This window comes from Chiloscyllium punctatum, chromosome 38 (genome assembly GCF_047496795.1).
Source record: "Chiloscyllium punctatum isolate Juve2018m chromosome 38, sChiPun1.3, whole genome shotgun sequence".
Taxonomy (NCBI): Eukaryota; Metazoa; Chordata; class Chondrichthyes; order Orectolobiformes; family Hemiscylliidae; genus Chiloscyllium; species Chiloscyllium punctatum.
The window spans coordinates 63707923-63921463 of record NC_092776.1 but is presented as its reverse complement, the minus strand read 5'-3'; the positions used below and the strand labels follow the sequence as shown (position 1 = coordinate 63921463).

Sequence of the window (213541 nt, the reverse complement as noted above, 5' to 3'; positions counted from 1 at the left end):
CGGGTGCTCCGGTTTCCTCCCACACTCCAAAGATGTGCAGGTCAGGTGAATTGGCCATGCTAAATTGCCCGTAGTGTTAGGTAAGGTGTAGATGTATGGGTGGGTTGTGCTTCGGCGGTTGCGGTGTGGACTTGTTGGGCCGAAGGGCCTGTTTCCACACTGTAAGTAATCTAATCTAATTTTCAGCTCTGTGGTCATTTAGTTCATTTTAGCTGCAGTGAAAGATAAAAAAAAGTCCAAGGTATTTTGCCACACAATTCGTTCTATGCAGGCTTATTTGAGCCATTGTATATTTCAAAATGAGATTAATCATCATTAGTATTACTCAACTGATTAACTAGAACCTTCTAGTTTCAATCTTCATGCACCATAGGAACTGCTCCTATTGTGCAATTGGGTGTTACAATGATAAACAGCTGGTTCACTCTGATTGGATGCATTAATTTGGGCTAAATTATACCCTTCTCCCACTCTGATCCTGTGATCAGGGTCTGGGTATGTGTATGTGTATGTGCCTGTGCCTTTATCAACTCAGCTGTCAGGGAACAACATACCTATTTCAAAGCAACATCTTATGAAGTCTTTCAACGGGAATGGGAACGGGAACATGTCTGCTTCACCCTACACACAGTGAAAATAAATGTCAGGACTGAAACTTCAGTGTGTCACAGCCAATAGCCCCTTCATAGAGAGTTAACCAGAATCATGACTCACTGTCATGCTATCAATATTGGTGGCTGATCTAGCATTTATAGGCCCTCCCTAGATGCTGTTGTGAAGGTGGTGTGAGCTGCCTTCTTGAATTGCTGCAAGCATTTGTTGTGGATAGACCCACAATGCCACTGGGAGGGGAGTTTTAGGATTTTGACCCAGTGACAAGAAAGGAATGGTGACATATTTCCACATCTTGGTGGCAAATGGCTTAGAGGGGAACTTGCAGGTGGTGATGTTCCAATGTATCTGCTGCCCCTGTCCTTCTGGGTGATTAGAAAACTTTTGTTGAAGCAGCCCCTGCTAGTATGTAGTAAGTACTACTAGTAAGTAGTAACTTACTAACTACTTTGGTAAGTTAGTGCAGAGGATCTTGTATATGCTACATGCTGCTGCCATTTTGTGCCAGTAGCAGTGAACACTGTAGATGCTGGATGTGGTGCCAGTGAAGCGAGCTATTTTGATCTTGATGCTATTCCACATCTTGAGTATTGTTGGAGCTGCATCCATCCAGGCAAGTGGGGAATATTCCATTACACTCATGGCTTGTGCTATGCAGATGGTGTTCAGAAACTGTGGAGTCAGGAGGAGAGGAGAGAAGAATGGAAAGGAGAGAAGTGAAGAGGTAAGGGGAATAGATGGGGGAAAAGAGGGGAAAACAGAAGCGAAGGTGTAAATAGGATGTGGTTACCTGCTTTCAGTTATGCAGAAACTGAACCCAGCTTTTTCAATTGACAAAGTGAAACTCAAAAATGCAGTTATCTCAGTTTTGCAGAAAGCTGAAGGTAAATATTATGAGTTCTGGGCTTTGTAACCATGGAGACCATGGAACTAAATGCAGACTTCAAATTTTGAACTTTTCTCCAAAATATTTGCTAATGTTCCATCCCCACGGTCACCTGAGAGCCAATCTTGAATAAGTGCAAATTGTGGTGTGAAACTGGACTAGAAGGATGACCAAAGTCCAAGATTAATGCCTATTCAATCTAGATTGGTTTGTCTCAATTGGACTCTAGGCCCTTGGTGTGGGAGAGAGAAACAGACTGGACTTCCTAGTCATCATCAATAACTTATAATCCCAACCGAGCATTGATATTTACAACAGGGGATGTTTTCCTCCAGTAGGGAGTTAAATATTTTTTGTGATTATTCACAGGAAGTGATCATTGATATCTCATTTATTATCCATTCCCAATTATCATGGAGAAAGTGATAGTGAAGTTTCCTTCTCAAACTGCTGCTATGTGTTGTAGGGAGACAGACAATGCTGTTAGAGAGGGAGTTCCAGGATTTTAACCCAATGACACTGAATTGGGGGGGAAAGGGGTGATGTGGCTTGGCTTTCACTTCAGACTGCCAAGTGGCCACCTCGTGAGAAAATGAGACCACAACAAACATTTGAGCACTGCAAATGAATGACTGCTTATATGTGTAAGTACCTTGTACATTGATGAAACAACCATGCCACCAAAACGAATTGCTTTTTCTTTTGGTCTGGCAGCATCTGTGGAGAGAGAAAAAAAAACATTTTGAATCTAAAATGACTCTTCTTCAGAATTGAAACAGTTTCTCTCTCCACAGATACTCCCTGCCGTGTTGAGTTTCTCCAGCACTTTTTGTTTTGATTTTTCAGATTTCCATCATCTACAGTTTCTTTGTTCCCTTTTTCTTTGGCCTATCACTACATCTAGGTGCAGCCCACAGACCTTGCCATTGGGGTGAAGACAGCTTGCTGATTGGTATGCCTTTGGTGGGTATACTGTGCAGGCTCAGGGCCTGGAAGATCTCTGTACGGAGACATTCTCCTTGGCCTGAATTGCTGCAAGCGATGAGCTCACTGGCAGAGGAGACTGGACTCTCCTGGCTTTGTGGTGCCTGTCTGCCTCTTCTCTTCTTCCTCCTCCTCCTCCTTCTCTGTGTGGGTACCTGGTAGCCTGACTCTATCTTCTTGAAAGTACAGGGAATCTGGAGTGAGATAGGCCAGCCTTGTCCTCATTTTGCTTTGCCATTAATGCCACGTACCCATGTCAGTGACCCACTGTAGGGTTGAGCACGTTGCCACTCAGCATTCTTCTTGACTTGGGTCTCCAAAACAGCTGCTGCCCTCTCTATAGTTGGAGCAAACTGTTCTGTGCCAGAGGTACCACAATAAATAGAAAATGTACTTCTCCATCTTTTGTTCCTGTCCAGTGAGTGACTGCGTGATATCCCTGTCTCTTTCTGCAAAATAATTGTATCCCTTGTGGCTATGTAGAGACATGTCTTTTGCCTGGGACTGAGCAAGTGCCTGGTCTCCTGCAGATCTTTGCGTGATGTGGGGTGTTTCTACTTCCATTGGTTGTGGACATGCATCAATGATGTGTTCACTGGATTGAGTCCCCAGGTCTACACTAGCTCAGTCATACAGAGGGTGACAGTTGCTAGTGACAGTCTCTGAGCTGCTGGAGACTGAAGGTGAACTCCTCGCCCTCTTTGGTTTCATAGACTTCTTCTCCCTTAGAGGTGCTGGTGCTGTTGCTGTGGTGCCCTCTTTTGATCTGCTGTCTGTTGGCCACCATATCTGGGGTAGACAGAGATTTAGATGGTAATACAGCATTAACTCTTCCGGGGAGTAATGTATGAGAGTGGCTGCACCTCTGGAAAGAGCATTCTCACTACCATTCTGGGCTTGATTCTCTCCTGCCAATCAGAGAATACCTGTCTGCAGGCTATTGTTGTTCCTGGTTTTCAGTAGGTGAAGGGGTGCTTAGGTGGCTCTTAATATACTACCCAAACCTTCAACCAGGGGTGAGAAAGTCCACATATCAGCTGCATGTGATTTGCTGTTTGCCTCATGCTAAAATCTATTTGCATACAAAGTGAACTGAAAAGCAGTTGATCGTGCCAGAACACTCATCATGGACCATGGTGGCAGTGATACCAACCAAGATGTCTGCTTTTCACTCCAAAATGACAAAATCCTAGCCACTGATTTTTCATCTGACCAAAATATGAGATTCTCAGCTATTCTTAGCCTCCTGGAACCTCCAAATAGTTGTGGAAATTCTGTCCTGAATTAATTTGGCTAGACATCCCAATTAATGATGAACATTCGCGCTTTGTAAGCTCTTCTGATTAAAATTGTGCAATGTTGGCTCTACATAATATGCAAGATTCCAGTAACCTGCCTTTCTTTGTACTGAAACATAGCCATCATCTGTTCCTTAACTGGGCTCCTAGACCATGAAATTATATATTTAATGTCTTACTTTAACAATGGCCTGAAACTACTGATGCTCTTGCATCAGTGTCCAAATTGAAATTGATTTTATGTCCGTCTAGGACTTCTGCACTCTAACAGTTTCCATTGGTAATTTCTCCCAAAAATGTCATTTTAAATCTCTAGGATGTGAAAAGCTTTAAAAGGTTTCTCTTTTACTTTCTAAGCTGGGAGTTATTTGTAGTGCCTACAGAGTTACTGGCGTCTCTTGTTTTTACAGGAAATGACCTCTGGGATAATCTTCACATCGATGCAGCCTTTTCCTGCCACAGTGAGAACATAGTGGTATGATGGCTTGTCACTCTTTACACTACCCCTTTCTGTTTTCAGCAGGGTTCCACTCCTATGCCCCACAAACTGTGCACAATCAGTCACTTTCCCCCACAAGGTTTCCCTGTCATCTGAATTAAATGCTTGATTTTAACATTCTAACTTGTGCTTCCTTGGATAAACATACCACCTGTGTTAAAGACAAATCCTCCCTCAACTGCAGAAAGCAAGATAATCATTCTAAGATTCCAGTGGAAGTGTGGACCTGAATTAAATTGTCTTGCTGGGCACCATGTTCATATTCACAGTCTGTATTTCTGAGACCAGATTTGTCAATTTTATGTTATGATCGCTGACAAGTGCACCAAATTATGTTGCAATCTGATTAGGGACAAATAACCTTTAATATTAAGGCTGACAAAAAGGGTCTTACCAAGAGAATAAAGTCACAGGGTTCAACGGTTTTGAGCAACCAATAAGGTATAGCAGTAATGTAATTTAGAATACATGTATAACACCCAGAATTAACATGTGGTAAACATGGACTTAGACTGTGATCAAACACCTCACAGCAAACATCAAATAGCAAATGTGATCAAGGCAAACCTCACAGATTTCTTAGTAACTGTCCCTCGACATATAGAATCATACAGTATAGAAAAGGCTCTTTGGCCTATCAAGTCTGTACCACTAAAAACATAATACCACCAACAGTAGTCCCACTTTCCCACAATAGGCCCATAGCCTTGAATGTTATGACACTTCAAATGCTCGTCAAGTACTTTTTAAAGATTTTGAGTTTTCCTGCCTTAACTACCCTCCTAGGAAATTCATTCCAGACCTCACAAGCCTCTGGGTGAAAAGGGTCTCCTCAAAACCCCTCTAAATCTCCTGCCTTTCACTTTAAAATTATATCCCCTTATTATTGATACTTCAATTAATGGGGACAGCTGCTTTCTATTCAATATGCCCACGCTCCTCATAATCTTATACACGTCTAGCAGGTCCTTCCTCAACCTTTACTGCTCAAAGAAAACAGCCTAAGCTTATCCAGCCTCTCTCCACAGCTAAAATGTTCCATCCTAGGCAACATCCTGGTGAATCTCCTTTGCAGCAGCTGCAGTGCAATTCACTTCCTCCTATACTGTGGTGACTAGAACTACACACCATACTCCAGTTGCAACATAACCAAGATTCTGCACTACAAAATCAGTCTGTTCCTCTAAGCTTCCGAGTGTCCTGCCATTCATTGAGTACTCCCTTGTCTTGTTCCTTCTTGCAAAGGGCATCACCTCACATTTATCAAAGTTAGGTTCCATCTGCCAATTGATCTGGCCATTTGACCAAACTTGTTTATATCTTACTGCACTTAATACCTTCCTCCTCACTGTCAACCATCCATCAATTTTGTCATCAGCAAACTTACATATCATTTGATGATAAGTCATCAAATCTCATTTTTAAAAATTACCTCATGGGATGTGTGCGTCACTGGCTGGCCAGCATTGATTGTCCACTCCCTAGCTGCCTTGATGAACTGCCGCAATTCATTTGCTGTGGGTAAATGGGGAGGAAAATCCATTATTTTGACCTAGTGGTACTGAAGGGATGATAATATACTTGTGAATGTGAGTTTTAGCAGGATTGGGTGGCACGATGGCTCAGTGGTTAGCATTGCAGCCTCACAGCACCAGGGACCCAGATTCAATTCCAGCCTCGGGCGATTGTCTGTGTGAAGTTTGCAGGTTCTCCCCGTGTCTGTGTGGGTTTCCTCCGAGTGCTCCAGTTTCCTCCCACAGTCTAAAGATGTGCAGGTTAGGTGAATTGGCCACACTAAATTTCCCATAGTGTTAGGTGCATTAGTCAGAGGGAAATGGGTCTGGGTGGGTTATTCTTCGGAGGGTCGGTGTGGACTTGCTGGGCTGAAGGGCCTGTTTCCACACTGTAGGGAATCTAATCTAATCAATGATCCAGAGATGCTTCGTTGTGATTTGGGCAAACTGCATTAGAGACAAAATTCATGTGGATAATAGATAATCCACTTTGGAAACAAAAACAGGTAGGTGGATTGTTATTTGAATTGTTTTAAATTGAGAAGGGAAGCAGTGCAATGAGAACTAGGTGTCCTTATACACTGAAAGAAATGTGGATGCTGGAAATCAGAAGCAAAAGAAAGGGTTCAGAAAAGATTGACAAAGATGTTGCCAGGGTTGGAGGATTTGAGCTATTGGGAGAGACTGAACAGGCTGCAGCTGTTTTCCCTGGAGCATCAGAGGCTGAGGGGTAACCTCATAGATGTTTATAAAATTATGAGGGTCATAGATAGGGTAAGTAATCAAGGTATTTTCCCTGGGGTGGGGGAGTCCAGAACTAGAGGGCATAGGTTTAGGGTGAGAGGGGAAAGATAGAAATGAGACCTAAGGATCAACATTTTCATGCAGAGGGTGGTGCTTGTATGGAATGAGCTGCCAGAGGAAGTAGTGGAGGCTGGTGCAATTACAACATTTAAAAGACATCTGGATCGGTATATAAGTATGAAGGGTTTGGAGGAATATGGGCCAAATGCTGGTAAATGGGACAAGGTTAATTTAGGATATCTGGGCAGCATGGACCTATGCTCTACTTTTTGATGATTTTATGACTCTAAAAGCAGAAATTGCTGGAAAAGCTCTGGCAGCATCTAAGGAGAGAAATCAGAGTTATCATTTTTGGTCCACTCATCCTTCTTCAGAACCTCACTTGGTTCAAGGCTGTAATGTGGCATGGTGGCTCAGTAGTTAGCACTGCTGCCTCGAAACACCAGGGACTCCAGTTCAATTCCCACCTTGGGAGACTGTGCAAGCTCCACACAGACATTCTCCCCCTGGGTTTCCTCCAGATGCTCTGGTTTCTTCCCCCAATCCAAAAAGATGTGCAGGTCAGGTGAATTGGCCATGCTAAATTGCCAAGTCAGGGGTAAATGTAGGGTAAGGGAATGGGTCTAGGTGGGTTACTCTTTGGAGGGTCGGTGTCGATCTGTTGGGTGGAAGGGACTGTTTTCATACTGTTAGGGAATCTAATCTAAAGTCGGGAATTAAGTGGTCCTAATTCAACTGAAACTGGGTGTTGCTGAGCAGGAGCGACAGTTGATGGCATTTTACATCACTGTACTGATTATCAAGAGTAGACTGATTGGGTGATAATTCAAGTTGGTCAAATTGGAATTATCCTGCTTTTTATGTACAGGATAATCTTTCACGTTCTCAGGTAGGTGCCTGTGTGGTAGCTGTACTGCAGTAGCTTGACTAGGGGTGTGGCAAGTTATGAAGCATTAGTCTTTAGTACTAATGCTGGAATTTAGTGTCATAAAGTCATACAACACAGAAATAGGCCCTTTGGCACACCATGTCTATACTGTTAACAAACACCAAATTATACTAATCCCATTTACCTGCACTTGGTATATAGCCTACTATGCTCTGGCATCTGAAGTGTGCTTCAGATATGTCTTCAATGTTGTGAGCATTGTTATTTCCAACATGCTTCCAGGCCGTGCATTCCATGTTTCTAACGCCCCCTGGATGAAGCTTTATTTCTCAGTTCCCTCTTATCACCGATTCCTCACCTTAAACTTATGCCGTCTTGGTCTTAAACATCTTGACTGATATATACAGCGACAATGTCTTTCCCCTTTGTATCTACAGATGAGATATTTATTTAAGACCTCATAATTGCATATGTTGGAGCACAGTAAAGGTAAACTTGTCAGAGTCCCAGAGGACTGTATGATCGCTCTCACAATAAAGCGAGACAACGTGATGGTGCTTTAACCTGAGGGTCACATTGTCTCAGGTGGGGATGAAGTTGAGAAGGAGAGTCCTTCATGGACCTCAGCCAGCATGGGAATTAAACCCATTGTGTTTGCATCGCTCTACATCACAAACCAGACCTCCAACTGAACTAACTGACTCCCTGGAGCACAGTACACAGTCCTTCTGTCTGTATAATGTTGTGTAAGCTGTCAGTCTAACTGTAGGATACGGTGTAGCACAGTATATAGGCCCTGTGACTGTACAATATGATGTAGCACAGTACACAATCCCTGTGACTGTACAAGATGGTGTAACTCAGTACATATTCCCTTCCACTATAGAATATGATACACATGGTCTTCTAACTGTAGAATATGATGTAGCACAATACACAGTCCTGGGAACTGCAGGATAGCACAGTACACAAAGCCTGTAACTGTAGGATGTGGTGGAGCACAGTACAGAGTCATATAACTGCAAGACATAGTGTAGTCCTTGTAACTGTAGGATATGCTGTAGCATAGTACAAAGACTTTCCATGTGTAGTATATGGTGCAGCAGAGTATACAGTCCCATAGCTGTGGGCTACAATGTATCACAGCATACAACCCATATAACAGCACAGCACAAAGTCCCTGTAACTGTAGGATATAGTGTCATGCAACACACGGTCCCTATAACTGCTGGATATAGTGTAGTTCAGCATACAATCTCTGTGACTGTATGATATGGTGTAGGACAGTACACAATCCCTGTAATTGTAGGATACAGTATAGCACATTACGCTATCCTTCTAACTGAAGGCAGGAATGTGAATTTCAGTTATGATCTTCTTTTGTGGTGGAGTAGGCTCAAGAGTCCAGATGGCTTAGACCTGCTCCCTGCTTGTATGTTCGTATGTATAACACAGTACACAGATCCTAACTATACATTAATAGTTTAATGGTAGGCTATGATGTAGCATAGTATGTGGTCACTGTTTCTGTGGCATTTAGTGTAACATTGCAATTTCCAAACAACACTTCCTTTCACTGTTACCCACATGACCATATTGAGTGATAGATATCATTTGTTCAATTTCCTGACTCAGATAAGAATAGAAAGAACATTTAGCCACATCCTGATAAAGCCTATTAAGTCTGCAGTCTATTCTTAAATCAAGTATTTTATTTGACTCTTTTGCATGCTTTGCTGTCCCTTTCCCATTGTCCTTACCATATTGTTCAAATGCAGTTCCAGTGGCCTTCTTCCAGGTGCTCCGGTTTCCTCCCACAATCCAAAGATGTGCAGGTTAGGCGAATTAGCCATGCTAAATTGCCCATAGTGTTCAGGGTTGTGTCGGTTAGGTGCACTGGTCAGGGGTAAATGTAGAGTAATAGAGTGGGGGATTAGGTCTGGTTGGGTTACTCATTGGAGAGTCGGTGTGGACTTATTGGGCCAAATGGCCTGTTTCCACACTATGGGGATTCTATGATTCTATAATTCTATGAAATAGCATTTACCTTGTTACACTTTCCCCAAAAATGTAGATATACAGTTCAGTGGTTAGCACTGCTGCTTCACATACCAGGGACATGGCTTTGATTCCACCCTGAGGCAACTGTCTGTATGGAGTTTGCATGTTCTCTCTGTGTCTGTGTGGGTTTCCTCCACGTGTTTCAGTTTCCTCCCACAGTTCAAAGATATGCAGGTTAGATGGATTGCCCATAGTGTCCAGGAATTTGTAGGTTAAATGCAAGGTTACAGTGTTAGGGTAGGATGTTTGGACGGTCAGTGTGAACTTGTTGAGCCAAATAGCCTGCTTCCATATTGTAGGGATTCTATAATATACAGCTCCAGTTTGACTGCAAAAATAATTCATTCTGGAGCATAAGTTTTCAATACTAAATCCAGGGCAAATCTGGGGTGAATCAAATTGACAGAAGACTGGAATCTGTGAAGGTGGGGAACTGCAATTGATCATCATATTGATATGACTGGCTGATGATGGACTTCTTTTATTGTGTCACTTGTTGCCATGTTATGAGTCGAGATTTAAAGCAGACTGATCGTGGAGGAGACAATGTCAAGAACAGTTTTTTGGCCTGAACATGAAAGCAATGCTCCATTAATACTGAATGCTGCTGTACATGATAATCGTAGATGAACAAAATTGATTCTTCATCTATATTAGGTGAGGACTAATCTTTTATTTTCAAGTGTTCATGTACTATCAAGAGTTTCTCTGTGGTTGAGTGTTCTAACTCCACCCTCACTGTCCTATTTATACTCAATGATATGCAACCACCTGACATCATCACAAGGATGCTGAAGCCATTACACAACTGAACTTTGTCTTTTGCACTGATGAACCTCACTCTCTAGTGATTGTTCACTCATCCACCACTGGATGTGGCAGGACTGCAGACCGTAGATCTTATTCACCAGGTTAACAATTCATTTTTAGCATGCCTGATGCTGTTCCTGGCACATTCTCCTGCACTGTCCATTGAACCAGGGTTGATCCCCTGGCTTGATGGTAATGGTTGAGTGGGGGATATGTCGGGCCATGAGGTTGCAGATTTTGTTGGGGTTTAGTTCTGCTACTGCTGATGGCCTGCAGCACTTCATGAATTCACAGTTTGAGTTGCTACATCTGTTTGAAATATAATCCAATTTTTACAGTAATGTTGCCAGAAAAGACAATGGAGGATATCCAAAATGTGAAGATGAAGTTTTGATTCCACAAGCACTGAGAGATATCACTCAGAATGATATTAGAATCATACAGCATAGAAACAGGCCCTTTAGCCCACCATGTCTATACCAACCAACAAACATCAAACTACACTAATCCCATTTACTTGCACTTGCTCCATGGCATACTATGGAGAAAGTGAGGACTGCAGATGCTGAAAATCAGAGTCGAGAGTGTGGTGCTGGAAAAACACAGCCAGTCAGGCAGCATCCAAGGAGCAGGAGAATAGATGTTTTGGGATTCCTGATGAAGGGCTTATGCCTGAAACGTCAATTCTCCTGCTCCTTGGATGTTGCCTGATCTGTGCTTTTCCAGCACCACACTCTCGACTCCGTGGCATACCTTTCATTTTAAATATTCATCCAGATGCTTCTTAAATGTCATCTCCACCTTACTCTCATGCAGCATGTTCAGTATTTTTACTACCCTCTGGGTGAGAAAATTCTTTCTCGGGTCTCCTCTAAACCATTTGCTCCTCATGTTAAACCTATGCCCTCCAGTCTTAGACATGACTGCCTAAGGGAAAAGATTCTCACGACCTGCCCTGTCTTTGCCTCTCATAATTTGGTAAACCTCAATCAGAACCCTCTCAGCCTCCTCTGCTCCAAGGAAAACAAACCGAGCCTTTCTGTCTTTCCCTTTAACTGAGACGTTCCACTGCAGGCAGCATCCTGATGAATCTCCTCTGCATTCTGTCCAGTGCATTTGCATCCTTCTGATAGTGTAGTGACCAGAATTGCACATAATATTTAATCTGTCACATAACCAAAGTTATAACAAGTATTCCTTGTCCTTTTTTCTAGGTTCTGGCTAATGATAAGGAGCATTCTGTAAGCCTTCTTCACCACTATCTGTGCTGACACCTTCAGGGATAATATGACAGATGCATCTGCAGCTGGCTGATGGGTGATCCAACAAAAGGCTTTCCCTTTTGTTGGATCCCTCACCGTCTGCGAGAAACCCAGTCTAACAGCAATGTTCTGACCAGCTCAATCAGTAGTGCTGCTGCTAAGCCACTCTTGGCAGTTGACATTAAAATCTCCCACAATGTAATACATTCTGCACCCTTGCCATCCTCAGTGCTTTCTGCAAGTATTACTCAATGTGGAGGAGCAGTGATTCATCAGCAGGATGTTTCCTTGTTAGTGTTTGACCTGATATCAGTACGCGTCAAAGCTGATTATTTAGGGGATCAAGGGTTGCATGGGTTGAATAGCCTAATTCTGTTTCTATATCTTATAGCAATTCCCTTCTTACTTTATACATTTTAAAGTCACTTCTGGCAACCATATCTTACTGGTGGAATAGGCTACACCCCAGTAAGTTGATGGAGACATTTGGGATATTGTTTGTAAGATTTGATTCAGTAAAAAATGTACTTGTCATTCTCATTGATTTGGTCATTGCCAGATGATTCATCTGGGTTTATTCTTATTTGTCTGGCATTAGTTAATATTACTGAATGGCTTGCTCAGCCATGTCAGCAGGTACTTAAGAGTCAGACACATGGTTTTGTTACATACAGTTAAGAATGGCATGTTCCCTTCCAAAAGGAATGAATAAATCAGATGGGAAGTTTTTTTGGATAATTCAGTAGTTTCATAATCATTAAAGTAGTCTTTTTCAATATTGTTAGTTAATTGAATGTAACTAGACTGAAAACCTGTCTCTGGATTTTTTGGCCAAGTTGCTGAGTTACACAGGAAAAATACCATATGTACCAACAAAGGAAATGCTGCCCAATTTTAAAATGAAAAAGGGTGTGTTTGTGACTTAAAACGGATTCGGCAGCGGTGTACTTGCTGCTGCTCCTGGTAAGCCCTCCTTGGATAAGTTTTCTGCACTGAAAGTGGCCAAGACATCAGGAACAAATGAGATGCATCCAAGGTTATTGAGGGAAATTAGAGTGGAAATTGTGGAGACACTGGGCAGGATTTTTAATTCTTCTGTGGGTACAGAAGTGATGCTAGACAACTGGATAACAGTAACTTTTCCACTCTTATTCAAAACAAGGCTGTAAGGACAAGTCCATCAATTGCAGACCAGTCAGTTTAACTTTAGTGGTAGAGAAGCTGCTACGAATGACAATTTGGGGCAAAATTAACAATCCTGCTTGGCCATTTGCAAATTAATTAAGGAAAGCCAACAGTGATTTGTTAAAGACCAATCATATTTAGCCAATAGACAGAGCTAGTGAGGTTAATGTTACTGATGTGGTGTAGAGAGACTTCCAAAAAGCATTTTCCAAAGAGCCATGCAACAGACTGGTGAGAAAAGTTAGAGATTGTACAACACTCTCACTCTCTGGGCGGAGCAGGTAACGGCTGTCTGGTGGAGTTTTTTTGAAGTCGCAGTGTAGTCCAGTTATTGTTTTTTTTAACGGCTAAAATTTAAAGTTTTTTTTAAGCGCCTAGCGGACCCGGAAGCTGGTGTCACGCTAGTTTACCTGGGAAGGTTTTTTTCTTATAAAAGCGCGCAGGCGAGGAACCCGAGGCACGACAGGGGTAGAGCCTCCCACCCACCCTCCTCCTCTAACCTAATAAAACGACCCGTTGTGATAAGCAGGTAAGTGCTGCATTTTGCTTGTTTGTTTCTTTAGATCTAGTTTTTAAAGTTTCTCTTTTAGAGGGATGGCAGCGAAGGCAGTGCAATGTTCCTCTTGCAACATGTATGAGGTGAGAGAAGCCATTAGCGTCCCTCTTGATTACACTTGCAAGAAGTGCACCCATCTCCAGCTCCTCCAAGACCGTGTTAGGGAACTGGAGCTGGAGTTGGATGAACTGCGGATCATTCGGGAGGCAGAGGGGGTCATAGATCAGAGCTTTAGGGAAGTAGTTACTCCGAAAGTTATAGAGAGATGGGTGACAGTGAGGGGGTGTGGGAGGAAGCAGCCAGTGCAGGGACCCCCTGCGGTCATTCCCCTCAAGAACAAGTATACCGTTTTGGATACTTGTGGGGGGGATGACTTGCCAGGGGTAAGCAACGAGGTTCAGGCCTCTGACACGGAGCCTGTTCCCGTTGCTCAGAAGGGACAGGTGGTGAAAGGTAGAGCGATAGTTATTGGGGACTCAGTAGTGAGGGGCACAGATAGGCGGTTTTGTGGGGGCGACAGAGACTCACGATTGGTATGTTGCCTCCCAGGTGCAAGGGTACGTGATGTCTCTGATCGTATTTTCCGGGTCCTCGAGGGGGAGGGGGAGCAGCTCCAGATCGTGGTCCACGTTGGCACCAACGACATAGGTAGGAAGAGGGGTGAGGATGTTAGACAGGCTTTCAGGGAGCTAGGTTGGAAGCTCAGAGCTAGAACGAACAGAGTTGTTGTCTCTGGTTTGTTACCCGTGCCACGTGATAGAGAGTCGAGGAGTAGGGAGAGAGAGGAGTTAAATGCGTGGCTACAGGGATGGTGCAGGAGGGAGGGATTCCAGTTTCTGGATAACTGGGGTTCTTTCTGGGGAAGGTGGGACCTCTATAAACAGGATGGTCTACACCTGAACCTGAGGGGCACCAGTATCCTTGGGGGGAGGTTTGCTAGTGCTCTTTGGGAGGGTTTAAACTAACTCTGCAGGGGCAGGGGAACCTGGACTGTAGCTTTAGGGTACAGGACCTTGAGTGTAGGGAGGTTAGGAACATGGCATCGATCTCAAAGGAGGGTGCCGGTAAACAGTGTGTATACTTCAATGCCAGAAGTATAAGAAATAAGGTTGGTGAGCTTGCAGCATGGGTTGGTACCTGGGACTTCGATGTTGTGGCCATTACAGAGACGTGGGTAGAACAGGGACAGGAATGGCAGTTGCAGGTTCCAGGGTTTAAATGTTTTAGTAGGGTCAGAGATGGGGGTAAAAGAGGGGGAGGTGTGGCATTGCTTGTCAAGGATAGTATTACAGCAGTAGAAAGGGTGATGGAGGAAGACTTGCCTTCTGAGGTAGTGTGGGCGGAGGTTAGAAACAGGAAACGTGAGGTCACTCTGTTAGGAGTTTTCTACAGGCCTCCTAATAGTCCGAGAGAAGTAGAGGAAAGTATTGCGAGGATGATTCAGGAGAAGAGTGAAAGTAGCAGGGTGGTTGTTATGGGAGACTTTAACTTCCCTGATATTGACTGGGAAAGCTATAGCTCGAGTTCGTTAGTTGGGTTGGTGTTTGTCCAATGTGTGCAGGAGGGTTTCCTGACACAATATGTAGACAGGCCAACAAGAGATGAGGCTATACTGGATTTGGTTCTAGGTAATGAACCAGGCCAGGTGTTAGACTTGGAGGTAGGTTAGCACTTCGGGGGCAGTGACCACAGCTCGGTGACTTTTACTCTAGTGATGGAGAGAGATAAGTGTGCACTGCAGGGCAACAGTTATAGCAGGGGGCAGGGAAATTATGATGCAGTGAGGCATGACTTAGGATGCATGGATTGGAAAAATAGGCTTCAAGGGAAGAACACAAATGATATGTGGAGATTGTTCAAGGAACAGCTAATGGGTGTCCTTGATAAGTATGTACCAGTCAGGCAGGGAGTAAAGGGTCTTGTGAGGGAGCCGTGGTTTAACAAGGAATTGGAATCCCTTGTGAAAGGGAAGAGGGCAGCCTATGTAAAGATGAGGCGTGAAGGTTCAGTTGGGGTGATTGAGAGTTATAAGGTAGCCAGGAAGGATCTAAAGAGAGAGCGAAGAGCAGCGAGAAGGGGACATGAAAAGTCCTTAGTTGGTAGGATTAGGGAAAACCCAAAGGCATTCTATCGGTATGTCAGGAAGAAAAGGATGACTAGGGTAGGTATCGGTCCAGTCAAGGATAGTAGTGGGAAGTTGTGTGTGGAGGCGGAGGAGATTGGTGAGACACTAAATCAATACTTTTCGTCAGTATTCACTCAGGAACTGGACATTGTTGCCGATGTGAATACTGAGTCACAATTAATTAGAATGGACTGCTTTGAGGTATGTAGGGAAGAGGTGTTGGAAATTCTGGAAAGGATGAAAATAGATAAGTCCCCTGGGCCTGATGGCATTTATCCTAGGATCCTCTGGGAAGCTAGGGAGGAGATAGCGGAGCCATTGGCCTTGATTTTTATGTCGTCGTTGTCTATGGGAATAGTGCCAGAAGACTGGAGTATAGCGAATGTGGTTCCCTTGTTCAAGAAGGGGAGCAGGGATAGCCCGAGTAACTATAGGCCAGTGAGTCTCACTTCTGTTGTGTGCAAAGTCTTAGAGAGATTTGTAAGGGATAGGATTTATGAACATCTGGATAGGAATAATGTGATCAAGGATAGTCAGCATGGTTTTGTGAAGGGCAGGTCGTGCTTCACAAACCTTATTGAATTCTTTGGGAAGGTGACCAAGGAAGTGGACGAGGGTAAAGCAGTAGATGTGGTGTATATGGATTTTAGCAAGGCGTTCGATAAGGTATCCCATGGCAGGCTAATGCTAAAACTATGGAGGTATGGCATTGAGAGTGCATTAGAGGTTTGGATTAGGAATTGGCTGGCTGGAAGGAGACAGAGGGTAGTAGTTGATGGTATAGGTTCATTTTGGAGCGCAGTTGCTAGCGGTGTTCCACAAGGATCTGTTTTGGGACCATTGCTGTTTGTCATTTTTATAAATGACCTGGAGGAGGGGCTTGAAGGCTGGGTGAGCAAGTTTGCGGATGATACGAAAGTCGGTGGAGTGGTGGACAGCGAAGAAGGATGTGGCAGGTTACAGCGGGATCTAGATAAGTTGCAGAGCTGGGCAGTAAGGTGGCAAATGGATTCAATGTAGCTAAGTGTGAAGTCATTCACTTTGGTAGGAGTAACAAGAAGATGGATTACTGGGCTAATGGTAGACTACTTGGTAGTGTGGATGAGCAGAGGGATCTTGGTGTCCATGTACACAGATCTTTGAAAGTTGCCACCCAGGTAAATAGTGCTGTGAAGAAGGCATATGGTGTACTGGGCTTTATTGGTAGAGGAATTGAGTTCCGGAGTCCTGAGGTCATGTTGCAGTTGTATAAGACTCTGGTGCGGCCTCATCTGGAGTATTGTGTGCAGTAGTTTTGGTCGCCATACTATAGGAAGGATGTGGAGGCATTGGAACGAGTGCAGAGGAGGTTTACCAGGATGTTGCCTGGCATGGTAGGAAGATTGTATGAGGAAAGGCTGAGGCACTTGGGGCTTTTCTCATTGGAGAAAAGAAGGTTTAGGGAGATTTGATAGAGGTGTACAAGATGATTAGGGGTTTAGATAGGGTTGACAGTGAGAACCTTTTTCCGCTAATGAAGTCAGCTGTTACTAGGGGACACAGCTTTAAATTAAGGGGTGGTTGGTATCGGACAGATGTTCGGGGTAGATTTTTTACTCAGCGGGTTGTGAGTTCATGGAATGCCCTGCCAGTATCAGTGGTGGACTCTCCCTCTTTATGGTCATTTAAGTGGGCATTGGACAAGCACATGGAGGTTATTGGGCTAGTGTAGGTTAGGTAGGCTTCGGTCGGCGCAACATCGAGGGCCAAAGGGCCTGTACTGCGCTGTATTTTTCTATAATTCTATAAAACAAACACGTGGCAGCATGGTTACAAAATAGGCTAAATGACAGGAAATAGATTAGTGGCAGAATTCTTTGCTGAAAAGGTATTGGTGATGTAGATGGGCTTTTATTAAACTTGACATTTTCATAGCCACCTTTTCCTGAGCCTTTTATTCCAAATCAATTAAACCATTGTGCCATGGTCAGATTCTATAATGGGATTCTTTGTAAGTCAATATTAAAGCCAATGTTTTTCTTGACTGTACAAGACACAGATTCGAAATTTGATACATGACACAAAACGTGTAAGCGCTGTGACCCATGAGAACAGTGATGGACTTTAAAGGTTGAAAATCACACAACACCAAGTTATAGTCCTATAGGTTTATTTGGAAGCACTAGCTTTCGAGCACTGCTCTTTCATCAGGTGATTGTGGAGAATAAGATTGTAAGACTCAGAATTTATAGCAAAGGTTTACAGTGTGATGTAATTGAAATTATTTATTGAAAAAGACCCAGATTGTTTGTTAAGTCCCTCATCTTTTAGAATGAACATGATGGTTTCAGTTCTTTCATACGTAAATCACAAAACTTTTTTTAAAAATTACATTCTCAAGTGAACTTTAACAATTGGTGTCATGCCAACCCAGATAAGGTATTGAAGGTGTTAGCTCCCTGTGAGGCTGTCTGTGCCACTTTGGTCAGACTGATTCTAATCTAAAAAACGGATTTACAGAATCTTACATGGATTCATGCAGTTTTTGAGCAAAGTAAAACGTAATTCTGAAAGTACAAATTCACCCCCCAAACTTATATGTGTATGTTGCCAACTCATCGACCGCCAGTCCCAACGTGCCACAGCAAGGAACCGTAATGACCTCCTCAGGAGACAGACACGTGCTGCAACCGACAGGGTACCCTTCGTTGTCCAGTATTTCCCAGGAGCCGAAAACCTACGCCATGTTCTTCATGACCTGCAACACATTATCAATGAGGATGAGCACCTCGCCAAAATCTTCCCCATACCTCCACTACTTGTCTTTAAACAGCCACCAAACTTCAAACAGATCATTGTTCATAGCAAATTGCCCAGTTTTCAGAGACAATACCACGCAACCTTGTCATGGTAGACGCTGCAAGATGTGTCAGAATGTCGACACGGATACCACCCCTACACGTGGGGACACCACCCACAATGTACATGGCAGGTACTCATGCAATGCAGCCAATTTTGTCCAATTACCTGACATGAATGACAAGTCTGGCAAAATTCAATTACATCCTTGTGCAGTCCAGGCCAAAAAAAAATGTTTTTGCATTTTAGCTTGAGTTTTTCTCCCCCTTAGGTGACCGTAAATGGTAGTTCATGCACCATTTGTAACACCTCCTTCCTATAACCCACTGACAATACGACTTGATAAATTTCTGCCCATTTCTCATCTGCCCGAATATGTGATGGTCTCCATTTCCTCATTAAGACATCATTTTCAAGATAGCAGCATTCAGGGAGACATTAAGATTCTTTTTCCGTGTATGCTTTTAGATCCAATCACTTTAAATTTTCATCTTTCTGCTGGAACTCAGTTAATTTATCTGAGCTGAAGATGTCTGCTGTATCATCTATCTGCTCCTGGTTTGTCGAAGGAATTGACTGTAATTGATCATCATGGGCTCTAATATTAGGAAAGACAAGTCACCAAGTAATGGTAACAATACGGGAAGGATCCCTGATAACATTCCTCCAGAAAGTCCATTGGGACGGATGTTGAAAAACTGGAAAGATAGTATTTATACTTGAACTAAGGACAAAAGGATTATGATAAAGTATTGCTTTTTGTATGGACTAAGGAAAGTATAAGACCCCCCTCAGTTTTTTGGCCAAAATATGGTCGGATGAAGATTTGGGCCTGCCAACTCCTCAATATCTATGTCAATGAAAAACAACCCTTTAGTCAGGAGGAGTCAGACTGCGCCTCTTGATAGAAGGGCAGTCAGGACACGCAGGTGTTTCCTGTAGAAACTAAATAAGGTCCCGGAGGTGGGAACCCCTCGGCCCCCCTCTTTCCCCCCCCTTGGGACATTCTTGACCATTTACCCCCCTCCCCTCGAATCAACCCCCACAGGAAGACCCACAAAATGAGGATCAGGAACAAGGGGGACTACTTGGTGCCGTGGGGGGTGTGGAAGAAGACACGGGGGAGAGGGAAGGGGGAAAGAAGGGGTCACAGGGTCCAGTGACATGGGGACTGCCCACTTAGGGAATTTCCGATAGGGGCGGGGGATATTGGGTTTGTAAACGCACTGCTGACAAGTGGCAAAGTGCGGGCATTTCAGAAAGAAATGAAATCGCTTATAGAGGATCCGGTGGGGCTACCGGAACAGGTAGACCAATTTTTAGGACCCAGTCTGTATACTTGGACTGAGTTAATGGCCATCCTGAACATTCTCTTTACTGGTGAGGAAAGAGGATTAATAAGGCGAGCTGCCTTAAGGTCTTGGGAACGCGAGAATTCCCCAGGTGGTGAGGCACCAGCAGCGGAACAAAAATTCCCTAATGTTGATCCACAATGGGACAACAATAATGCAGAAGATCGTAACCGAATGAAAGATCTTAAAATCCTAATTATTAAGGGCATTAGAGAGGCAGTCCCGAAATCACAAAACCTATCTCAAACCAATCACAAAATCCCAAACCCATTTGAGATCCACCAAGAGAAAGATGAGACCCCCTTGGCCTTTTCACAAAGACTTCGAGATTCAATGAGACAATATTCAGGGATGAATCCTGAGGACCCAATAGCGCAGGGCCTCCTAAAGTACACTTTGTGACTAAGGCATGGCCAGACATCCAGAAAAAAATTCAGAAAATAGATGGTTGGAGTGAGAAATCACTTGATGACTTGTTAAGAGAGGCACAGAAAGTGTTTGTGAAGAGAGAGGATGAGAAGCAAAAACAGAAGGCGAAAATGATGGTAGCCATGGTTGACGAAGTAGTCAAGAAAAGAATCGAACCGGTTGACTAGCAACCGGAGTGGAAGGTGGCAGCACGTAGAACATAGAGGAAAGGGTAGAGGATGAGGAGGACCTCTCGTAGGTTCCAGTCGACAGGGACAAGGACAGAGGTGGGGACCCCAAAGAGCAGGGTGTTACCATTGTGGAAGGAAAGGGCACTTTAAACGGGAGTGTCCTGAAATACAAGGGGAAGAAAAAACCATCCTGCTCATGAACTTTGATGAAGACGAGGGGTATCAGGGGTTCCTGCCCCCGCTGACCCACCGGGAGCCCTTGATAAATGTAAAGGTGGGCCCTTATAGAGAAGATGTAGTTTTCCTAATAGACACGAAGGCAGTGAAGTCCTCTTTAAATTTTTTACACCCAGAGGTGTGCAATTTACAGATCAGAAAATAATGGTGTCCGGAGTGAAGGGAGAAGGATTTACTGTCCTTGTATTTGAACCAATAACAGTTGAAAATAATGAAAGAAGAGTTGAAGGACAATTCTTATATATTAGGAGAAAGTGAGGACTTCAGATGCTGGAGATCTTATATGGAATTCTTATATATTCCAGACATAGGGAGCAACTTGTCAGGAAGGGATTTAATCACACTTTTAGGACTAGGAATTGGAGTGTGCGACCGAAAAATAGTAATAAGAATGGCCATTTTGACCGAGGAACAGGAGGAACAAATAAACCCCACGGTATGGGCATGTGAAGGCAATCGAGGGCAATTACATACTCCCCCTCTCGAAATTAGCTTGAAAAAGGTGGGGGAGACGGTATGTGAAAGACAATACCCCATCTCGACCCAAGGACGAAGGGGGTTACAACCTACGATTGAGAGGTTAATTAAGGACGGCCTGTTGGAACCCTGTAGGTCCCCTTATAATACCCCTATTTTGCCAGGAACAAAAATCAGGCAGTACCTATCGGTTGGTAAAAGACTTAACCGGATAGTACAGATTCATCATCCTGTTGTTCCCTTTTGAGTAAGATTCAACATGACCGCAAGTGGTTCAGTGTGGTGGATTTAAAAGACGCTTTTTGGGCATGTCCACTGGCAGAAGGAAGTAGAAGCATGTTCGCCTTTGAACAGGCAGATCCAAAAACTGAGCGAATACAGCAGTATAGATGGACAGTGCTTCCACAGGGGTTCACGGAATCTCCGAACTTGTTTGGCCAGGTTTTAGAGCAAATTTTGGACAAGTTTGTAAGTCCCCAAGGCACGACTTTACTGCAATATGTGGATGACCGATTGGTCATGGGAGAAAATGAGGGGGGAACAACGGAAGCAGCTAACTAATTGCTAAACTTTCTGGGACAACAGGGATTGAGGGTCTCAAGGAAAAAATTACAATACGTAGAGAGAGAAGTGAAATATTTAGGACACTTGGTCAGTCAATAAAAGGATGACTAGGGTAGGTATCGGTCCAGTCAAGGATAGTAGTGGGAAGTTGTGTGTGGAGGTGGAGGAGATTGGTGAGACACTAAATCAATACTTTTCGTCAGTATTCACTTAGGAACAGGACACTGTTGCTGATGTGAATATTGAGTCACAAGTGATTAGAACGGATGGCCTTGAGGTACGTAGGGAAGAGGTCTGGGGAATACTGGAAAGGATGAAAATAGATAAGTCCCCTGGGCCTGATGGCATTTATCCTAGGATCCTCTGGGAAGCTAGGGAGGAGATAGCGGAGCCATTGGCCTTGATTTTTATGTCGTCGTTGTCTACGGGAATAGTGCCAGAAGACTGGAGGAGAGCGAATGTGGTCCCCTTGTTCAAGAAGGGGAGCAGGGATAGCCCGAGTAACTATAGGCCAGTGAGTCTTAATTCTGTTGTGTGCAAAGTCTTAGAGAGATTTGTAAGGGATAGGATTTATGAACATCTGGATAGGAATAATGTGATCAAGGATAGTCAGCATAGTTTTGTGAAGGGCAGGTCGTGCCTCACAAACCTTATTGAATTATTTGAGAAGGTGACCAAGGAAGTGGACGAGGGTAAAGCAGTAGATGTGGTGTATTTGGATTTTAGCAAGGCGTTCGATAAGGTACCCCATAGCAGGCTAATGCAAAAACTACGGAGGTATGGCATTGAGGGTGCATTAGAGGTTTGGATTAGGAATTGGCTGGCTGGAAGGAGACAGAGGGTAGTAGTTGATGGTATAGGTTCAACTTGGAGTGCAGTTACTAGCGGTGTTCCACAAGGATCTGTTTTGGGACCATTGCTGTTTGTCATTTTTATAAATGACCTGGAGGAGGGGCTTGAATGCTGGGTGAACAAGTTTGCGGATGACACGAAAGTCAGTGGAGTTGTGGACAGCAAAGAAGGATGTGGCAGGTTACAGCGCGACATAGATAAGTTGCAGAGCTGGGCAGAAAGGTGGCAAATGGAATTCAATGTAGCTAAGTGTGAAGTCATTCACTTTGGTAGGAGTAACAAGAAGATGGATTACCGGGCTAATGGTAGATTCCTTGGTAGTGTGGATGAGCAGAGGGATCTTGGTGTCCATGTACACAGATCTCTGAAAGTTGCCACCCAGGTAAATAGTGCTGTGAAGAAGGCATATGGCGTACTGGGCTTTATTGGTAGAGGAATTGAGTTCCGGAGTCCTGAGGTCATGTTGCAGTTGTATAAGACTCTGGTGCGGCCTCATCTGGAGTATTGTGTGCAGTTTTGGTCACCATACTATAGAAAGGATGTGGAGGCATTGGAACGAGTGCAGAGGAGGTTTACCAGGATGTTGCCTGGCATGGTAGGAAGATCGTATGAGGAAAGGCTGAGGCACTTGGGGCTTTTCTCATTGGAGAAAAGAAGGTTTAGGGGAGATTTGATAGAGGTGTACAAGATGATTAGGGGTTTAGATAGGGTTGACAGTGAGAACCTTTTTCCGCTAATGAAGTCAGCTGTTACTAGGGGACACAGCTTTAAATTAAGGGGTGGTAGGTATAGGACAGATATTAGGGGTAGATTTTTTTCTCAGCGGGTTGTGAGTTCATGGAATGCCCTGCCAGTATCAGTGGTGGACTCTCCCTCTTTATGGTCATTTAAGTGGGCATTGGACAAGCATATGGAGGTTATTGGGCTAATGTAGGTTAGGTAGGCTTCGGTCGGCGCAACATCGAGGGCTGAAGGGCCTGTACTGCGCTGTATTTTTCTATGTTCTATGTTCTATGTTCTATGAAGGAAAAAGGAAAATAAGCCCTAAAAGGATTGAAGGAATATTGGGAATGCCACTTCCTTGGACTAAGCGAGAATTAAGGAAATTCCTGGGGTTACGGGGTATTGTAGGTTATGGATTGACTCGTATGCCCAAAAGACAAGGAAATTATACTTGAAATTGTTAGAGGAAGAACCGCAGTTGTTAAAATGGACAGATGGAGAAAAGGAGTTAGTAGAGGAGTTGAAAAGATGCTTGATTCATACCCCTGTCCTTGCATTACCTTCCCTGGACAAACCCTTTCACTTGTTTGCCACCGTGGATAAAGGAGCGGCCCTAGGGGTCCTAACCCAGCGATGGGGGGTGATGAAACAGCCGGTAGCATACTTGTTTAAATTGTTCGATCCAGTCTCCAGAGGGTGGCCAGAGTGTGTACAGGCAGTGGCAGCGACTGCGCTACTCGTGGAGGAAAGTCGGAAACTCACATTCGGGGGCGCCTTGTTAGTAAGCACCCCGCATCAAGTACGGACTATAATGAACCAGAAGGCAGGGCGGTGGCTTACGGACTCTCGAATTCTAAAATACGAAGCAGTTCTAATGGAGAGGGATGATCTTACATTGATAACCGACACTTGTCTGAATCCAGCTGCCTTTCTCTGGAGAAAGTTAAAAATCACACAACACCAGTTTATAGTCCAACAGGTTTAATTGGAAGCACTAGCTTTCGGAGCGACGCTCCTTCATCAGGTGATTGTGGAGGGCTCAATTGTAACACAGAATTTATAGCAAAAATTTGCAGTGTGATGTGACTGAAATTATACATTGAAGAATTAATTGTCTGTTAAGCCTTTCATCTGTTAGAATACAGTGATAGTTTCACTTATTTCATGTGTAAATCACAAAACCCTTTTCTTTAAAGTTGCATTCTTGGGCTAGCTGTTAACAATGGTGATAGCTAGACAATATGTTGAATTTTTCAATGTATAATTTCAGTCACATCACACTGCAAATTTTTGCTATAAATTCTGTGTTACGATTGAGCCCTCCACAATCACCTGATGAAGGAGCGTCGCTCCGAAAGCTAGTGTGCTTCCAATTAAACCTGTTGGACTATAACCTGGTGTTGTGTGATTTTTAACTTTGTACACCCCAGTCCAACACCGGCATCTCCAAATCATTTCTCTGGAGAGGGGAGGATGAAGCTCCCTCAGACCCAGAATATAATTGCCTCGAAAACAGAGTGGCCTTAGATATGATCCTAACCGAAAAAGGGGCTGTATGTGTGATGTTAGGAGGGAGCTGCTGTACCTTTATTCCAAATAATACAGCACCTGATGGGTCAATCTCTCTGGCCTTGTGAGGATTGACCACCTTGGCAGAAGAACTGGCTAAGAATTCAGGAGTGGACACATCACTCACGGGATGGCTGGAATCATGGTTTGGGAAGTGGAAAGGCGTGGTAGTCTCCATCCTCACCTCCCTGATAGTGGTAGCAGGGGTACTGACAGCAATTGGCTGTTGTATCATACCTTGTGTACGGGGGTTAACCCAGCGGCTAATTGAGATGGCCTTGGCAAAACAAATGCCTCTAAAAGGTAATCAGGCAGAGGGACTCAACCTCTTGAACAATGAGGGGATGCTGGAAATAGCCTTAAGGAAATAGCTACTATAAATGAAGTCTCAGGGATGATGCTAGCGAACTGGAGGGCAGCGTATGAGACAAATGTGGAAGACAACACTTAGTAGCCAAAAAGAAAAGGGGGGGATTGTAAGGTATAGGGTTAAAATTGTACAGAATAAGGGAACAGGTGTTGCTTCTGCAAAAGCTTACATTATAAAATTAGGCTGCGCATGCAAATACTAAACAGTGAGAAGATAAACAGGTAGAATTACCTATGACTAATAGGGCAGAGCGACCGTGTAGCAGGATGTACCAGGCACAGGAAAACAGCAGAAGCGAAAGCAGGTAGAATTATCTATGACTAATAGGGTAGAGTGACCGTGTAGTGGGATGTACCAGTAACAGGTGAATAGTGTGCCATCGCAGGAGGGATGAGACCAACGGATGGAATTTAGTTTGGCAGGATGATCGCATGAAGACAGCAAACCATGTCAGGATAGTCACATATAAGGAATGAGATAAATAAGAGGAAGGGGTGACAGGCTTAGAGTAATGGGAGAAGGAAACAGAGGCAGAGAGAAGCTAGACAATGGTGGGGTGAAGCTCGAGCTTGTGATAGGCTACGCACTACAGCAAAAGTAATGAATGGGGTGAAAGGGGAGGACCGAGAGACGCAGCTGAACAGCATAAATCAGAATATCACCCTCAAACTGGTGCACTTACTTGTTAGGCATCCGTTCTTGCAAGTACGTATCAATAAAATTCACTGCTTCAGAATTTGACTCGGACTGAAATTTATTAATATGTGAGTTTTGTTTCTCACACGTTACCAGTACCTTTTCTGGCAATAGTCCTTCAGAGGTACATATCTCCTCATCTTTCAACATCAAAGGTTAAGAGGATCCTGTATCTCTTAATATTGTAATCTCTTTACCTACTGTTCCTGGCCTATGTCAGTAAACTTTACCTTTGCATGTATATGGTTTAAGAAGATCAGGCACTTCTTCCTTAACCAACCTCCAACCAGGTTGTACATTCTGGTGCAGCTTTCTAACATCCATGTTACTTTCCATTAAAGCTCCAAAAAGATTCATGATCTTAGCCCATTTTCCTACATCTGGCTTCCCAGTGCTTTTCCTAACCCACAAAATTCATGTGGCCCACTTTATTGCAGTGAAAACACCAGAGATTTTTAACTTTTCTTTCCCCTCAAGGGTTTCCTTTTGACTCTGTGGTAAGTTCTCCTTATGATCTTCACTGAGATCTACCATTCCCTTTCCACAAGAGGATTTCTCTTTTCCCCAATTTCAATCCATCGTGGATTGAGATTGATTTTGGAAGCCAACCTTTGATTTATGGACCAACTCAGGCATTTCAGTTGCTAAAATCATTGTCTTAACTCTCTGTTCTTCCACATAAGATCTCACTACTTCAGTAAGTGAATTTTGAACTCCTATCTAAGTCGCAACTTCTTAAATTTAAACTCTCTCTCTTTCTTCCTTCCTTCCCTCTCCTTTTCTCTCTGTTTTCTCTCTCTCTTTCCTCTGCTTTTAATTGTAATTCAAACCATTTCATTTATTTTGCCATTGCCACTAGTTGAAGCTGCTTCATTTTCAGAAAATTTAAATGCTGAGCTATTGCTGTAATTATCTCTCCCTTCCTTCCGGAAGGAGGCAGCAACTTCCAGCAGCTTGGCCTTATTCACCTTTGCCAAGGCCCCCAAAGTCACTTCTTCCACCACCCAGAAAATGGGCAGCACGGTGGCACAGTGGTTAGCACTGCTGCCTCACAGCGCCAGAGACCCAGGTTCAATTCCCGCCTCAGGCGACTAACTGTTTGCACGTCCTCCCCGTGTCTGCGTGGGTTTCCTCCCACAGTCCAAAGATGTGCAGGTCAGGTGAATTGGCCGTGCTAAATTGCCTGTAGTGTTAGGTAAGGGGTAAATGTAGGGATATGGATGGGTTGTGCTTCGGCGGGTCGGTGTGGACTTGTTGGGCCGAAGGGCCTGTTTCCACACTGTAAGTAATCTAATCTAAACCTCTTGCTGACTGAAACAGTGATTGCTAGCCCAAGCACTGTTTAAATCCAGAACAAAAGACACTAATTCCTACCATTCACTGCCTTCGAGTCGAGCAATCCTAATCCCAAATTGGAACGAGAGAACAAATCCTGCAAAGAGTCCCCAGTCTGTTGTGGCCCAGGCCAGAGCCCCTCAAAAAGTAGCAGATAGTGAAGGGGACTGTCAGAGAATACAGCAGAATATAGGTAGATCAGAGAGCTGAGCAAGCTCCACAAATTTACTAACCCATCCTTCTACGTCCTTATCCAGATGATTATAAAGATGACAAACAGTAGTGGCCCAAAACAGATCCTTGAGGTACACCACTATCCTTGATTGGCCCTACTCTTTCTCTTATCATTCTTTTATTCCTGATATACCTGTAGAAAGCGTTGGGGTTTAGCTTGATCATATCTGCCAACATTTTCTCTTGTTCCCCTCTGGATCTTCTTAACTCTCACTTTAGGGTCTTTCCTGGATAACTTGTAACTCTTAACCGCCCTGACTGAACCTTCATGTCTCATTCTAACATAAGCCACCTTCTTCCTCTTGACAAGAGATTCAATTTCTTCACTAAACCATGGCTCCATTGCTTGACCACTTCCTCCCTGCTTGACAGGTACATACTTATCAAGGACACGCAGTAGCTGTTCCTTGAATAAGCTCCACATTGCAATTGTGCCCATCCCATGCAGTTTCCTTCCTCATTTTATGCATCCTAAAGCTTGCTGAATTGCATCATGATTGCCTTTTCCCCAGCAATAACTGTTGTCCTGCAGTATATATCTATCCTTTTCCATCACTAATGTAAACATAACCAAATTGTGCTCATTCTCACCAAAATGCTCACCTACCTCCAAATCTAACATCTGGCCAGGTTCATTACCCAGTGCCAAATCCAACATGGCTTCACCCCTTGTTAGCCTGTCAACATACTGTCAGGAAACCCTCCTGCACACATTGGATAAAAACTGATTCAACTAAAGTAGTCAAACTATAGTATTTCCAGTCAATATTCGGAAATTTAAAGTCCCACATAACAACTATCCTGTTACACTCGCTCCTATCCAGAATTATTGTTGCTAACCTTTCCTCTACATCTCTGGAACTATTCAGAGGCCTATAGAAAACTCCCAACAGGGTGACCTCTCCTTTCCTGTTTCTAACCTTAGCCCATACTACCTCAGCAGACAAGTCCTCAAATGTAATTAGATTAGATTAGATTAGATTACTTACAGTGTGGAAACAAGCCCTTCGGCCCAACAAGTCCACACCGCCCCGCCGAAGCGAAACCCACCCATACCCCTGCACCTAACACTACGGGCAATTTAGCATGGCCAAATCACCTGACCTGCACATCTTTGGACTATGGGAGGAAACCGGAGCACCCGGAGGAAACCCACGCAGACGCGGGGAGAATGTGCAAACTCCACACAGTCAGTCGCCTGAGGCAGGAATTGAACCCAGGTCTCTGGCGCTGTGAGGCAGCAGTGCTAACCACTGTGCCACCGTGCCATCCATAATGTTTCTGCCACTGTAATACCTTGACCAACAATGACACACCTCCCCCTCTTTTACCATCTTCTGTTTTCTCACTGAAACATCTAAATCCCGGAACCTGCAACAACCATTCCTATCCCTGCTCTATCCACGTCTCCAAAATGAGCACAACATCGAAGCCCCAATTAACAACATATGCTGCGCATTCACCCACTTTGTTCCAGGTGCACCCGGCGTTGAAATAGACACACTTCAAACCACCTTCCTGCTTGCCAGTGAACTCTTGTGACCTTGAAACCTCATTTCTGACCTCACTACTTTCAACCTCTTGGACACTGGAACTACAATTTAAGTTCCCTGCTGATTTAGCTTAAACCCTCCCGAAGAGCATAAGCAAATTTCCCCCCCCCAGGATATTGGTACCCCTCTGGTTCAGGTGTAGACCATCCTGTTCTTAGTGGTCCCACCTACCCCAGAATGATCCCCAGATATCCATAACCCTCCCTCCTGTACAATCCCTATAACCATGTGTTCAACTTCTCTCTCTCCCTTGCTAATGTGTGGCATGAGTAACAAACCAGAGATAACAAGTCTGTTTGTTCCAGTTCTAAGCTTCCATCATAGCTCCCTGAATTTCTGCCTTAAATCCCCTTCCCGTTTCCTACCAATGTCATTAATGCCTACGTGGATTCCCCCTCCCCCTTAAGCATCCTGAAAACACAATCTGAGACATCACGAACCCTGGCACCTGAGAGACAACACACCAACAGTGATTCTCTCTCATTCCCACAGAACCTCCTATCTGCCCCCCTAACTATGTAGTCCCCATTGATTAATGCTCTGCTCCTCTTCCCCCCTTTCCTCCTGATCAACAGGGACAGACTCCATGCCAGAGACCTACAGCCCATTGCTTACCCCGGTAAGCCATTCTCCCAACAGTATTCAAAACAGTCTAATTGTTATTGAGGAGAATGTCCACAGGGGATCCCTGCATTGCTTGCTGGTTCCCTTTCTGTCCCCTGACTGTAACCCATCTGCATAGTCCGGGAACCAGCTATTGTTGATCAATCAGTAAAGGCACCCATGGTGATAAACAAAAATAACCTATGTCGGTTACTTATGTTGGTGTAAGAGAATGATTTCAAATAGTTAACAGCTAGGATATCACAAACTTACAGGAATATAGAAATGTTTCTATTTCTATCATCACTGTAGACCAGAAATCAAAAATCAGCAAAGTTTGCTAAAAGAAGCAAGAACTGAGGACAAGAAAAGGTGATGCAACTCACTGGAACTTATTGATGAACGTTTAACTGGACCTGCTCAGACAACAATATAGACTTATGAACAATCGATTTCGGATGCCAGAGATGAGATGACATGAGTTCAAAAGCAACAATCCATTTACCATCTTTCAGAGTAGACTTATCAATATCAGTGACACCAAAAACACCAAATAAACCTCAATCATCTAGTCCCACAATTGAGGATATGAAAATACAGTTCACCAGGAAAATATCCATTAGCTTGGGGGTGAATGACGATGTCTAATCTACTCAACAAGTTTACATATCCCAACCCAGTTCTCTCAGCAGAAAATACAAATTTTTTTGAACAAAACAAAGATGATCAGCATACAACTCCATGGTAGCTGAATCAATGTCCACGGATTGAGGACATGGTCAAAAAGAAGAAATTGTCTGGTCTGAAAATCCAGGACTATGCTGGACCTATTCCTAACTGTGAGGTGATTCACTTTGGGAAGAATAACAGGAAGGCAGAATACTGGGTCAACGGAAGATTCTTGGTAGTGTGGATGTGCAAAAGGATCTTGGAGTCCATGTACATAGATCCCAGAAAGTTGCCACCCAGGTTGATAGTGCTGTTAAGAAGGCATACGGTGTGTTCGGTTTTATTAGTAGAGGGATTGAGTTCTGAAGCCGTGATGTCATGCTGCAACTGTACAAAATGCTAGTGGAGCCGCACATGGAATATTGTGTACAGTTCTGGTCACCCCATTACAGGAAGGATGTGGAAGCATTGGAAAAGGTGCAGGGAAGATTTACCAGGATGTTGCCTGGTCTGGAGGGAAGGTCTTATGTGGAAAAGCTGAGGGACTTGGGTCTGTTCTCAGTTGGAGAGAAGAAGGCTAAGAGGGGATTTAACAGAGACATACAAGATGATCAGAGGATTAGATAGGGTAGACAGTGAAAGTCTTTTTCCGAGGATGATGATGTTGGCTTGTACGAGGGGACATAACTGCAAATTGAGGGATTTAAGACAGATATCAGAGGCAGGTTCTTTACTCAGAGAGTGGTAAGGGCGTGGAATTCATTGCCTGCCAATGTAGTTAACGCAGCCACATTAGGGGCTCTTTAAACAGTCCTTGGATAAGAACTTGGATGATGATGGGATAGTATAGGGGGCTGGGTTTAGATTAATTCACAGTTCGGCGCAACATCAAAGGCCGAAGGGCAGGTTCTACGCTGTGTTGTTCTATGTTCTATGCCAGGTAGAAAGTATTTGTTTTAACAGAGAATCCATCTTCTGGAATGGATATTCAGGAGATTAAAGATCCTCTAGATCCTGTTAAGAGGTAACCGTGGACAAGGATAGAAATCACAAACCCCTATCCTAATCACAGTGTGTGCCCTGTAGTTCCAACCCTCAGTTATCTGGCTCTAATACTCCCCATTGTCCCAGGCCCAGGGGCAAACTACTTGAGTTAGTAGGGAATAGTGCCTCCATGAAGATAATTCAGCAGATTATGGACAAAATACCAGATTTAGGAGGAACAACATCCTCTATGAAAGGGATCCTTCAGTGGAGAAATGGTTATGGAAGATCAAATTCAAGGTCTACAATCCTCAAATCTGGTGAATTTCCAAGTCAAAAGAGAATGCATTCTGATGAACTATGCAATATCCAGATTACCTGAGTTCAAAGTGAAGCCATCGACTTGGGATTGATTTGATAGTCTACCTAAATGTGTGAATTTTAACCATGTGATGGTTAAAGATTTGAGGGGAGATGTTTCATACATAATGGTTCTGCAAAAGTACATGTTGCAGACTGAACTAGGCTCTACCTAACATCAGCATTGCTCTGATAGTTTTTGTAATTATTCTTGTATAAGTAAGTTGCACATATTGCTGTCATCCAGTAAACGACATCTTGTTGTTAAGTGCTGCCTCTTGTGATGACTCTCAAGTGGCAACCTCAACTGCAGTTAAACAAACTGACCCTTAGACTTAGTCTAAAAACGAGAATCGTATAGGTACCCTGTCCAGGACGTGGGCAGGAAGTCAGAGGGACTCTTCATGGGCCTGTTCCTTGGCTTGGTCAGTGTGGCCATTAACAGGTCCAACCCATGGAGGGGGTCAAAGTACCCCGATTGCCTGCCCCTCATTCATGCTTACTCAGGTGTCCCTGGAGGCCATGCTAACTTGCCCATAATGTTAGGCACATTGGTCAGGGGTGAGTGTGAGGTGGGAGTGTGGGTCTGGATGGGTTGCTCTTTGGAGGGTTGGTGTGGACTTGTTGGGTCGAAGGACCTGTTACTATACTGTAGGGAATCTAAGTTTAACTCTAAGTTATGATAGAGGCATGTAGAGACTGATGAACACCACACAGGCTGGAGATCATGATATTTTGTTTTAATGAGTTTCTGTTCATTTTTTGTAAGTTTCCATTAATAACTTGGTTGTGTTTTTGTTACAGTGCCCCACCAGGGACTGTGTAACCATTTGTTAATTTGATAAGAGTAGAAAGGAGGATTGTTATCAGCACTCTATCCAAGTACGTGTTGCCAGTTTCTGCAAATGTACAACAACTTCAATCTATTGCTGTAACCACAGTCCCTCCTCAATGGAACCACCCCTCCTCCCAAGGACCCTCACACCCTTCCTAAAGTGATCACCAGAACCAGGCTCAAAATCGAAGCTGGGGCCTAACAAGAGCTTTATAAAACTTTAGGCAGAAGTGGCTACTGCAGATTCTGGCGATTAGAGTCAAGATTAGAGTGGTGCTGGAAAAGCACAGCAGATCAGGCAGCATCCGAGGAGCAGGAAATCTTGGTCCTTAGATGCTGCCAGACCTGCTGTGCTTTTCCAGCACCACTCTAATCTTGAGTGTCTAAGTCCTGTCTTGACATGGCTTGGGTGAGAGCAGTTCATGAGAATGTTGTGAAACTAATGATTTGGAAATGATTCACCAAGGATCTCTGACCCTGGGTAAGGGGTGCAGCAATGGAAGGGAGTCTGAGGTACTTGTGCTACATGGAAGATTTAGCCAGGAACAAATCAATTCCTCGGCACAATTGAGGGAAGCACATCTGCCCAGAAGTCTTTGACTATTTTCTTTTTCACCAGCAGCAATAAACACGTAGGTGAATGTCTAAATTAGAGTGTGGTGCTGGAAAAGTACTGCAGGTCAGGCAGCATCCGAGGAGCAGGAAAGTTGATGTTTCAGGCAAAAGCCCTTCATCAGGAGGACTGCCACGTTATTCCTCAGGAAGAGCTTTTGCCCGAAACGTCGATTACGAAGCTACTTGGATGCTGCTTGAACTGCTGTGCTCTTCCAGCACCACTAATCCAAAATCTGGTTTCCAGCATCTGCAGTCATTGTTTTTACCACATACCTGAATGTGTTTTATTCATCTAGCCCAAGTAGAGGAAAGAAACTGAGGGAGTCATAAAATCATAGAATCATACAGTACAGTGAATCTCTAGCCCATTGAGTCTGTAACACCAAAAGTATACAATTACCTGCACTCGTCCCACTTCCCAGCACTAACCTTCAAGTGCGTATCATTGTAATTTTTAAAGGTTGTGAGGTTTCCCACTTTACCTTCCCAGACAAAGCATTCCAGACTCCCATTACAGACTAGGTGAAAATACCTTTCCTTAAATTCCCTCCAGAACATTCTGCCTTTCACTTTAAAATTACTCCCCCTTGTTCTTGACTCTTTGACTAAAGGGAACAATCTACCCTCCTAATCTTAAACACCTCTATCAGGTTCCCCATCAACATTCTCTGTTCCAAAGAAAACAGCCTGAGCTTATCCAGCCTTTCTTCATTCTTGAAATGCTTTATCCCAGATAACATTCTTGTGAATTTCCTCTGCACTCCCTCTAGTGCAATCACATCTTTCCTATAATGTGGTGACCAGAACGACACACATTACTCCGGCTGTGACCTAACTAAAGTTCTGTATGGCTCTATCACAACTTCCTTACTCTTATAATCTATGTCTTGACTGGTAAAGCCAAGCATCCTGTATGCCTTCTTAATGACCCTATTAACCTGTCCAGCCACCTTCAGGGATCTGTAGATCCCAAGACCCCTCTGTTCCTCTGAGTTTCCTAATGTCCTGCCATTCATTGAGTACTTCCTTGTCTAGTTTCTTCTTCCAAAGTCAATTATCTCTCACTCATCAAGAGTAAAATCCATCTGTCACTGATCTGTCCATCTGACCAATCCATCTATACCCTCGAGTAACATAATATTTTCCTCCTCACTATCATCCACTCGGCCAATCTTTGTGTTATCCACAAACTTACTTATTATACACCTCCTCCCCCCCATTCGCATTGACATCATTTATGAACATCACAAAGAATAAGCACTGATCCCTTTGTATGCCACTGTACACTGGGCTCCAGTCAACCAACTGCCTTCTACCACCACCCTTTGTCTCCTGCCACAAAGCCAATCTTGGATCCAACTTGCCAAATTACCCTGGATCCCATGAATTTTTACCTTCTTTATCAGTCTCCCATACTGGACCTTTTCAAAGGCCCTGCGAAATCCATATAAACTACATCAACTGCCCTACTCACACTGAAACATTTGTTTATCTCATCAAAAATTCCACCAGATTTATTAGGTATGACCTACCTCTGGCTTTTGCCCGAAACGTCAATTTCGCTGCTCGTTGGATGCTGCCTGAACTGCTGTGCTCTTCCAGCACCACTAATCCAGTATTTGCTTTCCAGCATCTGCAGTCATTGTTTTTACCTACCTCTGACAAAGCCATGCTGGTTATCCTTGATCAAGCCTTGCCTGCCGAAATGGAGATTGATTTTCTTCAATAGTCTCCCTAATACTGATGTAAGACTCACTGGTCTATCATTCTCTGCTCTATCTCTCCCACCCTTTGAGCAAAATGTAACCATATCAGGCCAGAAATTATTTAAAACTTTGGGTGAGAACCCCTTTAATTTCCTCTCTCATGTCTCACAGCAGCCTGGGATGCAATTCATCCGGACCTGCGTTTTGTCCACTTTCAAATTCGCCAAAAACTCCAATACCTCCTTGCTTCTTCTATCAATCTACTCAGGAACTTCACAGTCCATCTTCTCAAATTCTGTATTGCATCCTCCTTCTTTTGAGTAAAGGCATATTTAACATTAAGACAATATCAATATCCTCCAGCTTCATGTACAGATCGCCCCATTGATCCCAAATGGGCTCTACTCTCAAAGTGATTATTCCATTCCCCTTGATTTACTTGTAGAATATGTTGGAATTGACCGTAAACTTGCCCGTCAGCAATTTCTCATGTCTCTCTTTGCTCTCCTCATTGCTTTCTTTTAAATGTTGTAATTGTACCAGCCTCCACCACTTCTTCTAGAGACAAAAAAACTGCAAGTGCTGGAATCCAAAGTAGACAGGCAGGAGGCTGGAAGAACACAGCAAGCCAGGCAGCATCAGGAAGTCAACATTTTGGGTGTAACCCTTCTTCAGGACTGCCACTTCCTCTGGCATACACGCACTATGCTCTGCTGAAAAAATTGCCCCTAAGATCCCTTTTAAATCTTTCCTCTCTCGCCTTAAGTCTATGCCCTCTGGTTTTGAACTCTGCTACCCAGGGGGAAAGATCTTGACTATTCACCCTATCTATGCTCCACATGATTTTATCCCCTCAGCCTCCAATGTTCCAGAGAAAATAGCCCCAACCTATTCAACTTCGTTCTATAGTTTGAAACATCCAATCCTTGTAAATCTTTTCTGAACCCTTTCACGTTTGACAACATTTTCCTGAAGCAAGGAGACTAGAATTGAATGCACTATTTCAAAAATGGCCGACCCAATGTCCTGTACAGCCACAACCTGACCTCCCAACTCCTATACTGAATGCACTGACCAATAAAGGCAAGCATACTAAATGCCTCCTTTATTGTCCTGTTTACCTGTGTCTCCACTTTCAAGGAGCTATGTACCTGACCCCAAGGTCCCTTTGTTCGGCAACACTCCCCAAACCTTACCATTAAGTGTATAAGTTTTATATGCTCCTCAACTTAACCATGGAGGTCAGAAACCAGTCCACCCAGGTCCTTAACCGATTTACAATTTGCACTTTTTCACACTATTTAAACATTCCACTACAACTTTCTCATCGCCCAAATCTGTATCTTCACAGCGACAGACTTCAGGTGGTTTCACCAATCTTTGTATATTTGTGAAAATACATTTTGCGATTGTGGAGAGTTTGTGAATTCCATGCCCATTCTCTGAGAACCTGCAGGAGGATCAGGATTGGGAGCTGAGTATTCAAGGATATACAGAACAACCTTGTTTATCTGAATGAGACGGGCAGGGAGTGATGATACACCAAGAGATAGAAAAGATGTGTCGAAAAGGCAATGTTACAGTGATCATGGGGAATTCCAATTTGCAGGTGGACTGGGAGAATCAGGTTGGTAGCCGATTGCAAGAAATGGAATGACAAGATGGCGTTTTGGAGCAGATTGTGGTAGACCTCAGTAGGGAACAGGCAATACTGAATTTAGTATTGTTCAATGAGGCAGACTTGATAAGGGAGCTTAAGCTTTAAGGGCGGCATGGTGGCACAGTGGTTAGCACTGCTGCCTCACAGCGCCAGAGACCTGGGTTCAATTCCTGCCTCAGGCAACTGTCTATGTGGAGTTTGCACATTCTCCCCGTGTCTGCGTGGGTTTCCTCCGGGTGCTCCGGTTTCCTCCCACAGTCCAAAAATGTACAGGTTAGGTGAATTGGCTGTGCTAAATTGCCTGCAGTGTTAGGTGAAGGTGTAAATGTAGGGGAATGGGTCTGGGTAGATTGCTCTTTGGAGGGTTTGGTGTAGACTTGTTGGGGCGAAGGGCCTGTTCCCACACTGTAAGTAATCTAACCTTAAGTCAAAGATGAAGGAACCCTAAGAGGCAGTGATCATTGTATGATTGAGTTTACTCTGCAATATGAGACGGAGAAGATAGAATCAGAGATAACAGTATTACAGCTGAATAGAGGCAACTACAGAGGTATGAGGGAGGAGCTGGGTAGAATTGATTGGTAGAGACGCCTAGCAGGAAAAACAGGGGAACAGCAATAGACAATAGGTGCAGGAGTAGGCCATTTGGCCCTTTGAGCCAGCACCACCATTCATTATGATCATGGCTGATCATCCACAATCAGTATCCTGTTCCTGCCTTACCCCCATAACCCTTGATTCCACTATCTTCAAGAGCTCTAGCCATCTCTTTCTTGAAAGTATCCAGAGACCTGGCTTTCACTACCTTCTGGGACAGAGCATTCCATATATCCACAACTCTCTGGGTGAAGAAGTTTCTCCTCAACTCTGTTCTAAATGACCTAACCCTTATTGTTAAACTGTGTCCTCTGGTTCGGGACTCACCCATCAGCGGAAACATGCTTTCTGTCTCCAGAGTGTCCAATCCTTTAATAATCTTACACATCTCAATCAGATCCCCTCTCATCCTTCTAAACTCAAGTGTATAGAAGCCCAGTCATTCCAATCTTTCAACATATGATAGTCCTGCCATTCCGGGAATTGACTATATGAATCTATGCTGCACTCCCTCAATAGTCAGAATGTCCTTCTTCAAATTTGGAGACTAAAACTGCACACAATACTCCAGGTGCGGTCTCACCAGGGCCCTGTACAGCTGCAGAAGGACCTCTTTGCTCCTATACTCAATTCCTCTTGTTATGAAGGCCAGTATGCCATTAGATTTCTTCATTGCCTGCTGTACCTGCGTGCTTACTTTCATTTACTGATGTAAAGAACACCTAGATTTTCTTGTACTTCCCCTTTACCTAACTTGACTTCGTTTAGATAGTAATCTGCCTTCCTATTCTTGACACCAAAGTGGATAACCACACATTTCCCCACATCTGTCAAGTCATCCTGTATTCTCATAACATCCTCCTCACATTTCACCCTGCCACCGAGCTTTGTGTCATCAGCAAGTTTGCTAATATTACTTTTAATACCTTCACCTATATCACTAATGTATATTGTTAACAGTTGCAGTCCCAGCACCAAACCTTGTGGTACCCCACTGGTCACTGCCTGACATTCTGAAAAGGACCCTTTTATCTTTACTCGTTTCCTGACAGCCATGCAATTTTCAATCCAAGTCAGCACCTTGCCCCCAATACCATGTGCCCTAATTTTGCTCACTAATCTCCTCTGTGGGACTTTATCAAAGGCTTTCTGAAAGTCCAGGTACACTACATCCACTGGCTCTCCCTTGTCCATCTTCATAGTTACATCCTCAAAAAATTCCAGAAGATTCATCAAACACGATTTCTCCTTCATAAATCCAAAAGTTTCTGGGAGTAATTCAGGAGACACGAGAAAAAAGAAGCATGGTAGAGCAAGGATGATACAACCACGGCTGACTAAGGTCAGGGATAGCATCAAGGCAACAAACAAAGCGTAGAATGTGGCGAAAGGCAATGAGAAACCAGAGGATTGGGAAGCTTACAAAGACCAGCAGAGGCAACAAAAAAAAGGAGGGAGAAGATTAAATGTGAAGGTAAGCTAGCCAATAAAATAAAGGAAGACTGTAAGAGTTTCTTTCGATATATAAAGGGCAAAAGTGGGTATTGGACTGCTGGAAAATGACACTGATAGTAAATGACACTGAAAATGACACTGGAAAATGATAGTATTGGAGTACAAAGAAATGGCTGAGGAACTGAATAATTACTTTGCAAATGTCTTCACGTTGGAAAACATGAATAATATCCCAAAAATTCAAGACAGTGAGTGGGCAGAGCTGATTATGGTAGCCATCGCCAAGGAGAAGGTGTCAGAAAAACTGAATGGCCTGAAGGTGGATAAATCATCTGGACTTTGAGGCAGCAATGAGCAGGTTAGACCAAGGAGAGCCAATGGATGTTATCTATCTGGACTTCAAGAAGGACTCCAACAAGATGTCGCACAGGAGGCTACTGAGTAAGATAAGGGCCCATGGTGTTAAAGGAATGGATAGAAGCTTGGCTGTCTGGCAGAAAGCAGAGAGTGGGGATAAAAGGATCCTTCTTGGGATGGCAGCCAGTGACAAGTGGTGTTCTGCAAAGCTCGGTGTTGGGACCACAACTTTTCACCTTATACATGAACGATCTGGATGAACTGAGGGTATTCTGACTAAAATTGCAGATGATACAAAGATAGGCAGAGGGACAGGTAGCATTGAGGAGGCAGGGAGGCTACAGAAGCATTTGGACAGTTTAGGAGAGTGGGCAAAGAAGTGGCAGATGGAATACAATGTGGGAAAGTGTGAATTTATGCACTTTGGTAGGAAGAATAGGGGCAGGGACTATTTTCTAAATGGGGAGAAAATTCAGAAATCTGAAATGCAAAGAGACTTGGGACTTCCAGTCCAGGTTTCTCTCAAGGTAAATTTGCAGGTTGAGTCAGTAGACAAATGCAATGATGACATTTGTTTTGAAAGGACTTGAATAGAAATGTACTATAAGACTCTGGTCAGACCACATTTGGAGTACTGTGTGCAGTTTTGGGCCCCGTATCTCAGGGAGGATGTAGAGGCGTTGGAGTGTGTTTGGAGGAGGTTCACGAGAATGGTCATAGAAATGAAAAGCTTAACATATGAGGAATGTTCAAGGACTCTAGGTCTATGGTTGATTGAGTTTAGAAGGATGGGGCGGGGGATCTAACTGAAATTTACAGAATACTAAATTACCTGAACAGTGTAGATATTGAGAAAATCTTTTGATTGATAGGAGAGTCTAGAACCTGAGGACACAGCCTTAGAGTAAAGGGAAGACCTTTTAGAATAAAGAAATACTTCTTCAGCCAGAGAGTGGTGAATCTGTGGAATTCATTGCCCCTGGGAGGCCAGGTCATGAAATGTATTTAAGTCTGAGATAGATAGGTTCTTGATTGTCAAGGGGTTCAATGGTTATGGGGCGGAAGAGGGAGAATGGAATTGAGAAACTTATCAGCCGTGATTGAATGGCCTAATTTCTGCTCCTATGTCTTATGGTCTTACGGTCTTATGGTCATTCTTTGACTCGGTTATTAGCAGTTACATTGTCATAGTTTCCTCCTGGGGATCAGGGTGGCAGCCCATCCAGTTATTGGTTTCTTTCTCAGTGACATCACGGCACCTCTGATTTAATGAAAACAATCCCGAGGACTATCTCTCAGCCCATGTCGTGGAAGTTCAGTTCCACATCTGAGCTTCTGACTCACTGGGGTAGGGTAGGTGTCTGCCACCCCTGCAGAATCTGTCCTTGTTTATCAGGAGAGCAGAAAACAAGTATGAGCTGGTTATTCCCCATGTGGGAATCACCTCCAGATTCCAGACCCTCTTCTACTATCATCTGCACACAGTCCACTTGGAGTAACTGGCTCAGCTCAATCAGCTTAATCAGTAGGAGTGACTTGCTGATGTGTGGCCACTGGTCAAGCAGGGAATGAGTCCTGAAGCTTTAATCTGTCATTTTGAAGTTGAGAAAGCATTGGTGTTATAGTCGAGGCCAGGCTGATGGTCAGCTTGCCTTCCGACCTGCTGTGGTTGATGTGGAAGCTTCACACAGGCAGACTTATCAGCTGCTGACACAGCTTTGAGCAAACACTTCCTGAGTTTTCAAAATATTTCCTGTGCACTTTACAGCTTTGTATACAACATGTATCAATGACTGATGAGGTTTGGCTCAATAATTAATATCTGACATCATCTGTTTAAGACAACTACAAATTCCTACATTGTTTCAGTTCATACACCATTGAAATTCGGTTTCAATTTGTTTTGAGGACCATCTGAGCCAAGGTACTCAGAGGAAAGTCTGAGGTGGCAGGCTGCAGAAGACCAGCCAACACCAACAACAATCTGAGCTGCTGGCTGTATGGATATCCACAATGATGTCTCAACAGACTCTTCAGTGAGAGGAGACACCCCTTGGGCACGCCTCAAATACAGAGGAATCTGCCATAAGACTGGTCAAAACAATAGGCCTCTGGCTGCTGGTGTTTTCAGACATGCTGAAGTAATGCAACAGCACCAAAAACTATTTATATTTATATAGCACCTTCACACAGAAACATCCAAACGCACAATATAAAACAAAATATGACAATGAGTCACATTTGGAGAGTCAGGTCACCAACACTTTGATCAAATCTGTTGTTTGTGGGATCACTTCCCTCTGTCTTTCACTGCTTCTGCCATTTGTCATACAAGTCATCCTGTTTTGTTACTTCTCCAAGTTATTATTTTTATTCTCTCACAAGGCGCGACCATTACTGGCAAGGCCAGCATTTGTTGACCTTGGAAAGAGTGACTGAAGAGGGAATTTCAGAAGGTAGTTAGGAGTCAACCACATTGCTGCAGGTCTACAGTAACATGTTGGTGAGACCAGGGATGGATGATCGATTTCCATTCCAAAAGGACTTCAGTGATCTGGACATGTTTTTCCAACACCTGACGATAGTTGTCATCATTATTGTGACTAGTTTTACATATTCCAGAATTTTAATTTCAATTTCACTAACTGCTATGGTGGAATCCGAACATATCCTAAACATGTAGACCATCATGGTGGCTCAGTGGTTAGCATTGCTGCCTCACAGCCCCAGGGATCCGGGTTCAATTCCTGCCTCGGGTGTGGAATTTGTCTGTGTCTGCATGGGTTTCCTCCCACAATCCAGTCAGGAGTAAATGTAGGGGAGGGGGAAGGGGTTACTCTTCGGAGAGTTGGTGTAGATTTGTTGGGCCAAATGGCCTGTTTCCACACTGTAGCAATTCTATGAATAGTCATGGTTTGGATAAAGGGGTTGTCTGTACTGGAGTCAAATTTATTGGTGGGGGAGAATACGTTGAGTCTGTAAAGAGGTATAGAAAGGAGAATGGAAAAGCAGCATATTATTTAAAAGGAGAAAAAACTGCAGATGAATATGGGTGTCCTTATACATGAAGAATAGAGGATAGAATGCAGGGACAGCATAGAGCTTTTGATTACTCATCCTGTGATGTTACCACTCTGTCACTGCCTCCTCTTCCTTTCTCTCTTCCTGTTTGTTTCTCTCTCTTCTTGCTGCGATCCTTAATGTTTTGGACTCAACAGAGAATTTTATAATCTCACCATACTCCGGGTGAAGAAATTTCTCCTTGGTTTAGCCCCAAATGGTCTACCCTGTATGTTTAAACTGTGACCACTCCCCAATCATTGGGAACATTCTTCCCACATTTAGCCTGTCCAGTCCCATTAGAATTTTATAGGTTCCATTAGAATTTTATATTTGCCCCTCATTCTTCTAAATTCCAGTGAATATAGTCCTACTGATCCAGTGTCTCTTTGTACATCCCAAAATGACATACGAGTACTTGTTTAATCATTGCATTACTATGTTCTTCCTCTTTACAGACAGAGTGAAGGGTGAAATTATAAATCATGAAATTAAAACATTTGGGAGCAGGCATAGCCCTTTCAGCCCCTTCAACCTGTCCTGCTACTCAATAAGTTCACAGCTGATGTGAATGTGACCTGAACTCCACTTCTGCAGGGTCTCCATTACCTACTCTTGTTGATCAGAAATCTGTCTCACTCCATCTTGAACATCTCTAATAATCCAGCCTCCACAGCTTGCTGAGGAAGAGAACTCCAAAAATTCATGACCCTCTGGGAGAGCAAATTCATTCTCAGTCATTCAATGAAGGACCTCCTTATTTTAAACTGTTCCCCTTCATTCTAGATATATCATGAGGATTATTCCCCCTCAGTATGTACCCTGTCATCAACCTCCTTATCATTTTCAATACGATCACCTTTCTCAACATCAATCAGCATTGGCTCAATTTCTTCTAATTCAACTATCTCTTCATCTTGTGAACCTTCTCTGAACTGCATCTGATAAAGGCATATCCCTCCTTACATAGGGAGACCAAAACTGAACACGGTGTCACAGATGTCATCTTTCAGGGTCCCAGGTTCGATTCCAGCCTCAGGTGACTGTCTGTGTGGAGTTTGCACATTCTCCCTGCATCTGCGTGGGTTTCCTCCGGGTGCTCCGGTTTCCTCCCACCGTCCAAAGATGTGCAGGTCAGGTGAATTGGACATGCTAAATTGCCCACAGTATTAGTCAGAGGGAAATGGGTCTAGGCGGGTTACTCTTCGGAGAGTCAGTGTGGATTGGTTGGGCCGAAGGGCCTGTTTCCACACTATAGGGAATCTAATTTTATACTCCAAAACCCTTACAATAAGGGTTCTATTTGCCTTCCTAATTATCTGCTGTACGTGCATTCTATCCTCTGTCCTTCATGTATAAGGACACCCACATTCTTCTGATTTGTAACATTCGGCGGTTTTTCTCCTTTTAAATAATATTCTCCTTTTCTATTCTCCTGTCTGTACCTCTACGGATTGTGTATTCTCCCACCAACTTGCTTTCCTACCTATCTTTTTATTATCAGTAAATTTGACTCCAACACAGTCAGCCCCTTTATCTAAGCCTTCTTTATTATTTATGATTAGCAAATGTTATAAATTCTATGTTTTAGGAATATAAGTTTTAGTTTGGGAATTTTTAAAAAAATGTAAGATAAATTAATTTACCTGGGACCTTTCTAGGCTGTAGGGAATTTTGGAAGATTACAACTGAGGCATTTGTTAATAGCCTAACTTGCAAGTCACCAGATTTGGGGAATTGACAGATTTCAGTCATTAGTTTTCTGAATAACTTGTTGATTGTGATTGTTTTTTATGTTCCTCTCTCCCTTCTGAACTTTGTAATCCTAAGATCCTTGGAGTGTTTCTAGTAACTTTGACAATGAAGACAGCTACAAAATATTCATTCAAAGCCTCTGCCATTTTTTGTTTCCAATGCTTAATTCCCCAATCATATCCTTTAACACACTTCAGCTATATGTTTGCTTTTTATAGAATATAGTACATTTCTTGCTAATATTAATAGTTCTTGATAGTTTTTCTTATACTCCAATACTGGCATTTTAAAAAGTTATTTACTGGTTTCTAAAATTTTCCCAATCTTCTGGGCAACTAATATTTGCAAAACTCTACATCTTTTCACTTAATTTCATTCTGTCCTGAACTTCCTTAGTTAGTGGGAAGAATTAAAAAAAACATATTATCTAAATGGAGAAAGGTTGCAGAGCTCAGAGCTGCAGAGACATCTGAGATCCTCATGTATGAATCACTAAAGGTTAGTGTGCAGGTCCAACAAGTAATTAGGAAAGCAACTTGGAATTAAATACAAAAGAATGCATAGGGTATTGGTTAGACCTCATCTGGATGTCTGTGTACAGTGTCAATCACCTTATTTAAGGAGGGATATAAATGCATTGAAAACAGTTTTTGGAATTCTCTTTCTGAAAAGAGTCCTTGAACATTTTTAAGGCACAGATGAATAGATCCTTGTTAAGCAAGGGGTGGATGGTCCTCTAGGGTAGGTAGGGGTGTGGATTTGAGATTATAATCAGATCAACCATAATCATATTGATAGTAGAGCAGGCTTAAGGTTGAATGGCCTACATCTGCTCCTCATTCATATATTTTTAAGTTACCCAAGGAAGGTATATCCTTCCTATAGAACCTTCCTTCCCCAATGGAATTTTTTAAATTGAAAATTATCAAGATGAACCTTTCCTTTCAGGACAAACTAACCTTGCCTCATTAAACACTGATGTTGGTATGTTACCATTCACTCTGAGTGCAAAGGCTGTGTGTCGAACCTGAGAGAATGGGTGAGATTCTGAATGATTACTTTGCATCAGTGTTCACTGAAGAGAGGGACATGATGAATGTTGAGATTAGAGATAGAAGTTTGATTAGTCTGGATCACGTTGACATAAGTAGGGAAGATGTGTTGGGTAGGCTAGAGGTTATTAAGGTGGACAAATTCCCAGGACCAGATGGGATCTATCTCAGGTTGCTGAGGGAAGCGAGAGAGGAAATAGCTGGGGCCCTGACAGATATCTTTGTGGCATCCTCAAATACAAGTGAGGTGCCAGAGGACTGGAGGATTACTCATGTTGTCCCCCTATACAAGAAGGGTAGTAGGGATATTCCGGGTAACTACAGACCAGTGAGCCTCATGTCGGTGCTGGGAAAGTTGCTGGATAAGGTAGTGAGGGATAGGATCTATTTATGTTTGGAAAAGAATGGGCTTATCAGTGATAGGCAACATGGTTGTGTGCGGGGGAGATCATGCCTTACCAACTTAATAGAGTTCTTTGAGGAAGTGACCAAGTTGTTCGATGAAGGAAGGGTTGTTGATGTCATATACATGGACTTTAGTAAGGTGTTTGATAAGGTTCCCCATGGTAGACGATTGGAGAAAGTGAAGTCATATGGTGTGCAGGGTGTTCTAGCTAGGTGGATAAAGAACTGGTTGAGCAACAGGAGACAGAGTAGTAGTTGAAGGGAGTTTCTCGAAATGGAGAGAGTGACCAGTGGTGTTCCACAGGGGTTAGTGTTGGGAGCCCTGCTGTTTGTAATAAACATAAATGATCTGGAAGAGGGCACAGTTGGTATGATCAGCAAGTTTGCAGATGACACAAAGATTGGTGGAGTAGCAGAAAGCATAAGGGACTGTCAGAGAATACAGGAGGATATAGATAGACTGGAGAGTTGGGCGGAAAAGTGGCAGATGGTTTTCAATCCAGACAAATGTGAGGTCATGCATTTAGGCAAGACTAATTCTGGAGTGAATTATACAATGAACGGAAGAGCCTTGGGAAAAGTTGATGGGCAGAGAGATCTGGGAGTGCAAGTCCATTGTACCCTAAAGGTTGCTGCACAGGTGGATAGAGTGGTCAAGAAGGCATATGGTATGCTTGCCTTCATTGGACGGGGTGTTGAGTATAAGAGCTGACAAGTCATGTTAAAATTGTGCAAGACATTGGTTCGACCACATTTAGAATACTGTGTACAGTTCTGGTCGCCACATTACCAAAAGGATGTGGATGCTTTGGAGAGGGTGCAGAGAGGGTACGAGGATGTTTCCTGGTATAGAAGGTGCTGGCTATGAAGAAAATTAGGTAGGTTAGGTTTATTTTCATTTGAGAAAAGGAGATTGAGGGGGGACCTGATTGAGGTTTACAAAATCATGAAGGATATAGACAGGGTGGATAGAGTCAAGCATTTTCCCAGGATGAAGAATTCAGTAACGAGAGATCACACTTTCAAGGTGAGAGGTGGAAAGTTTAAGGGGGATACACGCAGCAAGTACTTCACACAGAGGATGGTGGGCATTTGGAACACGTTGCCAGCAGAGGTGGTAGAGGCAGGCACGGTAGATTCATTTAAGATGTGTCTGGATAAATGCATGAGTAGATGGGGAGCAGAGGGATACAGATGCTTAGGAATTGACCTACAGGTTTAGACAGTAGACTTGGATTGGTTCGGGCTTAGAGGGCTGAAGGGCCTGTTCTTGGGCTGTAAGTTTTCTTTTGTTCTTTGTTCTTTTGTTCTAAGTAGCTATGGTAGCGTGTGCTGTTTACCTGTATGATGTAGCTGAGGTTCTGGACAATGATGCTAGGGTCTCCAAATTCTTTTCATCACCAGATGACCTGGAATCTCTCCCAGCACTGGTCGCCTATCATCGGCTTGGGTTAGAAAGAAGGCCTGAATATTCTCAATGAACTCAAACTCCTGCAGACCTTTGTCAGTTTGATTTGTCCAATCCACATGATGATGAAATAGAGGAAAGAGTTTTGACCATAAACTTATTCGAACAGAGGGCTGTTTGTTCACAAGCTGTTGCTAAGTCAGAGACTGAAATCTTCTTTAAATAATTAACTCAAATAAAATCCAGAACAAAGCTATGGAAATAGAATTTGTATAGGCATGGACATCTTGGTTAAAAACCCAAGGATTGTCCTGAAGTTTCCATGAATTAGAATTTAATCTGTAAGCAAAATCTGGGCTAGAAGAAAACTCCATGTTTTTTACATTACCTGTCACACTCTCCCCCTCAAATTTGAGTCAATGATTAGTTCAATTTGTTTCTTATATTCTGGATCTTTTCATGAAGCCCACTTATTTGGAGAACTCACCTTAAAGCTGTCTTTCTGTTCTTCAGGAATAATTACTGTCCCTGCCAGCCAGTGGATGAAACCTACTTGGGCATTGGTTTCACCAGTGACTTGGAGGTGCCGGTGTTGGACTGGGGTGTACAAAGTTAAAACTCACACAACATCAGGTTATAGTTCAACAAGTGGGCGGCACGGTGGCTCAATGGTTAGCACTGCTACCTCACAGCACCAGGGACCAGGGTTTGATTCCCACCTCGGGCGACTGACTGTGTGGAGTTTGCACATTCTCCCCATGCCTATGTGGGTTTCCTCCGGGTGCTCTGGTTTCCTCCCACAGTCCAAAGATGTGCAGGCCAGGTGAATTGGCCATGTTAAACTGCCCATAGTGTTGGGTGCATTAGTCAGGGCAAATATAGGGTAGGGGGATGGATCTGGGTGGGTTACTATTCGGAGGGTCAGTGTGGACTTGTTGGGCCGAAGGGCCTGTTTCGACACTGTAGGAATCTAATCTAAAGTTTATTTGGAAGCACTAGCTTTCAGAGTGCTGCTCCTTCATCAGGTGGTTTTGGAGTTTAAGATCATGCTCACAAAATTTACAGGCAAAGGAGTCTAGTGTCATGGAGATGTGATACAGTATGCAGTATTAGATTAAAACTTTCATCTTTTATAATGGGATATACTGGTTTCTGTTCTTTGATATGTAAGTCCTAAAACTTCTTTTAAATTACATGCTCAGTTTTTTGAACAATAGATGTGAAATCTGTCTGTGTCCCAATGCTCTGTCAGACTGACAAACCCTCTGTATAGTTTTACAGAGTTTTACATGGATTCATGCAGTTGTTGAGCAAAATAAAAAGTAATTCTGCAACACTGCAACAAGTGTAACAAGTGGTTTCACAAGCGTTAAGGCAGAGCCAGGCCTTGATATTGAGGTCTGTCACAGGCTATTTGTATGTTAACAAAATAAACCCAGCAGTTTGATGTGACAGTTTGATAAATGTACCAGAATGGGTGATGACTGAGCAACATCCCATTATACACTGTGACCACATCCAGGACCAGTGTATCAGTCCAAACAATGTCTTGCACAATCCATATTGACAGTTACACTCTCACTTCTGTATATGGTTCTCTTTTTAGAATATAAAAATACACATCAGAAATATTCCTAGCATGTCCAATTCCTACAACACAGAAGCTAGGTTGTCAGTTATAGTTTGTCATTTGCTGGATGTTTTCCACATGAATTCCTGTCTGTGTCTGGCTGTGCAGTGAAATGACCTTTGTCTTACAGACAGTGTTCAACTGAACATAAAAAGCACACTATTTTCTTCCAGTCTGAATGCTTTTTCTCTGGGTTTGCTTGTGGAATAATCTTTACATGATTGAGAAAAGTCCACCATTTGACAGAATTACACCCTTCCAATCTTTTACCTGACCTCCTCCCGGGATTAGGAGGCTAGAAATCAGACCCAATGCCAATCTGCCTGGTGTTAAGTAATGTAGAGAAGCAGATGTCTTGTCCACAGTATGCAGTCTGCGGGCCTCCATTGCAATGAACCATCTTCCAATTATCACCTGTGTTGCAGAAGTCAGTGGTACAGAATGGCTGGCTGGGCCAGTGTTTATTGCCTGTCACGAACTGCCCTTGAGAAGGTGGTGGTGAGCTGCATTCTTGAGCTGCTGAAATCCACATCCTGTGGGTTGATCCACAATGCCTGTAAGGAGGGAATTCTAGGATTTTGACCCAGTAACAATGAAGGAACAGTGATTTTTTTTTTTCCAAATAAAGATAGTGAGTGCTTTGAAGGCAAACTTGCAGCTGATGGTGTTCCCAGGTATCTGCTGTGGACATGGGTTTGGAAGGTGCTGTTGAAGGATCTTTGGTGAATTTCTGTAACACTTCTTATCGATGATACTTCTGCTTCTGAGTGTTGGTGATGGAGGGAGTGGATGTTGTGCCAGTCAAGCAATCTGCTTTGTTTTGGGTGGTGTTGAGCTTTGAGTGTTGGAACTGCATTCATCAATGCAAGTGGGGAATATTCCATCATATTCCTGACTTGTGCCTTATAAGTCCATAAGCCCATAAGACATAGGAGCAGAAATTACACTATTTAATTTATTGAGTCTGCTCCACCATTCAATCATGACCGGTAGGTTTTTCAACCCCATTTTCCAGCTTTCTCCCCATAACCTTTGATCCCCTTGGCAATCAAGAACTTAACTATCTCTGTTTGAAATGTACTTAATGATCTGGCCTCCACAGCCTTCTATGACAATGAATTCCACAGATTCACCACTCTCTGGCTAAAGGAATTTCTCATTATCTCCACTCTAAAAAGTCTTATTTTACTCTGCCACGCCATCGTCTATGCCATCGTCTCTCCTGCCAATGGAAACATTTCCCCAATGTCCACTCTGTTCCAGACCGTTCAGTATTCTGAAAGTTTCAATCAGATCCACCCCTCATCTTTCTAATCTCCATCGAGTATAGTCCCAGAGTCCTTAAACATTCCTAATATGCAAAGCCTTTCATTCCTGGGATCATTCTCATGAACCTCCTCTGAACCTGCTCCAGGGTCAATACATCTTTCCTGAAGCATGGAGCCCAAGATTGCTCAAAATTCTCTAAATGTGGTCAGACCAGAGCCTTATAAAACCTCAGAAGTGCATGCTTGCTTTTATATTCTAGTCCTTTTGAGAAGAATGGCAACATTATCTTTGCCTACCAAACTATTGACTAAACCTGGACTGAAGTCACTTTGCACTTCAGACTTTTGAAAATTTCGAAAATAGTCCATGCCTCTATTCTTCCTATCAAAATGCATTACCTCACACTTTCCCACATTGCATTTCATCTGCCACTTCTTTGCCCACTCTCCGAACCTGTCTAAATCTTTCTGCAGCCTCCCTGCCACCTAAATACTACCTGCCCCTCCAGCTACCTTTGTATCATCTGCAAACTTTGCCAGAATGCCCTCAGTTCCTTTATCCAGATCATTAATTACACCCAAGAAGTGAAATGTTGTGGTCCTAACATCGACCCTTGTGGAACACTACTAGTCACTAGATTCCCTCCTCAGAAAGACCCTTTTATCCCCACTCTTTACCTTTGCCAGGCAGCCAATCTTCTATGCATGCCTTGTGGATGATGGATAAGCTTTGTGGAATCAGAAGCTGAGTTACTCATTTCTGATCTGCTGTGGTAGGCACTGTGTTTATATGGCAAATCCTATTGAGTTTCGTGTCACTGGTAACCTAAATCATGTTGATAGAGGGGGATTCAAGAATAGTAACACCCCATCCAATGTCGTGGGGCGTTGGTTATTGGAGATGGTCATTGCCTGGTATTTGTGTGGCTTGGATGTTACTTGCCAGTTTTCAGCCAGTAACTGATTTGTGATCCTTCTGTGCTGTATGTATTCATGCAATCTGGCTTATGCTGCTTGTTTAGCAATGAGTGATCTAATATGATCTAAAATGTATTATGTAAATGTATATGAGTGCATTTATGCATAATCTGATATATGTTGTCCCTTAACGTATGAGTGTATACATGTGTGATCTAGTATGTGCTGTGTATACATGAGTGTGTATATGTGCAATCCAGTGTGTGTTATGTATACATATGTGGCTGTATGTATCTGTGATCTCATATGTGTTGTGTGTATATTTTTGTGAATGAGCATATGTATGACTCAGTATTGTGTATGCGATCTTGTATGTGCTGTGTGTACAACTGCATCTGCATTTGTTATCCAGCTTTTGCTTTTTATACATATGTCAGCATGTATATGTGATCCATTCTGCACTATGTATAAATGTTTAAGCATGTATATGTGATTTGGTATGTAACGTGAATAGATAATTGTGTGCATATATATGAAATCTAGAGTGTGGTATGTATCTGGATGCACATGAATGATTCAGGATGTGTTGTGTTTATATCAAAGAACAAAGAACAAACAACAAAGAACACCCAGGAACAGACCCTTCAGCCCTCAAAGCCTGAGCCAATCCAAATCCATTGTCTAAATGTGTTGCCCACTTGCTCAGCATCTGTATCCCTCTGCTCCCCATTTACTCACACATCTATCCAGACGCATCTTAAATGAATCTACTGTGCCTGCCTCTACCACCTGCAACGTGTTCCAAACGCCCACCATCCTCTGTGTGTAAAACTTTCCACCTCTCACCTTGAAAGAGTGACCTTCACCCTGGGAAAAAGCTTGTCTCTATCCACTCTGTCTATCCCCTTCATGATTTTGTAAACCTCAATCTCCTTTTTTCTAATGAAAACAAACCTAACCCATTCAATCTCTCTTCATAGCTAACACCTCCAATACCAGGCAACATCCTTGTAAACCTTCTCTGCACCCTCTCCAAAGCATTCACATCCTTTTGGTAATTAGATTAGATTACATTACAGTGTGGAAACAGGCCCTTCGGCCCAACAAGTCCACACCGACCCGCCGAAGCGCAACCCACCCATACCCCTACATTTACCCCTTACCTAACACTACGGGCAATTTAGTGTGGCCAATTCACCTGACCTGCACATCTTTGGACTGTGGGAGGAAACCGGAGCACCCGGAGGAAACTCACGCAGACACGGGGAGAACGTGCAAACTCCACACAGTCAGTCGCCTGAGGCAGGAATTGAACCCGGGTCTCTGGCGCTGATGAGGCAGCAGTGCTAACCACCATGCCACCATGCCACCGTGCCGCCCACAAATGTGGCAACCAGAATTGTACACCAGAACCAGAACTGTACACAGTATTCTAAAAGCAGCTGAACCAATGTCTTGTACAATGTTAACATGATTTGCCAGCTCTTATACTCAATACCCCGTCCAATGAAGGAAAGCATACTTCTTGACCGCTCTATCCACCTGCGCAGCAACCTTCAGAGTACAATGGATTTGCACGCCCAGATCTCTCTGCCCATCAACTTCATCCACAAGCATCCACTCCCTCCACCACTGACACTCAGTAGCAGCAGTGTGTACTATCTACAAAATGCACTGCAGAAATTGACCAAAGATCCTCAGACACCCCCTTCCAGACCACATTCATCTAGAAGGACAAGGGCAGCAGATATATGGGAACATCACCACCTTCAAGTAGCCCTCCAAGCCATTCACTATGCTAACTTGGAAATATATTGCTGTTCCTTCACTGTCACTGGGTCAAAATCCTGGAATTCTCTCCCTGCTGACCTTTTGTGGGTCAATCTACAGCATATGGACCACAGCGTATAGACCACAGCATATGGACTACAGGGTATGGACTACAGCAGCTGAAGAAGGCAGCTTACCTTCTCAAGGGCAACCAAGGATGGGCAATAAATGCTGGCCAGCCAACGATGCCCAGATTCAACTAAAAATAATGAATAAATGAAAAGAACTATTACTAATTAAATATTCCAATATACTAACATCCCATAAACACACCCTTTAGCAAAAATCAGCAAATTCAGACACAGATTCTCATGCTGTTCTGCAGATCAGGAGGAGAAAGACATCAAGAGAAAATTCCAAAAGAGTAACAGCCAAGAGACATTCATTGAAGCTTCCAACTCTTTTGAGACCCTCAATAGTTTCTAAGTAAAGCTGAACCTAACAACTGAAAAAAACTAGGAAGCCTGGTGTGTGAAATCTGGCCACACCCACACTGCTTCCATTGCTCCAACTTTAAAGATAACACCAAGGCCTCACCAGCTATTTACTCAAGTGGTCTTCAGGGTGGGCACTTCTGCCCTACAACCTCTCTTTAAAAAAACCAAGACAAAATGACTTCTTGAAAGCCATACTATCGCCACAACTAGTTCTTGCATATAAGAATCTGAAGTGTTCATCTCTTCTCTAGTTTAAGTCCATTGTTGCTATGAGCTTAAGTGAACTCACATGGTATCAGGGGTTAGCTGGCAAGATGGATACAGAACTGGCTTAGCAATAGGATTATTTGAAAGTGCTAGCTTTTGGAGCACTGCTCAGGCAACTAGTGGGGCAAGATCATAAGACACAGAACTTATAGCAAAAGATCATAGTGCCATGCAACTGATAGGATATATTGAACAAACCTAGATTGTTGTTGTCTTTCACCTTTACGAATAGGTTGCAGATATTAATTCAGAACTTAATTTCATTTCAGATGTAAATCCAGAACTTTTTTCAAGTCACATTCCCAAGATAACTTAACGTTTTATAAAAAAAATGACGTCTCAGCTCAGATAATAAAAAAGGTATGGGGTTAGAATCTGTCCTTATTCCAATCTTGAATCAGACTTGTTAAATTTCCAAAGTAGAAATTTATAAAATGTCACATGGATTGACTGCTTACATTGACTGCCTGCAGATTGTGTGCTTTTTGAACAAAATAGAATGCATCTGTAAATACAATTCTGCAAAAACAAATTCACCCCATAAACTTATATGTGGTGTGCATGCATGTAAGAGAGAGAGAGGGAGAGAGTGTATAAGTGTGTGTATGTGGCGGGTGGGGGGGGGGGGGGGGCGGTGTGGAGAAGAGAGAAAGGGAGAAAGAGTGTGTGTGTGAGTGATTTGTGTGAGAGAGAGAGCAAGAGATAGTGGTGGAAAGATACTTTTTGGAATGGAAGGTTGTAAGTAGTGGTGTTCCACAATGATCAGTGCTGGAACCTCTGCTGGTTTCTGGTCGACTTAAATAAGTCAGAGGAAAATGTTGCTGCTCTAATTAATATGTCTGTGGACGATACAAAGATTGGTGGGGTTGTGGATAGTGAGGAGGATTGTCAGAAGATACATCAGTTGGAGGAATGGGAAGAAAATGGCAGATGGAGTTTAATCTGGACAAATGTGAAGTGATGCATTTTGGAAGGTTTGAAAATTCTATAGTGAATGGCAGAACTCTTAGAAGTATTGGTGTACAAAGGGATCTGTGTGTGCAGGTCCACAGATTGCTGAAGGTGGCAGTGCAGGTAAATAATTTAGTGAAAAAAGCCTATGACATGTTTGTCTTCATTCGAAGGGGCATTGATTATAAGGAAAGGCAAGTAATGCTGCAGCTTTATAGAACTTTAGTTAGCCACACTTGGAATATTGCATACAGTTTTGGTCACCACACTACCAGATGGTTGTGGATGCTTTCATAAGGTTACAGAAAAGGTTTACCAGGATGTTACCTAGTATGGGGAACTTTAGTAGTGTAGATAAGTTGGATAGAAGAGAAGGTCTGTTTTCACTGGAATGCAGAAGGTTGCAGGGCTACCTAATATAGATCGTGAATGACATGGATAGAGTGGAAAGTAAGAGCTTTTTACCAGAGTGGAGGGGTCAATTACTAGAGATACAGGTTCGAGGTGCAGGGAAAGAGGTTTAAAGGAGATGTGTGAGACAGGTTTTTCACAAAAAGGGTGATGACTGCCCTGGAACACACTGCCAGAGAAGGCGGTGGAAGCAGACAGAACAGCAGCATTCAAGAAGCACCTGGGCAAGTACATGAATAAGAAAGGAATAGGGAGAAATGGATCCTGTAAGAGAAGACAGTTTTAGTAATGTGTTTGCACAGGCTTGGAGGGCTGAAGGGCCTGTTCCTGTGCTGTACTATTCTTTGTTCTATGTAGTATGGCTACTTGTGCCAGTAAGTCAATGCCTGTCCTGGGCATTTACATCTGAATTTAGTCTGTCTTACATTCACCAACTCCACCAACCTTTTTCTGTAATAGTTTTAATTCTGAATGTTGTTTGTCTGTTTTGCAATGCATTTCCTGACTCATGTTTTATCCTGCTTCGGCCTTGCTAACCCACTTGTAAATCTCCCCAACAGTATTTGTGAACAGCAGTTGTCCCGGTTGTCTTAATGTACATCCTTCCAAATCCCAGTGCGGGTCTGTATGGGGACATGAAAAGTTGCGTGTGCGTTATTATTAAGTTCCAAAGTTTGTTGGAGTCCCTCTCACACCTCAGTATTTATCTGAGCGTTCCTTACAGTAAACACTTCCCTTGTTCTGAAGTGTGTGTGGCAGTTTGTATTGCTCCATAGATAAGCTCCATTACTTAAACGGACCATAATGATTTCGAAATATAATGCGTTTCCAACAAAATTAATTTTCGCTTAAAACCAGATATTAGGGCAAGTCATCATTTACTGTGCAACTTCACTGCCAGGCTGAAGTGAGTCAGTAAACATTTCATTATTTTTAACGAATAGGATTAATTTTTTTAAATTGGGGAGGCTAGGGGGATACCGAGAAGGGTATTTCAGAAGTTGCAGCATTGTCTGATGTTTCCATTGCGTTACTGTTATTTCCTGCCTGCTCTGACGCACGGGGAGGTTGGCTTTGAGCTAAGTTCATACAGTTAGAACCAAAAACCCAGTCTTCACATCCCCGAGCTACAATCGCTGGTGTCGTCAGCTCCATACGCCAATTCCAAGCAGGGAGTATTCGGACCAGTCTGTACAATGCACTGGATATTCACCCTGTCTTTGATCCTGTCGGCAGCCCTTTCACTCCAGGGTAAGGAACCACCTGTTTTTCTTTGAATCTTATTTCAATTTAGCTGTTTAGTGATAACTTTTCCGCGGCTTAAACCCGTTTCCTTAAGGAACTCGTCATTCTAAGTGGCACATTTTTCTTTGGGAGAATTATTGCCACTGGAATTTCAGACTGAAATTTAAATTAACGTGAAGTGCGTGCGTGGAAATGGCCCCATTCGAGGAAGGGGGTTGGTTCAGGGTTTGAGTGAAGATGAGGGACTTTCTCAGAATTCTGAGGACAGTGAGGGCTCCATGGATGGGCAGAGCACCAACTCTGCCACCCCTCATTGCTCAGGGAAAGGCACCCTTTCTCGTGTGACAGTCGTCAAGACAAGTTTCATCCCTGGCCAGACTCTCTGTCCAACTTCCTGTTCTCAGCAAATACACTACTCACCCACACTGTCAGGATTTCTTTCCCATCACTCACTCTATGACAAAAAGTCCTTGCTTTTTGTACAAAATCACCTTCAATTAGTATCATCAGAATCTCCATGCTTCCACCAGTTTTACCCCTTCAACATTTTGATAACCTCTGTCAAATCTCCTCTTTCTTCTGTCCAGGATAAACAGTCCTAATGTCTTCATGTTCTTCATTCCTGGATCCATTATTGAAAATCTCCTCAGTACGCTCCCCACAGTGTTCACATCCTTCCTCTAGTGTGACGCCCAGAACTGTACACAATACTGCAACTAAGGTCTAGCCAGTTCTTATAACATTCAACATAACCTCCCTGCTTCTTCTCCATGTCCATATTAATAAAACCTAAGTTACTGTATAACTTATTAATCACCTTCTAATCTGTCTTGCCACCTTCCGTGACATCTATATATACAGCCTCTGCTTCTGCATCTCTTTTAGAGTGTGCCCTTTATTTTATACTGTCTGTCCTAATTCTTCCTACCAAAGTATGTCATGTAGAATCCCGACAGTGTGGAAACAGATTATTCAGTCCATTGAGTCCACATCAACCCTCTGAAGAGCATCTCACCTAGACTTACACCATCCCCATAATCTACACATCCTTGGACACTATGGGCAATTTAGCATGGCCAATCCACCTAACCTGCAGACCTTTGGATTGTGGGAGAAAACCAAAGCACCCAGAGGAAACACACATATGTGGAAAGAATGTGTAAGCTGTGTTGGAATTGAACCCTGGTTCAATTCCAGTGTTGGAATTGAACCCTGGTCCCAGGTCACTGAGCCACTGTGCCATACTAAGAATTCTCTGCATCAAACTTTACCTTCCACTGGTCTGCCCATCCCACTAATCTGCCTATGACCTGTTGCAGTCCTAGAATCTCATGGTTGACAGTATATCCCATTTTTGTGTCATTTGCAAACTTTGACATTGTGTCTGTGGACCAAGATCTTGCTGATGAATATATATCAAGTTAAGAAAGGTCTTAGCAGAATCTGTAGATGGAAAAATGTCTTGAAAAGGATAGAGAATTCCATATGTTTTATATCTGTAGAGTGATTGTCTTGATGTTGGGGTCTCTGACAGTGTGAGTGTTTCACCATAATTTGCAACCAGCTTTTGGCTTTGCTCTGCTATGTAATTCTTGAAATGTCCACCATCACGGTAATATTTAGGAGCTTGATCAATGAACAGTGATGTTTATTCTGAAGTGAGCGCCTATTGCTTTGTCCAGATCCTGATCATCTCTGTCTGGTGTAATAAACTGACTTTTCTCTTGCTCAATGTGGTTAGGTGCCCCGGTTGAAAGACGGAAGAATCTGAAATCTAAAGGAAATCCATTGAGTGAACACCCAAGCCTGTAAGTCCAGAAAACTGCTGCTGGGGATGTGGTAGTGTGAGGATGGGGGCTGCAGCTAAGATATTTGGGAAGTCATTTGAGAGATGTACTCAGTGATGTGGCAGGTTTCCTTTGGTTGACTGAACCAATGGATGAATGTGGGATCTGCACAGGACACACCTAACTCATATCCCATATTTCATTTACATTACTTCATAGTATGTGGACGTTGCTGGCTGGGACAACATTTACTGTCCATCCCTAACTGCCCTTGAGAAGATGGTGGTGAGCTGTCGTCTTGAACTGCTGCAGCCCATGTGCTATAGGAACACCAACAATGCTATCAGTAAGGGGATGGCTATACTGTGTACATACAGGAATGTGGATTTGAGATCACAATCAGATCAGCCAAGGCCTTACTAAATGGTGTGGCAGGCTTGAGGGGCATACTCGTCCTTCAAAAGCACAGCCTAATTGAATCAGTCAGCATGACTTTTTGTGGGGCAGGCCATGTCTTACTAACTTGAATTTTTCAAGGAGGTGACAAAGGTGATCCATGAAGTTGGAGCTGCACATATTGTCTATGTGGATCTTAGTAAGGCCTTTGACAAACTCCCTCATGGTCGGCCAATTCAGAAGATTAAGATACATGGGATCCATGGTGACCTGGCTGCATGACTTTAGAATTGGCTGATCTATAGAAGGCAGAGGGTAGAGTTGGAAGGGTGTTTTCTGGCTGGGAGGTCCATGATCAGTGGTGTTCTGCAGGGATCCATGCTACTTTTTATTATATATATAAATTACTTGGATGAAAATGTATTGGGGTGGATTAGGAAGTTTGCAGACAACACAAAAATCGATGCAGTTGTGAATGGTATAGAAGGTTGTCAAAGGATACAACGAGATATAGGTCTGTTGCAAATGTGGGCACAGAAATGGCAGATGGAGTTTAATCTGGGTAAGTGTGAGGTGCTGCACTTTGGGAGATCACATGTTAAGGAAACATATACAGATTAATGGAAGGACACTGAACAGCACTGATGTGCAGAGGGGTCTTGGGATCAAGTCCATATCTTCCTGAAAGTGGCCATGCAATTCGATAGGATGGTAAAGAAGGCGTATGGCAGGCTTACCTTTATTGATTGGGGAATCGAGTGCAAGAGTCATGCTGTCATGTTGCAGCTTTATAAGACTTTGGTTAGGCCACACTTAGAGTACTGTGTTCAAGTCTGGTTTCCACATTACAGAAGGATGTGGAGGCTTTGGAGAGGGTGCAGAAGAGGTTTATCAGAGTGCTGCCTGGAATACAGGGTATGAGCTGTAAAGCGGAGCTAGAAAAACTCAAGTTGTTTTTTCTGGAGTGGTGGAGGCTGAGGGGGGGAGACTCGATAGATGCATAGATAGGGTTGACGGTCACAATCCTTTTCCCAGAGTTGAAATGCCTAATATTAGGGAGCACATACTTAAGCTAAGAGGGGGTAAATTCACAGTACATGTGAGGGGCAAGTTTTTTACACAGAGAGTGGTAGGAGTCTGGAACACGCTGCCAGAGATGGTGATGGGGCAGATACCAGAAGGACATTTAAGAGACTTTTAGATAAGCACATGAATACACAAGGAATGGAGGGATGTTGACCATAGACAGGCAGAAGGGATTAGTTTAATTTGGTGTCAAGTTCAGCACAACATCGTAGGCTGAAGGTCCCATTCCTGTGTTGTATAGTTTTGTGTTCCAAATTGGTTTGTTGGTGGTCAGGTCTCGTGAATTTTCTTCCTGTCTCTGAATTGGATGGGTGCACTGTTTTTTTTCATGTTTTTTCACCAAACAGGATGATTTGAATAATTTGAGATGTCTTTGGCCCCATGGTTGTTAGTTCAGTCTCTAGGCAACTCGGTGACAGCTGCTGTCATTTCTCCAGGTTGAGAAGAGCGTCTGAAATCCCTCTGCTGCCTCCGGGAGACGATCTGGCACCAGCTGCACTGCGTGAGGCTGAAGGACCGTTACCGGAGGTTTCCGACCTCGGGGTATCTGGAGATGGTGTCTGGGTTTCCGGAGATGGGCCGGGCTTCTCTCCCCGGGACCGTCTCCCCCTCGCCTTCGGAGCAGATGGAGCGGAAGCCTAGAGTCCACAAGGAAGACTGCCCCTTGTTTGGGCACATTCATCTGAGTTGAAGTTAACCCAAAACATAATATTCAAACATTCCTCGGCAGATTGCCACAACCGTTTATGAATGTGGATTAGAGTAAAATGCAACGCATTCAAAGAATTATTCAATAGTCGCAGCTCCAAACTGTTACTGTATCAAATGCTGGGATTGTAAATGATGTGAGTTTTTCTTCTCGATTTTATCAAATGAACCTGTTTTGAGGCAAACCTGTGAATTGTAATAATCCTTGTTATCACTTTGTAGCAACCTCTCGTTTCCAAAGCTTTATGCTGTTTAATTTCACTATGCCACCTTGTATTACTTGGACATTTGTAATGGTAACCTGAATGGAAGAGTTAAACCATTATTGCCAGTTTGTGTTGTACTTTTGTGTTCTGTGTATTTTCTGATCAGGATTTCAAGTATGTCATGGTGGCTCAGTGGTTAGCACTGCTATCACCAGGGACCTGGGTTCAATTCTTTGGGTGACTTTGTGTAGAGTTTGTACATTCTCCCTGTGTCTGCCTGGGTTTCCTCTGGGTGCTTAGGTTTCCTTCCACAGTCCAACCATGTGCATGTTAGGTGAATAGGGCATGCTAAATTGCCCATAGTGTTCATGGATCTGGGTGGGTTGTCTTTTGGTGGGTTGCCTTTCAGAGGCTTGGTTAAGACCTACTGGGCCAAATGGCCTGTTTCCACACTGTAGGGATTCTATGAACCCAATCTGTTGGCCCAGTGAGCACTGTGCAACCTGAGAGAGGGGCTGAGTGTTTCAGCCTGCGCTCAGCTGTACATTGCACTGACTTCCCCAGCACTGGGTTCTTATTCTAGTATTTGATGGTTCCAGCTTTTCCTGCTGAAACAGGCCTGGTGTTGGTGCCATCATCCCAGCAGGGGGCCACCAGAAAGATGATTTTCACCTCATCCTAAACCTACAAACACAATCTGCCCATAAACACAAATCAAAGCAGAAACTGAGGGGATAGTCGGCAGTTTATGAAGGGCCTGTGGTCACTCTCGGCTGGAGCTTGACTATGCAAGTTTTGGAGGGGTTCCAGCCATGAGGCCAAGTGAGGTTTCACACCATATCTTACCCTACTCCTATGGCATCCCTTTCATCTGATTCTAGCCACACTTTAACTTGCTCTGTTTACAGAACTTGCTAGTCAGTGGACATCTGCCAAAAGACTAGTTCCTATTGCACCCTTGCCATCTTTAAAAAAAGTGCACCCAGATGAGTGGCAGAGTAATGGCATAGCAGGAACACTGCGTTTGGCATATAGTTGACACAACCTTGAGTGGCTGTTTAAGCTCCAGGCAATATCTGTCACCTGGCCTTAGATATATCTCATCTCACTGCCTGCTCATCTTTCCCCATTCATATCTTCTCATTTTATGGAAGGGGAACATTCAGATCAGTCCAAACATAAGTTTTTATTAACAGCTGGCAAAAAAAAGAACAGAAAGGAAAGGAATCCAGGCTGCAGCTCACACCCCCAATGTCAACCAGAATCTGCATCTTGACCTTGAGAGTTCATGATGGTCTTCTGCAGCCAGCTAGCGTCTACTGGAACTGGATGTCAATCTGCCTGCCATGTAGTGCCTCCAGCAGCTAAGCTCAGTCACTTACAAAGAAAGGAAAGCTTCCTCCAGTTCAATGTCTTCATCCTTTTCTTTGGACAAATGTTCCCATTCTCTCAGCTCCTCAGCATCCAGCACATCATCTCGTTGCCAGCTCTAATCATGCAGAACACAGCATGACAGGATGGTGTTGCACACGCTGTCTGGATTATACTGAATGTTCCCATTTCCACCCCCCCACCCCTCCCCAGACACATCCAAGCTGTGGAACTGTACCTTGGAACTCCACCATGGCCCTGGTGCCGTATGAGCACCAAATTGGTGAACGTATGTGCCAGTTGAGTGACCAACACAATCGATCCAAAAGGGAATGCCTGCTGCACTCTGATCTCCTTGCCATCCCAGAGCCACTTTAAACATTGCATTCATTAGACTCCATCATCACACTCCCCTTGTCCCACAGCAACTTTGGAAGTTCCAAAAATGATGAGATGCTTTTCGCCAGCATTCATCCACTTTGAAGTATTTGCTGCTGCCTTCTGCACCACTGAGGTGACAATGTTAGTTTAACCAGCTAAAATAATCTGGTGCAGTCCATCTTTGACCAATATTTGATGCAGATGAACATTCAGTATTTGTGCATTGCACTTGGCAAGGAGTTATCTGTAAATGAAATGCAGCTAGATTTTGCAAATGGTTGCATCTTGTATTTGTCCCTTCAATATCTGAACGTACAGCAGACATGGACCTTGTGCTTTTACCCATCAAAGTGACACCGTCTCCATCAACCCTCTGCCTCCCCCTTCCCCTCCAGCCCCCACTCCCAGCTGCCCCAGGTCATTGTCCCAGCCACTTTCCAATTGCATTGCGCATTTAGAGAAAGGCAAGTGATGGCAGGGAAGCAGGTTTGGTGTAGACTGTCAGCACCAGGCACCACCTGGTCACCCAGAGTCTCCATGTCTCCTTTGAAATTGTTCTAACCCGACAGCCTTTTTCTGCCCATCTGCCCAAAATTGAGATCCACTGTAATGAACTTCTTGCTATCCTCCATTAATGATGTCCACCCTGCTCTTCTGTGCTCCTCCTGCAGAGTCCATGGTGGTGGTTGCTGCAAATAAACCATCCCTTGTGTCACCTACCAGCCTTCTCATGCTGTTCTGCAAACCCCCCATTACACCTTGAGTTTTCCCTGTCACTGTCTTTGATCTCACTTCCACAAATGCATCTGCTTCCCTCACCCAGCCTTGATTCCCCACCCCCTTTTGACAGCAATATCCCCCACTCCTCATCCAGACATCCCTCTTGCTGCACTCTCTGTAACAAACAATGTACACCCCCCAGGTCCATGCTCATTCCCTCCCTCTATTTCAATGAGCAGCCCCTTTCGATGGACCAGACTCTTTGTAACTCTAGACTGATGACACAATTCCCTGGACTGCTACTGCTGACTGACCATTTTTTAAAATTTCAAAAATATATTTTATTCATAAAAAATATATGTTCATACATAATTACTAAGGCAGTTCAGTTCTGTACAGTAACATATGAAGAAAACAAAAAAAAACGCAGTTTGACTCTGTCCAACAAGGATATCTCTTACTTGTGTAAGATTATAATTACATATATTTGAGGTGCTGGGAGGGTCCGATAACTAAACAGATCCCATTTAACTTCAGCAGAAAGACCTCAGACTTTCCCCACTGCATCTTAATGACAGCTGTTCCAAGCTTGAGTGCATCCCTCAGCACGTAGTCTTGGATCTTGGAATCTGCCAGTCTGCAACATTCAGTCAGGGTCAACTCCTTGTTCTGGAAACCAACAAGTTTTGGGCAGAACTACATGACTGACCATTATCCTGATTGCAGATTCCCTGGTTATGACAACTTTACTGTGGCTAAGCCCCTGGACAGTGTATGCACTGCGTTCTTGATCAATGATACTGGGACCCCCTGACTGATAGTGGCCCATTTGAGTGGACTAAGAAAAAGCCCCCAACCCACATTAACACATTTGATTGCATGCATTCTAATGTGTTGGCTGCACGGACATCTGGCATATGCTGAGTGTGTTAGATTGACATCTCATTGTGACACACAGCAAGACATTCCCTTTCCCCACCAGAGTCAGTTCTATTGAGAAGCATAAGAAGAAGTCTCTCTGTGTGATGAAAAACAGAAAAAAACTGTTGTTGCTGGCAATCAAAAATAAAACAGAAATTGCTGAAAAAACTCAGCAAGTCCAGCAGCATCTGTTGAGAGAAAGCAGAGTTACCTTTTTGGGTCCAGTGACCTTTCTTCAGTTCTGAGTCGAAACGTGTGGTGCTGGCAAATCAGGCAGCATCTGAGGAGCAGAAGAATCGAAGGTTCAGGCATAGGCCCTTCATCAGGAATGTAGGGGTGGGAGAAGAGGGCTCAGAGATAAATGGGATGGTGGGGGTGGGAGGAAGGTAGCCAGGAAGGCAATAGTTAGATGTAGGTGTAGGGTGGAGCGGTTGGGTGGGAAGGAAGATGGACATGTAGGACAGTTCAACAGGGCAGTGCCAAGTTGGAGGAGGGGATGAGGTTGGGGAGGGTTGATAAGGAAATTGGTGAAGTTGATGTTGATGCCATGTGGTTGGAAGGTCCCAAGTTGGAAGATGAGGCATTGTTCCTCCAATCATCGGGTGGCTTGGATTTGGCAGTGGAGTCCTGAAGCTCTTCAACCACGTCCTGAAGCAGACCCAGCTACCTTCCCCCACCAGTACTGCGCTCTCCTATTTATCTCTCAGCCCTCTCCCCCCATCCTGCCACATTTCTTATGAAGGGCTTATGCTGAAAATGTTGATTCTCCTGCTCCTTGGATGCTGCCAGACTTGCTGTGCTTTTCTAGTGCCACACTTTTCGACTCTGATCTCCAGCATCTGCAGTTCTCACTTTCTCCCTCTTCATATCTGAACCTATCTGTGTGGCTGTACTAAAGAGCAGGCCAGTACAGCAGTACATAGCTTTTAGCTCTGGCTGAAGTGCTAACAGGGAAGACATAGCAAGGCTATACATAGATGCTGTGAACTTTGTGTTAAGTGTGTGAGTGATCAGACAGCACCCCTGAGATGGAATCCAGTCCGTCAGCTGGATGCCTGTCCCCATTTGCAAAGGATCCCCCTAAACAGCCTTTCAATGTTAGTTACTAGTAGTGCCCTGCAATGCAAGTCTGTCATTCCTGAGCAGTGTACAAGGATATCCGAGAGGTGCCATGATGGCCGTGCGGTATTGGCAAATACCAGAAGCCTATGTCCACAGATGAGGGGTGCGGGGCAACAGCACTTGTATTGTGCCTTGAGTTACTGTTTGGTCCTTAGCAATACAGAGATCCTTTGTGGTGAGCTGAAGTCACCACGTACACAGTCTAATTTCCATGTCAAGATTTCTTGATATCTAACTTGTTCAACAGGAAGCTGAATCCTTTTTCTAATTTTTTAAATGTCTGAATGTGGTGTCACACACAACCAAACAATTTATTTCCCACTATCAAATCTCGACGAATTTATTTTTGTTTCTAACTATTAACTGCTATGAGTAAAACCATATGCAGCCAATCAGATATTTACACGCAAAACCTGTTATGGGCAATGCAAACCATTAAAAGAGAGGGAGGGGCAGGGGCTAAATCAAAATGGAGCTGGAGGGGGAAATAAAGCATTGGGTCTCCTGCAATGCCCACCTCTCTCTAAAGGCACTGAGAGCATTGGTGGACACTGTTTGTTCCATCTCCAAGGCACAACTGGAACTGCGGAAGAAGGAAGTTGAATATTAATGAGGTGAAAGGTAACAAGGTGTTTAACAAGTGATAATCGTCCTTAATTGGCAACTTGCCACTGCCTAGTGAGAAACCTGCCGTGCCACTTATGAAAAAAACAAAAAAAATGGAATGGCATCCTCTTGACATTGAGATAGGCCTCACTAGATTTGCTGTCCATTTCTAACATAAGTCTCACCACAGCTCATGTCAGTCAGATGCCTTCTGTTCCTCACTGATCAGTCTCTCCCTGATACGCTGAGCATTGCAGCTTCTGATTTGAGTCTCATTACATCTAATTACTGGACAGGTAGCCCCAAGTTTGAAAACACCAATGAGGGGCATCCACCCAGCTTCAGGGGAGGTGGGGTTTACTTACAGGTGGATGGGTTAGCTAATCAAGCTGTGAGGGTGTTTAGTTACCCTGCACTAAGCATGTTATGGGAGTTGGAGAAGGTGCATTTGTTACCCAATTCTAGGTGTGAGCAAGGGAACTGAGGGGTTATAATCAAACTGCTGTTTTCATGAGAGTAGAGAAAGTGTACTTTGTCCATTTCAACAGGAGTACTCCATCTCCTTTTCTGTTTGCCACATGTTTACAATAGCAATATAATTACCATGTGAAACATATGTGACCATGCAGTAGCAGATGTTTTTCATTGGTGGAACAACATGTAGAGGGGGCTCTCAGACATTATCAAATGTCACAGTCAGAATGGCATTGGGATCACAGAAGTAGCTGAAATTCTTCAAATTTTGATTTCTTTTGTAAGTTTTTTTTTGTAACAGCTTCACCTTATTCATGGATGGAACATTGTTATTGGTTGAGACTAGCTTAGTCAGAGAATAAAACACCTCTTGGTTGGTATCCATTGATGGTGACAGGGAGTTTAGGGGCATTTCATTGATTGTGAAAGTATGAGGCTGTGTTTTTATGTACACTCCTTACTGAAATGTTCATGTTAGTGTCCAGTGCTGTACTCAATCAGCTGTGAGACAAGGCTTAACTCACAGGCAATGACGCTTTCTATGTATTATAACAAGAACATTCTTTGAGGGGGGTGCTGTCATTGAAATTTTGCAATTTAAAGTCCTGTGAAGACTCTTTCGGGCCCTCATTATCTTACCCTGACTGGCCGCCCCCACATCAAGTCACTTCACTACTTCATGCCCCTGATCTAATTGACTACCCTCCCTTGAATTCTGAATGCCATACCCAATTTTACACTACAGACCCACACTTCTACCCCACCATTCTTGCTGGGCCTGAGGCTCAGTGTGAGCAGACATTCCACATCTCCTGTTTAAAAAGGAAAACCACTGACCACAAATACAGCTCGACAAAGCTGACTGGTGCACACAACCTCTAAATTCGCTGTGCCATTCTCACAAAGCCAGATATAATTTGCAAACTGTGTTATACTCATGAATATTCATAGTATGCAAATATAAGAACAAGCAGGAATGCACCACAGTCAAGATTAGAGTGGTGCTGGAAAAGCACAGCAGGTCAGTCATCATTTGAGGGGAAGGAAAAGCCCTTCATCAGGAAACATTGCAGACACACTGCTGACTTTGTCACAATATGCCATCGGGAAATTGAAATTCCATTTCCCAAATTCAGACCCCATACGCCATGTCACTCACTCTTAAAGATTTCGTAAACTAAGCACCCCTCCTCCCCTCTATCTGTGACTGCCCAGGGAATAGAAGAACTTTCAAAATGTCCAGCTGGTCCGGGAAGGAGGCTGACATTGGTAGAGGGTGGATCCTGTCTGTGGAATCGAGCTGAATTCATCTGAAGAAGTGGCCAGCACTGGGAATTCGTGTGGTGGTGATAAGTGGGTAGAGATTGTGGGGAAGTTCCACACTCACTCCCCTCACCTTCGGTGAAACTCCTCTTTCCTCCAATCTGACCAGAAATCACAGACATACTGGGAGAAATGACAACTTACTTGTTCATTTATTTTTATGTACAATAAAAATTTTACATGTACATATATTCCTTTATGTACGTACATTTCATTCGCAAGGTAAACGTTAAGTTGCAATGGTCCCATGGGGCTGCTCTCTCATTAGAGAAATGACTGGTGGTGGTTTAACCTGAGAGTCACCACACCTGAAGTGCGGGGAGAGGTTGAGAAGGAGAGTTTTTCGTGATAACTTCAGCCAGTGCGGGATTTGAACCCATACTGTTAGCTTCACGCTGCATTGGACTAAGTGATTTCGCACTTTATATATAAATTATACGATTGAACAAAGTAAAACATCTCACTTCACTGGTGATTTATTAAATAAAATTTGACAAGTTAAGTCAGACAATAACACATTACCATAATAAATTAGAGCAGGAGTGGGCTATTCAGCTCTTTGAGCCTGTTCTGTCCTTCAGTATGACTCAGGCCAACGCTTTGCCCCATACCCCTGGATGTTTTAACCCTAAGAACTATATCCGACTCCCTGTTGAAATATTCAATATTTTGGCCTCAATCAGTTTCTGTGGCAGAAACTCCACAGGCTCACCCCTCTCTAGATGAAAATATTTCTCCTAATTTCAGTCCTAAATAACCTATCCCATATCCTTAGACTTCTCCTTAGATAGAGGAAGTGGCGGCCTAGTGGTGTTGTCCTCAGACTGTTAATCCAGAATCCCATGCCTGCAGTTGGTGGAATTTGAATTCAATAAAAATCTGAATGAAGAGCCTAGAGATGACCATAAATCCATTGTCAGGAAACCCATCGACTTCACTAATGTCTTTTAGGAAAGGAAACTGCCATCCTTACCTGGTCTGGATTACATGTAACGCCACAATGTCATCAATTCTTAACTGCACGCCTGGCAATTAGGGATGGACAATAAATACTGGCCTAGCTGGCTGTGCCCTCATCCTGGGAATGAATAAAAACAACAATCCCTGATTCTGGACCCCCCCTAACATTGGGAATATCCTACATTTACCCTGTCTAGTCAAGTAGAATTTTATAGGTTTCTATGAGACATCCCCCAATCCCCTGACCCCATTTTTTCTAAATTCCAGTGAATATAGTTCTAACTGGTCCAGTATCTCTTCATTCATCAGTCCTGCTATCTCAGGAATCAGTCTGATAAACCTTTCTTGCACTCCCTCCACAGCCACACAACAGTCTCTTATAAGGAGACCAAAGCTACACACGATCCTCCAGGTTTGGTCTCATCAAGACCCTGTACAATTGCAGCAAGACATCCCTGCAGCTGAATTGAATTGTCTCATTGTAAAGTTCAACATACCAGCTTTCTTTATCACCTATTGCACCTCTATGCTTGCTTTCATCGACTGGTTTACAAGGCCAAGTCTTGTTGGACCTCCCCATTTACCTATTACCATTCAGATACCAATATGGAGAGCCTCACATTTATCCACAAAAGGAGACCAAAACTACACACAAGACTCTGTCTCTCGAATGCTCTATACAATTGCAGCAAAATATTCCTTCTCTTGTACTGGAATCCTCAAGAAGCCTGATGAAAGAGCTAGATCTTAAGAAGCATCTGAGAGGGGGGGTTTCCGAGTCAAAGCCTCATGAATACGAAAGCCCAACAACTAATGGGAAATGGTGATTAAACTAAGATATGTGTAGCCAACTCTGAGAAAATGAAGCCACTGAGTAATCTTAAAATAAAGATGAAAATTTGAAAATTGAGATTTCACATAAGCCAGAGAGCTTAGTGATGGGGAATGGGACTCAGTGTGAGTAAGCACTCAGACAGCAGAGTTGTGGACAGCTCAGGTTTGTGGAGGGTGAAATGTGGAAGATCAACTATGACTGTGCTTCAGTAGTCAGTTCTAGAGCTAACAAAGATATGAGCAAGGATTTCAGCAGCAGATGAGCTGAAGTAGAGGGTTACGTTGCAGAGGTGGAAGTAGGCTGTTGTACTGATGGAGAAGATATGTGGTCGGAAGCTTATTTTGGGGTCAACAATGATGGCAAGAAATAACCAAAAACATAACTGGTCCTAAAGCTCCCGGATCAGCATTTTCACATCACATCATAGACTCTGCAAAAGGCAGGAAGCGTTCACTGACAGCCCCTGCCCTTCTGACTGTCATTTAAAGGTCAGACCACCACAAGCAATTTGTCTGGAAACATACCATGGCCCCCTCAGCTCATCTCACTTTTAAATTTACAATCAAGGAGTGCACTCTGTCAATATTTCCTGTTCAACTTAGTGCAGACTTTTAACTCTTTGCAACTTGAAAACAATTACTAAATTTCTTACATTTGAGGACAAGTGCTAAGGGGGGCCACTGAGAATGTTTGTCACTCACCCTTGCTGCTTTGGTGACTGAATTGTATCGCCAGGAATAAAGTCTAGATTAGAGTGGTGCTGGAAAAGCACAGCAGGTCAGGCAGCATCCGAGGAGCAGGAAAATCGGCATTTCGGACAAGAGCCCTTCATCAGGAATAGAGGCAGGGTGCCTGCAGAGTGGAGAGATAAATGAGAGGGGGGTGGAGGTGGGAGAAAGTAGCATAGAGGACAATAGGTGAATGGGGGTGGGGATGGAGGTGATAGGTCAGAGTGGAGGGTGGGGGAAGGTAGCAAAGAGTACAATGGTTGAAATGGGGGTGGGGACGAAGGTGATAGGTCAGAGAGGAGGGTGGAGTGGATAGGTGGCAGGTAGGACAGGTCATGGGGATGGTGCTGAGCTGGGAGGCTGGAACTGGGGTGAGGTGAGGGAAGGGGAAATGAGGAAACTGGTGAAATCCACATTGATGCCATGAGGTTGAAGTGTTCCAAGGTGGAAGATGAGGCGTTCTTCCTCCAGGTGTTGGGTGGTTAGGGAGCAGCGGTGGAGGAAGCCCAAGACCTGCATGTCCTTGGCAGAGTGGGAGGGGGAGTTGAAATGTTGGGCCACAGGGTGGTGGGGTTGATTGGTGTGGGTATCCCAGAGATGTTTCCTAAAGCGCTCTGCTAGGAGGTGCCCAGTGTAGAGGAGACCGAATCGGGAGCAATGGAAACAATAAATGACATTAGTGGATGTGCAGGTAAAACTTTGATGGATGTGGAAGGCTCCTTTGGGGCCTTGGATGGAGGTGAAGGGGGAGGAGTGGGCGCAAGTTTTGCAATTTCTGCGGTGGCAGGAGAGGGTACCAGGATGGGAGGGTGGGTTGTTGGGGGGGCGTGGACCTGACCAGGTAGTCACGGAGGGAACGGTCTTTGCGGATGGCGGAAATGGGTGGGGAGGGAAATATATCCCTGGTGGGGTCCGTTTGGAGGTGGCAGGAATGTCGTTGGATAATTTGGTTTATGCGAAGGTTGGTAGGGTGGAAGGTGAGCACCAGGGGGTTTCTGTCCATGTTACAGTTGGAGGGGTGAGGTTTGAGGGTGGAGGTGTGGGATGTGAATGAGATGCATTGGTGAGCATCTTTAACCACGTGAGAAGGGAAATTGCGATCTCTAAAGAAGGAGGCCATCTGGTGTGTTCTGTGGTGGAACTGTTCCTCCTGGGAGCAGATATGGCAGAGGTGGAGGAATTGGGAATACGGGATGGCATTTTTGCAGGAGATAGGGTGGGAAGAGGTGTAATCCAGGTAGCTGTGGGAGTCGGTGGGTTTGTAAAAAAATGTCAGTGTCAGGTCGGTCGTCATTAATGGAGATGGAGAGGTCCAGGAAGGGGAGGAAGGTGTCAGAGATGATCCATGTGAATTTAAGGTCAGGGTTGAATGTGTTGGTGAAGTTGATGAATTGCTCAACCTCCTCGCAGGAGCACGAGGTGGCACCAATACAGTCATCAATGTAGCGGAGGAAGAGGTGGGGAGTGGTGCTGGTGTAATTACGGAAGATCAACTGCTCTACGTAGCCAACAAAGAGACAGGCATAGCTGGGGCCCATACGAGTGCCCATGGCTACCCCTTTGATCTGGAGGAAGTGGGAGGATTCGAAGGAGAAATTGTTAAAGGTAAGGACCAGTTCAGTCAAACGAATGAGAGTGACATTGGAAGGGTACTGTTGGGGATGTCGGGAGAGGAAAAAACGGAGGGCTTGGAGGCTCTGGTCATGGCAGATGAAGGTGTAGAGGGATTTGGTGTCCATGGTGAAGATGAGGTGTTGGAGGAGGTGTCTTCGACAGAATAAATGTTCTGTCATGTCTGCACAACTATATCTGGGTGGTTATATTAGCATAATGTTCAAAAGCAGAATTAAAAATATATTACTAAACTTGAAACAAGATGGATTTGGGAGGTTAGGTGACCTCACCTTCCTTTGTTTTGAGCAACACACCTGAAGCATCCTAAGTCTGGATTTAACCACTTGTCTCATCAGGATGTTAAGATGTTAACCTCTTGGTACATCACATTGAGAAAACATGAAAAACAATGCACATTCTCCTGTGGATTTAACAGCTTCTATTGTCCACACACCTACAGACCTTGATGCATGATGACCTGAAAGTCATAGAGTCACAGAGTCATAGAGATGCACAGCACGGAAACAAACCCTACAGTTCAAATCGTCCATGCCGACCAGATATCCTAACCTAGTCCCGTTTGCCAGCACTTGGCCCATATTCCTCTATATCTTTCATATTAAAATATCCATCCAGATGCCTTTTAAATGCTGCAATTTTACCAGCCTCCACCACTTCCTCTGGCAGCACATTCCATACACGCACCTCGCTCTGTGTGAAAAAGTTGCCCCTTCGGTCTTTTTTATATCTTGCCTCTCTCACCCTAAACGTATGTCCACAAGTTCTGGACTGCCCCACCCCAGGGAAAAGACTTTGCCTATTTACCCTATCCATGCACCTCATGATTTTATAAACTTCTATAAGGTCACCCCTCAGCCTCCAACACTCCAGGGAAAACAGCCCCAGCCTATTCAGCCTCTCCCTATAGCTCAAATCCTCCAACCCTGGCAACATCCTTGTAAATCTTTTCTGAACCCTTTCAAGTTTCATAACATCCTTCTGATAGGAAGGAGACCAGAATTGCACACAATATTCCAGATGTGGCCTAACCATTATACTGTACAGCTGCAACATGACCTCCCAACTCCTATATTCAATGCTCTGACCAGTAAAGGAAAGCATAGAAAACGTCTTCACTTTCCTAGCTACTTGTGACTCTACTTTCAAGGTACTGTGAATCTGCACTCCAAAGTCCCTTTGTTCAGCAACACTCCTCAGGATCTCACCATTAAGTTCTGCTCTGATTTGCCTTTCCAAAATGCAGCACCTCACATTTACCTAAATTAAACACCATCTGTGACTCCTTAGCCCATTAGCCTATTTGATCAAGATCCAGTTGTAATTTGAGGTAATGTTCTTCCCTGTCTATTACAGGTCCAATTTTGGTGTCATCTACAAGGTTACTAACTTTACCTCCTGTGTTCACATCCAAATCATTTACATAAATGAGTGGACCCAGCACAGAGCCATGTGGGACACCACTGGTCACAGGCATCCAGTCTGAAAAGCAACCCTCCACCAGTTCTGTATCCAAATGGCTAGTTCTCCCTGTATTCCATGAGATCTAACCTTGCTAACCAGTCTCCCATGGGGAACCTTGTCAAACACCTTACTGAAGCCCATATAGATCACATCTACCATTCTGCCCTCATCAATTCTCTTTGTTACTTCTTCAAAAAATTCAGTCAAGTTCATGAGACATGATTTCCCATGCACAAAGCTGTGCTGACATCTCTAATCAGTCCTAACCTTTCCAAATACATGTAAATCCTGTCCCTCAGGATTCCCTCTAACAACCTGCCCACCACCGACGTCAGGCTCACTGGTCTATAGTTCCCTGACTTACCCTACCACCTTTCTTAAACAGTGGCACCACATTAGCCAACCTCCAGTCCTCAAGCACCATAGAAATGTCAACATTCAAAACCCCATTCAAAAATTAACACCAGTACATAGACAGACGATTCCCTAAAATGGTCCCAAAATGAACCTGAATAAATACACAAACCATCCCTTTAAAGTAAACCCCAATAAATACGTAAATTATTCACAATATGATCCCAATAAACACTTAAAACTATCCACAATATAATTTCAATAAATACTCAAACATGACCCAAAATACACCTCAATAAGTACAAAAATCACCCGAAAAATTACTCTCAATAAATTATAAACAAACCCTAAATAAAGAATAGATATATAACCAATCCACAAAATACTTCAAAGAACACAGAAGCCATCTGCAAAACATACCTGCAACAACAGCAAATTAGACCCTATTAAATATGCAAAGTATCCACAAAATAAATGTCGATAAATACAGTCCCTACCAAATATAATCCCCAAAATAAACCCCAAATACATAAACTGCCATGAAAATAAACACACAATGAAACCCAAAATAAACACAAAAATAATCTACAAAACTAATTGCTAAATGAAACTCAATAAAGACAATACATATATAAATAACTGCATAAATTAAACCCCAAATTAGCCCCAATAAAAACCCAAAATGCCATTAAAATAAACCCCAAAACATATCCATTGAAATAGATAAACTACCCAAAATAACTTTCAATAAATGTGGCCTTCAATAACCCAGAAAGTAAATCCTCATAAATACATAAATTATTTCCAGAAAGTGCAATAAATGTGCAAACCATGGACTAAATAGTCCCCAGTAAATGCACACGCCATTTCCAAAATAAAGCCCGAACATTATACAACCCACCGGTTTGCTGTATTTTTGTTTGCCATTATGACTTCCCGTTTCTGACAAAGAATATAAGATGCAGGAGCAGACGTTGTCCATTCAGTCCATTGAATCTGTTCTATCATTCAAGGAGATCATGGCTGATCTGATTATCCTCATCTCCACTTTCTCGCCTTTTCCCTGTAACCTTACAGATTAAAAATCTGTCTATCTTAGTCTTAAATTTGTGAATTTGTTGGTGTTTATTTTGGGGTGGTTTTGGTGCGGACCAAAGGGCCTGTTGTGTGCTGTACTTTTCTATATTTATTGGCATTAATTTTGCGTGGTTTGTGTACTTACTGAGAGAGGAGTGGGTGTAGCATTGTTAATTAGAGAGTACATCACATCTGCAGAAAAGGAGGTTGTTGAGGAGTGTTTGTCTACTGAGTCAGTATGGGTGGAAGTCAGTAACAGGAAAGGAGCAGTCACTTTATTGAGTGTTTTCTACAGACACCCCAATAGCAGCAGAGAGATGGAAGAACAGATTGGACAGCAGATCTTGGAAAGGTGCAGATGTAACAGAGCTGTTATTATGGATGACTTCAACTTACCCAATATTGATTGGAACCTCCTTAGTGCAGATGGTCTGGATAGAGCCGTTTCTGTCAGGTGTGTCCAGAAAAGATTCTTGACTCAATATGTAGGTAGGCCAATTAGGGGGGAGGCCATATTGTATTTGGTGTGAGGCAACGAGCCAGGCCAGGTGTCAGATCTCTCAGTGGGAGAGCATTCAGTGACAGTGACCACAACTGTCTCACCTTTACCATAGCCATGAAGAGGGATATGAGCAAACAGTAAGGGAAATATTTAATTGGGCAGAGGAAATTATACAGCTATTAGACAGGAACTGCGGAAAATAAATTGGGATCAATTGTTCTATGGGAAATGCACAACAGAAATGTGGAGGCTGTTTAAGGAGCACTTGTTGTGACTGTTGGATAATGTGGTCCCACGGAGATAAGCAAGGAACGGTAAGGTGAAGGAGCCTTGGATGACAAGAGCAGAAGACCTTCTCATCAAAAGGAAAAAGGAAGCTTACTTAAGGTTGAGAAAGCAAGTACCTGGCACAACATTTAGAGGATTACAGGCTAGCTAGGAAAGAACTCAAAAATGGATTGAGGAGAGTTGGGAGGGGGTACGAGAAAGCCTTGGTGGGAAGGATTAGGGAAAACCCAAAAGTGTCCTACACACATGTAGGACAATAAGAGAATGATCAGAGAGAGTGTAGGGCCGATCAGGGATAGTGGATGGAACTTGTATCTGGAGTCTGAGGAGGTAGGGGAGGCCCCTAAATGAGTTTTTTTGCTTCAGTATTCACTAGAGAGAGGGACTTTGTTGATACGGAGAACAACATGGACCAGGTTAATAAGCTTGAACAGATTGATATTAAGAAAGTGGATGCACTGGAAATTCTGGGAAGTATCAAGATAGATAAGTCACCAGGCCTAGACCAGACATATCCAAGGTTACTACGGGAAGCAAGGAATGAGATTGCTGCACTTCTGGCAATGATCTTTGCTTCCTCACTCTCCATGGGAGTAGTACCGGATGATTGGAGAGAAGTGAATGTTGTTCCTCTGTTCAAGAAAGGGAATAGGGAAATCCCTGGGAATTACAGACCAGTCACCTGTGGGAAGCAAGGATTCTGAGAGATAGAATTTATGATTCTTTGGGAAAACATAGTTTGATTAAAGATAGTTAGCATGGTTTTGTGAGAGGCAGGTCATGTCTCAGAAACCTTACTGAGTTCTGTGAGGATGTGATGGGATAAGTTGACGAAGATTGAGTAGTGGATGTGCTATATATGGATTTCAGTAAGGCATTTGATAAGGCTCCCCACATAGGCTCATTCAGAAAGTTAGGAGGTATGGGATACAGGGAAACTTGGCTGTCTGGATACAGAATTGGCTGGCCAAAAGAAGACAGCTGGTAATAGTGGGTGGAAAGTATTCCACCTGGAGGTCAGTGGCCAATGGTGTCCCACAGGGATCCGTTCTTGAGCCTCTGCTCTTTGTAGTTTTTATAAATTACTTGGATGAAGAAGTGGAAGGGTGGGTTAGTAAGTTTGCTGTTAACAGAAAGGTAGGTGGTGTTGTAGGTAGTGTCGAGGGCTGTTGCAGGCTACAACATGACATTGACAGGATGCAGAGCTGGGCTAAGAAGTGGCAGATGGAGTTCAGCCTGGATAAGTGTGAAGTGATTCATTTTGTAAGGTCAAATGTGAAAGCTGAATTTCAGAGTTTAAGACAGGATTGTTGGCAGTGTGGATCCACAGTGTCGGGTCCACATAGATCCTTCAAAGTTGCCACCCAAATCGATCGGGTTGCTAAGAAGGCATATGCTGTTTTGGCTTTCATTAATGAGGGATTGAGTTTAAGAGCTGTGAGGTTTTGCTGTAGCTCTATAAAATGCTGGTTAGACCACACTTGGAATATTGTGTCCAGGTCTGGTTGCCTCATTATATGAAGGATGTAGGTACTTTAGAGAGGGTGCAGAGGGGATTTACCAGGATGCTCCCTTCTGGGAGGCCAAGTGGCATTGAGTTGTCTTCCGTTGACAGATACACCACCTGTAGTGCCGCTACTGGAAGAGTCCATTCTGGTTTTAAACTTTATGGGCACCTTTCTGGTCACCACTGACAATATCAGACTGCGGACACAAAAGGATCCCATCCTGGCAAAAATAAAACAGTTGGTGATGATGGAGGAAAGAAAAGGGCCAACACAACAAGAAGTGAAATTTTTCTGGACTCAGCGAGACCGGATTACCTATGGGGAACAAGGGCAAGATGTTGGCAAGACGTTATATCTAGTGGTCAAGATTGGATGCTGACTAAGCTGTGTTGGTGGAGCAGTGTCCAGAGTGCCAACAAGGACAAAAAGCCAGCAGCTTTCTTTTTTAATATAAAAAGTATATTTTATTAATAAAAATTATCTTTATACATTTACATAGTCACAAGTGCAGGTCAGTTCTGCACTTCAAGGAAACAAACAAACATTGGAGTTTGACTCTATCCGAGCAAACCAAAAGTACCTCTTACTTGAACCAGACTATATTTACATGCATTTGAGGCACTAGCAGAGTCCAATCAAGGCCTCTCTTTTTTATTTCAAAATTATACTTTATTCATAAAAAATATCTTCATGTATATGCGTGGTCATAAATGCAGTTCAGTTTTGTACAATGCCATATCAAGGAAACAAAAATATTGGTGTTTGATTCTATCCAACAAACCAAAGGCATCCCTACACATACAAGACTATATTTACATGCATTTGAGGCAGTGGGAAGGTCTGATAACTGAATGGATCCCCATTTAACTTCAGCAGGAAGATCTTTCTCCAATGGCCTTTCCCCACTGTGTCTTGATATCAGCTGCCCCAAGCTTTAGTGTGTCCCTCAGCACATAGTCCGGGATCTTGGAATGTGCCAGTCTGCAACATTCAGTCAGAGTCAACTCCTTGTTCTGGAAAACCAACTAGTTTCAGACAGAACAAAGACTATTGTTCACTGAGTTGATGGCCCTCCAGGCATAGTCAATGTTTGTCTCGATGTGCGTCCTGAGGAACAGACCTGTGTCACGGAGCTGCTCAGGTTGAACCTGCATCATTCTCCAGATTTTCTTTGGACAGCCACATTCCAGAAGTGTAAATGTGTGATAGTCTCAACAACCCCTCTTCTCACCACCAACCGAGCAATGTCATGGTGCTTGCTGGGAAGTTTTGGTGATGAGGTATTCTGCCAAATGACTTTTACAGTCTGCTCAGGAAACCCCCAAGACAGGATCCACCCTTGCCTTTTCCTACGGAGTCTCAAGGATGCTATGTGTTCGCTACTTCTTGATGGACTTGGGGTCAAAGATATTTTTCTTTGCAAATTTCTCCATGAAGGACATGAGATACAGGACTGTCCAACTACTTGGAGCATTCCGCTGCAAAAAAACCAGCAAAACACCAGGGACAAGAACCGCAGTACATAGTGAAACCTTGTGTTTGTGTCCTGAGGCACAGCTTGATGCAGCCACACACAAAGGTGGCCCTCAGGATGAGGGCAGCATTAGGTACGTTCTTCCTCCCCTTATCCAAATTTTTGTACATGGAGTCCCTGCAGACACACTTCATCCTAGATCTCCAGATGAAGTAGAAGATGGCTCGGGTGAATGCAGTGGCACAGTTTCAGGGAGTGGACCAGACCTGCACAATGTATAACAACAGAAGGAGAGTGCCTCACATCTGATGACCAGGTTTTTACCCGCGATGGAGAGAGAGCAGTGTTCCCAAAGGATCAGTTTCTACTTCACTTTGGCATTGTGTTCCTCCCAAGATTTTGCACAAGAGCACCTTTGGGCAATCTGACCTGATAGTAAAGGGGATAAAGGATTGGTCAGCCCTGTTTCCAAGAACTAGGCCTCATTCTGGGCTCAATTTATCTTGGCTTCTGAGGCCAGTTTGAACTGGTCGCTGATACTCATGAGTGCGCTGACAGCGAATCCGAGCAGAAAATGGCAATGTCATCTATGTAAGGGGAGGTTTTGACTTGCAGGCCTCCACTGATCGGAAGAGTCATCCGTCTCAGGCTCGCACTCTTCCTGATGGACTCAGCTAAAGGCTTTATATAACAAATAATATGGGAGAGGCTGGGCAGCCCTGCCTGATTCCAAATCTGAACCAGGACGTTTTCTGATTCCTACCCATTAATGGAGACAGCACTATTGATGTTGGTAGAGAGCAGTCAGATACAGTTGCAAGTTCCCTCTCTAAAGCCCACTTTGGAGAGCATGTCCCCCATGTATGTGTGCGATATCATGTCAAAGGCTTTTTCATTGTCCAGGGTGATGAGGCAAGGGTCCCCCCACTGTCCTGCACATAGGCAATCATATCTATGAGGAATGCAAGGCTCTCAGAGATCATCATGCTCAGTACAGCATACGTTTGGTTGGGGTGAATCATTGATCCCAGTGCAGACCTGACCAGGTTGTGATGACGTCAGACAGGATTTTGTAGTCTGCATTCAACAGTGAAATTGGTCACCAATTTCTAATTTCCTCCCTCTCTCCCTTCCACTTGCAGATGATGGTGATGATACCTTTACTCATAGATTTGCACATAGAGCATCTACCAGGAGCATACTGTCATACACCTCCAGGAGGTCCTGGCCAATCAAGTCCCACACAACCTGACCAATGAGCCACAGCTCCCAGGAGTTTTATTATTTTCTAAGGACAGAGGTCTGAACACCTTTGAGGTTAAAGAACCTTTTGATGCTCCTCTTGACTATTTCCCACCAGAGTGATGGAAATTCAAAGAGGAGCTTCATGGTTCTGCAACCTGTGTACAGAGGAACCTCAATTATCCGAAGGACATGAGAGGGCAATATTTCGTTCGGTTAATCAAATTCATTGATAATCGAATGCCAGATAACATAGTTTAGCCGAGTATTGAGCTCTTGCGATCATGCCAGCTAATTGAAGTTCCTCTGTAATCCCTTTTGAGCACCTCAATGTCTTCTGAGGTTAACAGTTTCGTGTTCAACTTCCACGTAGCCTTGCTGGCCTGCTGGTCATCCTGTAGGTGACAGCCGGCCAGCAGGAGACAGTGGTTAGAGAAGATCTGACCAAAGACATGTGGAATGCAAACAGAAAATCAATCCTTGAGCAGATAGACCAGTCTGGCCATGAACAGGTGTATCTGTGCTGCGCTTTGTCTTCAGGAGTGCTGATGATGTCATGCAGCTTGGTGACTTTAACTGTTTCTATCAGGAATCTGCACATGGCTTCCAGCCCTTGTGGATCATCCATCTGCATCAATAATGCAATTGAAGTCTCCAACCAGAATGACCGGCCTGGACGTCACCAGCGGCAGTGGAAGCTGCAGCAGGATAGCCAACTGCCCGCACTTTACAACCGGGGCATACATATTAATTAGTCTCCAGGGAGCATTTCTGTATGTACTATAATGTCTGCAATGAGGAGGTGCCCACCCACCACCTCCTTAACTTCAGACACAGTGAAGTTGCCTTCTCGTAGCAGAATGCCAAGGCTGGATGAACAGCTAACGTTTCCACCCAAATAAATCCATGTCCATAAGCTCGACCATTTCCTGCAGCTGCTGATGTGCTGTATCCCACGCTATTGCAGAAACAGGAGGTCAGCTCTGATATTGACTTGATAAGCCAATGTGGAGTTATATTGTGTGGTAGATTCAATGCTATATAGGTTAATACGGGCAACTTTAAGACCAATTTAAGAGTTTATAGAATTACCCAATGTCCATTCACTTGCGATCATGACAACAAGCACTTCCTGCAATGATCTGTAGTGGAAGAACTATTGGACACTCTCCATGGTGAGATAGTTGTCCTGTTCCTCTCTGGGGGCATGGGCCTGAACCAGGGTTGCAGGGCAGGAATGAAGCCAGCAAAGCCTGGTTCTGAGTCTGGCAGAGCGATTGTCATGCTCCGCTCCTGATTTGGAGCATCACTGCTCCCAGTTGCCTGGTGCTGTGGTGCGATGGGCACCCCTTCATTCCCAATGGCTGGATATTGGGCTTCACTGGGCTGTTAGGGATGTTCAGTAGTTTCAAAGTGGGGGGTGGTCCTCTCCATGGTGTTGTGCCTCTTTCTTTTTCATAGAATCCCTACAGTGTGGAAACAAGTCATTTGGCCCAACAAGTCCTCACTAACCCTTGAAGAATAGCTCACCCCGACTCATTCCTCTACCCTACAACCCTCCATTTCACATGACTAATGCACCTAACTTACACATCCCTGAATACTATGGGCAATTTTAGCATGGCCAATTTACCTAACCTGTACATCTTCAGACTGGAAGAGGAAACCAGAGCACCTGGAGGAAACCCACATCGACATGGGGAGAATTTGCAAACGCCACACAGACATTGCCCAAGGCTGAAATTGAACCTGGGTCCCTGGTGCTGTGAGGCAACAATGATAACCACTGAGCCACTGTTTTTCAGGGCCATCTTTTCATCCTGGTCATAAGAGGAGCTGCTGGTGTGACAATCATTCACCTGCCTCTTACTGTGGCTTTATGGGGCCCCAAGTGTTTTCTTTTTCCAGTTGTTTCTCACTGGCACCCACTCCACCACCTCCTTCATTTCATCTTCCTCCATTGACTCCATCTGTTCAGGTGGAAGTTGGGTTGGTTGTTATGCCTCTGCACTGGCTACCTTTTCATCTGCTCCAGCCTGTACCTCCTTCTGGGTGCCCCTTGTTCCAGTTTTCTTGCTGAGGGGTGGCATCTTACTGTCCTTTTGGGGATCCATGATCACATTGCAACTTCCGGCCATCTGAGCATATGCAGCGCTCCCATCCATGTCCTGGTCAGACCTTATACAGGAGTCTACATTACAGAGGTGCTGGAAAAGCACAGCCGGTCAGGAAGCAGCCAAGAAGCAGGGAAATCGACGTTTCGGGCAAAAGCCCTTCATCAGGAATAAAGGCAGGGAGCCTCCAAGGTAGAGAGATAAATGGGAGGGGGGTGGGGCTGGGGAGAAGGTAGCGAACAGTACAATGGGTGGATGGGGGTGGGGATGAAGGTGATAGGTCAGAAAGGAGGGTGGAGCAGATAGGTGGGAAGGAAGATTGGAAGGTAGGACAGGTCATGAGGATGGTGCTGAGCTGGGAGGTTGGAACTGAGGTAAGGTGGGGGGAGGGGAAATGAGGCAACTGGTGAAGTCCACATTGATGCCCTGGGGTTGAAGTGTTCCGAGACGGACATTCTTCCTCCAGGCATCGTGGTGGTGAGTGAGTGGCGGTGGAGGAGGCCCAGGACCTGCATGTCCTCGGTAGAGTGGGAGGGGGAGTTGAAATGTTGGGCTACGGGGCAGTAGGATTGATTGGTGCGGGTGTCCCGGAGATGTTCCTTAAAGTGCTCTGCGAGAAGGCATCCAGTCTGCCCAATGTAGAGGAGACCGTATCAGGAGCAGATATACAGGAGGCCTGCTTCCCCACACAGGTTGCAGTTCTTGGAGTCTTTGCAATCCTCAGTTAGGTAGCCCTCCTGTTTGCAGTTCCTGTAGAAGGTCACTTTGCAACGTGCTGCCATGCCTAACCTCCCATAAGTTTGATACACTCGAGGCTGCATGGCTTACATCAGGTAGCCTCAGCTCCCTCTGATAGCAAAGCTGGAGGGCAGGTGAAGAGTGTTCCCACTGGCATCCAGCTTTAGGGTCACCTGACCTGCCACCTACTGGTCCAGATTCTGAAGGGGTCCACTACGTCAGTGCTGTTACCTTCAAGCTGCATGTACCTTCCCAGGAAGGTCAGGACATTTGCTGTTGGCATATTGGGGTTGTACATATAGATTGTAATAACCCGATCCTCTCTGTAGAGAGAACGAACAATGATGCCATGGACAAGATGGAGAGGCATCCTCATATTCTTCTCGAATACCTTCAGCAGGAGATGCTCATGTTGCTTCACGCTTCTGAAGATCATGTTAAAGCAAGCCCCTCCCCCCAAGTTGGGGAAATGCTGCGGACAGAAAATGTCTGCTGCTTGGAACCCACAGTAATCCAGGCGGACTCTCTTCACAAAGTGTCCATGTGAGTATTCCTCTGGGTGCTCCAGTTTCCTCCCACAATCCAAAGACGTGAATTGCCCATGCTAAATTGGCCAGAGTGTTAGATGCATTAGTCAGAGGTAAATGTAGGGTAAAAGGGTAGGGGAATGTGTCTGGGTGGGTTGGTGTGGACTAGCTGGGCCAAATGGCCTGTTACCACACTGTAGGGAATCTAAAAAAAAAAGATGGTCCAGTTAACTAGCGATCCTTCCTCCACCTTCTTCACAGTCACTCTGACAGTATTGCAGTCTCCCTGGCCTAGGGCACATGCACTAGTAGAGGCAATAGCTCTATTTGGCTGTTCATTCACTGAATTGACGTTAGGCCGAAGCCAGCATAAAGATCCACCAGTAGCAGCTCAGTTCAACCAATAATTCTCCACACTCTTCTCATAACCTCTTTCAATGATGAAGGTTCTCAGCCCAGACCCAGGATTAAGATGTCTTCCCTGCCAAGTAAGTATTCTCAGCAGCTCCCACATATGTGTGAGAATGGTTGGATAAACCCTGGATTTGGCTACACATCAGTTATGTTGGTTCTTTCATGGGTGCTATGTTTTTAGTCATTGTGGACACCCATTCAAAATAGTTGGGTGTGCGCTGAGTTCATTTGTCAAACACAGGGACGATGGTCGAAAAGTTGCGAGCATCTTTTGCAATACAAGGACTCCTTGAAGTGTTGGCCACAGACAACAAGGAATTTGAATATTTCTTCAAGTTGAACCGGATTGGGCATATAAACAAAGCTCCATACCATCCACCATGTAACAGTCTGACTAAAGAGCTTTCAGGGCAGAGTGTTGGACGTGATCTATCTGGACTTCAGTAAGGCATTCAACAAGGTTCCTCATGGTAGTCTGGTTAGAAAGTTTAGATCCCATGGAATACAGGGAGAACTAGCCATTTTTTTACATGACTGGCTTAAAGGTAGAAGACAGAGGGTGGTGGTGGAGGATTGCTTTTCAGACTGGAGGCCTATGACTGATTGTGTGCCACAATATTGGGTGCAGGTTTACATCATTTATATAAATGATTTGGATGTGAACATAGGAGGTAAAGTTGCTAAGTTTGCAGATGACACCAAAATTGGAGAACAGCGAAGAAGGTTATCTCAGAGTACAATGGGAACTTGATCAGATGGGCAAATGGGCTGAGGAGTGGCAGATGGAGTTTAATTTAGATAAATGTGAGGTGCTACATTTTGGAAAGGCAAATCAGAGCAGGACGTATAGACTTTAATGGTAAGGTCCTGGGGAGTGTTGCTAAACAAAGAAACCTTGTAGTGCAAATTCATTGTTCCTTGAAAGTGGAGTTGCAATAGATGGGATAGTGAAGAAGGCATTTGGTATGCTTTCCTTTATTAGACAGAACAATTGAGTATAGGAGTTAGGACATCATGTTGCAGGTGTACAGGACATAAGCCTTTCAAGACAATCAGACAATCAGTTTTTCAATGTATAATTTCAGTTACATCACACTGCAAATTTTTGCTATAAATTCTGTGTTATGATCGAGCCCTCCACAATCACCTGATGAAGGAGCGTCGCTCCGAACGCTAGTGTGCTTCCAATTAAACCTGACGGACTATAACCTGGTGTTATGTGATTTTTAACAGGATTAACATAGCTTCCTTCCTTGTCAATTCTATGCTACTATTATTAAAGTCCAGGATACTGTTTAGAAGCATAAACAACAAAAGAGGCCCTTTGGCCCACCATGTCTATGCCAAACCAATAAACACCAAACCACAATAATCAAATTTACCCACACTTGGTCCATAGCCCACTATGCCTTGCCACATTAAGTGCTTGTCTAGATGTTTCTTAAATGTTGTAAGAGTACTTGTGTCCCCCACTCAGGCAACATGTTGCATATTTCAACCACCCTCTGAGTGAATTTTGTTTTCCTCAGAATCCCTCTAAATCACTTATTACTCATCTTAAACCTATGTCCCTTGGTCTTAGAAACAACTACATGGGGAAAGAAATTCTCATGATCTATCCTATCAATCCGTCTCATAATTTTGTAAACCTCAATCAGATCACCCCACAGCGTCCTCTGCTCCAGGGAAAACAAACACCAGCCTATCGAGTCCCTCCGTATAACTGAGAATTTCTGCCTCATGCGGTGGATCTCTGCTGCATCCTCTCCAACGCAATCATGCGTTGATAATGTAGTGACCAGGAATACTTAGAGTATTCTATCTGTGGCCTAACAATGTTTTATATATTTGCAACAAGACTTCCCTGTTCCTATATTTTACACCTGGTTAATGAAGGCAAGCATCCCCTTTCCCTTCTTCACCATCGTGTGTCACCTCTGCTGACACCTTCAGGGATCTATGGACTTGTACGCCAAGGTTCCTTTGTCCCTCAGTACTCCTTAGGGACCTACTGTTCATTGTGGATATCCTTCCCTTATTAGACCTCCCAAAATGTATCACCTCACAGTTATCAGGATTAAATTCCATCTGCCATTGTGCTGCCCAATTTACTAGCTGCTTAATATCATACTGTAGCCTGAGACCATCCTCCTTACTATCAACAACATCACCAATTTTCATGTTATTGCAACATACTAACTATATCTTCTGCTTTCATATCAAAGTCGTTAATGTTCATAACAAACAGCAAATTTCCCAGCACCGATCCCTGTGATATACCGTTGGTCACAGGCTTCCCATCAGAAAATCAACCCTCCACCGTTACCCTTTGCCTCTTATTTGCAAGCCAATTTTTAATTCAGTTTTCCAATTTATCCTGTATCCTTTAGGCTCTTACCTTTTGGACTAGCTTTTCACTTGGGATCTTATAAAAGGCTTTCCTGAAGTCCATCTACCCAACAATTGCACAAACCTTATCAGTATGTTTAGTTAAAAAAGCAATCAAATTAGTCAGACAGGATATCTCTCCAACAAATCCATGCTGACAATCTCTGATCAATCCCTCCCTTTCCAAGTGTTGATTAATCCTGTCCCACAAAGTTTTTTTTCCCAGTAAGTTCCCGACCAATGATGTCAGGCTAACTGGCCTGTAGTTACCTGGTCTATCCCTGCTGCACCACTTGAACAAAGAAACCATGTCAGCTATCCTCCAGTTATCTGGCACTTCACCAGTGGCTAACAAAGTATTAAATATTTCTGTCGGCGCTCCAGCAATTTCCCCTCTTAGCTCCATAGCAGCCTAGGATACGTCTCATCAGCTTAATGCCTGCTAAAACATCTAAACCCTCCTCCTCCTTACATGATCCAGAACCTCACCATACCAACTGAAATCTTCAGCTACAATGTGTTTCTCCTTTGTGAGTACAGATGAGAAATACTAATTTAAGATCTCACCCATGTCCTCTTACTCCACAATAGATTTGGTCTTTAAAATACCCTTTGGTGTTTAAAATGTCTCATTCTTTACCTTCTTGTTCTTAATAAACTTATAAAATACCTCGGGATTTTCCTTAATCTTGTCTGTCAAAGATATTTTGTAGTTCCTGTTTGCCCTTCAAGTTTCTTCCTTAAGCACCCCTCTACAGTATCTATACTCCTGAAGGTTCTCCTCCATTTTTAATGTGTTGTACATATGAACATGTGTTTCCTTCTTTTTATTTATCAAACACCTGATATTTCTTACTATCCAGGATTCTCTGGATTCTCTGCCCTTGCCCTTCACTCTTAGAGGAACATGCTGGCCTCGCACACTTACTTTACTAGTTTTAAAAGACTGCTACTTTCCAATTGTAGACTTACCTGCCAGTAGCTGCTACAAGTCTATGTTTGCCAAATCTTTTCTAATGACATTGAAATTGACCTTCCCCAAGTTTAGACAATTAACTTCTGCACTATACTTATCCCTTTCCATAATGACTCTGAAATGGACAGAGTTTTGATCTCTATTGCAAAAATACTTGCCTACTGATGCTTTAACCACTTGACCAGCTTCATTCCCCAGGATTAGATCTAGTACTGCCCCTTCTCGAGTAGGATATCTAGGTACTGGCACAAAAAGCTCACCTTGCCTAACCCTTTTGCACTGCGGTGATCACTTTTCATGCTAGCACAGTTGAAATCTACTACTACAACCTAATTGCTCTCACACCTTTCACAGAATCCCTGCAGTGTGGAAATAGACCATTTGGCACACACTGACCCTCTAAAAACCATCCCACAAAGACCCACTTCCCTACCCTGTAACCTTGCATTTACCAGTACTAGTCCAACTAGCCTGCACATCGTTCAATGCCATGGACAATTTAGCTTGGCAATCCACCCAACCTGCACATCTTTGGACTGTGGAAGGAAACCCATGCAGACACTAGGAGAATATGCAAACTCCACACAGACTGGAATCTGTCTGATTCCGAGGCTGGAATCGAACCCGAACTCCTAGCATTGTAAGATAGCATGCCATTGAGCTACTGTACCACCCTTTCTGTAATTTGCCTACATAATTGCTCCTCAATTTCCTTCTGATTTTTAATCTCTGCCTAGATTATCATTTGAAAACCCTCAGAACATAGAACATAGAATATTACAGTGCAGTACAGGCCCTTCAACCTTCAAAGTTGCGCTGCCCTGTGAAACCAATCTGAAGCCCATCTAACCTGAACTATTCCATTCTTGTCCATATGCCTATCCAATGACCATTTAAATGCCCGTAACATTTGCGAATCCACAACTGTTGCAAGCAGTGCATTCTACACCCCTACTACTCTCTGAATAAAGAAACTACCTCTGATGTCTATCACCTCTCAATTTGAAGCTATGCCCCCTCATGTTAACCATCACCATCCTAAGAAAAAGGCTCTCACAGTCCACCCAATCTAACCCTCTGATTATCCTATATGTCTCAATTAAGTCAACTCTCAACCTCCTTCCCTCTAACGAAAACAGCCTCAAGTCCATCAACCTTCCCTTGTAAGACCTTCCCTCCATACCAGGCAACATCCTACTAAGTCTCCTCTGAACCCTTTCCAAAGCTTCCGCATCCTTCCTATAATGCGGTGACCAGAATTGCAGGCAATACTCTAAGTGCGGCCTCACCAGAGTTTTGTACAGCTGCAGCATGACCTCATGGTTCTGAAACTCAATCCCTCTACCAATAAAAGCCAGCACACCATATGCCTTCTTAACAGTCCTATCAACTTAGATGGCAACTTTGAGGGATCTATTTACATGGACACTGAGATCTCTCTGCTCATCTACACTACCAAGAATCTTACACTTGCTCAGTACTCTGCATTCTTGTTACTCCTTGCAAAGTGAATCACCTCACGCTTTTTGGCATTAAGCTCCATTTGCCATCTCTCAGGCCAGTTCTGCAGCTTATCTATGTCCCTCTGTAACCTACAACGTCCTTCGGCACTATCACAACTGTGCTTACCTTAGTATTGTCTGCAAATTTACTAAACCATCCTTCTCCCTCCTCATCCAGGTCATTTATAAAAATTATGAGCACAGTGAACCCAAAACAGATCCTTGCAGTACACCACTAGTAAGTGAACTCCAGGATGAATATTTCCCATCAACCACCACCCTCTGACTTCTTTCAGCTGGCTAATTTCTGATCCAAACTGGTAAATCAGTCCCATGCCTCCCTATTTTGTGCAGTAGCCTACCATGGGGAACATTATCAAATGCCTTACTGAAATCCATATACACCACATTAATAGCTTGCTCTCATCCACCTGTTTTGTCACCTTCTCAAAGAACTCAATAAGGTTTGTGAGGCATGACCTACCCTTCACAAAACCATGTTGGTAATCCCCAATCAATGTTTTCCTATCGAGTTGATTATAAATCCTATCTCTTATAACTTTTCCAACACTTTACCCACAACTCAAGTAAGGCTCAGTGGTCGACCAGGGTTGTCTCTACTTCCCTTCTTGAACAAGGGAACAGCATTTGCTATCCTCTAGTCTTCTGGTACTATTCCTTCTGTTACGACATGGGGTAAACTTTCCTGCTTAATTTAAAACCAGCAACACAGAAATGATTTATCAGATGCAGTAGTCTATGAAATTTTGTGTGGCCAAGAACAATGTAAAGTAAAAGTTAATAACTTTATTTCTTAAAAAATATTACTAACCTCTATTTTCAATTTCTTTCTCTAACCTATCTATTACCTTCCCTCTATAATACTAGTCTGGTAAAGCTTCCAATTAAGATTTACAAAACAACACTTCTTATCTCAAAACCAGGCAGCTGTAGGTTCTTGTCTTCAGATCTCCCTATGTCTTCTTTTCTCCTTGTTAGGAATTTCTGCATCACAGGTTACTGTTAGAAAAGGTAAGTTTGAGAGATTTTTTTTCAAGCACTCTGGTACGTACTATATTTGGCAGTTCTCCTCGCAATTGTTCAATTTTCCCCTGGTCTTAGACCCCAGAACATCGGATTGTGTCATTGGCTTTTAAGATTGTCAATATACTCAATTCAAACTTGATTGGAAATTGGCATCTTTTTTGGGGTATAATTTGAACTGATTGGCCAAATTTGCATTTGTTTTTACTCCAGGCAACAAGCTAATCGAGTTGTTTGACCGAGTGTTGCATTGTTACCTTCTTGAAAACACTTGGTGCTATGTCTGGTAGTTCTGCAGCTTTTAATTCTTTTAAAGATACACCCACATCTTCATAACACCTCCCCCCTTAAGAAAAAAATGAACCTTCATAATGAAAAGATTGCTTCTTTTTCCCTAATATACTGGTACATTACCTTAATATACTGGTAACTTTCATATAAGTTTACCTTAATTTCTTCCCACATACCTAAACGTACATAAAACCTTAAATAAAGACAAATCTCATCTCAACTCTATCAGTTAAATCTGCGATAATGTGTCTGCATCTACATTCTTCTGACCTGCAACATGTATGATTTTTAAATTAAAAGTCTGTAATATAAGACTCCAATGAAATAGTCTCATATTCTTATCTTTAAAACGTTCTAAGAATGTAAGCGGATTGTGGTCAGTGTACACAATTGTCTCCAACACATTGTTCGTGACAGACACATTAAAATTATGCAAGGCCAGTACCAAACTCAATAGTTCCTTTTCGATTGTGGAGTATTTCCTCTGGTGGTTGTTAACCTTCTTCGACAAGTAACCAACTGACAGTTCAATCCCATCCTCATTTTCCTGGAAGAAGACAGCTCCAACTTCAATGTCATGAGCATTGATGGAGACTTGAAAAGGTTTGAAACGTTTGGTGTAGCTAAATCTGGTTTGGTGGTTGATTTCAAATGGTCAAATGCCTCCTGGCATGTTCTGTCCACCAAAACTTTGTGTTCTTCTTCAGAAAATCAGTTAACGGTGCCACTACATTGCTGAAGTTTGGAACAAACTTCCAATAGAAACCGCAGAGTCCTAAGAATCAAAGGACCTCTTTCTTCGAATTTGGTCATGGAAATTCCTTGATAGCCTTCGTTTTTGTGTTCCGTGGGGTCAACCTTCCATAACTAATGTTATGTACCAAGAACATCACCCCTGCTTTTGGCAGAATTCCGTTTTATTTAAGTTTATCACCAGTTTTGCTTCTTGTAGTCATTCAAAGAGCTCTGCCAAATGTACCATGTGATCTTTACAGGACTTACTAAAGATCACTTCATCCTTCAATTAGACTGCACAGTTTGTTAACCCACCCACATCTTCATAAGACTTTAGATAATGACAACATAAAAATTAAAGCCAAATACTTGGCAATCTCTTCCCTGGCTTCCCAGAGACCCTAGGATAAATCCCATCCAGACCTGGGGATTTATCTATTTTCACAATTTCCAGAGTTTCTAACACCTCCTCCTTGTGAACCTCAATCCCCATCACGTCTAGTAGCCTGTTTCTCAATATTCTTCTTGACCACATTGTCTTTTTCCAGTTTAAAGACTGATGAAAATATTCATTTAGCACTTCCCCTATCTCCTCTGACTCCATGCACAATTTCCCCTTAGTGTCCTTGATTGGTCCTAATCTAACTCTAGTCATTATTTTATCCCTTATATACCTATAGAAAGCTTTAGGGTTTTCCCTGATCCTATCCATCAATAACTTCTCATGTTCCCTCCTCACCCACCTTAGCTCTCTCTTTAGGTCTTTCCTGCTATCTTGTAACTGTCAATCACCCTAGTTGAGCCTTCACATCTCACCCTAACATAAGCCTTCTTCTTCCTCTTGACAAGTGATTCAACTTCTTTAGTAAACTACAGCTCCTGCGCTCAACAACTTCCTCCCTATCTGACAGGTACATCCTCATCAAGGACACACAGTAGCTGTTCCTTGAATAAGCTCCACATTTCTATTGTGCCCATCTCCTGCAGTTTCCTTCCCATCTTATGTATCCTAAATCTTGTCTAATTGCATTGTAAGTGCCTTTCCCACAGAAGTAGCTACTGCCCTCTGGTGCATACTTTCCTTCGTGAAAGTAAACATAACTGAATTGTGGTCACTATCACCATAATGCTCACCTTCCTCCAAATCTAACATCTGGCCGGGTTCATTACCCAGTACCAAATCTAATGTGGCCTCGTCCCTTTTTGGCCATTCTATATATTGTGTCAGAAAACCTTCCTGCACACATTGGACAAAAACTGATCCATCTAAAGTACTTGAACTATAGTATTCTCAGTCAATATTTGGAAAATTAAAGTCCCCTATAACAACTACTCTGTCACTCTCGCTCCAATCAAGAATCATCTTTACTATCCTTTCCTCTAAATCTCTGGAACTATTTGGAGGCCTATAGAAAACTACTAACGGGGTAACCCCTCCTTTCCTGTTTCTACTCTCAGCCCATGCTACTTCAGTTGATGAGTCCTCAACTGTCCTTTCTGCAGCCATAATACTGTCCTTGACTAACAATGCCACACCCCCAACTCTTTTATCATCTTTTTTGTTCTTATTGAAACATCTAAATCCTGGTACCTGTGAACCATTCCTGTCCCTGCTCAATCTACGTTTCTGAAATAGCCAGATACCGAACCATGCTGAAGTTCACCCATCTTATTCTGGATGCTCCTGACGTTGAAATAGACACACTTCAAACTAACTTCTTGCTTGCCAGTGCCTTCTTGTGACCCTAAAAACTTATTTTGGACCTCCTTATTCTCAACCTCCTCTATACTTGAGCTACAATTTAGGTTTCCATTCCCCTGCTGAATTAATTTAAACTTACCCGAAGAGCATAGCAAATACCTCCCCCAGGATATTGGTACCCCTCTGGATCAGGTGAAGACCATCCTTTTTATAGAGGTCCCACCTACCTGAGAAAGAGACCCAATTATTCAGGAATCCAAAACCCTCCCTCCTGCACCATCCCTGTAGCCTCGTGTTCAACACCTCTCTCGCTATTCCTCACCTCGCTAGCACGAGGCACGGGCAACAAACTAGAGATAACAACTCTGTTTGTCCTCGCTCTAAGCTTCCACCCTAGTTCCCTGAATTTCCCCCTCTCTCTTCCTACCTATGTCATTGGTGCCTATGTGGACCATGACTTGGGGCTGTCCCCCTCCCACTCAAGGGATCCTGAAAACACGATCCGAGACGTCACGAACTCTGATGCCTGGAAAGAACATGCCAATCGTGAGTCTCTCTCTTTCCCACAGAACCTCCTATCTGTCCTCCTAACTATGAAGTCTCCAGTGACCACTGCCCTTCTAAGACAGCTTCCTTTATTACTGCAGTGATGGTTTACTGTATCAATAATGCATGCCTCCCCCTCTCTTACATCCTGGAACTGCTAAACCCTGGAATATTGAGCTATAAATCCTGCCCTTCTTTCATGTCTTTGTGATTGCAACAACAGCATATTCCCACTTGCATACTCCTTCGCATTAAAATAGAAGCAACTTTGCCTTCTGATCCTGGGGTGGCATGGTGGTTCAGTGGTTAACACTGCTGCCTCACAGCACCAGGGACCTGGGTTCGATTCTGGCCTCGGGTCTGTGTGGAGTTTGCGCATTCTCCCCGTGTCTGCGTGGGTTTCCTCCGGGTGCTCCGGTTTCTTCTTATAGTCCAAAGATAATCAGGTCAGGTAAATTGGCCATGCTAACTTGCCCATAGCGTTAGGTGCATTAGTCAGGGATAAAAGGAGTGAAATGAGTCTGGGTGGGCTACTCTTTGGAGGGTCAGTGTGGACTTGTTGGGGCAAAGGGCCTGTTTCCACGCTGTAGGAAATCTAATTTACCATGTGACTTATCATGCCTATGTCTCCTTCACCTGCCTGAATGTCCTGTTATGTTCTCCCTGTGTCTGCATGGGTTTCTGCTGGGTGCTCTGGTTTCTTCCCACAGTCAAAAGTTTAGGTAGATTGCCCATGCTAAATTGAGCTGTAGTGTTCAGTGGTGTGCTGGCTGGATGGATTTGCCATGGAAAATGCAGAGTTACAGAAATAGAATCGGGGGCTGGGTCTGGATAGGATGCTTTTGGAGGTCTGTGTAGAATCAATGAGCTGAATAGCCTCTTTGCACACTGTAGGATGTCTATGGCTTTAAAATCTTCCCAGCAACATGAACAAACCTGCTAGCAAGGATGCTGTACCCATGCTAGTTCACATTCAACCTGCCCAGCATGTACATGTCGCACTTACCCCAGATCCATGCTAAAATCTAAAATCCTCCTCTATACATTATCCCATTAGCAACACGTTGATCTGCCCAACCTTCCTATTCTTATACTCAGTAACACATGGCACTTGTAGTAATCCAGACCTTAGCAGTTATCCTCTTTAATCTGGTATATAGCTCTCTAAATTCCTATTACAGCACCTCATTTGTTTTTTTATCCATGTCATTGGTAACAACATGTACCATGACTGCTGGCTGGTCACTCTCTCCCTTCGTAATGCTCTTTAACTACTCTAAGACATCCTTGACCTTGCCGCTACGGAGGCAACATACCATTTGCTGCCACAGAACTGCCTGTCAGTTCCCCTTACAATCAAGTCCTCTTTCACTCTATCAGTCTTCTTCCCCACCAAGGTGCAGCAGAGCTAACCATGGTGTCACAAACTTCACTCTCGCTGCTTTCCCCGAGAAGCCAACACCTCTAACAGTATTCCAAACGGTATATCTGTTTGAGAGGCAATGGCCATAGGGAACTCCTGCAGTGCCTGCCCATGTTTCCTGGCCTTGCTGATTGTTACCCAATGCTTTTCTGTCTGTGTCACCCTTACTTGTGATATGAGTAACTCACAAAACATACTGTCCACAACATTTTCAGCTCATCGATGCTCCGTAGTGAGTACATCTGCAGCTCTAACCACTCCATGTGGTCAATCAGGTGCTATAGCTGAACACACTACCTGCATACATGGTCACCATAGAGACTGGAAGTGTCCCCAGTTTCACACATATTGCAGAAGAAGCATTCCATGGGGCCAAGTTCTCCTGCCATTATGTTCCGTGCCATTTATCTAATCAGATTTCCCATACTCTTTTTTCCTATTGCTAACAAACTACGAACCACAAAAATAAGGACTTCACATTTGATATCCCTCCCAGTATTCTCTCAGTCCCCATAGCTGGTTGCCAAGCAAACAATCACTTCACTGCTTCCCTGTGCCATCACTGCCAATTGTTTCTTCTTGTTCAGAATGAAGCTTTTAAATTTTTATCACACCTCCCCCTATTGGCACCGCTCCAAGACTCTGCTTCCTGGTGAGTAGACCTCACAGACCTTGCAGTTTTTCATCAAACTTTAATCACCCAATCAGCTGCTTCATCCTACCCTGCATCACATTTTGAACCCTGATGTCTCCTTCAAAGCTCTTCCTCTGGATTCAGTGAAGATTCGCTATGCTCCTCTCCATTAGACTCAATTTTGCCAACTTGTTGCCCACTCTCTTCACCTGTTTGTACTTCTTTGTAGCATCCATGTCCTCCTCACAACCTATATTGCGACAACTTTATAGCATTTGCTGACTTTTCTAATCCATTAATACAGACCGTAAATAGCTGGGTCTCATCATTGATCATAGCGGTCAACTTGAGAATGCCCCATTTATCTATCTGTTAACTGATTTTCTATCCCTGCTAATATACCGCCCTCAACTCTATGAATCTTTATGTTGCCTTTTGTGTGGTATCTATTGAATTTCTTTTCAAAGTCCAGGTATCTGCTAATTCTGCTCTATCTATCCCATTGGTTGTATCCTCAAAAAAATTAATAAATTTGTCAAACGTGATTTCTCTTTTATAAAATCACTTTGACTTTGTCTGGTTATACTATGATTTTCTAACAGATGTATTGTTAAGACTTCTTTCATAACAGATTCCAGCACTAGCATGACTGTGGTCTAAAATCTCACCACATCAGATTATAGTCCAACCAGTTTATTTGAAAACGTGATCTTTCGGAGCTCTGCTCCGTCCTCAGGCATGGTACGAGAGCAGGAAGGAAAAATGACATGGACTTTATAAGCAGAAAGGTCCGAATGCTCACGTCGTGTGATTTTTGACCTTGTCCAATCCAGTCCAACACTGGCTCCTCCACAACATAGCATGACTGATGTCAGGCTAACTAGCGTGTAGCTCCCTGCTTTCTTTCTCCCTGCTTTCTGGAATAGTGAAATTACATTTACTAATTTCCAATCTGTGGGACCATCCCAAAATTAAGGGAATTTCAGAAAATCATAGCCAGAACACCCACTATCTCTGTTGCTACCACTTTTAAAATCTGGGACCTTAAGCCACCAAGTCCTGGAGTTTTGTTGTATTGTAGTTCATTAAGTTTTTGCCAGTACTATTTCCCTGCCAATATTATTTTCCTCTTTTTAAAACATATCTAGTGTATTCTCTATTTCTGGTATAGAACATAGAACATTACAGCGTAGTACAGGTCCTTCAGCCCTCGATGACCTGTGAAACCTATCTGAAGCCCATCTAACCTATACTATTCCATTCTTGTCCATATGCCTGCCCAATGGCCACTTAAATGCCCTTAGATTTGGTGAGTCTACTACAGTTGCAGGCTGTGCATTCCACGCCCCTGAGCAAAGAAACTACCTCTGACATCTTTCCTTTATCTATTACCCCTCAATTTAAATCTATGGTCCCTTGTGCTAACCATCGCCATCTGAGGAAAAAGGCTCTCACATCCAACCTATCTAACCCTCTGATTATCTTAGCTGTCTCAATTAAGTCAACTCTTAACCTTCTTCTCTCTAACAAAAACAGCCTCATGTCCATCAATCTTTCCTTGTAAGACCTTCCCTCCATATCAGGCAACATCCTAGTAAATCTCCTCTGAACCCTTTCCAAAGCTTTCACATCCTTCCTATAATGCGGTGACCAGAACTGCAGGCAATACTCCAAGTGCAGCCTCACCAGAGTTTTGTACAGCTGCAGTATGACTTCATGGTTCTGAAACTCAATCCTTCTACCAATAAACTCTAACACACCATATGCCTTCTTAGCAACCCCTATCAACCTGGGTGGCAACTTTGAGGAATCTATTTACATAGACACTCTGCTCACCTACACTACCAAGAATCTTACCATTTGCCCAGTACTCTGCATTCCTGTTACTTCTTCTAAAGTGAATCACCTCACTGTTTTCTGCATTAAACTCCATTTGCCACATCTCAGCCCAGCTCTGCAGCCTAGCCCCCTCTGTCACCTACAACATCCTTTATCACTATCCACAACTCTACTGACCTTACTGTCATCTGCAAATTTACTAACCCATCCTTTTACGCCCGCATCCAGGTAATTTATAAAAATGACAAGCAGCAGTGGACCCAAAACTGATCCTCGTAGTGAACTTCAGGATGAATATTTCCCATCAACCACCACCCTCTGTCTTCTTTCAGCTCGCCAGTTTCTGATCCAAACCGCCAAACCACCCGCAATCCCATGCTTCCGTATTTTCTGCAGTAGCCTACATTGGGGAACCTTATCAAATGCCGAAGTGAAATATACTGTACAGCACATCAACTGCTGTGTCACCCTCTCAAAGAACTCAATAAGATTTGTGAGGCATGACCTACCCTTCACAAAACTATGCTGACTATCCTTAATCAACTTTTTCCTATCAAGATGATGATAGGAACCTTTTCCAACACTTTACCCACAACCGAAGTAAGGCTCACTGGTCTATAATTATCAGAGATGTCTCTACTTCCCTTCTTGAATAAGGGCACAGCATTTACTATCTTCCAGTCTTCTGGCAGTATTCCTCTAGGCAATGACTACATAAAGATCAAAGCCAAAGGCTTGGCAATCTCATCCCTTGCTTCCCAGAATATCCTAGGATAAATCCCATCCCTATTTTTAATCTTAGATAATGGCGTATTCTGCTAAAAGACACAAAATATTTGTAGAGTGGCAAATACAAGGTGCAATTGTTTGCAATTCTTCAGTGCTGTATCCAAGGTGGATTAGAAGACTATGGTAGTGACTTCTACTGTCACTCACCATCCTCGGAACTGATTGTAACAATGTATCTATTTTAAGGGCAACCAGGCCTTAATATCTCATCTTTATTATTTTATTGTTTATCCAATGCCTGAATGTTCCACTTTGTGATGTTAAAATCACACAACACCAGGTTATAGTCCAACAGGTTTAATTGGAAGCACTAGCTTTCGGAGCACCTGATGAAGGAGCGTCGCTCCGAAAGCTAGTGTGCTTCCAATTAAACCTGTTGGACTATAACCTGGTGTTGTGTGATTTTTAACTTTGTACACCCCAGTCCAACACTGGCTCCTCCAAATCATGACCACTTTGTGACGATGGTAAACACAGATTGAATACCGAACCATGCCCTGTCCTTGATGTGTGCTGTGTCCGTCTCCTCCTTTGACTAATTATATCAGTTTTTTTAAATCGTTTTAACATATTAGGACACAGCTCCAGGGTGGGAGGGTCTTGAAGCCAGACCCCCAAGCTCAGAGGCAGGAGTATTGCGACATTTACTGTGTCTGTACCTGAGGGTGGAAGAGCCAGGCCCCCTGCCTGACTGCCCATCCCCCACTCTCTGACGAATTGATTTGGAGGAGCCGGTGTTGGACTGGGGTGTACAAAGTTAAAAATCACACAACACCAGGTTATAGTCCAACAGGTTTAATTGGAAGCACTAGCTTTCGAAGCGACGCTCCTTCATCAGGTGATTCATTGACGAATCGCACGCTATCCCTTTAAGGGAGGATCACGTGACTGAGTAGGTCCCTTTAAGGGAGGATCACGTGACTGAGTAGGTCCCTTTAATTGGATCACGTGAGTGCTCGAGGCTGAGTGAGAGAAGAAGAAGAAGAAGCGGTGGAGGGATGGTGAGTGGCTGAAGGAAGCAGTTACCGCGGCCCGGGGCGTGTTCACGGCAGGACCATGTCTTGTTGCGGCTTCCCTTGAGCCTGGTTCAAACAGGGACTGCGGCCTCCCTCCCGGGCCCAGGGGAAGGGCTGTTGGGTCGGGAGGTCAGGGTCCTGGCGGTCCCTGCCCATTGACCCTGGGTCCCGGGTATTAGGAAAGTGGCTGCCCCTTGTATTGTCCAAGTGTGAGGGCCAGGTTCCTGATCGTCCTCGTGTGCCTTTTAAAGACTGGCCTCAGGATCGTGCCAGAGTGGCGCTGACCCACCGCTCCCTTTGGAACGGTTAGAAGCTCCAGAACCACCGGGGGACATGGCAGCAGGGGCAGTGAGAGGTTTATTTATTGGCTATCCCATATACCTGGACCCTTGGCACTGCAAGTGGACACTTGCTGCACCAACAGAGTAGTGGGTAGTTAATTGTTAATCACATTGTTCCGAACCTGATTTGCCTTTAGCTGGATACAGCTGGCAGCTTTCCTTTATGTAAGGAAGCCTGTTTGATTAATACAAACATCATGGTTTTCAAAGTTGCAATTAAAGTTTGAGACAAAAACAGAAATTACTAGTAAAGCTCAGCAGGTCTGGCAGCATTAATGGCGAGAAATCAGAGTTCATGTTTTGGGGCCAGTGACCCTTCCTCGGAACTATGATTAAAGCATCTGAATTTGAAATCCAAGAACAATCACTGCAGTAACACTATATACAATGTGTGTTAGGAGATTCCCTAGGTTGGATCAGTGTGAAGCTCAGAACATGTGCTTTGACACATAGTAGACGGTAGTGAAAGATGTAAGGATAATGTTAACAAGTGAATTGTTAGAGTAGAATAGAAGTAAATGGGATAGCATTGATAAGATCCTGAAAAGTAGTGGAAGAGCTGGAAAGGTCAGATTTCTGCCTTAGAAAGAAACTTGTGTGCAAAAGGAAGAGGTAGCGTGGGGTTGTCTTTACAAAAATCACATGATAATCTTTTCTGTATTCATTCATGGGACAAGCATGTCATTGGCTAGATTATTGTTTATTGCCCATCTGGAATGGCCCAGAGGCAACTACATTGAAGTGGGTCTGGAGTCATGTGTAGATTATCAATGAACCAGATTATTTTTCTGACAAAGGTTTCATGGTAATCATTAAATTATTACTTTCAGATTTTTATTGAATTGAATTTAGATCTCCAGAACATTACCCATGTTTCTGGATTAATAATCTAGCGATAGTGTCGCTAGAGTCATAGAGATTTACAGCATGGAAACAGACCCTTCGGTCCAACCCGTCCATGCTGACCAGATATCCCAACCTAATCTAGTCCCACCTGCCAGCACACGGCCCATATCCCTCCAAACCCTTCCTATTCATATACCCATCCAAATGCCTCTTAAATGTTGCAATTGAACTAGCCTCCACCACTTCCTCTGGCAGCTGCTTTCATATACTTACTACTGTGTGTGAAAAAGTTGCCCCGTAGGTCTCTTATCTTTCCCCTCTCACCTTAAACTTATGCCCTCTAGTTCTGGACTCCCTGACCCCAGGGAAAAGACTTTGTCTATTTACCCTATCCATGCCCCTCGTAATTTTGTAAACCTCTATAAGGTCATCCCTCAGCCTCTGACGCTCCAGGGCCTCTCCCTATAGCTCAAATCCTCCAACCCTGGCAACATCCTTGTAAATCTTTTCTGAACCCTTTCAAGTTTCACAAAATCTTTCCAATAGGAAGGAAGCTAGAATTGCACGCAATATTCCAATAATGGCCTAACTAATGTCCTGTACAGCTGCAACATGACCTTCCAACTCCTCTACTCAGTACTCTGACCAATAAAGGAAAGTATACCAAATGCCGCCTTCACTATCCTATCTACCTGCAACTCCACTTTAAAGGAGCTATGAACCTGCACTCCAAGGTCTCTTTGTTCAGCAACACTCCCTAGGACCTTACCATTAAGTGTATAAGTCTTGCTAAGATTTGCTTTCACAAAATGCAGCACCTTGCATTTATCTGAATTAAACTCCATCTGCCACTTCTCAGCCCATTGGCCCATCTGGTCAAGGTCCTGTTGTAATCTGTGGTAATGTGCACGCATATGTGTGTGTGTATGTGTAGAAATTTATTAAAAATGTGAATAGTTCCAGAAGACTGGTGAACAGCTTAAATAATTTCACTTGGCTTAAAATTGTGGTAGCAGAGGCAATGGAATTATTTTTCAAAAATGTGATTGAAAACATCTTAACTAAAATTGTAAGAATTAATCCACATAAAATACTGAAAAAAAGGCTGCATTTGACCAGCCTTAGTGAATACTTCACTGAATGCATAGTCAAGACTAATGTAGTACAAGCAATTTATTTAGCTATTTGACATGCCTTTGAGGTATTTCTCATAGACTTGCAACTGAAGTGCAGTTGGGGGACAAATTAAATGGATAGTAACCAGTCTGCAAAGCAGAAGACAGGAATAAAGGTATTACACAAACAGGCAAAAGATGGGAAATGGTGTTTCCACAATGCTCAATGAATGAAACAAAAACTGAAATTGCGAGAAAAGGCTTAGCAGTTCTGGCAGCATGCATGGAGAGAAACCAGAGTTAAGATGATTAGAACTATAAGGATGTGTTTTGAAGAATGGTCACTGGATCTGAATGTTAACTCTGTGTTCTGTCCATTGATGCTACCAGAGCTGCTGGGTTTCTCCAAGAATTTTTGTTTTTGTTTTTTAACGCTCTTTTATTTCTGGAGGTAAATAATATCAAAACTTAAATTTTTTAAAGTTATTTTTAAATTTTTGTAGAAATGGGGATAGTGATGCTGCCCTGCCTAACATTCAATGCTGACGCCAATGCTTTTACATGTGATCTTTTAAGTAAGAAATGTTTCACATACAGACTGGTACACCCCAACAGTCTCCAATAGTAAGGGAACCAAAATCAGCTGCTCAGATGATGAGGGAGGTTGAGATTTTACAGTGGTTAGCAGTGTTGCCTCACAGCGCCGGAGACCCGGGTTCAATTCCTGTCTCAGGCGACTGACTGTGTGGAGTTTGCACGTTCTCCCCGTGTCTGCGTGGGTTTCCTCCGGGTGCTCCGGTTTCCTCCCACAGTCCAAAGATGTGCAGGTCAGGTGAATTGGCCATGCTAAATTGCCCGTAGTGTTAGGTAAGGGGTCGATGTAGATGTAGGGGTATGGGTGGGTACGCTTCGGCGGGGCGGTGTGGACTTGTTGGGCCGAAGGGCCTGTTTCCACACTGTAAGTAATCTAATCTAATCTAAAACAGGGTGTATAATGTACCTTAGGTAGATTCTTCAAATGGAAAGCTTGAAAAGTGAAAATGAAGTGGGAAGTGAAAATAAAATTAAAACTATTGAATAAAATGTGAGAATAGAAAAGCATTCAACATTAAAAAGAATGCAAACATTATATACTGTCTTGTAAATGCAAAATCTGGTTCACTAAATGCACAAAATACGGAGGCATGGGATTGAGTGTGACGTAGTGGTTTGGATCAGAAATTGGCCAGCTAAAAGAAAATGGTTGATAGGAAATGTTCATACTGGAGTTCATTTACTACTTGTGTACTGCAAGGATCTGTTTTGGGGCCACTGCTTTTTGTCATTTTTATAAATGACCTGGATGACAGCATAGAAGGATGGGTTCTTAAGTTTGCGGATGACCCCAAGGTCGGTGGAGTTGTGGATAGTGCGAAGGATGTTGCGGGTTACAGAGGGACATAGATAAGCTGCAGAGCTGGTCTGAGAGGTGGCAGAAGTGTGAGATGAATGACTTTGGTAGGAGCAATATGAATAAAGAGTACTAGGCTAACAGTAAGAGTCTTGGTAGTGTAGATAAGCAGAGAGGTCTTGGTGTCCAAGTGCATAGATCCCTGACAGTTGCTTTTATTGGTAGAGGGATTGAGTTTGGGAGCCACGGGGTCATGTTGCAGCTGTACAAAACTCTGGTGTGGCCACACTTGGAGTATTGTGTACAGTTCTGGTCACTGCATTATAGAAAAGATGTGGAAGGTTTGAAAAGGGCTCAGGAGATTTACTAGGATGTTGCCTGGTATGGAGGGAAGGTCGTACGAGGCAAGGCTGAGAGACTTAAGGCTGTTTTCATTTGAGGGAAGGTTGAAAGTTGACTTAATTGAGACATATAAGATAATCAGAGGGTTAGACAGGGTGGACTGAGAGCCTTTTTTTTTCTTGGTGATTGCTAGCATGAGGGGGCATAGATTTAAATTGAGGAGTGATAGATGTCAGAGGTAGTTTGTTTACTCAGAAGTACGGGCATGGAACAGTAGTAGACTCACCAATTTTAAGGGCATTTAAATGGTCATTGGAGAAACATATGGATGAAAATGGAATAGTATAGGATGGATAGGCTTCAGATCGATTCCACAGGTCGGCACAAAATAGAGGGCAGAAGGGCCTGTACTGTGCTCTAATGGTCTATGTCCCATGTTCTATGTACTAATGTCCTTTAGGTAGGAAATCTGTCGACCTTGTGTGGTCAGGTCTTCGTATGACTCCATACGCTGCAATATGGTTTGCTCTTTAACTGTCTCATGGGCAGTTAGGAATGGACAAAAAAATGAAGATCTAGTCAGCAACATCCATACAAACAGACAAAAATGTAAATGAGTAGCGAGGCAGTGTGAACATATATCTGGAACGTGGTGATGTATGCTGAGGGGAGTAAGGCAAGGCTAGCTACTTGGTGAGTTTTTTTGTGTCAAGGTTTGCTAAAACTGAAATCTGACAGCCTGCGGTGCGGGTGTCCAGAACTAGAGGGCATAGGTTTGGGGTGAGAGCAAAGATCTAAGGGGCAGCTTTTTTACAGAAGTGGTACATATATGGAATGAGCTGCCAGAGTAAGTGATGGAGGCTGATACAATTGCAGCATTTAAAAGGCATCTGGATGGAATATGAATAGGAAGAGTTTGGTGGGATATGGGCCAAGTGCTGGCAATTGGGACTAGATTAGGTGAGGATATCAGGTAGTCATGGACAAGTTGGACCAAAGGGTCTGTTTCCATGCTGTACATGTCTGACTCTCTAACTAGTGATTGTGGAAGCAACAGTGTGAGAGAAAATTTAAGGGGTACTGGAAAGGCTAGTTATATATGGGTAGATAGGTTACCTGGTGCTAATGGGTCTGCATGTGCCTAGATTCTTGAAGATAGCAGGCCATATTGAGAGAGCAGCATGCAAAGTCTAGAGGATATTGGGCTTCATAAATAGACATATTGATTACAAACCTAGATGATTGTGATGCCATCAATGTTGTTTATCTGCTCTCAAAAGCACTTTGATAGGGTTCCCATAATACTCTAAAGAATAAGCCTAGAGGATGTGGAGTCCAGGGCAAGTGGAAGAACGGATGGCTCGCTGACTGCAGTACAGAAGGTGGGGGGGGGGGGAAGAAGGAGTGTTCCACCAGCACTAGTACAAGGACTACAGCTGTTCATTATTTACATCAACTGTTTAGATTTGAAGTCAAAAACACTAATTTCTCAATTTACAGATAATACCAGATTGGAGAGACTATAGATAGTACTGAGGACAATTGCAACAAATTGCAAGAGGACATTAGTAAACGTTTAGAATGGGTAAATACTTGACAAAATCCAGTTAACACTACTTAAGCATGAAGTAGGTGAAAGTGAGGACTGAAAATGCTGGAGATTAGAATTGAGTGTGATGCTGGAAAAGCACAGCAGGTCAGGCAGTATCCGAGGAGCAGGAAAATCAATGTTTCGGGCAAAAGCTGCTGTTGAAGGGCTTTTGTCCGAAACGTCGATTCTCCTGCTCCTCAGATGCTGCCTGACCTGTTGTGCTTTTCCAGCACCACACTCTCAACCCAGATTACTTAAAATGTACCAGCCAAGGTTGGGAAGAGGAACAAAAGGTTAAGATACTCCAGTCATACTCCACATGTACCGTCCATGCCGACCAGATTTCCTGAACTGAACTAGTCCTGTTTTCCTGTGTTTGGCCCATATCCCCTCTAACCTTTCCAATCTGTGTATCTGTCCAAATGTCTTTTACATGTTGGAATTATATTTGCCTCTAGCACATCCTCTGGCAGCTCATTCCACATACGCATGAAATAGTTGCCTCTCAGATTCCTTTTAAATCTTTTCCCTCACACCTTAAACCTATGACCTCTAATTTTAGACACTCCTACCCTGAGGAATAGGCCTCGGCTATTTAACTTATGTCCCTCATGAATTTATAAACCTCCATAAGGTTACCCGCCTCAGCCTGCTGCACTCCAGGATAAAAGTCCTTCAGCCTATCCGTCCACTCTTTATACTCCAATCCTCTGTCTTGGTAACATCCTTGTAAATCTTTTTTGCATCCTTTCCAGCTTAAGAAGATCCTTCCTGTAACAGGGTGATCAGAATTGTATGCAGTACTGCACTCCCCAGGACCCTAAAGTTAACTGTGTAAGCCCTGCCTTGGTTTGTCTTACTAAAATGCGACACTTGCATTTATCTAAATTAACCTCCATCTGCCCACTAGCCCAGTTGAAGAAGATCCCACTGTAATCTTAGATAAACTTCGTAGACAACTATACCACCAATTTTACTGTCATTGAAAACTTACTAACCATGCCTCTTATATTCTCATCATAATTGTTTATATTAGTGGTGAATAACAGTGGACCCAGTGCTGATCCTTGTGGCACATTGCTAGTCACAAGCCTTCAGTTTCAAAAACAACCCTTGCCATCACCCTCTGTTTTCTACCAACAAGCCAATTTGTATCCCATTGGCTAGCTCTCCCTAGTTCCCTATGATCTAACTTTACTCATAATCAAGTTAGTGAGACATGATTTCCTATGCACAGAGCCATGCTGACTATCCCGAATCAATCCTTGACCTTTCAATTGCAAGTAGTTTCTCAGTCTCTCCTCCAACAAATTGCCCACCACTGACATCAGGTTTGCCAGTCTGTAGCGCCCTGGCTTTTCCTTGTAGCCTTTCTTAAATCTCTAAATGTTTCACCAAAGGTTAGCAAAGCTAGTTAAATATAACAGATAAAGCACTGTGAATTCTTTATAGAGGGGTATAATTGAAAAGTAAGGAAGTGATGCTAAATCTGTACTGAACCTTGGTTAGACTGCGCTGAGGCTATTGTATGCAGTTCTGAATATCATGCTTATAGCAAAGGCTGTAGAAAACAGTGTGCAGAGAAGATTTATAAGGATGGTGCCAGAAATCTGAGAGATCTTGAAATTTATGGAAGGTTCCGGTTGATCGGATATATAATGTTTATTCTTGTGGGAAACTTCTAAAAGAATAGTGTTGTGCAACAGGGCAACATAGCTCAGAACAGAAGGGGCAGAAGTGACATAGATATGAAATATGTTTGCTGACAGGAAAGTTTAATGTTTAATTGGATGTCTTTTGGGTAGGGGAAGGTTTGCAGTGGAGTTTCCCAGAAGTTCGTGTTGGACCATTACTTTTCCTGATATATATTAATGATCTAAACCTTGATACACAGGGGTGATTTTCAAAGTTTGCAGATGATAATATCGCATTGTGAACTGAGATGATAGTGTGGAATTTCAGAAAGTTGGTGGAATGAGTGGATGAAGTTCAATGTGGAGAAATGCAGGGGTGGCACGGTGGCATAGTGGTTAGCACTGCTGCCTCACAGCACTAGAGACCTGGGTTCAATTCCCACCTTGGACAATTGTCTGTGTGGAGTTTGCACATTCTCCCAGTGTCTGCATGGGTTACCTCCGGGTGCTCCGGTTTCCTCCCACAGTCACAAAGATGTACACGCTAGATGAATTGCTAAATTGCCTGTAGTGTTAGGTGAAGGGGTAAATGTAGGGGAATGGGTCTGGGTGGGTTACTCTTCGGAGGGTCGGTGTGGACTTGTTGGGCCGATGGGCCTGTTTCCACACTAAGTAAGTAATCTAATTCATTTTGATAGGAAGAACATAAATAGACAATATAAAATAAAGGCGAAAAGAGGACTGCAGATGCTGGAGAGTCAAGGTTGAAAAGTTTAGTCATTCAAGATGCAGGAGAGTCAACGTTTTGAGCATAAGCCCTGCATCAGGAATGTGTCACATTCCTGATGAAGGGCTTATGCCTGAAACGTCAACTCTCTTGCTCTTTGGATGCTACTTGATCTGCTGTGCTTTTCCAGTGCCACACTTTTTTCGAATATAAAATGAAGGAATTACATAAGCAGAGAAGCCTGTGTTGATACGTCATAAGTCACTAAAGGTGGCAGGACAGGTAAAAAGAGCTGTTAATATTTTTTAAAAATCCTAGAAATTATTGATCGCAGGAACAAGGAGATTCTGTTGAATTTTGTTTAAGACACTAGTTCGACTGAGTTGGAGAATTGTCCTGTTCTGGATGCTTTAAGAAAGGCATTGAATTCATTGGAGAGAGGGCAGAAAAGATTCAAAATAATGGTTTGGGGATGAGGCACTTCAGTTAAGATAGATTGGAAAAGTTAGACTGGTATCCGTGAAGAGAAGGCTGAGAGAATTTGATTGAGGTGTTCAAAATCCTGAGGTGCTGGGACAGAATGGGCGACAGTATTCACACTTGTGAAGGGATTGGAAAAGTGGGTGCAGGTATAAAGTAATTGATTTAAAAATAAAGCTAAAGTGATGAGAAAAAAAATTATTTCTTCCAGTGAGTCATTTAACAACTAGAATACAATGTCTGAGAAATGTTTTCAAAAGGAAATTCGGCTAATAATTAGAAAAGGAAGTTTATTTTACTGGGAGAAGGCAAGGAAATGATGTTAAGTGAATTGCTCAATTGGAGAGCTGGTGTGGGCACAATAAGTTGAATAGTCTCCATCTGCGCTCTAACAATTCTGAGACTCTGTGACAGCATGACTGGAGGCAGTCAGTGTCATATATCTGATACCTGATAGCGAATTTAATGATTCCATAAGGGGTAGTTGAAATAAATAGCACTTATGTATTTTTATATGCTGCTTATTTAAGAGGATGCAGGACAAATGTCAGTGCAAAGTGAAAAGAGTATTATGGCAAAGTTAGATGAGAACAGGTGAGAGGAGGCTTTATTGGAACATTAACACCAGCACAGTCAGGTTGCACCCTGTATCTGATGTAAAAGCTGAATAGCGATGATTAATTAGTGCTCTTGTCTTTTGGAAATGCTATAGATACCCACTAACGTTATATGTACAATCTCCCAGAAAGATGGCAGCAACACTTGTGTCAGCTCCATCGGCAAGTAGGATATGGAGGTTATAACATTTATGTTACAGAAACAATCTAAGCTGGGACTTTGTTTGCTATTCTACTATAGCTGCTGGGGTCAATACTCAGGAGTATTTTACCTAACAGTATTGCCTCTGACCCAAGCCCAGTGAACTCTCTGGAACTCCAGGCCCCAGTTACTGAGTCTAATGACCCCCCTGCCCTCGTCCTGGGCATTAGTTGGAGCACCTTCACAATATGGATTGCTCTGTTCCATGGTGGTGGCATATCAGCATTTAGAGTCATAGAGATGTACAGCATGGAAACGGACCCTTCGGTCCAACTTGTCTATGCCGACCAGATATCCCAACTCAATCTAGTCCTGCTTGCCAGCATCTGGCTCATATCCCTCCAAACCTTTTCCTGTTCATATACCCATCCAGATGCCTTTTAAATGTTATGATTGTATTAGCCTCCCCCACTTCCTCTGGCAGCTCATTTCATACACGCACCACCCTTTGCATGAAAAAGTTGCCCCTGAGGTCTTTTTTTTTATCTTTCCCCTCTCATCCTCCACCTCTGCCATCTAGTTCTGCACTCCCCCACCCCAGGGAAAAGACTTTGTCTATTTATCCTATCCATGCCCCTCATGATTTTATAAACCTCTATAAGGTCACCCCTCAGCCTCCAACGTTCCAGAGAAAACAGCTCTAGCCTATTCAACCTCTCCCTATAGCTCAAATCCTCCAACCCTGGCAGCATCCTTGTAAATCTTTTCTGAACCCTTTCAAGTTTCACAACATGCATCTGATAGGAAGGAGACCAGAATTGCATGCAATATTCCAACAGTGGGCCTAACCAGTGTTCTGTACAGCCACAATATGTCATCCCAACTCCTGCACTCAATACTCTGACCAGTAAAGGAAAGCATACCAAATGCCGCCTTCACTATCCTATCTACCTGTGACTCCACTTTCAAGGAGCTATGAACCTGCACTCTAAGGTCTTTTTGTTCAGCAAATCTCCTGGGGACCTTACCATTAAGTGTATAAGTCCTAAAATTTGCTTTCCCAAAGTGCAGCACCTCACATTTATCTAAATTAAACTCCATCTGCCACTTTTCAGCCCATTGGCCCATCTGATCAAGATCCAGGTGTATTCTGAGGTAACCTCCTTTGCTGTCCACTATAGCTCCAATTTTGGTTTCATCTGCAAATTTAATAACTATACCTCTTGTGCTCACATCCAAATCATTTATATAAATGATGGAAAGTAGTGGACCCAGCACCGATCCCCGTGGCACTCCACTGGTCACGGACCTCCAGTCTGAAAAACAACCCTCCACCATCTTCTACCTTTCTACCTTTGAGCCAGTTCTGTATCCAAACAGCAAGTTCTCCCTGTATTCCATGCGATCTAATCTTGCTAACCAGTCTCCCATGGGAAACCTTGTTGAACGCCTTACTGAAGTCCATATAGATCACATCTTCTGCTCTGCCTTCATCAATCCTCTTTGTTACTTCTTCAAAAAACTCAACCAAGTTTGAGAGACATGATTTCCCATGCATAAAGTCATGTTGACTATCCCTAATCAGTCCTTTCCTTTCCAAACATATGTACATCCTGTCCCTCAGGATTCTTTCCAACAACTTGCCCACCATCGACGTCAGGCTCACTGGTCTATAGTTCCCTGGTTTGTCCTTACCACCTTTCTTAAACAGTGGCACCACTTTTAGCCAACCTACAGTCTTCTGGCACCTCACCTGTGACTATCGATGATACAAATATCTCAGTAAGAGGCCCAGCAATCAGTTCCCTAGCTTCCCACAGAGTTCTAGGGTACACCTGATCAGATCCTGGGGATTTATCCGCTTTGATGCGTTTCAAGACATCCAGCACTTCCTCCCCTGTAATGTGGACGTTTTCCCTACATTCTATATCTTCCATGTCCTTTTCCACAGTAAACACTGATGTAAAATACTCATTTAGTATCTTCCCCCATCTCCTGCAGCTCCACACAAAGGCCGCCTTGCTGATCTTTGAGGGGCCCTATTCTCGCCCTCATTACCCTTTTGTCCTTAATTAGATTAGATTAGATTAGATTACTTACAGTGTGGAAACAGGCCCTTCGGCCCAACAAGTCCACACCGCCCCGTCGAAGCGTAACCCACCCATACCCCTACATCTACATTTACCCCTTACCTAACACTATGGGCAATTTAGCATGGCCAATTCACCTGGCCTGCACATCTTTGGACTGTGGGAGGAAACCGGAGCACCCGGAGGAAACCCACGCAGACACGGGGAGAACGTGCAAACTCCACACAGTCAGTCGCCTGAGGCGGGAATTGAACTCGGGTCTCAGGCGCTGTGAGGCAGCAGTGCTAACCACTGTGCCACCGTGCCGCCCATAATGTATTTGTAAAAGCCCTTTGGATTCTCAGCTTTGGCAAATAGAGTTATCTCATGTCCCATTTTTGCCCTCCTGATTTCTTTCTTAAGTATAGTCCTTCTGAGGATTCACTCGATCTATCCTGCTTCCTCCTTTTTCTTAACCAAACCCTCAATTTCTTTAGTCATCCAGCATTCCCTATGCCTATCAGCCTTTCCCTTCACCCTAACAGGAATATACTTTCTCTGGACTCTCATTATCTCAGTTCTGAAGGCTTCCCATTTTCCAGTCATCCCTTTACCTGCGAACATCTGTCCCCAATCAGTTTTTAAAAGTTCTTGCCTGATACCGTCAAGTTTGGCCTTCCTCCAATTTAGAACTTCAACTTTTAAATCTGGTCGATCCTTTTCCATCAGTATTTTATAACTAATAGAATTATTGGTCGCTGATCCCAAAGTGCTTCCTCACTGATACCTCAGTCACCTGCCCTGCCTTATTTCCCAAGAGAAGGTTCAAAATTTGACCTACTGTAATAGGTACATCCACATAGTGAATCAGAAAATTTTCTTGTACACACTTAACAAATTCCTCTCCATCTGAACCCTTAAAACTATGGCAGTCCCAGTCTGTTTGGAAAGTTAAAATCCCCTACCAGAACCACCCTATTATTCTTAAAGATTACAGAGATCTCTTTACAAGTTTGTTTCTCAATTTCCCTCTGACTATTAGGGGGTCTATAATACAATCCCAATAAGGTGATCATCTCTGTTATTTCTCAGTTCCACCCAAATAACTTCCCTGAATGTATTTCCAGAAATATCCTTTCTCAGTACAGCTGTAATACTATCCCTTATCAAAAACGTCACTTCCCCTCCTCTCTTGCCTCCTTTCTGTCCTCCTTGTAGCATTTGTATCCTGGAATATTAAGCTGCCAGTCCTGTTCCTAACCATGCTCTGAGTTCATCTGCCTTCCCTGTTGGGCCTCTTGCATTGAAATAAATGCAGTTTAATTTATCAGTTCTACCTTGTTCTCTGCTTTGTCCCTGCCTGCCCTGACTGTTTGACTCGCTTTTGTTCTCAACTGTAGAGGTCTCAGATTGAAATCTTTCCTCACTATCTCTCTGGGTCCCATCCTGCCATTTTATTAGTTTAATTCCTCCCGAGTAGCTCCACCAAATCCCCCTGCCAGTATATTAGTCCCCTTCTAATTTAGGTGCAATCCGTCCTCCTTGTACAGGTCACTTCTACCCCAAAACAGCTTCCAAAAATGTGAATCCTTCTCCCGTACAACACCCTCAGCTATGCATTCATCTGCCCTCACTAGCTCATAGCACTGGGAGTAATCCAGATATTACTACTCTCAAGGACCTCCTTTTTAAATTCCTGCCTAACTCTCTGTAATCTCCCTTCAGAATCTCAATCTTTTTCCTTCCAATGTCATTGGCTCCAATGTGTACAATGACATCCTGCTGGACCCTCTTTCCCCCTTAAGAACATTCTGCACCCTCTCTGAGACATCCTTGATCCTAGCACCAGGGAAGCAACACACCATTCTGATTTTTCGCTGCCGGCCACGGAAACGGCTGACTGTACCTCTGACTAGAGAGTCCCCTAACACAATTGATCATTTGGAACCCGACGTACCTCTCATTACATTAGAGCCAGTCTCAATACCAGTAACTTGGCTGTTCGTGCTACGTTCACCTGAGAATTTATCCTCCCCTAGATTTTCCAAAACAGCATACTTATTTGAAATGGAGATAGCCACAGAGGACCTCTTACCTCTTACCTTTCCTGGAGTTAACCCATCTATGTGACTGTATCTGACACTTTTCCCCCTACCTATAATTGCCATCCATCACATCCTCTTGCTCTTGTAAATTCCTCATTGCTTCTAACTGCCTCTCCAACCGATCCATTTGATCTGATAGGATTTGCAACCAACAGCATTTATTGCAGATATAATCCTCAGTAACCCATAAACTTTCCCTAAACTCCGACATCAGGAAGAAGAGCATATCACTCTACTAAGGGCCATTTTTGCTGCTTTCAATCTTCAGACGCAGAAAATAGCATTGTCTTATTCCTCTACAAAACATTGCTCTAAGTTAAATGAATACTTATATTTTAAGTTTAATCAAGAGACGTAGCTCAATAAAATATATAATCAAGAAAGAACACACTCTACTCAACATTGCAGACTTATTTTAAGGCCATGCTTAAAATCCACTTATCTGCTTCTGTGCTGTGACCCCTCTCCGGTTCCTCCAAGATTAGTTGTGAATTTCACTGTTTTTTAATTTTCCCAGACGCACTCCGATGTCCAAGCAGTAACTGCTAACTCTGTCAGTTAGCAATGATTTTTTTCTCTCGCTCTTTCTTGCACTGACCCCACCATGTGGGGTCTGTTTGTCTCCCTTTTACAAGTGCTGTTGTTTTGACCTTTTTTCCCCTAAAGTTCCAAAACAATGCTGCTCCTGGAATTCGAGGAAATCATCTCCAATACCTCAGAAAAGGAGCAGCTATTACAGCCAGAATTGTTTTTCCTGTCCTCCATCTTAAATTATCCAGAATCCATTATCTAACTTTGTACATGTGTTGGCCTTGCACCACCCCCACTTCCCCAGGTCATGACAAAGGCAATCAGTAGTTGTCCTTTCACAAACAAATTAAGTATGAGGATAAAACTATACTTAAGATTCAGCCACAAGTATAGAGTCATAGGGCATGGAGACAGGCCCTTTGACCCAAACTGATCCATGTCAACCAATGTGTCATGTTCTGTAAGCAGTTTTAACAGCTAAAGGTAGAATGGACAATTTAAAGCCTTGGAGGACTAGGATGATAATAGCATTAGGACGCTACAGTTACATGGAGGAGATTTGAAATACTGGAACTATTTCCACTGAACCGATTAAGGCCAATAGGGGATTGAGGTTTTTTAAATTGAGCATAACTGTGATAGTTGAATCAGATGTGGCTGGCTGTCGGGGGTGGGGGGGGGGGGAGAGAGAGAGAAAAAAGGACATGGTCAATATAAGTGGGAAGAGGAGAGAAGGCAAAGTATCCTGGTAGCAAATCACTCCATACACTGCATGGCCATCTCAAATACAGAATGGACCTATAAAGTCCAGGGTGGTTGGGTCATCCTGAATGAATAGGGATAGATTTTCTGAGTACCTGAAGTGAAGTTTCAAAATGTTTCCTCACATGGTTTCAGTGTAGTATGGCCTTTGTCAAAGTGGTTGAGGTACAGCCATTGCAGGAATGCTGTGCTAAGAGATTAGTAACAAATCATTGAAACTACGAACATGTCATGTTATTGGATTTTAACCATTCTTCCACTGGATCTAGATGGTTGAAACTAAAGAGTGTGTTTGTTAAATACTAGCTTCACATCTTTTAAACAAGAGACTGAAGACATTAGTGCTACATAAGCCTGACATGATCATCAATAAACATAGCCATTAAACTGAGGGATTGCTGGTACAAAGTGAGGTTATTTGATGGAGATTTTGCCTTTATCATCACCTGTGATAATATCAGAACAGGAAAACCTGCGAACAAATTAGTACTTTTAAACTGCTCTAAGCATAAATGATCATGAGCATCAGAATTTTTGTGTAGGTTGTGGGTGAACTGTTCCTATATGGACTTCAAATAAAACAATGCCTTGGTCTTAAAATTCTAATGTTGTGTTTAAATCCATCCTTGGCCTCAACATTCCCCATCTCTGTAATATCCTCCATCCATACAATACTCCCTAAGAGTGTAACCTCCTCCAGCCCTGACAACCTTCCCTATCTTTCATACTGCAACCCTCCCACGATATCTGTGCACAGCTTATTTCTGGCCTTGTCTTTCTGACTTAAGTTGCTAAGCCATTGCTGAGGCAAAAGCTCCAAAGGTTACTCCTTCACTTTTTTATCCTTTTGCTCCCCACCTCAGTGACCAAATAGTTTATTTTATTGTACTTTTATGAAGTGTGATTTCTAAAATAAATTTATTCTTTCTACAGGATGTGGCCTCTGCTGGCTAACCAGCAGTTACTGTTCAACTCTAATTGACCTGTAGGAGATGTTGCTTAGTTACCTTCTGAGCTGATCCAGTCTGTATGGTGTAGGAACATCCACAATGCTGGTTGGGTGGGAGGGAGTTCCAGAATTTTGACCACTGGCAAAATGTACAGTGGCCCTGTACAATGTTAACCACCTCGAGTGCTGTTGGAACTGCAGTCATCCAGGCAAGTGGAGAGTACTCCACACTACTGGACTAAATGGCCAACTGTCCAAATCTCAACCTTTGGTGCAATGTTGTGTTTTGTTGAATTCACCTTCTTGAGCAGTCCCTTGGGACCAAGGATGACTTTCTTTCACTTCAGAGTTGTGGATCCTGGGATAACAAAACAGTCCACTCTGTCACAGGTTGGGCAGGTGGTATTTAAAGATGCTGTTCTCCTACTTTCTACTGTTTGAACCTAGCTCATCCCGATGTCAGAGATACTCAAGATGGTTCCTACCTTGATTGCTGCTTTTCCAGTTTTGGTGATCTTGGGCAAGAAATTTCCATGGTGGAGATATTGCATTTTTTCAGGGAGGCTTTGAATTTCAAGCTTTTCTCTGCCATCCTTCAAGCTTTTCTTTGACCACTGGTAACCATATTTCCTGATAAAGATTAGACAAGTGAGGTTGTTTTTGAAATACTGTGTCAGAAATTGATGACCTGTCCAGTGTAGGCCTGGAAGAGGATCTTAGTGTTGGAGTGCCTAAACTGTCAGTAGATTTATGGGTTTTGCAGAGGCACCACCGGTGTTTTGTTTTGTAGAGATTTGAGGTGTCTACTGTATATTATCCATAAGTCCAATGTGTACAGAAGGGCAGATCACGTTTCCCTGCCAACCATCAGCTTGAGATTCACGTAGCGTATGAGAGAAAGGTCCTTAAGCTGTACATCCAGAAGATGAAGGTTCTGTACCAATCTACTCCTGATGTGCACTGCTCTTGCCATAACCCCCATCTGTCTGGATCCACAGTGAGCCCCAGGACAATGTGGAACTTAACTTGGGTGCCTCCTTCCAGTGAGGGCAGCCATCAACAGTGAAATTCAACGTTACCTCCAATGTGCCAATGCAGCCTTCAGCCATCCAAGGAGCGGAGTGTTTGACAGCTGAATACCAAGCTTGTGGTATTGTTAGATTTGGCTCCTATGAAATGCCTTGGAATGTCTATCCGTTAAGTGCTTTGTATTGTTGATCGCTAGTTTGTGCGTTATGTTCAACAAGAAACCTGATTTGAACTTTTACTCAATTTAATTCACAGAAGATGCCAGTTTTCTTAGACTAACAATTACTTGGGTGTTTACAGCTAACTAAGATGTAAGATTTTAAGACAAACACTTGATTGCTGACAGGAGCCAAACTGAATCAGTTGGTTTTAAGATCACTTCTCATTGCTGTACCTGAGTGCATGAATTAAAATTCTAGAATGATATGTTAATATAGAACTGATGGAATGCTGCATTGTTGGTTACTATCTAATGGGTGAATTATTATCCAACTTTCTGAATATGAAAGATTGCAAAATGGTATTTGAAAAGTAGGCAGTTCTAATTTCCTAGCCAATGTTCATCTCATTCTAGTGGAATAGATTAGATTAGATTACTTACAGTGTGGAAACAGGCCCTTCGGCCCAACAAGTCCACACCGCCCCGCCGAAGCGTAACCCACCCATACGCCTACATCTACATTTACCCCTTACCTAACACTAGGGGCAATTTAGCATGGCCAATTCACCTGACCCTGCACATCTTTGGAGTGTGGGTGGAAACCGGAGCACCCGGAGGAAACCCACGCAGACACGGGGAGAACGTGCAAACTCCACACAGTCAGTCGCCTGAGGCGGGAAATGAACCCGGGTCTCAGGCGCTGTGAGGCAGCAGTGCTAACCACTGTGCCACCGTGCCGCCCACATACTTACTGTGATAATTAAAAAACTTACTTTGATGTCCATCCAGTTTACAATTCTTTGTATTTTTGTTAAATATGAGAATGTCTGTCCTCCAAAAAAAAACCCACCATTTCAACTGGGATAACATCTATCCTGGGACAGGCTAAGCAAAGACAAGACAGAGAACTCCTAGAGGCCTGGCAATCCAACCACAACGCTATAAACAAACACACAGATCTAGATACCATCTATCAACCTCTCCTAAAATGAACAGGAAATGACATCACCACAAACCCCAGGAACCCCATCCAGAACAAACTTCTAAATAGAAAGCAGGAGACAACAGCTTCGCTTCACTTGGAGGTCGTCACTGATGATGTTACCTAGCCAGGTAATGAAACGTCTGGATATCAAAACTACACCCTAAATCCCTGTCATCCAAGTAATTTAGCTATGGAAAGCTCTGGGAATTCCATTGGAGGATCATGTCCAAGGATATGGGAGAGAAATGAATAGCTCGTTAAAGTTGAAAATGCAAATGCATAAAAATAGGAGGAAGCATGAGTGTGGATTAATAAGGCCGAATGGCCAGTTTGCTTGCTATATATCTGATTATAATTCCTCTTGGTAAGTGTCTCTGTAAAATCTGAATTTGGTGTTTGAAGTGCTAACAAGTTAGTCTTTGAAGTTGTTCACACAAGGATTGTGAATCCATTTGTTAAACTGCCAGCAGTGAGCCTGTTGCACTGATTAATCAAAATATCACAAGGGTTTAGTGACAAAGACCCATTTTCTTGAAATATGAATGCAATATCACTCCTTTTAAAAAAGAGATGAGCAATCTGGAACCCAGCTAAGGTGGCAAGTTCAATCAAGTTCAGCCAGCCTTGAGACCAATCCAGCAGAGTTGAGAGATGGTTTGTGTAAGACTGGTGCAGGGAGATGTGTGTTCATTAATTTTGTTGTACTATAAAACTTGGTTATACTGATTGAATCTAATCCAATCAATCAGTCAGAACTATATGCTGTGTGTTTCTTGCAATAGATCATGCAGCTCCATAATCGGTAAATCTTGAAAAAAAATATTGAAGAGCTGAATGGAGTCATGTAAATGTTTTGATCAGAATGCAAGATGAGCAGATTCCACGCCTGGGTTCTGTCAAATAGATGCTATCGATTGCAGCAATAAAGTAATTTTGGAGTAACAGTTGCCCAATTTGAGATTTGCCATGGCCTTTCAACACCTGAGCTCATTATATATAGGCTTTGTTCAACATGAACAAAAGAGCTGAATTCCAGATGTGAAATGAGTGTGACAGCCCCTGGCATCCATGCTGCATTGGACAGTGTGTGGCATCAAGGAGCCTAGCAAAACTGCAATCCGTGGGAATTGGGGACAAACTCTCTGCTGCTTTTGGGGTCATACCTGGCACATGGGCAAATGGTTGTGGTTCTTGGAAGTCATTGTATGCAGCATGGAAACCGACCATTTGGTCCAGCCAGTCTATGCTGAACATAATCCCAAACTAAACTAGTCCCACCTGCCTGCTGATGGCCCTTATCTCTCCAAACCTTTCCTATTCATGTATTTAGCCAAATGTCTTTTAAACATTATAATTATATTCACATCCGTCACTTCCTCAGGAAGTTCATTCCACAAATCTGCATAAAAGAAATTGCCCCTTATGTCTTTATTAAATCTTTCACCTCTTGCCTTAAAGTCTGCTCCCTAGCCTTGAAATCCCACATCCTAGAGAAAAGACAAGTAGTATTAACTTTATTTATACCCTGATTATTTTATAAACCTTTCTAAGGTTGTCTTTCAACCTCCTACACCCTAGTGAAAAAAATCCCAGCCTTTCTTTGTAACTTATGCCTTCTATACCTGGCAGCATTCTGGTAAATCTCTTAACCTTCTCCAGCTTGTTAATATCCTTCCTAAAACTGGACACAGTATTCCAGAAGAGGCCTCACCAATGACGTGAACAATCTCAACATGACTTCCCAACTCCTATACTCAAAGGATTGAGCAATGAAGGCAAGTACGTCAAATGACTTTTTTAACCATCCTGTACCTCAGGTTCCTCTATTCTACAACACCACCCAAGGCTCTACCTTCAATTGTATAAGCCCTATCCTTGTTTGTTGTACTAAAATGCAATACCTTGCATCTACCATTTTTCAGCCCAATGACCCATTTGATCAAGATTCCTTTGTAATTTTAGAAAATCTTCTTCACTGTCTAGGAGAAAGTGAGGACTGCAGATACTGGAGATCAGAGCTGAAAATGTATTACTGAAAAAGCACAACAGGTCAGGCAACATCCAAGGAGCAGGAGAATCGACATTTCGGGCATGAGCCCTTCTTCAGGAAGAAGGGCTCATGCCCGAAACATCGATTCTCCTGCTCGTTGGATGTTGCCTGACCTGTTGGGCTTTTCCAGCAACAAATTTTCAGCTGCTTCACTGTCTACTATGCCACCAATATTAGTGTCACCTGCAAACCTACTAACCATGCTTTCACATTTTCTCATCCAAATGGTAATCAAAAGAGGACTTCAAACTGACCCATGTGGCACACCATTGGTGATAGGTCTCCAGTCCGAAAAGCAATCCTCCATCACCACGCTATCTCCTACCATTAAGCCAATTCTGTATCCAATTGACCAGCTCCCCTGAATCCCATGTAATCTAACTTTACTAGTCTACCATATGGAACCATGTCAAAGGCTTTACTAAAGTCCAAGTAAACATCTCTGCTGCTGGATATCTCTGCAGGAATTCCTCAGGGTAGAGTCCTGAGCCCAACCATCTTCAGCTGCTTCATCAAGACTTTTTCTTTATCATAAGGTCAGGAGTGGGAATGTTCACCAATGATTGCCCAGTATTCAGCACATTTGCAACTCCTCAGATACTTGAAGCAGCCTGTGTTCAACATGTGGCCAGTATCCAAGCTTGGGCTGACAAGTCACAATTAAGATTTCAGATCACACAACTGCCATGCAATGACCACTTACAATAAGAGATGATCTAGCCACCATCACTTGACATTCAGTGGTGTTATCATCATTGAATTGCCCATTGTCAACATCCTTGGGGTTGCCATTGACTAGAAACTCAACTGGCTACAACGTGGCTACAAGAGCAGGTCAGAAGCTGGGAATAGTGCAATGAGTAACTCGCTGCTGACCAGAAGCTTGACAATCTACAAGGCATAAGTCAGCATGTGTTGGAATACTCCTCACTTGCCTGGATAGGTACAGCTCCAACAACACTCAAAAAGCTTGATACCATCCAAGACAAAGCAGCCTGCTTAATTGACACAATATCAACAGGTATCCATTCCCTTATCACTGATAGTACAGATTGCTGCTATCTACAAGATACATTGCAGAAATTCACTAAAGATCCTTGGACAGCACTTTCCAAAACCACAAACACTTCCATCTAGAAGGCCAAGGACAGCTGATACATGGGAACACCACCACCTGTGAGTTTTCCTCCAAACAATTCTCATTCTGACTTGGAAATATGTTGCTGTTCCTTTATTGTTACTGAGTCAAAATCCTGGAATTCCCTCCCTTGTTGGTATACCTACAGCACATGGACTGCAGTACTTCAAGGAAGTAGCTCGCCATCACCTTCCGAAGGGAAATCAGTGAACTCTATAATAAATAGTGGCTGGGCAGTGATTCCCTTGTCCTACAATTGACCAAAGCCAAAGAATACTAAACTGAAGAATATTCTCCAGCTGACCTGAATTGCCCTATAAACAAGTTCATTCTTTTAATTTTAGGTGGAGTTTGTTGTCAATTGTCATTGACATTCGAGAAACCGAACACGTTCATTGTCAACACAATTACATTGAACATAATGGGTGGCTCGGTGGCACAGTGGTTAGCACTGCTGCCTCACAGCGCCAGAGACCCGGGTTCAATTCCTGCCTCAGGCGACTGTCTGTGTGGAGTTTGCACATTCTCCCCGTGTCTGCATGGGTTTCCTCCGGGTGCTCCGGTTTCCTCCCATAGTCCAAAGATGTGCAGGTCAGGTGAATTGGCCATGCTAAATTGCCTGTAGTGTTCGGTAAGGGGTAGATGTAGGGGTATGAGTGGGTTGCGCTTCGGCGGGGTGATGTGGACTTGTTGGGCCGAAGGGCCTGTTTCCACACTGTGTAACTAATCTAATCTAAATAATGAAAGGAACACAAGTTAGAAATTAAGTCTCGGAGAGTGAACTCTGAGGGAAATTTCTTTCTTCAGGGATAATGTTTGTGGGATATTGCTAGGTTAGAGCACTATCAAAATTAATTTGAAAGGTGACCACCTTGGACTTCAGTATTGGATTGACTTGCAAAAGGGATGGCTGCAATTTCTTGTATAGTGATGCACTGTGAATCCTGTGTTAAATCCTGGTATATTGTGTTTCATACTGTCCAACTTCTGTTTGCATTGCACCTTCTATCCTACAGCATCACTGGACAAATGGAACAGGTTCACATTCTGAGTGATGAGGTGCACCAAAGTATTCCTAAGTATTCCTGAGTTTGTTAGATAAGACTGTAAAACGCAGGAGCAGCCAATCAAATTTGCTCCATTATTCAATGAGACTCTGGCTGATCTGATCATACTCAATTCCACTTTCCTGCCCTTTCCCATAAACCCAAGATTCCCCTACTGATTAAAAATATGTCTAACTCAACCCTGGATACACCGAAAAACCAGACTCAACAGTCCTCTGGTTTAAAAAAAGATTCACTACCCTCAAGAAATTCCTCTTCTTTCATTTTAAGCGAGCAAACATCTTGTTCTGAAATTATATCATCTGGTCGTGGACTCTACCACAAGAAGCAACTCCTTCTCCACATCAACATTGCCAAATCCCCTAAGAATTTTGCACATTTCAGTAAGATGATCTCTTGTTTTTAACTCCAATGTGTACAGGTCCTGGGGAATGTTGTCAAACAAAGAGACCTAGAGGTGCAAGTACATAGTTCCTTGAAAGTGGCGTCACAGGTAGACAGGATAGTGAAGATGATGTTTGACATGTTTGCCCTTATTGGTCAGAGCATTGAGTACAGGAGTTGGTGTGTCATATTACAGTTGTATAAGCCACTGGTAAGGCCACATTTGGAGTACTACATACAACTCTGGTTGCCCTGCTATAGTAATGATGTTATTAAACTGGAAAGGGTTCAGAAAAAATTTACAAGGATCTTGCCAAGACTGGAGGGTTTGAGTTATAAGGCAAGTTTGGATAGGCTGGGACTTTTTCCCCTTTACCTGGAGTATAGGAGGCTGAGGATGACTTCTTATAGAGGCTTATAAAGTCATGAGGGGATTAGATAAAGTGAATAGCTGTGGGTAGGGGAGTCCAAAATTCGGCACCTTCAGTTTAAGGTGAGAGGGGAAAAATTTAAAATGGTCCTGAGGGGCAACGTATTTGCACTTTGTGTATATGGAACAAGCTGCCAGAGGAAGTGGGAGAGGTGGGAGGGATATGTGCTAAACACAGGCAAATGGGATAGTTTTAGGAAACCTGGTCAGCAAGGATGGGTTGAGCCAAAAGCTTGTTTCCCTGCTGTGTGCCTGTATGACTCAATAACTCTCCTCATAAAGCAGTCCCTTCATACTCTGGATCAATCAAGTGAACCTTCTCTGGACTGCCTCAATGCCAATATATCCTTCCTTGGGTAAAAGGCCAGAGCTTCACAGAATTCCAGCTGTGATTTAACTTTTGGTTATCATTTAAAACCTCTTGCTTTGTATACTCCATTCACTAAGACAAATAAAGCTCAATGTCCCATTTACTTTCTCTACTACCCACTTCAATGTTGCTTTTCGTGACTTATGCATGAGGAATCCCAAATTCTTTTGTGCTGTAGCTTTTTGCAGTGTTTCTCTGTTCGAATAATAATTAGTTCCTCCATTCTTCCTGCCAAGGTGTGTAACCTCATTTCCCACATTAGTTCTTGGCAGGTAGAACATAATGTAGTGGGATAAGAAGACAGTTCATTATCTTTTATCCACACTCAGTTCCTCAGCCTGAGGTTATTAACCAACTGGTAGATCAGAAACTTTAGTTCAAATCACAGTTTGGTGCTTATGGTATTCAGTTCAGTTCAATACATGTGTTTAGTTTTCAGTATTGTCAATTTTTGAAATAGTTTTCCACAGTCCCTTTTGATGTTTTTGAGGCCAGAGACATTTCTGATTTTCTAAGTAGCCATGCAGCTTAGCAGGAGCATTGGTGACCTTGTCTGAAAAATGTAGTTTGCTCACTGGTGTTCTTCATGAGAGGAAATGTTCAGTCTTTGCCCCCTCTGGATCTGGAGTGACATGTAAACCAGAGTCGTTGACTTGTAACTGCCTTCTAAAATGGTCTAAAGTGTGGGCGTATCAAATCACTGCAAAAACCTAACTCACGTGGATTGTAGTGGTTCAGGAAGACAGCTCGCTATTACCTTTTTTGGGAGCAATTTGGGTGGGCAATAAACACTGGAATTGCCAGTGAGAAACATCTTGAAAATAGAAACAAAAGTCTGTGTATGCTATGGTGTGAGATGTGGCATGATTCTTTTTGCAACAATTTACTATTGATTTGCAAGTGTGGTTACAGTTTGTCTCATTTTCTCTAGAGTTTCCTAGGTGGTTTGTTTACTCCAGTATGCGACATCAATATTGTTCTCAATGATGCTGACACAAGGAAGACTGCAGAAATTAAAAGTGAAGATGGTAAAATAGAGAAACATTATCTATTTTATGATGGTGAATCAGTAACTGGAAAGGTAAGGATTTGCTAATCAATGCATTTATTCTGGTAATTTCTCCACGAAAACTGTTTTCAAGTTACAAGATTCATGTGACTCCAACACTAAGACCAAAATCTCAGAATTGTCAGAAAGAAGCTATTTACTGCACCATGTTGACATATTCTAAGCTGAGCATTCTAACTTGGTGTCAATTTCCTGCCTTTTCGTAATCTTGCAAATTGTTTCTGTTTAAATAACTATCTAGTGCCCTTTTGAACATCTTAACTGAACCGTCCTCCTCCATACTTCCAGGCAGTGCCTTTCAGACCCAAAGTATTTGCTGTGTGAATTTTTCTTTTAACTTGGTGATTAGCTGGTGAGAAGTAACTGAAAGCACAATCTTGTCTTTGGAATACAGTTGAGGTTTGTTCCTGGACATGGGTGATGCTGTAATCTGTACCCATCCCTAGATAAACTGAGTTGCTGCAGGTTGGGTCTTTTCCCAAACTTAGTCTGAAGAACAATGATGTCCACTCACTCACTAAGGGAGCAGTTTAGGAGCAGTATAAAAAAGGTTACTAGGATGTTGTTACGGGGTTTTTAAACTGTAGAGATAGGTTGGATAGATTGGGTTTGTTTTCACTGGAGTTAGAAGTGTATAGAGTGGAAAGTATAAGACTTTTTTTTCCCCAGGATTGAGGGGTGAATTACTAGGGAACACACGTTCAAGGTAAGAGGAGGAAATTTGCGAGGTACAAGACCTATTTTTCATACAGGGGATGGTGAGTGCCTGGGAGCTGGTGAAAGCAGACACAATAGCAGCATTCAAGAAGCAACTGGGTGAAAACACGAATAGGGAATGAATAGAGGGATACAGATCCTATAAGTGAAGACAGTTTTTATGTGGAAGGGCAAAGTGTTGGCACAGACTTGGAGGGCTGACGGGCTATATTGTTCTTTGTTCTTTATAGACTATGTTGGAAGTACCTTGAAAGCCAAAAAGTATTTAGGATTGTTTATGGAAGTAGACAGGTAAACTTGTCCATTCTCATGCTGTAACCAGTGGGATTCCATAAGGATCCATGCTGGGACAGCAACTCTTAACAATATATGTTAATGACTTGGGGGCAGGAGCGAATATACTTTTGCCAAAATTGCAGATGGCACATTAGGTGGAAGGGCAAGTTGAAAGAGGAATGAAAAATCCTTGCCAGAGAAAGCTGTGGAGGTAGAGACCTTGTAGAGTGAAATAGATTCTTGGTCAAAAGGGTTGTGGGAAAAGGACAGGAAAGTGGACGAGAGGAATGTTGGATCAGCCATGCCCCTATTGAATGGTGCAGAAGGTTGAGGGGCCAAATGGCCTACTTCTGTTCCTGTTTCTTATGGTCTCACTGCTATTATACTGGCCAGTACTCTGATCCAGACAGTAACTCAGCCTAGCCATTGTTTCCCTTCAAGAAATTAAAGTTTATTTTAACTTTTAAAAAGAAGGGTCAATTTCCAGGTGACAGAATAGATATGTCTTAAGGTGGTTTCTATCTAAAAGAAAGATGTGAGGAAATGGAGATACGTTTGTTATTTCTGAGCTTGTTGATGTTAAATTCTATCAGTCGATTGAATTGCACTACATGGGAGAAATAAACTGGTGAGGCGTTAGATATGCAGTCACATGGCAACATTAGAGCTCATGGAATTAAAGAGTAAGAAAGCAATATAATAAGATGATTCTTCACGCTGGAGTTATGAAGATAGGTTGAAGGTTTTCCTTTGGGAAGGAAAGGGTGATGGATATCTGGAAGTATTCAAAATCATGTGAGGTTTAGATAGAATAAATACGGAGAATTTGTTCCCACTTAGAGGACATGTATTTAAATACTGGTTAAAGGAATCAAAAGCAACAGGGAAAAAAAACTTTTTCACTGAGTGGATCAGACCTGGAAAGCACTATTTGCGAATGAGATGGAGACATGTTTATTCAAGGCTTTCTAATAAGAGTTAGACTGTTGTCTGAAGAATCAAAAATGTACAGGCTTATGTGAAGAAGGCAGGAGAACAGCACCGAGGGAGTTAGTCATTTGAAGAGCTGGCATAGACAATGTGGGCATAATGGCCTCCTGCATTGCAAAATGTCTGAGATTGTTAGCCTGAACCTACTATACTGCCAGATACCTTAACCACTGCTGTTTGCTGCTTTGCATCCAGGTCTCCATAAATGGCTGTGGTGTCTTAAACTGTGGGGTTCATATATTTTCCAGCTAAATTCTTCAGCAATGGTGTTCTAGCTCCAAATTTTCACTGCATATGTAGGGTACTGTTCGAGGGAAACTACAGTGGAGTCACCTGAATTTATTTACTTGCACCCAGGAACCAGACCAGTAATTTATCGTTTCCTCAGTACCAGGTGAGAATGCTGGGGATCCCTGTTTAATAGCAATGGAAGTGTCTTCACTGCAAGTGCTACCATGTGGTTTGAGCAGGCATCGCTTGGGTGTGCCTTCTAGGATTTACAAAGTAAACCATGTATATGGTCATCTTAGTGTTGCCCTGATTCAGGGAACCAATCAAAACTGTCTTGTTTTTCATTTTGTTACTTTATGAATTAGATTTGGTTATAATGCCAACATAATGCTGTAAAATACAATGATTTGAACCTTTACCTTAATAAAATAACCAATGCTGTTTAAAATATAATTCATTATCAGAGCTTTTGGTTTTCATCTGTAACCACCTCTCATGGAGGTGTTTCTCTAATTCTAAAAGGAAGAGCTTGCATTCCTATCATACCTACAACCTCAGCACACCCCAAACATTTCATAGTCAGTGAAGCTGTTGTCACTATGGCCATCAGATTTGGTGTTCAGTCAATGGGCCAATTGGTCTACGCCTCCTGTATTACTATATACATACTATATTATAAGATAGGAGTCCACAATATGATCTTTTTTGAGGCATAAATTTTATTTAAAAAGCTAAGATGTAAGGGTTTGCTCACCATTCTTCCTCAAGATATCACTGTAGCCTTTCAACATCCACCTGAATAGAGAGACTGCTTCATCTTAATAACTCATTAGAAAAGCAGCATTTTCCAAGGCTGTCCAATCCACCTCTTCAACCTGCAATGACTGACCTTTTTCCCTCCCTTGTTCCCGGCCACACTCACATTCCTCCCTCCATCCCTCCCTTCTCTCTGCTCCAGTGGTTGCGCGATAGCTCGGTAGTTAGCACTGCTGCCTCTGTGTCAGGGAACTGGATACGATTCCAGCCTTGGGTGACTATCTATGTGGAGTTTGACACGGGCAGAACGTGCAATGTGCATTTCCACTGGGTGCTCTGGTTTCCTCCCACAGTCCAAAGGTGTGCAAGTTAGGTGAATTGGCCATGATAAATTGCCCATAGTGTTTTGAGATATGTAGGCTAGGTGGGTTAACCGTGGGAAATATAGGGATAGGGTAGGGCAGTGGGTCTGGGTGGGATACCCTTCGGAGGGACATTGCAAAATTGATGGGCCAAATGGCCTGCTTCTACTCTGCTTCTATGATTCCATCCCACTGCAGTCCGATCCCTCCCTCCTTTTAACCTTGGGATTGTCTTGTGTGGTTGTTTGTCCTGTTTGTATTTAACATGTATCTGACTTACACTTGGAAATGGAACTTCCAGTCAAGCAACTCATCACCTGATTACATCTTATCTTGGATTGGTTCCAGCCCAGTCTCCCCCTCCCCCCTTCTAACAGCGCAAAATTATCTGGGTCTCTGATTTAATAGTTTATGCATTTTGGCTGAAAAAATGGGAAGGTGACCTATTATCTAAATGGGGAGAGACTTTGGGGTGTTCCTATGCAGAGGGATCTGGGTATCTTTGTTAATGAATCTCAGAAAACTAGCATGCAGGCCCAGATAAGAAAGAAAGCAAATGGAATGTTGGCGTTTTATAGCTAAAGAAACAGAATGTAAAGGCAAGGAAGTATTGTTGCAACTATACAAGGTATTGGTGAGACTGTACCTGGAGTATTTTGCACAGTTTTGGTTCCCTTATTTGAGGAAAGATGTAGTGGCATTGGAAGTGGTTCAGAGAAGGTTCACTAGATTGATCCCCGAGATGAGGGGTTGGTTGTATGAATAGAGATTGAACAGTTTAGGCCTATACTCTCTGGAATTTAGAACGAGGGGAGATCAAATTGATATTCAAAATAGCCAAGGAGTGGATGCTTCCTCTTGTGGGGCATTCTAGGATGAGAGGTCATAGTCTTGCAATAAGGGATAACAAATTTAAAACAGTTGAGGAGAAACTACTACTCCCGTAGAGTTGTGAATCTGTGGAATTAGCTACCCCAAATTGCATTGGATGATGGGACAATGAGTAAATTTAAGGAGGAGTTAGATTTTTAATTGATAATGGGTTGAAGCCTTATAGGGAGAAGGCAGGAAAATGGGGGTGAGGAGCATATCAGCCATGATCGAATGGTGGAACAGATCCGATGGGCTGAATGGCCTATTTAATGAACGAATGAACCTGCCCAGTTTTGATTTCTTAAGAAAAAGTCCAGAACTGCTGTGTTTTTGTTTGGTTTGTTACATAATAGGCGTAGATAAAGACCTCCTGAATGTATTGTAAGAATTCTATGTCCTCTATAACTTCCATTTTACTCCCTTTAATATTGGAGTAGTTGAAATCTCCACTATCAAGACCTGTTGTCTGCATGTTTGTCCCGTCATCTTCTGACTGTTTCAAGTCTATGATACATTCCAAGCATCTCAAAATACTGCAATCAAGAGAGTAGATAGTAATGGCCAATTCTGCCTTCTAAACCATATTTTGGAAGTAGCTATGATATTATAACTTCCAGTTTCCCATCTGTTTTCAGCTCATTTTTATTTGCTAATTTCCTAGTGTTGAAATAAATGGCATCCATTACTGAACAACTATGATTATTTTCCAGCTATTGTTTTCTCTACTTTAGGTATTTACTTATTATTTTTCTACCTTTTTTTTGTTTTTTATTTTCAGCTTTGCTTCTCCTCTTGGAATCACTCACTGGTTTCTATCCCTCCTGCCAAGCTGGTTTAAACCCACTTCAATGACACGAGCAAATCACCTTTCCAGTATACTGGTCATGGCACTATTGAGGTGCAGCCCTTCTGGCTTGTATAGGTCTCAACATCCTAGAACTGGTTTCAAAGCCATGGGATTGCAAATGTGCTTACCTTCAGCAACTATCCAGCCATTCAATTGTCTGCTCACTCCTCCTGTTTTTGTTTGAGTGTCTCACATTCGGAGTATTTCTGAACATTTCTACATTTTTTTTTAAAAGGTCCTGCTTGTCTGGCTCATTCCTAACTTTCTGGAATCTGCCTGTAGAAACTCCACCTTTTTTCTATTGACCTGTGACTGTTTACACAGCTATTACAAGGGGACATAGCTTTAAATTAAGGGGGGGTAGATATAGGACTGATGTTAGGGGTAGGTTCTTCACTCAGCGAGTCGTAAGTTCATGGAATGCCCTGCCAGTAGCAGTAGTGGACTCTCCCTCTTTATGGGTATTTAAGCGGGCATTGGATAGGTATATATGGAGGATAGTGGGTTAGTGTAGGTTAGGTGGGCTTTGATCGGCGCAACATCGAGGGCCGAAGGGCCTGTACTGCGCTGTATTCTTCTATGTTCTATGTTTACCCTCCCCACTAAGCATGTTCTGCAGCCATTCCATTATAGGTGAAATAATGGAGTAGGAGGGCAGAGGAGAGTAAAGCAAAGTGAATTAGAGACTATGAATTTAGATAGAAGATTTATCAAATATTTTTTGACATTTTCTGCCAGGTAAACCTGACGTTTAAACAGCCAGGCAAGCGTTTGGAGCACAAAGGAATTCGAATTGAGTTTGTTGGGCAGATTGGTGAGTTGGTGATATGTCTCCATTCATCTCATAGATATTTTCTGTAGATATCTTGTATTTCTACCTTGCTGAAATACTATTACATACCTCCAGAGCAGGCAAGACTTGAACGCAGGCCTCGTACCACTACCCCACAAGAGCCCCACAACTTGTACTCTCTGCTGTTTGGTTTCACTTGAGAATGGTGATAGTGGTGTGCTGTGATCTGAATGTTTAGCTGTGCCCAGGGCCTCATTCCTTTAGCACCGCATTGCCAGATTGTTCCTCTTCAGTCCAGGTAAAGCTGGATCTTGTTCCAGTAACTTCATTATGTGACCGCAGATCCAATGTCATTGCTTCTGTTGAACTACAACAGGCCTCAGACTAGGACATTACATTGGCTGAATAATTGTCCTAGAGAAGTTGGTGATGAGCACCTCGATTTGTTGCAACCAGTGTAATGTAGGGCCACCCACAGTGCTTTTAGGGAGAATATTCCAGGATTTTCCAGCCTGTAAAATTAAAGTGCACGTGGAATAGGGTAATGTACTGACATGGATAGAGGCAGACAGACAACACAGATGAGGAATGAACAGTTCTTTTCTGAATGACTGGCAGAGCAGTGACTAGCTGGGTACTGTAGGTATCGGTGCTTTGACCTATTAACTCTAACAGGGCGAGATAGGATAAATCCAGGAGGATGTTGCTGATGACCAAGGATCTAGAACCGGGGTCACCATTTATGAATATGGGTAGGCCATTTAGGACTGATATGTGGAGGAATGTCCTCACTGAGAGAATGGTGAGCCTGTAGAATTGTATCACACAAAGCTGTTGAGGCCGAAAGATAGTTTTTGAGACTAAAGAAATCAGAAGGTACAGGGAGAAAGTAGGAGCAGGGTATTGAGTTGGATGATCAGCCGTGATTCCACCGAATGGTGAACCAGGTTGAATGACCTACTCCTCTTTTCTATGTTGGCCTGGAGACAATGATATATAATTCTAAGTTGGGATACTATGTGACTTAGAGAGAAACTTGCAGGTGGTGGTGTTCCCATGAATCTTGTGCTTCTAGGTGGGTTGCCTAACCTATTCTTATATCCTCTACTTATATGGCTGGTCCAGTTTCTGATCAATGGTAACCACCAGGATATTGATAAAGGAGATTCAATAATAGCAGTGCCATTGAATGTCAAGAAGTGATGGTTGAATTCCCACTTATTGGTGACTGGTTCATAGAATGATCATAGCACAAAAGGAGACCATTTGGCATATTGGGGGGAGGGGGGTGCATTTAGTCTGAGGGAAATGGGTCAGGGTGGGTTACTCTTCAGAGGTTTGGTGTGGATTTGTTGAGCTGAAGGGTCTCTTTCCACCCTGTAGGGAATCTAATCTAATGTAAATGATACTCTGATTTTCACAGTATATAGCTTCACATTTATTCAAGTTAAATTGCATCTGCCAAGTGTTTGCCCATACACTCAACTTGCATAGATCAATCTGAAGTCTCCTTGGATCCTTCGTGTAGCTCTCAATCCCACTTAGTTTTCTGCCATCAGCAAAGCTGAACATATTGCATTTGATTTTTTTCATGCAACACAGTCATTCATGTGTTATGAATAACTGGGGTCCAAGCACCATACACAACAAGGCATTGCCTGCCACCCTTAAAAAAGACCCATTTACTCCCCCACTCTTTCCTGAGAGTCAAGCAGTTCTTGATTCATTCCAATATATTGTGTGCCCCCCTCCCATCAGAGTCCCGTGACACTGGTTCGTTCTTGTCTATTTTACTAGTTACAGCCTCAAAAAGCTCCAGTGATTAGTTGAGCGTAATTTCATTTTCATAAACCTACACTGACTTTGTTTAATCCTTGTTGATGCTTTCCAGATGTTGTATTCTCGTGTCTTTTCTAATAGACTCTAGCATTTTCCCCACCACTAATATTAGGCTTTTTTGCAATATTATGCTTTGTAATTTTGTAATTATGCTTTTTTTGACTCCCCCACCCCTTTTTAAAAAAAATTCTAGTTACATTTGCCAACTTCCAATCTGTAAACACTGCTCCGGAATCTATAGAATTTTGGAAAATTTCCAGGACTACTTCCTTTAATACTCTGGGATGCATGTCACCAAGCCCTGCAGATTTGTTAGTCTTCAGTTCCATTAATTTTTCAAATAAATTTTGTTTTACTAATGCTGATTTTATTTGATTCTTCACTTTCCACTAGACCCTTGGTTTTAGTTAGGGGTGGGTGGGCATTATGGGAGGGCATGGCAGGTGCAAAGTGGGTGGGCTTCACAAATGGGAGGGGCAGTGGAGTGTACAGGAGCATCGTGGGTGGTCATTGCAGATGGGAAGGGCACAATGGGCAGGGTTCAAATCCTGAGCAATGGAGAGTCATCCGGCAGTCATGTGATAGAAAATGGTAATAATGAATTCTCGGGTGTCGTTGACTTTTAAAATGTGTCTTATATGTGTTTTATCAGCGACCAGGGCCAAGAACTGTATTGATATGATATCTAAACCATTGATGACTTTGTTGTCATCTTCATTTTTAAACAGTACATTTGTTCTATTTCACCCCCTCCATTCTGTTTTTGGGTCAAGTTCATTTATTTTCTAAATAAGTCTCATTTGGCTTTATCCCTTCTATGTTCCAGAGCTGTTCAGTGATAAGAGCAACACACATGAGTTTGTGAACCTGGTGAAGGAGCTGGCCTTGCCTGGAGAACTGACACAGAGCAGAACCTATGAGTTTGAATTCATGCAGGTGGAAAAGCCATATGAGTCGTATATTGGAGCAAATGTCAGACTGAGGTAACTGTTTCCAATAGAGCTAAACAGTTTGAGATTCTAGTCGTTTGAAGTTTCTCTCACTACCCCCCACCAAAAAAAAGACAAACTGAATTCCCTGGCTTTCTGTCGACCATTTCGTGAGGAACAATCTGCATTGAGATCAACAAGATGATCTGTTAAGGAGGAATCAGAGCTGAGTCCTAACCTCTCCCTGCGTGGTTCCAGCCAGTAAGACTGGATGATGATCATTAGGAATTGATACATGTTCTTCTAATTTCTTCCTGGCCTGCCTGTCTTGCTCCACCCAACTTGTTTCCTGTAACTTCCTTAACTCATTGGTTCCACTTTGTAGGGTCAGGGTTGAGAGCAGCTAACACTATACACCAAGCATAGAGCCAGTGAGACTCATTATGAGAGCAGTTTGGTTTCCATCTGCTGAAGGGTGACATTTCTTTGGCCTTCATTAAAATCAGGATGGCCAAGAACAATTGGCAATTTTAGGCTGTTGTGTGGCTAGTGAAGATTAAAGAGAGAGGTCACAGGAAATTGCTGGCAGACAGCAAACTAGTTTGAAGTGTGTCTACTTCAACGGCAGATTTATCCAAAATAAGGTAGGTGAGCTTGCAGCGTGGATAAGTTTCTGGGACCTTGATATTGTGGTCATTTCGGAGACCTATATATATTAGGTATGTGAAGAATAAAAGCATAATAAAAGAATAAAAGGATGACTGGTGGGAATAGGCCCAGTAAAAGACAGATGTGGGAAGTTGAATGTGGACCCTGTGCAGAGCGGAGAGGTGCTAAACAAACATTTCTCATCGGTTTTCACTCAGAAAAAGGAAAATATTATAGAGGAGAAGAATGAGATGAGATATTAGACTAGAAAGGATTGAGGTTAGTTACGAAGAGGTGATATCAATTCTAGAAGGCGTGAAAGTAGACAAGTCCCCTGGGCTGGATGGGATTTATGAGGATTCTCTGGGAAGCTAAGGAGGAGATAGCAGAGCCTTCGGCTTTGATATTTGAGTCATCATTGTCTACAGGTTTAGTGCCAGAGGACTGGAGGATTGCAAATGTTGTTGTGCCTCTGTTTAAGAAGGGCAGTAGCGACAACCTAGGTAATTATAGACCAGTGACCTTTACTTCTGTTGTAGGGAAGGATTATAAGAGAGAGGATTTATAATCATCTAGCAAGCAATAATTTGATTTCAGATAGTCAACATTGTTTCATCAATGGCAGGTCGTGTCTCACAAACCTCAGTTTTTTGAGAAGGTGACCAAGCATGCAGATGAGGGTAGGGCAATTGATGTGGTGTACATGGACTTCAGTAAAGCCTTTAAGGTTCCACATGGTAGGTTGCTGGAGAAAATGCAGAGGCATGGAATTGAGGGTGATTTAGCAGTTTGGATTAGAAACTGGCTTTCTGAAAGAAAGCAGCGAGTGGTGGTTGATGGAAAATATTCAGCCTGGAATCCGGTTACTAGTGGTGTGTCTCAAGGATCTGTTTCGGGACCACTGCTGTTTGTCACTTCTATAAATGACTTCGATGCCGGCATAGGTGGATAGATTAGTAAATTTGCAGATGACACTAAAGTTGGTGGAGTAATGGACAGTGTGGAAGAATGTTACAGGTTGCAGGGGGACTTTGATAAACTGCAGATTTGGGCTGAAAAGTGGCAAATGGAGTTCAATGCAGCTAAATGTGAGGTGATGGACTTTGGGAAGAATAACAGGAAGGCAGAGTACTGGGTCAATGGAAAGATTGTTGGTAGTGTGGATGTGCAAAGGGATCTTGGAGTCCATGTACATAGATCCCTGAAAGTTGCTACCCAGGTGGATAGTGCTGTTAAGGCATATGGCGTGTTAGGTTTCATTCATAGAGGGATTGAGTTCCAGAGCCGCAATATCATGCTGCAACTGTACAAAACGCTGGTGTGGCCACTCTTGGAATATTGTGTACAGTTCTGGCCACCATATTTTGGGAAGGATGTGGAAGCATTGGAAAAGGTGCAGAAGAGATTTACCAGGATGTTACCTGGTCTGGAGGGAAGGTCTTATGAGGAAAGGCTGAGAGTCTTGGGTCTGTTCTCATTGGAAAGAAGGCGGCTAAGAGGGGATTTGATAGAGACATACAAGATGATCAGAAAATTAGATAGGGTAGACAGTGCAAGTCTTTTTCCTAGAATGATGTCGTCAGCTTATACGAGGGGGCATAGCTACAAATTGAGGGGTGATAGATTTAAGACAAAATGTCAGAGGCAGGTTCTTTATTCAGAGAGTGGTAAGGGTGTGGAATGCCCTACCTGCCAATGTAGTTAACTCAGCCACATTACCCTGTACTAAGGGTAAACATTTCTCCCAATCGACCCTGTCAACGCCCCTTGGATCTCTATACACCTCAATCAGGTCTTTTCTCAGCCTTTCCTCCTCCAAAGAAAACAACCCCAGTTTATGCAATCTCCTTTCATAAATAAAACTTAGCAGCCCAGACAACATCCTGGTGAATCGCTTCTACATCCTTTCTAATGCAAAGACATCCCTCCCACAGTGTGGTGACCAGAACTGTACGCAGTACTGCAGCTGTGGTCTAACCAATGTGTTAAAATCTTAATTTAAAACTCCATGCTTATGTATTCAATGCCTTGACTAATTAAGTCAAATATCCCATATGGTGCTTTAACTATTTTATCTTCCACTATCTTCAACGATCTATAGACATGCACACCAAGATCACTCTGCTCCTATATACTTGTAGAGTCCTGCTATTCAAAGTGTAATCAAAATGCTATTCAAAAATGTATTAAATTCCATCTGCCACTACCTGACCATATCATCTTGTAGCCTAAGGCTATCCATCTCGCTATTTATCATGCCACCAATTTACATGCCATCTGTGAGTTTAGTGATCATACTGCTTACATTTAAATCTAGATTATTAACATACACAATATACAGCAAGGGATCCAGCATCTGTAGTTGGGTGGATTTCCAATCAGAGTTTTTGACTGTCTCAAAAAAAATTGCTGGAGAAACTCACAATTATGGGACAAGGACATCATTCCAGAAACACAGCTGATGGAGGGATAGGACCGGCAGCACAATGTTTCAGGATATAACTGCTATAGGTTGGATAGAAAGGGAGAAGAGGAAAGGAAGTAGCATTTTTGATTAGGGAAAGCATCACAGCTGTACTTTAAAGGATATTTCTGGGAGATTGTCCAGTAAATGAGTGGAACTGAGAAATAAGTGAATGATCACCTTGAGATTGTATTGTAGAACTCCCCCCTCCCCCTGCAATCGCAGGAAATTGAGGAGCGAATATGTAGGGAGATCTCAGATATCTGTTTGCAATGGTAGGGAATCTTAACTTTCTAAATATAGAATAGGATTGCCATTGTGTTAAGGGTTTGGATGGAGAGAAATTTGAGTGTGGTCAAGAAAATTTTCTTTATCAATATGTAGATGTAGAGAAAGAGCAAAACTTGATCTTTTCTTGGAAAATAAGGCAGGGCAAGTGACTGAGGTGTTAGTGGGGGAGTACTTTGGGACCAATTCACATAATTCTGTTATTATAAAATAGTTACAGATAAGGATAGGTCTTGTCTAAAGTTTAAAGTTCTAAATTGGAGCAAGGCCAATTTTGGCAGTATTGGATAGGAACTTTCAAAAATTGATTGAGGGAGACAGATAATGGAATAACTGGCAAGTGGGAGGCTTTCTAAACCGATAACGAGTGTTTGGAGACAGTATGTGCCTGTTAGTGTGAAGGGCATGGCTGGTAGGAGTAGGGAACACAGGATGGCTATAGACTTTGAGATTCTGGTCAAGAAAAAGAGGCATGTGTCAGATATCGACAGCTGGAATCCTGTACTTCGAGGTATAGGAGTACACTTGAGGAAAACCAGGAGAGTAAAAAAGGAGAGAGAATCTTTTTGGATTTTGCTTTATCCTATCAGTATATAACAGGCAAAAGTGTAATTAGGGACAGAATAGACCAATGAAGTTGACTATGTGTGTAACACAAGAAATGGGTGTCATCCTAAATTAATATTTCTTGTCAGTATTTACTGTGGAGAAAGACATGGAGGCTAGGGAACTTGGAGAAATTTGAGGATTTGTAGCTCTGGTTGAGGTTTTGGATGTAGATTTACTCACTGAGCTGGAAGGTTTGTTTTCAGATGTTTTGTAACCGCTTCAGTGAGTTCCATAGTGTTGGTGATGTCATTTCCTGTGGTGAACTCACTTCCATTCTTTTTCTCAGGGGGTGCAGGGGGTGGTAAATGGGATCCAAGTCAATGTGTTTGTTGATAGAGTTCTGGTTGGAATGCTATGCTTCTAGGAATTCTTGTGCATGTTTCTGTTTGGCTTGTCTTTTCTTAGGATGGATGTGTTGTCCCAGTCAAAGTGGTGTCCTTCCTCATCTGTATGTAAGGATACTAGTAAGAGTGGGTCATGTCATTTTGTGGCTAGTTGATGTTCATGTATCCTGGTGGCTAGTTTTCTGTCTTTGTCCAGGCAGTCAGACAAGCAGTTGCACCAACATTTAGCAGGAAAAAGGAAACAGACTCAATACAGAAAGAAGAAAAGCACTAAAAAGACGAAGAAAAGATAAAAACATTGTTATCCTACCTGCAGACAAAGGACGCTTGACAGTTATCTCAAATCAAAGTGACTACTTGCAGATGCCAATACTTACCAACAAGTGGCGATAGACCCGACCCCACAACTAGAGAACCGAATCACAACCCTACTCAAAACAATTTCAGAAATCTGGAGAAATAAATAAGACCGACTTCCAAAATATGAAACCTGACAGATCCAACCCACCAAGCTTCTGCGGATTATCCAAAATTCACAAACCAGAAGGCCCCCTCAGACCCATAGCCTCGCTACCTGGGACACCAACTTACAGACTGGCCAAGGAACTACACCAAAGATTAAAACACTTAGTGGAAGACTCAGCCACTCCATCCACGCCACCCAAGAATTCCTGAAGACTATCAAAGACACCAAGATAGAAGAGGATGAAATAATGGTCTCCTTTTGATGTAACAGTGCTGTTCACATCCATCAACATCAACCTGGCCAAGGAAACACTGACTACATTACCAGAAGAACCAAAGACACATACGCCAAACGCCACCAGCTTCATCAGCAAGGACAGTATCGTCAAGCTAGTGGACTTGTGCTTTACCACCCGTTTCACCTTCAACAACAAAACCTACAGACAAATCAACGGAACACTCCTGGGATCTCCAATACCAGGGTTCTTGGCAGAGGCAGTAATACAGAGACTCGAACAAACAGCTCTGCCGGCCATCCAACCCAAACTGCCATGTGGGTGACACCTTTGTCATCACTAAACAAAACAGATTAGACCATTAATAATACTGGCATAAAATTCACTAAAGAGGGGAACAACAACAAACTGCCAATCCTAGATGTTGCAGTAGAGCGTATAGCCAATGCTTCAAATCAGCATCAACAGGAAAACAACAGATATGGACCAAATACTGAACTATAGCAATCATCTCGACATCCATAAACAAAGTTGCATTAGAACATTATTTCAACAAGCCACCCCACACACTGCAGCAGAGGAACGACACAGAGCAGAGGAAAATTACCTATACAGTGCATTCAAAAAGAGTGGGTAAACCGTGAACACAGTCTGCTGATTTCTCAGCAACAATCCCAATCAAACGTTCAGAAACCCTAGCCACACTCACCTACATCAAAGACATCTCAGAAATGACTGCCAGACTACTCTGACCCTTTGGCATCATGGTAGCCCATCAACACACAAACACATAAAAATAGCAGCTAATGAACTTGAAAGACCCTATACAGACAACAAGCAACCAGTAATGTCATTTACAAAATACCTTGCAAGAACTGTAACAAACACTACATTGGACAAACAGGCAGAAAACTAGCCAGCAGTGTGGAGGAACAGTGGGATCTTAGTGTGCAGGTACATAGGTCCCTTAACATTGCCACCCAGGTGGACAGGGTTGTTAAGAAAGCATATGGTGTTTTGGTTTTCATTAATAGGGGGATTGAGTTTAAGAGTAGTGAGATTTTGTTGCAGCTCTATAAAACTCTGGTTAGACTGCACTTGGAATACTGTCACGTTCTGGTCGCCCTATTATAGGAAAGATGTGGATGCTTTGGAGACGGTGCAGAGGAGGTTTACTAGGATGCTGCTTGGAATGAAAGGCTTATCTTACGAAGGGAGGTTGGCTGAACTTGGACTTTTTTCATTGGGGAAAAAGGAGGAAGAGAGGGGACCAAATTGAGGTGTACAAGATAATGAGAGGCATAAATAGAGTTGATAGCCAGAAACTTTTTCCCAGGGCAGAAATTGTTAACATGAGGGGTCATAGTTTTAAGCTATTTGGCGGAAAGTATAGAGGGGATGTCAGAGGTGGGTTCTTTATGCAAAGTTGTGAGAGCACGGAATGCGTTTCCAGCAGCAGTTGTGGAAGCAAGGTCATTGGGGACATTTAAGAGACCGCTGGACATGCATATGGTCACAGAAATTTGAGGGTGCATACATTAGGTTTACCTCACATGAGGATCAATGGTCGGCACAACATCATGGGCTGAAGGGCCTGTTCTGTGCTGTACTGTCCTATGTTCTATGATACACGAACACCAACTAGTCACAAACTGACATGATACACTCTCTCGGGTATCCTTACATACAGATGAGGAAGGACACCACTTCAACTGGGACAACCCATCCAACCTAGGACAAGCCAAACAGAGACATACGAGAATTCCTAGAAGCATGGCATTCTAACCAGAACTCTATCAACAAACACATTGACTTGGATCCCATTTACCACCCCCTGAGAAAAAGAATGTGAAATTACATCACCAACCTTGGGAAACTCAATAATTATAAATAGAAAGTTGGCTACACCACCGGTGCTTCATTCAGAGGTTCATTGAAGATGTTAACTAGCATGGTGATGAAACATCTATAAACTAACCTTCCAGCTCAGTGAGCAAACCTACAGCCACAATTTGGAGAAATAAATAGCGAAGTCTTGCAAAGAGTGTACATTACAGAAGAGGTGGTACTGGAGGTCTTAAAGTACATCACAGTAGAAAATCCTTGGAACCTGTTCAAGTGTATCCCAGAACACACTAGGAAGCTAGGGAAGAAACTTTTGGCCCCCTAACAGAGATATTTATATCATTGACAGCCACAGGTTAGATGCCCAAAGACTGGAGGGTGGCTCATGTGCCATTGTTGAATAAACGCTTCAAGGAAAATCCAGGGAACTATAGACCGGTGAGTCTGACATCAGTGGTGGCTATTTGTTTGAGGTGATTCTGAGAGACAGGATTTTACATGCATTTGGAAAGGCAAGGACTTATATAGGATAGTCAGCATGGCTTTGTGTGTGGGCGATTATGTCTCACTAGCTTGATTTTATTTATGACGATATCACCAAGATGATAAATGAAGGCAGAACACATGTCTGTGTGGACTTTAGCAAGCCCTTCAATAAGGTTCCACAGAGTAATTGGTTAGTAAAGTTAAATCATATGAGATCCAGAGAAGGTAATTGAAGAGTATGATGGGATCTTGATCAGCTGGGCCACTGGGCTAAGGAGTGGCAGAGAGTGTTTAATTTAGATAAATATGAGGTGTTGTCTTTTTGGTAAGACAAACCAGGGCAGGGCCTACACAGATAATAGTAGAGCCCTGGCAAGTGTTGTCAAACAGAGACTTGGGCGTCGCGGTACATAGTTCCTTGAAAGTGGCATCACTGGTAGACAGGGTGGTGCAGAAGGTGTTTGGCTCGCTTGCCTTCATTGGTTAGAGCATTGAGTACAGGAGTTGGGACTTCATGTTACAGCTGGTAAGGCTGTATTTGGAGTACTGTATACAGTTCTGATTATCCTGCTATATGAAGGATGTTATTGAACTGGAAAGGGTGCATAAATGATTTAAGAGTGCTACAGAGACTGGAGAGTTGTTATAATGGCTGGGACTTTTTAAACCCTGGAACATAGGTCACATAGTCATGAGAAGCATAGATAAGGTGAAAAGCCAAGGTATTTTCCCCAGGGTAGAGGAGTCCAAAACTAGAGGGTATAAGTTTAGTTAAGAGGGGAAAGATTTGAGAGACCTGAAGGACAATATTTCAGCGCAGAGGTTGGTGCGTATATGCAACGAATTGCCAGAAGAAGTTAGAGGTGAGAACGATTACAGCACTTAAAATACATTTGGAAGGTACATCAATTGGAAAGATTTGGAGGCAAATGGGACTAGTTCAGTTTAGGAAACCTGGTTGGCAAGTTTCCATGTTGTATGACTCTAACTGTTAAGACTCTTTGGCAGCATCTGTGCAGAGAAAGCAGAGTTAACATTTTTGTATCCAGTGACCTTTCTTAAGAACTGCCTTTTGACTTTCACACTCTGCTTCTGGTTGCGAAGCAAGTTTTGGGTCCATTTTGTCAATTGTCCTCAATCCCATAGGCTCTGAGCTGCTTAATCAGTCTGCCATGTAAAACGTTATTAAAAACCTTGTTACTGGCTGCATGTGAACTACACCAACTGCACTATCCTCATCTACATAGTTCAATCACCTATCAAATTTATTCAACACTATCTCACCCCTTCCAAAGTCACGCTGACTGTCCCGGATTAAGCCTTGTTTCTCCAAATGGAGTTTAATTTTGTCCCTCAGATATTTTTCTAATAATTTCCCTACCACTGATGTTAGACTCATTGGCCTGAGGTTTCATGATTCATTTCTAACCGGTTCTTAATAATGGTACCATGGAGCTCTTCAGTCCTCTGGCACCTCTCCTGAGCCCAGAAAGAATTTGAAAACTAATATTCGAGCCCCTGCAATCTCTTTCTTTCTCCCCCCCCCCCCCCCCCCCCCCCCACCACCAAGCCTTCCACAGCAGCCTGGGATAGGTCTCATCAGGGCCTAGGGATTTATTATGTATTCTGGCTGCACACACAGGTTGCTGCTTTGGTTCCTGATAGGCTGTACTCTTTCCCTGGTTATTCTCTCATCCCTAATATACTTCAAAGAAAATCCAGAAGTGTTTTTTTAATGTTACATGCAAGTAATTTTTCATGCCTCCACTTCATTCACCAAGTTTTTTTTTAAAAGCTGGCCTTTACTACTCTCGGGCATGTGCTGTTTTCAGCCTTTGGTATCCATCACAAGCTTCCTTTTTTTCCCCATTGTCCAATCCTTAACGAACCTTGACATCCAAGGTTCTCTGGACTTGTTGGTCTTAGTTTTCACTTTTATGGGAAAGTGTTGACCCTGCACACTTTTTTCTTTTTTTGAATGACTCCCATTACTCTATAGATCTTTCTGCAATAGTTAGTTCCAGTTCAGTTTGGGCAGAGCCTGTCTTGTGTTAAAACCCAGCCCCACCCCCACAAAACTACGGACATATGCGTGCACTCACTCTTACCACACTTCAGAACATTTATTTCACTTCAGTCTTTGTTTATTCATTGTGGCCCATTCCTATGCTGTTCTGTTTTTATCCATAATTACCTCAAATTCTACTGAATATTAAATACATCAAAGTGCTCCTCCACTGATGCATCGAACACTTGCCTGGCTTTCTTCCCTAAAATTAGGTTCAGCACCACTTTAGGATCTAGTAAAATTATTAAGCCTTTGCACACTCAATGCTGATTTGTTTAAGTATATCACAACACCTTCTCTGACTTTTTTTTATATGCACACCAGCCTTCTCTACAGTGAATACGGATGTTTTATCTATGTATTAGGATATAGTATGTTTGTAGGATTTTTATGTGCTGGCTTAAAGACTGTCCTGGGCACATTTTGCCCCTCTAAGACTTTTACACTTTATAATCCCAGTCAATATTAGACAAATTGACCTACCATATTATTTACCAGATTAGATTACCTAGAGTGTGGAAACAGGCCCTTCGGCCCACCAAGTCCACACCAAGCCTCCGAAGAGCAACCCACCCAGACCCATTTCCCTCTGACTAATGCAGCTAACACCATGGGCAATTTAGCATGGCCAGTTCACCTGGCCTGCACATCTTTGGACAATGGGAGGAAACCAGAGCACCTGGAGGCAATCCACGCAGACACTGGGAGCATGTGCAGACTCCACACAGTCGCCTGAGGCTGGAATTGAACCTGGGACTCTGGTGCTGTGAGGCAGCAGTGCTAACCACTGAGCCATCCTGTCGCCCCTGTACTATTATGCTATTATTTTTATGCTTCTTAGGTTTGCCTACATATATCTTTGTCTCTTCCTCACTGTTTGGGAGTGTATTGTACATCCCTAGATTACTGCCGCATTTTTTGTTTTTAGATTGGAAACATGAAAAATAAAAACAGGAGTAGTAGGCTATCTGACCCTTTTGAGTCTGTTCTGCAGATCATCCAAATCCGTAAACTGTTCCTGCTTCAACCACCGCCACCCCCACTGACGCATATTCTTTGATTTCCATCGCCTGAAGTGTTTTATCCAATTCCTTGGCTCCCAGGTGGCTGAACAGCTTGTGGGGAGAGAGAAAGAGAGAGAGAGACAGACAGTGTATTTCTACAAAAAAAATCATCCAAAGCCTCAAGAAAATCTGTTTATTTTCCCTCACCAATTGTTGCAAACCGTTTCTTCTAACCAATAGTCGGAGACCTTTGAAAATGTGAGCCAGTCACTGTACCTTCTGCAAGCACCTGGGGAAATGATCATGGCTGGTCATCCAAGTCTGTATCCTGTTCCAGATTTCTCCTTTTATGCTTTGGTTCCTTTATCCAGAAGAACTATATCTAACCCCTCTTTGTTTTGGCTTCACTGTTTCATGTGGCAGTGAATTCTACATTCTGGGAAAAGAAACTTTTCATCTCAGTCCTAAATGGCCTACCCTGTCTCCTTAGATTGTAACCCAGGTTCTCGATGCTGCATCATCAGGAACATGCTTTCTACATTTAACTAGTTATAAATTCTAAAGATTTCTAAGAATCTCCCTCATTCTTCTAAACTCCAGTCAATATAGTCCTAACAGGTCTAGTTTCTCCATCTGTCAGTGCTGCCATCCCAGAAATCAGTCTGGTAAACCTATGTTGCATTCGCTCCATAGCTAGAACATCTCTTCCTCAAATAAGGAGACCAAAAATATGTACACTATTCCAGCTGTGGTCTCACAGCTGGAATAGTGGCCTTTTAGAATTGCAGCAAGACATCCAATCCTCTCGCTATGAGACAAGATCTATATGTATTTAGATGCAAATGAACTTAGTAGTGATAGAGAGCATGGTTTAGTGCAGAGGACGATGTGCCATACTAACTTGACTGAGTTTTTTTTTGAGGTGATTGAGGGAAAAGTGGTTGAGGTTATCTACATGGACTTCACTAAAGCCTTTGACAAGATTTCTCTTGGCAGATTGGTACAAAAGGTGAAGTTACATGGTAGCAGGGGCGAGCTGGCAAGATGGATACAAACTGGCTTAGTCATAGGAGGCAGAGGGTAGTGGTAGAAGGATGCTTTTTGAATGGAGGGTTGTGACTAGTGGTGTTCCACAGGGGCCTCTGCTGTTCGTGGTGTACATTAATGATTTGGAAGAAAGTGTAGCTGATCCAATTAGTAAGTTTGCAATCAAGACAAAGATTGGTGGAGTTGTGAATAGATAGAAGGATTGTCAGAGGATAGAACAGGATATAGATCAGTTGGAGGCATGGTCAGAAAAATGCCACAGTTAAGTGGCACTGCTGCCTCACAGCGTCAGGGACCCAGGTTTGATTTTACCCTTGGGTAACTGTCTGTGTGGAGTTTGCTCATTCTCCCTCTAACTGCCTGAGTATCCTCCGGGTGCTCTGGTTTCCTCTCATCCAAAAATATGCAGGTTAGGTGGATTGGCAATGCTAAATTACTTCGTGATGTGCAGGGTAGGTAGATTAGCCGTGGGAAATACAGGATTATAGGAATAGGTTTGAGGGAATGGGTCTAGGTGGGATGCTTGTCAGAGGGTCAGTTTGGTCTCAATGGACTGAAAGGCCTGCTTCTGGACTGCAGGAATTCTTAAAATAAAAAAAGTGATGCATTTTGGAAGTTCATGTTCAGGTGGAAGTTATAGTGGATGGTGGAACCTTTAGGAATATTGATATGCGCAGCGGTCTGGGTGTGCAGATCCACAAATCACTGAAGATGGCAGTGCAGGTAGATAAGGTAGTGAAAAAAGGCCTGTGGCATGCTTGCCTTCATTGGAAGGGGCATTGACTATAAAGATAGGCAAGTTATGCTGCAGCTTCATAGGACTTTCTAGTTAGGCCACACTTGGACTATTGCGTCCAATTCTGATCGCCACACTAACAGAAGAATGTGAATGCTTTGGTGAGGGTACAGAAACCGTTTACCAGATGTTGCCTGATATGGGAGATTTTAGCAATGGAGAAAGATTGGATAGACTGGGTTTGTTTTCACTAGAATTCAGGAGGTTGAGGGGACAATCTGATAGAAGATTGTGAATATCATGGCTAGAGTGGAAAGTATGAAGCCTTTTCCCCAGGATGGAGGGGTCAATTACTAAGGGACACCGGTTCAAGGTGTGGTGGATGAATTTTGAAAGAGATGTGCAAGGCAGGTTTTTCTCACAAGGGATGGATGTGCCTGGAACACACTGCCAGAGAAGTTGGTAGAAGCAGACACAATAGTAGCATTCAAAAAGCACCTGGACAAGTACGTGAATAGGAAGGGAATAGAGGGATACAGATCCTGTAAGTGAAGACAGTATGGAAGGGCAATTGTGTTGGTGGGCAGGAAGGCATGTTCCTGTGATGTGTTTCCTCCTTCACCTTTCGGCTGTACAAGGACATCCAGATCTGCTACCCTTCATTTATCTATCGCTATTCAGTAACCTGTTTTTCTGTTTATGACCAAAGTGGATAATCTTACATAATACTTCATTTGCCATGCATTGGTCCACTCAGTCAGCTTGCCCGAATTATACTGAATCATCTCTGCATCTTCATTTCAGCTCACCCTCCCATCCAGCTTGTGTCATTGGCAAACTGGGAGATATTTCACCTGGATTCAATCATCAAAATTATTAACATATACATTGTGAATAGCTAGGGTCCAAGCAGTGAACCCTGCAGTACACCACTGGTCATATTCTTCTTCTTGGAAAAAGGTTTCTTGTTTGCCAGCCAGTCGTAAGTCCATGTTAATACACTACCCCAGGCTACATGCTGGTTCCCTTATGTGGAACCTTATCGAAAGCCTTCAGAAGGTCCAAGTAAACCACTTCCACAGGTTCCCCCTTATTAAATCTGCTAGTTATATTATTTCAAAATTCCAGTAGATTTGTCATACTCTATTTTCTCCCTTTTAATCAATCCCTTTGTCATTCTTTGAAATCTAAAGTGTTCCAAATCCTTGCCTGCTGCCTATTCAAGAATCACTTAAATGTACTTACTGTATCTGACTCTACTACCAATGCTGGCAGTGCATTCCACCCACCCACCACTCTGCATGAAGAACCTACCTCTGACATCTCCCCTAAACTTTCCTCCGATTGCCTTAAAATTATGCCCCCTCATTATAAACATTTCTCTGGCTATCCACTGTATCTATGCCTCTCAACATCTTGTGCTCCTCTGTCAAGACACCTGTCGTCATCCTTCATTCCAATGAGTAAAGCCCTAGCTCCCTCAACCTTTCTTCATAAGACATGCCCTCCAGTCTAGGCAGCATCCTGGTAAATCTCCTGTGCACCCTCTCTTAAAGCTTCCACATCTTTCCTATAATGAGACAACCAGAACTGAACAAAGTGTGGTCTAACTCGGACTCTATGGAGCTGCAGCATAACCTTGCAGTTCTTAAACTCAATCCCCCTGCTAATGAAAATCAGCGCACCAAATGCCACCTTAACAACCCTGTCAACTTGGGTGGCAACTTTGAGGGATCTATGGAGATGGTCCCCAAGATGTCTCTGTTCCTCCACACCGCCAAGAATCCAACAGTCAAATTCAACCTTCCAAAGCAAATCAATTCACACTTTTCCAGGTTGAACACCATCTGCCACATCTCAGCCCAGTTCTGCGTCCTGTCAACGTCTTGTTGCAACTTGTGACAGCCCTCCATGCTATCCATAAGTCTACCAATTTTCATGTCATTGGCAAACTTACTAACCCACACTTCTACCTCCTCATCAAATCACAGAGTAGACGTCTCTGAACAGATCCCTGCAAAACACCACTGCTCAGCAGGCTCCAGGCTGAATGCTTTCCATCAACCGCCACCCTCTGTCGTCTATGGGCCAACCAATTCTGTATCCAGACACAGATTTACTTGTATACCATGCCTCTTTCCTTTGGATGTGCCTACCATGGGAAACCTTATCAAAAGCCTTGCTAAAATCCATGTACGCCACATCCACTGGTCTACGTTCATCAATGTATTTTGTCACATCCTCAAAGAATTCTGCCCCCTTCAAATTCATGGGAGAAAGTGAGGACTGCAGATCAGAATAGTGTGTGTTGCTGGAAAAACAGAGGGATAAGCCACATCTGAGGAACAGGAGAATTGATGTTTCGGTCATAAGCCCTTCATCAGGAATCTGTCTGACCTAGCTCTAAAAGCCATTTGACGATCTCTGATCAATCTATGGTTTTCCAAGTAATCATAAATCCTGTCTCTCAGATTCCTCTCCAATATTTTTCACATCACAGACGTAAGACTGGTCTCTAATTCCCAGGATTATCTCTATTCCCTTTCTTGAACAAGGGAATAACATTTGCCACCCTCCACTCATTTGGTACTACTCCACTGGACAGTGAGGGCGCAAAGATCATCGCCAAATGTCTTTCCTCGCTTCCTGTAGAAACCTAGGGTATAACCTGTCTGGCCCAGAGGACTTATCAATCCCAGTGGGCGGCACGGTGGCACAGTGGTTAGCACTGCTGCCTCACAGCGCCAGAGACCCGGGTTCAATTCCCGCCTCAGGCGACTGACTGTGTGAAGTTTGCACATTCTCCCCGTGTCTGCGTGGGTTTCCTCCGGGTGCTCCGGTTTCCTCCCACAGTCCAAAGATGTGCAGGTCAGGTGAATTGGCCATGTTAAATTGCCCGTAGTGTTAGGTAAGGGGTAGAAGTAGATGTAGGGGTATGGGTGGGTTACGCTTCGGCGGGGCGGTGTGGACTTGTTGGGCCGAAGGGCCTGTTTCCACACTGGAAGTAATCTAATCTAATCTAATCCTTATGTTTTTCAAAATTTCCAGCACATCCTCCTTCCTAATATCAACCTTATCTAGCATATCAGTAATCATGCTGTCCTCTGAAACATCAAGGTCCCCCTCAGTAGTGAATATTGAAGCAAAGTATGGGCGGCACGGTGGTACAGTGGTTAGCGCTGTTGCCTCACAGCACCAGAGACCAGGGTTCAATTCCCCCCCTCAGGCGACTGACTGTGGAGTTTGCACATTCTCCCCGTGTCTGCGTGGGTTTCCTCCGGGTGCTCCGGTTTCCTCCCACAGTCCAAAAAAAATGTGCAGGTTAGGTGAATTGGCTATGCTAAATTGCCTGTAGCGGTAGGTGAAGGGATGAAATGTAGGCGAATGTGTCTGGGTGAGTTACGCTTTGGCGAGTCAGTGTGGACTTGTTGGGCCAAAGGGCCTGTTTCCACACTGTAAGTAATCTAATCTAATCTAATTTAAAAGTACTTGTTAAGGACCTCCCCTTCTTCTTTAGACTCCAGGCGGAAGTTCCACTATCCCTGATTAGACCTACCCTCACTCTAGCCATCCCCCTGTTCCTCACATAAATGTAGAATGCCTTGGGGTTTTCCTTAATCCTACTCACTAAAGCTTTTTCATGCCCTCTTCTACTCTCCTAAATCCATTTTTCTGTTCCTTCCTGGTTACCTTGTAACCCTCTAAAGCCTTGTCTGATCCTTGCCTCCTCAACCTTAAATAAGCATCCTTCTTTCTCTTGACTAGATGTTCCATATGTCTTGTCACCCAAGGTTCTTTCAACCTACCTTGTCTCTGTGCTGGACAGGTTTGTCTCACTGCCAGCAGGTGCTTCCTAAACCACCTCCACACTTCTGTTGTGCATTTTCCTGAGAACATCTGTTCCCAATCTAGGCGCCCCAGTTCCTGCCTAATAGCATTGTAATTCCCCCCTCTCCCAATTAAATACTTTCTCCTACCATCCGCTCCTGTCCTGATCCATGAGTATATAAACGTTATGGAGTTGTGATCACTATCACTGCTATGCTGTCTGCTGAGAGATCGGATACCTGACATGGTTCGTTATCGAGCACCAAAACAAAAATGGCCTCCCTCTGTTCAGTCTATTTACATATTGCTTCAGGAACCCTTCCTGAACACATTTGACAAAAAACTGCTCCATCCAAACTATTTGAACTAAGTAGGTTCCAATTTATATTTGGGAAGTTAAGGTCACCCATGATGACAACCCTGTTACTTCTACACATTTCCAAAATCTGCCTCCCAATCTGCTCCTCTGTCTCTGTTGCTACTTTGGGGCCTTTTTTTTTTAAAAACCTCCCATTAAAGTGACTTCTCCTTTTCTGTTGCTGACTTGCACCCACACTGACTCTGGACAAACCCTCCTTGACGATCTCCCTTTCTGTACCTCTGGTACTATCACTGATTAGCAATATTATCCCTCCTTACTGTGGTAATTGACTCCTTGGTCAATATTGCAACACCCCTTCCTCTTTTGTGGCAAACCCTCCCCGCCCACCCATCTTGCCTGAAGATTCTGTACCCCAGAATATGAGTTGACAGTCCTGTTCCTCCTCCAGTCGTATGATATCATTGTTATCATGGAGACATCTCCACGTGTCAATCAATACTTCTTCCCCATTCATCTGTTCAAACTGCCCTTGTTTAATTTCTTATGATGCTGGTGAGACTGATCTTCCAATTCAGCCTTTATTACCCAGAGATATTGGTAAGGCTTCACCTGGATTGTTTTGGTAATGGTGCTCTCAAAATGCAATTAGGCAGGAATTTCAAGATAGTATCTCCAAGACAATGAAGGGCATCTTCATTATGTACTCCCTTAGCTGGAACTCTGGGAGTACCACTCAGACCTGAGGCAGAAGTTTATAGGTTTAATACTTCACTTCACTGAAGGAGTGCCACATTGTTTGGAGTAAACTTTAACCTGCTCCCTCGGATGGTAGAAGGCCCCATAACACTGTAAGAGCTCGGGAGTTCTCCTGATGTCGTGGTGAATATCTCTGATCACGCATGTTCGTTCCTTCCTTTATTCTCAGCGAAAAGCTGGTCTGACATGTGAAACTCTGACCTCGATCACAGGTGGATTGCTTATCTTTATTGCAGAAACATTTTTAAAAACTTATCAATGGATTGCAAAGGCTTTAAGTTTAAACTGCTATATGGGATTTCCAGCCAGGAGTAAATTGATACTGCTTTTTTTTTCTTCTTTATTTATAGCCCATTGATGATATGGTGTCAGGAAAGTAGCATCCTGATTGTTATGGGCTTTCAGCTTTATTTTGAGATTATTTCTGAGATTCTCCTTGTAAGCCAGTGATCTCATTTACTGCTTTCCTTTTCTTCCAGATATTTTCTGAGAGTAACAATAGTGCGAAGCTTAAGTGACCTGGTAAAGGAATATGATCTGATTGTGCACCAGCTCGCCACATATCCAGATGTCAACAACTCCATCAAAATGGAAGTGGGCATTGAAGACTGCTTACACATAGAGTTTGAATATAACAAATCAAAGTGAGTCATAGTGTTTGGAGATAATGCTTTAGATTTGAATCTTACACCTAACAATGCAAGTGAGAACTATCAGCCATTCAGTCATGCCTCTGAGTCGCAAAGTTATAGTTTCAGGTCCCACTCCAGGACTATAAGATGTAGAAGTAGTCCATTTGACCTATTGAGTCTGCTCCGTCATTCAATGCGATTGTGACTGACCTGATAATCCTCAACTCTGCTTTGTTGCCTTTACTGACAATCTTCTATATCCTTAATGACTAAAGACCTATCTCAACATTTAGCTTTGACAATCCCCTCAGTTAAAGAATTCCATAAATTCACTACCCTCTTGAGAGAAGAAATTTCAACTCTACTGTCTTAAATGGCTGACCCCTTATTCTGGGATTATGCCCAGTAGTCTTACAATGTCCTACAATGGGGAAACAGCATGAAAGCCCATTTTTTAAAAATTGTACGTTTCAATAAAATCATTCCTCATTCTTCTAAACTTGAATGAGTACTGGCCCAACCAATTCAGCCTTTCTTGATAAGAAAGTCCCTCCAACACCTCTTCTCTCCTCCCCACCCCCACCGTTTCAAGCTAGTGAACCTTCCCTGGTCAGCCTCCCATGTCAGTATATCTTCCCTTGCACAAGGATCCCAAAAATGTATACCATCTGGGGAGATAAATGTTGGTCGAAACTCCTCTGCAGTACTTAGCACTGTTGAAAGTGCCACTTTTTTTAAATTGAACTCTCAAACCAAGGCCCTGTCTAGTGGGCCACAAAAGATCCCTTAGCACTACTTCAAAGAAATGCAGGGTACTGGCCAATATTTAACCCTTGGATCAACATCACAAAAACAGATTATCTGGTTAATATGTTTGTGAAGCTTGATGTGTGCAAATTGTTTTCTTCTCTACATTCTCAACAGTACCTCATTAGCTGATAAACTAATATGGAATACCCAGTAGTTGTGAAAGTACAGGTGCAAGTCTGCCCAAATCAGGTGGTGGAATGATTGTGAGAGGGACTGCTGGGTGGTGTGTTTTGATGGATCTACTGCTCTCAGCCATTTAGGGAAAAGCTCATGGGGTTTGGAAGAAACCTTGGTAAGTTGCTGAAGTACATCTTGTAGATAATACACACCGCTGCCACAGTTGGTGAAGGGAGTGAGCGTTGAAGGTTGAGTTTGGGGTGCCACTCAGGCTGTTTTGTCCTGAATAGTGTCAAGCTTCTTGTGTTATTTGAACTGCTATGAACTGGGGAGTGTTTTATCACATTCTTGATTTGTGCCTTGTAGTTAGTGGACAGGGTTTGGGGAGACAAGGTGACCTGCTCTTTACTCACTATTTTTCTGGCCAGTCCAGTTCAGTTTCTGGCTAGTGGTACCCCCCAGGATTTGGATTTTTAAAAAGTGCTGAAGGGATTCAACAGATATGGCAGTATCTGGAGAGAGGGAAACTGAGTTAACATTTTTAGTCTGATCTGACTTTTTGTACCAGATTTGAAACATTACATCTCTTTCTGTCTCCACAGGTGGTGCCTGACCTGTGAGTTTCTCCAACACATTTTTTATTTGAGATTTCCAGCATTCGAAAGATTTTGCTTGTATCCTATTATATAGATAGTGGGGGGATTCAGCTGTAGAGGGCCTTGGTGAGACCACACGAGTATTTTCTGGGATTTTGGAGAACACTTTAATTTTGGGTTGTAGGTTAGGTTATCTGTTCGTTGAGGTGGTGGTTTGTTCTCTGACGTTTCATCACCATGCTAGGTAACAACAGTGAACTTCCAGTGAAGTGCTGGTGTTCTGTCCCGCCTACTATTTGTGTCTTGGAGTGTTGTGGTGGGTGATATCATTTCTTGTTCTGTTTCTGACAGGTTGGTAAATGGGGTCTAAATCTGTGTTTATTAATGGGTTCTGGTTTGAATGTCAGGCCTCTAGGAATCCCCGTGTGTGTCTTTATTTGGCCTGCCCTAGGATGGATAAAGGGCCCAGGACATTACCCTGAGGAGGGCTGATGGCACAGTGGAAGTGTCTCTACCTCTGGGCCCAGGAGACTCACATTCAAGTCCTCCCTGCTCCAAAAGTGTACAGTAACATCTCTGAACAAGTTGATTCAAAAATATCTACCCTGATAGACTCCTGCAGAGATGCCATGAAGCTGAGAAGTATTTGGAAGTGTTTCCTAAATTGAGCTTTTATGACCCAGAGACAGTCAAAATGGATAGGGGCCACAAGCAGGCTTAGTTCAGTGTGGAAAAAATCCATACCAGCAAACATTGGTTTGATTTTCATAGTTTCCACGTTATTAGATCTGGAAAGATTTTAAAAATTTTGAAGTATTTTAGCGGTCCAAGTCAACAGGGCTTGAAAAAACAGTTCTGAGTTTAGTGAGGAAAATGTCAGTGAATTAGCTGGTGTCTGTGTAATAGATGTGACTGTGGGAGAGATGCAACAGTGATTTGTATCTGGTGAATGTGCTAGAAGTAGCCAAAAAATGTGAGCAATTGGGTAGAAATTAGGGAGGAAGGGAGTAATGTTTCACCTGGGTTGGGTGTCAGTGAAGGATATTGTGAGGAAAGAGTTGAATCTATCTTGCTTTTTAGGATACTATCTTCCCATGTTGTCATGAATATATTGCCATAGGTAAAGGGGGAATGGGGCACTAATTGCTTTTACTTGGGATGGCATGGTGGCTCAGTGGTTAGCACAGCTGCCTCACAGTGCCAAGGACCCAGGTTCGATTCCTGCCTCTGGTGACTGTGCAAACTCCACACAGACATTCTCCCTGTGTCTGGATGAGTTTCCTCAGGATGCTCTGGCTGCCTCCCACAATCCAAAGGTGTGCAGGTGAGGGTGAATTGGCCATGCTAAATTGCCCAAAATGTTAAGTGCATTAGTTAGGGGTAAATGTAGGGTAGGGGAATGGGTCTGGAATGGTTACTCTTTGGAGGGTCAGTGCGGACTTGTTGGGCCAAAGGACCTGTTTCCATACGGTAGGGAATCTAATATAAAAACTTCCGCAGAACCTCAAAGGTTCACTTGTGGCATCGACTTCTGGAAACAGAAGTCAATTCTGTGAATGATGTTGGCACATCAGTCATATGCATGGATCCTTGGAGCAACTGTGTGCGTAGCTTGGAGGGACTGCTGAATGGGGATTTGGAACCCCCCTCCAGTTCTGAGACAGTGAGGCATTGCTTGATTAGCTCCTCGTCCTTTTTACCTCTGGCCTTTACTGAAGTACACCAAACCCTGCTTTTGGATTGCATTTACTTTTCAAATGACTCATGCTATTTTCATTTTTCCAGAGCTGGGTAGAGGCCGACTGCTTGTTATCAGCCCCCTTGTCAGTTTTAGACAATATCTATCCAATGCACTCAGAAGCTTCTAGAAGTATGATCATTTGCTTAGCCTTGACCATGTGTATCCATCAACATTGTCTATTTTAAAAATAATTTCTGTGAAAATATAAAGCATATACATTTTCTTTGGGATTATTCTTCATGCCGCCTGGCTATGAAATATATTTGATTTTCTTTATCACCCTTTTGTGCAAAAGCTTATCATCTTTAAATGTATATCCCAGCCTATTTTGAATATGTTCAGTGACTGACCACTACGATACCCAAATCACAAGTGTAAAACTTATGGTCTACCAAGCCAAGTCTCTGGAATTTGACTTGTTCAGAATTGTCATTATTTGGGATTGTAATACCAGGTTTGATTTTGCTTCGTTAATAGATATCACTTGAAGGATGTGATTGTTGGTAAGATCTATTTCCTATTGGTGAGAATCAAAATCCAACATATGGAACTTCAGCTGATCAAAAAAGAGATCACCGGTATTGGTAAGGAGAACAATGTGAACCTTCTGCTGGATTCAATGTGCACTGTTGTCTGGCACCAGGATACTCAGCTGTCTGATGAGTGTTGCTTCTTTTTTGACTAGGGCCCAGCACAACCACAGAGACGGAAACTATTGCAAAGTATGAAATAATGGATGGAGCTCCTGTTAAAGGTGAGGTGTCTAGCTCCGTTATAACTATCTCCACTGAAACCTAAACACCCTTTGTTGGACTAAAACAAGGTTGGTCAGCTCCTGAAAAATTGGAGCAGGCTCATTAGGAAGTGGTTGAGGAAGGGAGCTCATTTCTGCACAGAATAAAGTATACATATTAAACTTGTCTTTCAGACATTTATTTTACTCCCCTTCCTGCCCTGTCTCCAGGATATTTCTCTGTGTAAAGTAAAATGTAACTTGCAGCTAGTTGTTCCACATATCTTAACTAGTTTCACAAGCCATTTGGTTACTTTTAATGATTTAACAATAAATAATGTAAGAGTACTGAAGAGCACAGACGGTTGACATGTGAAGAAGATATTGATTTCTTTGGTTTGGAATTTTTGGTCACTGCTTGCTACTTGTCAGTTTGAGCTATGTCTCTTGTTTCGTTGAGATATAATATGATTGTGACATTGAACTATGGAATCACAGAGCTTTGTCTCTGGACAGACTATTTTTAATTGTGCACCAGCATGATGAAGCATTGGTGGCTATGTACCTGTCACTGATGAAGGTGTAGTTAGCATGACCTAATGTTGGCTGGAGTGACTGTTCTGCTAAAGTATATGGGTCCTGAGAGCTAACTCTTGCCACCAGTCTGTCAACCACAGCAGAGTCCACCCACTGTACAGCAGTGAAGGAAGAACAAGCTTTCAATGCTTCTGTTGAATCTTTGAGGTGAATGACTGATACATTTGAGAACTTCAATCTAGAACCCTTCAGATTATTGCTGTTTTTAGTCACTTGTGAAATGTAGGTTTTGCTAACTGAGCCAGCATTTGTTACCTGTCCCTAGTTGGCATGAGAAGATGGTGATGAGCTGTCATCTTGACTGCAGTCATGTGCTGTAGGTAGACCCACAATTCTGGAGGGAATTCCAGTGATAGTGAAGGAGCTCAATATATTCCCAAATTAGACTGGTGAGTGGCTTGGAGGAGAACTTGCAGGTGGTGGTGTTTCCAAGTATCTGCTGCTCTTGCCTTTTAGATGGAAGTGGTCATTGGCTTTGAAGGTGCTGTCTCAGAATCTTTGGTAAATTTTTGCAGTTCATCTTGTAGATAGTACATACTGCTGCTACTAAGCATAGTGTTGTGGAGAGAGTGGATGTTTGTGGATATGGTGCCAGTCATGTGGGCTGCTTTGTCCTGAATGTTGTCAAAGATCTTGTGTTGTTGGAGCTGCAGCCTCTAGGCAAGTGGGAATTACTCCATCATACCTTATGCCTTATAGATAGTGGACAGACTTTGAAGAATCAGGAAGTGAGTTATTTGCTGCAGTATTCCTAACCTCTGTGTTCTTGTAGCCATGGCAATTATATGGTGAGTCTGGTTGACTTTCTGGTCAATGATAACTCCCCAGGATGTTAATAGTGAAGCATGTGTTAATGATAACACCATTGAATGTTAAGGGGTAATGGTTATATCATCTCTTAAGAGGTGGTCTTTGCCAAGCATTTGAGAGATGTGAATTGTCACTTCAGCCTAAACCTGGATACTGCTGAAAAAGTGTTGCTGGAAAAGCGCAGCAGGTCAGGCAGCATCAAAGGAGCAGGAGAATCGACGTTTCGGGCATAAGCCCTTCTTCAGGATGAATCTGGATACTGTCCAGGTCTTGTTGCATTTGAACATGTTCTCAAATGTTTCAGTATCCGAGGGGTCCTGAATCATGCTGAGCAATTGTTGGCAAACATATTCACTTCTGACTTTGTGGCAGAGGGAAGTTCATTGAAGCAGCTGAGATTAGTCTGGTCTGAGACTGAGACTGAGGAACTCCTGCAGTGATGTCCTGGAGATGAAATGACTGTCCTCTTTATACGTTTCCAGGTTGAACTCAATCTGCCACTTCTCAGCTCAACTTTGCATCCTGTCAATGTCCCGTTGCAACCTACAACAGCCCTCCACACTATCCACTAACGTTCATTGCCAAACTTACTAATCTACTCTTCCACTTCCTCATCCAAGTCATTTATAAAAATCACAAAAAGCAGAGGTCCCAGGACCTGCAGAACATCACTGGTTACAGAGCTCCAGGCCGAATGCTTTCCATCTATGACCACCCTCTGTCGTCTATGGGCTAGCCAATTATGTATCCAGACAGACAGGTTTATCTGTCTCTCGTGCCTCCTTACATCCTGAGTGAGCCTCCCATGGGGCACCTTATCAAATGCCTTGCTAAAATCCATATATACCACATTCACTGCTCTACCTTCTTCAATGTGTTTTGTCACATTCTGAAAGAATTCAGTAAGGCTTGCGAGGCATGACCTGCTCTCTTTACCCCCCCCACCCAAAGCCATGTAGGCCATCCTGTCTCTCAGAATCCTCTCCAATAATTTTTCCACCACCACCACCGTAAGACTGACTGACTGGTCTGTAATTCCCTTTCTTGAATGAGAGACTAACATTTGCCACCTCCAATTATCTGGTAGTAATGCAAAGATCATCACCAAAGGCTCAGCAATCTCTTCCCTCACTTCCTGTACTAACTTTGGGTGTATCCTGTCTGGCCCAGGGGACTTATCTATCTAATTCTTCAAAGTTCCCCCCTCCCCATCATTATCATATCCGTCCGTTTTACACAGGATAAAAGCACATTGCTGCAGATGCCGGCCAAAGGGTCAGTTAGACTCAATGTCAGCTCTTCTCTGTCCTTACAAATGCTGCCAGAGCCACTGAGATCTTCCAGCAATTTCTCTTTTGGTTTCATTGTGTTTTACACTGCCCTCACAAATGACAAGGTCCCTCTCACTAGTGAATACTGAAGCAACGTATTCATTAAGGACCTTGCTTATCTCCTCCAACTCCAGGCACAAGTTTGCCCCACTATCCCTGATCCGCCCTACCCTCACTCTGGCCTTCATCGTGTTCCTCATGTAAGTGTAGAATGCCTTGAAGTTTTCCTTTATCCTACCTGCCAAGGCTTTTTCATCCCCCCTCCTACCTCTCCTAAGTCCATTCTTAATGGCTACCTTGTAACCCTTTAGACCCTTGGCTGATCCTTGCTATGAGAAAGTGAGGACTGCAGATGTTGGAGATCAGAGCTGAAAAATGTGTTGCTGGAAAAGCTCAGCAGGTCAGGCAGCATCAAAGGAGCAGGAGAATCGACGTTTCGGGCATAAGCCCTTCAGGAATGAGGAGGGTGTGCCAAGCCGGCTAAGATAAAAGGTAGGGAGGAGGGACTTGGGGGAGGGGTGTTGGGAATGCGATAGGTGGAAGGAGGTTAAGGTGAGGGTGATAGGCTGGAGAGGGGATGGCGTCGGAGAGGTCGGGAAGAAGATTGCAGGTCAAGAAGGCGGTGCTGAGTCTGAGGGTTGGGACTGAGATAAGGTGGGGGGGAGGGGAAATGAGAAAGCTGGAGAAATCTGCATTCATCCCTTGTGTTTGGAGGGTTCCGAGGTGGAAGATGAGGCGCTCTTCCTCTGGGTGTCGTGTTGCCAAGGTCTGACGATGGAGGAGGGGGCATGTCCTTGGCGGAGGGGGAGTTGAAGTGTTCAGCCATGGGGCGGTTGGGTTGGTTAGTCCAGGTGTCCCAGAGGTGTTCTCTGAAACATTCCGCAGGTAGGCAGCCTCTCTCCCCAATGTATAGGAGGCCACATCGGGTGCAGCGGATGTAGTAAATGATGTGTGTGGAGGTGCAGGTGAATTTGTGATGGATATGGAAGGATCCCTTGGTGCCTTGGAGGGAAGTGAGGGGGGAGGTGTCGGCGCAAGTTTTGCATTTTTTGCGGTTGCAGGGGAAGGTGCCGGGAGTGGAGGTTGGGTTGGTGGGGGGTGTGGATCTGACGAGGGAGTCTCTGAGGGAGTGGTCTTTCTGGAACGCTGATAGGGGTGGGGAGGGAAATATATATCCTTGATGGTGGAGTCTGTTTGGAGGTGGCGAAAATGACGACGTATGATACGACGTATCTGAAGGTTGGTGGGGTGGAAGGTGAGGACCAGTGGGGTTCTGTCCTGGTGGCAATTGGAGGGGCGGTGTTCAAGGGCGGAGGAGTGGGAAGTGGAGGAGAGCGGTGGAGAGCATAGTCAACCACGTCTGAGGGGAAATTGCGGCCTTTGAAGAAGGCGGCCATCTGGGTTGTTTGGTTTTGGAATTGGTCCTCCTGGGAGCAGATGCGGCGAAGGAATTGGGAATATGGGATGTCGTTTTTACAGGGGGCAGGGTGGGAGGTGGTATAATCTAGGTAGCTGTGGGAGTCAGTCATTTTTAGTAAACGTCCATGTTGAGTCGGTTGTCCGAGATTAGAAATGGAGAGGTCTAGGAAGGGGAGGGAAGAGTCTGAGATGGTCCAGGTAAATTTGAGGTCGAGGTGGAAGGTGTTAGTAAAGTGGATGAACTGTTCAACCTCCTCGTGGGAGCATGAGGCAGCACCGATTCAGTCATCGATGTAGCGGAGGAAAAGGTGGGGGGTGGTGCCAGTGTAGCTGCGAAGATGGACTGTTCCACATATCCAACGAAGAGGCAGGCATAGCTGGGGCCCATGTGGGTGCCCATGGCTACTCCTTGGGTTTGGAGGAAGTGGGAGGATTGGAAGGAGAAGTTCAGAGTGAGGACCAGTTCAGCCAGTCGAAGGAGGGTGTCAGTGGAAGGGTACTGGTTGGTTCGGCAGGGAAGGAAGAAGCGGAGGGCTTTGAGGCCTTTGATGGGGGATGGAGGTGCACAGGGACTGGATGTCCATGGTGAAGATAAGGCGTTGGGGACTGGGGAAGCAAAAATCACGGAGGAGGTGGAGGGCGTGGGTGATGTCCCAAACGTAGGTGGGGAGTTCTTGGACTAAGGGGGACAGGACCACGTCAAGATATGCAGAGATGAGTTCGGTGGGGCAGGAGCAGGCTGAGACGATGGGTCGGTCGGGTCAGTCAGGTTTGTGGATTTTGGGCAGGAGGTAGAAACGGGCAGTGCGGGGTTGTGGGGCTGAGGTTGGAGGTGGTGGATGTGAGATCCCCTGAGGTGATGAGGTTATGGATCATCTAGATGATGGTTTGGTGGTGGGAGGTGGGGTCATGGTCAAGGGGGCAGTAGGAGGAGGTGTCCGCGAGCTGGCGTTTAGCTTCAGCAATATAAAGATCGGTGCGCCAAACTACCACCACGCCTCCCTTGTCTGCCGGTTTGATGGTGAGGTTGGGGTTGGAGCAGAGGGAGTGGAGGGCTAAGGTTGATCCTTGCTACCTCAACCTTAAGTAAGCTTCTTTTTCCTCTTGACTAGATGTTTCACATCTCTTATCATCCAAAGTTCCTTCAGCCTATTATCCCTTCCTTGCCTCAGTGTGACAAACCCATCCCACACTCACAATTACTCACTAAACAACTTCCACATATCTGCTCTGTATTTCCCTAAGAATATCTGTTCCCAGTTTATGCTCCACAGTTTTTGCCTAATAGCATTGTAATTCCCCCCCCTTCTTTAATTAAATACTTTTCCATACCGTCTGCTACCCCTCCAAGACTATAGTTAATGGTCAGGGAGTTGGGGTCACTGTCACTGAAATGCTGTCTCACCAAGAGAGCTGACACCTGACCTGGTTTGTTGCCAAGCACCAAATCCAGTATGGCCTCTCCTCTATTCAGTTATCTACATATTGAGTCAAGAATCCTTCCTGGATACACCACGACACACAGCTCTTCCAATTTTGGCACTAGCCCCCAAATGTTACTCAGGATTTTGCAGGGTTTTTGCTATTGTCGTTTCCAGTGTCTAGGTAAATACCAAAGGTCGGTCTGTTTATATTTCCTTGTTGTGACTTTGTGACATTTGATACTGACTGGCTTGTGAGGCCATTTCAGAGGGCTTTTAAGAGTTAACCATTTAACTCCAGACCCACAGTAATATGTAGGCCAGACCAGGTGAGACATTTGGCAGTGGTTTCATGGTCTTCATTTGAATCTTAATTCCATACATTTAGTGAATTGAAATTCCACCATCGACAAGGCGGGATTTGAACCTGTTGCCCAGAACAGAAATGAATGGTCTAGGGATTATGCCACAAGACTAACGCCTCCTCTGTACTGCTTAAATCTCGTGAAGCTAAATTGCAAATATCTGATTATTGCATTAGTGAAATAAATAGAGTGGAGAATAAAATATTTATGGAAAATATGTCATTTATATTCCAAACTACATTTCAGAAAATGTACTGAATTCAGACAGACTGACCAGCTCAGACCCAGGCTGTGTTAATGGCGGAGAACATTGGGGATGTATTGGAATGTATTGATCAGTGTTTCTAACTATTGCAAAGTGGCAGATGTATTTCCCCATTGGAGGAGGACTCAGCCACTCCAAATCCACTAACCTGACCTCCATAATGGGGTGAGTGTACACTAACCAGATGATTCTGCAAAGAAATTCTGGAAACACTCACTAAGTCGAGCTGCATCTGAGAGAAGCAAGATTCCATGTTTCAGTTCCAAAGTCTTTCTTCAGAGCTGGGAACTTTTAGTAATGTAATATGTTTTGTGAAGGTAAAATGGGGGAAGGCTGAATAAAAGGGGAGCTATGTACTATCACAGTCTTGAGTTTTCCAAGTATTTGTTTACCTCGTGTACTGGGCTGACTCCTGCACAAAAGAAACAGTGCTGCACATTGAAAGTATGAACTACTTGGGTTAGATAGAATTGATGAAGGGTCCAAGATTACCTAGTGTTTAGCACTGCTGCCTCACAGCGTCGGAGACCCGGGTTCAATTCCCGCCTCAGGCGACTGACTGTGTGGAGTTTGCACGTTCTCCCCGTGTCTACGTGGGTTTCCTCCGGGTGCTCCGGTTTCCTCCCACAGTCACAAAGATGTGCAGGTCAGGTGAATTGGCCATGCTAAATTGCCCGTAGTGTTAGGTAAGGGGTAGACGTAGACGTAGACGTAGACGTAGGTTTCGCTTCGGCGGGGCGGTGTGGACTTGTTGGGCCGAAGGGCCTGTTTCCACACTGTACGTAATCTAATCTAATCTAATATACAATGTGGGATGGAACAAGTTAAGAAGCTTCAATTCCACATAAACTTTGCTGAAATCTCCAGTGCTTTGTTCAGAAAGTGGGCTCAATTTGCTCAATTTTAGGTTAAAACCAGATCAACACCTTGTGAAGAATGGATGTTTCTTAGCTCTGGAGTGATTGATAATATTGTTTGGTCATTGGGATTACCTGTAGAGCAGCATATGTCTGCTGATCACAGTCATTAGTTTTGAGAAAGTAGTGTGACTGTTTTCTGCAGAATATTTCTCAAAGCAGCAGTATCTTTGGGAGTGGTAGAAAAGTTATCAGCAGTGCTGTGTAAAGTCAGCTCATGCATTCAAACTCTTTGTTTGTGTTTAAGGTGAATCTATTCCGATCAGGCTCTTCCTGGCAGGCTATGATCTGACCCCAACAATGAGGGATGTCAACAAGAAATTTTCTGTGCGCTACTTTTTAAACCTCGTTCTAGTCGATGAAGAAGATAGACGGTATTTTAAGCAGCAGGTATGTCAATAGATCAGGCCCCCTATTTGAGTAATGCACTGAGAGACTCGGCCTTTTATATATAAATTGGGGTCAATCATTAATTGTGTGGATCCAGGTTTTAGACACTGATATAATTCCAAGTTGAGATGATGAGTAGCTTGGAAATGAAGGTATTTCCTCATCCATTTAGTTGGTTTGAGGGTTGATGCTGTGACACTTTTATTTAATTTCTGTGGTGTTTTTTTTTTCAGTGATGCATACTGTAGCCATGGTTGTTATATTCATGATGTGCTTTTTGAAACCGCATCTCCCCAGAGAATTCTGAGGATAGCCAAGATACCTGTTTAGTAAATATTTGTGCTGGCTGATCTTAATAGCCTGTTTCACCAAGTGTTCCTCTTGGATCAAAACTCCAGCAGTTCTTACATAGAAAATAGGAGCAAGGTTAGGCCACTTAGCCATTTGAGCCTGCTCCGCCATTCATTATGGTCATAGCTGATCATCCAACTCCATAGTCTGTTCCTGCTTTTCTCCCATATTTTTTGATCACTTTAGCCCTAGTGCCATATCCAACTCCTCCCTGAAGTCATACAATATTTTGGCTTCATCTGCTTTTTGTAGTAGTTAATTCCACAGGCTAACCATTCTCCAGGTGAAGAAACTTCTCATCTTAGTCCTAAATGGTTTACCTTGTATCCTTAGACTGTGACCTCTTGTTCTGAACTCCCCTGTCTTCAGGAATATCCTTCTTGCATTTACCATGTGTAGTTCTGTGAGAATGTTATAGGTTTCTGAGATTCTCACTCACTCATCTGAACTTCAGTGAATATAATCCTGACAACCTCTTCTTTTATGTCAGTTCTGCCATTCCAGGAATTGGTCTGGTCAGCTTTTGCAGCACCCCATCTACAGCAAGCGATTCCTTCCTCAGATAAGAAGTTCAAAACTGTACACAATATTCCAGGTCTGGTCTCACCAAGGCCCTGTATAATTGCAGCAAATATATCCTTGCTGCTGTATTCAAATCCAGTTGCTATGAAGGTTAACACAGACCATTTGCCTTTTGTACCTGCATGCTTGCTTTGTGACTGGTGTACAAAGACAGGCAGCTCTTATTACATCTCTTCTTACAATCTGTTGCTGCCTTGTATTGCTCTATCTACTTCATCTATCTTGCATTTGTCCACTCACTCAATTTGTCCAAATTACACTGAAGCACCTCCGTATCCTTCTCATAGTTCACCTTCCCACCCTTTGTGCTTTCTGAAAACATTGAGATATTACATTTAGTTTCCTTTTTAAATCCTTTTATTATAAATTGAGAGTAGCTTGAGTTTTAGCAGTGATCCCCTGTGGTATCCGACTTGTCACTGCCTGCTATTTGGAAAATACCTGTTTATTTCTACTCCTTGTTTCCTCTCTACCAACCAGTTATCTATCCATTTCAGCAACAGTCAAGAGTAACTAACCTATCAAGGAGAGTTCTACTTTCCATGTCCAATCCTTAGATTTTAGCTTTCCACTGAATTTCCAAATGTTTGGAGCCATTTTTTCCCCTCTGCCTCCTACACGATATTCCGATATCACCAGAACCTAGTAGTTCATCTTTTTGATGAACTTGTTCAGTTTGTTATGTGAATATCCTCCAAGGCCATTGCATGTTCAGTTTTCAAAATCACATTCTCTGAAATTTGAGGTCCTATCAGTTTCTTTAAAAAAAGTCTTGCGCTTTTATTGTGCCTTTTACAACCTTGGAATGTTTAAGTACTTTGTATAGAATCAAATACTTTAAAAGAATAGTTACTGCTGTAATAAAGAAAACCTGGCAGTCAACTTGTGCACAGGAAATTCAACATGATGATAAAGATCAGATTTTGTGGTGATGAGATATGAATATTGGCACAAGATTGTATAACTATCTGTGATTAGTCTGTCTCTCTGTCTGGGTTTATGCTGAGTGGATGGTTGAATGGACAGATGACTGTGCATGCCACCAGCTAGTTTCACTGCTTACTTTTTTCTTTCATTGTAAATAGAGGATTGAGCCCATTCAATTGCCTTGTTCTCATTCCTTAACAGGAGATTGTACTGTGGAGGAAAGCTCCTGAGAAGTTGAGAAAACGGACTAATTTCCATCAACGTTTGGAATCACCAGAGCCACAGGCCTCTGCTCAGCAGCCTGAAATATAAGGGAAAGAGTAAGCGGGGTGATGGTCCCTTTCAGAGTTGCCACAGACATTGTCACTGTGCACAATCCCATGATTTCTTTGTGATATTAAACTTTCTGCAGATCACTAACAGTTTCTCAAACACTGGAACTCTAAAGCTAGCTTTTTATACTGCACATTTTGCAATTTTTGTTCAAATTTGTGCACTAAAAATCTACACTGAGCAAGATGTTGGTTTGTTGGTTCTGTATGTACTTGTGTGTGGAAGTGGATTTATTTAAGCCTGGGAATTGCATTTGTTGTACAGATGCTTAATCGGTTCAGAATAGATTCCACTTCCTCCATTTAAAGCATACAGGTTAATGCTTGTTGATGAGAAGGGATGTCAGGAGTGTATGTTTATTATTTGTATATTTCCGGCTGGTTACAGATTTGAAATTTGGTGATAGCCTTGTTTCCACTAATGTATCATTTTTGTTGTTGCTTTGTATAAATACATGGCACGTTCCAACTCCTAGCAGTGCTCCAAGTAGCAACACAAGTTCTATAAACTCACTCACTCTCTGCATTGAAGATAGCAGGGTGGGTTCAACTGTGTCCAGAGCCTAGTCTTTATCACCCTGCATCCCTTTCCCCAACACACTCAAACATGCTGGGGACTTCCAGCTCATTTACTGAGGAGTAGGCATTGTTCTGGGGCCTGTATTCTGATCAGTGTGGAAATGCAATTACTGACTGTGCGGGTACAATGTAGGAGTAGAGTGTCCTGTCTCCTAACATATTCCTGTAAAGTGCCTGAGAACAGTTTAAAGCCAGTTAATGCCAAATATTTTCCTGCATGTCTGTGTCTGATATGAAAAATAAATGGCAATATTTTAAGTACTGTTATTTCAGATGTATTATACCATCCTTGAAATGTACCTCTGTATATTCAATAAAGTCTTTGCCAGTGTATCCTATTACACTTGAATTCAAACCTTTTACATCTCTCTACAGTGAACCCAGTTGACTGGTAGTACTGGCACAACATGCAGTATCAATGCTCAATCTGTCAGCCCAGATGATTACTCATAACAGGATATTTAGTTCGAGAAGGCAGGGCTGATGAATCTTTTCCCAATATTTCCAGCAGGGGTCACTAGACAACAGATCTGTAACAGGAGTCTAGTGTCTGATTTTTCTCCTCAATTCAAACAAATTGACCAACATTGTGAATTGTTAGAATGACACCTTATTCAACAAATCTGCCACAGATTCAATACTTCAATGACCAACAGTGACTGTTGAAGCTGGAGATGGTTTAATCTTAGGATAATCTTGGGGATCCTTGCCTGAATTCTTGGCACTCCCTCACTAGTGGATATTATATAAAATGTTGATTTGTAATCTATGTTAAATAAGAAGGAGGTTGCTTGTGGGGGGGATACTGGTTCCAAAATTGCAAGTACTTTGGAAATAAGGGAAAACAAATCTACTGCCTGTGGGATTGGGCTGGTGCCCGGGTTCATTGTCAATTATAAGGAACACCTTGTGAAGAAAGAAATTGGAAGAGGAAATTCAAACCTGATTGGAAGAACAACTACCAGAAAGGATGCACATTCCCATTATATGCTATCTGAATTCACAGAAACATTTCCTGACGTACGAACTTTTGTGATTCTGTGCAACAAGAGAGGCAGGAGTGGTAAGTTGTGGTTCTTGGAAGTGAGGGAAATTTGATCTGGATTTTCTTGGTTTTGGATTTCTTTTTGGAGTGTGAGAACTGGATTCTCTTTCTATTTTGGGAGTTGAGGTTTTGAAGGTTTGTGCTTTTTGCTGTTTTGGGGGTTTGAACATTTTGCTGCTTTTTGTGTTGTGCATTTTCTTTGGGAGGGGTTTAAATGTTTGAAATGTTATGGGAAAACCTGGGGCTCAGGGTTGTGGGAGTTTTGAATGAGGGAATTTGGGACTTGGGGGTCTTGGTCATTTTGGAGGTGAGGAAGGGCTTGGAGTATTTTCTGGGCTTAGACTTTGGAAGTTATGAGGATTTTTTGTTTCTGATTTTTGGGATGGGCTGGCAGTTTGGGAGAGAAGGGATCTTTGGGTATTGTGGAGCTGCTAAAGTTTTTGAATGATGTGCGTTTAATGGTGTTTGGAAAGCTTGGAGTTTTTATGATATTAATGGAATTATTAAACTGAAAAGGCTCTGAGCATAATATACTTGGATTTTCAGGTAGGCTTTTAATGAAGTTGGTTAGCAAAATTAAAGCTAACCAGGCTAACGGGCAGATATAGCAGAAATAAATGTGTCATTTTTGTATTGGCAGGGTGTGATAAGTAGAATACCACAGTTTCAGTCCTTGGGACCCCAGCTGTTCACAGTAAATTACAAGGTATTGATACCTTTTTTGGATTCTCCCTCCCCTCCCCTTCCCTCCAACTCTATTCCTTCTTCAAATCATATCTCTTGCCTTGCATTCACTGTATACCCTCTGACCTTCTGTTCAATGCTGAACAATCAGCAAAGGACTATGTTTTATCCCTTTTAGGACTCCATTTCAATACATTTCAGGCACAACCTAACATTGAACTCTTCGTTTGTCACCTCAGTCTTTATGCCCAATTCCTTGGACAGGAATCCATTCTTGACAAAACAGATCGCTTCATCTGTCTCCAATACTCCCCACTCCAACTGGAACCTGCGTTTGGCCATTACTTCCACTTGATGTCTTCATCAACAACTGCAAATGAGACATCAGCTGCCTTTATTTCTCCACTTCCTTCCCTCACTAAGCTTTTTCTCTCATTTGGTGCACTCTACTCCCTCAGTTCAAACCCTAACTTTATCAAACATATTCAGAAGGATGGTACTGTTGTTGTTTGGTATGCTTACCTTTATGTGGCAGAGGCTGAGTGCCAACTCTCAGACACTTCATTTTCTCTCTCTCTCCCTGGATCATGATCACCACTGAACATCAGCCAGGACTGTCACTGACCTCCTCTCATGTGGCGATCTCCCCTCCTCAGTGTCCCACCCTAACCTGACATGGTCTGCTTCTACCTCTTTCCCAAAATCCACAGATAGGACTGCTCTGGCAGACCCACTGTTACAGCTTGTTCTTGCCCCACTGAACTTATTTCTTCCTATCTTAATTGCATTTCCCCTCCCCTCCAAATGTCCAACTTGCTCAATCTTTCCCATAACACTTGTGATTTAATCTGATGCTTTACATCAGTTGCAAAATTGCCCATTTCATTTTTGTAGCTGCCTCTTTACTGTGGATATACAGGCTCTCAATCCATCAATTCTCCCATCCTGATAGTTGATAGCTCTCCACCTCTTCCTTGAAAATAGGCCTGTACAGCACCCATCCACCATCATCCTCCTTTATCTGCTGAGTACATCATCACTTTGAACTTCCCCTTTAATTCATCTCACTTTCTCTAGGTAAATGGTGTAGCCAGTGATATGCACGTGGGCTCTAGCTATGCTTATCTCCTCTTTGTGTGGTATATGTGGAACATGCATTGTTCCAGTCCTACTTAGAACTCCACTACACCATCTTAACGTAACAATATCATCATTGGTGCTGCTTCTGGTTTGCAATTTCCATCCTCTCACTTTCACCTGGTCCATCTATGACTCTTCTCTCCCTTTTAACTTCTGTTTCCATTTCTGGGGATCCATCAATATCCATTACAATCTCCTGACACCCACTGCTAACTGACGACACCTCCTCTCCCCTGTTTCCTGGAAACATTCCATTCCATTCTCCCAGTTTTTCCATCTACATCACATTTGTTCTAATGATGCTGCTTCCACCAGAGTGCCTCTTCAACTGAGGACTCCCCCCATTGTGGCAACGAAGTTCAGTTGTGTCCTACCCATCTCCTGCAGTTCTGCCGTTGTCACTTTACCCTTCCTCCCAGAATAACAATGAAGTTCCCTTTGTCTGATCTTTCCATTCCTCTAGTCTGCATTCAAAGCATCATCCTTCACCATTTCCACTAGGTCCCACAGGATGCCACCACCAAGCACATTTTCCCCTCCCTCCTACCAGCAGCATTTCACAGACACTGTTCTCTCTGTGGTACAGTGGGCTACTCCATCATTCCTCATTCCTTCATGGCACTTTGCCTTCCAATCACTGAAGGCTTAAAACTTACCCTTTCACCACCTTGCCGTCCAAGGTCCAAGCATACCCTCCAGGTAAAGCATAGAACATAGAACAATACAGCACAGAACAGGCCCTTCGGCCCACGATGTTGTGCCGAACTTCTATCCTAGATTAAGCACCCATCCATGTACCTATCCAAATGCCGCTTAAAGGTCGCCAATGAATCTGACTCTACCACTCCCACGGGCAGCGCATTCCATGCAGTATTTACTTTGTAATTATTTCAATCTAGTCTATTGTAGTCATGATTTGGAGATGCCGGTGTTGGACTGGGGTGTACAAAGTTAAAAATCACACAACACAAGGAAGCTTATAGTCCAACAGGTTTAATTGGAAGCACACTAGCTTTCGGAGTGACATTCCTTCAGGTGATTGTGGAGGGCTCTATCGTAACAGAGTTTATAGCAAAACTTTGCAGTGTGATGTAACTGAAATGATAAATTGAAAAATTGATTGTCTGTTAAGCCTTTCGTCTGTTAGAATACAGTGATAGTTGCACTTGAAAGAAGTGAAACTATCACTGTATTCTAACAGATGAAAGGCTTAACAGACAATCAATTTTTCAATTGATCATTTCAGTTACATCACACTGCAAAGTTTTGCTATAAATTGTTATGATTCAGCCCTCTACAATCTTCCAATTAAACCTATTGGACTATAACCTGGTGTTGTGATTTTTAACTTAGTCTATTGTGTTCACTGCTCACAACACAGTCTCCTTTACATTGGTGAAATTAAATGCAGATTAGTTGACCACTGTAACTCCACTTCATTCATAAGAATGACCTAATGAGTTTTGAGAAGATTTGCAGCTCGGGTTGAGATTCTGGAAGTAAGTTTGCTTGCTGAGCTGGAAGGTTCATTTTTAGACGTTACATCATTGTAATGTCATTAGTGAACCTCCAGTGAGCACTCATGTTATATCCCACTTTCTATTTGTTGTTTCCTTGAGTTGATGTCATTTCCTGTTCTTTTCCTTAGAAGGTGATAGATGGCGTCCAAGTTGATGTTTGTTGAGTGTTCCAGTTGGAATGTCATGCTTCTAGGAATTCTTGTGCTTGTCTCTGTTTGGCATGTCCTAGGATGGATGTGTTGTCCCAGTCAAAGTGAAGTCCTTCCTCATCTGTATGTTAAGGATACTAGTGATAGTGGGGACACTTTGAGAAAAAACAGGAAATGACATTACCAACTCAAATACAAAAATAGAAAGCGGGACATAACATCAGCGCTTCACCGAAGGCTCACTGATGATGTGACCCAGTATGGTGACGAAACGTCTGATAATGAACCTTCCAGCTCAGTGAATGAACTTCTATCCAGAATGACCTAATCTTCCAACTTCCTCCCATGTTACATTTCTGTCCTTCATCAGATGCAGTGAAGTAAAGAAGCTCAGTGCAAGCTGGAGGAACAATACCTTTCTTTCTGGTTAAGCACTTTGCAGTCTCTAAAACTCAATATTGAGTTCCCAACTTTAGAGTATGATCTCTGTCCTCTGTTTTTAATACATAACTCGTGCCCTGTTGTCTTTTTGACTCTATTCTCAGCAGAATGGACTAATGGGTGGCATGGTGGTTAGCACTGCTGCCTCAGTGCCAGTTTGATTTCAGCCATGGGTGACTGTGTGGAATTCGCACATTCTCCCCCGTCTGCGTGGGTTTCCTCCCACAGTCCAAAGATGTGCAGGTTACATGAATGGGAGAGTCAGATGCTGCCTGACCTGCATCTGCAGTCCTCACTTTCTCCAGGTTAGGTGAATTGACTCTGCTAAGTTGCTCATAGTGTTCAAGGATGGGGAGATTAGGTGCATTCATCAGATGTAATTGTCAAATAATAGGGTAGGGGAATGGGTTGGGTGATTTACTCTTTTGAAGGGTCGATGTGGACTTGTTGGGCCAAATGGCCTGTTTCCACACTGTAGGGATTCTGTGATCTTATGATTTCCACACATTCATTTATATCCATATCTCTTCTGTACCACCATTTGTCAGTCCCTTCTGTTTTTCACTCTGGGCATCCTCAATCTGTTCCACTTGCTCCTCCTGCCCCTCTGTCAAAAGCACAAAAATCACGATTTTCTAGTTACTTTCACTTTGAAAGAAGTCATATTCAAACTTAAAAATTAACTCTCTTTCTCCATACATACTGCCAGACCTACTGAGTTTCTCCAACATTTGTTTTGATTTTAGTTTGCAGCACTTGCAATATTTGGCTTTTATGATTTTAATCATGGAGGTAGGGACCAAAGGTGATAGTTTTACAATATTTACAAATTTGGAACTAAGTGGGAATGTGTTGTGAGAAAGATGTAAAGTTGATTTCAGGAGGATTCAGACAGGCTTAATGAATGGGCAAGAGCAAGGCAGATAAAATATAATATAGAAAAATGTCAGGTTATCCACTCTTGGTAAGAGAAACAGATATACAAAGTATTTTAAGTGGTAAGACACTAACATTTTCCAATGTACAAAGGGACCAAAGTATCCTTGTAGACAAGTCATTGTAGGAGAAAGTGAGGACTGGAGATCAGAGCTGAAAATGTGTTGCTGGAAAAGCTCAGCAGGTCAGGCAGCATCCAAGGAACAGGAGAATCAACATTTCTGGCATAAGCCCTTCAGGAATGAGGAAAGTGTGTCCAGCAGGCTAAGATAAAATGTAGGGAGGAGGGACTTGGGGGAGGGGTGTTGGAAATGTGATAGGTGGAAGGAGGTCAAGGTGAGGGTGATAGGCCAGAGTGGGGTGGGGGTGGAGAGGTCAGGAAGAAGATTGCAGGTTAGGAAGGTGATGCTGACTTCAAGGGATTTGACTGAGACAAGGTGGGGGGAGGGGAAATGAGGAAACTGGGGAAATCTGGAGTTCATTCCTTGTGGTTGGAGGGTTCCTAGGCAGAAGATGAGGTGCTCTTCCTCCAACCGTTGTGTTGCTATGGTCTGGCGATGGAGGAGTCCAAGAACCTGCATGTCCTTGGTGGAGTGGGAAGGGGAGTTGAAGCGTTGAGCCACGGAGTGGTTGGGTTATTAGTCCGGGTGTCCCAGAGTTGTTCTCTGAAACGTTCCGCAAGTAGGCGGCCTGTCTTCCCAATATAAATGAGGCCACATCGGGTGCAGCGGATGCAATAAATTGTGTGTGGAGGTGCAGGTGAATTTGTGGCGGATATTGCATTTATTGCATCCGCTACACCCGATGTGGCCTCCCCTATATTGGGGAGACCGGCCGCCTACTTGCAGAACGTTTCAGAGAACAACTCTGGGACACCCGGACCAACTAACCCAACCACCCCGTGGCTCAACACTTCAACTCCCCCTCCCACTCCCCCAAGGACATGCAGGTCCTTGGACTCCTCCATCGCCAGATCATAGCAACACCTTGGTTGGAGGAAGAGCGCCTCATCTTCCGCCTAGGAACCCTCCAACCACAAGGGATGAACTCCAGATTTCCCCAGTTTCCTCATTTTTCCCACCCCCCCTTGTCTCAGTCAAATCCCTCGAACTCAGCACCACCTTCCTAACCTGCAATCTTCTTCCTGATCTCTCCACCCCCACTCCACTCTGGCCTGTCACCCTCACCTTGACCTCCTTCCACCTATCTCATTTCCAACACCCCTCCCCCAAGTCCCTCCTCCCTATCTTTTATCTTAGCCTGCTGGACACACTTTCCTCATTCTTGAAGAAGGGCTTATACCCGAAACGTCGATTCGCCTGTTCCTTGGATGCTGCCTGACCTGCTGTGCTTTTCCAGCAACACATTTTCAGCTCAGACAAGTCATTGTAGGCTAATACGCAGTGCTACGAACTATTAGGAGACCAATGGAATGTGGCCCTTCATTGCAAGAGGAATTGAGCCACAGGAGTAGTGAAGCCTTTCTTCAATTATATAGGAACTTGGTTCGACCATACCTGGAGTATTGTATATAGTTTTGATCTCCTTAACTCAAGAAGGGTATTATTGCTATTATAGAGCGAGTACAGCAAAGGTTCCCCATGCTTGTTTCTCCTCATCCTTAACAATTTCTCCTTCGAATCCTCCCATTTCCTCCAGATGGAGGGGGTAGCTATGAGCCCCAGCTATGCCTGTCTCTTTGTTGGCTATGCAGAACAGTCCATCTTCTGTAGTTACACTGGCACCACTCTCCAACTCTTCCTCCGCTACATTTATGACTGCATTAGTGCCACCTCATGGTCCCCTGAGGAGGTTGAGCAGTTCATCAGCTTCACCAACACACTCCACCCTGACCTTAAATTCACCTGGACCAACTCTTGACACCTCCCTCACCTTCCTGGACTGCTCCACCTCCATCAATGATGACCGACTCAGACATTTTTTACAAACCCACCCTACCTCCTGCAAAATTGCTATCCCGTATTCCCAATTCCTACATCTCTGCCGTATCTGCTCCCAGGAGGACTAGTTCCACCACAGAACACACCAGATGGCCTCATTCTTTAAAGATGTAATTTCCCCTCTCACGTGGTTGAAGATGCCCTCCAATGCATCTCATCCACGTCCTGCACCACGCATGTCAAACCTCACCACTCCAACCTCAACAAGGACCGAAACCCCTGGTCTTCACCTTCCACCCCACCAACCTCCAAATAGACCGCACCATCCGCTGACATTTCTGCCACCTACAAATGGATCTTACCACCAGGGATATATTTCCCTCCCCACCCCAATCTGCTTTCTGCAAAGACCATTTCCTCCATGACTACCTGGTTAGGTCCAGGCCGCACCCCCGAACAACCCATCCTCCCCTCCTGGCACCTTCCCCTGCCATTGCAGGAATTGCAAAACCTGGGTCTACACCTTCCCCCTGCCCCCCCCCCCCCCCCCCCACCCCCCAACCTTCATCCAAGGCCCCAAAGGAATTTGTCTTGCAAACGTTTTGCTCAGTTGTCTGAGCGTGGCTGTTGGTTTGTGTGCTGTTATGGGTCCTAGTGATCGCAGTAGTCTGGCTGTCAGTTCAGAAATGCTTCTGATGTATGGTAGTGTGGCTAGTCCTTTGGGTTGCGGCATGTCCTCTTTCCGTTGTCCCACTAGGAATCATAACAGCACACAAACCAACAGCCACGTTCAGACAACAACTCACAAAGGACCCGATACCCAACATGAGCAAAACTAATGTAGTGTACAAATTCCCATGCAAGGACTGCAGAAAATACTACATCGGACAAACAGGAAGACAGTTAACGATCTGTATACACGAACACCAACTAGCCATGAAATGACACGACCAGCTATCCTTAGTAGCCATACACACAGATGACAAGCAACATGAATTTGACTGGGACAACACTACCATTATAGAGCAAGCCAAACAGAGAGCAGCCAGGGAATTCCTAGAGGCATGGCACTCATCCACAGACTCTATCAACAAACACATCGACCTGGACCCAATATACCGGCCACTACAGTGGACAGCTCGAACTGACAACCGGAAGCGGCAGAGACAGGCCACTATAAATGCTGGAGGAAACAGCACAGAAGCGCTTCACAGGAGGCTCCCAAGCACTGATGATGTCACCTAGACAGGGGACGAAACGTTTGCAAGACAAATTCCCAGCTCGGCAAACAGAACCACAACAACGAGCACCAGAGCTACAAATCTTCTACCAAACTTTGAGCCCCAAAGGAGCCTTCCACATCCATCAAAGTTTCACCTGCAAATGTCATTTATTGTATTTGTTGCTCCCGATGCAGTCTCCTTTACAGGGGGGAGACTGGATGCCTTCTTGCAGAGTGCTTTAGAGAACATGTCCGGGACACCTGCACCAATCAACCCCACCACTCGATGACTGAACATTTCAACTCCCCCTCCTACTCTGCCGAGGACATGCAGGTCCTGGGCCTCCTCCACCGCCACTCCCTCACCGCCCAACGCCTGGAGGAAGAACGTATCATCTTCTGCCTTGGAATGCTTCAACCCCAGGGCATCAATGTGGACTTCACTAGTTTCCTCATTTTCCCCCCACTTATCCCAGTTCCAACCTCATGACCTGTCCTACCTGCCAATCTTCCTTCCCACCTATCCGCTTTACCCTCCTCTCCAACCTATCACCTTCATCCTTGCCTCTATCTACCTACTGCACTCTTAGCTACCTTCTCCCCAGCCCCACCCCCTCCCATTTATCTCTTCACCCCAGAGGCTCCTAGCTTCATCCTAATGAAGGGCTCCTGCCTGAAACAATGATTTTCCTGCTCCTTGGATGCTGCCTGACCTGCTGTGCTTTTTCAGCACCACATTCTTGACTCCAATCTCCAGTATCTGTAGTACTCACTTTCTCCTTGTTTCTGAAATGGTGGAACTTCCTATGAAGAGACATTGGGCAAACGTTAACAGATTGACAGGATGGATGCAGGTACGATGTTACCTCTGGTTGGGGGCCCAATTTAAAAATAAAGAGATGTCAATTAGAACTGACTTGAGGTGCAGTTATTTTACTCAGAAGTTAGTGAACTTTTAGCCCTTTGCGGTAGAAGCTTCTTTTGATTATGTTCAAAGGAGAGATTGATAGACTAACCATCAGAAATCTACAATTGGCAATGATACTATGGGGTCAGGTGGATCAAGGTCATTGAAGTGTTTGATCAGTCCTGATTGTACTGAATAGCCTACTATCGACCCTGTCTACTTATTGGGGTTTTGGTTGCATGTATTTATTGGGGTTTATTTTGTGTGTGGTGGGGTAGTTTCTGTAGTGAGATTTCTCCGACAGGTGGTTTGTATATTTGTTGGGGTTTTACTTGAGGTAACATCCCAAAAACAAAACCCTATTTATTTTGGGGGGGGCTGCTTGTTTATTGGAGTTTATTTCTGGAAATTGTACATTTATGGGGCTATATTCAGGATGTTTGTATTTATTAGGGTTTGCTTTGATGGTTTGATGTATATATTTTGATGATTTGAAGGGTCTGGTTGTCTCCATGGTGACCCTGGGTCTTGGGGTCCTGTACGATCTAGCTGCCCGCGCAGTGCCTGTTTTCTCGGAGCCGCTCTGTCTCCGCACCAGGGCCGGTTCCTTGTTCCGGCCCGTTCCCCATGTGGCTGAACCGCAGCCTCAGGCTCCTGGGCCTGCTCCCAGGCCCGCTCCGAGCTGCCGGTCGTCGCATGGTCCGCGGGAGCGGCTCGAAAAGTCCTGACACCTCCCTGTTTGTGCCGCTATCGCCCAGAGTGAGCCCGGGGCCCGAGGGGAATGTCGGAGCTGAACTGAGCCGGGCACTGGACAAGAGTGAGAACGGGGCTGAGGGAGCTGTGGGCCAGGAACTGTTGCGGCCGGGTCTGGAGGAGACTGAAAGAGTCGGTGCGCCCCGCCTTAGTTAAAGAATGGGAGTCTGGTGTCCCCCCCCCCCCCCCCCTCAGCACGGACCGCAAGATCTTGGACAGAGCACTTTGGAGTCCCCTGTGTTCAATACTGGACCAGATGGTCCGCCCAGACCAGTCCTACACCGTCCCGGGCCGCCACACTCATAACAGGGAGCCCCTGTTCCAGGACTGAAACGGCTGGCCCATGGGGGGTGGGGGGCCTTTCTCTCCCTCGGTCAGGCGAAGGCAATTGACAGCGTGGCTCACAGCTCGGCATTCTGAGAGCTTTTGGGTTTGGGGTGCACTTTGCCTGGGTCTAAATTCCATATGTCATCACAGAGCACCTGGTGAATGTTAGCAGGTCCCTGTCCTTTGGGAGAGGAGTGTGTGAGGGTTGCCCCTTGTCTGGTCCTCTGTGTGGAAGCAACTGTCAGGTTTGGCACTGCATGGACAGGGGCTGGAGGTGGTCCTGTCTGCATACGTGCATGCTCCTCATGTTCGTGGACCCTGATGACTTGCAGAGAATGCTTTGAGTCATAGAGATGTACAGCATGGAAACAGACCCTTCGGTCCAACTCGTCCATGCCGACGAGATATCCCAACCCAATCCCACCTGCCAGCACCCGGCCCATATCCCTCAACCCATCCTATTCATATACCCATCCAAATGCATCTTAAATGTTGCAATTGTACCAGCCTCCACCACTTCCTTTGGCAACTCATTCTATACCTGCACCACCCTCTGTGTGAAAACGTTGCCCCTTAGATCTCTTTTATATCTTTCCCCTCTCAACCTAAACCTATGCCTTCTAGTTCTGGACTCCCCGACCCCAGGGAAAAGACTTTGACTATTTACCCTATCCATGACCCTCATAATTTTGTAAACCTCTAGAAGGTCACCCCATAGCCTCTGACGCTCCAGGGAAAACAGCCCCAGCTTGTTCAACCTCTTCCTATAGCTGAAATCCTCCAACCCTGGCAACATCCTTGTATATCTTTTCTAAACCCTTTCAAGTATCACACATCTCTCCGATAGGAAGGAGTCCCAGGAGGTCTACTCCACAGCGTTTCCTGCAAGGATCAACTGGGGTAAATGTTGGGGATTTCTGGTCAATCAGTGCCAGAACCCATGCACGATGAGCTCCAGTGCTTCACGTGGAGTACCACCTGTGCCTGGGAGTCTATCTTTGTCTTGCTGAGAAATCCTGGCCAGCAAATTGGCAAAAGGTGGAAACCAAGATGACCACTCGCTTAAGACACTGGACAGAATTCCTCCAAATGTTGTCTTACAGGGCCTGAGTGCTGGTCTCAAACCAGGTGGTGCTGCAATGACTGCTGGACACCATGGTCCCTCCCCTGGCTTTATCATGACCACTCAGAGAGAGCCCGTTGAGTTCTTCAGAGACAAAAGGCAACTGCTACTGCAGTTCTGAGTCACCTGCTTGAGGAGGGCAGTCAACTGCTGGGGAGAAAGTGGCGAGGGAGGTGTGAGGTGAAGGAAACAAAGGAGGTGGAGAGGGAACAAGGGACGGGGGGGGTGAAGGGAGAAGGGCGCAGGAGAGGAGGTGGGGGGGGCAAGAGGTCTGTGGAGGGTAGGCAGTACAAGGTGTTTGGGATGGCAGAGGAACAGAAAAAGTTCTGGAATAAAGCACAGATTTGTTCCTTGTTTGTCAGCATTTGATTTGCATTTTTGGTAGGTGAGGCACTCAAAGTGTTGAATAAATTCTACAAACGGAAGGAAATGCAGAGACTGGGCAGTGAGAGTGGCCTTGATGGTAAGTAAAATCTGTGTGGACCCTTTCTGACAGTAACTGCATCATTCAGACTCGAACATGGGTGGCTGTGGTCAGTTATTTCTATATCTGTGTTCACGGGGAACTGGTCAGGTGTGCTGGTCAGTTGCTTCATTCTGTGCTCACAAGTTGCTGGTCAGTTGTCATTGTGTCCGTAGTCTATTCACTGTGTCTGCTGTTCGTTCTCTCTATGTTCGTATTGAAAAGGTCCATTCTGTGTTTCTGTCTATCACCTCTGTGGGCTGATAGGATTATGGTCTGCTCACATAAGATCCATTGTCCTAATCGCAAATGATGAACTTCTAGCTCTGTTTTCTATTTAGAGTAATTTATTGTGGTATGAGGGAGTAAGAAAATAAATGTCTTCATGACTGACTCTGTACTCGATTCCCCAACAAATAGAGGCAAGTATACCATATCCCTTCAACCCCAGGGCATTAATGTGGACTTCGCCAGTTTCCTCATTTTCCGCCAACCTCCCCACACCACCACCACCACCACCACCACCACCACCACCACCACCTTACCCCAGTCCCAACCTGCCAGCTCAGTACCATCCTCATGACCTGTCCCACCTGTCAATCTTCCTTCCCACCTATCCGCTCCACCCTACACTCTGACCTATCACCTTTACCCCTTCCTCCATTCACCTGTTGCACTCTCAGCTACCTTCTCCCCAGCCTCACTCCCTCCCGTTTATCTCTCCACCCCGATGCATCCAGCCTCATTCCTTATGAAGGGCTCCTGTCCGAAATATGGATTTTCCTGCTTCTCATGCTGCCTGACCTGTGCATTTCTTGACAGATATGTAGGTCTGCTTTTCCCTTGTGGCCTGTGCAGGATAGTGAGGCTGAAATCTGGAAACAGTGTAACTACAGCTGAGGAGATGGGAATGAGTGTGTTGGAGAAGGAAACTCTCACGTCATTAGTCTTTTCTATTGATGGCAGATTTTTCTCAACTTTTCTCTAAACATTTGTATTCTGCACAGCTCGGCTTTTCCACCAGGCTTTCATTAGTTTTCGAAAGTATGTGATGGAAGCTGAATCTCTGAGTGTGGATTTACACATCATCCTGAATGATATCTGCTGTGGTGCAGGTAAGAACTGTACTAACCCTGTTCTCGATACACTGCATGGATAAGTTTCATTGCCCCAGAACAAGAGATAGTACACATGGTACTGAAAGAAGTGACTGTATACAGTCGTTATAACATTGAATTGTACAGCCCATGATTTTGTGCCTGCCCTTGGTTCACTTCCTCCATTCCTTGCGTATTCATGTGCTTATCTAAAAGTCCCTTGAATGCTCTTATCATATCAGCCTCCACAACCACCCATGGCAGTGTGTTCCAGACTCCTACCAAGATTTTGACCATGAACCCAATCTATCCATTCATAATTTACAAACTTAATAGAACATAGAACAATACAGCACAGAACAGGCCCTTCGGCCCACGATGTTGTGCCGAATTTCTATCCTAGATTAAGCATCCATCCATGTACCTATCCAAATGCCGCTTAAAGGTCGCCAATGAATCTGACTCTACCACTCCCACGGGCAGCGCATTCCATGCCCCCACCACTCTCTGGGTAAAGAACCCACCCCTGACATCTCCCCTATACCTTCCACCCTTCACCTTAAATTTATGTCCCCTTGTAACACTCTGTTGTACCCGGGGAAAAAGTTTCTGACTGTCTACTCTATCTATTCCTCTGATCATCTTATAAACCTCTATCAAGTCACCCCTCATCCTTCGCCGTTCCAACGAGAAAAGGCCGAGAACTCTCAACCTATCCTCGTACGACCTACTCTCCATTCCAGGCAACATCCTGGTAAATCTTCTCTGCACCCTCTCCAAAGCTTCCACATCTTTCCTAAAGTGAGGCGACCAGAACTGCACACAGTACTCCAAATGTGGCCTAACCAAAGTCCTGTACAGCTGCAACATCACTTCACGACTCTTGAATTCAATCCCTCTGCTAATGAACGATAATACTCCATAGGCCTTCTTACAAACTCTATCCACCTGAGTGGCAACCTTCAAAGATCTATGTACATAGACCCCAAGATCCCTCTGTTCCTCCACCTGACCAAGAACCCTACCATTAACCCTGTATTCCGCATTCTTATTTGTTCTTCCAAAATGGACAACCTCACACTTGGCAGGGTTGAACTCCATCTGCCACTCCTCAGCCCAGCTCTGCATCATATCTAAGTCCCTCTGCAGCCGACAACAGCCCTCCTCACTGTCCACAACTCCACCTATCTTTGTATCATCTGCAAATTTACTGACCCACCCTTCGACTCCCTCATCTAAGTCATTAATAAAAATTTTATCAAGTCTCCCCTCAGCCTCTATCGCTCAAGAGAAAACAACTTGAGTTTTTCTAGCCTCTCCTCGTAGCTCATATCCTCTAATCCAGGCAGTATTGTGGTATACCTCTTCTGCATCCTCTCCAAATCTTCCACATCCTTTCATCTAATACAGCGACCAGAATTGGACATAATACCCGAGGTGAGGCCTTAATAAAGTTTTATAAATCTGCTCCGTTACATTCTGACTCTGTACTCAATTCCCCAACCAATAAAGACAAGCGTACCATCTGCCTTCTTTACCATCCTAAGTGCGGCCACTTTCAGGGAGTGATGGACTTGAACCCAAGATCCTTCTATGCATCATTGCTGTTCAGAGTTCTGCCATTAACTGTATGCTTTTCCTTAAAAGCAATCTCCCAAAGTGTAGCACCTCACACTTGCACAGGTAAAACTCCCATTTGCTATTTCTCTGCTGATATGTACAACTAATTTATATCCCACTGTATCCTTTTGATGATCTTCTACACTTTCCACCACTCCTCCAATTTTTGTTTTGTCTGCAACTTGCTAACTCACCCATCTCCATTTTGATCCAAGTCATTTATATATACCACAAACAGCAGAGATCCCATTGCGGATTCCTATGGAACACCACTAGTCATGAATCTCCACCCTGAAAACATTTTTCCACTACTACCCTCTCCTGCTGTTGTCAAACCAATTATGAATCCATGTGGATTATGTTACAATGCAAGGATAGAAGGGTAGAAATAGAGGCAAAAGAGGAGGGGGAGTGGCGTTTTTGATTAAGGAAAACGTTACTGCTGTAACTAGAGAAGATATTTTCAAAAAATGGTCCAATGAAGATATATGGGTTGAAATTAGAAATAAAAAAGGAACGATGAACTTGATTGGATTGTACTATGGACCCTTCAATAGTCAGAAGTTTAAGAATAAATATGTAGAGATATCTCAGATATGTGTAGAATAATAAGATTGTAATTTTAATTTCCCAAACACTGACTGGGATGTGTTAAAGGTTTGGATAGTGGAGAATTTGTAAATATGTTCAATAAAATTTTTGTTGTCAATATGAAAATATGAGGCTTTCAAAAGTATGATAACAAGAGTTCAGAGTCATGTTCCAATTAGAGTGAGAGGTAAGGCTCGTAGACTTGGAGAGCATTGGAAGAGTACAGCTATTGAGGTTCTAGTCAAGAGTGAAAAGAGATTTTGACAACTGGACTCAAATGAATGCCTTGAACAGTACAAAGACTGTAGGAGCATTCTTAATAGGGAGATCAGGAAGGTAAAGAGAAGATACGTGATAGCCGTGGCAAAGAAGACCATAATCCAAAGAGATTCTACAAGCATATTAAGAGCAAGAGAACAACTCGAGAGAGAGTAGGGCCCCTTAAAGATCACAGAGCTCATCTTTGTGTTGAACCTCGGGAGATGGGAAAATATTAAATGAATATTTTGTCAGTTTTTACTGTGGAGAAAGAAATGGAGGCTCAAGAACCCAGGAAAATAAATATTGATATTTTGAAAACAGTTTGCATTACAGAAGAGGAAGTGCTGGAGGTGGACTTGGAAAATATAACGGTGGACAAATCTCCGGAATCAGATCCAATGTATCCCAGGATATTGTGGGAGGTTGGGGAAGAAATTGTGGGCCCCTTGCAAAAATATATGCATAATCTAAACCATGGGTGAGGTGCCGGATGACTGGAAATTGGCTAATGTTGTGTTTTTGTTTAAGAAGGGATGTAAGGAGAAGCCTAGGAACTATAGACCTGTCAGCCTGACTTCAGTTGTTGGAGGTGACACTGAAAGATAGTGTTTATATGCATTTGGAGAGGCAAGGAATGATTAGGGAGAGTTAGCATGGTTTTGTGTGAGAGAAATTCCCTCTCTCAGACTTGATTGAGTTTTTTGATGAAATAACCAAGAAGATTGAGGGCAGAGCAGTAGACATTGTTTATTTGGACTTTAGTAACACCTTTTGACAAAGTTCCACTTGGTAAACTAATTAGTAAAGTTAGACCATATGGAATTCAGTATGAGCTTGCCAGTTGGATACAAAATTGGCTTAACCGCAACAGACAAAGTGATTGTGGAGGGTTGTTTTTTGGACTGAAGGCCTGTGACTGGCGGTGTTCCACAGGGATCAGTGCTGGGTTCACTTTTGTTTGTTATTTTATATAAATGATTTAGGTGAGAATATAGATGACGTGGTTAGTAAGTTTGCGGATGACACCATAATTGGTAGTTTGGTGGATAGTAAAGAAGATTATCAAAAAGTATGAAGAGATCTTGATCAGTTGGTTCAATGGGCGGAAGAGTGGCAGATGGAGTTTAATCTGGATGATTGTGAGGTATTACATTTTGGTCAAACAGATAAGAATAAGATTTGTACAATTAAAAGTAGGGCCTTGAGTAGATAAACTGAATGACAGGTGTATTTTCCTTAGGGTGGGGAATTTCGAGACGAGGAGCATATTTTTAAAGTAGGAGAGAGCTTTTTAAAAAGACCTGAGGGGCAGTTTTTTCAGTGAGGTTTGTGAGTGGAATGATCTTGCAGAGGAAGTGGATGTGTGTGGGCAGTTAGAATATTTAAGAGTTTTAGATAATTAGATGAAGAAATACTTGGATATGGGCCACGCACATATAGGTGGAACTAGCTTAGTTTGGGATTATGGTTAGCATGATCTGGTTGGATTGAAGGGTCTTTTTTTCGTGCTGTGTTTCTATGGCTCCAACTGGTATTATGTTTACTCAGTTAAACACTGCTAAATACTGTGGACTCTGGAAATTTGGAAGTAAAAGAATGCTGGAAAGACTTAGAGGATCTGGCAACATCCCAGTCTTTCTCTCTCCATGGGCAATGAGTTGAACTTGACTCACGTATGGCTTTGAGGAGAAGTCATATTCAACTTGAAACCTTAACTCTGTTTCTCTGAACAGATGTATCCAGTCAAGAATTTCCAGCACATTATGCTCTGTTTCACCCAAACTGGTGCTATTGTTGTCGCCATGACTCCTTTCCTCCATCCATTCATCCCCAATTTTCCTTTGGAAGTGAGAATTGAACTCGAGGCCTGTATACTGGCTATAATACACAGTTCACTCCCACCACAGCAACAAGTGCAGACATGTTGGTGGAGTGGATAACCTGGGATTGGAACCCAGCAGCACAACACTCATATTTTTAAAATAGAACAAAATGTTTCTTCTGTAGTGAAAGTTTAAATATCTGGGGCAGGCTTCATGTCCTGCTGTTTAGCCTCATTTGAGGAAAAGTGATGTTTCTTTTCCAGAAATGTGTCTTAAGTTGGTGCAATGTTGTTCACAGGTCATGTTGATGATCTCTTTCCTTATTTCCTGAGACATGCCAAACAAGTGTTCCCAATGTTGGATTGTATGGAGGATCTGCGCAAGATCAGTGATCTGAGGTTACCGGCTAACTGGTAAGATTATCCACTCAAATTCAATCCTTATCATTTTTTCAATAATTTCCTTCCACATAACCTTGTTTAACATGTTGTTAGAGTTTACACTTTCAATCAGTAAGGTCAGCAACAATACACTTCCCTACCATGTGTGAGAATGTATAGCAAGCAGTTTTGTACCACCAAATAGGCAACGTAATTGCGCCGAAAGAATATTGGTTATAAGATGCACAGTATTAAAGACACCATGCATTGTAACAAAGAGGCCATCTGTCACAGAGACCTATCAAAGGGAATATTATTCAATTCTGATCTCTCAACTCTGGCATCATGCCCTGCTCCCGAACATAATTTTTTGGAGATTGTGTTTTTGAAGGATTTAATTGCCAGAGCCAACCACAATAACTCAATGCTGGCTCAATGAGATCAACCAACTCAGTTCAACAGGAAGACAATGGTGTGGTTAGAGCTAAGGTCATGTAGAGTTAGCACCACGAGGCAAGTAATCCACAGGGACGAAAGTGAGGACTGCAAAGGAGATTAGAGTCAAGAGTGTGGCGCTGGAAAAGCGCAGCAAGTCAGGCAGCATCAGAGGAGCAGGAGAATCGATATTTCAGGCAAAAGTCCAAATGTTCCTGATGAAGGGCTTTTGTCCGAAACATCGACTCTTCTGCTCCTCGGATGCTGCACGACCTGCTGTGCTTTTACAGAACTACACTCTCGGCAAGTAATCTACAGGGACCATGACATCTTAGCAGCTTTTGAAAGAACAAAAGCCAAACTCAGTAATGATGACTGTGAAACTCATCAATTGTCATCAAATGTCCTTCCTTCCTTTAGGGAAGGAAGTATGTCATAACCTCATTGACTCCTAAGGGCAATTAGACAATTACTTCCTTCCTAGTGCCAGTCACATCCCATGAAAGAATTCAAAAACTGTAACTTTCAGCAGTAATAGCCAGGACGACTGAATTGTGAATTCATTTCAAAAGAAAGTTGGTGGAAGCTTCAGGAAAATTGATTTTCCAGGCAAGCAGAAATGAGGGAAGTATGTGACTGACTGGACACCTACTGTACACCTGAAGCTGATATGAACTTGGGCTGAATGGCTTCCTATAATGCTGATAGTTTTGGTGGCCCATTTTACTGTCATTGTTCAGAATGAAAATCACACCAGCTATACACTGTCCTGGCAAAAACCACCTCCACCCCTCTTAACCTGATCCAGCTCAGTATGAGGAACAGTTTGTGCCTGAGGCCCGAATGTGTCTAAATATAATTTTCTATGTTCAACTTCTTTCTGCTGTTAACTGACTTCGTGAATTTAGCAACAAGTAGGGAAGACTGACGAAATTCAGCATATGTGGAGAGAAAGAAGTTGAATCTTAGCAGGACTGATGCACTTAATGATAAGCTCCTAGGTAGTGTTGCTGAACAAAGAGACCTTGGAGTGCAGGTTCATAGTTCCTTGAAAGTGGAGTTGCAATAGACAGGATAGTGAAGAAGGCATTTGGTATGCTTTCCTTTATTAGACAGAACATTTGAGTGTAGGAGTTGGGAGATCATATTACGGCTGTACATGACTTGGGTTAGGCCAGTTTTGGAATATTGTGCGCAGTTCTGATCTCCTTCCTATTGGAAAAATGTTGTGAAGCTTGAAAGGGTTCAGAAAAGATTTACGAGGATGTTGGCAGGATTGGAGGATTTGAGCTATAGAGAGAGGTTGAATAGGCTGGGGCTGTTTTCCCTGCAACATCAGAGGCTGAGGAATGTCCTTTATAGAGGTTTATAAAAATCATAAGGGGCATGGATAGGATAAATAGACAAAGTCTTTTCCCTGGGGTGGGGGAGTTCAGAACTAGATGGCAGAGGTTTGGGGTGAGAGGGGAAAGATATAATAGAGACCTAAGGGGCAATTGTTTTATGCAGTGGATGGTACATATATGGAATAAGCTGCCAGAGGAAGTGGTGGAGGCTAGTACAATTGCAACATTTAAAAGGCATCTAGATGGGTTTACGACTAGGAAGGGTTTGGAGGGATACGGACCAGGTGCAGGCAGGTGGGACTAGATTGGGTTGGGATATCTGGTCGGCATGGACGAGTTGGACCAAAGGGTCTGTATCCATGCTGTACATCTCTGTGACTCTATGCTCTGAAGAAGAGTTACACCAAACTCAATGTTAAATGTTTTGTGTCCACAGAAGCAGCGAGACCAGCAGAGTTTCTGCGTTTATTTCAGATTTCCAGTATTTGCATTATTTTGTTTTTATCCATGAATTCAGAATTGGGGAAGGTCAGTGAAACTTGGTGACTGACTGGATTTCTCCGGTTAGCTCTGCCCATGAGAGTAAGTGGTGGTTTTTGTTCCTGTTTCTGTCTCTAAGCAGTATATCTGGGATGGATTTCAATGAGGCCTGGTCCACAAGTAGAGTCACAAAGTGTGATGCTGGAAAAGCGCAGTTGACATTTCGAGATAAGCTCTTCATCAGGAACACGAGCTTATGCTCAAAACGTTGACTCTCCTGCTCCTTGGATGCTGCCTGACAGGATGTGCTTTTCCAGCACCACACTGTGACTCTGATCTCCAGCATCTGCAGTCCTCACTTTCTCCTAGTACAAGGAGAGTTGGCCAAGGGAGGTGCTATTTACCTTTTAGTGAAGAAGCTGATCCAGATCCTGGAACTTTTAAAATATTTTAAATGTTGGAACAGATAGAACAAATTAACATTTTTTAAAGAATGTTATGTGGTGTTGTATTTAGAATGTTGACTTTTTTTTTAAAACGTCTTTATTCTTTCATGGGATATGGGCATCACTGGCAAGGTCAGCATTTTTGTTCATACTTAAGTGAGTGACTTGCTAGGTCATTTCAGAGGTCTGTTAAGAGCCAACCACATTGCTGTGGGTCTGATGCTATGTGTAGGCCAGACCAGATAAGGGAGGCAGATTTCATTCCCTAAAAGTTATCCGTGGATCAGCTAGGTTTTACAACAATCATGGTTTCATGATGGTTTCATCGTCACCATGACTGAAATTAGCTTTCAGCTTTTATTGATTTGTATTGAAATTCTGCCAGCTGCTTTGCTGAGGTTTGAATCCTTGTCCCTCAAACATTAGCCAGTGGGCCTCTGAATTACTCATGCAGTGAAATTATTTTACCACAATGATAACTGTGATTATGATATTAATATCTATTGCTTGCAATAACTAGCACTGTTATTTATTGTGACATGTTTGTAGTGATAAGGTTTCAATATGTGCTTGTTGGTATTTTGTTGAATGGTACTCTGATTCTTGGTCGTGGGAAATATGCACATCTCTCACCTCAATGTTACTAATACTCAAGTATATTTACTCCAAGGTACCCTGAGGCTAGAGCAATTCAGAGAAAGATCATCTTTCATGCTGGGCCAACAAACAGCGGAAAAACGCATCATGCCATTCAAAGCTTCTTGGCAGCCAAGTCTGGAGTCTATTGTGGTCCTTTGAAACTGCTTGCACATGAGATCTATCAAAAGAGCAATGATGCTGTCAGTATGTTTGAAGAATTCTACATTGAAACTGTTTGCTGTACAGCTAAGATTCTATGATTCTAAATTGATTGGATTGAGGATCGATTAAACATTCTATAGTCAATGTAGGTACCTTCAAATTTCAGTTAAGAAGGTTTTGAGGAGTCAGGAGGTGAGTTACTCACCACAGAATTTCAAACTTTCTGGCCTGCTCTTGTTGCCACTGTATTTGTACGGTTGCTGTTGTTCGCTTTCAAGATAACAGGGGATTCAGTGATTATAATGCCATTCGATGTAATTTCCTAGAGGTGAGATGATTGACCTCTCATAGCCACAACCACCTTCCTTTGTGCTAGGGATGACCTACTTTTGCTGTAATTATTTTTTCTGCTCCAAGGTCTATGCACAGAGCTGATGTAGCAACAAGCTGATTGGCATACATTGAGCTTCTGAGCAGATGCGTGGCTAAGCAGCTCCAACTAGTAAGATTTCCCCAATTCCCCTTGACCCATTACTAGGGCTCGTTGATGCCACAGTCTGTCATATGTTGCCTTGAGGTTAAGGGCAATCATACTTGTCCCTTCTGTTCTCCTGTACAGATGACACTTAGTAGAACTGTCAGTGTCACCTCATGTGAGAGAAAACTGGGGTGGTAATTGGTCAAGTTGGATTTGTTCTGCTTTTTGTGCACAGAACATATCTGGGCAATCTTCCACATCATTGTTAGGTGCTGTGTTGTAACTGTACAAGAACAGTTTGGGTAGGGTTGTGGCCAGTTGTAGAGCACAGACCTCCATATTGTTGCTTGAATATTGTCACAGCCCATACCTTTGGAAAAATCTGTGCTGTCAGCTCTTTCTTGCTCCCACATGGATTGAATCAAATTAGCTGAAGATTGACATCTGTGATGCTGGGAAACTTCAGAAAATGCCAGGATGGATCATCCATCCAGCACATCTGGCTTCCCAAGTTATGTGAAATTTTACTACTTAACCAATAACCATATAAAAGTATTGCATACAAATATAACTCTGAATTTAAAATGGAGACTGCATGCCGATCAGATTTCTCTGCTCTTGTTTCCCTGATGTTTATTTGGGCGTTCTTCATTCCTAACCTTGTTCAAGGCTGGTGTATTTTCTGAGTGCTTTCTCTAACTCTGTGCCCACTGTCTTGTTTAAGTAATTTAAGTCCACCTCATCCAGTGCCTCAATAAACTGAAAGGAGTTATTATTCAGTACGTGGAGGAGAGCACTTGCAGGAGTGGTCTAAAATGGTTACATTTTCCTTTTTTTTTTCTAAAACTAGAATTTCCAGTATCTGTTAGAATGAATGAACATAATCCCATATGGGATTAACCACGTAGATGATCTGATGCTGTTTGCTGAGGTTGCTGGTGTTGAACTACCACAACATCTGGTAATTCACAGTCCACTGTGTCCTTTACTCAGGAAGTGAGCAGCTTATATTCCTGCTGTGCATCCTTGTTGTGGACATTGCTTGAGGTCAGCATCAAGCTCAGTTGTGAAATCTTGGTAGTGGACCAGCCTATCCCTCTCACTGTCACATAACCAGTTATCAGTGACCATTTGGATGTTGTACAGTCTTCAAAGTACAAGCCATTTTCTTTACAGTTTTAGGCAGAGAATCGAAAAGTGGCAAAGACTGAAGAAATGAGATGTTTGAAAATGAGTAAGTCAAGTTCCAATATAGTATTGAAAACTTTGCCCTTTTTGTGTATGTCAGTTCAGTACACTGGATATCGTCAGGGATGTGCCAAAGTCCAAAGATGTGCAGGTTAGTGGATTGGCCATGCTAAATTGCTGACAGTGTCCAGGGATATATAGGCTAGGAGGATTAGTTATGGGAAATGCAGGTTTAAAGGGTTAGAATAGTAGGGTGAGGCTGGGTAGGATGCTCCAGTGTGGACTTAATTAGCCAAGTGGCCTGCTTCCACACTGTGGGGATTTTATGATTCTGATTCTGATTATGGAAGAGTAGAGGGCCCAGTTTTTAGATATGCAGCATAACTTTACAAGATGTTTGATTATTATGCTTTGGTTATTTGTAGGGTGTGCCATGTGATTTGGTGACTGGGGAAGAGCGAAGTTTTGTGGATCCAGATGGGAGGCAATCAGCTCATGTTGCTTGTACAATTGAAATGTGCAGTGTAACTACACCATGTATGTGCACACCTCTTCCTGCTCTCTATTATTTGCATTTGTATAATGTCTTTTGCAACATTAATGTTCCAAATCTTATTCTACCCAATGAAGCTCTTTTGAAATTTTGTATAGCAGCCTCTTTGCACACAACAAGATTGTGCTAATACCAATGTGATCGTAACCAGAAAATCTGTTTTAGAACTGGATAAAGAGGGCCTGTACAGATATGATATCTGAGAGTATTTGTTTGTCTGCTTCAACATAATAATTCTTCAATAATGAAGTAAAGACAAAATACTGCTAATATTGGAAATCTGAAATAAAAGCAAAAAGTGCTGGAAATACTCAGCTGCTTTGGCATCGTCCAGTGAGAGAGAAACAAACGTCAAAAATGACTCTTTTGAAAAGTTAAATGGCAAGTGAGAGCATGGGTGGGATTAGACTAGATGGTCCACTTGATTCTGGAGTCCTCCATGAGTCTCATAGTCAGCTTTTTCTGGTATGAGAGAGAATAGTTTGGACGTAGGATAAAAGCAAACTACTGCAAATGCTGGAGATCGAAAATAAAAGCGGTGCTGGAGAAACTGGTGAGAGAAAAAGTTAAAGTTTCAAGTTCAATATACCACCTCTTCTGCTCGAACTTAAAACAAAGCTCTGTATCTTGTACTCATTACAGATGCTACCAGACGTGCTGGGTTTCTGTAACACTTTTTTTATGTAGAAATTTAAGATTTAGGAGGTGGAATGGACTGTTTGGCCTTTCAAGCCTGCTCCATCATTCAAGAAGATCTTGGCTGATCTGTTTGTGGTCTTAACTCCATTTTCCTGTCTGCATCCCATTAACCCAAGAACTCGTCTAACAAAAATGTATCTAACTCAATCTTGAATAAGTACCCAACCTCCACTTCCTTCTGTAGGAAAGAAAACCTGCATGTTGACAACTCTGAAGAAAATAATTCTCTAATCACTGTCTTGAAAAAAAGGAAAACCTTATTTTTAAACTGTGTCTCCTAGCTCTAGTCTTCCCCCACTGGAGGAAGCATTCTCATTCAGTTCCCTCGAGCTTTGATATTTTTCAATAAAATCAACTGCTATTTCTCTAAACTCTAATTCGCGTAGACCTAACCTGTTCAAACTTCATAGGTTAACCTTACATCTAAGGAATGAGGAGATGAAGGGCTTATGCCCGAAAGGTTGATTCTCTTGCTCCTTGGATGCTGTCTGACCTGTGTTTTTCCAGTACTACACTTGTCGATCCAAGGAATAAGTTGCATAGAATTTCTCTGAACTGCTTCTAAAGCAGTTATGTTATTTTTTTTTCAAATAAGGAGACCAAAATTATTCCAGTTTGTCCATTGCTTTGTACAGCTGTGGTAAAAGTTACCTGCTTTGATATTCATTCCCCTTGGAATAAATGACCATTCCATTTGCTTTCCTAATCACTTGCCGTATTTGCATGCCAATATTGTGATTCATGAATTCCTAAATCGCACTTTACCGTTGAATCCTGTATTCTCTCTTTATTTAAATAGAATGTTCTTTAATTTTCTGTTCTTCCAACCAAAATTGATAAGTTTACCCTCATTTTATACCATTTCCTAATTCTTTGCCCACTCTCTTAATCTGTCCACGTCCTTTTGCAGACGGTCTATCTCCTCTTCAGATCTTATTTTTCAACTTATGGTGGCAGCCTCGCCCTTCCCTTCCCATTGTAGGAATGCAGACATTTTTAGCATTCTCTTCCCCCAGGAACCTGAAGGTTGGGTCATTGACTCTATTCAAGGCTGAGTTAGAGTTTTGATAAATAAGACAGTTAAAGGTTATGGGGTACACTGAGATGAGACTATGGCCAGATCAGCCTTGCTCTTGATGAATGGTGGAGCAGGCCTAATAGCCTATTCCGTCTCCTAAATCCGACATTCTTGTTGGGGTGGGAGCTGTTAGTCACCGATTTATGCAGAATGGACAATAGGAGTGGGTGGGAATTCATGTTGTGCTCAATATTTTGCAGATGAAATTGCCGTAATTGATGAAATCCAGATGATCAAAGATCCTTCCAGAGGCTGGGCCTGGACTAGGGCACTATTAGGTAAGAATATCCGTTCATAATTCAGGTTACACTTCATCTGGATTTATTACAGAAGCCTATCAAATAACCTCAGCCTGAACTCTGTGTAATGGATTGGACTGGATTCTGCTGTTTGAAACCAGGGCAAGTATTTTCTGCTGGCCATACTTTTGTTATGCCAGTGCAGTTGGACTGTTTTCTGTTGGACATTTCCTCTATGACTGGACTACATAGTCGTAATTCCTAGGATGGCAATTGGGGAAGGGTAATGGGAAGTGGGACAACTATTGCTTTCCGACTTCCTCAAGGGGAAACAGTGGCCAAGTGATATTAGCAATAGATTATTAATCCAGAGACACAGGTAATGTCCAAGCATCTGACCTCACTCCCTCACTTTAGTAATTGTGCCACTTTTATGACCACCACTTTTCATACTGGTGTGATTCATTCATGAGGCATCAGTAGACACAGTCTAATGATCTGAATCCTAGACGCAGAGACTGTACAGACGGAGTTTTACTCTGCATCTGAACCATACTGTACATGGGCTGACTCTGTTGGATGCGAACTCTTTAGAGGGAGCTTTTATCTGTATCAATCAGTCTGCTGAAGGGGACAGTAATAGGGGCATTACTGTGTATTTAACTCTATACTGTACCTTCTCCGAAGAATGTTTTGTGCATTATTTCAATGTACCTTGCTTTCACTGCAGGACTTTGTGCAGAAGAAATCCATATCTGTGGTGAAGCTGCAGCTATTAACTTGGTGATGGAGTTGATGTTTGACACTGGAGAAGAGGTTGAGGTACGTGTCCTATCTCTGGGGCAAGGGCTATAGGGAGAAATATGGCTTTGGCTTTAAAACATCAGGCAGTCTAGATGTTGAAAGCATTAAAACTGAATACTGAATCATTGTTAAATATGTAGCACTACTTCCAAGCATAGATACTGATAGCAACTTGCTCCATGAAGAGGATGTGCTCAGACCAGCACCAGAATACATAAAACAGATATCAGCCCGACTAAGATATAACACAGGTCTACTTTAATCTGCTAGATAGCTAACCATTGCCATTTCCAACAGGTAAAATCTAAGTCTGTAGCTGTGCCACATCCAGTCGTAAATGGTGCTGGACAATTAAACAGTTCCGTGCAAGAATTGGCTTCACAAATATTCCCATTCCCAATTATGGAAAACATTAGTGAAAAAGATAAAGGTTGTGAAGTATTTGGAGCCATCTTCAGTCAGTAATACTTTGTAAATAACCTATCTCATTTCCTTGTTAGGTCCCCAGCATTACAGATGCCTATCTTCAGTTAATTCAGTCAGTACTCCACATAGAGTCGTAGAGATGTACAACACAGAAACAGACCCTTTAGTCCAACTTGTCCATGCCAATCAAATACCCAAAATTAATCTCATCCCTTTTGCCAGTACTCTGTCCATATCCCTCTAAACCCTTCCTATTCATATGGCAGTTTAAATGTTGTAATTGTACCAGCCTCTGGCAGCTCATCTGATACATGTACCACCCTCTGCATAAAAACATTGGCCCTGGTGTCCTTTTTAAATCTTTCTCCTCTTACCCTAAACCCAAACCAGGGAAAAGACCTTGTCTATGCATGTCCCTCATGATTTTATAAGCCCCTATAAGGTCACCCCTCAGCTTTCTGGGAAAACAGCCCAGCCTATTCAGTCTGTCTGTATAGCTCAAATCCTTCAACCCTGGCAACATCCTTTTAAATCTTTCCTGAACCATACCGTAAAGAAATGTCTGAATGGATACTGTAAAGTCCCTGGCTCTTGACAATATTACGGTTGTAGTACTGAAGACTTGTGCTGCTAAACATGCCGTGCCTTTAGACAGCTGTTCCAGGACAAATACGACATCAGTATCTACCTGACAATGTGGAAAATTGTACAAGTTATGTCCTGTACACAAAAAAGACGATAAATAGAACCTGACCAATTCCTGATTACACTCAGTCTTTGGCATTATGATAATAGATGTCATTGACAGTGTTGCCAAGTAGTACTTGGTGGTAACCTGCTCACTGATGCTTGATTTAGTTTCTGGCAGGGCTATTTACCTCCAGACTTTACTACAGTCTATATGAGCAAAGGACTGGCCTCTAGAGATGAGGAGAAAGTGATGACCTTGACATCAAAATAACTTTTGACTGGTACTGAATCAAGCTGCTCAAGGAAATTGAAGCCCTTGAAAATCGGGGGATAGCTCTTGACCAGGACAAAGGAAGATGGTTATGGTTGTTTGAGGCTAATTAGCTCTGTGACAAGACATCAGCAAAGAGGTTCTTCAGGATAGTGTCCGAGATCAGCCATCTTCAGTTCCTTTGTTAATGACTTTCAGTCATTGTCAGGTTGAGATACTTGCTGATAGCTCACTGTTCAACTGTATTTGGCACGCATTGAAGCAGTCTATGCTTGCTTGCATGACTGGTAATATCAAGATTTGTATTAACAAGTGGCAAAACATATTTAATGCCACACAAGTGCTAGGCAATGACCATCTTCAACAAGAGGGAATCTAGCCCTCATTACTTGACATTCACAGGCACGACCATCACTGAATCACACCAATATCAACATTTTGACCAGAAACTGAATCTGGTACAAATATTATATTGAATTGGTCAGCTGTTAAGAATTCTGTTGCAAGTAAGCCACCTCCTGTCACTGCAAAGCCACTGTCTATAGGATGCAAGTCAGCAGTCTGAATAATTTCCTCTTAACACATTTACAACATTTGAGTATTTTAACACCATCAAGGGCTAGGTAGCATTTTTGATCAGAATCATCGGACTGCTGTACAGCAACAGTTCTATTCAGATCATAATTGTGAAAAGGTGCTGTAATGTCCTCTGTGTTCAAATTGCTTCACAGTATCAACCCCACTCTACTGTTGCAGTCTGGCCTTTGGGAAGTGCTCTATCAGTTTTTAAACTGATCCCATAACCAAACAGAAAAGTGTGTGTTGAGTCTATGATTATTCGCTGAAAACATTTTACTCCTGCAATGTATTGTAAATTCATACCAGCATAGTATATGGTAGGATACATGACATGGGCAGTATGGTGGCTTAGTGGTTAGCACTGCTGCCTCTCAGCGCCAGGGACCTGGGTTCAATTCCAGCCTCAGGCGACTATCTGTGTGGAATTTGCACATTCTCCATGTGTCTGCATGGGTTTCCTACAGTTAAAGCTGTGCAGATTAGATGAATTGGCCATACTACATTGCCAGTAATGTTCAGGGATGTGGAGGCGACGTGCATTAGTCTGGAGAAATATAGAGTAATAGGGTAGGGGAATTGGTCTGGGTGAGATGCATTTTGAAGGTCAGTATGGATTTGTTAGACCTAATGACCTATTTCCACACCTTATGTAGATGAGGGAATTACCCTAACATTTACTGTAGTAGTTTTGCTCAAAGTAAACTTTTCCTGTTGTGAAATGGGTGTGGGGCTGGTGGGGTTGTTGGTTTATATTTTGCTATTGTCTGCACCTTTTGCTTATGCAGTGTTTCTCCAAAAGACAGAATTTTCCTAGCTAACTAACTGCTCTCTGTTGAATAGGTTGTAAGTTATGAGCGACTAACCCCCATGACTGTTCTGAATACTGCACTGGAGTCACTGGATAACTTGCGCCCTGGTGATTGTATTGTTTGCTTCAGTAAAAGTGACATCTACTCACTGAGTCGGCAAATTGAGACTCGCGGACTGGAATGTGCAGTGATTTATGGCAGTCTTCCACCTGGTAAATAACTTTTCAACTGTTTGTAATGTTACCAAGTATTAATATCTTGTGTGTTTGAATACTAAATAACAGTCACTGTTACTTAGCAAATGACACCATTTCTCCATGTTCAGTGACATGGCCCAGGAACGTGACTTGGGCTTTTGCGAGCTCATGCTTTGCTCGGTTTATCACCAAGCCCGCATCCTGAAGTTGATTGACCAATTCTGATAGATGCTACATATATTCCTTCCATGTGTGACTAAAAATCAGCAGGTTGTCCATATACACCACAATTGGGTTGTCCTGAAATGACTATATTGATTAGTGTTTATACGTGCCTGGCACATGTTTCATATCAAATAGCATGACTTTAAAACTGGTGCAGTCCATTCGGCATGAGCAAGTCCAACTTTGAAATATAAGTTGTTTTTCTCATCTTCTCAATGCAGTCTTCCAAATATGGGATAGGATGTCAATCAGATTTTGTAACTGCATTGACTTCGTGATAATACAGAGCTGAAAAATGTGTTGCTGGAAAAGTGTAGCAGGTCGGGCAGCATCAAAGGAGCAGGAGAATCAACGTTTCGGGCATAAGCCCTTCTTCAGGAATGAGGAGGGTGTGCCAAGCAGGCTAAGATAAAAGGTAGGGAGGAGGGACTTGGGGGAGGGGCGTTGGGAATGCGATAGGTGGAAGGAGGTTAAGGTGAGGGTGATGGGGCAGAGAGGTCAGGAAGAAGATTGCAGGTCAAGAAGGCGGTGCTGAGTCCGAGGGTTGGAACTGAGATAAGGTGGGGGAGGGGAAATGAGAAAGCTGGGGAAATCTGCATTCATCCCTTGTGATTGGAGGGTTCCTAGGCGGAAGATGAGGCGCTTTTCCTCCAGGTGTCGTGTTGCCATGGTCTGACGATGGAGGAGGCCAAGGACCTGCATGTCCTTGGCAGAGGGGGAGTTGAAGTGTTCAGCCATGGGCCGGTTGGGTTGGTTTGTGCGGGTGTCCCAGAGGTGTTCTCTGAAATGTTCTGCAAGTAGGCGGCCTGTCTCCCCAATGTATAGGAGGCCACATCGGGTGCAGCGGATGCAGTAAATGATGTGTGTGGGGTTGCAGTGAATTTGTGATGGATATGGAAGGATCCTTTGGGGCCTTGGAGGGAAGTAAGGGGGGAGGTGTGGGCGCAAGTTTTCCATTTCTTGCGGTTGCAGGGGAAGGTGCCGAGAGTGGAGGTTGGGTTGGTGGGGGGTGTGGACCTGACGAGGGAGTGGTCTTTCCAGAACGCTGATAGGGGAGGGGAAGGAAATATATCCTTGGTGGTGGAGTCTGTTTGGAGGTGGCGGAAATGACGAAGGATGAGAAGATGTATCTGGAGGTTGGTGGGGTGGTAGGTGAGGACCAGTGCGGTTCTGTCCTGGTGGCGATTGGAGTAGCGGGATTCAAGGGCGGAGGAGCAGGAAGTGGAGGAGATGTGGTGGAGAGCATCATCAACCATGTCTGAGGGGAAATTGATGAAGGAGGCTATCTGGGTTGTTCGGTATTGGAATTGGTCCTCCTGGGAGCAGGTGCGGCGGAGGTGAAGAAATTGGGAATATGGGATGGTGTTTTTACAGGGGGGCGGGGTGGGAGGTGGTGTAATCTAGGTAGCTGTGAGAGTCAGTCGATTTATAGTAAACGTCCATGTTGAGTCGGTCGCCCGAGATAGAAATGGAGAGGTCTAGGAAGGGGAGGGAAGAGTCTGAGACGGGTCAGGTAAATTTGATGTCTGGGTGGAAGGTGTTAGTAAAGTGGATGAACTCCTTCCACCTATTGCATTCCCAACACCCCTCCCTCAAGTCCCTCCTCCCTACCTTTTATCTTAGCCTGCTTGGCACACCCTCCTCATTTCTGAAGAAGGGCTTATGCCCGAAACGTTGATTCGCCTGCTCCTTTGATGCTGCCCGACCTGCTGCGCTTTTCCAGCAACACATTTTTTAGCTCTGATCTCCAGCATCTGCAGTCCTCACTTTTTCTCCTCGTGATAATACATACAATTATTGGGTACAATTTGATTTTTGGCACCATTACTATGGGTGAGGTCCATTCACTGCAACTCGCTTTGATTATATTTTCTTTGAGCATGCGTTCAATCTCTTTTAGAACCTTTCCAATGTTAGACAATTAAGTCTCTAAGGATGTTGCTTAATTGGAACAGCATTTCATATATCTAGATCATGCATAATCAGATTAGTACTTCCCATCTTATTCACCATTTAATTGTAGTAACTCTTCCAGATCATTTTGGTTTTCCTCTGGAAGGTAACTCAACTTATCCCAATTTTTGAGAACTTTCTCATTGTCCAATTTACATTGAGGCATGTCCAATTTAGAATAATCTGAACTCGGTTCTTCACTGTTGTAACCAGTAACATATTCCCCTTTTGCTTTCCTTCCCTATCAAAATATCTTTTCAGCATATTCACATGACACACTCTGAGATATAATTTTATCTGGTGTTCTTATCAAGTTGTTCAACTCATTCAATTTCCTTTTGATTTGATAAGGCCCACGAGATCTTGCCTTCTAAGGTTTACTTACCTCTGGTAGTAACACTAACGCTATCACCACTAGCAAAATTGCAAATTTTTGTTTTCTATTTCATCATATGCTGTGCTACTTTTAAATGCTGTCTAACCAACTCACCCTCTCTACTTAAACTTTCCACTTAATTGTTCCCTAAAATTTGACATACAGTCCAAATGTGTGCTCTATGAACTCTGAATCACCAATTTCTTCTTAATTAATTTCATAATCCTCTCATCTCATGCTCAAAAACGAATTCAAATGGACTGAATTTAGTTGACTCATCAGGTGCATCCCTAACTGCAAAAAAATACAAATGCAATTCCTTTCTCCCAATCATCTGGATAGTGTTGACTATAAGCCCTCGACGTGGTCTTCAAAGTTTGATGTGACTGTTTAATGCTTCCGGCCCAGTGAATTTGAATTGTTGATTTTCTAAGCTATTCATAACTCCCTTGAATAATTTTGATTTTAAATTTGACCTTTGGTCCAATTGTACTCCTGAGGTAGTCCGTATCTAGTAAAAGAAATTGAGTAACTCTTCTACAATCCTTTTAGTCATGATACTGTGTAATGGAATGGTCTCTGGAAATCTAGTAAACACATCCATTATGGTCATTAAATACTGATTCCCACATTTTATTTTAGAGAGGGATCCTATGTAATCAAATATGACTCTTGTGCGAGGTTCCAAAAATGGAATGGGTACTAAGTGTGCTGGTTTTATCACTGTCTGAGTTTTTCCAATTACCTGACATTTATGGCATGTCTGGCAAAATTCAATTGCATCCTAATGCAGTCCAGGACAATAAAAATGTTTTTGTACTTTGGTTTGAGTTTTCCTTACTCCTAGATGGCCACCTACTAGTAATTCATGTGCTACCTGCAACAACACCTTTCTATAACTTACCAGTCATACAACTTGATGACCTTTTACCCATTTGTCATCTGCCTGAATATGTGATGGTCTCCATTTCCTGCTTAGAATAACTTGGATTTATAACATCTGTCAAGACTGCAATTTTGAAGCATTATAAAGTAGGAAATACTGCATTGAATTCAGGTGCAGTAAACTGCCACAATAAAATAAATGTTATCAAAAGTCATGGGAATGTACAGAATGGAAAAAGACTCTTTGGCCAATTGTGTCCATGCTGATTGAAACCAATTGCCTAACTATTCTAATCCCATTTTCTTGTATGCTTTGGCATCGCGATTGCACATCTAAATATTAACTCAAATGTTATGAAGGTTTCTGTCTCTAAGACCCTTAAAGATAGTGAGTTCCAGATTCCCACAATCCTCTAGATGGAAAAAGTTGTTCCTTCACACCACCTCTCAACCTCTTGCCTCTTTCTTTAAAGCTATGCCCCCCTCCATCAAGGGGAGAAGTTCTTTTTTTCCTGTTTAACCATTATTTTATACATCTCAATCATGTCCACTCTCAAGCTCCTATCCACTAAAGAAAACTGCCCATGTCTGTCCAGTGTCTCTTTGCAGCTAAGACTCCAGCCCAGGCAACATCCTGATAAATCTCCTCTGTACCCTCTCCAGTACAGTCTTATCCTTCCTTTAATGTGGATTCCAGAACTACACCCTAGTTGTAGTCTAACCAACGTTTATGCAGTTCCAGCGTAACTTCCCTGCTCTTAAAATCTATGCCTTGCCTGATCAAGGCAAGTATACCATTTGCCTTCTTAACCACCTGCCCTAATACCACAGGACTGGTGGACATGCAAACCGAATTCCTACTGATCCTGTGTTTCTCAAGGTTTTACCATTCATTGTGTATTAATTTGTTACGTTTGGTCCAGGAGAAAATTAGTAAATTCAGAATGGGCACACAAGTAGTGAATGAAGTGAAAGTAGTGACCTTTATAATGTGAATGTTTTGGTAGGGAGAACACGGTGGTCATTTATTACTTGGAAGGTAAAACTCTCAGATACGGCAGAGGAAGAAAAGGATCTCCTGAGTACAAATGTTGATTTCTGTTTTATGGCTTTGCTAACCTCTGGTACAACTAAACCAAAAATTAGGATTTACTCCTAAAGAGAGAGAATTAAAAAACAAAGCATGAAACATGTATTGAACATTATTTCAAGTGCGGTCGAACTAATGCTTACAGTTTTGGTCACGATTATTCAAAAGAAAATGAGTTCCTGAAGAAGGCACAAGGAAGATTTGCAAAGCTGATGCCAGTAATACCTAGGTATATGTATTGACATTGAGATTGATTCCCTCATCCCTTAGTCTGTGCGAGATGAGAGTCAAAAATGATTGAGGGAGACCTACTAGAGTTCTTGAGTTAAGAAAGTATTTGACACAATAGATACAAAGACAATGTTTCTTCTTGTGCAAATGAATGTATACAAATATGATGGGTTTTTAAAAATAAGTTGAGAGCATTGTAGATTTAGGTGAGAGATGGAATGAGGCTCCTGTGATGCATTTGGATGTCTGGCCCCAGTGCAGTTAAGGAAATGGAACTTAGAGGTGCAATCAACCTGCTCCTAGGAACTGCCCAATCAAGTGGGTTAGGTAGTGTAAATGAAATGTAACATAGAAATATATTAAAAAGACTCTTACAACAAAGTTGTAAAGTAATCCCCATAATACTGATGAAGACACTCAATACAGTTTTATTCGGCATAATTACAGTTTTTCAGGAATGCTGATTTACCACCATGAACTCAAATAGATTCTTTATCATATGCAGTTCTGGGAGGATTGCTTGTGCTCTCAGTTTCATCTTGCATCATGTTTTCATTGATAAAGTAAAACATTGGCCTTGGTAATGTTTACGTTTATTTAACTGTGTAATAATATTCTTTATTATTTTCTTTAAAGTCGAAAATCCACAGGAACATGGTAGGAAACAAAGTTCAAGGTAGCAGGTAGGTAGGAGGCAAATAGTATTGCTAATGAGAGAGGTTCAGGGTGTAGTGGCTCAGTAATGCTGAGAGGGTCATTTTTGAATTTTGAGGATGGAGGAGGCATGTGAGGATTATCTGGGGTTGGAGCATTAAAATGGGAAACTTTCCGATGTGACCGAAGGGAAGAGATTGGGAAAGAGGGAGGAGTTGGTGACTGTGTGAGAGCATGCAGCACTCTTTACTTGGAATGTTCTTTGTACTTGCATTTAGTTTCTTTTCCAAGCATTTATCTGAGTGTCACTAGTCATTTATCAGATTGAGAACAGAAAATTACAGCAAATAGGATGGGAGGATATATATTGGCATGGATCAAGAGTTAGTTAACAGATAGCAGAGTCGAAATAAATAGTAAATAAAATATTATGGATGCTGGAAATCTGAAACAAAAACAGAGAAAGCAGAGTTTTTATGTTTCAAATCCAATAACCATTGTTCAGAATTGAGTGGGCTAGAAATATTAGCTGTGCTTTCTCTCCACAGATGCTGCCAGATTGGCTGAGTTTTTTTTTCCTCCAGCCATTTCTGTTTTTGTGGGAATAGATGAGTTGTTTTCCAGAGTTCCAGGCAGTGACTGGCGGGGTACCTCAATTATTAGTGATTGGACCTTGGCTATTCACAATAGATATTAATGATCTGGATGAGGGAACCAAATGCAACATTTTCAAGTCTGCTGACAACATCAAACTGGCTAGAGTTGTGAGGATGATGCAGTGAGGCTTCATGGAGATCTAGACCAGTTGAGTGAATGGATAAACACATGGCAGATGCAGTATAACATGGATAAATGTGAAGTTATGCACTTTGCTGTGAAACCAGAAAGATTATTATTTTAAATGGCAAAACAGTGGAACCTCGATTATTCGAACATTATGGGCGGGCAGTATTTCATTCAGATAATCAATTATTTGGTTAATCGATTAAATGCCTTTCCTCTAGAGCTCTGAATTTTTAAAGTCTGCTTACTGTTAAGGAGGTAAGGCAGCAAGACAGCGCGCGAGGCCCCGCCCAACCCCACCTGCTGCCCCCGTGCAACCCTCCCGCACCCAACCCAGTCTGACACCGACCCCCCCCCCCCCCCCCCCCCCAAACCCATCCACTCTTGCCCCCTCTCCGGGGCAGCCGGACTGGACATCAACAACAAGACTGCTGCTGCTGCCTTTGTGGGGTAAGTCTCCAAACAGCGCACCCACACGCAGCCACAGCCCCCCCACACAACATTTTACTGCAACTTTTTGACAGGTTCCGCCTTTGCTCTGTACAGGACAATGTTGGAGAGATTATTTGGGGGAAGGGGTGTTTAGGATAGAACTCCAGGGAAAGTGTGTGGAGAGAGAGTGAGTGCGGGAGGTGCCTGTTTAATCACTGTAAACAAAAGACGCGATGACTGTTGGAAACACGTCTTTGATGTAATCCTATTTTCAGTTAATTGGTATTTGGATAATAGAGGTTCCTCTATTGGACCTGGCTGTCCCTTACATTAGCCAATGAAAGTAGACAAGCAGATGTTGTAAACAATTAGGAAGGCAAATGGAATATTAGCTGTCACTGGATTTGAGTTCCAAAGTATGAATGTCTACTGTAGTTAGACAGGACCTTGGTGAGACCTTTTAAGAAAGTATATACTTGCCATAGAGGGAGTGTAGTAGAGATTCACTCAGCTGATACTGGGGATAGTGGGACTGTTGTATGAGGAGAAAATGGTTCAACTGGGCCTGTATTTACCAGAGTTTAGAAGAATGAGAGGGGATCTGATTGAAGTGGAGTAAAATTCTAACAGGGTTCCACAGTGTTAGATGTAGGGAGAATTGTTTTCTCATATTGTGGAGCCTGGAATCGGGTACATGACCTCACATTTAGGATTGAGATGACGAAAGATTTTTACACTTAATGTAATGGAATTCTCTATCACAGAAGGCCTTGGAGGCCAAGTCATTGAATATATTTAAGAAAGAGATAGGTAAAATTTCAGATCTTAAAGGCATAAGGAGAAAGCAGGACTGTGGCATTGAGGTAGAGGATCAGTCATGATCATACTAAATGGAGGAGCAAGCTTGAAAGGCTGAATAGTGTACTCTTCCTAGTTTCTGGGTCTATTTGTTATGAAAATTTACAAATGATGTATATCAATAAGAGAGATGATTGCAAGAAGGAGAAAATCTAGTTGTAAGAACCATTGCTTCTATCTGCCCATTTGATATGCAGATGTCCATGGAAAAACCACTAGGAAACTAAAGGTTCTCAAATCTTGGCTAACTGAATAAAGGCACAAGACTAAACTTATTCCTTTTTGTTTGCAGATGTGTGTGCAAGGATAACGATCACTTCTATAAAGTGTTGAAGAACCGTGTTTTGACCTTGGCTGATTATCTTAAGTCGGTTCTTTGCGTAGCTGTTAACATTGTCAGTGGCTAATCAGAGTCAACTTGCCAACCAATCACAACTGTTTATTATATAATTGGTCATGACGGTTCGAAATTTGGCATCCTTGTGTTTTATCCTAATCAGTGTAAAGCAAAATGGTTTGGCAACATGTCTCTCTGCAGCAAGTCTGTATTGTCAAGTACAATATATTCTGCACAAGAGAATTTTAATATTGGTGAGAGTGACAGTTCTATCTCATCATCATGATGAGAGATTGTCAATGTGGGCAAATTGTAAGGTTGCTTCTTTGTTCTGCTGTTATTGTTCTGTTTGATCTCTGATTCTTGACTCTAGGTTGGAAAGAATTAGCAAATTTCAGTCTGCAAGTACTGGCCACTGAGAGAAAGCAAGTCTGTGTGGAATGCATGATCAGACTGTTGAGACCCCAGCTTTGCATACTGTTTGTTTCTACTCATTACCCAGCCTTTGCATATTGTTTGATTTTGGTTGCGTTGTTGTCAAACCCCCTCTTTCCATCCTAACTGGTTTGTGAAAAGCCAGCCTTTTAACAGTGTAGCACCCTGACTAAGAATGAGACCCACATATCAGGGCCACAGTTTTCCCTCACATGTTTGGCAATTGCCAAATAGAAATCACTGTTGAATAGAATGATACAAGAGTCTCTCATTCTACTTATAGCATAGGGACTAGGAGTAGGAGTAGACCTTCGAGCCTGCTCTGCCGTTCAATAAGATCATGGTTGATCTTTTCGCAGACTCAGCTCCACTTACCCACCCTCTCACTGTATCCCTTAATTCCTTTATTGTTCAAAAAAAATCTACCTTTGTTTTAACAACGTTCACTGAAGTAGTGTCAACTACTTCACTGGGCAGGGAATTCCGTAGATAAAGCCCTCTAGATAAAGAAGTTCTTTCTCAATTCCGTCCCAAATCTGCTCTCCCTAATTTTGAGGCTATTACCTCTTATCCTAGTTTCACCTACCAGGGTGGAAACATCCTCTCTACGTCTATCTTAACTATTCCCTTCATAATCGTATATATTTCTATAAGATACACCCTCCTCCCATTCTTCTAAATTCCAATGAATATAATCCCAGTCTACTCAGTCTCTCCTCATAAGCCAATCTCCTCAACTCTGGAATCTAGCTAGTGATCCTCCTCTGCACTTTCTTCTAGTGCCAGTACATCCTTTCTGAAGTAAGGAGACCAAAACTGCATGCAGTACTCCAGATGTGGCTTCACCAGCACCCTGTACACCTGCAGCATAACCTCCCTGCTTTTAAACTCAATTAGCAATGAAGGATAAAATTCCACTTGCCTTCCTAATTGTTGTACTTGCAGACCAACCCACTGTGATTTATGCACAAGGACACCCAGGTCCCTCTTCATAACAGCATGCTGCAACCTTTTACTGTTAAAGTAATAATCTTTTTTACTGTACAAGATATTGAGAAACATAGTGGATAGCCAGAGACTTCTTCCCCGTGGCGGAAATGTCTGTCACTAAGGGGCGTAAGTTTAAGGTGATTGGAGGAAGGTTTAGGAGAGATGTCAGAGGTAGGTTCTTTAACCAGAGAGTGGTGGGTGCGTGGAATGCACTGCCAGCAGTGATACCAGAGTCAGATACATTTAGGGACATTTAAGCGACTCTTGGGTAGGCACATGGAAGTTTGTACAATGTAGATATGTCGGTTAGTTTGATCTTAGAGTTGAATGAAAGGCTGGCACAACGTCAAGGGCTGAAGGGCCTTTACTGTGCTGTGCTGTTCTATGATACACAGCATGCATCGTCAGCTGCTGCAACTGGTGCTTTGTTGTGACATTTAGTCCTCAGTGGTCTGGTTCAGTTTACTGACAGTGTCTGTATTCTTGATCTTAGGAACAAAATTGGCTCAAGCAAAAAAATTCAATGACCCTGACGATCCCTGTAAGATCCTGATCGCTACTGATGCCATTGGAATGGGTTTGAATCTGTGAGTAAACCATCACCTTGTTGCTGTTTTCACTTCTCTGCTGAACAAATTGTGCTGAGATTATGTGCCTTGGTTGTTGCTTCCTCGCCTTCAGAGAATCAAAATCCATCCAACACACCATTCATTATGAGTGAGTCTCTGTAGACTGAGAGACATTGGCAACTGTTCAATAAGGGCCAGGGACTTTATCCATTTAGTTGTATTCATTGCTATCTCTACAAGAGGGTGCTTGATACTGTGAGACTACATCCCTGTATGGACCACAGGACAACGAGGAACAAACTAATTGAAGCCCAGTTCTACCATCTAATAATCTGCAAGAACAATTTTTCTCTGTTTTGTTCAGGAGCATAAAACGCATAATTTTCAATTCTCTCGTGAAACCAAGTATCAATGAGAAAGGAGAGAAAGAAATGGACCGGATAACTACGTCACAGGCCCTACAGATTGCTGGCAGAGCTGGCAGATTCAGCTCAGCCTTTAAAGAAGGGGAAGTTACTACAATGAATCGGGATGACCTTCCTGTGCTGCAAGAAATCCTGAGCAGGACCGTCGAACCCATTGAGGTGAGCATACTGAACAAGAAAGGTAAGGTTCCCCATCATCACCATCTTGTGGGTTAATATAGACAAGAATTTGCTATGGACTGGTCATAGAAGTACAGTGGCTTACAATAGCAAGGCAAAGGTTAGGAATATGTAGAGAGTAACTCACTTCCATGACTCCCAAAAGTACACAAGGTACAAGTCAAGGGTATAATGGAATACTCCCCACAGTAGACAAGGGCAGCAGAAACATGGAAACACCACTATGGTTCCTCTTCAAGCAACTCACTATCTTGACTTGGAAATATGTTGACAGTGTTTCTTAATCAGTATCTTGGAGTTTCCTCCCTAATGGTATTACTGGTTTACTTGCAACAATTCAAGGAAGCAGCTCCTCATTACCATATATTCTGCAGCTAAGGATGGGCAATAAATAATGGCCCAGCCAGTGAAGCCCACAATACCTAAATTAATTTTTTTTTATATAAAGCTCAATGATTGTTATAAATAATGAAATTCAGAGCACTTTATTTGAGTGTTCAAAGTATCCATAATGATATAGATGAGCTAGTATCCCAAATACAGAAAAGTAGTTTGTATTTAATTGTATTACAGCGACTTGGTTCCAACATGGCAAAGGTTAAGAAAATAAAATATTCTAGAGTGCGCTATACATCTCGGACAGATTGGCAAAGAGGGGGTGCTGCGTTGATAATAATGGTTGGGTTAAGGGCATTAGTGAGGAAGGAGATCATGAGCGAGAATTTGTATGAGTCAAGGTGAAGATCACGAATCAGAGGCACTGATGGGAGTGGTTTATAGGCTTCCTAGGAACAGCTATACTGTTGGATAGATTATTAAGTAATAAATTATTTGAGCTTAAAGCAAAGGCAGTGAAATAATTCTTCTAAACTGGGACACTCAAATTGACAAGAGAATTTTGACGTCAAAAAATGTGCTGGAAAAGCATAGCATTTGAGGAGCAGGAGGGTCGATGTTTTGGGTATAAACCCTTCATCAGGAATGTGGAGGGGGAAGGGAGCTGAGAGATAACTAGTGGGGTGGTGCTGGCGGCAAGGTAGCTGGGAAGGCAGTAGGTGGATTCAGTTGGGGGTAATTATTATTGGTCAGTGGGGTGGATAGGTGGGAAAGTAAATGCCCAGGTCAAGAGGGCAGTGCAGAGATGGAGGATTGGATCTGAGATGAGGTGGGGGGAGGGAAGATTTGAAAACTCGTGAAATCGATATTGTAACCATGTGGTTAAAGGGTCCTTTGGCAGAAGGCAAGGCATTGATTTGGCAGAGGAGGAGGCCCCGAACATGCATGTCTTGCGGGGAGTGGGAGGGGAATTTGAAGTGGTCGGCCACAGGGCAATTGGATTGTTTGGTGTGTGTGTGTGTGTGTGTCCCAGAGATGTTCCTTGAAATGCTCCGCGAGTTGGGAGCCTATCTCCCTGATGCAGAGGAGCCAACATCGAGAACCACGGACATAGTAGATGAGGAGGGTGGATGTGCAGAAAAATCTCTGCCAAATATGGAAAGATCCTTTGGGGCCTTGGATGGAGCTGAGGGGGGGAAGGTGTGGGTGCAGGTTTTCACCTCATGTGGCAGTAAAAACAATGACTGCAGATGGTGGAATCCAGATTCTGGATTAGTGGTGCTGGAGAAACATAGCAGTTTAGGCCTCATGTGGCAAGGGTAGGTGCCAGATGTAGAGGGTGGGTTGGTGGGTGGCATGGACGTAACCATTCCCCTAATTATAGAGCCCCCAACAACTATCTTTTTGCTTCCCCTCTTGAATGGCCTCCTGTACCATGGTTCAGTTTTCAGTTGGCTCATCCTCCCTCCAGCCCTGTTCCTTGTCCACTCAGGGAGCAAGTACCTCATACCTGTTGGACAAGGAGCTGAGGCTCCTCTGTCACATCTTGCTGTCGATGGCCACTGAACAAATTTTTAAGTACTTAATCTACCAGCTGTGACTGCCTACTGAAACAGTGTCCGGGTACTTCTATCTCTCCCAGATATTCCATAGTGTTTGGAAGCTCAGATTCCAGCTCATCAACTCTGAGCTGAAGTTCCTTGACCAACCAACCAACACTTGCTGCAGATGTGGTCACAGCAGTTCACAATGGGATCAGCCAGCTCCCACATTATACAGCTAGAACTCATCACTGTCCAGTCATTTCTACTTAGTTAATTACTTTATTATATATTTTTTAAATGAGTTAATTAAATTTATTGATACTTTGCTGGGTTCTTTTTCAAATTTAGTACAGATTTCCTACCAGCCAATCAGGTCACAGCCTCCCTGTGACATCAGTCCAGTTTTTTTTGCAGCTACGGTGCCCCAAGTTCCAGTAGTTTTATACTCTGCTCTGCCTTCTGATAGCTTCCCACTGACTAGCATTATAAGATCATTCAATAACACCTGTCTTTGGAAGGTGGAAGATGTTTCAACTTCTAAAACGTATTTATTTATTATCTACTTTGAACTTTTTTTAAGACAGCAGGATTGCACCCCACAGCAGACCAGATCGAGATGTTTGCCTACCAGTTGCCAGATGCCACCCTATCAAATCTGATCGTAAGTGTTTTGCTCAGAGTTACTGCTTACTGTGAAATTTCTTTGTGAAGATGTGGAGATGCCAATGTTGGACTGGGTTGGGCAAGGTCAAAAATCACACAATACCAGGTTGTAGTCCAACAAGTTTATTTGAAAGCACTAGTTTTTGAGCACTGCACTTTCATTAGGTGCTAGAGAGGGAGGAAGACCTTAGATGCAAAATTTATAAGGAAAAGATCAAAAGGTCATACAACTCGTGACCATTTTGAACACACCTAAGACAGCTCTTAAATCTTTAATCAGTTAGAATGGAGGTGCAGGTTTCGATTGATTTTTAAACTGCAAATCCTGGAATTTTTTTCAAGTCACTGTGTCTTTTGATAACTTAACTTATGGTGTTATCAATACTTTATCTTGGGGCAATGACTTGAAAGAAATTCTGAGATTGGCATATTAAATCAATCAAAACCGCACCTCCTTTCTAAGTAATTTAAAAATTGAAGAACCATCTTAGGTGTGTTCGATTCACTCACATGAGTTGAGTGGCCTTTTGATTTTTTCCTTAAATTCTGTCTAAGGTCTTCCTGTCTCACTAGCACCTGATAAAGAAGCAGCACTCTGAAAAGTAGTGTTTTCAAATGAATCCTTTATTTGTGAAACACTTTATTGACTGATCACTTCTCTACAAATTTAAAGCTAAACCTTTACTTTTTCTTGCCTTTCCTCTGAACACAGGACATATTTGTGAGCCTCTCGCAAGTCGATGGACTTTACTTCGTGTGCAATATCGATGATTTCAAGTTCCTGGCTGATATGATTCAGCATATCCCATTGAATCTCCGCGTACGATATGTTTTCTGCACTGCACCAATAAACAGGAAGCATCCCTTTGTCTGCACCTCCTTTTTAAAGGTATTTTACTCATCCATCAGTCATATACCAATGAGATTGTTTCTTCTTCCTTCTCCATACCTTAACCATTACATTATGATACAAGGAATGTGCATTTACTTAACAGTTTTCTGACTTCAAGATACTCCAATGGAGTATGTATTACAAGTGTAGATGATGATGTAATGTGGCAGATGCAGTGTGCACGCAGCAGTCTTTAATCAACAGCAATGTGACGATTAGATTAGATTAGATTAGATTACTTAGTGTGGAAACAGGCCCTTCGGCCCAACAAGTCCACACCGACCCTCCGAAGAGCAACCCATTCCCCTACATTTACCCCTTCATGAGCAATTTAACATGGCCAATTCACCTAACCTGTGCATCTTTGGACTGTGGGAGGAAACCAGAGCACCCGGAGGAAACCCACACAGACACTGGGAGAATGTGCAAACTCCACACAGTCAGTCGCCTGAGGCAGGAATTAAACCCGGGTCTTTGGCGCTGTGAGGCAGCAGTGCTAACCACTGGGCCACCGTGCTGCCCAAAATTTAATGATTTGAGGTGTAAGGATTGGCTAGATACCAGAAAATATTTCTCTGCTACTTGATCAGGACAATAGGATCTTATTTGCATTCTTAAGAGAAAACAGACTCAACCTCAGTTAAACTTGGCATCAAAAGACAACACCTCTAATAGTGCAGCATGTTTGCGGCCTCTGCTGCAGATTTTGAGCTCTCTACCTTCTGAATGGCAAGTGAGAGTGAGCTATATTTTTCTGGAAGAACAATTCCCTGAAATAGAGCCTCTACATTAATCCAGTGGCAATACTATTCTTACACCACACAAAATGTTGGCAGTTGTCCAGGCAAGCAGTAGTCAGTCTCTTGGCTTTAATAAACTCTGTTTTCAGGGTTCGCGATCATAGTTAAGCAGTCAACTATTTATTGCAATTATCTGATAGCTTTTGAGTTTCAGAAGTAGTTTAGATATGATACTGTTAGTTAGAGAAAGAAAATATACTAGTGTGACAATTGGAAATAATTCAGTGATACCAGAGGATAGGAAGTACCAGTGATACCAGAGGATAGGGAGTCTTCCTCCTATCCTTCTGATCTACCTTCTATCTGCCTGGTGAAGACTGCTGTCTGGGAAAACTGCACTCTGCAGTAAGTCTGCTCTATTCTTGATTCCTGCATGGATTTGACTTAGTCTTGGCATAGTTACTCCAGCGTGGTATCTGGTTCCTTACCTGTTGGGGCTTCTGTGTGGTTATTCCAGTGTAGAACTGGCCTAGTTCCTGTGGGCTTCCCATGGCAATTCCTATCCTGAGTACTTCTCCCGTGCTCTCTCATGTGCTCTCTATTTGTAGTGACAGTTTTTTTTTGGCCAATGGAACAGTGGGACAACTATCATCACCCCATTTCATGCCTTCATCTGAGGGTTAGTTTACTATTCTTTCTAAGGTCATTTTCAAAAAGAAGACAAATAAGTGTGTTTGCTACCAGATGAATTGTAGATGCTGGTTTTGGACGACATGACCTGTCTGTTTTTCCTAAGTCTTCCCATTGTTTTCATGCACTAAAATTTTGGAGAGTTAATTATTGTTGTAATACCTATTAAATGTAACCTACTACTACACAGTGAATACTGGGAAAATTCAGTTTATAAGGGACCCAATATATGTTACATAAGGAAGTTCCCTTTAGAATAACTATTGAGAGAATTTTGTGGTGAAAGGCCAAATTAATGTATAATCTAATATCCTCATGTGTATTAATGCTCTGGATTTTGGTGTGCCAAGGACAGTTTCCATTTGCAGAATACACTAAACTTAGAAGAGTTGTAACTTGTGAAGAGAATACTGTGGAACTTCAAAATGACATCGATAAATGAGGGGCAACTACAGCTGAATGTGGAGAAGTGATGCATTTTTGTTGGAAGAACATTGAAAGACAATACAAAATAGGGGTACAATTCTAAAGGGGGTGCAGCAGCAGAGGAACCTGATGTACACAGATCATTGATAGTGGCAAGCCAGGTGGTGGCCAGTTAATAAACATTTTCTGTGATCTGACTCTTGAATATTTTCAAAATCCATCCCTCTTATGCAGCTATTCAACTGCTGCTTTCATTGACACAGATTGAAAATGGGAAAAGAAAACTTCTCTCCCTCTTTCCCGGTTCAGTCTTGATACCCTGCCCTAGTGACACAGCACTTGATCTCTCTCATTTGAACTACTGGAACTTGAAGCCCATTCGCATCAAGCAGTTACAAAACCCAGTAAACCAGTTACTTCATTGACAGATCTCACTTGCTGTGCAGCAGAGTTCTTCATTTTCTTGTTTAGCCTTGTCTCCCACCTCCTAAGAGACATAAACTTAAAACTTTAAAAATCACACAACACCAGGTCATAGTCCAACAGGTTTAATTGGAAGCACACTAGCTTCCAATTAAACCTGTTGGACTATAACCTGGTGTTGTGATTTTTAACTTTGTACACCCCAGTCCAACACCGGCATCTCCAAATCATAAACTTATAACAGTAGCTTCCCTTAAAGTTACACATAAGTAATCCTAGATTTTATTTTTAAAAAGCCCTTACAAATCAACACAACAAGAAACCCCCTTATGGATGATTTGAAATCCAGTTTACAAGTTGAGTGTGGAACAGTTTTAATTCTGAAAGACCATCTAGCATTTTCTGCTCTGAACTTTCAAGTATTTCGCACATGGGCTGCAGGCGAGCTTTTGTTCTGAGCACTCACCATCAATAGAAAAATTCTTGTCCTTTTTAAAGCTCCTGCAGTACCAGAATTAACACTTATTTCATCCATTTTAATGGAAGATCCCAGATGGAAACTGAGATGTGGATTAAAATATTCTGATTCGGGACACAACAACTCAAATACTGAATATAAATCAGGAAATTGTGATTATGTGCTGCCAAGATTAGGTTTCAAGCCAACCTGAATAGAGGACTGAGTTCAGAGGGTTCACACAGTTAACATACTGAAACTCAACAGTGAGCTGGAACAGGAGTTCACTACTGTTGTTGATTTCAGAAATACTGAGTCTGTTTAAAATTTGGGCGAGTGGGAGAATGCACAAAAATGCATTTACTTTGTCTGGAATGATCAAATCAATGCAAAAATGTAATTATCAACCATGAGCTTTTCTTGTACAGATGATTTTATTTGAGTCTCTGGGGTTTGGGAGCAATCATCATGTCTTAGAAGAATTGCACTTCATGGAAGGTTAAAAGTTATTTAAATGGTTTAATCTGAAGGAGATAATTGAGTTGGAGATGAGTAGAACATAACAATAGGAGTAGACTGTTCAGTTTGAAAAAAAGGGAGTGCAAATGTGGAATTCAAGACAAGTAGATCAGTCATAATCTTATTGAATAGCGGAGTAGGCTCAAGGGGCTGAATGGTCTCCTACTCTTGATGTGTATGTATGAACCTGCTCTGTGATTTAATTAGATCATCGCTGATCATCTACCTCAATGCCACACATCACTGCCGAATCCTTCACTGTAATTATAGTGTGTTTTCCATTCAGGGGTCACCGATAGTGGGGTCAAGTCTGAGAAGAGGCAAAGGAGAAATGTTGAAACTGCAAAAGAAGAGGATGTAGCTCCTAGTTACATTTTAAGAAATGATCTCTAGGAGAGGGATGATTTTCCCAGTCCTGTTAGAAACTGAGGATAATCACAAAATCTGGTGATGAAGTGAAATCATCTGAACAGGAAATAGTTAAATTATAATATTGGTACCAGGAAGGAAACTGGAAACCTCCAAAGATAAATTACAAACCGCACTTAGTTATCGCAAATCAGCCTTCAGGTACTCTGCCATGGGTCCATATGAGAAAGCATCCAGTGAACAACACAGAAAATTGTCAGTTGCATTAATACATACTCTGGAAGTTGTGGTTAATGAGTCGTAGCTCTACTTGATAAGCTCGTACAATGAAACTGTTAGAAGGAAAACAGCTATTTCGATCAAAATAAATTTTTTTAAAATTTTGGATTTTACTACGGTCTCCCAAAATAGCTTGTGATCCCTGACAGTCAGGATTCCTGGCTATTCAGCATTGTGTATTCACTATTGTGATATCCACAACATTCAGTATTGTGAATAGCACATTACATCATTGATCTGTTGATTTGACATTTGCAGTCTAATATTCCGTTTTTCTTAACTTTGAGTCTGTTTGCATTTTTTAGTTTGCCAGACAGTTCAGCAGGAATGAGCCACTGACGTTCGAGTGGTTATGTCGACACATTAACTGGCCATTAGTGCCACCGAAAAATATCAAAGACCTTGTACACTTGGAGGCTGTGCACGACGTGTTGGATCTGTACTTATGGTTAAGGTAAGTTAAGGAGCCTGGATCCCTTGTTTGGGAATGTCTTTCAACTCTGATATTTGATAAAGCTCATTTTGTCTAGCAAATCCATTTGATAATTATTCATCCAAAGCCGAGATGTTTTGAACAGTATCTTCATTGGTTCTGGTCTCTTTCTGATCCTGGTCTTGGATTGGCTCTGATCCCTGGTTCAGATTGAAATATATGAATTATAGCAGTTTAAGACAGGATTTACACATGCTATAATTCATTTTACTGTTGTTTGCAAAGAACAGGTCCCTTCTGAATTATGGTTCTCATGAGTGTAAACAAGCTCCAACAGATTGCCTTATGTTGGTGATGATTTTGGGCTGGCTGTCTTGTCAAATCATTGCTCACAGTTTTTTATGCTTTGCTTGCAAGTCTCGGTTGAGTGCAGACATGACCTCATTATTACCTCTTCTAAGCAAAACTTTATGAAGTTAGTCAAATATATGTCTTAAATCTCTGCTGTGTTTTTGATTAATCCATGCCTTACTAAGTGAAGATTTACATCTTTCATAAAGTCATTTAACTCCTTAATACTTCCTCTCAGTTATTTAATCTGATACTTCACACCATCCATATTGAATTACTGTTCTGAAAGCCAAATATTTGTGAAGAATCATTTTAATGTTTTCCATCTCTGTGGTTTATTCTTACAGTCCCTAACTGGCCTGACTCTTAACCTCTTGCTGTCTATGTAGTTACATTTTTTAAGACCTTCAGGTTTTCCTTGATTTATGTTTTTCATTACCTTTGTTTTCTTCATGACATAGTGGGCCCTCTGCTATAAGCTTTCCTTTTTTTTTAAACCTCCCCTTTGGACTCCTTGACTAGCAGAAGCTAGTTTGTTGATCTCTTTTACTGTAGGTGAATATTAAGGCCACACCATGAGGATGTTGCCTTGTGGGGCAATCTGGGTCATGATTTTAGGATAAGGGATAACAAATTTAATACAGAGATGTGCAGATATGACTTCTGTCAAACGGTCATAAATCTGTGGAATTCACTATTGTAGAGTGCTGGATGCCAAGATGTAGAGTAAATTCAAGGGGATAGATTTTTAGTCAGTAATAGGCTGAAGGGTTATGAAGAGCAGGCAAAAAATGGAATTATGGTAAAAATAATATCAGCCATGGTTATATGAAATGGCAAAGCAAACTCAAGGATCTTAATTATCTTGCTCTTGGTTCTTATGTGAATCCTCCCTATCTCTTCCTTGAATACCTTGAATACCTCCCACTGACCTGGCATTGATGATAAACTTACAAGGAGCTATTTCTAGATGACAGCTAAATCACATCACAGCTGAAGAAAATTAGTTTTTTTTGAGTTGAGAATTGTTTTTTTCCAGTTTATGTTTATCCTTTTCTATAACTATGTTTTAAGTCCAACTAAATTCTAGAAAAGCGCTCCCCAAATTGATACCCTTTTCCCTGCTGCTCAGTTTCTGTAAAACTAAATCCACATCCTTTGTTGAGGGCATGATGTATTGGCTAAAATGTGTTCTCTTGAATGAAGAATTCAGATACCCCCCCCCACCCCGACCCCTGCCCCAAAACCATTCACACTAATGCTATCCAAGTTAATAATGTAGCCCAATTGTAGCATTTCAGACATTTGCTTCTACGTTTGTCCTTCCACTTCCCTTGACTGTTTGGCAGTCTAAAGTGCGTTCCCAGCCTTGTGTGATGTTTCCTTTTTGGTTCTTCTCGTCAGTCTGGTGATTTATTTGATGACCCTTATGCCAAACCATTCCCTTCTCTCAGCTTTAATTATTTTCCTTCCTGATCTCGAGCTGGTACTAACCTCTGTTCCCTTTCATTTGTCTTAGTTACCGGTTCATGGACATGTTCCCAGATGTGAACCTTGTGCGAGAGATCCAGATCGAGCTGGACAGCATCATACAGATTGGAGTGAAGAACATCACTCGTCTGATCCGTGCTTCGGATTCCATCTCCACAACAACTGCTGCAGGCGCCGAAGATGCTTCTGTTTATGGAGGAATATGGATTAATGAGAGGACAAACGTGGAGAACATGAATTCCAGGGATCAGGTTTACATTGGATCTAGACGGATTAGAGGGTCCAAGATTTTAGGCTACAGAGGAGAGGTTTATAAAGCGGAAATACCTGGTGACTCTTTGAGTGCCAGGCTGGTTCAGCAAGGACATCTGACAGCTGAATTATTGCAGCAGCTTCAGGAGGAGTGGGCAGCCAGCCATGGTCTCCAAACCTCCAAAAATGCCACGACCCAAGAACCGAGTAAATCCACATCCAGAGGATTGAGGAAGAAAAAGAAATAGCTTCAGTATATTTATTCTACTATGAAAATGTTCTCTCCAGTTTAAACAATAAAGAAGTGATTAGACTATGTGCAAAATACCTGGTTTTCCCAGTTTGCTTGATATCTTTGACTGCCAACTGCACAGAAATCAAAGTAAAGATTTTCCATTCCGGTGCCTCCCTGTCATCTTGATTGTTGGATCATGGTGTCAGAACCGATACTGTAACTCTCAGTTCATACAGGTATCACGGATCCTATCAATCCATGTGTGTTAAGAGCACCTAATATTTGCATAATGCCTTCAATTAAGGATGGAAGATTTAAAAGAGAGGGGAGAGTTTTGGGGATAGCATTCCAAAGCTTAAGACCTTGGCAGCCGAAAAGAGGGGCATCAGTGAGGGTTGTGGGGAATATGCAAACTTTGGGCATTTGGCAAATGAGAGAATTTTGTATGATGAATGAGGAAATGCATTTTAACAAAAAAAAAAGTTGAGAGGGAGCAGATGGTGGTGAATCTTCAAAATCCTCTACCCTAGAGGTCTGTGGAAGCTCAGCTATTGAACATGTTCAAGACAGAAATTCACAGATTTCTCCATATTAAAAACTTAAAGGGCTATCAGTATGGTGCAGGAAAATAGTGTTGAAGTAGATTAGCAATGATCCCATTGAATGGCACAGTGGGCTGAAAGGGCTGGACAGCCTCTGCTGTCAATCTGTTCTTCTGAGTTCAAGAAACTAATTAAAGTCTAAAAGCAGGAACACATTTTGGGATCATGGATAAGCAGTTGAGACCTGTTGCTTGCACTTCTCCAATTTTGGGATTGTCAGCCATTTCATTGGGCTTCTGCCAAAGTTCATATTAAGAAACAGTGAACCTGAGGATTGGGAGGAGTCTAGAATTGGAGCCTAAGGAGAGAAAA

General features: G+C 43.0%; 2 protein-coding genes and 1 long non-coding RNA gene across 7 annotated transcripts; all 3 read left to right on the top strand.

The window, feature by feature from the left end:
- Positions 1–55212: 55212 nt before the first annotated feature.
- On the top strand, positions 55213–59682 carry LOC140463678 (uncharacterized). The gene is made up of 3 exons (XR_011954714.1): positions 55213–55368; positions 57104–57170; positions 59069–59682. It is a non-coding gene; the product is annotated as an uncharacterized lncRNA (long non-coding RNA).
- Positions 59683–97085: 37403 nt separating this feature from the next.
- vps26a (VPS26, retromer complex component A) lies at positions 97086–162540 on the top strand. Of its 3 annotated transcripts, none has more exons than XM_072558023.1 (9): positions 97086–97190; positions 121391–121540; positions 127319–127394; positions 130039–130195; positions 147767–147931; positions 151661–151767; positions 151869–151937; positions 159289–159431; positions 161493–162540. In XM_072558023.1, the coding sequence occupies exons 1-9, from the start codon at positions 97188–97190 to the stop codon at positions 161601–161603; spliced, it is 981 nt and encodes a 326-aa protein (XP_072414124.1). In that variant the 5' UTR covers positions 97086–97187; the 3' UTR covers positions 161604–162540. The 3 variants fall into 3 exon arrangements, with proteins under 3 accessions (XP_072414124.1, XP_072414121.1, XP_072414123.1); XM_072558020.1 differs by lacking the exon at positions 97086–97190 and adding an exon at positions 115116–115148; XM_072558022.1 differs by lacking the exon at positions 97086–97190 and adding an exon at positions 116775–116795.
- A 10171-nt stretch (positions 162541–172711) lies between these two features.
- Positions 172712–212717, top strand: supv3l1 (SUV3-like helicase). 3 transcript variants are annotated; one of them, XM_072558017.1, is made up of 15 exons: positions 172712–172964; positions 174736–174813; positions 175821–175928; positions 180504–180618; positions 183963–184131; positions 186185–186296; positions 188290–188367; positions 189059–189150; positions 191939–192119; positions 201847–201940; positions 202287–202506; positions 204988–205068; positions 205783–205959; positions 210171–210319; positions 212169–212717. In XM_072558017.1, exons 1-15 carry the CDS (start codon positions 172775–172777, stop codon positions 212638–212640), a joined length of 2316 nt encoding a protein of 771 aa, XP_072414118.1. In that variant the 5' UTR covers positions 172712–172774; the 3' UTR covers positions 212641–212717. The 3 variants fall into 3 exon arrangements, with proteins under 3 accessions (XP_072414118.1, XP_072414119.1, XP_072414120.1); XM_072558018.1 differs by lacking the exons at positions 172712–172964; positions 174736–174813 and having other exon boundaries at positions 175857–175928; positions 180538–180618; XM_072558019.1 differs by lacking the exons at positions 172712–172964; positions 174736–174813; positions 175821–175928; positions 180504–180618; positions 183963–184131 and adding an exon at positions 184157–185805.
- Positions 212718–213541: the final 824 nt, after the last annotated feature.

Excerpts from the sequence above, each read along its gene's own strand:
- supv3l1 (XM_072558017.1), top strand. The coding sequence starts at position 172,775 with ATGTGGCTGAACCGCAGCCTCAGGCTCCTGGGCCTGCTCCCAGGCCCG. Across the intron at positions 174,814-175,820 it reads CAGTGAGAGTGGCCTTGATG|CTCGGCTTTTCCACCAGGCT; the intron begins GTAAGTAAAATC and ends TATTCTGCACAG. Across the intron at positions 210,320-212,168 it reads GATCTGTACTTATGGTTAAG|TTACCGGTTCATGGACATGT; the intron begins GTAAGTTAAGGA and ends CATTTGTCTTAG.
- vps26a (XM_072558020.1), top strand. Across the intron at positions 127,395-130,038 it reads TGAGTTTGTTGGGCAGATTG|AGCTGTTCAGTGATAAGAGC; the intron begins GTGAGTTGGTGA and ends TCTATGTTCCAG. Across the intron at positions 151,768-151,868 it reads AAAAGAGATCACCGGTATTG|GGCCCAGCACAACCACAGAG; the intron begins GTAAGGAGAACA and ends TTTTTTGACTAG.